The 247,015-nt window shown below is 45.6% G+C and overlaps 2 protein-coding genes across 18 annotated transcripts; one reads left to right on the top strand and one right to left on the bottom strand.

The window, feature by feature from the left end:
- The first annotated feature begins 5,381 nt into the window (after window positions 1-5,381).
- LOC310657741 (uncharacterized protein C4orf36 homolog) lies at window positions 5,382-10,212 on the top strand. Its single transcript, XM_083398861.1, has 4 exons — window positions 5,382-5,523; window positions 7,535-7,667; window positions 9,077-9,234; window positions 9,909-10,212. Exons 2-4 carry the CDS (start codon window positions 7,603-7,605, stop codon window positions 10,049-10,051), a joined length of 366 nt encoding a protein of 121 aa, XP_083254987.1. The 5' UTR covers window positions 5,382-5,523; window positions 7,535-7,602; the 3' UTR covers window positions 10,052-10,212.
- Window positions 10,213-13,467: 3,255 nt separating this feature from the next.
- Window positions 13,468-183,555, bottom strand: PTPN13 (protein tyrosine phosphatase non-receptor type 13). Of its 17 annotated transcripts, none has more exons than XM_083398108.1 (47): window positions 182,652-183,555; window positions 133,868-133,987; window positions 114,896-115,065; window positions 112,525-112,590; window positions 109,271-109,456; window positions 105,446-105,539; window positions 99,236-99,796; window positions 91,801-91,896; window positions 90,475-90,571; window positions 84,705-84,924; window positions 82,628-82,702; window positions 81,904-82,078; window positions 80,088-80,241; window positions 78,301-78,439; window positions 73,080-73,232; window positions 71,595-71,777; window positions 68,847-69,009; window positions 65,351-65,774; window positions 63,949-64,046; window positions 61,916-62,005; window positions 61,406-61,513; window positions 59,667-59,798; window positions 56,965-57,428; window positions 54,678-54,821; window positions 50,973-51,066; window positions 50,253-50,338; window positions 48,967-49,129; window positions 46,397-46,611; window positions 46,206-46,304; window positions 43,878-44,242; window positions 42,494-42,668; window positions 40,878-41,036; window positions 38,860-39,031; window positions 38,554-38,764; window positions 37,725-37,795; window positions 36,771-36,832; window positions 35,682-35,793; window positions 34,725-34,859; window positions 32,946-33,028; window positions 32,381-32,436; window positions 31,215-31,318; window positions 29,038-29,186; window positions 28,348-28,438; window positions 19,630-19,967; window positions 18,964-19,179; window positions 16,381-16,443; window positions 13,468-14,467 (listed from the first exon to the last, which is right to left on the bottom strand). In XM_083398108.1, exons 2-47 carry the CDS (start codon window positions 133,980-133,982, stop codon window positions 14,387-14,389), a joined length of 7,407 nt encoding a protein of 2,468 aa, XP_083254234.1. In that variant the 5' UTR covers window positions 133,983-133,987; window positions 182,652-183,555; the 3' UTR covers window positions 13,468-14,386. The 17 variants fall into 17 exon arrangements, with proteins under 17 accessions (XP_083254234.1, XP_083254246.1, XP_083254243.1 ...); XM_083398120.1 differs by having other exon boundaries at window positions 54,693-54,821; XM_083398117.1 differs by having other exon boundaries at window positions 32,946-33,025; window positions 182,652-183,554.
- Between the last annotated feature and the right edge of the window lie 63,460 nt (window positions 183,556-247,015).

The raw sequence follows: 247,015 nt of genomic DNA, 5'->3' as shown, positions 1-247,015 counted from the left end.
TGCAGGGCAGCAGACTGAAAAGCAAAATGACAAAGCTGGTTTTGTGGAGATCTCAATCATAGGTAAAGTGACCCCTGACCATTAGGTCCAGTCGTGGCCAACTCTGGGGTTGTGGCGCTCATCTCGCTTTATTGGCCAAGGGAGCCAGCGTACAGGTTCTGGGTCATGAGGTCAGCATGACTAAGCTGCTTCTGGCGAACCAGAGCAGCACACAGAAACGTTGTTTACCTTTCCGCCGGAGCGGTACCTATTTATCTACTTGCACTTTTTGGCTTGCTTTCGAACTGCTAGGTTGGCAGGAGCAGGGACACAGCAATGGGAGCTCACCCCGTTGCAGGGACTCAAACCGCTGACCTTCTGATCAGCAAGTCCTAGGCTCTGTGGTTTAACCCACAGCATCACCCACGTCCCAATCTCAATAATTTTTGTTGTTGAGTCATTTAGTCGTGTCTGACTCTTCGTGACCCCATGGACAGGCACTCCTGTCTTCCACTGCCTCCCGCAGTTTGGTCAAACTCATGCTGGTAGCTTTGAGAACACTGTCCAACCAACTCGTCCTCTGTCGTCCCCTTCTCCTTGTGCCCTCCATCTTTCCCAACATCAGGGTTTTTTCCAGGGAGTCTTCTCTTCTCATGAGGTGGCCAAAGTATTGGAGCCTCAGCTTCACAATCTCAATAATAGCAAGCAATAAATGGATCCACACTGCTGTGTTGTATGGGCACAACTGGCCACCCTGCTTGGCAACAGCTGGAGCTCAAACCTTTCTCAAAAGCATCAGTCCATCCAAGCACAAGGGAAGTATCAGCAAAGCTCAAGGAGAAATCCTGAGGTTTGCAGAACTATAGAAAATCCTTGCAGCGGGAACCTGCAGCCCACTCACAAATCCCTTCCTTTAAACCTCCCCCCTAAAAAAAATATCACTCCATAAACCCACCCATCCGATCCCTTGCCAAGAAAAACAGGGCATTTAGGGAAATAAATTTTACATTAGCATTGCAGTCCTAGAATTTGCACACCGACCCATGGTTACCGATCACGTGCAAAATAGACTTAGCCTGCCCAATGTAATTAAAAAGTCTGTATATTCCTTATCTTGTGTCTGTGGGGGGAAAATAACAAAAAAGCATCTTGCACTAGAGCAGGGGTCTGCAACCTTTAAGACAAAAAGAGCCACTTGGACCCGTTTCCGAAGAAAAAAAACCCCTGGGAGCCGCAAAACTATTGCGACATTTAAAGCATGCGTGCCGCTACCCTCCGATCTGACAGCAGGTGGGAAGGTGACGTCGGGACGGTGCGTGACTAACGCACGCACCACCCCCATGTGACGTCACAGCCAGTACAGCGCCCACCACAGTGGGGAGTGTCGGGGCGCACAATGCGCTTCCTCCCCTCGCTAGTATCCGCCCCGGAGCCACCGCAAAGGTGTAAAAGAGCCACATGTGGCTCCGGAGCCACGGGTTGCAGACCCCTGCACTAGAGGAACAAAAATATAAACTGATTCAGGTACTTTGCAATAATGGTTCCATATAGTTGCTTCCCAAATGACACAGATCTTTATTTGCTACATTTGTGCACCTCAAATGCTCTAAAATACAGGTGCATGCACACAACGCCCCCTGCAATAGATATTGCTTGTTTACCTGTAATTCTAAAACTGCTCTTGGGTCAAAAAGCCATGGTTTTTGGAGAGGTGTTGTTTACAACCGTGAGTTAGCAACAAGGGCACTATCACCCACCCGATTCCATGGGGGTCACATAGAGTAGGACACGACTAAACGACTAAACAACATTATTATTATTATTATTATTATTATTATTATTATTGTGGTACCTCGGGTTAAGAACTTAATTCATTCTGGAGATCCGTTCTTAACCTGAAACTGTTCTTAACCAGAGGTACCACTTTAGCTAATGGGGCCTCCCACCGCTGCCACGCAATTTCTGTTCTCATCCTGAAGCAAAGTTCTTAACCCGAGGTACTATTTCTGGGTTAGCGGGGTCTGTAACCTGAAGCACCTGTAACCTGAAGCACCTGTAACCTGAGGCACCACTTTATTATTATATAAAATGCAAGTAGCATAATGTGCTCCAGGACTAAGAAGTCATTCCCTCAGAGGGACTGAGGTGAATTTTGTGGGAGCGGATCTCCATCCATTTTTTCTTTCATGTATGTGTTATGTGCTGATGACGGTACGTGTTAGAAGTGTTGAAGGGAATAAAAAGGGTTTTTGATAGGGAGTGGAATAGTCTGCATGGCTAGAACATTTTATTTAATTGCCTTAAGATCTCCAGAAGAGGCTCTTTCCCATGTCCTGCTGCTGGGAGAAGTTCCCAATGGTGTGTGTTTGTGTATGTGTGTATGTGTATGTGTGAGGTGGGATACAGCCCTGTCACTTTGGATCACCTTTATTTCTATACTTTGAAGATTATTATTATTATTTAGAATTCAACATTAACAAAGAAAAAAACCCCACAGTAGTTGCTACCTCAGTTCTTTTACAATTAACCATTTTAACAATATATAAATTGTAAAAAAAATTTTTTTTTACATAACATCACTTTTAACTTACTGAGGTTTTCATATTACACTCTTATCTTTTTATCTCTTTCTTAACACATCAAAAAGAGAAAGACCAAGATGGGAAACACAAAGAAAGAAAAAAGAAGAGAAAGAAGAAGAAGGAGAAGGACGAGGAGGGAGTGAGGGGAAGGGAGAGAGGAAAAAAGAAAAGAAGAAAAAACACAAAACAAATCATTGTGTTATTATTTCTACAATTTTTTCACACACAGTTCCAAATTACTGTATTTCTTTCTTTCTTTTTGTCAGATATCAAAAAACATTAAGTTTGTTGTTTTACAGGGATCATTCTATTTCTGCCAGGAGATATTTGTTATTGTAATGCTTTTCCAAATACACTTTATAGATTTTCCATTCTTTCTGTACTTTCTGTTTTGGATACCCTCTAATTCTCCCTGAAGATTATCTTTCGAGGTTTACCTCTGCACAGGGCCGGCTTACCCATAGGCGCTAGGGGTGCAGGGCGCTCGAGCAACAGGCTCTCAGAAGCGCCAGGACAAGAGTCCGGGGTCGAGATTTGGAGTCCGGGGATTGAACAGCCAGGCCAGCCGATAGCCACTGCCGAGTAGAGCAGAGCTCGTCGGAGCGCCGCAGGCTTTTCTGCTGCGGGCGCTGGGGCAGCTGGCTGGCTTTGCCCTCCTGCGCACCTGGGAGTGGCAGGTCAACAAGAGGCCCGTCCAGCACACGCACACTGCTCACACGAGGCACACAGCTTCCTGCCCAAACCTCTGCGGGGATTGTTCCTCTCCTCCCTTCATCCGCAGTGGCATGGGAGAGAGTTGCGTGCCCCCCCAAAGCTCAACAACTCTGAGCTGCCCCCCCAAAAGACGCTCAACAACTTTGGCCTGCCCCCCCCCCAAATGGGGGCGCTGGGCAGTTTTTTTTGCACTCCAACGCCGCATATGCTAAAGACAGCTCTGCCTCTGCACTCCCACTATCGTTAAGGGAGTGGCAATGAGATACTGAGGCATCTGATCAAGGTCTGTATTTTAAAATGAGCTTAAAAATATATTTGCAAATGTTTGTATGTTTCATGCCAGGCAAAATCCAGCTGGCTAAGTACTCTTCCTGCTCTCCTGGACAAGGGCCCCCTTGATTTATAGCAGTAGCAGGAGACACGTTTCTCAAAGTTGTAAAAGGGAATTACAGGCTGGGAGCAATGGTTATACTGACCCTACATATTACAGAATACAATCAAGCTGCAAAAACACTAATTAAGAGTTGGTAAATAGTAAGATTTATTGTTTAACAGAAAATAATACCATGTGCCTCCCATCAGACTCTAGTCATATTTTCCTAAGGTTAAAGGGCAAAGAGCTAATGGGAAAAGCAGCTGGCTGGGAAAGGGGGGTGTATAATGAAGAGGTTTCTTTTTACTGAGTTTCTTTTAATTTCTCTATTGCTGCGTTGAATATTTCATTCCAGCTAAGCGTTAACCACAAGCAGGGTGCTACAATACAGGACCTTCTCAGTGGTGACATCAGGCCTGGCCCACCCATGAGGCAAGGTGTAGCAACTGCCTCAGGCGGAAGGATCTACAGGGGCAGACGGTCTGTCCTCCAAAGAATGTATCACCTGCTGCTGCTGTTGCCACTGTGGCAGCAATGGCTGCCACACACTCTTTGGAGTCCATATTTGCTGCCTCCTCAGCAGCCCTTCCCCAAATGGCGCCTTTAAAGCTAATTTGGAGGTGCTGATGGCCTCCTTTTATCCCTACGGGGGGAAATGGCAGAGGAACCCACCCTCTGTGATTCAGAACAGGCCCCCTTCTGCCCCGTGTACAGCCTTCCCACCTTAACTCTTGGGTAAGGTTGATTTTATTTCCCACCCACCTCTTATTCCCGGAGTATATCTTCACTCCCCACTTGTTCCCTGGTGTGGTAAAAGCCATTTTGTAGTTCACCTCAGGTGCCAAAATGTCTGGTGGGAAATCCAGACTATGGAATGCTCTCTCCAGGGAGATTGGCCCGGCGATTATTTTGTTATCTTTCTAGCACCAGGCAAAATCCTTTTTATTATCCTAAGACTTTTGTTAAATTCCTAATCCTTGACGTAATTAATTTCATGCTGCCTTTATCTGAAATATGTGCTGCATATATTTTTATCTATCTATAGTTCGTGTATCAATTGCATTTTGCTTTTATGTGTTTGTAAAGCCGCTTGGAGGGAAAACTTTTTTTCTTCAGAACAATCCTCAACAAACAAATAGACAAGCAATACTAACATCAGACAGAGGATCCGGGTGGCGCTGTGGGTTAAATCACAGAGCCTAGGATTTGCCGATCAGAAGGTTGGTGGTTCGAATCCCTGCAATGGGGTGAGCTCCCGTTGCTCGGTCCCTGCTCCTGCCAGCCTAGCAGTTTGAAAGCACAAAGTGCAAGTAGATAAATAGGTACCTCTCCGGCGGGAAGGTAAACGCCGTTTCCGTGTGCTGCTCTGGTTCGCCAGAAGCAGTTTAGTCCTGCTGGCCACATGACCCGGAAGCTGTATGCCGGCTCCCTCGGCCAATAAAGCGAGATGAGCGCCACAACCCCAGAGTCGGTCACGACTGGACCTAATGGTCAGGGGTCCCTTTACCTTATTAACATCAGAACACTATAAAACATTGGTCATTAAACATCAGTTGATTCCATTTATGTTGTTTGGCAAAGTGGAGTCTCAAATAAATCTTGCTAACCTCGCCCCAGTTTTCTAGGGAAATGTATGACAAAGTAATAAATACACCAATATCAGTTTGTAGTATCGCCTCAGTTTATTTTAGCATATTTGCCTCCAGCCATATGCCTTACAAATACAATACTCTTTATTACATCAGAAGCAAACCTGTGGGAAATGTCAGAGGCAACAGGACAGGCTGGAGGGCAAAAATTAAGGTCCTCATGAGAAATGGACCTGTGAGGGGGAAGAGAAAGTTACTAAGCTGGCCATCATTGATTATGAAAAAAGTGAGTAGCAAACACAACAGGGAACCATTATTGCCAACCCAGCAGGAAAATTAATTAAGCTATTTATAATACATGACAGACTTTTGTTGTTTGATACAGACCCCAAGTGCCTTTATAATTACAATCCTAAACACACTTTAGGGAGCAAGTTATATAGTGTTATAGGAAAAATGGGGTTTGGCTTTTGCTGCCCAGCTCTTCAAGGGACTGAGTCCCCTAAGTCAGACAAGAGCTTTTTAATAGTTGCCCAACCCCTTAGCCAAAGACCAGCCAAAGAGTCTTACACATGTCTCCTGTCTGCCAAGATAACTGACAATGTTTTACTGATTGCATTACCTGGCCACTTTTTGATATGGTAAATAAATACTTTAGTTCTAGAATCCACAAAATACGCTCTTAAGACAGAAGGGTTTGAAGGATTTGTAAGTGAAAAGAACTACTGGGAAAGGTTTTTCCAAGATATTTCCTTCACAGAGGAAATGTTTGGGGTCATTAAGAATCAAGATGGCTTCAGGATTGCTCTCCTGCACTATTTGAGACATGTGGTTTAGATACTTACGCATGTGTGTTTTACCTTGTGGACATTTATTCTATATTTGATACCTTAGAATTCTTATAACAATTGCACGATCTGCTTTTGAGTAAATATATTTAGGATTGCAGTGTAGGGCACCTACAAAGCTGTCTTACAACAGGAGCAGGAAACTGTTCTCAGTGTTAGAGCCACACTCCCTCATGCTGGGGTGGGAGAGGGGCAACAGTTGAGACACACCATTTCCCCCCAACTCATTTAATATCCCCAGCAAGACTGTGAGGCAGCTTTGGCCAAGAGGCAACAACTAGCCCAATGTCATTCAGTGAGATTCATGGCCAAGTGGGAATTTGAAGTGCCTGGCCTATATATTAACTTCCATTCTTTCTTGTACGTATTGTATAGCACAATGCTAGCTTCCCCACAACTTGCCTCTGAGAAAATTATAGTTCACCATGAGATGGACAGACCATGTAGGTCCTGCCATGTCCCAATACACAATTTGTTGAAAGCTTTTTCATTTGCAAGGAAGTTGGGTGACTCTGGCGAGTCATTAACGCTATAATCACCACATACTAAAGCTAGTAGCAGCGTCTTTCCTGCCCTTGCATGGATCATAGAATCATAGAGTTGGAAGAGACCACAAGGGCCATCGAGTCCAACCCCCTGCCAAGCAGGAAACACCATCAGAGCACTCCTGACATATGGTTGTCAAGCCTCTGCTTAAAGACCTCCAAAGAAGGAGACTCCACCAAACTCCTTGGCAGCAAATTCCACTGTCGAACAGCTCTTACTGTCAGGAAGTTCTTCCTAATGTTTAGGTGGAATCTTCTTTCTTGTAGTTTGGATCCATTGCTCCGTGTCCGCTTCTTTGGAGCAGCAGAAAACAACCTTTCTCCCTCCTCTATGTGACATCCTTTTATATATTTGAACATGGCTATCATATCACCCCTTAACCTCCTCTTCTCCAGGCTAAACATGCCCAGCTCCCTTAGCCGTTCCTCATAAGGCATCGTTTCCAGGCCTTTGACCATTTTGGTTGCCCTCCTCTGGACACGTTCCAGTTTGTCAGTGTCCTTCTTGAACTTTGGTGCCCAGAACTGGACACAGTACTCCAGGTGAGGTCTGACCAGAGCAGAATACAGTGGCACTATTACTTCCCTTGATCTAGATGCTATACTCCTTTTGATGCAGCCCAGAATTGCATTGGCTTTTTTAGCTGCCGCGTCACACTGTTGGCTCATGTCAAGTTTGTGGTCAACCAAGACTCCTAGATCCTTTTCACATGTACTGCTCTCAAGCCAGGTGTCACCCATCTTGTATTTGTGCCTCTCATTTTTTTTTGCCCAAGTGCAATACTTTACATTTCTCCCTGTTAAAATTCATCTTGTTTGTTTTGGCCCAGTTCTCTAATCTGTCAAGGTCGTTTTGAAGTGTGATCCTGTCCTCTGGGGTGTTCCACTTATTTTTCTATTACAGGTGAGCACAATAGGATATCCAGCTGTTTCTGAAGTGCAGGTGTAAACACACAGCACCATCCACCCATCATGGAATTTGATTTTCACAGGAAGAAGAAAAGAGAATCTGTCTTGAAAGACAGTGGTTATAAAGTGTATGTATTTTTCACTGCATTGTTCAAATAGAGTTCCTTCTATCTTAAAATCTTCAGAGACATGTACAGATTAGAAACACGATCACTGTCCTTTCCAGGGTGCTGGACGCATTTGGAATCTTGACAAATATTTGTGGGGACCAGTCACAAACTGGCTGCTGTGAGGATGTGACACAACCCAAAATGGGCGGCACACCTAAAAGAGCAGAAAAAGAGACAGGACCACAAAATGATGTGGGCAAACCCCTCCCCATTAGCACACACCTCCATCAATGGGAAAAAGACACCTAGGTCAGTCACTGTTGCACTCACACACAGATGTTACCGGAAAAATCCGAGGGCTCCCTTGGACAAAAAGTAAAGACACCAACCAGAGTAAATTGGAGCAAATCAGCAGCCTGTAGGCTTGGCCTTTATTGAACTGTTGCAACAGGGTGTTCCCCTCACTTGCAAGAGAGAGGAAAGACACAGAAAATGGTGTGCAAAACCTTATAAAAACTTTTGAAATTCCCCTCCTCTAGGTCAAGCCCACCCCCAGAAGCATCATGCATACATTACAGAAAGGAGGGGTTGAGGGAGGAGTTGTGGTGGTAACCTGAGTGTCCTGTCACCTGGCTGGTTCCCTTCTACCCCTCCCCATGAGTCATTTTCTGAAGACAAAAGGTAGTCGCAGTTTCCTGCCCCCTGAGGGAAGATCTGATCATTGTCCTTTGTTCCAGTCCGTGCTGAATCCACTCCTATATGCAAGTTCTTTGTGATCTTGATTGTCTTCTGTCTGGGATCATCAGGGTTGGCATAGCAACTGGGCAGGGCTCCTGTGGATGTGCTGGTATGGTGAAGGGATTATGGCGCCCTGTATCAAACCTTCCCCATTTTGTAGTCTTTCCTTCATGGAGTAAAATAAAAGTGGAACAGTGCAAATCCGATGTATGGTTGATTTTCTATGAATTTCTAACAGAAGTGTAGCGTATGTAGTGTGTGAGTGTGAGTGTGTGTGAAGTTTGTACAAACTGAATGATGGGGGGGGGGGTTCCTGCTACACAGAAAAGGTTTTTTTGCAACTCTGTTCTGCTTGGAACAGAAGGGAGAGTGGGTGTCCAATCTTGGCATTCAGTGAAATGTGCGTATGCTTTAAGGAGAGGTGTTCAGTGTGGACAAAGTCAAGCAAACAGGAATGGAACAGGGGGAGCAAACAGTCTTTCCGTCCTGTACATTATGGATTTTTGAGGAGATATCGAGTGAAGCCTTTTGCAGGTGCCATATTAGGTAACTGGCAGGGATTTCCCTCTGGTGGCGAAAGCAACAGAGGAAGAGGAGTGTTCTAAAACCAATTTAGGCACAATTTTATATGCACTTTTTGGAATTCCCTTGCCAAATGCATACCTCTAATTGTAATGCTGACATTTCAGGCACAACCGTTTTGAATTTGCTGAACTAACAAGGCGTTTGTTGCTAGCATCTGCAGAAAAGATCATTAACCCTCTCCATCATGACATCTGTTGGGGCTCTCCCTTCCACCTGAGGCCTGTGAAAACTATTTTGAAAGCGCCCATCCCTTCTGTACAAGGTACATACGTGGACTTTGTGGACTGGAGGGTGCTGGGGGGAATTTACTGCTAGGAGAGGGCCATTGGTTTAATTCCATAGTCAATGGAACTACCTTTAATCTAAACAAGCATTCAGTGACCTCTTCCTTAATTTTGTACCATATTCATTTGCAAAAGAACTTTAAATATTCAGTTACAGGCAGTGGTGAGAACCCAATGTTGTGTTTTTATCTTAGGGATAAGAATGTTTGCCAAACAAGAATGGACATTTTCTGTGATTCCCCTTTGTGGAATTCTGTCCCCAGGGAGACTCACCTGGCATCTTCATTACATATCTTTAGGTGCTAGGTAAAAATGTTTCTCTTCAATCAGGCGTTTGGCTGATTAACATCCTATGGCCTTTTAAATGTGTCTGAGGGAGGCTATGTGTTTAGTTTGGTTTGGTTTTTGTTATATTATGTATTTTTTTTTAAGTTGTGAATTGCCCTGTGATCTTTGGATGGAGGGCAGCATACACAATTTAATGATGATGATGATGATGATGATGATGGATTGTCATCAGCCCTGTGGCCAACATAGCCAATAGTGAAGAACAATTAGAATTGTAGTCCATTAACTCCTGGTCTACATGTCTAAAGAATTGTGTTTCTATGAGAATCTTGTTCCATTCTTCTCTTTTGTTTTCTAATCTTAGCAATAGAATTCAACCGGATTTTGCAACGCCAAAGACTTGAGAAGATTGAACTTCACTGCAAGTTAGCACAGCAAGTGGAGTCCGAACTGAAACGCAGGATCTATTTGGCAAGGAGACCACTGCCACCAAGTGGTCCCAACTAGGTTTGACTCGTGTTTATGGTGGTTATATCGACAGTAGAGAAGCTATTCACCACATCAGTGCACAAAGTGAGCAGGCTAACAAAGGGCTTTCCGCAGCCTTAATAAGATCATGTGTATCTAGTAACGTAATTCAAATTATTAAAAACCGAATTGGAAAACCAGTCCCGAATGCCTAATGGTGGTCAATGCAGGGAAGGCAGGACAAAGAACGATGCTATGGTCCTGGTCAGATGTAATGATAAATAATGGTTTATAAATGCATGCATGAGCTTTTGGCTCATTTGCTCCTTCTTCCGCTTCTCTTCCAGCTGCAAGGAAGAGATGGGAAGGCTTCACAGACAATTTCCCCTAACCACAGTTAGTGGAATGGGCTGCTTCATGCAATCTTCAACAGCAGGGATGGGCAGGGGCATTTTTGCATTCCAAGGGCCACATTCCCATCTGGGTGACCTTATGAGGGCCATACGCCTGTGGTGGGCGGGGCAGAGGGGAAAGTGGGCGGGGCAACAGGTGTGAATTTTACCTTTGGAGAATAGCCTAGTTTGTACAAACACTCATTTACCCCCTTCATCCAGACAGGCAAGAGGCGTTATCAGAGTTCATCCCAGCCAGACAAAAGTACTTGGGGTGCAAAATGGAGCCAGTGAGAGATATGTCCTAGGGAAAGTTCTGAGGGCCACATGAAGAGAAGTAGAGGGCCAGATTTGGCCCGAGGTCTGACACTCCTTACCCCTGTTGGAACAGCAAACTGCACACCATAAACTGATCCGGTCTGGTCAGAAGAATTGCGTAGGGTTGGGGGTGACCCAGAGATGCCATGAAAACATTACCCACTTGATCATTTAAGCTCCAGAATTTATCATCACCATATTGCCATAATTTTATTAGCTGGGTGTGCTGTGCCTTTGATTTAAACAATTTTTCTTATATCAATGACTTTAGATAGCAATACTATTAAAACAGGCTAATAATGATATTCAAAATATTAAAAGGGAGCGAGAACTTCAGTAAAACAGAGCCGTATTTTCCTCTATTCAACTTTCTAAGGGCCAAATGGGCAGGGCCTGGGACAAAGTGGGAGCAATATAAAAGTCTTACCTTTGATACAAATAAATGAGGCATTTGCTTTGTGTGGGCTCCACCTCCTCTTCCAGCCATCCCTGTCCTCCAGTCATGACCTTTTTCTAGTATGATATTTCCAGCCAAAACATCCATTTTTTGAAGCCCACCCCACAGATCCAGATCTTGCAATCATGATTAGGGCAAACAAGATGTGACATTTCCCCCATAGCTTTGCATTGCACAGCTGACTGACATTAAAATAATTTGCTGTCTTGAGGAGCCTAAGCCAGATAGGGGATAGGGGCTTAAAAATGGACCCCCTACAATAATGGAAACTAGGCAGCTGCTACTTGCAATGGGAATAAAGGTCTCATTGGTGCCAATGCAAGTTTTCTTCCCATTGTGTATAACAATTTGGGAGCCTCTCATTTTAATCAGGATCATGCCGGGAGTAAAGGATTAAAGTAACCTCCTGCTGGGCCACAATCCTGATAGACCAGGACATTCGCAGGGAAACCAAAATGCTTGTTTACAAAGCTATTGTACTACCAACCTTATGCATGACCACTTATAAACGCCATCTCCAACTCCTCAAAAGATTCCATCAAAGGTGTCGCCGAAAAATTTTACACATCACTTGGGAAGACAGGCAAACTAATATCAGTGTAATGGAAGAAGCAAAGATCACCAGTGTTGAAGTAATGATTCTTCAACTTCATTGGACTGGCCATGTTGTGCGGATGCCTGATGGTTGTTTTCCAAAGCAACTACTCTATTCCGAACTTAAAAGTGTAATGGAAAGTGTAATGCTAGTTGTCAACTGAAGAGGTTCAAACACTCTCTCAAGGCAAATCTAAAAAAAATGTAGTATAAACACTGACAACTGGGAGACACTGGCCTGCGAGCTCCAATGAGAGAACAGCCTTTACCAAAGGTGTCATGGGTTTTGAAGACACTCGATGCAAGGGAGAAACGTGCTAAGAGGAAGGCACGCTTGGCAAATCCATACAGTGATCAACTCCCACCCGGAAACCAATGTCTCCACTGTGGAAGGACATGTGGATCCAGAATTGGCCTCCACGGTCACTTACGGACTCATTGTTAAAACCGTGTTTATGGAAGACAATCTTACTCGGCTATGAGTGATCGCCAAAGAAGAAGAAAGAAGATAGCTCAGAATCCTCAGCACTGACCATTTCTCAAAAATCAGCTATGCAATGTTGTTATATGACAAATGTCAAATCTCGTTTGGCCCTAAGTTTATCTGATTAGTAAGGGCTTGCTGAGGTAGTCAATGGCAACAGGCATTCTCTGTGTGTGCTGTTGTTCCCTATTAACAATTCCCAGTAAAGGTAACCTGATGGGATGAACTTCAGTAATTCCTAGTACTCAACTGCAAAGGAGAAGACTGGGACTAACGTGGAAAGAGGATGGCAAACAACTCCGGTGGCATCCCGTATACTAACAACGGAACAAGCGGCAATACAGACGGGCAAGATTATGGAAGTACAATATATGATCTGGTTTTTTTCCATTGTGGTAGCAATTATCACGGGTTTTATTCTGTTCTCCATGGGTTGCGCTACAGATATGAAGAAGATGTGGGGCCACATCAAGAGGCCATCAGGCATCGCTGTGGGGATGATGTGCCAATTTGGGCTGATGCCTCTGACAGCCTATATTTTGGCTATCAACTTCCCTGCGAAGTCAATCGACACGCTTGCCACCTTTATCATTGGCTGTTCCCCTGGAGGTTCTCTCTGTATGTTTCTCCAAGTCTAGAGTCATAGAATCATAGAGTTGGAAGAGGCCACAAGGGCCATCGAGTCCAACCCCCTGCCAAGCAGGAAACACCATCAGAGCACTCCTGACATATGGTTGTCAAGCCTCTGCTTAAAGACCTCCAAAGTAGGAGACTCCACCACACTCCTTGGCAGCAAATTCCACTGTCGAACAGCTCTTACTCTCAGGAAGTTCTTCCTAATGTTTAGGTGGAATCTTCTTTCTTGTAGTTTGGATCCATTGCTCCATGTCCGCTTCTCTGGAGCAGCAGAAAACAACCTTTCTCCCTCTTCTATGTGACATCATGTCTTTCATGCTTGGTTTGCTTGTTCAGACATTTTGGCTTCAAATGCAGAAAAACTTGGGAAGGTTAACAGTCAGAGTTAGTTAGATTGCATATTTATCAGGTCAGCTTCTGTAGGGCAAAGCCATAAAAGGGAACAGAGTGTCATCTAGGCATGGGCGGCCTGTAAGGTCTGATGCCACCCCACCCAAAACTTGATCAAAGCAAGAAGGATCTGAGGCTGAAGAGAAAAACAGGTCAAATTGACAGAAGACGTATGAAAATGAACTCTCTTTTTAAAGTGTTTTATTTACACTGTGGAGACGTCCCAGCAGTTATAAGCTTAGACATCTGATAATTGAACTTTTTTTGTAAAAGTATATAAATATATACACAAGACTCTATATAAAGTAAACATTGTGTAATACAGTAAACGTTTGCTATTGTTCCTTATGCTAGTTAAGTTGTTCTGTAAAGCTTAAATACTGATTTCAAGTATTTTCTATAAAAAGCTCTACTGTATTAAAAATGCTGGGGGAAAAGACTGCTCTGCTATAAACAAAACGCTTAAAAACAGACTAATAAAAAATTACCAGTAAGAAAGACCACCAGGATAAAATACTGTTTTCATTTCCCAACCGCCCATCCCTTGCATCAGAAATATACTATAAAATAGTTGGGAGGGAGAGAAAACGTAATACTTCTTTAAAAATAGGAAGCAGGGTTTTTTTTTTTTTCCTTTTTAAAAAATGTGTCAATTGCTTACCATAGTTCGAAAAAGCTGCAAAAAAATTGCAGCGTTATTAAATATATATGGCGCACAAAGACCCCCAACCTGTTGAAAAAAGAGGGGGTTATAGTGGTACTCGATAGAGACTGGAACTGGAATCCTATTGGCAGAGCTCACCTAGGGCACAGCTACACTACATTCACGCACACGGACACGCACACACACACACACACACACACACACACGTACTGGTTTCACACCAATTTAACTGCCATGGCTTCCCCCCAAAGAATTATTGGGACTTGTAGTTTGATGAGGGCGCTGAGTATCCCAGTCTCAAGTCTGTCACCAAACTACTTTTCCCCTAGGGAGCCCTCACATAGACATTTAACTTGTTTTAACTCTGTAGTGTAGATATGCCCAAATTATTCAAGAACCTTATTTCCCCCCCTTAAATGCATCTTCGACTTGTAACAGCTTAGTTGCTTCTTGGCTTTTCTTCCGCTTGGAGCCGTTTTAGGACGTACAGGATAACTTGATAGCAGAAAACGTACTGGTCCTGCAAAAGGAGGAAACGGCGTGTAAACTCACGGGAACACCAGTTCTGAACTGCAAAAAAGCAGCTGCAGTAGAGTCCACTGCTGCATCCTAATCTTTCACCCCACAGATTACACTGGTGTAGAGCTTTGCTCTCTTTCTTCAATTGGGCCTTTAACTAGTGTGCCATCCATTCTCACAACCTTCAGGTGGTTCAGAAGGGGGCTGAAGTCACAAATCCAACCCCACCGTCTGCACCCCTTTCCTGTCGCCAACCATCCATGCTGCTCAAGGGGAACACTGCAAGACCAGCATTATTAATCTAGTGCACCCCCCCCCGAAAACCAAATAGGAACCTGCTTTGTTCAGTCAGTGCCCTGCTAATGGGCCCAAACCAAGAGAATAGGAACCGTGAAGGCCTTATGCCGTTTTGTATGGAAGCAATTTGGGGGGGAGGGACCTAGCTCAACTGTAGAACAAGTTCACCCCCTTGTGTCTTTAGGCAGGGCTAGTAAAGACCCGTTTGATACGCTGGAGAGCTGTTGCCCATCAGAGTAACCAATGCTCAGCTAGAAGTACCAATATTGTGACTCATTATAACACAGCTGACTCTGCTTCTAGGTTCCTCTGTCCATCTGGCCTAGTAACTGGGACCCTGAATGCCCACATTACCCACAGGTACCTGCAGGGGCCCGCTTCCAATATTTGGTCTTCTGGGTTTGCTGGTTGCGGGAATTTTCTTTTTGGGGTGGGGATACTGCCTGCTCTTTGTTTGCTTGTTTTTTGGGGACGTGCCCTTGTAGGTGCTTTGCTGATTTTTCTATGGGGGGGGAGGGCTTGTCCATCAACAGTCCCTTCCGCAACCCATGAAATGGATATACATATTTTTGTGGTGCCCACCCACAATATTTCCTTAGAACCCCCAAAAGGCTGGTGACTCCTGGTCTAAATGAATTAGCATTAGCTCTCCAAGGCTTCAGAAAGGTTGTTTTCACAGCCACCTGAAGTTATTTCCAGCCAATCTCTTTATGGTGTGTTCATTCTGATTTGTTTGCATGCCTGTTACTGAGCATCCATCTGGATTTGTCTGCATGAAGGCTATACAACTTCCTGTCAATTGATTGTCATAATAATAATAATAATAATAATAATAATAATAATAATAATAATATATTATTTATACCCCACCCATCTGGCTGAGTTTTCCCAGCCACTCTGGGTGGCTTCCAATCGAGTGTTAAAAACAACACAGCATTAAATATTAAAAACTTCCCTAAACAGGGCTGCCTTCAGATGTCTTTTAAAGATAAGATGGCTACTTATTTCCTTCGCATCTGGTGGGAGGGCGTTCCATAGGGCGGGCGCCACTACCGAGAAGGCCCTCTGCCTGGTTCCCTGTAACCTCACTTCATCTCACATCATGCATTTTTTGTCACTTTCCTTACCTGGTTGTTTTTTTAAAAAAGTGGGTTTGTTGCGCAAGAGTGCTTAGATTGCAAAAAAAAAAACCCACAATTGAATCCCACTTGCAAAACAGAGGCAGTCTGGAGACAGGCTGAGCCAGCCAGTCCAAGACTGTCTATTCTAACAAGCTCTCCAGTTACTCTGGTGGAAGCTGTTTCCAGAATCGCTACCCGAAATCCTTCAAGCAGCAATGCTAAGGACTAGAACTTGGGCCTTACGAATGCATCGTGATCCTTAATCCCCTCCACATTCTGGTCTCACGGATTAAATGGCTCAGATTACACACAGCACCTGCAAAAGTGCAAACGCACTCGTAGGTGCCAAACCTGCCTGCAGAGATATGCAGTGTATCCAAGTTCCTTGTTTTGAAATTTCCTCGCCTTCCTGCTCTCTGATCTGCCGTTCAGAGGGATACGCGGGAGAAAAGCTCCCGAAGAAACCGGAAGCGAAACTGAGTTAGGACACACGTACCTCCGTTTGCACCATGCCGTGCCTCTGCAAGCGCATTGTGCGTACCACGTCAGAGATGTCAAACTGACAAAGGAAAAAGAGGAGAAGCTGTTAGGCACCACTGGTCTGGAAAGGAACCTGATGAAGTGTTCTAGAAGAGTGCACCAGTGCAAGGGCTAAAACGAGGACTGCACACATGACATACAAATAAACCTCATTTACAGTACATGGCGTTCCCCAAAGGATCTTAGGAACGGGTGCTTATCCCTCACGAGTTACTGTTTCCGGTACCCTTAACAAACTGTCTCCAAGGCAGTCTGTACATGTTCAGCAGCAGTCTTGGCTCTGGGCCTTTGCAAAACACCTCTAGGGCGAGGAGGAGATTTCCAGCAGGGCAGTGGCAGGTGGATGCTTAACCTCCACAGAAACCCCTTCTTTGCCATGACCCCAGACTCTAAACAGTGACCAAGGCACTGAATCAATGGCTACAGGGACCCTAATGAGAAGTTCCATTAGGTTTCTGACTCTGAGGAAGTCAGTGGTGATCAAGGGCTGCTTGGATTGGCAGGAAGCTGCTGAGTTAGATCTCCAAATAATCAGTCTATAGAACCAGAGCCGTGACCCTCACCATCTCCTGAAGAACGAAGAGCCTCCCACAATGCCTTGCCAGCAGAGTGGTCCAAGGAATACACTAGGCAAGAGGGCTATGGAGCAAACAGGAAGTGTCTGCCTTCAAACCAAAAGGCTGGCTCTTTAAGAGTCTGAAGTTCTCCAACACAGGAGAGGTGGGCTGAACACAAAGGCCTCAGTCCTTTACAGAGCAAGCTGCTCACTTGGAACTCTCCGTGGTGCTGTGGCAACTGGCCTGCTTTTATGTGCCCCAATGTGCTGCTCCTTGGGCCCAGAATAAAAGGTGAAGGTACCCCTGCCCGTACGGGCCAGTCGTGTCCGACTCTAGGGTTGTGCGCTCATCTCACTTAAGAGGCTGGGGGCCAGCGCTGTCCGGAGACACTTCCGGGTCATGTGGCCAGCGTGACAAGCTGCATCTGGCGAGCCAGCGCAGCACACGGAAATGCTGTTTACCTTCCCGCTAGTAAGCGGTCCCTATTTATCTACTTGCACTTTGATGTGCTTTCAAACTGCTAGGTTGGCAGGCGCTGGGACCGAGCAAGGGGAGCGCACCCCGCCGCGGGGATTCGAACCGCCGACCTGACGATCGGCAAGTCCTAGGCGCTGAGGTTTTACCCACAGCGCCACCCGCGTTCCGGGCCCAGAATAGGGCACTCTAAATAGCCGCCTTCCAATGCAAGAATGCAGAAATGTGCCAGTAACCCTGGGGTGGGGCAGGTGATTGCAGGTGAACATCTGCAGGTGGGGGAATGATTAAGCATCCCTCTTCCCATTTGCTGCCTCTCCACTGTAAGCTGCCCCCTCGCCCTGCTGTTTGCAGATGTTTGGCAGAAGTCAGTAAAGGTAAAAGGGAAAGGCAAAGGACCCCTGGACAGTTAAGTCCGGTCAAAGGCGGACTATGGGGTTGTGGCGCTCATCTCACTTTCAGGCCAAGGGAACCGGCATTTGTCCGCAGATAGCATTCCGGGTCATGGGGCCAGCATGACTAAACCGCTTCTGGTGCAACGGAACACTGTGACAAAAACCAGAGCGCGCGGAAATGCTGTTTAGCTTCCTGCTGGAGCGGTACCTGTTTATCTACTTGCACTGGCGTGCTTTCGAACTGCTAGGTTGGCAGGAGCTGGGACACAGCAAAGGGAGCTCACCCTGTTGCAGGGATTTGAACTGCTGACCTTCTGCTCGGCAAACCCATGAGGCTCAGAGGTTTAGACCACGGTGCCACCCGCATCCCTGACAGATGCCAGTAGGCCTGGGTGCACTGATGAACATCTAATTCTGACCCCAGAGAATACTTGCTCAAGTCAGATACATATTCTGCTAAGGATATGCAGCTAGCCTTGTCCAGGGGTGTGAGGCACCATATGATACAAATGCACGTGGTTATTTTCCACACATTTCTAAAGTGCAGAGAGACCTGAACAGTAAGCTAAAGGTAAAGTGTAAAGGGACCCCTGACCATTAGGTCCAGTTGTGGCCGACTTTGGGGTTGCGGTGCTCATCTCGCTTTATTGGCCGAAGGAGCCGGTGTACGGCGTACAGCTTCCAGGTCATGTGGCCAGCATGAATAAGCTGCTTCTGGCGAACCAGAGCAGCGCAAGGAAACGCCGTTTACCTTCCCACCAGAGCGGTACCTATTTATCTACTTGCACTTTGATGTGCTTTTGAACTGCTAGTATGGCAGGAGCAGGGACTGAGCAACAGGAGTTCACCCTGTCGTGCCGCCAACCTTCTGATCGGCAAGTCCTAGGCTCTGTGGTTTAACCCACAGCAAATGTAAATGGAACATTAAAAGCTCAGAAGAAAATGGCACCTAGGGTAGTTAACCTGTGAATTCTCTGAGTATATATCGAAACTGAAACTCTACTTCCCATGGGGATGTTGTATCTTTCGTACCCATTGCATTAGAAGAACGGTGGATGCAAAATAAGCAAGCTAGCCAAATAACTGTAGGAAAGAGGATGGATAGTTACTCACCTCAAGATCCTGGCTGATCAGTCCCAACACCACGTCTATGCAAATAAGCGTCCCTGATCGTCCAATGCCTGCGCTGCAATGAGTGATGATCGGCCCTGATTTGTGGATGTGCCTCATGTAGGATATGAAGGTGAGCAAATCATCTGGCTGAGAAGGTGTGTCATGATCTGGCCAGGCAGTAAAGTTTAGGTGGAAAATACGCCGGAGTTCGCCAGTCTAGATTTTAAATTAAAACAAAACAAAAAAAAAAACCAGAAAGAGGAAGAATTGAGGCTTCTGTGAAGAGTAACAAGTCTCTGAGCAAATGCAAGAAGCTGCCACTTTTTGAAAACTCAACAGGCAGCTATCTCGTTTAGAGCGTTCTCCCTCCTCTATTTAGTATGGTTAACGTTGTTCACTGCTATTTATACAGCTGGGGTTTTTGTTTGTTTGTTTTTCCATGGATATTATGTTACATGAACATTAATGTATTATATTCCCTTTTCCTCGTGGTATTATGTAGTATATGTTTTCATGTCACCTTCGGGTGACACGCAACTAACATGTTCAATAAATAATACTAGGAAAAAACCGAAACAGCAAATCTGCACCTTGCACACCCCCCGACTTCTCAGCTCCCCTCTCCCACAAAGCCATTCTGCAAAGTGTGACACCCGGTTCCCTTACCTGAATATCCTCTAGCTCCATAACTCGAATGACAAAGCCTTTAAGCTGCTGGAGCCTCACCAGAGCGAGACGGAGCTTATCGCTGATCATCGTGGTTTTCCCGAGGACATCGGGCCAGTACCTTTGACATTTGACCTTTTCGCCTTCTACTTCCTGGGTCATCATGGCGACGAGAGTGCAGTTCTGCTCCCAAGCCATTTGCCAGAAGTCCGCCACTGTGGTGGGGAGGGGTCCTTGGCAAGCAATATAAACATATTCCTTACTCCCCACCAGCATGCGGATAAAACTGGCATTGATGTAGCCACCTTCGGCCCCCAGGGGTACCCTTGTGGTGTCGTCTGCAATTCCAAAAACAGAAGAACCAGGAATTTAAAAGGTGTTTTATCACCGCTGCTCTTATTGCTGCTGCTATGACATCTATTAGGGGACGCGGGTGGCGCTGGGGGTTAAACCACAGAACCTAGCACTTGCCGATCAGAAGGTCAGCGGTTCGAATCCCCGCGATGGGGTGAACTCCTGTTGCTCGGTCCCTGCTCCTGCCAACCTAGCAATTCGAAAGCATGAAGTGCAAGTAGATAAATAGGTACCGTTCTGGCGGGAAGGTAAACAGTGTTTCTGTGCGCTGCTCTGGTTCGCCAGAAGCGGCTTAGTCATGCTGGCCACATGACCCGGAAGCTGTACGCCGGCTCCCTCAGCCAATAAAGCGAGATGAGAGCCGCAACCCCAGAGTCGGTCACGACTGGGTCCCTTTACCTTTATGACATCTATTTGCATGAAGTTTTAGGAAGTTCAACAGAACAGGACTCTGTCCACAAGAGTCTACAATCTTTAATTTGACACAGTGGGGGGGGGGGGGACAACAGGGGAGGGAGGTGTAAACATGGGAAGAATACTTATTTCAGTTACATATACATAGGCTTAGTCACAGTACAGAGACTAGTGAGCTATGCCAAAGGCTCACAGCTGTGCTGGTCCCGGGGGTAAGGTACCTTGGGTGTAGCAGAGTCCACACGAAGAGGGGCAAGGTCCGAGGCAGAGTGCCGGGCGGTGAACAGGAACGCTGGAACAGGAGGCTGTGCAGGGAACAGGAACACCGGATGGTCGGGGACAGGAGGCCGAGCAGGGAACAGGAGTACCGGATAGTCAGGAACAGGAGGCCGAGCAGGAATCAGGAACGCAGGAAGGTCCGAAGCCAACAACGACGTTGCTCCCGCAACCTGGGGCCGGGCTGACTGGGCTTTTATCCTCTTCTAAGGCCAGGGGCGGTCCCGGCCCCCAGGAGCCCCGCCTCCTCTGGCCTTAAGGCGAGCACTCCTCCTGGGGGCAACCAGTTCCCTTCGCCTCTCTGCTCTAAACCTCTGCAGATCAGGAGAGGCCGAAGGGTTACTGGGCCCTGGAGGAGGCTCACCTGTGGCCACTGAGTCGTCAAGCCTCTCTGGGGCCAGAAGGGCTTCACCTGGGGCCAGCTCCTGATGCACTGCCACAGGTGCAGGCTCTTCAGCATCTAGGCCTTGCCCCAGTTCAGCCGGCCCTGGAGGCGGGGACTCCTGTGCAGGCCGGGATTCCTCTGTTTCATCCTCCGAATCGGAATCCCAGGCCATCACACCATCCCCCCTCCCAGGCCCCCCCCTCAACCGAGGGTCCGGACCCGGCTTGCCGGGGTACGTCGCATGGAACTCTCGGAGGCAGGCAGGTGCGTGGACGTTGGCCGCAGGTTCCCAGGAACGGTCCTCCGGTCCGTACCCCTTCCAGTCAATGAGATACTGCAGCTTTCCCCTGCGGTATCGGGAGTCCAGGATGCGTTCCACCTCGTACTCAGGCTCTCCCCGAACCAACACTGGCTGCGGTCGGGGACGGTTCGGGTGGAACTCGTCGGGTGGGGCCACCGGACTCAAAAGGGACCTGTGGAAGACCGGGTGAACCTTCAGGGTTGCGGGTAACCGGAGACGAAATGCCACAGGAGAGACTTGGTCTACGATAGGGAACGGGCCGGTGAAGCGGGCGTCCAACTTCCGCGAAGGTCGAGAGGGGTGGAGGTGGCGAGTGGAGAGCCAAACCAGGTCACCGACGCGAAGTTCCGGCCCCACCTGGCGGTGGCGGTCGGCCTGGGCCTTGTACGCTTCCTTGGCCTGGTGCAGTTGCTCCACCAAAAGCTGTTGCTGGGACTGGAGCTCTTGAAGCCACTCCGTCACCGCCGGGACTGCGGATGTCGGCAGCACCTCTGGAAACAGCCGTGGATGATAACCATAACTGGCCTGGAACGGGGTCTGCTGGGTGGACGCATTCACCGCGTTATTGTAGGCGAACTCCGCCAATGCCAGGTGGTCGACCCAGTCATCCTGCTGGTAGCTGCAGTAACACCGGAGGTACTGCTCCAGCACCGCGTTCGCCCGTTCCGTCTGGCCATCGGTCTGTGGGTGATAGGCTGACGAGAGGCAGACCTCCGTCCCGAGGGTCTGGTGTAGTGCTTGCCAGAACCGGGATGTGAACTGAACGCCCCGGTCGGACACCACGCGCTCAGGTAGGCCATGCAGGCGGAAGACATGCTGAAGGTACAGCTGAGCAGTTTCCTTGGCTGTGGGTACAGATGGACAGGGAGCGCAGTGCACCATCTTGGTGAAATGGTCGGAGAAAACCAGAAGGCAGGTACAGCCACGAGACGAGGGTAAGTCCACTACAAAGTCCAACGAAACCGTGTGCCAAGGGTGCGGTGGAACTGGCAATGGCTGAAGTAGGCCGGGGGGTCGCCCGGTAGGTCCCTTAGCGCGCCGGCAGACATCACAACCAGCAACGTAGCGAGCCACGTCAGCCTTCAGGCGGGGCCACCAAAACTCTCGACTGACCAGATGGGTGGTCCGATACCGTCCAAAGTGCCCCGCTGCTGGGGCATCATGGGCCATCCGGAGAACCTCCAGCCGTAGTGGCCCTGGCGGGATGTACAGACGACCGTGGTGCAGCAGAAGGCCCTGATGCAGGACCAGCCCCGGATACTGTGGGCTGGACCCTTCAGCCAGCTCCCGGAGTCGTTCCTGGGCCCAAGCGTCGACCCGCTGCTGTTCCCGCACCCGAACCTGCAGTGGCTGCGCCTCCTGGGTGGCCAGGAATGCAGCCGGAGGTAGGATCGTGGTGGGTTCTGCTTGCTGTACCGTGTCTGCGTTGTCTTCAGGTTTCCGGGACAGGGCATCCGCCTTCTGATTCTGAGAGCTAGGGATGTAGCGGATCCGGAACTGGAACCGGGAAAAGAACAACGCCCACCGGATCTGTCTTTGGTTCAGCTTGCGGGTGGTCTGGAGGTACTCCAGGTTCCGGTGGTCGGTTCTCACCTCCACCGGATGTCGTGCCCCCTCAAGATGGTGGCGCCAGACCTCAAAGGCTACCTTGATGGCCAGTAGTTCCCGCTCCCACACAGTATAGTTACGCTCCGCTGGTAGGAGCTGGCGGGAATAGAAGGCACAGGGTAAGAGTGGCGCTTCAGGACCAATCTGTTGAGACAAGACGGCACCGAGAGCCGTACTGGAAGCGTCGGTCTCCACCACAAAGGGTCGAGAGGGGTCAGGATGTTGTAAGATTGGTGCCCTCTGGAAACAGGCCTTCAACCCCTGAAACGCCTCCTCTGCCTCCTTGTCCCAGGAAAACGGCGTCTTTGGGCGCAGTAGCCGGGTCAACGGGGTGGTGCGATGAGCATAATCAGCGATGAAGGTCCGGTAGTAATTGGCGAACCCCAGGAAACGCTGTAGGTCCTTGCGGTTCCGGGGTGCCGCCCATTCTTGAACCGCTGTCACCTTCCCCGGGTCCATTTGCACCCCATCTGGAGAGAGCCGGTGACCAAGGAAGTCCACAGTCCGCTGATGGAACTCGCACTTGCTGAGCTTTGCGTACAAACGGTGCTCACGCAAGCGCTGCAGCACGGTCCGGACATGTCCCTCATGGCGGGCCGGGTCACGGGAGTAAATCAGTATGTCATCCAAATACACCACCACGTACTTGTCTAACAAGTCCTGAAACACGTGGTTGATGTAGCGTTGAAACACAGCAGGCGCGTTGCACAAACCGAAAGGCATAACCAAATATTCGAACTGCCCGTACCGGGTCCCAAACGCTGTCTTCCACTCATCCCCGGCTCGGATCCGAATCAAGTTGTAGGCCCCCCGGAGGTCCAGCTTGGTGAACACCTGTGCCCCTTGCACCCGCTCCAGCAGCTCCGAGATAAGGGGCAAGGGGTACCGGTCTGGGACGGTAATTTTGTTCAGGGCTCGGTAATCATGGCAAGGGCGGAGTTCCCCACATTTCTTCTTAACAAAAAGCACCGGTGCCGCGGTGGGCGAGGTGGAAGGCCTAATGAACCCACGCTCCAGGTTCTTGCGCAAGAAGTCCTGCAAAGCCTCGCGCTCTGGCTCTGTTAGGGAATATAAGCGACTCACTGGTAAAGGCGCTCCGGGTTGGAGGTCTATGCCGCAGTCAAAAGGCCGATGCGGCGGCAGCTGGTCTGCCCCCCGTTCCTCGAACACGTCCTGGTAGTCCTGGTACACGGCTGGGAGCGTGGGTGCTGCCTCCTCTGAGGGCGCGGACGCCAGCGTTCCGGATTGAGCATGGGAACATGGGACTGGGAAGTGCACGGTCCGTTTGACCCAGTCAATCTGAACGTTGTGGGCTTCCAGCCAGTCCATCCCGAGCACCAGGGGGAAGCGGGGCATAGAGGCAATGTCCAAAGTTCGCAACTCCCGGTGCTGCTGGAGACACAGGACCAGAGGCTGGGTCTCCTGAGTAACGGCACCTGACCGCAGAAGTCGTCCGTCAATCGCTTCCACCTGGACCGGTACTGGCTTGTTCCGAAGTGGCACCTGATGATGGGCGGCAAAAGCAGCGTCCATATAGGAGCGGGTTGCCCCTGAATCTACCAAAGCATGGGTGAGGATCCAGGGCCCACCTGGAGGGTATAAACGTACCGAAACCATAAGATGTTGCAAGTCCATTGGTGCGGGCCCATTCTGTACGGTTTGGGACCCCCGGTAGCTAGGGCCATCAGCTACTGGGGTTGGCGGTTTCCCTGCGGCTGGCGTTTCTCAGGGCAGGACCGAGCGAAGTGTCCACTTCCGCCACAGTAAAGACAGAGATTTCCATCCCGACGCCGCGCCTTCTCTGCGGGGGAAAGGCGTGGCCGCACTGCCCCGAGCTGCATAGGCTCCTCCGTTAAATCAGTTGTGACCGTGGGGCTGCCGGAAAAAGCTGGTGCCGTGAACTGGTAGTGTCGGCGACCCCGGGCCTGACGACGATCCTCCAACCGGTCGTCTATTTGTAGACTCCGTTGAATGAGAGTGTCCAGCGTGGTGGGGCGTTCCATTGTGGCCAACTGGTCCAGTACCTCGTCCGAAAGCCCTTCGAGATACTGGTCCCGCAGTGCCGAGTCATTCCAGGTCAAGTCCTGTGCCAACAGCTGAAACTCCGTGGTATATGTGGCCACCGTGGACTTGCCCTGTTTCAAATGCCGAATCGCCCGGTTGGCTTGACTCTCTTTCTGGGGGTTGCCGAACGCGGCCTCCAAACGATTGCAAAACCCCGTATAGTCTGCCAGCAAGGGGGAGTCTTGCCTGAGTAGCGGCAACGCCCACTTGGCCGCCTGGTCCTTTAACAAGCTAATCAAAAAGTGCACCTTGGTACGGTCGTCAGGAAAGTTCCGGGCTCGCCCCTGAATATACAGTTTGGCCTGGGCCAGGAACATGGGAAAGCTGGCCGGGGCACCATCAAATTTCTCAGGCAAAGCCACTGGGTACTTGCCCGGAGCCGGGGCGTCGGCCCCAGGAGCCGGTAGGGCTTCCAAGCGTTGCTGAAGTGCCTCAACCGCGTCACTGAGCTGCTGCACGGTGTGAGACAAGGCCTGGTTCTCCTGGGCCAAAGCCACCAGTGCAGCCGCCTGTTCAGCCATGGCCTCTGGCTCTTCCCGAACGCACCCCTACGAAGGGGGAGTGCGGGAGGTGGCGGGAGCAAACTGTGCTGGTCCCGGGGGTAAGGTACCTTGGGTGTAGCAGAGTCCACACGAAGAGGGGCAAGGTCCGAGGCAGAGTGCCGGGCGGTGAACAGGAACGCTGGAACAGGAGGCTGTGCAGGGAACAGGAACACCGGATGGTCGGGGACAGGAGGCCGAGCAGGGAACAGGAGTACCGGATAGTCAGGAACAGGAGGCCGAGCAGGAATCAGGAACGCAGGAAGGTCCGAAGCCAACAACGACGTTGCTCCCGCAACCTGGGGCCGGGCTGACTGGGCTTTTATCCTCTTCTAAGGCCAGGGGCGGTCCCGGCCCCCAGGAGCCCCGCCTCCTCTGGCCTTAAGGCGAGCACTCCTCCTGGGGGCAACCAGTTCCCTTCGCCTCTCTGCTCTAAACCTCTGCAGATCAGGAGAGGCCGAAGGGTTACTGGGCCCTGGAGGAGGCTCACCTGTGGCCACTGAGTCGTCAAGCCTCTCTGGGGCCAGAAGGGCTTCACCTGGGGCCAGCTCCTGATGCACTGCCACAGGTGCAGGCTCTTCAGCATCTAGGCCTTGCCCCAGTTCAGCCGGCCCTGGAGGCGGGGACTCCTGTGCAGGCCGGGATTCCTCTGTTTCATCCTCCGAATCGGAATCCCAGGCCATCACAACAGCATAACCTCAAACACAACATGAAGTCACATTATTTCAAAGCTTCTTCAAAATGCCTTGGCACAGCTGTGGAAGCAATGCTAAAAAAATGTGGGAAAGCAGGTGTGCAAGTTCCTTCCTAGTGTAGTCCAAAAGGCATGTGCGTCTTCTCAGCAGTGAGGGCTCGAACTCCAAATATGGAGATAGGTCACTTAATACCTCACTGTTGGGGGTGAGGGCAATGTTCTCCCCCCCTTGGGACATTTACATGCATGAAAACTGCACACTCAAGTCAGATTCACACACCTGCTTTCTCCTCTTCTCTGTCAGTTCTGAAGCTGCCTCTTAGATGCAAGTCAGAATAAAGTGCATTGGGGAAATGGGGAAGAACGATGTAAGAAATGGCTTGCCAGGTCAGCTCTACTGAATCCTGCACTCTTGTCTCCAACAAGATTCCACCTAAACATTAGGAAGAACTTCCTGACAGTAAGAGCTGTTCGACAGTGGAATTTGCTGCCAATGAGTGTGGTGGAGTCTCCTTCTTTGGAGGTCTTTAAGCAGAGGCTTGACAACCATATGTCAGGAGTGCTCTGATGGTGGTTCCTGCTTGGCAGGGGGTTGGACTCGATGGCCCTCGTGGTCTCTTCCAACTCTATGATTCTATGATTCTAATAGCTAACTGGACAGGGCTGGGAAGCTCTCAAGTGGGGCATGATAAGAGAGTACCAGCCCCTGTTGGCTTGGCCCCAGCCAAATACACCACATGCAGAAAAACCAACATTTTTCAATTTTTCAAGTACACCTCTGCAGTTCCTTATTAGTAACTTGAGGCTATAGTCCTTCTGGAAGTACCTTGAGAACCTTCCTAGGATCTTGGATCTCTTGAATCTGAAGCTCGTTATTTTGATGAGGATTTTCATACATTTCGTGCATAAGAGGGCAATGATCCTAACACCACTTCGTACAATTATCGGACAGCAAGCAGGAATCACATCCCAGAAAATAAACGTCTCAATATACTGCAATCTGTAACACCGTACTGTTTTCTATTGGGAAATTTGATGGAGCTGTGCATTTCTGGAACTTGCCTCTCCCACTAAGTATCTCTTGGGAAATGAACAGAGGGTGAGCAACAGAGCAGAGGGATAGTGTGTAAACTCTGCCCAAGCAGAACGGACACTGGGTAAAGGTTAGTGGATGCAGTGTGATAACCAGGACAGGATACTAAATTATTTGCTGTACTGCCCGTGCATGTGTCACAGTGACCTAACCTTATGTTTTCTTTGGGAGTCCTTTTCTTAAAGGGGGCATTGGCTCAAGCGAGATCTTTTAAATACATCTGAATATAGTGGCACATATTAACTGCTCTCAGGAAATAGGCTGCATGGGATTCAGTCTCAAGAGAGTTTACTCGGCACTTACGGTGTCAAACAGAACGCCGTTACCACCCAAACACCTAATACTAGGTACGTAGGGCTTGCACCCCAGGGGCAAGCTGGATATAATGAGGGCAGCAATATTTCTCATTCACGTAGCTGCCTTGGTACGTCCCACAGAATTGTTGTCTTGGTGCTTAAACGCAGCTTTCCAATTTGGCACTTCTCCAGCCCTAGAGAAGCTTTCTTAATTCAAAATATCCCCCCATCATCCTAGCTGATATCAAACCACGGCTCTTGAAAGTGACCAAGCAGATTTCGACCAACTAAGCCACCATCCTCTACGGTGAGAACAAGCGGGGGCAGAGAAAGGGTGCCAAACCCCAAGCAGGAAGTGAAACAAGATATTTATCAAGCTTCAAGTGGGCTACTACTTATGCAGGGCTGGTGTACCGTGTTTTAGCTGGTTGGGTAACCATTTTGGCATTCCTGCCACTGATCCAAGGCCCACATGCAGTAAAGGAGCCACCCTACTCACTCACTTTCCCTTTCATCCTCAGTTCACCAAATCCCACCTTGGGGAACATCCATCGCACCTCTACTGACACAATCAATACAGATTATCTCCTAGCACAGAGAATTTACGCGCAGTTACCAAGCTGAGGGAAACCCTTCAGGAAAGGATAAAGAGACAAATTAAACTACAAGTGGCCTTTTGGAAATCAGGACTTACAAGGCAGTATGTTCTTATATCTATTCTTCTTCCTGTTTTCCTTTGTTTGGCCCACCAAACACTGATCCAAGGGCTTTAGGTCTTGAAGATTCTGTAATGAGACGTGTAGTTGACTAACATCATTTAACAATACATGTACATGATTTTTTTTTAGAAAAACAACAACACCAGACTGAACCAGGCTTAAAGTATGTGTAAGCAGATTAGTTTTTATGGTGTGCGTGTAAGAAAACATGTAAGAATGTAGGGGAATAAAACAAAAACAAACGACCTGAGTTTTCGGAGGGGAAATGTCCACTGAGAATCAGAGGTGAGTGAAGCAGACCTGTTTGCATTCCCATGTTATCTCCTCTCATATTCCAAGAAGAGACATGACAGCCGTCCCTCAGGGCCTGTCACATGGAAGATGGAGAAAGCCGGAACCAATGGCTTCAAGTTACAAGGAAGGCGATTCCTCCTAAACCTCAGGAAGAAGTTTCTGACGCTAAGAGCTGTTTGACAGTGGGGTAGTCTCCCCAGGGAGGTTGTGGGTTCTCCTGAACAGGAGGTTTCCAAGCAGAGGTTGGGTAGCCATCTGTCATGGATGCTTTAGTTGAGATTCTTGCCTTGCAGGGGGTTGGACTTGAGAACCCTTTGGGTCCCTTCCAACTCTTAGGATTGTGTCCACAGCGCAAGAGAGTGTACACTCACCTCAATCTCTTTTGAAGGGACGCCTTGTTCCAATAGGCCTCGCAGCATCCGGATAGTTGACTTCAATTTGGACCCTGTATATTTGCCCGAAGGAAGGACTTGGACGATCGGAAGTGCGGCAAGCTCTTCGTCGGTGACTAAAGGGCAATCTGGCACGGGAAGGAGATGGGATTTATGAGCGCCTATAAAAATCCACCTAAATCCAGTCTTATTCTGCCACCCCATGAAATATAGCAGCAGTTGCCAGCCTGGCAGCACATGCCACTTTCAAGTTGTCAGCGGCTGATGAAAACATATCATGATTATTGCTTTTGTAAAGGCTCCCCGTAAATAACTTGGGTGGTAAATAACCCCCCGTTTCTCATTATCCCTCCATGCTTGGTGCTTCAAAGGTTGCTACCAACAGCACTTTTCTGAGATTTTTGTGAATGTCGGCTCAAATTTAACAGAAACTAATAAATAACCATCTGCATTGTTAACGTTTCTTGCACAATGAGTACAGTGCAAACCCTTTATGCCAGGCAAATTCGCTGCGTTTTGCAGACAAGGTAGATTGGTTTGTACGCCGTAGTCTTGCAGCTCAAACGTTGGTGCCGAGAGGTTGAGGGACAGTTCTTGTAGAGACAAGCACATTGTGTTTTAAAATCACATGTCTTACCCCAAAGGTTCCCAAGAACCGTGTTTGCGAAGGGTGCTGTGGGAGGTGAGCTCCAGTTCCCAGGATTCTTTTGGGGTAGTTATGTATTTTAAATGTGTTTATTATTATTATTATTTATTAAATTTCTATACTGCCCCCTCATCCGAAGGTCACAGCGCGGTTCGCAATATAAAAAAACACACAAAAATACATACCATAACAAGAAACAAAAACAATGACCCCTCCCAGTTTAAAAGGCTATAGATGGTTTAATTAGTCAAAGGCCTGGGAGATTACCGGTTAGGTTACTGCAACATATTATATGTGGGGCTGCCTTGAAAGACAGTTTTGAAACTTCAGCAGGTGCAGAGATTCAGCAGCCAGGGTGGCTCTCCGGAGAAAGATGTCTTGTGCATGTAACACAATCTGGGCCTACTGCACTGGCTGCCAATCAGTTTCTGGGCCCAATTCAAAGTGCTAGTTTTGACCTATAAAGCCTTAAACAGCTCAGGACCGCCTCTCCCCATATGAACCATCCCAGACCCTGTGGTCATCATGTGAGGCCTTTCTTTGTGTTCCTCCTCCACAAGAGGTCTGGAGGGTATCAACACGAGAACGGACCTTTTCTGTAAGGTAAAAGTAAAGGGACCCCTGACCGTTAGGTCCAGTCGCGGATGACGCTGGGGTTGCGGCGCTCATCTCGCTTTACTGGCTGAGGGAGCCGGCGTTCAGCTTCCGGGCCATGTGGCCAGCATGACTATGCTGCTTCTGGCGAACCAGAGCTGTGCACGGAAACGCCATTTATCTTCCCGCCGGAGCGGTACCTATTTATCTACTTGCACTGTGTGCTTTCGAACTGCTAGGTTGGCAGGAGCAAGGACCGAGCAATGGGAGCTCACCCCGTCGCAGGGATTCGAACCGCCGACCTTCTGATCGGCAAGTCCTAGGCTCTGTGGTTTAGACCACAGCACCACCCGCGTCCCCTGCCTTTTCTGTGGTGGCTCCCTATTTGTGGAATGCTCTCCCTAAGGAAGCCTGCCTGTTGCCAAGCGAAAATGTTTTTCTATAACTAGGCCTTCTGCTGATTGAACATTCCATGGCCTTTTAAATGTGTTTGTGGGAAGGGGGGCAGGTTATTGGTTTGTTGTTGTTTTATTATGTACTTTATGTTCTCATTTTGTATTTTTATGTTGCGAACCACCCTGTGATCTTCAGAGGAATTGTGGTATACAAATTTAATTAATCATCATAATAACAACCCACTTTTTAAAGAAAGCCAGGTCTTTGTGATTAGGGAAGTGGCAGGATTAAGTGTGGGGTGACTGAATGATTGACAGAAAGACTTGAGCATCCAGCAATGACATCATTGTTCTATAACCGCCCCGTATAAGAGTCAGAACAATTGTTTAATAAAGATGGGACAAAATCTAACCTCTGTATAAACTACTTGGAAGCAAATCAGAATGAATACTGAATAAACAGGTAATCTACAGAAGACCAAAAATATTGCGAATTGGCCCCTCTCTCTTTGATTGCTTACCTTTAACAGACTGCTGCTGGTTTATTGATTCAATCGGTAACTCGTCACTTCCCCAGGTAATCTCATCGTCGTCTCCCTGACCCGCCAGAGGCCGCTGGGGTAATCTTAAAAATACAAACATTTCCTTAAAAAGACCCAAAACTGTGTCCGCATTCCCCCACCACAAGGGACAAAAAATTATCTTGAGAAACAAAACGTTCCAAGCAATGGAAGTTCAAATGAAAGTTGGAATTACCAACTTAATTAGATTATATATGCCAAATCTTAGTATGATTCATGTGAGGGAGGTAGTTTCCATTTGCGTTTTTATGGCCATCTTATTCGACATTTTACAAGGTCACAGAAAACAAAGCATAATCTGCAGAAGGCAAAGGAAGCCTGACCTTAACGGCATGTGACATGAAATATGGAATGGAACATGGAAACATGTGCCCATTATATCCGGCCCCACCCGCCCTATACACTGGGTGGCTTCCCACAAAGAATTCTGGGAACTGCAGCTTGTTAAGGCTTCTTCTGAGAGTTGTTCGAAGACCTGTCTACCCCCACAGAGTGCTAAAATTTCCAGAGATTCCTGGGAGAGGAACTGATCATTAAACCACTCTGAGAACTGTAGCTCTGTGAGGGGAACAGGGTTCTCCGAACACCTTTCAGAAACCTTAACTAACTACAGTTCCCATGAGCCTTTGGGGGATGCCATGCCTGTTTATAAAGTGGTATGATGCTGCTTTAAATGCACAGTGCAGATGGAGCCCAAGCTGTTGGGCTCCATGCAACAGCAAAAAACACCGATTTCAAGTACAGTGGTACCTCGGGTTAATAACTTAATTCATTCTGGAGGTCTGTTCTTAACCTGAAACTGTTCTTAACCTGAGGTACCACTTTAGCTAATGGGGCCTCCCGCTGCTGCTGTGCCACCGCTGTGCGATTTCTGTTCTCATCTTGAAGCAAAGTTCTTAACCCGATGTACTATTTTTGGGTTAGCAAAGTCTGTAACCTGAAACGTCTGTAACCTGAGGTACCACTGTATATCGCTAAGTGTGACTAAGACTATATTATCACACAATATTTTTATTTCAATTTTTTGAGCTGTCAAAACCAGTAAATATGAGCCAAATTAAGGAGGACTGGCCTTGTGTATATCTCCATTAAAATAAAAACCTCACCTTTCAGAAATCCTTTTGTTATTACAATATTCTTCACAGCCATTTATTTGGGGTGGCTAAGGAGAAAAACAGAACAAGACCACTTGTAAAACGAATTATAATTACATAGCAGGGAACTAGCAAGGTAGAAAACTTTTATGCAAAAAAATCTGTGCCTTATTCTATTCAGTTCTTTTCTTTGGGAGAACACAGAATAGTGTCACCTCTTTCTTTTTGCTGCCTACAGCCACCATTTTGTGCTGACAACCACAACACCCACCAAAGACGCTGATAATACTATGCGAATTGCCAGACAGTCAATATTTTGGATGGCTTTCAATCACATATCAGCAGATTAGGTTGCACAATTTTAATCATTTATATTTTCTTTTTTAAGCTGCCCTTTACCGTAAAGTCCCGGGGGGAGGTAAAATATACAATTATGAAAACAAATAAAACAATTACAGACGAAGCAAAAATAAAAAAGTGAAAACTATTAAAAATAGCTGCATATATACAACAATTACACATATAAAACCAGTGCAATTTTTAAATAAAAAAAATCCTGCTACCATATTTATTTTACCTCTGGGAAATCGTCAGGCAACGATGACCCATCACAGTCTGTGTCTTCTGATTTCTCTTCTGCAAGTTTCCCATTTGCCTCTACTGTGAGAGAAACATGGCGTCAAAAAATAAGAAAAAAACACACACAAATGATCAGGACCGATAGGCTTTAATCACTCACTAAATGCAAGTGTGTGCCACTATTTAACAAGGTTAGGGCTGTGGGGGAGGGGAGAGGGCTGCTGGAGATTTCCCCCGGTTGAACATCTGCCTGCCACACAATTAATAAAAGACACAGGAGACCTGCCAGAAAAAAGAAGAATTCCTTACTACATCCATGGGGCTAACTTGGAAAAGGTCCAGCTGCTGCTCCTTAAATGCTTAGCTATCCGAATAGTATGGCCAAGCATAATAATTAAGGGTAGGAAACAACTAACAGCAGCTGAAACACAGACACTAAAGGAACCACTTATTTCTTCAGCAAATTGTTTGAAGGGAAATAAGCTACCAACTTTGGTGAAGGGATCTATTTCTGACTTTCCTATTTCTGAGCCTTTTATACTTTCATTATGCTTCGTTAGCTTTTCTGCTTGTTTGCTGTCACCAGATGTTGGCCTGAGTGTGTGCGCGCACACACACACACACACACATGAGCACTCTGATACCTATGTGACGTTAACATATGAGAGTGCTGGAGGTGAAATAGTTAAACAGGTTGTTACCCAATCAGAACCCAGGGGGGTGGAGTCAGAGGGACTATAAAACCAGCTCTGGGGTGTGTGTGTGTGTGTGTGTGTGTGTATGTATGTGTGTGAGTGAAGGGGAGTTCGTTGGGTGGTTGGTTGGAGTGGGAGTGAATTGGGATAGAGTCTGTGGGTAGGTTGAGTTAGGGTAGCGAAATAAGTTGAGTCAGGAACAGTTAGGAGCTAGGAAGACGAGTAAATATCTGAGAGGTGGTTTAGTGAGTGAGAGCAGGTAGTGGAAGTTATAGGTCTGGATAGGCACCCCATGACTGTAATTGACCGATACCATTTATGAAACCACACGCTTGTTAAACTGCAATAAATAAACAAAAGTTTATGTTCCAATTTAACCCTGACTGGACTCAATATTGTACCAGGTAGGACCTAGGTGGTGGCAGCGAGAAATAAAGTGGTGGCCCAGGGATCAATAGACGGTGAAACGTCCAGGGACCCTGTGTGATCACCACAACCTCTTCCTCCCAGCCTGCTCCCTCTTCTCACTCATCATCGTCCCACCACCAATCCCCTGGCTCCGAGCCTTCTTCCCCTGGGGGTTTCCTTGGGGGTTCCCCAGCTGGTGCCTCCCACCAGTCCTCTGCATCTGGCCAGTCCATGACTCATCATCACAACTGAGGCACCACCACCAAAAAGCCCCTTCTCTCAAGGAAAAAAAAATGTTGCGGTTTAGCAAGACTCACACAAACATTTCAAATACGCAACACACCGGTGTTTATTTTCCAAGATACCCTGAAATGGGAGCCTCCAGCTTTGAGCCTGAAACTACATCAGACAGAACTCTGCAACTGTTAAAGATCAACAATTTTGCCAACGGTTAAGCAATGCTTATCAGCAACTTCTGGCTGAGAAAGCTTCCCTGGAAGTTAATGAGCGTGCAGACCGAATTAGCACTAACAAGGCATTTGCATCACAGATAGCGACGACCTAATAAGAAATGAGTTGCAGGCCTAATAAAATTCAATCTTGTGAAGTACATCAACTCTGGAACGGTCTCTTGTTAGTGGGATTTTTTTCACCGATGTCTCACTTGGCTGTACCTGGCAGGTGGTTCCCAGATGTGGCGTTACTACGGTTTAGCAGGTTCTGGGCTTCTTCATCTACAACATCTAAAAGGTACTGAATGACTTCGTTGTGATCGTCCACATCGTAAGAATCATCGTCTTGCGCCTCTGCTTTAAATAAAACAATGTCACATAGCTGTTGCTGACAGGGAGAAGAAAAGGAGGAACATGTGGAGTTGCAAAGCCCCGCTCCCCTTGCTGAAAGGCAATACAATTTTCTGAAAATCTCTTCTTTGTTTCTCAGTGCTAGGTAATCCTTGAAAAAGAAGCAAGCAGATTTACTCTCCCCTCCCCTTCCTTGGAAAAGAAGGAAATCATTATAGGACTGTGCGATCTACGCAAGTTTACTCAGCTATCATTGCTTGCGTTCATCTAATTTCCCCTTGTCTCTGTTTCTCCATGTTTCCCACACCCTTCCTCTGGTGTTATCTGGAAATCTATATCGAAAGCTGCTTGAGGAAGAGACCTGTTCACAGCAAAACACCACAGCACTTTGGGTGGTAAACCCATTGAAAATCACGGACCTAACTTAGCCATACTGATTAAGTTCAATGGGTCAACGCTAAGTAAGACTTGGTTGAATACAGTGGCGTAGCGTGGGTTGTCAGCACCCGGGGCAAGGCAAGTAATTTGCGCCCCCTAATCCGTGGATTTGCGCCCCCTAACCCGTTTATTTGCACCCCCTAACCCCCAGATGTTGCGCCCGGTGCGGCCGGCCCCCCCTGCACCCCCCACGCTACGCCACTGGTTGAATAGCATCCAAATAAATATACAGTTCTAACAACATTATTGTTCAAGAACAGTACACTGAAGCCGGACAATACAACTTAGAATACTTAGGCACAGCACCCTCATTCATTTTACTGTTTCAGAGCACTCCTAAAAGCTTTTGTAAGAGAGAGATACAGAAATGTCCCACTTTGTCATCCTTACCTGAGTTGTTACTGTAGCTGGAAAAATCTGAGGCCTGACTACTAATGTCTTTAGATACGGTGACATTCCCTGGCCCTTTTGGATAGTGGCTGTTGTTCATTTCACCATTAACCTAACAAAACCAAGAATCATAAATCAGTTTTCTCTTTAAGCACTTGGGTTTAGGTGTTTTGGTGCCCCACAATTCAGGGAAGTATGCAGCTCACTGCTGGAGCACATGCGTAGCTCACAGAAGGCCCCAGATTCAATCCATCTCATCGTCTAACTAGGTAAGACATGGTTCAGACAGCGCCAAACCATGGTTTGGCATTACATGAAGGAACCTTTCTCCATTACCCACCCTGACTTGCTGACTGACCAATTGAAAATGGTTTGCTATTAACATCTGAACTAGGCAAACTGTGGTTTGTACAAACCATAGCCTATATCCACAAACCAGAATTGGGAACCATGGTTTGATAGTGGTTTCCAGTTCTGGTTTGCAGGCAAAACCTGCCTAGTTCAGGCCTAAGAGTCGACTATGGTTTCTCTCTGAATTCAAAAGAAGGGACGTACAAAGAAATAAGGGAAGCTGCACTTTTAGGTAGCGCTAAACAATTGATTGAATCGGCTTACAGAAAGTCAGAGGAAGGAGGCTAGTCTGATATTCTCAAATATGCAAATTTCAAATAAACTTTTCCAGGTACTTCAAAACCTGACTAACCTAATATTTTTAAAAAATCCAGTAAATGGCATTATCTGACTCATGTCTACTTCTGCTTAAATACTGGGTATTTAATATTTATTAATAACTGAACAGTCAAAAACGCTGGATGGGAAGGTTTTCTCCCATTGGCAGAAATAATCTCCTCTGTCAGAAACAGATTTCATCTGCCAGAAGGATACCCTTTCTTCAAAAGGAAGGAAATCTGCTGGATCCAGCTCCAGCTGTTGACAAGCTGAAGACCATGTGAAGAGCCTAGATCACCACTGATGTAAATTTTCCCTGCGCAAAGCTGTTCCCCTTTAAAACACTAACATTTCATTGTGCGGCACGATTCCTCCTCCTGCAGCAACAAGGGGAGAGAGTAACTGTTCTCAGTTACTTACTTTCGGTGCATATGCCTCAGGTCCTATTTCTGCTTTGCCATAGGGGTCTCCAAGTAAATGACCTACGAGAAGAGTGTAGAAATTGCATGATTTGTTATTTTCCAACAAACCGATATGTATCAAATTACAGTGGTGCCCCGCAAGACGAATGCCTCACAAGACGGAAAACCCGCTAGACGAAAGGGTTTTCCGTTTTGGAGGTGCTTCGCAGGACGAATTTGCTATGGGCTTGCTTCGCAAGACGAAAATGTCTTGCGATTCCTGGGGTTTTTTTTCGCTCCCCACCCCCTTTTTCTAAGGCACTAAGCTGCTAATAGCCTTTTAGCAGCTAATCCGCTAATCCCTTAAGCCTTTAATAGCCGCTAATAGCCGCTAAACCGCTAATAGCGCTAATCCGCTAATAGGGTTGCTTCGCAAGACGAAAAAACCGCTAGACTAAGAGACTCGCGGAACGGATTCTTTTCGTCTTGCGAGGCACCACTGTATAACTTCAAATTTAGCCAACTTGCAATTAAAAGTTATTTATTTTTCTTAAATATAATTTCGAGGATGTTGTTGTTGCAGCTAATAATAATAATATCAATTTAAATACCACCCTTTATCAGAAGATCCCAGTGGCCGGTGTACATCATTAAAAACGCATTACAGAGCACCAATGATAAAAACATAATAAAAATAGAAAGCAAATAGTCATCATAACAACACTCTTTCCCCCCCGCCTTTTCACAAGTCATAGACTATTTAATAGCCATAGGCTTGGGTAAAGAGGAATGTTTTTGCCTGGCGCCTAAAGACACGTAATGATGGCACCAGGTGAGCCTCTCTGAGGAGAGCATTCCACAATCAAGGGAGCCACCACAGATAAGGCCCAGTCTCTTGTTGCCACTTTTCAGAAACTGTACACAGCAAAATAGGAAATCAGCTTGTAAAACTTGAATACATTTATGCCCTTACCATTATGCTTTATTGACCTTGGAGTTGAATTATCGGGGCCTTTGGATCTTGGAAACACTGGATGGCCATCCCTGAGAAAATAAGAAACTCTTAAACACAGTTTGTACAAACAGTTCAAAATATATGTGATATCTGTCTGTAGTCAAGATGTGCAATTCTTCACCACCTTATTAACTGGGATCACATGTGATCTCTGTGCTGGATTGACCAAAACTTTCAATAAACATGCTTTAATTTGATTGTTCGCTTCTAGTTGCATCCTTGCCTATGTTCTGGTACATACGCAAATATGAAACTTGGTTATTCTTATTTTCGTTACCCTTTTCTCTTAGCACTACAAAAAAGAGGCATTGTGTTATGGGGCCTCTGAAACTTGACACAGAGTTTAAGGCCTCAGCATGTCTTAATCTGAGCCCAAAATATATGTACCGTAGATGACTTTTTAACCCTGGAAAATCCTCCAAAAAGTCGGGGGGTCATCTTATACGCCGGGTATGGGTTTGCTGGGCAGCGGGCTCCGGTCCGGTCCAGGAAGCTGCCCAGTGAAGCCGGCTTAGCATCGCTGGGCAGCTTCGCTGGGCATCTTCCTCCTGGCGCGGAGCCCGCCGCCCACTGCCGCATATAAGACCGCCAATTTGGGGGGTCGTCTTATACTCCCAGTTGCCTAATACGCCGGAATCTATGGTACATTACTGAAATTAAGCTGACTGGGCTCTTGTCAGGTGCCTGGAAGGAAGACTGCATGTAGGCCACTTTGAGCTGCATCATGGAAGGAAGGCAGAAACAAAGAAAATAAATAGTACAGCATTTAGCCATTCCTAGGAAGTACCTTGTTCCTTTCAACACCACTGTTGGAAGCGACATCTCCAGCGTCCTCTTTGCCTCTTTCAAAGTCATGCCCTGGGTGCTGATCCCATTAATGTAATGGATGACATCCAAAGCACGAAGAGTCCCCTCTACGGCTGCAGCAGATTTTGGAGCGATATCGCTAATGTATAACACTTGATAAAGGCTGTCGTGACCACCTGCAAGGGAGATGCCTGGAGGGGCAAAGGAGAAGAAATAGCACCATACATATTTTGCTTTTGTAAACGGAAGAGGACGGATGGGCAGAGGTCACGAAAGTTTGGATTACCCAGTTCTTCCTTATGGCATGTCAAGTGAATGTCAGGCAGTAGATGCGGCAGCACGGGAAACTTGGGCGACTCCAAAACACGCCCAAGCACCAGCCTGACTGTCTTTGGAGCAGCTCGGAGGAAACTGACAGCATCTGTGTGGCTCATGTTAGTGACATCTGTATCATTAACCTGTGAAGATGAATATCAAAGAGAGAGATCTGAGATGCGGCAATAATTTAAACAACCTAAGTAGCATTTCCAGACAGTGAAATGATTGTCTGACACTATTATTTGCTGGCAAAATGTATGAATGCCTGTCATGGTTGAAATATAAATATTTTTTTTAAAAAATGTCCAGTAGCACCTTAAGGTAAAGGTACCCCTACCCGTACGGGCCAGTCGTGTCCGACTCTAGGGTTGTGCGCTCATCTCACTTAAGAGGCTGGGAGCCAGCGCTGTCCGAAGACACTTCCGGGTCACGTGGTCAGCGTGACGAAGCTGCTCTGGCGAGCCAGCACCAGCGTAGCACACGGAAACGCCATTTACCTTCCTGCTATAAAGCGGTACCTATTTATCTACTTGCACTTAAGGGTGCTTTTGAACTGTTAGGTGGGCACCTTAGAGACCAACTAAATTTGTTCTTGGTATAAGCTTTCGTGTGCATGCACACTTCTTTAGATGCCTGTCATGGTGATTGGAGGGTGGGGGAGAGGGGGCAGACATTTTATTTATTTACTTATTTCACAAATTTTATATACCACTTGATTGTAGATTCAAAGCTGCTTACAAAAACACATGGGATTTGCACAAGGACCCCTTCACACACACACACACACACACACACACACAGCGCAAGATACAAACACTGAAGATTGGAATAGGGAACTACAAACAGTATGAATTAGGATACTAGCATCTTCTCGGTGAAAATCAGTTAATTTATATCCCATTTTTTCCTCATAAAACACATTCAAAGCAAAATTAGAGAAAAGGTGCACAGCACTAAATAGTATGTAACAGCACCAAATAATACATAATAAAAACCAACATCAAAGCAAGAACTCAGAAGGATAATATGAAAAATGCATAGAGGAAAATCACCTTGAGAAAGTCTAAATGCTTGTTGGAATAATACTTCCGAAAGGAACCAGCGATGTGCCCTTAGAAAGGACGTGTACAACCAATGTGGGTGTCACAAGCTATCGTTAAGTAAACTGTTCTTGCACTGACAGCCACTGTAGCTAAATATAAACTAACAAGGCTATCGTGGAAACTTTGAGGTTTGAGATGTCTCTCCAACAGACCAGGCTATACGCACGGCCACTGCAAATCCTTTAGCCCACTGCAAACATCTTTAGTCTAAGCAGCAACAGCCTCAGTGCTACTGTTTTGCCTTCCCCCCAAGTTTTATCTTTTAATTTTATTTATTTATTCAATTTATATACTGCCCTTCAAAGATAAAAGGTAAAGGGACCCCTGACCATTAGGTCCAGTTGTGACCAACTCTGGGGTTGCAGCGCTCATCTCACTTTACTGGCCAAGGGAGCCGGCATAGAGCTTCCAGGTCATGTGGCCAGCATGACTAAGCCGCTTCTGGCAAACCAGAGCAGTGCACGGAAACACCGTTTACCTTCCTGCCGGAGCGGTATCTATTTATCTACTTGCACTTTGACGTGCTTTCGAACTGCTAGGTTGGCAGGAGCTGGGACCGAACAATGGGAGCTCACCTTGTCGCGGGGATTCGAACCGCTGACCTTCTGATTGGCAAGTCCTAGGCTCTGTGGTTTAACCCACAGCGCCACCTGCATCCCATGCCCTTCAAAGACACAGAGCATAATAACAAGAGGAATGCTTTTGCCTGGCACCTAAAGATATGTAATGAAGGCGCCAGGTGAGTCTCCCTGGGGAGGGTATTCCACAAATGGGGAGCCACTGTTCTCGTGTTGCCACCCTCTGGACTCTTTGTGGATTTGTTTTTCAACATAGCAGGAAACAAACCAAGTGGCCCTTCTTCTTCTGCTTCATTCCAACTCACCTTGATCAGTCGATCTCCGGGTTGTAACCTCCCATCACTTTTGGCAGGGTCTTGAACGACGTCATGGATGTAACAGCCAACGTTATCATTGCCTTTGGTCACAGTGAAACCAAGGCTACCCTTCTCTGATTTAGTCAGGACAACACGGAGCTCCACCTCCTGGAAGGAAGCACATTTTCAGCACGTTTCAGACTGAGAACTAGCAACACAATACACATACACAGCTACATAGATCTGCATGTGTTATCTATCTATGTGGCGGTATTTGAGGAATGCAATTTCTGCGAACAAACCAATTTGCACCTCCTGGACTAACGTGCAGATCAGAACAGAACTCTCCCTTGGATTTTCCTCTGAATTTTGCAATGCAGTTGTTCTGCCATGTTTTAAAAACAGTATATTTTAAGAATAAAGCATGTTTAGAAATATGCCAATTGAGAAAAAATGGACGGTATTCAACTTTGTTTTAATCAGAGAATACCCACTGAAACGAATGGCTCTAACTTAGTCATGTTAATCAATGTGTACACCAACCAATATTTTTAAATATGGGTTTCTGTCTGGATTCTTTAAAAAATTGCAGATTAATGTGTGGAAACAGGATGGAGAAGATCTATGAATGAACATGTGCAAAACTGGCATGGGACAGAAATAGACTGATCCACTCATCCCCAATACACAAGGATAGTTCAAGACAGCATGACACAAAGGAGGAGATAATTGAGGTCATTTATGCATGTCACAAGGTGTCTTTTGGGCAGTTTCTAAGTGGATGCACTAAAAATAGCTTCCGCAGTTTAAACCTGGAGCCCATTTGAAATCTACTTGCAGGTATTTCTTTTTAAACTTGAAAATTAGAGCCAATAGGCAAGGAAACATCCCTGTTCGGATCACCCGGTGTTTTCACTTTTACCTAAAAGCATCTGCGATGGGGTAGGGGAGGTCCCAACTGACCAGAGCAGCAGCAGAGTATTTCAATAAAAATAAAACAACATGGTACAGTCCACACAGAATGAAGTAGGGTAGAGTTCTGATCTGCAAATTGGCACAGACGGAGCAAAAGTCCACTGGGCTGCAACCGGGTAAACTGCAGCGTTTTGCTGTGTGTAATGGTTCTAGAGGTTGCTCGTGCGTAAGTTGCCGTTACTCCTGGCTAGGTTGCCTGGTTGAACCCTTTCTGTCTGGACAGCCTCAAGTTCTGTGGCTGCCTTAGTCGCTGGCAGAATCCGTCAGTGGGCGTTTCTTAAACCTCTTCCAGAAATAAAAGCTGTTTGACACCCAGTCTCCTCCCCCTTTGCCTGCGCGGAAGTTTTCTGCGCAAAGTGGGTGTGGGCAGCGGAGTACTCGTGCCCTCTCCGCTGGTCTCCTGCGAAGAGTCCTGGAGCCACCTCTCCGATTGCCCCATCTGCCCCCCCTTCTCCGCTGGTGTTACGCTGATTTCCTTCCCCAGCGGATGGGCTACCTCTCCCCCTACTGGGACCCTCTCCACCATTGTCCTGGAGCCTCCTCTTCGCCTCCCGCTCCGATGGCAGTTCCCTGACACTGTGTTTGCACAAACCTAAAAAAACACGCAACCCCCTCCCCCAAACTACTGAGAAGGAAAAGTGGGACGTTACTGGTTCATATTCATCGGCGTGTTTTTCAAGCTGGCTCAAAAGCAACGCAAGGCCTCCTGGCGCTGCCACGAGCTCAGAGACGGAGCAGCTGTATTTCTCGTCCGCTGAACCAGATGTGAAGGTTCGACATCTTGATATTGGTGGCAAATCCATTGGGAGAAGAGACGGTGGGTTACTAAAGGAAAAGGAAAAGAAGACAAAGAAAGGAATCAAAATTTAGGTTGGCTCCAATGCCTCTGGAGGAGGGTTGAAATTGCAACGGCGGCAATTTATATTTTTAACCCATCTCTTGATTCTGAAATGGGATCCTCAGGGCAGTTCACTGGTTTAAAAGACCATCCACATGGCCAAAGCAGAGGAGATGGAGGTAGCCACATTGTAGCCATCTGTTTGCCCTGTTCACCCTACATGGGAATGTAGGAGTCAGACCATTATCCATTTAGCACAGTGCTGTCTGCATTGACTGGGCAGGGGTCTCTCCCAGCCATACCTAGAGATGCCAGGGATTGAACTCAGGACCCTCTGCATGGAAAGTCAGTGCTCTGAATGAAAAGCAGAACTGGGACATTATTTTTCAATCAAAAGTGGTGTGGGGGTGAAGGGAGCTGAACCCTCTAGGCTAGGGTTTAGTGAATATGTCAATTTTGGTTTCTCTCAGTTTCTAGCTTTTCCAGTCTTAAGTTCAGCTCTCCATACTTCCACTTCAGTTTGCAAATTTATTTTTTAACAGTCCTTGAGAAAATTCACCAGCGTTCTCCTGAAAATAACCCCCTAAATTACACACTTCTCTATATGTAATTTTACCAAATGTACACATTCTTGCAAACCAAATCCCCCTAATGCAATGCATTTGTGTATGTCATTTCCACAAATACACATGTTTTATATTTACCCTAGTATATGTACTTTTGGACACATTACCTGGCCGGAGACCTGCACTGCAAAATTCAGAGGTCCGAATTTTGAAAGGTGACTTTGTTTTGGTTCATGTGTTGCTTTGGAAAGCATGAATTAGTAAGCTTGCCTTCAGATGCAAATGGAGTCAAATTTCTCCTCCCTCCCTACCCTAGAGTTTACCTCTCTGCAGTCAATCGGCCCAGGCATTTTTCTCTTAAGTCAGTCCCTTTTCAGTTATCAGAACAGGGTTTGGAGGAAAGAAAGGAATTTGTTGCTCTCTTGCTGCAACTGCAATCCCACCCCCAACTGAAACGGATGCAAAAATTAGGATTCCACCTCAAACCCCATTTTAGACATGAATGGGGAATGTTAGATGCACAGCAAACATGGTTTCCCCCTTTGAGTCTAGCAGGACTCACAACTTATCATGTTAAAAACCAAACTATGTGACTAAATTAATTTAACGAAACGAGCCAACAGCACATGCCTGTTCTCAGTTTCTGGTTTCCCTAGGGTCTCATGAGGAGCACAATATATGGTGCGAATCGTTTCCTCTTGGCTGCAGGGCGTTTCATAAGGACTAGGTGCCTCAGCTGCTGATTTGTTGGGGTTTTGGTACAGGGTGGAGCTCCACTTTGTGCTCGCTATCTGGGCTGCATTCGCAGGAAGCTCCTCCCCGCCGCTCCCGCTGCTGTCGCTGTAGCTGTCCCTTCGAGAGGGGGACTTGATCCGCTTCCTGCCCTTGTCCGTGGCTTCGTTTTCGTCCGAGCTGTCGTCTTGCTCCCCGTTAGGTTGCTGAGGGTTGGCTTTGCTGACATCGGGGAAAATCTGCTGAGGGGAATGGATAGGAGTCTGGAGGAAAAAGGAGAAGAAAGTATGGCAGAAACAGGACCAAGCATGTTGGCTGTGGTTTCAGAGAGCCAGTGTCACTGTCAGTGGCGTAGCGTGGGTTGTCAGCACCCGGGGCAAGGCAAGTAATTTGCGCCCCCTAACCCGGGGCAAGGCAAGTAATTTGCGCCCCCCCCCCGCTGCACTGTCCCTCCCCCAGATAGTCCCTCGCTCTCTCTCCGCACCGCACGCCTGGCACCCTCCCCTCCACAGTGGGCGGCGACCCGGCGGCTCGGATCGGATTCGCACAGCCAGCACTGCAGTGCAGTGAGAGAGAGTGAGCCAGGTAGGGGCAGAGAGCTGCAAGTGCGAGCGCGCACCCCCCCAGATGTTGTGCCCGGTGCGCCCGGCCCCCCCTGCACCCCCCACGCTACGCCACTGGTCACTGTCATCCGTAATGCACATGTACGCCCCCACCGACCCACCCAGGTTTTCATTGTTTGTATAAAGTACTTTGGAGGCTATTAGACTCCTACACTAGATTAGTAAAAACACACATTTTGTTTGGGTGAAGCTTAAAAGGAATGCCTCTCCCCATATGAACCAACCCAGACTTTGCGATCATCATCCAAGGCCCTTCTTCTTGTGGCTCTTCCATGAGAGGTCTCATGGCAACACAAGAACAGGCCTTTTCTGCAGTGGCTCCCCGTTTGAGGAATGAAGAAGAAGAAGAGTTTGGATTTGATATCCCGCTTTATCACTGCCCGAAGGAGTCTCAAAGCGGCTAACTTTCTCCTTTCCCTTCCTCCCCCACAACAAACACTCTGTGAGGTGAGTGGGGCTGAGAGACTTCAGAGAAGTGTGACTGGCCCAAGGTCACCCAGCAGCTGCATGTGGAGGAGCGGAGACTCGAACCCGGTTCCCCAGATTACGAGACTACCGCTCTTAACCACTACACCACACTGGCTCTCCCCAGGGTGATTCGGCTGGTGCCTTCGTTATACATCTTTAGGCAAAAATGTTCCTCTTCAACCAGGCCTTGAGCTGATTATCACGCTATACCAGTGGTGTCCAAAATTTTTTCAAGGAGGGCCAGATTTGATGAAATGAAGGGCCGTGGGGGCTGACCAAAGTTGCTAACCATTTTTTAGGATTGAAGTCGCTGAGGTTTTTTTAGGATTGAAGTTGTTAAACTGCCACAGGAAGTAAACTGACTGACGGGCAGGATTGGGCCCCTAAAATGGACTTTGGACATGCCTGCCCTATACCCTTTTAAATGTGATTGCAGGAGGAGGGGATTATTGGTCTGTTATTACTTTTGTTTTTATTCTATATTTTGCATTTTTTATATTGTAATTTTATGTTGGAAACCACCCTGAGAGCTACGGATGAAGGACGGTATGCAAATAATAATAACAGTAACAACAACAACAATAATAATAATACAGTGGTACCTCTGGTTACATAATTTGTTTTGGAAGTCCGTTCTTAACCTGAAACTGTTCTTAACCTGAAGTACCACTTTAGCTAATGGGGCCTCCCGCTGCCGCCACGCCGCCGGAGCACGATTTCTGTTCTCATCCTGAAGCAAAGTTCTTAACCCGAGGTACTATTTCTGGGTTAGCGGAGTCTGTAACCTGAAGCGTCTGTAACCTGAGGTACCACTGTATGTCCATGAAGCTATGTTTTAAGTCTACTTCTGCAGTAAATAAATGCAAAATATAATATTGCCATTTCTTTCCATTGAATTCATACATTATATGAAGCTGTCACACTTGCCTTGTAAAGAAAACCTTTCGTTGTTACTCTGTCCAACCTTTCAAAAACCAATTAAAGCATCGTTGCTTGTTGAAAAGTGGGAAAAGTCTGTAACCTGAAGCGTATGTAACCTGAAGCGTATGTAACCCGAGGTACCACTGTAATGGAATCTTTGATGCACATTTTCATAAAAAGTCACTCATAACATCCAATGTGCTACCATTCTTACCAGCAGAGAAGGGTCAATTTCGGGCAGTATCCCAGGAAGTGGCCTGCAGAGGAGAAGGGTGACTTCGGGAGATGTTCCCCTAAGAGCTGAAATAACTTCCTAGATGTAGAAGAGATTAAAAAATCAGGCACAAACGCTGAAGAGGAAGGTGTGTCTACAACTGAAACAAGCGAACAGAAAGTGGTGCTGACCTGTTGGGACAGTCCTTTTAGAGACGCTCCGTTCACTTTCAGGATGACGTCCCCAACCTCGATCTGTCCGCTTTCTGCAGCCGGTTGCCCTGGGAAGAGCTTTTTCACCCTGACTATGCTGGAACCTGGCTGCTCTGGAGAAACGCTGTCCTCTCGACAGAAACTGAAGCCTAGGCCCGAGCTGTTCTTCACCAGCTTCACCTCAAACGTGTTGTCTGCAGAAAAGAAATGCGAATGTCATTGCGGCACGTGAAGACGCCTGATTTCACTCGCTGGTCATGCTTCAAACACTCTCCCTCAGGCACCAAGATGCATAAGTACACATCCACAACAAATGGAAAGCAGAAAAATGTGATACTCACGCAGCCTAAGATGCTCTGGTTGCTGCAGAAGTATGAGAACAGAACATTTTTATACCACTCGTTAGAAACTTGGGACAAGTTGTCCATCAAGCGAAAGCAGCCAGTACTCCAGAAATTAACTAGACAAGGCTACTTCCACATCATTCATTTAAGCCACTGTGATACCACTTTAACAACCATGGGTTCACCCAAAGAATCTTGGGAACTGAAGTTTATCAAGGATGCCGAGAGTTGTTAGACCATTATTACCTTCACAGAGCTGCAATTCCCAGAATTTTCTGGAAGGAGGGGTTGATTGCAAAACCGCTCTGGGAATTGTAGCTTCCCAAGATGCCCTGGGGGCAAGCTATGACTGTTGAAGTGGTACCATAGTGCTTTAAACATAGGTGTGGACGCAGTCCGAGCCATGTGGAGGAGGGCAGAATGGAGGGTGTCAAAGGTGAACAATAACTAAATCTGGGAGAAGGGGTACAAATACAAACCTTAATAATTTAATTCCATTGGAACATAGGGCAAGTGGTAAGGAAAAACCAAACCAAACAACCCAGGATATGAATAAATACACTAATATATAGGAATTCTTTTATTCACACAAGGAGCCTGGTTTACTTCCAATGGCAACAAAGTCTCAAGCAGGAAAACTGAAACGAACATCAGTAATGACAACTGGAAAGTCTGTAAAGGTTGATGAGAGTTGTTCAGAAGTCATCTATCTCCCCCACAGAGCTACAATGTGCTTTAACAATCAATCCTTCCCAGGGAACTCTTGAGAATTGTAGATCTGTGAGGGGAAGTGGGGCCTCCTAACAACTCTCAATAACAAACCCTTACTCCCATCGTTCTGCCTGGACACTGAGGTCCAGCTCCAAAGGCCTTCTGGCAGTTCCCTCACTGCGAGAAGTAAGGTTACAGGGAAGCAGGCAGAGGGCCTTCTCAGTAGTGGCACCCACCCTGTGGAATGCCCTTCCATCAGATGTCAAGGAAATAAACAACTATCTGACTTTTAGAAGACACCTGAAGGCAGCCCTGCTTAGGGAAGTTTTTAATGTTTGATGTTCTATCGTGTTTTTAATATTCTGTTGGGAGCCGCCCAGGGTGGCTGGGGAAACCCAGCCAGATGGGCGGAATATAAATAATAAATTATTGTTATTTATTATGGCGTTCCCAAGATTCTTTGGGGGAAGGCATACTGTTTAAAGTGGTGTCATAGTGCTTTAAATGTATAGTGCAAATGGGGCCATAAGAAGGGAAAAAAGGAGAACTGGAAGTGATGAAAACAGAGAACAGGTAGGTCAGGGAAGCAAGTAAGCGATGATTCTTGCTTGAAGGAGAAGCGGGCTAATAATAATTATGGTCATTACTGTTTCGTCCAAATGCTTTAATTGAGCTCATGGACCAGCCCTGTGGGGCTACTATTATTTTAATGAACTGAATAGAGTGAAAGATTATGAGTCATTGGAAGAAGGTGTGTGTGTGTGTGTGTGTGTGTGTGTGTGTGTGTGTGTGTGTAAACTTAATAGTGTTTAGTTCATTTTTAAAGTTATTTTGTTAATATTGATTCTAAATGTCATAGTGATTTGTTAATCATAAACAGTGGTACCTTGGCTGTCAAATGCAATTGGTTCCAGAAGACTGTTTGACTTCCGAAACGTTCGACAGCTGAGGCACAAAAGGTGGTCAGCAAAGTCAATGGAGAATTTTTTTAAAAAATGCAGAAGCTGTTTGACTTCCGAGGCGCGTTCGAAAATGGAAGCAATTACTTCCGGGTTTTGAATGTTCAGGTTCCAAAACATTCGGCTTCTGAGAAGCTCGAAAACCGAGGTACCACTGTACTATGACTCACACTGTAAGTGTCATATTAGCTTATTTATTTATCTATTGTTACTGATCTGTTAATAGTGTTTTATAAATGGCAATTGTTTTAATAATAATCTGTTAATTATATGATATGATTCACACTGTACTTGTGATATTCTATTCTATTATTGTTATTTATTTGTTGCTTGTAAGCCACTTTGGTATTCATTTGATTGGAAATGGAATAGAAATACAATCTATCTATCTATCTATCAGGCAATTCTACTCAAAGGGCCTGACACTGCAGTCGTTCTAATGTCATTTTATGTCTCGGTCCACTGGCCTGCCATTCTAGAGATAAAAATAACCCATTGAGGCTCAAGCCCACTTTGCATTCCGACAGAACCTCACCGTCAGTGACAAAGTTGTAGTCTCTGGCATGCGTCATTTTCTTCACAGGTCTTTCTGGGGCCCCACTGTGATTGGGCTGGTTTGGAGGTGTGCACTGTGGCGTAACTGGAGCATGGACTCTGGCGGCTGGAGGCTGGCCCTTTTCCAACACCAGGCGAACCTCCTGCAGGAACAAGCGTACAGACACTTAGCCATGGAAATTACAGAAAAGAGCAGCGCAGGATGAAGTATGCAGCACCAGGGCCTTTTTAGCGTTGGCTTCACACCTGTGGAATGCTCTCCCCACTACTGAGGTGCGTGTCGCCGTGCCATTGTTTCCTTTTAGGAAACAGGAAAAGACACAATTCTTCTGACTAGCTCCTGGATGAGGGTACCCGCAGCTGAAATGATTTATGAATAATTTTCTTGAATGGATAACCAATTCACGTCATGAATCTCCTAAGAAATGAATGCTTGCATTTGAGTCTTGCCTCTGCCAGTTGTTGTTGTTGTTGTGTAGTCATTTAGTCGTGTCCGACTCTTCGTGACCCCATGGACCAGAGCACGCCAGGCACTCCTGTCTTCCACTGCCTCGCCCAGTTTGGTCAAACTCATGCTGGTAGCTTCAAGAACACTATCCAACCATCTCGTCCTCTGTCGTCCCCTTTTCCTTGTGCCCTCAATCTTTCCCAACATCAGAGTCTTTTCCAGGGAGTCTTCTCTTCTCATGAGGTGGCCAAAGTATTGGAGCCTCAGCTTCACGATCTGTCCTTCCAGTCCACACTCAGGGCTGATTTCCTTCAGAATGGAGAGGTTTGATCTTCTTGCAGTCCATGGGACTCACAAGAGTCTCCTCCAGCACCAGAATTCAAAAGCATCAATTCTTCGGCGATCAGCCTTCTTTATGGTCCAGCTCTCACTTCCATACATCACTACTGGGTATGGAACATCAAATAAGGAAGTATCCCTGCATTGCAGCAGCAGCAGCCAGAATATGCGGACGGCGCCAGGATTAGCTTGACCTTTGCCACACAGGTCTGGAAGAGCCACCACATACTTGACCATATCTTTGAAGATAGCAGCGGCGCGGCTTAACGTTTCAAAAGCCATGGTTCCTGGGAATACTCTGGCAGTTGCTGCTTTTGCCACACGGGGGAGAGCAGCGGCTGCCAGAATAAGCAAGCCACTTCTGCTATGACTGAGAATGGCTTGGTGGATGGTGGCAGAAGCTTGCTGCAGAACCTCCTGCAACTTAGAAATGCAACATAGGAATTGGCCCCAGAGAAACAAGGCTGTAAACCTCCTACCTGGCCGGTATTCCTCAGGATTTCCACAGCTTGTTTATGGGTAGCTCCTTCCAAAGTAACCCCGTTGACAGAAAGCACACGGTCACCTAGGAACCAACAGCAAAGGGTTATAGGAATCCCATAAGCAGACCCACAACCCAATGAAATAAGTCTTCCTGACAGAAGAACTTCCTGACAGTAAGAGCTGTTTGACAGTGGAATTTGCTGCCAAGGAGTGTGGTGGAGTCTCCTTCTTTGGAGGTATTTAAGCAGAGGCTTGACAACCATATGTCAGGAGTGCTCTGATGGTGTTTCCTGCTTGGCAGGGGGTTGGACTCGATGGCCCTTGTGGTCTCTTCCAGCTCTATGATTCTAAGTCTCCTCTCTGAGCTCCAGTGAACAGCCATTCATTTGAGAAAGACTTGTTCAGGATAAAGCGCCAGTGGAATGAAAACATGAAAAGAACCTTCTCGGCCAGGTCAAGGGTCCGTCAAGACCAGCGCCCTGTTTCCAATAGTGGGCAGCCAGATGTCCCTGAATCTGACCAGCCATCCCCGGCCCCAGCATCTGATATCCAGAAATATGAGGCCTCTATACACTGAGGTCCTAAATAGCTACCGAGGCTGGTAGGGTTTTGATAGGCCCAGCTAAGTGCCCCCCTTTTCTCATATTCTCCAAGAACCCTGGCTATTCAGGAAGCTGCAAAACCCCAAGGTGAAAATAAAGGTTAATTATACTTGCCTTTTTGAATTCTACCATCAGCTTCAGCTGCTCCCTTAGGAATAACAGCTTTTACATACAGGCCTCCATGCCTCACGTTGGTGTTCACACCACCCTGCAGGTTAATAAATTGGACGAATGTTACGACCTTAATGTCAGATATCCGAAACCAAAGGCACCAACCCAATCCTTTAAAGGAATCCAGAACATACTCATGCAGGCTATCAGCAAGGACAAGCAGCAGCCGAAAATGAAACCCAGAAGGAATTATTATTTTTCTTTTCTTTTTTGAGCCCCATGCAAGTGAAGAGATGGTTCCCAAGGCTTGTTCTGGGTACAGAATTCTAGTTTAAAGTTCTGGTAACAGAACTATTGAGAATATTTGTGAAGGTTAACAAAGCATGAGTCTGAGGGGTATATCATGCATGTCCAGCCATTCAGATATAGACAGACACAGAGAGGGGGAAACTAAGGTGCGCTTCTTCCTCTTGAGTTATGGAAAGCTCAGTTGGGGGGGAGGAGGAAACTTCAGTAGGCTGGGTGGTGGGTTTCTTCTAATGTCTGAAAATGCAGTTTGGCCACCATTTCCTGCTAAGTTTACTGTGCCTTTAACTGCTGCACGACAGACAAGAATCCAACAGGTAAAGCTTTCCCCACTGCTGTACATTGGTGCCCCGCAAGACGAAATTAATTCATTCTGCGAGTTTTTTCATTCTACGAGTTTTTTCGTCTTGCGAAGCATCAATGTGTATTGACGGTTTCCCATAGGAATGCATTGGCGGTTTAAAAAAAACCGGCGCAAGACGTTTCATCTTGTGAAGCAAGCCCATAGGGAAATCCGTCTTGCGAAGCAACTCAGAAAACGGAAAACTCTTTCGTCTTGCGAGTTTTTCGTCTTCCGAGGCATTCGTCTTGCGGGGCACCACTGTATCTCCAAAAATGGAAAAGCTCAATTGTTGGATTTCTTCTTCTACAACATTTCAGAAAGCACAATTGGGGGAGGGGGGGAGCTGTCCACTTTAAGAAACGTGGTTCTTGAGCAAGAAGGGGTCAGTTTATGGATCCCTAAACTGGAGGGATCTGAGGCTCTTCAGAACTGTTGGCTTCCCACTCCCATTGACCCTGCCAGCACGGCCAATGACGATGGGAGGTGTAGCTCAGTAACAACCAGAGGGCTTCGGGTTCCCCATCTCTGCTTTCAGCAAAAGGCTACTCCTTCCTGAAGAGTGTCCACTTCCTATGCTTTTAAACTAGCAGGCTTATTTTACGTATACTTAGGTAAAGGTAAAGGGACCCCTGGCCATTAGGTCCAGTCGTGACCGACTCTGGGGTTGCGGTGCTCATCTCGCTTTATTGGACGAGGGAGCCAGCGTACAGCTTCCGGGTCATGTGGCCAGCATGACTAAGCCGCTTCTGGCGAACCAGAGCAGCGCATGAAAACGCCGTTTACCTTCCCGCCGGAGCGGTACCTATTTATCTACTTGCACTTTGACGTGCTTTCGAACTGCTAGGTTGGCAGGAGCAGGGACTGAGCAACGGGAGCTCACCCCGTCGCGGGGATTCGAACCGCTGACCTTCTGATCGGCAAGTCCTAGGCTCTGTGGTTTAACCCACAGCACCACCCGCGTCCCTTTTTTATGCTTGCTTTTTAATGTATGCTCAGTAGGTTCATTCCTATGTAGGTGTTAATAGTATTCCAAGCTGACAGTATTTAGTACAGGGCCAGTGAAACACATTTGCTTTCTGTTTCAGATTAGAAATTGCAACCAACGTGCTCACAATACTGTGCAAATGTGCTACAGGGAAGCAGGAAATGTGTTTTAATTTTTATGGCAAACTGATTTACTTTGGAAAGGATGAGAACTCTAGATAATTTGGACAAATGCCTTGGGGAATATGCCTGGGCTGATCTCCTTGGGTGAACCACAAATTCCTCTTCTAGCGATCTGCATTTACTCAACTCTCCTTGTCCAAACTGCTTTCCAAAATTCTGAGATGCAATCTGATCTTTGGAAAGTGAACCAAAGATTGCCATTAAAAAAGCACTTTCAGACACCCCCACAAAAAGCAATAAACACAAGGACACGGCATTGTATACCCGCTTTCGGAGTTTTATCTTTAAAGTGACATTGTCAAGTAGTTGCAGCCCATTAAGTACGAACGATCATGTACAGAACTCAGCTTACGTTCTTATAAAATTGAAAAGGCATGCCAAAAAGTGAGGTTACGGCTGCCAGCTTCTAACCCAGAAGTGGTCAATATGCTGAGCAGTCAAGAGTCAATGCAATTGCAGGTTCTTCTACCCTCCTGCCCCCTCCCCAAAGTTACTGGGGTGGGGTGCAACTAAAATTCTGCTTGATACAACAGGCAGAGTGGGGTGTTTGCGCGAATGAAGGGATGGAGGCAGAATAAGGTGAAAGTAGGCATAGCTGTGCCACCTCCCTCAGCACTTTAAAAGCACCTATGGGTTACAACTCAGAAATTGTGCATAAATATAAATATTTCGTAGTATTCTGCTTCGCAACCAGCAGAGGGAGCTCAGAGGATGTGTGACAAGGCTATATCGACTCCTCTGGCAATGCGGTCAGGTGTCAATAAGTGGCAACAGAACCACATACAAAGTCAAGAGTTAAGCTTAAGAGGGAATTCACTGATTTCAGCAGTCTTTCTGCAGGGAGAAGGAGAGTCACAACTGCAATTCTGCAGTGTTATAAATACAAGTAGGGAAAGTACGCATTTTTGTTGTTGTTGCTTCCATTCATGGTACGCATAGTAATACATTAGGAAACTCGATTCCGATCTCAGTTGTAGTTTATGCATGAATTAGGGCAGCTCTGCACATCACCAGTGCTGTGGGAAATACTGGAAATACACAGGAAAAACATAAAATGTGGATGCCCTACATGAACATGTGGCAATAATGCTGGGTGAGGAACTTGTGGTCCTCCAGATATTGTTGGACTGCAACTCCCATCATCCTAGAATCTGGCAATTTTGGTTTTTCTCAGTTTCTGGTTTTCCAATCCTAAATTCAGTTGTCCACAAAAATTCAATTTTTTTTTTTTTTTTTAAATCACGAACTTTCTCCACTATTTTGGTGAGAATTTATCCCAATATACATGTTGGAATATTTTTTTTGCTGAATGTACACACTTCAGAAAAGTGATTTCCTCTCAAATAATGCATGTTTAATGTTATTTCCCCTAATAAACACATTTTTATGTACACTTCACCCCAGTGTATGCGTTTTTGTACACATTACATGGCATTGCAAAAGTCGGGGAACTGCAAATTTCAAAGGATGGCTGTATTTTGGCTCCTGTATCATATTGGAAAGCGAAAACAGGGAGGTTTGCCTTTAACTGAGATCTCAATTGAATTGCTCCCCCAAACCTAGCTGGAGTCCAACAATATGTGATGCACAACATAGTTTGCTTTACTGCGATGTACGAATCAAGTCACTCTGTGTGTGCATTTATTTTTTCCCAAGGAACAAAACACAACACTTGGGTTTCTCTTGATGTGCAGAACTTGCCCTGAATCCATCCCCTTTGCATGTAATGTCATGCAGAACCTCAGCCTTGAGAGTTGTTGAGAGAAGTTAAATATTAGCAGCAGGTTTAACTACTTGACAGTGCCTCTTTAAGGTCCACTGCTACCCTGTAAACCATACATTTTTAACAGGTCGCTTGGAGTGGAGAAAAAAAGGAGAAAACAGGTAAAAACCTTGTCAAACAGTACCGTGACACTTATTCCCAAGCCGTTATCATTTTTGGCTAGTTCGACCTCAAAGATATCTCCAGGTTTAAGAGGCGGTGAAGAAAACTTTTTAGAATTCATTGAGTTGGCCAAATTCATGAAGTAAGGCTCCTTTACAAAAAACAGACAAAAAAACAGAGAGAGAGAGGAAAAGACAAAAAAAGAGAGAGAGTATACCCTGTTAGAGAGGTGATTTGTGATTAGGACTGTATTACATATTCAGCAGGGATAGCCAAAGGTTTGAAACGGGGGGGTAAAATGAGATTACACGTACATAAATATTTACACATGCACAAACACAACGCAGATAAAAACAGGGAGGCACTCTCGAAATCTAAGCAGATATATCCAAATGCAACTACAATTTGATGCAGTGTTTCAGGCGACATTCGTGATGTTATGGATCAAAGCGTCTGCAGCGACAGATCTCCCAGAACGAAGGAATCAATATGCCAATAATTGCTCGGGTCAGATACACTGCCAAAATTGCTCGGCGTGATGCAGCCATGTGTGGGCAGCTGGTCAATAAAAGCATTATGTCCCTGAGTAAGCGGTCAGCTGACCTACAGGACCCTCACGTGACCCTGTCACAGAAGGCTCCAGGTGGGCAGGTTTTGGCTAAGGAGCAGGAGACGTAGGATAAAGGACGTTAAAATGGGATTAAAGAAGTGTTTTGTGAAAACTGCCTTGGGCTGAGGGGGGCAGGATATTCCAGGGTCAGACTAAGAGGGAAATAGTAAAGGTAAAGGGCCCCGTGAACATTAGGTCCAGTCGTGGATGACTCTGGGGTTGCGGCGCTCACCTTGCTTTATTGGCCGAGGGAGCCAGTGTACAGCTTCCGGGTCATGTGGCCAGCATGACTAAGCCGCTTCTGGCGAACTAGAGCAGCACACAGAAACACCGTTTACTTTCCTGCCAGAGTGGTACCTACTTATCTACTTGCACTTTGACGTGCTTTCGAACTGCTAGGTTGGCAGGAGCAGGAACCGAGCGACGGGAGCTCACCCCATCATGGGGATTCAAACCGCCAACCTTCTGATCGGAAAGTCCTAGGCTCTGTGGTTTAACCCACAGCGCATGTAAATAAGCTCCTATTTCTACTGCCTAGGAAGGAGGCATAAAGCAAGGAGATCTCTGGGGTACACTATACACTGGGGATAAAGAAATTATCTATGTCGCCCAAAGAAAGACTTTGCCCAGGCCACACCTCCTCCACATGGACTTTCTTTCCACCCTTGGGTGTTCTTGTCTGAATGGAATATGGCTTCATCACGAAAAACGGTCCTTGCCTGTAAACAAATTTTGTGACTTATAGAGGCAACAAGAATTACCCTGATAGGACTGCAGAAGGCTAATAGTCAAAGTGGGTGGGGGAGAAGTAAAATGAGAGGAAATAAATGTTGCGTAAATGACTCATGTCTTGGCCTACTGAATTCGCCACGATTATCCCATAAGGCTGCCGTTGCCACCTGAAACAGCATCTAACTCTCTCTAAAGCGTTTAGCGTGCCCCTGTCCTGTTTACCAGCAACCCTCCTGTTAAAATGATTCATACCCACAACAGAAAGAGACCTCAATAAGCGGAGACATCTCACGTGTCCATTTCCCAGGCAGGTGGGGATTTGCCGGGGTGGGGAACCTCACTATAAATAGTGCAAGCATGCGGAAATGGGCTTTCCAGAGGGCTCTTTTGGAACCAAAACCAAGCTCTTGTCTTCCCTTTTGCCGATCACATAGGCTAATATACGCTTGCAAGGAAAATAAGCCCCCAAAGCATTAGTAAAAGGTGCCAGAGCGGTTAAGCAATGGAAGCGCCGGTGGCCGATCCCCACCCAGTCCATCTCACTCCCTTGTTTTAATTTCGAAACAAACCGGTAATTATAGTAAGACCTCATCCACACCATGAGTTTAAAGCACTCTTATACCGCTTTCACAACTGTGGCTTGCCCCAAGGAATCCTGGGAACTGTTAAGAGAGCTGCTAGTTCCTAGGAGACGCCATCTCTCCTCACAAAGCTACCATTTGAAGAGTTTGAGCAATTAATCCTCTTTCCCAAGGAACTCTGGGTACCGGCAGCTCCATGAGGGAACTAGGGGTCTCCTAGCAACTCTCAGCCCCTTAAGAAACCAGTTCCCAGAATTCTTTGGGTGGGGGAAAACCATGACTGTTTAAAGCATCATCATGGCGCTTTAAAGGTATGGTGTGGATGGTATGGAGGTAAAAAAAACACAAAGTGGTATAGAAATGGACTATGCCTTTTTGGCGGCCGCTGTTGCTGGTTCCTGGCTGCTGGAGTAAGTGGCTTCATCCATGTCAGAATCTCCTCGGTCAGAATACTCCACGGTCTCCGCCGTTCCAGCCTTTTTGGCTTTTGTTGTGTTTGCCTCCGAAGATGCTCCGCTTCTTTCGCTGAATTTGGAAAGGGCAAGCTGGGAATCGATGCAATTCTGGTATTCCGGCTGGGGCTTGTCACCGATATGGTTGCCGAAACCACCGTTTGTTTGGCTCTGGGACAGGCTGGCGCTTTCGGTCCTGGAGTCTTGGGAGCTGAGGCTTCCGTCCCGTTTACCCGAGCCAAGGCCAGATAAGCTCCCAGAGGTAGGCCTCTGTTGGCTCAGCGGCCGGTTGTGTTCCTCTGAAGACGACTCTGCTTCATGGTCTGGTGTCAGTGGCGGCCTTTTAAAATACCCCTTTGTGCCACTGAGGAGATTTGATGGTGCTAAGGAGAAAGGGAAATTCCCAACAGTAAGCATTATTTAAATAACCTAATATAGTCGTAAAGGTAAAGGGACCCCTGACCATTAGGTCCAGTCGTGACTGACTCTGGGGTTGCGGCGCTCATCTCGCTTTAATGGCCAAGGGGATTCGAACCGCCGACCTTCTGATCGGCAAGTCCTAGGCTCTGTGGTTTAACCCACAGCGCCACCCGCGTCCATAATATAGTTATACCTTGGGTTAAATATACTTCAGGTTGAGCGTTTTCAGGTTATGCTCCGCGGCGACCCAGAAGTAATGGAATGCGTTACTTCCGGGTTTTGCCGCTCGTGCATGCGCAGACGCTCAAAATGACGTCACGCGCATGCACAGAAGCGGCGAATTGCGGCCCGCGCATGCGCAGGTTGCGTTCTACTCAGGATGCGAACAGGGCTCTGGAATGGATCCCGTTCGCATTCAGAGGTACCACTGTACACTGGTCAGTTGAGACATACATATCTCAGCTTAAAAATCCAAAATATGCTCAGGTCTTGTGCCTGGGTGCTCCATCCTACAGCCAAACCCTTCCTTCTTTCTGTCTCAGCCCTACATGAGCCACAAGAAATCAGAAACGTGCCAGCCCTACTGAATTTCAGACCCAAGAACAAACGAAAGACAGAACTCCAACCAAACACGGCCGATGAGAGGATTTGGGGGACAGCATCAGCCCTGGGATGGATGAACATGTCAATTTCATTTTCTCTCAGTTCTTAATTTTCTCTTCAGTCTTAAGCTTTAATTCTCCACATTTCTGCTTCAGTTTGCGAAGTTATTTTTGAAGCGCCCTTGTGTGTGGATAGAGCACTTTGTGTGTGGATTTCTCCTGTATTTTTATAAACAATTTTGCCTAATACATGTGGTTTCTTCCAAAGCAATTTCCCCTAATATTTTTGTATGCTATTTTCACTAATATATGCATTTAGATGCACACTTTAGTATATGCATTTCTTTGTACAAATTACTTGGCTGGAGAAGTGCATTGCAAAATTCCAAGAAGTGCGAATTTTGAAGTACGGTCAAGTTTCAGTTTGTGCGTTGTTTTGAAAACTGCAAATCAGGTTAAGTTCACTTTTAAATGCAAGCTGAACTGAATTTCTCCTCCATCCCTAATTGGCACCCAGGTCAGGAAACTTTAGGCCAAACTGACCCTTTCCTTACTGGCTTTTAAAGCAGGTTATAAAAACATTTTTGCTTCAACAGGCCTTTAGTCTGGTTTCCCCTCATGCGAAGCCTTTTGGTGACTCCTAGCTCTCTGCTTTTACTACTTAAAAGTTGTTGGACTTTTGCTTTTGGAATTTTACTGTCTGCTTTTAACGACTGAAAGTGTCCTTGTGGGCCTATCTGGGCTGAAAGGCAGGGTACAAATATTTAGACAGACAAACAAACAACCAACCCTGATTTAATGAGCTATGTCAGCTTATCAATTCCATCCACCCCCAACGATCTGCAACTTTGCTCCAAAGCTGTCCCTTTCCTTCCACCCACAAGCTAATTTTATCGGATGATAAATTATGCTAGCTGGGTGTTAATTGGCAAGTTTTAGTGTTGCAGAACCCCTGGATATGTGGCTGAAGGTGTAGCCAATTCCTGCTAACAGTGCCTTAAGGGGAACATGGAAATTACTTTCTAATTGCAACAACAAGAACAACTGCAACTGGGCTGAGCTATTGTGTATAGATATATGAAGGGAGAAAAAACTTAAGAGAAATTTGCAGATTACACCAACTATTTATCTAAGACGGGGGGTGAGGAATTTCTGGCCAGTGGGTCAAATTTGGCCCAGCATGGCTGTCTTCCCTGAACCATGCCTACCTACCTCATATGTGATGTCAGGTGTGAGGCAGGTACAGAACTGGCTGGATCAATCACACAGCTGATCCCTGCAGAAAGTAGCCTTGCTAGAGCTCTGCTCTGTGCTTTGGCAAGAACAGGTATGGCAAGTCCCTTTGTGCTGTGGTTTCCAAGCACCCAACATCCAGCTGACTGTTAGGCACTTAGGAAGTGCTGCACAAGGGACTCTGACAGGTGGGCGGGATAATGCTGGATGATTGACAGGTCAGTTGTCCCAGCCATCTGTCAAAGTTGGTCCGCAGGGGGTGGAGGCAGAAAGCGATCCCGTCGGGTAAAGAAAGGTTCCTCACCACTGATGTAAGAGAAATAAATTTAAAACAAACAATAATGATAAAAACACTTAGCGAAATACCTTTTGTATGCCCCTCCTTAGGCTGCGAGATGACAAGGGTCACTTCTTCTGGAGCATGCTCAATAATTTCCAGCGCTGTGTGATGGCGGACCCCTTCCAAGCTCACACTGTTCACTGATATCAAGCGGTCCCCTATGGAGAGAGATTGATTCGGAGATCAAAACAATACATTTTCAAGCTTTTACAGAGGGGCCATGGAGCAATCCACTGACTGCTGCAGATGTTCAACATCCATTTAGTGCTTGGTGTATTGCAAAGGATGGACAAATCTGGCAATTTCAGTTTCTCATTTTTCCAATATTAAGTTTGGTTTGGCTCATTTCTGCATATGTTTGCGTGAAAATATGGTAAAAAGGTAAAGGACCCCTGGATGGTTAAGTCCAGTCAAAGGCGACTGTGGGGTGTGGCACTCATCTCACTTTCAGGCCAAGGGAGCTGATGTTTGTCCACAGACAGCTTTCCAGGTCATGTGGCCAGCATGATTAAACAGCTTCTGGTGCAACAGGACACTGTGACGAGTGCCAGAGTGCACAGAAACGCCGTTTACCTTCCCTCTACAGCGGTACCTATTTATCTACTTGCACTGGTGTGCTTTCGAACTGCTAGCTTGGCAGGAGCTGGGACAGAGCAATGGGAGCTCACCCCGTCATGGGAATTCGAACCAATGACCTTCCGATCGGCAAGCCCAAGAGGCTCAGTGGTTTAGACCACAGCGCCACCCGCGTATACACACACACACACACACACAGTCTGCATGAAAATTCATATGCATTTGCACCAATTGTATGCAGTTTCCCTTAGCAAATGCATTTTCCCAAGCAATGGCTCTCATGATGCCTTGAATGGGAAAGTCTTGTATCACATTGCCATAAGTTCTTCACAGGTTCTTTTGGACCCAGATTTAAATCATCTCCACACGGCCATAATGCTTGCTGTGTGACTATCTTGGGCTAGTAACTATCTCTCAGCCTAACCTACCTCACATAGTCGTCATTTGGCTAAAATGGGTGCAGGGAAAGGTGGGGTGAAACTATAATACGGATAAAACAAGTGTTATGGGTATTCAGGATCCCCCTTGTGGTTATGTTTTGGTTTTTGCTGGTTGTTGGCGTCTAAATAAAAAACTTCAAAGCAGCTGTGTGGGGCTGTTCATTTCACCAGAGAAGGGGTTATATTACCCCTGCTACTACCCCTGATCTACACAGCACCATTCTGAAGTTGCTATTATTAGCCCCATTGGTTCTGGGGAGGGAGGGAGGGAGAAGATAATGCCCACACCCTACAATGTTTCCCCAAGCAAATTAGACGCCACTCCGAGGGGTGTTTCAACAAAGGGAGAGAAAGAATAATGGATCTCTCTCACATCGCTGTCTAGTTTGGTCCTGATAAGAAGCACTGAAACTTTATTTTTCCAAGATGAGCTGTTAAGCTATAAACTAACAAACCAAACAACAGGCAGCCATCAATCGCAGACTGTTAGCAATATAGCTCGCCTACATAAAAAGTGTAATTGCCTGATAGGGCCATTCAATGCATTTCATTTTCCAAAATTAGCAGCAAGCGTGTTTTCCAATCACTTCTAATGTCATTGCCAATGGCAACATTCAGAACTTCAACATTAAATACGTATGCAGTACGTTTTGTCCATTATATATATATTTTTTAAGTCAGTGTTTTTAATGTTCGGACAGTACTTCTACTGCTTTCTTTCAGCGTACAGTAGCAAGCCTAAGATTTACCTGGTTTTAGCAATCCCTGCAAATCTGCTGGTCCTCCAGGAGTTATGGAGTGAATGAAAATCCCAAGGTCAAGCTTTCCAGTATTCTCCCCACCAGTGATCTGAAACCCTGTTTAAAGCAGTCATTTAGTAAAATTTAAAGTAAAGTTTAAAGCAGTTATTTGGTAAAATTCATGGCAATGTTCCATGAGATTTTCAGAGACCCATTGACCATGGTTTACTAAGAATTTCCCTGTGTAAAGGGATAAGGATAATTGTCAGTTTACCCCAATGGGGAATCTAGAGATAGAATTAGGTAGGACATAAGACCATACTGATGACTTTATATCAACATGTGTTAAGTCTGTTCCAGTATCTGATAGCTTTCTAAACCTGGGGACATTTCATTCAAAAACAAAGGCATCTTCCAGACTGAACTCCACCACAATCTGCTCCACCTAATCAAGCTGTATGCTCAATTTTTGTTCATTTCTGTCTTTACATATGGACTTTCAAAGTGACATCAACTCACCTAAGCCATACTTCTCATCTTTTTTCAGGTTTATCAAGCTGATCTCCCTTTCTGGCAACGACAGTGGATTTTGTTTTGTTTGTAGAACATCTGTAGGGAAAGGGAGGGGGGAAGTCACTGAGATACAGCAGGGTGTATTTATTTCTTGGAACATGACATAACACAAAGGACCTGAAACCTTTCAAGTCAAACTTCACTTGAATTTGCTGTGTAATTAAAAACAACTCTTCTTGCAACTCAAGAGGGGCATTAATGATAGGGCTTGACACTGCTTCAACGTTTTGGGGAAAGGAAGTTCTTCTCCTTCCTACATGAAACGCATCCTTTAGGACAGTGTTCCCCAACCTTGGGCCTCCAGCTGTTTTTGGACTACAACTCCCATCATCCCTCGCTAGCAAGACCAGTGGTCAAGGATGATGGGAATTGTAGTCCAAAAACAGCTGGAGGCCCAAGGTTGGGGAACACTGCTTTAGGATATGCAATCTGATGAACATTTAACAATATTATCTCCACAAAGCAATCAGGCCCCATTTTGAATATGTGTATATTAATACATGCAGATTCCATCTAACTCAGTGCCTTTGCAGGTTCTTCCAGAGTCAGATATTCCTCATGCAAGACAACGTATGGTTCTGGAAGTGACTACAGGGGCTACATGTAGTGGAAGAACTAGCCAGGCCCATGCAGGGGGAAGGCAGCTGGGTCCACTTGCCCTGGAGGGCTAAGCCAGCCAGCCCACCCCCGCTGCTAGACTTCCACTGTCATGCCAAGATTTTCTAACTTTATTCTAACAAGACTCCTGCCCCGGACCTCAGACCAGCTCTGCATGGGCCTGCTTCCATAATATTCCATAATATAGTGGAACTACCGTATTTCTCGCTCTATAGGACGCACCCGACCATAGGAAGCACCTTGTTTTAGAGGGGGAGAACAAGAAAAAAAATTATCCCCCTCTCTGCGCAGCGCCCCTTCAGCGAAGCGGCAGGAGAAATGGAGCCCCTTCCATTTCTCCTCCCGCTTAGCTGAAAGGGTGCTGTGCCTTAGCTGAAGGGGTGCGCACCGACCCCTCTCTCCAGGCTTCAGCGAAAGCAACGCGAAGCCTCTGGAGTGCAGAGGGAGCGCTCCCACTGTGCTTCGGAGGCTTCGCGTTGCTATCGCTGAAGCCAAGTAGCCTGCATTTGCTCCATAAGACGCACACACATTTTTGGAGGGGAAAAGGTGCGTCTTATAGAGCGAAAAATACGGTATATTAAACAGGGGCACAAGATGAGTGACTGGACCTGTGTGTTAAGTCCCCTGATCTCTCTCTCTCTCTTTTAAAGGACTCATATATCAGTGGGAGAGCCACATGCTCTGCATGCAAAAGGCTCCGGGTTCAATCCCCGACATCTCCAAGTAAGGCTGGAGATTTTGGAGAGCCACTGCCAGTCAGCGTTGGCAACACTGAGCTAGACAGTCCAGTTGTCCAATTGGTTATCAAGACAGCTTCTTACATTCCTAATCATTGCAGTGCAACTGTTCCTGTTACAATGTTTATCTAGGAACAAGCTATCTGCTTTTTATAAAGAGGAGCTGTGGTATTTAAGTGCTTCAGTTGGGGGGAGTGGGGAATCAGCATCACCAAAAGTGACAGTATAGAACCATAGAATTGAAGAGGTGGAAGGGACCACGAGGGTCACCTAGTGCAGTGTTTCCCAACCTTGGGCCTCCAGCTGTTTTCGAACTACAATTCCCATCATCCCTGACCACTGGTCTTGCTAGCTGAGGATTATGGGAGTTGTAGTCCAAAAACAGCTGGAGGCCCAAGGTTGGGAAATGCTGACCTAGTGCAATGCCCTGCAACACAGGAATCTTTCACCCAACGTGGGGCTCGAACCCACGACCCTGAGATTAAGAGTCTCATGCTCTATCGACTGAGCTATCCCAAGATTAAGTCTGCACATGGTTCAAGTTAATTACTAATGGACCTTTAAAAATCCAGTCACAAGGTCTAAAGTTCATCGTAAAAAAGTACTGAATCAAACAATGCTGACCTACAACATAGGCTTGGCCAGTGTCTTCAGTGGATGAAGAATCAGATTCATTTTTCCTTCTTTCTAGGCTGGAATTTAAACCTGCATGAGAGTGTGAACTAAAGGTTCCAAAGGGAAACGGCGAAAGAGAAGCAGTGAAAGGGGAGCGGAGAGGAAAACAAAACATAGAAGGGAACAAAGGAAAAAGTAAAAAAATAATAATGATATAAATATGACAAACTAAACACAAACTGGTGTAAAGGTAACACCACTTCTGGGCGTTAAGAATGCACCAGTGGAAATCAGTGAACATGGAGATGTTTATTCTGTGCGCGTAGAATCAGAGCTCCATGGGAATAGGTATGAAACAGCTGGTCACGAAGAGATTTTAGGATGATGAAATGAAAATGAATCCTGCAGTTTTGCAAAATTGCAGTACGTCCTAACAAACCGTGGCCCCTGACCTGACATAAACTGTAAAAAGCTTAGGAAAATACAGTGGTACCTTGTTTTGAGTCCTGGATGCTCGACGAAAAGGACGCTCAACAAAGCACCACTCTGAGCATGCACATGGAGCGGTCTGCGCTTCTGCGCATAGCGCCATTTAGCACTTCTGCACATGCGTGAGCGGCAAACCCAAAAGTGACCTGTTCCGGTACTTCTGGGTTTGCCACAGACGTCCATTGAAATGGACGCTGGATGGGGCAGACTTATTACGGAGGTACCACTGTATAACAAGGTGAAAGTGCTGCAAAAATGCTCAGGAATTCACTTTCGATCCAAAACAATTCTAAAAATGGATCTCTGCTTACTTTTGGCCTGAAGACACCAACTGTTTAATATAGCCCAAGGATCCTAGCTATTGACTACAGAGCATTAGGAAATGCTGTAAATACAAGAGAGGACTTGGAGAACTTCTGCGGCAATGGTAACTGCCCTCCCTAAAAACGGTGTACACACGTTAACCGGAGTTTGCCATGAGGACAGCAACAGAAAAAAAGACCACTTTAAATCCTGCAACCTCCATGCGAATGCCACTGAGAAATGCTTAACCTGTGGCAGTGTGGCAAGCGCGAAAATGAAAAGCCTCTTATCCCATGCTTTGTCCCAGATGCACACACTGATTTCACTCCGCACAGGTGGCACTGCCTGTGTTTCAGGCTATGCAAGAGAGACTTTAAACCAGGGATGGAGAACCTGTGGCTTTTCAGAGATTGATGGATCTCAACTTCCACCAACCCCTGACCAATAGGGCCAAGGTGGCAGAGGCTGATGGGAGCTGGAGTCCCACAGCATGTGGTGGGCCACATGACATCAATTTCTGCTTTAAACATTACACAGAGCATCTTCAAAAGGATGTACTTCTGAGTAGCTACCTACGGGAACGGCCATGTTAAAACCAGCCCGCAAAAGAGATCCTTACTTGTTGAGCTTTGCTCCTCCAGCCGCTGATTCGGCGTCAGATTTTGGCACCTGCTGGAAGATCTTCCCCATCATTTCCTCCATTCTCCGAGAAGAGGCGTCCACGGGGCTGATGACGTTTTTCCGAAGAGGGCTGACAGACACCTGGCTCTGGGTCAGGTCGTGAAAGGATTTGCTCATGATTCTGGGCCTTTCCTCCCAGGGCAGCTTCTCGTTTTTGTCCCTGGAACAGCTCTGGGCAGACTGGAAGAGGGAGAGTTCAGAGTAGGAGAGCTTCTTGAGGATATCCGCTTGCACCGACAAGGGCCGGACGGCAAGCCTGTTCAGTGTGCTGCTGGCCAGGCTGCCGGTGCTGATGGCACGGCCCATGTTGAACCCTTTGACAGAATCCGTGTGGAGGTTGAGGCTCCTAAACGACGCTCTCTCTGCAAGGAGATGGAAAACAAGTTTATGCACTTAAAAGTAACACACCTCAAAATGCCTTCTGTGTAGACTGGGAAATCTAGAAGAAATAAATATGACTCTTAAAGCTCTATGGGGCTCCAAACTTTACCAATTCAATACACTCAGTAGCCACAATCCAACAGTAACTCTAGATGGGTGATGATGTTTAGGGTGCAAACAGACCATACATTGAAAGAGTGTGACTTCCCCTAAATTAATCCTTGTAACTGCAGTCTGTTAATGGTGCTGGAAATTGTAGCTCTGTGAGGTGTAAGCTACAGTTTCCTGGGATTATGTGCACACACACACACACACTGAGTTGATGTTTTAAAAATAACACTTAGCAGTGGGCACTGTCTTTTTCTAGGACAAAAACCAGTCACTGGGCCCCACAATCCAGGGGGAGAGGTGCTGCCATCAAACCCCATCTGAAAATTGGATGCTTGATACAATAGCTCGGCTGCTCACCAGTACAAACAACAGTGATGCTAATAATTACATTGTCCGTACTTAAAAGACCTACACCGGCTGCTAATTTGTGTCTGGCACAATTCAGCTGAATCTTCAAAGCTCTAAGTGGTTTGGGACAAGGTATCTGAAAGCCCATCTACTCTCACATCAGCCTGTCTGACATTTAAGATGTTCTCCAGAGGACCAGCTCTGACTGGCTCTCTCTTTTGAGGTAGTAGTGGAAGAGACAAGGAACAGAGCATTTTGGGTTGTGGCACCTCACCTTTGGAACGCCCTCTCCATGTTTTTTCACCCCTGCCCTTTTAGGCTAGAGGCTGCCATTTTAGATTGCCCCAAATGCCTCACTCTCAAAGGTTTGTTTGTTTTTTAAAGAGGGAGGGTTAGCGATGGCTGCTACAAAAAAAAAAGGTGTTTCCATGCTTTTGTGGCTGCTACCATTCTCTGAATGGGGTACACTGGGAGATGTAAAATGGCATAGTTTCAAGAACTCCAGCAGATTCCAGAACACTGCCACACCTAAAGTTGCAAAGTCTCCCGAAATGCAAAGGCGGGTGTCAGGGAACTGCCATCGGAACAGGAGGAGGTGAGAGGGCTCCCGGATGATGGTGGAGAGGGTCCCAGTAGGAGGAGGGATAGCCCATACGCTGGGGAAGGAAATCAGCGCAACACCAGTGGAGAAGGGGAGGAGATAGAGGAAGCGGAGAGTTGGCTCCAGGACTCTTCGCAGGAGACAAGCGGAGAGGGGACAAGTGCTCCGTTGCCCGCGCCCACAGTGCGCAAAAAACTTTCGCGCAGGCAACGGGGGAGGAGACTGGGCGTCAAGCAGCTTTTATGTTGGAAGCGTTTTAAGAAACGCCCACTGACGGATTCTGCCAGCGACTGAGGCAGCCACGAGAGAGAGGCTGCTCTCTCAGAAAGGGTTCAACCATGCAAGATAGTCACAAGTAAAGGCAACTTACGCACAAGCAATCCCTAGAACCATTACAGCGGGGAAGCAGTTTTGCCTCCAAACCCGTCTCCCCAAATCTGAGCTGAGCTTTCAGCACCCGGTCCTAAAGTAACCAAACTTCACAATGCCATCCTGTTTTAGGACAGACAGGAGTTCTGGCTGAGACCAAAACTCCTGTTTCCTTGGGACTTCAGCCTCTGACTGAACATACAGAGGGATGTGTCGCGAGGCTCTTCAAATGCACACACCTTTCATTGCGTCGTCTCTCTCTTTTATCTAGCATGAAATGTCTTCAGCCCTTTGAAGCCTTTCGATGTAACACTTAATCTCCGTCTAATCTCTGCCAGTCCTCTTTTGCACTCTTTCAAGAATTTGAATCTCTTGTATTTAAAGCTCAGTGCCCAGCGCTGTACACAAGACTCGCCTTACAAAGGTTTTACATGAAAGAAACCATTATCTCTCCATTTGTAACTAATCCTCCTCCTCCTTAACCGTAAGACCTTGTTAGCTGGGTTTCTGGCAGACACCATGGGCTGAACAGTCTCCACCGAGCCATTGTCTCTTTGTCAGCTTCTCACAACAAATATGTACTATACACACAGGTGGCAAGAACTATTATATTAGCAGTCAACATTCATGTTAATTTTTTTTGCCCATATATGCTTTATTGCTCCCTACATTTTTTTTAAGCAATTAAATTTAACAGCTGTAGTTGATGGCAGTTGTATGCAAAGACCCCAAGTTTTTTTTTAAAAAAAATGTTTTAAAGATTTTCTTGTTTTACAGAAGTATGTGTAATGTCTCTCGTATTTTTCCCATGTAACATTTTAACAAATCTGTTTCATTTGTTGAGACATTAGGGGGAGGGGAAAAAAGGGGGGGGAAAGATGGGTGGGGGTGGGGTCGGGTGGCGATGTTTCTATTATGCTTAATGTATGTAGGGTTTGGTTTCAGCGTTGCTTGTGCAGGTTCTCTGCTGTTCACTTGTGTTCCTTTGGTGGTGAGAGAGGTTGGGGTTGGCCTAGGGTGTGGTTGTTTGTTTGTGATTGGCTGTGGTGATCTTTGTTTTTGTGTGTGAGTGGGGTGGGTGGAACACCCCAAGTTGTTAAGGGCCTTCTAAATTAATACAAGAACCTTGAACCTGGCCTGGAGACCAATTGGAAGCTTTTGAGAATCTGAGTTAAGTGATGTTGTTCTCAGAGTTATTCCCAATTGGAGTACAGTGGTACCTCGGGTTACAGACGCATCAGGTTACAGACACTTCAGGTTACAGACTCCACTAACCCAGAAATAGTACCTCGGGTTAAGAACTTTGCTTCAGGATGAGAACAGAAATAGTGTGGTGGCAGCACGGCAGACCCCATTAGCTAAAGTGGCACCTCAGGTTAGAATCATAGAATCATAGAGTTGGAAGAGACCACAAGGGCCATTGAGTCCAACCCCTGCCAAGCAGGAAACACCAGGTTAAGAACAGTTTCAGGTTAAGAATGGACCTCCAGAACAAATTAAGTTCTTATCCCGAGGTACCACTGTAGCTCTCTCTTCTGCAAGTTGAGGTCCAACACACAGATGGTATACAGATTACCAACAGCAACCGGAGGAGCAAGAGGACAGCACCAGCCATTGTGCTTACCTATTTCCTGAGCATCTTGGTTACTTTGCCTGGCTCTCATCTGGAGCTGAAATTTATGCTGCGAAGAGCAAAGCTGCAGCAAGTACTGGCAGGTCTTGCTGGTGTCAGTTTGGAAGGCATGTTTTATACCATCAGATGTGTTCTGCAGAGTTATCTTCCTCTTCTGTAGCAGGAAAAACAGGTAAAAGGCAGACACATATATATGATACTTTCCAGCTTTGGGGCGATGCAAATCATTATTCAAGAACAGAACTTGCAAGAAGCAAACAACTGACTGGACTGCTGTAGCGACACTGTATATTACTACAAAACCTGAGGTGCAGAAAATGCAATTATAGCTCCGCTAGATATTATGCAAGGGTTATACTGCATGTGAAAGTATTCAAAACGCAGGACAAGCAAGATCAAGATCATGGTGTGGAGGTTTAGTGCTCCTCCAGAGGTCCTTTTTATTGTGAATTCATGATGGTTTGTTCTCATGATTGTATCAGGGCAGTTACCGTATTTTTCGCTCTATAGGACGCACTTTTCCCCCTACAAAAATGAAGGGGAAATGTGTGTGCGTCCTATGGAGTGAATGCAGGCTCCTTGGCTTCAGTGATAGCAACGCGAAGCCTCCGAAGCGCAGAGGGAGAGCTCCCCTCGCACTCTGGAGGCTTCGTGTTGCTTTCGTTGAAGCCGCCTGAAGCCCCTGGAGCGCAGTGCGAACTCCCGCTGCGCTCCGGGGGCTTTGGGCAGCTATCCACAAGTTTTCTGAGCGCAGCAGGAGTTCCCGCTGCATTCCGAAGGCTTGCGGATAGCCGCCTGAAGCCTGGAGAGCAAGAGGGGTCAGTGTACACCAATCACTTTTGCTCTCCAGGCTTCGCTTCGCTGGAGAGGCGCTGCACAGTTTTCCCTCTCTACGCAGCACCCCTTCAGCGAAGCGGGAGGAGAAATGGGAGGGGCTCCGTTTCTCCTGCCGCTTCACTGAAGGGGTGCTGAGCAGAGAGGGGGAGAATCCCCCCCCGTTCTCCCCCTCCTATGGTCCGGTGCGTCCTATAGAGTGAAAAATATGGTATATGCAATTTCACTTTCAGTATCGTTTCTGCCTGGAAAAGTTTCAGTGTGGACACAGTGCTTTGTTTCCAGCTGGTGACTGCTGAATTCCTTTCCTATTTCATACAGCTAATCTTCTGGGTTTTGTTCCACTCTCGTTGTGCCACAGGGAATGTGGGCCCCACCAGATGGCAATAATGAGGCAACACTGGGGAAGTATCTCAGAACAACGAATAAAGCGGAATGGTGTGTGGACGGGCCCAGTATAAATCCACCATTTTTGTGTTGATGACACGTTGCAGAAAGTACCTGTTGCGCAAAACACCAGTTTGGAGGGATTCTTAGTCCTTTCCTCCAATCCTCTTTTTCCAAATCTGCTATTTGCTGCAGAAGTGAAGCTTATACTGATGCTAATAACAGGTCCCCGTCCCCCCCGGGGGACTGGAGTGTACAGGGAAAAGACTACTCTCCCCTTCGTGTGACACATTCCTGCTCCTACCCACCCATCTCTGAGGCTAATCTCCAAATGATTACACAAAGTTAACATCCCATGTAATTCGGCCCCACAGGTATTGTTTTTCAGTATTCACCATTTGGTGCTCGGAATGAGGAACGGAAGAACGAAAAGGTAACACTAAATTGAGCATCTTTTCAACTCCACGGCTTGAAATAAATGGGATTCGAAAGTGCTATAATATTAGTTGGATTCTGCTCTTTACACTAAAGAGTCAGAGTCAACCCACAGATTCAGGGCAAAAAGCACACACCATGTGACACAAGCCTCCCAAGACTCCGCCACCTCAGAATACAGAGGGGGGGGCCTGTATGTCTGAGAGCTCCTCCTGTTAAAAGAAAAAGGGAAAAGTTTCCCTGCATATAGAATGGTAGCTTAACGGGGAGAGAAAGGTCAGTCTAAATGCCTAACATGAAGAATTTGGGCAGTGGCGGAAAGGATGCAATTATGCATGCAACCCCCCCCCCCCCGCTTGCATTCTGAAGTGGTACAGTCTCAGAAGGACTGTACCGTAAGGTTTCTCCCACTCCATTATCGGTCTTCAGTGGATGAGATGCCTCCAACAGCACAGTGACAGATCGGCTAGCAAATACTCTCAACCTCTCTAGCATGATACGGCCTGGCTTGCTGCTCATCTAGCTTTTATTACTAAACTATTTGCCTCACACTATGGAGCACATGGTATCTTCCTCTTGTTCCCTTCTGGCATGCTGTCATGTGGACACTGTAGATACCGTATTGGCCTGAATGTAAGCCATACTTTTCCTCCAAATTCTGACAGCGGAAAGTTAAAAGTGCGTCTTATATTTGAGACCTTCCCTTCCGCCCCCAACAGCTCTGGGGAGGATTGGGAGCAGCGGGCGGGCTGCATGCCATTGCCCCACACTCCCGGGCTGTTCTCTTGGGGGGGCAAGCAAGGCCGCAGGAGCGCGGGGCAACAGTGCACAGCCCACTTGCCATTCCCAAGCCTCCCCAGAGCTGCCGGAAAGAGGGGGTAGGGAAGGAAGGAAGCAGCCTGGGTTTTGCCTTTTTTTCTTTCCCCTCCTTCAATGTTAAACGTGCAGCTTATTTGTGGGTGCGCCTTATATTCACGCCAATACGGTAACTGGAGTTTCGTGGGTGGGTGGGCAGGCATGGAGTTGTCCAGTCTGTGATTGTACTGGTGGCAGTGGTGGGAGGAGGAAATGTTACCAACGTACACTGAAGGATATTTTTTTTGTTTCTCTCCACGGGAAGCGGAGGACAGGTGTGCGGGCTCCATTGTGGACCTCAAAAATGAGAACTCCTTTGGGGCAAACTCCCAGCAAAATCCCGGTCTGAGATTTTTTCTCTGGCAACACACGGTGGAAATGAACGCCGTATTCTGTCAGCCTTTGGCAAATCTGCACAACGAGAAAGGAGGCACAGAAAGAGAGAAATGTTTGTGAGAAAAGTTAATTTGAGGACACTGACGAGTGTAAAAATGATATTATGCAGTTCAAAAGAAGAAAAATGTGGCCTTACGATGAGATTCACCCTCTGTTTTCATTACTTATTTCACATAAAAACAAAAGTGAACATACAACACTGTACATTAATTATGTTCAATAAAAAAACTGTATGTATGTGTGTGTGACTTTAGTTCCAGACCAATGAATGCATATTGAATCTGCAACAAATCACTTCAAACAAAAAAACAAAAAAACAAACAAACAAACAAATAAATATTTTAAACACATCTCATTTCTTGGCTGTTACTCTGAAAAGTAATTGCTATGGCTACCTCTGGCCAGCTGCAACCTACGTGTAAGACGCCACCAAAAATCAGAAAGGATTTTCCGAAATGTATGATGTGGCTTTCCTATACTTCAAAAGTGTTTAACCTTTTCCAGCCTGAGGGCCGCATTGCCTCATGGGCAATCTTCCAGGGGCCACATGCCAGTTGTGGGCAGGACCAGAGGCAAAAATGGGCGGAGCAACAGTTGTGACCCTTACCCTTGTACAGCAGGCTGCGTTTCTGCTAAACAAAAGCCAGAGGCTTACATGTGCACCTCTTTCCATCCAGGTGCAAAACGCGCTGGCACCACTCAGGGACACACGTTCCAGTCATTCAAAAGCAAATTGAGGAAGGCGGAGGGCAGGACCAGTATAGGGTGTGCTATGGCGAGCATTCAGCACGGGTGGCGCTGTGGGTTAAACCACAGAGCCTAGGACTTGCCGATCAGAAGGTCGGCGGTTTGAATCCCCGCGACGGGGGGAGCTCCCGTTGCTCGTTCCCTGCTCCTGCCAACCTAGCAGTTCAAAAGCGCGTCAAAGTGCAAGTAGATAAATAGGTACCACTCTGGCGGGAAGGTAAACGGCGTTTCCGTGCGCTTCTCTGGTTCGCCAGTAGCGGCTTAGTCATGCTGGCCACATGACCCGGAAGCTGTACACCGGCTCCCTCGGCCAATAAAGCGAGATGAGCACCGCAACCCCAGAGTCGGTCACGACTGGACCTAATGGTCAGGGGTCCCTTTACCTTTACCTACTATGGGGAGCATTCTAAGGGCCAGACAGAAAGAGTTGGGGGCCACACTGAGCTCTCAGAGCCTGAGGCTCCCGAACCTCGTTACATACTCTTCTTTTCACCATTTGGGTTTCATCTGCTTGGAAACCTCTAATGAAAACGCGTGTGGTGGGCTCCACGCTTGACTTCCTGTACTAACCTTCAGAAATTCAAGTTCTGCCTCTTTTTCAGAAGCACCTGCGTAGTTGCTATGCAGTTTTGGCAATTCTTCTTTCACATTAGACAGGTCCAGATTTTCCAGCACCCTAGCTGGTAAATAGTGTTCCGTTCTGAAATAGGAGAGGCCGTGCACCTACGGAAAAAGAGGGAAAGAAAAGAAAAAGCGTAAGGGCAAGGTACGGATCCACAGGCACGACCCAACCTGGCTGCAGGCTGGATGATGTGCTACCCTGGTAACGCCAGAAGAGAAGAGGTGTGGGTGATGAGGAACGCTGTGACACACCTCCCTAGTTGCTAGCAGCGATCCTATTCATAAAAACATTGACCAAAAAGCACAGAATCCAGCTGGGAAGAAAGTGGCAAATGTAACCCCCTTGACCCTCATGCATACCTTAGAATCATAGAAACATAGAGTTGGAAGAGACCACAAGGGCCATCGAGTCCAACCCCCTGCCAAGCAGGAAACACCATCAGAGCACTCCTGACATATGGTTGTCAAGCCTCTGCTTAAAGACCTCCAAAGAAGGAGACTCCACCACACTCCTTGGCAGCAAATTCCACTGTCGAACAGCTCTTACTGTCAGGAAGTTCTTCCTAATGTTTAGGTGGAATCTTCTTTCTTGTAGTTTGGATCCATTGCTCCGTGTCCGCTTCTCTGGAGCAGCAGAAAACAACCTTTCTCCCTCCTCTATGTGACATCCTTTTATATATTTGAACATGGCTATCATATCACCCCTTAACCTCCTCTTCTCCAGGCTAAACATGCCCAGCTCCCTTAGCCATTCCTCATAAGGCATCATTTCCAGGCCTTTGACCATTTTGGTTGCCCTTCTCTGGACACGTTCCAGTTTGTCAGTGTCCTTCTTGAACTGTGGTGCCCAGAACTGGACACAGTACTCCAGGTGAGGTCTGACCAGAGCCTTGACCCTCAGAAGACCCAAGACCAGGTGCAGGGAAACGTTGGCCTTCCAAAGGTTGCTGAACTACAACTCCCATCAGCCCCAGCAAGTGTGGGAGTTGTAGAGTTCGGCAACCCCTGGAGAGATAAGGGTTCCTCACCCTTGGCTCAAGACCTATGTGAGACGACATATTGCAGTTACCTTTAAACCAGGCTTCCTCAAACTCGGCCCTCCAGATGTTTTGAGACTACGTTTCCCATCATTCCTGACCACTGGTCCTGCTAGCTAGGGATCATGGGAGTTGTAGGCCAAAAACATCTGGAGGACCAAGTTTGAGGAAGCCTGGTTTAAACTGAAAGACAGGATATGCCACTGCAAAGTGAGAGAACTGCTACTGGGCCACAAGAAATAAGAATGCCAAATAACTGGATGCTCCCAAGAGCCCTAAATAGAAGAGATTGACCACTGTGCTTCCTCGAGCAGCAGAATCGTCCAACCCAGCTATGCCTGAGCATCAGAGGTGATGGACTTGTTCAATCTTGGTATGGAGATACAGCATGATTGCCCACCCTCAGATGGCATGTTGTGTTTCTGCTCGAACCCCTGCTCTGGGCTTGCCTCCCGACCATCCTATCAGCGACATCTGATTTGGGAAATGATAGTCCTAGTCGTCGGATCTGGCCTCAAGTTTGTCCTCCTGTGACATCAACAGGAAACCTTCCTCTGCCTTTAGCACTGAATTAAAGACCCAAAAAAGAATTGGATCACTTGGACTTAGAGGCCTTGAATGGAGAAGACACTGGCCCCGATTTGCACGCGAACCCTAAAGATCATTGCTTCCAAAGCAACAGGGATTTTATCTCCCGGTTGGTGGGTCGCTTTCACAGAATGGAAGATGGCACCAGGATCCCCAAGGATGCGATCTATGGGGAGCTGGCTTCAGGCACCAACTTTGCATCACAAGGATGTCTGTAAATGTGGCATGAACGTTGGCAACATCAAACCTGTGGGAGTCCCTTGCAGATGACCGCAGTGCCCGGAGACAGACAGTCATTAATAATAATCATAATTTATTATTTATGCCCCGCCCATCTGGCTGGGTTTCCCTAGCCACTCTGGGCAGCTTCCAACAGAATATTAAAATACAATAATCTATTAAACATTAAAAGCTTTCCTAAGCAGGGCTGACTTCAGATGTCTTCTAAAAGACTGGTAGGTGTTTTTCTCTTTGACATCTGGTGGGAGGGCGTTCCACAGGGCGGGCGCCACTACCGAGAAGGCCCTCTGCCTGGTTCCCTGTAGCTTTGCTTCTCGCAATGAGGGAACCGCCAGAAGGCCCTCGGCGCTGGACCTCAGTGTCTGGGCTGAATGATGGGGGTGGAGATGCTCCTTCAGGTATACTGGACCGAGGCCGTTTAGGGCTTTAAAGGTCAGCACCAACACTTTGAATTGTGCTCCGAAAGTCAGGTTGTGTATCCACAGCAGTGACCAGAGGAGGAATGACCTCTGGGAGGAGTGCGGAGAGAAAAAATGCCATGTCGAGCTTCCGAGTCGACGCGCTGGCTAATGGCGGATTTCCTCCGCTGCGGAGGAGACTGCTCCCTGAAAAGAAGGGTCTGACCGCCACGGCGAGGCGGAGACCCGCTAAAAACCACGGTCGGAGGAAGACCGTGGACTTGGGGTTCGGTAGGTGCCTTCAGTGCCCCCCCTACTCGCGGGGAGACCCCAGTTTCGGGGCTCCGGAGCGACGTGGGGTGAGTGGCACGGCACATCGGATCAATCGCTGTTTTCAGGGAGTGAAGCCGCACAGCTGTTGCCAGAAAGCGCCGACTTTTCCTGTGAACATTTGGACTTGAAAAGACCTCGTAAGTAACAGAATTGGACGATAAATTATTTGAATTTGGCATTTGAACGTGAAGGTATAAACAGGAAGCTCACCTTCCGTTCTGCATAAAGACTAAAGCAAAGACGCTAGAATCCGGAGCTTGGGAAAGGTGTCTTTTAAAGCGAGGAATTTTACCATCTAAGCTTGCCGACCCTCCCTCGGAAGCAGGGGAAGAGGGGGAGATCTTTATCTTTTGAGCCCTGCAGGACAGAAAACCTGACCTGGATTATTGCCGTCTCAGAACCTGGGACCGGGCTGTCAGCCTGTATAATTTAAAAACAACAATAATGGTGGAATGGACTATATCTTAATGAGAAAGAGGATCAGAGACATATACTTTTTGGCACCGACTCGCAGGTTTTGAAAGAAAAAAGGAGTGGAAAGGCAGATTTTTACAACTGAAGTGAATGGAAAATCACCAGAGTAAGTTGTTGCCAAAAGTTTCTAAATGTTGCCTGCTTGGATAAAGGGACTGTTACATAGTTACAGCAGATGGAAAATTTTGACCAGATGGTAGACAAGAAGTTCTGAAGTGACCTTGAGAGGCAGCAGACAATACTGGGAAAACAAGCTGGAAGATATGGCTCAGAGAATAACAGCTCTACTGAATGACATTTTAAATAAAGTGAATATCTTTGAACAGAGTGTTTCTGATCTGAGGAAGAATGTAATGACTTTGGTACAGAATGGGAACAAATTAATAACTGAGGCTCGAGAAAAGGAACCAAATTCACAAAGTCAAGCACTGGAAAAGACGAGGAAGCAATTAAAACCGGCCTTGATTTTGCAAGGGGAAGCCTCAGGAGCAGAGTCCCAAACTGATGGAGACAAATCTGACTTTGAGGATACTGAGGTTGAAAGACAGAGCAGTGTCCCTCATGGACTGAGTGACGCAAGATGGATGATAAACACGCTGGAGGGGGACACTGCGAGAAAGTCTGAAAGGATGGACGATTGTTACCCCAAAGAAACTGTGGAGCACGCCTTGGAATACTTACTGGTTTACGAACTGAATTATGAAGTTTGGGCGAGCGTGCTGAAGAAAATTAAAGAAGACGTTGAGAGAAAAGCTCTTTGGGACTTAACTTTAGGCCAGAGAAGAAACTTGCAGGCAGTACAGGGAGACGATTTGAGGGCCTCGGACATAAGGGAACCGGGTTAGGAAATTAATTTTGACTGATAAGATTGATAAAACTGGTAAAAAAGACTGGCAGTACCTGATACCAGGGAGATGAGACGGTGGGGAAAATTGGGAAAATAAAAAACAGTATTTAAATAATCTGGTATAATTAAGAACAAATGGGAGATGGTGGAATGATTTTATTCGGCTTTTGTGGAAACAACATAAGGAAATGAGGGAATAAGATTTAAAGGTATATGAGTTAAAAGTATAAGTTTTAAGGTTTTTATTGTGGTTGTTTTTTGTATCTTCTTTTTAACTAGGGAATTGGAGTTTAGTTAAATTTGTTTTTAGGCGCTTACTTGAACTGGGAAGATAATAAGATATAAATGGACTAAGTAAATAAGTGAGTAAGCAGTAAAAGACGGAAAGAATTTGCTGATCTGATTAATAACTGGAATGCAGAAGGGGAGAGGGGAGGAGGCCAAGGAAATAAGTTATTTGAAAATAGATGTGGAATGATGGAGATTTATTCTTTTTGTTGTTGTTGTTGTTGTTTTTTGTTTTTTGTTTTTTGATGTTCTTTTTGTATGTTTTGAAGGGAAGGGTGGAGGGAGGGTGTGGGATTCTTGTTTGGGTATATTTTGGCTTTGCTTTTTTCCCCCTGCTTTCTCTTCCCCTCCTTTTTTTTTTTATCTTATTGTATGTATCTCTTTTTTATTATTACTTCTAGCTTTTCTCTTTTTTGTACACTTGGAAAATTAATAAATATTATTATAAAAAAAAAAATTAAAAAATGCCATGTCGTCTCTGCATCAGCAAAACCGGATGCCTTCATCTGCCCCAGCTGCAACAAAACAGGTCTCTCCTTTATTGGTCTCTGTAACTCTCCAACAGTTTGACTTCATCCCTGGGTGCAGTCTTCCATTGTCTCCCTAGACAGACAGGATGCCAACCACAGCAGATCCCTTCCGCATGCTTCACAGGATGGATGCAGCCAGCAGGCTAGCCACCCTTGAAACCAAACCATGGTTCAGCACTAGGTGCTAATGCAGCCAGCTCTAGTTTCTAGCTGCTAATCCTTGATTCTATGGCTAACAGACGGTTCATTCCTGAAAGCTTGTTTGCGTTCTTTCCCCCTGCGCTTCAAAACAGCCGATCAACCGAACCAGTAAAAATCTGCATTTATATAGCCTTCTAGATTCTAAAACAACTGAGATGCATCGATCTACACAGCAGGCTCGAGAGCTGCAAAACAGAACCAGGAGGCTGCTCACAAATGAAATATTATCCTTACTTCAGCCTGGTAATCTCCATATTCTGCCTGGAGGGCCAACGAGGCCAGCAGCAAGGCTGTCTCCTCATCACAGTGCATCTTCTCCTCCAAGATATCTTTCCTTAACTGCAGGTAATACTGATGGCACGTCAAAGTATGCCTAGTGGAAGAAGAAAAAGGAGAAGGGGCACTTGAGCACAGTCCTTTCTCTAACCCACATTTTAGAGCGCAACCTAATGTTACCAGATTTTTTTCAACAAATCCAGGGACAGTTTTCAGCTTCCTACTAAATAGATGGATTTTGTCAGGGGACTGATTTGTAAATCCGAGGACTTGTCCCCGGGAAACGGGGATGTCTGGTAACTTTAGCGTAACCAAGTTCATAGAACACAGCCAGAGAGATGTGCATGGAAGATGGTTAAGAGATGGGAGTAGCTTCCACCAATATCACACACTGTTTAGAATTTATTTGCATATCCCCTTTCAGCCAAAAAAGGGGTCCCAAGATCGCCAAAAGGAAAAGTGTGGATGGAAGAAGAAGAGGAAGAAGAAGAATGGGGTGGGTTTTTTGGGGAAGACGTCTGTGCTTGAATTTGTTTTAGGTGTGGAGATCAGTGTATGCTGATCAACGCACAGTCTTCTCTGTAAGGCTCCATTCTGATGACATGAGCATTATTATTAATTGGGTTGCCACAGCCACTCAGGCTCCCAACAAAAAACAGTAAAAGCACAACACAATATCACACATTAAAAACTCCCCTGAACTGTACTTTCTAGGTAACCTTCTGGGGGCCGCTTGCCAGGGGCAGGCAGGGCCAGAAGCAAGAGTGTCTGGAACAACAGTGTTAATGTATGCACACAGGAAATTATGGCTGGTGCATGGAAGGCATAAGGAACCTCAGGCCTTGGGGGGTCAAGTGTGGCCCTCCAAGGCCTCACTATACGCCCCTCAAAGCTCTCCCCAGGCCACACCCCTAGCTTTGCATCCTGAGTATTTTTGCGCAGCTGAAATGTGCCCTAAGACTCTGACAACCTCTCTTGCCTGTTTTGATGGGAGGATAGAGAGGTGCGTGCAGAAACCAGCCTACTGTAGGAAATTTAAGATCTGAAAACATTCTCAACATTTAATCAATGTTATAATTATTATAATTTGTAGCCATTGTACATCAAACATTATTGTTTCTAAGGGAAAGGAACGAAATAGAAGTTGTTCTGCCCGTTTCTGCCTCTGGCCCTGCCCACCAATGGGAGGCTGAAAAGAGTTTCTCCAGCCTTCATGTTCGACCTCCAAACCAGAATGGCAAATCAAGATGAAATATACTCTGAGTCGAGAGTGGATTTCATGTTCTTTATTCAGCTCATAGTCGTGAGGAGGAATGGAAGTTCGTCCACAATATCTGCTTTATATACATTATTTAAACAATAGACTGCACATGATTGGCTAATTCCGGGATTCTCCTGTAGGCCAATCAGGTTGTGGATTCACTTCCACCTGGAGCTGGATTGGGTGGCTCCTGCGGACCAATCATACTGCTGCATTGTTCTAGGACCAATCAGACTGCTGTATTTTGGATCCTATTGTTCTAGGACCAATCAGACTGCTGCATTTTGGATCCTATTAAACTCAGTACATAACACAAGATCTGAAACCGATTTTCAATTCTTGATTTGGAGGGTGGTTTGGATGTAACAGGAAACCATGGTTTGCCTAGGCAAGGGGTGCAAGGTTTTCAGGGAGAGTAGATGCACTTAGAAGCACTTTGGATCCCTCAGGAGAATGCATGCATAGCAGTGTGGGTCATACTCACTGTATCAAGCTAATATCATCCACAAAGAACTTAATGCGGAAGAACAAAGTGAAGTTGATTGCGTTCTTGCTCTTTTTCTTTGGTTCTTCTTTCCAGCCTTCAGGAGCTATTTTAGTCAGTTTCAACTCGGGGTCAATGAAGAAAAACTCATTTTCTGTCATCAAAAAAGAGGGAGGAAACCCCAAAATAATTAATCAGGAATTATTTTCACTGGCAGTTGTTCCTTTTACAGAACTCGCGTTGGGTTTACTCAATTTCCGATTGGTCATTGAGTAAAATATATGAATGAAGCCTGCATCTTACAGGCTTTCTTTGGGCTGTGTTCGCCTGGAATAGGCACCCGCAGCCCATTCAGAATTGAACTCTGCCCTCCCGTCTATCAGCTATCATCACTATCAGCTGATTGACAGGTGGGCGTGGTATGGGGGAAAAGACTTCAAGAGGCTAAACTGGATCCTCTGGCAGGCCTAGACTGTCTTTTGGGGGTTGGAGGTTCTCCACTCTTGACCTAGATCATCTGGGAAAATTTTTACTTGTGGCATCACACCTTACAGAAATTGTCCCCCCTGAACCTGTTTGTCTTGGTAACATCAGCACATGGCTTGAGCTGTATCAGAAAAAATTGTGCAGGAGGAATTTAGTCTCTGCCTTTGCACGATGGTCTCAATTGAGATCAGCGGCTGTTACTGGAATCTTTTAGAGTAAAGGTTTTCAACCTTTTTGCGTCCATGGCTCCCTTAACCAATTACACTCTTTCTGAGGCACCTCTCTGGGGCTCAGGAGCCCAATTATGTCACCCCTTGCCTGAAGAGCTGGCAGCCTCTCACCTTTTCCCCAACACCCTCCCTTGTGGAGTGTTCCCCCAGCCTCCTCTCCCCTATCCTTGAGAGTCCTCTGGGCAGCAGCTGCTGCCGCCGTCCCTAATCTCTTGAGCTACATAGCCCCAAAAAGAGGTGCCGTTCACCTGGAGAGCTTGTAGCCAGGGCTGCTGCAATAAACAGCTGTGCAACCTTTGCGAGGCAGAGAAATGAGAGGGCATCAGAGGAGGGACGGAAAGGAAGAGGGACAGAGGCCAGTGTTGTCCACGGCACCCCTGACCATTATTCAAGGCACCCCAGGGTGCCACTGCACACTGGTTGAAAACCACTGTTTTAGGGGGGAACTAAGATGCGGCTTGAGAGGGACGCGGGTGGCACTGTGGGTTAAACAACAGAGACTAGGACTTGCTGATCAGAAGGTCGGCAGTTCGAATCCCCGCAACGGGGTGAGCTCCCGTTGCCCAGTTCCTGCTCCTGCCAACCTAGCAGTTCAAAAGCACATCAAAGTGTGAGTAGATAAATAGGTACCGCTCCGGAGGGAAGGTAAATGGCGTTTCCGTGTGCTGCTCTGGTTTGCCAGAAGCAGCTTCATCATGCTGGCCACATGACCTGGAAGCTGTACGCCGGCTCCCTCGGCCAATAAAGCGAGATGAGCGCCGCAACCCAGTGTCGTCTATGATTGGACCTAACGGTCAGGGGTCCCTTTACCTTTAAGATGCATAGCTGTCAACGTTTCCATTTTTTAAAGGGAAATTCCCTTATTCCGAATAGGATTCCTCGCAAGAAAAGGGAAAAGTTGACAGCTATGTTAAGATGCTCTTAGTCATGTACTATATAATGTGTAGTTTGGCTCTGAGATGATACGGAAATTCCATTTGTGATTATTGGTCTGTGGTTGCTCACTCGCACATGCAAGTCACCACATGCTGCTGCTGTCATCAAGTGATGAGTGCACACATGTGTTACATGCCCCCCCCTTAGTGAAATAATGCCCTTACCTTTTAAAGTGGCTAAGCCAAACAAATGATGCTCCACTAAGCCAATATGGGCCACTACCATATCAAACACGTCTTTGCATACTGTCTTCGTATCGCAAGTCAGCTCCAGCCTCTGCCCACTTAAAAGCATGACATTTACTTTCCGGCGGTTGTCTTCATTCTTCCCTTTCTTGTTCTGTGTTTCATGAAACAAATTGCAAAGGACTGTGTATTGTTGGGTGCCAAAACAGAAGAGGACATTTTATGGGAGAATAAGCAATTTAACGTGGGTGGACGTGGGTGGCACTGTGGGTTAAACCACAGAGCCTAGGACTTGCTGATCAGAAGGTCAGCGGTTCGAATCCCCGCAACAGGGTGAGCTCCGGTGGGAAGGTAAACGGCAGTTCGAAAGCACGTCAAAGTGCAAGTAGATAAATAGGTATTGCTTCGGCGGGAAGGTAAACGCCATTTCCGTGCGCTGCTCTGGTTCGCCAGAAGTGGCTTAGTCATGCTGGCCACATGACCCGGAAGCTGTACACCGGCTCCCTTGGCCAATAAAGCGAGATGAGCACCACAACTCCAGAGCCGGCCACGACTGGACCTAATGGTCAGGGGTCCCTTTACCTTTAAGCAATTTAACATGTTTTGGCAAACTGGCTTCTGGTTTAAAGGGTGTCTACACATTAGTTAAATAAATAAACAAATATGCCAATATAGTTAAGTGTTGTTTTTGTTTTTAACTTACCAAGATTGACTTTGGCAGGTCCAAGGAGGTGAATGGATCAACAGTAGTTTTCACAAACTCAGGACCAAAGAAATTCTACAAAACACAGAATTTATAATTAGTAAATTGTATTATTATTATTATTATTATTATTATTATTATTATTATTATTATTAAAAAGAGGCATTAACAAGGCAAAACTAAAGACTTGGTAGCAGAGATACCAGCAGCTATTGGGAAATATGTGGGGATTGCAAATTTAATAACAATAACAATAACAATAATAATAATAATAATAATAATTTATTATTTGTACCCCGCCCATCTGGCTGGGTTTCCCCAGCCACTCTGGGCGGCTTCCAACAAAGATGAAAAATACACTAAAATGTCACATATTAAAAACTTCCCTGAACATACACTTTATGTATCTGATAAAGCTTTCTGTTTGTCTCCAAGTTGCCACAAATGCTTATGTAGAGAACCGACAGCCTGGCTGAGCTACCTTAACATCCCAGTGGCGTTTCAAACCATCTACCTTCGAGGAAGCATTTTCACATTGCCCTGTCTGCCATGTAAAACCCAGGCAGAGGATTCCATTGGTTTGTCTGCCATGGAAAGCCTGGGCATTGCAGAGGACTCCAAGGCATGTTGTAAGGTATACAGCTTAGTTCACACACAGCACCGCCCAGACTTTTCGTGATCACCACCACTCTGTGCAAACATTGCAGTATATCCTTGGAACACACCCGATGCTCCCATTTATGGTGGAGTATCAGTAGTAAGTTGCTTTACATTGTTTTTAAAGTTGCGTTTTTATTGCTCTAACCCGCCCTGGGACCTCAGGGTAAAGGGCAGGCAATTAATAATTAAATAATAGGAGCAAGCAAGTTGTATTTCAGGTAAGCTTGTCTGTCATTACTGATCTCCTAATTGTGGAATTACTGGTAAGGTGTTTTTTTTTGGGGGGGGGGGGGGAATCGAGGCTTGAAAACCATATGCAGTCATGCATCTAATATACCAGGAAGTCATTTAGACTGTGCTCTCAGGATCCTTTGCATTGTCTCACGAGTTGCCTTGGAAGGCACTTGAATCAACAGCCGCAACAGGCAGTAGGCAGCCTGGAGACATTCTAGGAAAACACTGACTAAATGGCTCTCCCCATTTCTCAACATGCCGGTGTCAAAAAACCAGACACGGTAGTCCCAACCCATTTGCTTAATCACCTCCATTGCTGTTGGGACACGCAGGCCTCCCAGTAAGAATCTAAGGAATGCCTGTATGAATGAGATTTTTTTTACAGACAAACTTTAAGAGAACATAAGGTCACCAAGCACCAACACATTTTTTTAAAGAAGCGTATGTTCTCTTAAATGTGAAGCACTTATACAAACACATTTAATTCAAAGAATGGAGAGAGTATAAACATGAGCATTGGAGGCGTGATTACTGAAAACGGCCATTGAGCTGCTGTCCATGCAAACAAACAATCACTTTGTCGCTCAACCTGAAGTCAAAACAAGTGGTGAAATGGAAGTCTCTGTGGGTGCATTTTTAGTGACTTTGGACAAAGCAGGAGGAGAAATTCTGGTACTCTGTAGCCAGATATTTGCTATTACAGTGGTACCTCGCAAGACGAATGCCTCGCAAGACGAAAAACTCGCAAGACGAAAGAGTTTTTTGTTGTTTGAGTTGCTTCGCAAGACGAATTTCCCTATGGGCTTGCTTCGCAAGACGAAAACGTCTTGCGCCTTTTTCTTAAAACCGTCAATGCATTCCTATGGGAAATCGTCAATGCATTTCCTATGGGAAACCGTGCTTCGCAAGACGAAAAATTCACAAGACGAAAAAAACTCGCAGAACGAATTAATTTCGTCTTGCGAGGCACCACTGTATTATTATTATTAATTATGTTTATATACTGCCCTTTATCATAAGATCTCAGGGGACTGCACAGTATTAAATACAAGACAGAAACAAAATTAAAACAAAAATTAAAATTAATTAAAACAAAATCAAAATTTAAATCTAAATTAGTTAAAACAAAAATTAAAACAAAACAGTGACTTATGCGTCTGATGTTCAGATGCCTAGACATTACCCTTAGTTTCCTTTGGGTCATGGCTGTTTCCAACGCAATTTCTCTCAGGGGGTCCCTTGTCATGTCAAGCACCGGCGACCTCACCACTTCTCCAGGGTAGAGACTTAGTCGAGACTGACGGAGGGCCATTTTTGCCTGCAGCTGCATCATCTCCTCCTCTTGGCGCTTTAGCATTACTTCTTGGCTCACCAGGTTGCCTTCAAGTGGCGCTTCGTACTGTCTATTGATGAGGAAGAAGAAGTGGGGGAGGAACGTTGACTGGCCACGAAGAAACACACTCATCAGGCATGCTAGGAACATAAGACCAGCTTGATCAGGCCAAAGGCTCATTTGGCCCAGCATCCTGCTCTCCCAGTGGCCAACCAGAAGCCCATGGGAAGCCTGTACGTAGGACCTGAACGCAACACAGCACTCTCCCTACTTGTGATTCCTAACAACAGGCATTCAGAGGCATATCGGCTCCATTACTGGAGGCAGGACACAGCCATGAGGGCTGGTAGCCACTGATAAGTTTTATCCTCCATGAATTTGTCTAATGCTCTTTGAAAGCCATCCAAGTTGGTGGCCACCATGACTTTTTGCAGGAGCAAATCCCATAGTTTAATGATGCGCTGTTTGAAGAAATGCTTTACTTTGTTTGCCCTGAATCTTCTAAAATTCAGCACCAAAGATGCGTTTTTAAAAATGCACATTTTAGGATAAAATGTTTTGAAATGTGTACGTTTTTAAACACAGGGATAAAATGAATACAGTGGTAATAATAATAATAGTAATAATAGTAATAATAATAATAATAATAATAATAATAATAATAATAATTTATATCCCGCCCTCCCCAGCCGAAGCCGGGCTCAGGGCGGCTAACAACAATAAAACAGTACAAAAGTACAGCATAAACAACACTCTAAAATCATTCATTATAAAATTAATTAATTCAAGCCACTGGCAACCATTGGGCCAGAGCTCCACGAAGATTGCCGAGGGAGGGAGTCAGGCTGTGCCCTGGCCAAAGGCCTGGTGGAACAGCTCTGTCTTGCAGGCCCTGCGGAAAGATGTCAAGTCCCGCAGGGCCCTAGTCTCTTGTGACAGAGTGTTCCACCAGATCGGTACCTCTGGTTACGTACTTAATTTGTTCCGGAGGTCCGTTCTTGACCTGAAACTGTTCTTAACCTGAAGCACCACTTTAGCTAATGGGGCCTCCCGCTGCTGCTGTGCCGCCGCCACACGATTTCTGTTCTCATCCTGAAGCAAAGTTCTTAACCTGAAGCACTATTTCTGGGTTAGCGGAGTGTGTAACCTTAAGCGTATGTAACCCGAGGTACCACTGTACTTAATTGTGAATCCACAATAGGTATTTATCTTATGTACATATTTATCATAAATACATAGATAAGTACATATTTAAATATGAACTTTCGTATAGGTTTTCATACAGGAAAACACACACATGCATGCACAAACACAGAGAGATGAACTTGTAAAGAGGCGCATGCAAAATTCAAATGGACTAGAAACGGACTGATCCGTCCACCCTTAGTAACTGCGACACATGCGGCCAACTGTGGCTCCTGACACATTTGTCAATAACTTGTTTGTTTGCTCCAAGGTGGTGTACATAGTTCTTTTCCTCCCCATTTTATCCTCACAACAACCCTGTGAGGTAGGCTAGTCTGAGAGATGGTGGCTGGACCAAGGTCATCCATTGAGTTTCACGGCTGAGCAGGGATTAGAAACTTGGTCTCTCATAGGTCCTTGCCCAACATGCCAACCACTATGTCAGTGCATAAAATCATCACAGATGACTACACCCAGACGGCATATAAATTATTACACCAAGATACCTTCTGTGCAGGGATCTCATAACACATGAAGCAGTCTCTCAGCACAAAGAACAAAACACCCACTGCAAAGAAACCCCCACTTTCAACTTTCTTCCGTAACAATACCATCTATGGCCTCAAGGTCAGACCTAAATTTATAATGCTACCTCTGAACTTTTTGGCTTAGCTTCCGAAGTCAGACCATAGGAATTACTTATTAACTTAGCGCTGGCAGGATTACCAGTCAACTGGAAAATGGGATTGTGGTGAAGGTAAAAGCGGCAGCAACGCCTCGCCTGCTGAACTTGCAGAGGCACTGCTGCGCATTAGGATGAAGGGAGGGAAGCCAGGGTCAAGGAAGGAGTAAAGCAGAACATTCAACCTATGGTAATAAAACTGAAGTGACCATATCCCGCAAGGGGGCTGAGGAAGAATGCTTCTGCCCCTTTAGGAGCACTGAAGAAGACAGAAGTTTCACAGGTCCAGCCTCTCCCACCACAGCACTGTTATCATAGGGAACCACCAGAGCTGAAAACCGCCCTGCTGCTTGTGGAACAGGCATATTCTGAGCAGAAGCTCTTAAACCACACAGAGTTACTGTGTGCTGAATCCGTTATTTCTTTCCCTCACTGGTTGGCCCCATAACAGACCGACGCTAAGAAGAGAGACACAACCCAAAACATTTTTTTAGACTGACAGCAGTAAAAACACTGGCTTAAGTATCAAATGTTTCTGTTCATTTTCTCTGCCTTATAACTAGACTTCTTCCAGTTCGGAGAACTCCTTCAAAAATATACTAAGGTAAGGGGGTGCAGCTAATCCAGGCATAGTGATAATATCTTCAAAGGGTTGTAACTGGAAGGGGGGATCATTTCAGATGCTCAACGGCATTCAAAAAAGGCAGAACTGGCCATTGGTTGTAGTCATCCTGAACTTGAACGGCAAAGAAATGATTAAGAACTGGAGGAAAGGTTGCAGTCAATAGGACTTTTTCCTGTGGGTGGATAAAGAAGGGTGGGGCAGTTTTACAACAAAATAGGGTGCAGCAGTTTGGTTTAAAAAGAAAAAGTATTACAACTTCACTTAAAAGCTGTTTTTGTTGGTACTGAAATTTCAACAGGTAGATTAGTATAAATATGTTGGCAGGGGGTTGGACTCGATGGCCACTGTGGTCTCTTCCAACTCTATGATTCTATGATTCTATGTCAAAATGGTTTCTCCTCTGAAAAGTGATCACAATGCTGGAGGAATCAGAAAACATGTTTTGACAGACTCTCTATCATCCTTAAGGGAATGCCCATGTCAGTGCCCGCTGCACTGAAATTGACAACAATGCGGTCCTCCTTGCCCCCAACAATCATTTATGTCCCAGCTGCAATTCTTATAGTTTCACATAGCTTCATCAGCCACCACCTGCCTCTGTACCTCCTCCCAAATCAATTTATTGGAGGGACAGTAAACCACTGCACTCTTCAAAAGGATTCAATGCTGTGGTTCTTCTTGAGTACAGGCACTCAGCAGGGACAGAACAGAAGCTCACCTGTTGAATCCCAAGGAAACATGTTCCTTGGCATATTGGCCCAAGACAGTGCAAGGCGTGATGCTCAAAGCAAGCAACTCTTAAATGAGCACATTAATAAATTGAGCTCCAATAAGAGCTGCATGGATTGAACCAGCTATTTGTGAAATGTTCAGATTCGTAAAAAATTATACACACACACAAACACGAATCTGAACATTTCACAAATAGCTGGTTCAATCCATGCAGCTCTTTCTCTTATTGGAGCTCATATATATATATATATAGAGAGAGAGAGAGAGAGGCATGCACACATGCTAAGATTTTACTGCCACTAGAGTTTGGCTCCCTCCAGTTTCCAATTCAAGACTCAAGTACAAGACTGGTTCCTGACATCTACATGGATTGACATAGATTTCAAGTGAGACCAATTTCACTATGAAGCAGTGGAAAGGATCATTGCATGCAGAAGGCCCCAGCATCTCCAACCTGTCAAAACCCCAGCCTGTATTGCCAACTGAAAGCATTGCTCCTGCCAGTATTTAAAGGGCACCAGGTTGGATATTCCTGCGGTGAACAATACTAAGCTAGGTGGACCAATGGTCAGGCTTGGTATATGGCAGCCTTGTGTATTCAGGTGTTGACCTTCGGTCATTTGCTTTAGTGTCTCCAATCCTCTGACTTTTCTGGCAGGTGACCCAAGGCAACACCTACATGCTCACAAATTTCCAGACACATATTTCTTTCCTGTAAGTTTCTTAACCCCCCTTTTTTTATTTAAACAGTTGCAGAAAAGTTCATGTACGCCCACACGATTCTTGGAGAATTAGTCAGAAATAATTCTACCTCAAAATTTACCTCAAACAGATGAAACCCTGAACTGTTCCAAGTTTGGGCAAAGGTGGGATATCAGACTATAAATCATTGGGCAAAGGAAGAAATTCACTAATCTCAAATTCACAAAGACGAACTGGATGGTGCTCAACTAAATTTTACTCAGAGTAAACACGCCATAATTCATGGACCTAATGTTGCCGTGTTTATTAATTTGAATGGATCTATGCTGAATGAAACTTAGTTGACTGCGACCTATTAGTCCAGATATAATGAGGTCACTCAATAAACCATGGTTTGAGTTTGAAAGGCCGATGAGCTTCTGAACTCTACTCTTCAGCCACCTCCTCCTCACATGGTTGACTTTGGTAGAGACGCCATGATCTCTTAAATCACACTAACCCATGAGAAACGAAATAGAAAAGTGAGGTTCAAGGCCCTGTCATGAAGGATGGAAGAAAATTTAGTTTGGCCTGCACTTTTAAGTGAGCCAACCCTAATCTGCACCTCTTGGATTACTGCTTCGATTCCGCACTTCTCTGAATTTTGCAATAAGAGTTCTCACGTCAAAAAATGTACCGAAATGTATGTTTTAGAAAAACATACAGTGACAAAAAGTACCCCTTTTCATACCATTGTATTTCTATTTTATTTTTTAAATACCCCACGTATTAATGCAGAAATGGGATGGAAAAGACTGAAGCTATGTGAAATTTACCTGAATCGGAAATCTATCCATTCTCCCTACAAAACCAGAATGACAAACCAGGAGACTAAGAAACTAGGAATTTCCCTCTACAACCGGGTGCAAGAGAGGAGGGTGTGGGCAGGAAGGTGACTGCTTACTCATGGCCAAACTATCTGTGCTTACTTCTGAACTAGGCCTGGGGATTCTGTATGGTTTTTGTTGAAACTACGATTCCTCCATTCTTCTCACAGTGAAGTACTTCTTCAGACAACGCATATTTAAACGTTGGCATTCGCTCCCACATGATCCAGTGACATGTGGCTCGGATGGCTTCAAAAGATTAGGAAAATTCATGGAGAATAAGGCTACCGATGGCTACTAACCATGATGGCTATGTTCTACCTACACTAGTGAAGGAAGTAAGGTAAAGGTAAAGAGACCCCTGATCAATCGGTCCAGTTGTGGACAACTCTGGGGTTGCGGCGCTCATCTCGCTCTATAGGCAGACAGCTTCCAGGTCATGTGGCCAGCACGACTAAGCTGCTTCCGGTGAACCAGAGCAGCGAATGGAAACACCGTTTACCTCCCCCCCGGAGTGGTACCTATTTATCTACTTGCACTTTGACGTGCTTTCGAACTGCTAGGTTGGCAGGAGCAGGGACCGAGCAACTGGAGCTCACCCTGTCATGGGGATTCGAACCGCCAACCTTCTGATCGGCAACTGAAGGAAGTATATGCCTCTAAATGCCAGCTACTGAGAGTCAGCAGTAGGGAAGGTGATATTGTGCTTACCTCCTGCTCCTGGACTTACCACAAGCATCTGCTCGGCCACTGTGAAAACAAAATGGCTGACTACATGGGCCATTGCCTGATCCAGCAGACTCTTAAGACTCTCATGCTTTTTTTTACCTCAGCCTTTGTCCATGTATTCGACCTGATGAAGAAAGATCATCTGCTCCTGGGGAAGGGCCACTGGAGTCATCTCTCAATGCTTCAAACCTCCTCACTGGCACATGAAAAAGAAACAAGACCAAAAAAAAAAAAAAAAAGGTCTTACGCTTGTGCAGGAAATCTTACTGCAGCATAAAAAATTTCACTGGATGAAGGTGTCCAATTTTCAGGTACATCCATGTTACATCTACAGAGGCATGGTAACACTGGAAACTGGCATCAGTCGTATTTTTAAGAGATTGTCCATTACTCTGTGGTTACCATGTGGTTACCTTTGGAACTTTTGGGCTTTGGGAACCACAGGACCTTAGCAGGTAGTTCAATGCCATCAAGCTACAATTAACAGAAAAACCTTGACAGCTGAACTGGAATAAAGCCAGTTTGCATTGCAGATTAAAGCACTCTGTTGCAACAAATATCCCTCCATATTTTTTTTAGAAATTAAGAAAGTGATTCACTAAAAAGGGTTGCATGACGATCAACTGATGGGAAGATGTAAAACCTCTGCGCAAAAAAATCAAGAGGAAAGCACATTGCCATTTAACTTCTTCACATCAAATCAGAAATTCTCAACAAAGAGCAAACATTGTGAAACCTCAACTGTAGGCAAGCAAATCAGAACGAATGCTCAATAAGCAAGTTTTCTGAGGGAGGCCCTTCTCTTCTCTCTCTTTTTCTGCTGTTTATTTCCCTGTGCAGCCTACCTAGTACTTTCCATATAAACAATGATGTGGAAGGACCAGAGACAATGGTATTAAATCAATGGTTTGCAATGAGGTGGGAGGAGCTTCAACACTAAATATGATGTTGACACCTTTGGTGATAAAAGCAGTGATGCTTTTGCTCAAGTCACAGCCCATTAGTTGAAGACCTGTGGTGTAGAAAAAACACAACCACACGCCATTTTTTGGCATTCATATAGCTCTTAAGGTAAAGGGACCCCTCACCATAAGGTCCAGTCGTGGCCGACTCTGGGGTTGCGGCGCTCATCTCGCTTTACTGGCCGGGGTACAGCTTCCGGGTCATGTGGCCAGCATGACTAAGTCGCTTCTGGCGAACCAGAGCAGCGCATGGAAACGCCGTTTACCTTCCCGCCGGAGCGGTACCTATTTATCTACTTGCACTTTGATGTGCTTTCGAACTGCTAGATTGGCAGGAGCAGGGACCGAGCAACGGGAGCTCACCCCATTGTGGGTATTCGAACCGCCAACCTTCTGATCAGCAAGCCCTAGGCTCTGTGGTTTAACCCACAGCGCCACCTGCGTCCCTTCATATAGCTCTTACCTTGCCTGAAATCTGCCTCTGAAGAAATGAACGATGGGGTCTCACTTTCCGTGCTGTATATGTCACTGTGGTACGATTTGTATCTCTGCACATGCTCTGAAAGATTTTTTGAAGAAACACAGAAGGGTATGAACACCCATTATACATCATATGACCATTGCACATGCTTTATAAGATGTGGGGGGAAGTGCTGGCCATCGATGTGCTGTTCTGGAACTTGTCACCACAGAAAATTGTCGAGGCACAAATGGTTCTGCAAAACATTATCTTAATTCTGCAGTCCTCTCGGCCAACTTACCAGAACAGAGTAAACAGGATTGATTACTCTGTTCTGATTCTGATAGTCTGTCTCCACCACCACCACCTTCACTTTCTCAAAGGGCTAGTGCAGATCTAACTCAATGAAAAAGAAGAAGTCACTGGATGATGTTCAAATCTTCTGTTTAAATCTCCCCTGTTCAAGATATGGCATTTCTTCTGGCCATGGTTAAGGCTCCCCCAGTTTAAAAACACGGTATGTGTACTAGAATTTGGGAATTCCCTTTAAGGTAGTTAGCATCTGTGCAGACATGATGTAGAATAGGGGGCAGCAAGGTTTACCTCGCCTGGGCTGGTTCACTCCAACGATTTCCAGCATCTGTGCAGACATGATTTCTGGAATCTGAGCAGATGCAATTTTCGGCATCTGAGCATGCGCAGACGTGAATTCCAGCACCGCGGAAGCAGGTCCCTGAGCCGTGCTGCACCAGTTTAGCACAGCATGCAGGGATTCACCAAGCGGGCATCTCGTGGGCCGGTTAAATGGCCCCCATGGGCCGCTTGTGGCCCATGGGCGTTAGGGTGCCTACCCCTGTTGTAGAACCATAATGAAACTTGAGAGGGGTGGAGCCTGAGAAAGATGTTAATCTATTTTTGTATGCCACAACTGCGGCTCGTATTTTGTTAGCTAAAAAGTGGAAAACCCAAGAATTACCAACAGTAGAAGAATGGCAGATGAAGATGATGGATTTTTTGGAGCTAGCCGATCTAACCGGAAGAGTCCGCGACCAGAAGGAGGAGGAGGAACACCATGAAGAATGGAAGAAATTTAATGATTATTTAGCTAAATTTGTTAAGCTAAAATAACTGGAAATAGCCTCCAGATACTTAATGGGCTTAGGATTGTATTTATGTTAACTGATAAAATAATATGTTTAATACAAGAAGGAAAAGATTTAAAGATGTTAATGTTTAATTTAAAAGGGTATCAAAATTGGGATTTGGAAAACCGTTATAAGGATATGCAATGAAATTCAACTAAGGGGGAACGAGGAAGTCATTCTACAAAGTAAATAACTGTTATTTTCAATAAGGTTATGAATTATGTTTGTTATGTTTTGTTTGTCTTATGTTTTTGTTTGTCGTTGGTATTGTAAAAACTAATAAAATTTTTGCAAAAATAAATAAATGAGAGGGGTGGAGCCCGGGAGGGGCGAGGAAGCATGAACTCCTTTAACCTGCTCCCAAATTGCTCTGCTATGGTTAGCATTAGCGCAGGCCCCAAATGTCATCAATTATAATTGATGTATTGACTGAAGAAGATGAGACATGAACTCAGAGAAAACCATTTGCTATATCCATCAAGCAGTCAACGACAATTATTAACACAATACAGATAAGGTGTTGTTTCAGTAAATATTGAAAACTTACTCTCAGTGGCCTTCTGTAAAAAGGTCTAGTAAAACAAATCAAGTTAAGATAGGTCTATTTTTCTAATGGCCTTCTTGTGAGCACCTATCTGGTTGACCATTATAGGAAACAGCATGTGGACCTGATCCAGTGGGATTCTTTTATGATCAAGTAAATCTTGACAATGGCGTATAGGCTTACACTTTTTTTCTGTTGTAGAAATAAGCTTGTAGTATGGCAACAAAGAATGAACAACACCAATCATTATATCGAACACAACAGAGTGTACACTGATATCTTCCTTCTGTTGCTATGTTTATCCTTTATTATTGCATCTAGGGTGCAGCTTAGTAACATGTAGGACATCTCAACCTTTCCTCAGCTGGTATGGATCTACCTTGAATTAGAATTTCTTAGGATCAAGTTAAAACTAGCAAATGCTCACTGAATCTGTGAATTAAACCTACAGAGTGTTGTTAGCCAGCCAGGACTGACATAGACCAAGTAATGCGGCTGGAAAATCAATGTGTGTGCCAATCTATATTGAATTTGCGCTTGCTCTGCCTGGTTGTCATTATCAGGAAAGCACGCGCTCCCAGAAAGTAACAACCTCGGCTCAAAACTAACAGAACACATCACTTATTGAAGGCAATGGATGTAAGCTCCAAAGTCGTAATATGGACAAGAGCTCAGTGCCGCCAAACATCGAGAGCAAAAGGAGAAATAACAAGGCCTCCGTTTAACAAGGTTCAAATGATCAATGCAGAAGTTCTCAAAAACATGATGCAGTACAAATCACCAGCACTGCAAGTGTGTGTGTGTGTAAGGAAAGAAGATAATTAAAACAAGCAATACCAAAGGGGCGGGAGGGAATTGTTCTTTAAAAATGGGAATAACCCAAGCCTGTTAAATAACTAAAGCAGTCTGTGCCTCAGTTCTCTAAAACCTGTTTTTAGTTTTTGAGATGCCACAAGTTCTGCTTTGTTGCATTTATGCTGGTTTCCTCCACCCTCCCCCATGTTTTATGGTTTCGTGCTTTACTTTGGATTTTGTTTGCTTCTTTGCTTCTCTATTTTTAACTGCTAGAATAACTTTATGTTATGGGGTGGAATACAAACACCATAAATACATAAAAAACACAAGGTAAATGTTCTTTTGAAACAGTTGTTCATATCTGTATGTCTATTATTAATAATTTTGTTAATAAATTTTGGAGGTTTCCCACCCCACCCCACCTTTTTAAATAATCTGTGGCAGGCATTTTGGATCTAAATTAAGATTGGGAACAAGTAGATGACCGGGCCTGATGAGAAGTGGAGTCCAACAACATCTGGAGAGAGACATATTGGCTACCCTACTGTTCTAATATTTTTTTTTTTAAATGGAGATGATTAAAAAGATCAGTTACCTTCCCTCCTCACCCCACCCCCCAACTCAATGTTGGTCAAAATATACAATGAAATTAGCTAAAGCTTTTTTTAAGAAACCATAACATTGAAGTTCCTGGCCAGTATCATGTAGAAATCCTAATATTTGGAGCTAGGAGTGGCTTCTCCTGAAAGCCAATCCCCTCATGTTCTATCAAACCCATTCTGTCCCTGAAACAACAGTAGTTTGTGTCCACAACTTCCACAGTCAGCAAAATACGATTAACCCAGTTCAAAAGACCACACTAACCACAAAAAAATATGCTTGGACCACTGCTAGATTTATGACTGTATTTAAAGGACAGGGATTGTGTGTCTCTTAACCAGTAACCGTTGCATGCTGTGCCATACTTGCTCATGCATGAAAAACCCATGTTAAACTCAGGCATTCCACCTTCAAAATGAAACAGAACAGAAATTTATTGGGAGAAATGGTAGTCACTCTATTTTACGCAGGAAATAATACAGCTACAGCTCAAGCAGTAATAGTTGAAACATGTGTCCTGTTCTATAGATACCCTCACTGCAACACCGCAAGCTTAACCACATGTGCAACTTTTACTTGAGGAAAATGCAATTTTGGGTGGTGAGCAAGCATCACAAAGACTGAGAAGAAGAAAATATGTTAGAATGGCATCCGATTTCAAACATGCTATACTGACAAATTCCAGATGTTAAGAATCATTGGTCTACCCCATTCCCCAATTGGTGTTTTCTCGTGGGTGTATTCTGCAATGCGTTCTTGACACAGTAATAGTGCATTAATGGTGGACTTATTCTGATTATTAATTGTTCTGTGATGCTTCCCCAATGCTGGGGCTGTCTGGAAGGGCTATAGAGCATGGGTAGGCAAACTAAGGCCTGGGTGCCGGATCCGGCCCAAACGCCATCTAAATCCAGCCTGCGGATGATTCGGGAATCAGCATGTTTTTACATGAGTAGAATGTGTCCTTTTATTTAAAATGCATCTCTGGGTTATTTGCATGGCTGCCTGGTGTTTTTACATGAGTAGAATGTGTGCTTTTATCTAAAATGCATCTCAGGGTTATTTGTGGGGCATAGGAATTCGTTCATGTTTTTTTCCTTCAAAATATAGTCCAGCCCCCCACAAGGTCTGAGGGACAGTGGACCGGCCCACGGCTGAAAAAGTTTGCTGACCCTTGTAGAGCAACAAAAGTGGAACACACACACACACATATATAGGGCGGGACCATTTTAAAGGTAAAGGTACCCCTGCCTGTACGGGCCAGTCTTGACAGACTCTAGGGCTGTGCGCCCATCTCACTTAAGAGGCAGGGGGCCAGCGCTGTCCACAGACAATTCTGGGTCACGTGGCCAGCGTGACATCGCTGCTCTGGCGAGCCAGAGCCGCACACGGAAATGCCGTTTACCTTCCCGCTAGTAAGCGGCCCCTATTTATCTACTTGCACCTGGGAGTGCTTTCGAACTGCTAGGTTGGCAGGCGCTGGGACCAAACGACGGGAGCGCACCCCGCCGCGGGGATTCGAACCGCCGACCTTTCAATCGGCAAGCCCTAGGCGCTGAGGCTTTTACCCACAGCGCCACCCGCGGGACCATTTTAGGCACGTCCAATTGACGCATTATCACTGACATGCAGGTCCTTTTGGCCCCGGAAGAAGGCAGAACGAGGGAGGAAGGGGTGGGGTGGGGTGAGGTGGAATGGGGCACACACATACCCTCTTCACCCCCAAACAAAATGGCCGCCGCCTCTACACACATCTTAAACACGAGAAGTTATAGAATTTCAGCAGAAAGTTATGGGATATGAACTGATTGAAAATGAAGTAGCGTGACCACCCTAAAACTTTTGCAATGCAAACATGATGAAAGCAGAATCTCATTTGACTGCCCTGATAGCATCATGAGTACAATAAAAAGGACGTCTAGAAGGGCCGTTAGCTTGCCAAGAAGGCATAAACTGCTCTCGTGGCGCAGAGGAAGCAAGTAAGGCCTTCTCTTTTAATATAAAGCTCTTATTGGACAGACTATGGGAGAGAATGACCCTGAACAAGGACAATTGGCGCATGATGCTGAGCAACCATCACCAGGCTTCGAGAGAGTAGCAAAACAAATCTATTTACTTTGCAATAAGGCTGGTGAAATCCAGCCTATGGGGGGTGGGGTTGTTTATACATAACTGACGTTATCTGAATATCATATTGTCAGGCTTAGACAATATATTATAAACAGAAAGTGGCAGTGGTTGGGGCAGGAGGAGGGTGGGCACGGAGTAAATTTTGCCAGCGCTTTATTTTTCTGTGGAAAATTTTCCATTTTGTAAGTTCATTAGTAAAAATGAATGTGCGCCAGCCGCAAACAAATATTAAGCAGGGCTGGCAAGCTTCAAAGCTTTTAGCTTTGTTTACTAAACAAGAGTACAAGAAACATGCTCAAACAGATCGCTCTCTAGGAGATCAGGAAATTTTCTAATCAAAACCGAAAGTTTTGCAATATAAATTATCCTATGCAACTTCGCCCAGTTTCTATAGGCAAATTTTGCAATTCTTAATTTCCTGGAAAGGAAACAAGCTAAATTCGCACAAACTGTTGAGGGTGTTGATAAGAAGGAAGAAGCTTCTCAAATCGTAAGCTTGCCTCCATAGAATGTACTAAGATTCCAAAATTATCAGCTGCCTGTGTGTGTGACAGCTGATTGTTAATTTTAATATTTCAGAATGGAAGCAGTATCCTGTGGGGTAGTTATTATATGAACAATTGCCATCTTGGCTCCTCCCCTTCCAAAACATTCCTTAAAGAGGTCATTGTTATAAAACACCCCTTGTGTAACAGAATCAAAGTGTTGCACCTAAACATGTATACTCTTTCTTCCTTTTGTATCCTAAGTCTCTTAGATTATAAAATATTATTTTTTCTCAGGTGTGAGAAACCTCCAGTCCACAGGTTGAATTCAGCCTTCAGGTCTCCCTACCCTATCTGACCAGAAAGACTATCTCCAAGCCGCGCCCCACACCGGTTTTGCTTCAGGCTCCTCCTTGGCCATTTCTCCCTGACTGGAATGTGTCCAGGAACTGTGAAAATCCTTCTTGTTCGCTTGCCTTGAAGAAGGGTGGATAATTCTGCAGGATAATTCTGGGAGTGTTTTGGGGAAACAGATGTGACCATGTGCTTTCGGTATTACAAACACTCCAGTTAGTAGGAATGATAATACTCTTCCCCTCTTGATTTTCCCTTTGCAAGTATGGTACTACAGGCAACCTGCTTTTCATGCGACTGATGTGTGCACAATCGCACATGCGTGCAAGAAGCCGAACTGGAAGTGACCTGGAAACGTCATAAGAGACGTCACTCAAAGGGTAGGGTGGAACGGGGTATTCTGGCTGCGCGCAATGACACGGCTGTGCAAATCGGGAGTTGCCTGTGTGCACAACAATCACACATTTCATTGAAGCTGGAAGAGGTTGGATTTTTCACTCTACAAACAGTACGGGCACAAGAATAATAGGAGAGGGAAAAGTGGTGATATTGGACTGGCAGGAATAAGCCTAAGATGGACTCATACTTATGTGTTACCACACCACTTCTTTCAAACAACTGAACACAGATTATTTCAGAAACTCTTAAAACAACCAGTGGCCTATCTCCATAGTGCAGGTGGGAGATTGGTAACTGTGGCTCCCCTAAGGCCCCCTAAAGAGCTAAAGACTTGGTTGAGATTTGAATCAGGGACTTCCTAGCTTATGCCCTTATGGCATTTCCACACACAAAGTTTAAGCTGCCAAAATTGCCTCATAATGTGAAACCTAAAATGGCTAAGTGCAGCGTTCTTCAACCTTGGGTCCCCAGGGATTGTTGGATGACATCATTCCCAGCTGGCTTAGCCAATGGTTCCAGATGATTCGAGTTGTAGTCCAACATCATCTGGGGATAAAAGTTTGAAGAAGGCTGGGCTCGAAAATGTCTCTCTTCTTCTGGTCTGCACTAACAAGGAAGCAAATGTGAACACAAACTGCAGAGGGAAAGACTGCAGCGATTAAGGTCACAACTACGTCAAGACATTTTAAACACTCGTATACCAAATTTTAAGAGTTATAGCATCCCCCAAAGAATCCTAACAACCCTCAGAACCTTTAACAGACTACAGTTCCCAGGAACAGTTTATCAAATCAATCATTCTCCCCAAGGAACCTCTGAGAATTATAGCTCTGGGGTGGGAATAAGGACCTCCTAACACTTAGCACCCTCAACAAACCACAGTCCCAAAGGTTCTTTGGGGGAAGCCATGATTGCTTAAAGTGGTTTGAGACTGCTTCAAAAGTGCAGGTGGAGCTTCAAATGTGTATGGCACAAAATTCACTGACCTTCAACATTCATGGCTCCTCTCAGCAACTGCAACTTCTTCTGCCTCTCTTTGATCCTGTCAAAGGCACTTGATAAGGCTGCTGATGTCGACGTCTCTGGCACATAGCGCCCCTGATCTAGTTTTTGAGGGCCAAATATATCGAGGGCTATGCTCCCGTCAGAATATCTGCCCTCCTTGTTTCTCGTAGCTGCCGAAGTCCGTACTGGGATTGTCCCTGCATGATGATAGTGTTTGTGGGAATCCCCAGCATGGTCTTTCTGGGCCACTTTGTCAGCTGAGCAGAGCAGATCTGAGGAGGAAGCCCAGACTTTCCGCTTGGGGCCAGCATCCGCTTTCCTTTCCAAGTCACTAGCTCTACACCGGTAAGGGCAGCCGGCATCCATGTCATCTTCACGGCCAGAATTGTAATCGGAGGAAGCGCCCTGGCAAAAGTCTTCCTCGCCTTGAAGACCTCTGAGAGACAAGAACCCCATGGACTTACTAAGCCTTTTGCTAAGCATGGTCTGTTCAAAGAACGGAGCCGGGAGGACCTCTGGGCCATCAGCCACTAAGCTTCTTCCTGGAACAAGAAGAATCCATCTTGGATATGTACAGCTTTTCCCGCTTTTCAACAAACAACGATGTTTTAATTGGTTTTTGAAAGGTTGGACAGAGTAACAACGAAAGGTTTTCTTTACAAGGCAAGTGTGACAGCTTCATATAATGTATGAATTCAATGGAAAGAAATGGCAATATTATATTTTGCATTTATTTACTGCAGAAGTAGACTTAAAACATAGCTTCATGGACATACGGTGGTACCTCGGGTTACAGACGCTTCAGGTTACAGACTCCGCTAACCCAGAAATAGTACCTCGGGTTAAGAACTTTGCTTCAGGATGAGAACAGAAATCGTGCTCCGGCGGCGTGGCGGCAGCGGGAGGCCCCATTGGCTAAAGTGGTGCTTCAGGTTAAGAACAGTTTCAGGTTAAGAATGGACCTCCGGAACGAATTAAGTTCTTAACCCGAGGTACCACTGTATCTGCCATTTTTCTCAAGACGATGGAGCGGTAGTGAATAGGGAGCAAAAGTTAGCCTCTGCCTTGATAGTTACAGTTCTCTATAGGAGTGAATGGCAAAGACTTCCACTTAACGGCACTGTCAAGGGCTGCAATCCCAAGTCCATTTAAAGGTAAAGGTACCCCTGCCCGTACGGGCCAGTCTTGCCAGACTCTAGGGTTGTGCGCCCATCTCACTCAAGAGGCCGAGGGCCAGCGCTGTCCGGAGACACTTCCGGGTCACGTGGCCAGCGTGACAAAGCTGCATCTGGCGAGCCAGCGCAGCACATGGAAATGCCGTTTACCTTCCCGCCAGTAAGCGGTCCCTATTTATCTACTTGCACCCGAGGGTGCTTTCGAACTGCTAGGTTGGCAGGCGATGGGACCGAACAGCGGGAGCGCACCCCGCCGCGGGGATTCGAACCGCCGACCTTTCGATCGGCAAGCCCTAGGCACTGAGGCTTTTACCCACAGCGCCACCCGCTCCCATAAGTCCATTTACCTGGGAGTAAACTTTGCTGAATTCAATAGGACTTATACATCAGAGTAGACATGGTTAGAACTGCGCTGTAAACCTGTCCTCTGCCATTAAAAATGGGACTTAGCAACCCAGCTACCCACCTCCAGGAATCCTACAGATATTAGTATGAAATGTATGTCTGCTTTTTTAAAAAAAGCCAAACACAACTATGGCGCAATGTACCCCACAGGGGCTCATGCAGTATGATGGACACTTTGGTTGCATATATAAGGTAAGATTAGTTACCATATTCTGAATAGCAGAAACAGGTGTGTTCTCTCAGAAAGAACTAAATTGCCTCGAATATGCCACAACAAAAATTGTATTTTTATCTCTTATCCACCCCACCCCCCCAGATCCATATGCTTCTCCCATGAGAAATCCTAAGTTTCAGTTGCTTCTCAAAGGCACATATAGACATAATAAATTCCTGACGGCAATACAGGGAAACTTCGGTTGTTTCAACTTTAGCTCATTGTCTTTTCCTGTCATGAAATAAAAAAACGCAACTTCCCTATAAAATCCTGCCCATGTACCTCACAAAGTGACCACAGAGACCAGTCAGTGGTAGATTCAGTTTTTTAAAAAAATTCAGTTAAGCACTACCACAAACCACCAAACATTCTTGAACTTTATTCTGGGACAGCCTCCTGATTATTGCCAATGGCTCACGGAGATGGAAACTTCGATGGAAGTTTTGTGTTGTGAGCAGCAGGAAAATAAATCTTGTTTCCACATGGAAACAAAAAGAAAAAGGTCAAAGGGTGCATTAGAAGGACGGGACTAGATTCAGTCCAAGAGATAAATATAGCCTCTATCCCCAAACTGTCAAAGATAAAGTACATCAACAGCATACGCAGTTATATAATGCTCAATCAATTGTCATCGCTGATGCAATCGCACTGCCAGCAAGCCATGGCCTTAAACCTCAGACCAGTTTCAAAGTAGTCACACCGATGTTAATGGATTTACACTTGAGCAAGTCTAACCCCTCTCACTTCTGATGCTCTTGGGACTTTTTACTTCCTTGACATGAGATTGTTTTGTCTGCCAACTCCTGATTTCTTTTCAAAAGTGCTCTCATGATCCATCTTCTCTGCCATGCCTAACCATCACCATCCAATTTCCCTTAATTTATATTTTCTGCCAAATGTCTTTAACATTTACTCTCTCTTTTGTCCTGCTGAAAACCTTACTCCTCATTCACCATAGCTGCGGTTTTGAATCCAGCTTCCCTCATTATCTTGATGGCTCTCAACGATAAGCTGCTAACGATATTCTCTTAACAAAAAACATCAAGGCTCTGTGTCTGCAGTTTACAGCAGCTGCTTTTAATACTGGTTTTGGCTTCAGTTTCTGAAGTTCTCTTCTAGATCTAGTTGTCCATAGGTCTTTCCAGCTGCTCTCTTCAGAGCACCACTCCACTCGTACCAGCCACCTACTGCCCACGAGGAAGAGAGTGCTCTATGCTGAAACAGACAAGGTTTTCAGCTGCTGCCAAAAGGGCATCACTATAGTACCAGCCTTGTTTCACTTAGGTAGTCAGTTGATCATTCTAGGTTCCTTTCAAATAATAATAATAATAATAATAATAATAATAATAATAATAATAATTTATTATTTATTATTTATACCCCGCCCATCTGGCTGGGTTTCCCCAGCCACTCTGGGCGGCTTACAAAAAAATATTAAAATATTGTGATACATCAAACATTAAAAGCTTCCCTAAACAGGGCTGCCTTCAGATGTCTTCTAAAAGTCTGGTAGCTGTTGTTTTCTTTGACATCTGGTGGGAGGGCGTTCCATAGCAAGGGTGCCACTACCGAGAAGGCCCTTTGCCTGGTTCCCTGTAACTTGGCTTCTCGCAGTGAGGGAACCGCCAGAAGGCCCTCGGAGTTGGACCTCAGTGTCTGGGTAGAACGATGGGGGTGGAGACACTCCTTCATGTATACTGGACCGAGGCCATTTAGGGCTTTAAAGGTCAGCACCAACACTTTGAATTGTGCTCGGAAACGTACTGGGAGCCAATGTAGGTCTTCAAGACCGGTGTTATATGGTATCGGCAGCCGCTCCCAGTCACCAGTCTGGTTGCCGCGTAATATTCCATCCCTCTTTTGCTTCTCACCAGTTGCTTCCAAGAGAAAAGGAGGGGAGATGGTGAGAATGGAGGTGTGTTTTGGAGGGTAGAAGGCAGGGCTGTCAACAGGCTAAGCAGACACATAGTAAAGATACATGAGATGGAGGATTAAATGGGGTTGGTTGAATGTGGGGTGGAGGGTGGGAATAGGGACAAGCAGAAACAGTGGAAATTGGAATTGGAACATAACCTTTTCCCACTTTCATCCCTTTCTTTCCTTGTGGGTCCACACTCCCCCCCCCCCCCAATAAGATGCCAAGTTTTTGGGATTATACTCCGAAGGGGCTTATTTATGGAGTCCCGCATAAGATTTTCACTAAACAGCAGAGGAATTAAATTATTAAGTTCTGTGTACATTATTAAAAGTAATTGTAACTATTGCTCTACTTTAATAGTGACACCCTGATACAAATTCTGCTATTTAGACACATGGGTCCCATTGTTAAGGAATTCACCATAAAGAATTAGATAAATATTTTAGCATCGCTTCACTCTGGAAGAAAAGTGGGGGGCGGTGTATATATTTTCATATTGAGTATCAGTCTAAGAAATTTGCAGCTAGCATATAAACCACTCACTATTCATCTCACGGTTACAAGCATTACACCACCACAACAGCCAAATAGATCCTGCTTTTTATTGGATGCTTAATCTTCCCACGGGAGAAATGCCCTGAAATACTTGTTAAACACTGAAGATAGATGGCACATAAAGTAAGAGGAGGGAATTAACAATGTGGATTTAGTTCAGGGTGGAAGAAAAGGAAACACACAGGCACACCCCCCCAAATCGGGCCTATACAAGACCTAGCTTATGCTATGCCAGACTGGGCAAGGTGAGGATCAGATTCTGCCGTCTTAGGATACTGAATTATGAGTCTCACAAACTCGAAAGCCCAAATGTGGGTTGTGTTTACTCCTGACTAGCTTTGAGCTTTCAGGCCTTTCCAGGAGCTATTTGCTAGGGACAAGTCTCACAGAATCATAGAACTGTAGCCCAACTCACCTGCAATGCGGGAATTTTTTGCCCAATGTGGGACTCATGGCCCTGAGATTAAGAGTCTCATGACTCAGGTTAAAGTGTTGGGCGCCCACATGATTCTACATCTGCTCACCATCATGAGAAGAAGTGGGGGAGTCTATTCCAGGCTGCAGAATGGCAGGTGTATTAAGGAGGAGAGAAGTGTGTATTTATGGGAGATAACTGCATTCAGATTAATCTATTCTTTTATGTATAACATTTCTATGCCTTCCTCTTCCCAAAGAACTGTAGAGTGGCCTATGCAGTACAGACCCGGAGGTCTTATTTTTCCCCCATCTGAGGATATGGTATGGAGCAGGCATAGGCAAACTTCGGCCCTCCAGATGTTTTGGCCTACAACTCTCATGATCCCTAGCTAACAGGACCAGTGGTCAGGGATGATGGGAATTGTAGTCCACAACATCAATTTTGCCTATGCCTGGTATGGAGCATGTGAAGTACTAGGACTCTTATTGAACTGAGAATCAAACATGTGGCACATGTTTCTCTATTACAAATTAGCCACCACAAGTGTGTATGTGTGAGCCTGAGTCCACACATGTGCATGGGGGGAGATTCCCCCCCCTTTCCTCTCACAACACAATTCAGCCGAGCCCCCTCCCGCCCCACTCTGAGCTACTATTGAAAGGTAAAGGTACCCCTGCCCATACGGGCCAGTCTTGACAGACTCTAGGGTTGTGCGCCCATCTCACTAAATAGGCCGGGGGCCAGTGCTGTCCGGAGACACTTCCGGGTCACGTGGCCAGTGTGACATCGCTGCTCTGGCGAGCCAGAGCCGCACACGGAAACACTGTTTACCTTCCCGCTAGTAAGCGGTCCCTATTTATCTACTTGCACCCAGAAGTGCTTTCGAACTGCTAGGTTGGCAGGCGCTGGGACCGAACAACGGGAGCGCACCCCGCTGCGGGGATTCGAACCGCCGACCTTTCGATCGGCAAGCCCTAGGCGCTGAGGCTTTTACCCACAGCGCCACCCGCATCCCATGAGCTACTATTAGGGGAGTCTTAATTGGATTGCGGAGGGAGGGGGGAAAGCTACCTTCTCCGCTGAAGCTCCTATCCTGATTGGCTTTTTTACTCTTTAAAATCGAGACACGCTAGTTGCACTCATGACATTAGCACTGCATCTAGTTTGGCTTCAAGATGCTTCCCTGACCAAAAAAATGTGTGAACATGTCTTGTATTGAAGTACAATTTCTCCCTCCCCGCCCCCCTTGTACTTTGGATACACGTTCAGGTTTTCCCTCAAAGCTGCCACCATGCGCTCAGATTTTTGCCACATCACCAGTGTGCCACTTAAACTGTGGCATCTAGGTGTGAGGTGAGCAATCTGCTTTCAGGGGCAAAAACCTGTCAAGCTGGTCACAGCACCAGGAGCAGCTCTGCTTCCTTCGTTGTACTTGTCTGCAAGGCAGATTAAAAAGCACTCTGGATTTCCCCAACATTAACACTCCCTTCATTGCTAAACACTCACCTGTGGGAAGTCCTTTCCCTCTCAGCCTCTCCCGGATGGCCTGGCTCCTGTCAGTCTGCACCTTTCTGTCCCCAGTGCAGGGAAGTTGATCCACCTGTTTAGAAAAAAAAGAAGCAATCAAGCAGATCTGAAAAAATGCCGTACACATTATTTCAAACCATTTGCAGCATTTTATGCATTATATGCTTCCATGCTCCTTTCAGATCAGAACTCAACCAGCTGTTCTAGGATGGTTGAATATTGTGTTGTTGTTGTTTAGTCGTGTCCGACTCTTCGTGACCTCATAGACCAGAGCACGCCACACACTCCTGTCTTCCACTGCCTCCCGCAGTTTGGTCAGACTCATGTTTGTGGCTTCGAGAACACTGTCCAACCATCTCGTCCTCTGTCGCCCCCTTCTCCTTGTGCCCTCAGTCTTTCCCAACATCAGGGTCTTTTCCAGGGAGTCTTCTCTTCTCATGAGGTGGCCAAAGTATTGGAGCCTCAGCTTCAGGCTCTGTACTTCCAGTGAGCCCTCAGGGCTGATTTCCTTAATAATGGATACGTTTGATCTTCTTGCAGTCCATGGGACTCTCACGAGTCTCCTCCAGCACCATAATTCAAAAGCATCAATTCTTCGGCGATCAGCCTTCTTTATGGTCCAGCTCTCTATTGTGCTACATGCATGTAAAACTCGTCAAAGGCTCATTCTGCTTCTTATCCCTAGTGTTCTATAGCATGAGGCAGTCATTAGACATTTTATTGCTATGGTTCTCTGTTTTGGCATATATTTTACAAAGTTTCTTTCTGAGTACTGGTCATTGACCTTAATCTAAAGAGATTTCTTGGTTCTAGGTTCAATTCCTGGCATCTCCAGGCAGGGTTGGGAAAGGCCTCACCTGAAACCTGAGAAAGCCACTGCCAGTCCATGTTGACAGGTAAAGGGACCCCTGACCATTAGGTCCAGTCGTGGCAGACTCTGGGGCTGCGGCGCTCATCTCGCTTTATTGGCCGAGGGAGCTGGCGTACAGCTTCCGGGTCATGTGGCCAGCATGACTAAGCCGCTTCTGGCGAACCAGCACAGCGCACGGAAACGCCGTTTACCTTCCCGACAGAGCGGTACCTATTTATCTACTTGCACTTTTGACGTGCTTTCGAACTGCTAGGTTGGCAGAAGCAAGGACTGAGCAATGGGTGCTCACCCCGTCGCGGGGATTCAAACCGCCGACCTACTGAGCAGCAAGTCCTAGGCTCTGTGGTTTAACCCACAGCGCCACCCGCGTCCCGTTGACAACACTGAGCTAAATGGACCAATGGCTTGACTCAGTGTAAGTTGGCTTCCCGTGTTCTTAATATCACAGGCGAAATCACCAGATTGCAATTGACCTTGCAGGCCTGAGGCAGCTGAACAAGCAGGGAAAGCTGGTAATCAGGGCAAAACACACAGCCCTTTGCGCCTTGTAATTATTTGGTCAACAGAAATCGAGACGTGCTGGTCAGGAGCCAAGGAGAGGGCTAGCATTGCGGAAGCTGCATCTTGCGTTGACTCACAGCTTTTGTCAACATTCTGCATGACACACATCGCACATCCCTAAATGTCTCCTTGCTACATGGTTTGAGCCCTGACTGCACTTGCGAGTCTGTCACTCTCGCATTTAAACAAACAGAACAGTAAGCAGTGCAATTATTTGATCCTATCAGCAGCATGTCTCCAGCGTAATTTAAAAAGGCAAGATGCTGCAGGCCAAATTTTATCCTAGTTTATCTTTGGCGAGTTTTGCCAGCATAAATCTGAGGCATTGTTACACAGTAATAACAGGCCTATGAGATCTGATGAATGAATTGACTTACTGGACAGAATTTAGACATACAAAGGAGGATATAGGCTAATGTAGTTTGGCATCATTAATCTGTCAGGGATATCCATATCCTCAGCCTGCCAGGTTGTGCGTAGTCATGAGGTACTTTTCAGGGTCAACTCGACTTTCTTCAGGGCTGGAACTAAGCTGAGTAGGTGTGCAGAAAAAGTACTGTATTTTTCGCTCTATACGACGCACCCGACCATAGGACGCACCTTGTTTTAGAGGGGGAGAACAAGAAAAAAAATCTCCCCCTCTCTGCTCAGCGCCCCTTCAGCGAAGCGGAAGGAGAAACAAAGCCCCTTCCATTTCTCCTCCCGCTTGGCTGAGGGGGCGCTGCGCAGCTCTCCCTCTCTGCTGAAGCCAGGAGAGTCGGTGCACACCGACCCCTCTCTCTCTCCAGGCTTCAGCGAAAGCCTCCGGAGTGCGGAGGGAGCGCTCCCACTGCGCTTCGGAGGCTTTGCGTTGCTTCGCGTTGCTATCGCTGAAGCCAAGGAGCCTGCATTCGCTCCATAGGACGTACACACATTTCCCCTTAATTTTTGGAGGGGAAAAAGTGCGTCCTATAGAGCGAAAAATACGGTAACTTAAAGGCCATCTCAATTTAAGGCAAAAGATCTTCCTCCTTAGACACCATGTCACAGCTGTGACTTCAGCTGATTAAAATGAGCAGCTGAAAATTCGGAGCATGGTCATCTGAAGGCGAACCTGGGAAGTTCCAAGGAAAGCAAACATGGCCATTCTGGAGAAAGTCTAGAATATCTGTTGGCTCCCAGCCAGCTGAAAGGAAAAGTCTGAAGGAAGTACTTGAGGGGGAGTGAGAGGGGGCCCCATGTGTGTGAAGGTGGGGGGCTCCCACTTCAGAACTTCACCGTCAAACTCTTGGAGGATGCTAACCTATGCAGAGGTGACATGAAATGAGGAGAAATTTGATGCAGTTGGCATTTAAAGGCAAACCTATCTGATCAGCACTTCCTGAAATGATATGAGAACCAAAACAGAAATTCTCCAAACTTCCCAGCCAACTAATATGTACAAAAATGCATGTGCTGGGGTAGAGTGTGCATAACAATGCATATATTTGTGAAAATATCATTAAAAATTCTTTATATTAGGGGAAGTTGCTTTGAAAAAAATGTATATATTAGGAATACAAACATACGCATAGGGGGAGAATTTTGTACTTAAACTTTGATGAATTTTCATGTGGACTTTTTTTTAATAATGCAAACTGATGTGGAAATATGGAGAACTGAACATAAGACTGAAAAGAAAAGAAAAGAAGGGAAACCAAAGCTGACAGACTCACCAATCCCTAGATGTGAGGCAGGGGGCGCTTTGCACCCCCATCATTTCCCCCTCAAGTGAGGGCCTGAGAGCAGTGAAAACTGTCTCCTTCAAGTATGCCAAGGGGACAGAGAAGAAGGGTTATATTTCTGTGTCTTTGTAACAGGAGGATTTGCATGCTACATGGGGCACTGCAGATGGCACTGAAGCTTACAGTAACATGTTCCTCAGCAAGTAATGACGGCTGTGGAGCATGGGATCTATAGTCTTATGTCGTTAAACCAAGGAAGGAGGAAGAACTACAAATCCCATGATCCCATTCTAGACAATCCCAACCACATCTTAAAGGCAGGTCTTCAATACCTTTCCTGTGTCTAGCAAGTCTCCCCTACTTTGGGTTAGCTTCTCCCCCTTTGCAAAGATTTGGGGGGGGGGGTGATGAGCCGGGGGGGGGGGGGCTTTGAGCCTTTAGTAAGAACTCCCGGAAAAAGGGAATGGTTTTCAAAGCAAAGTGTGTGTGTGTGTGTGCTCTCTCCCATCACCAGCTCCCTTGCAAATCTCTCACGAGCCCTCTGAGATCCTGCTCTGAAATCTGTGTTGAAAACTCTGTTGGATGTTTCTTTAAGGGAGGCTGGGAAGGTGACTTCACAGTAGCTCTGCCAACTTTCAACGGTTGCTCAACATGCTCGTAAACACTTACCCCAGACAAACTCCCCAGAACCAGTTTCACCAACTGTTTCACATATGAGAAGGAAGGGGCACAGCTGCTGTTCCGGATGTGAGCACTGCAAGCGTCCAGAACTGTCCGCACAGACACACGGGCATAAACAAGGTCTTCGCACATGCTAAGCAGTATGCTGTTCAAGTGATCCCCAAGTTTAATGGGCTGGTGGTGAAAAGAAAAGAGCAGAAAAACCTGGTTAGCATCTGCCTCCTCCTCGTTTTCATTCTCTCTTAATAGATCATGCCAATATCGGCCTTAGAGTGACCCGACTCTCAGTCCACACTTGACTGGCAGTGGCTCTCCCAAGGATAAAAGCACAATATAAATGGTTAAAGCACAAACAAAACAACTGCAATCTTAAGCCCTGTAAGAATAATTGCAAAATAATATATGGAGGCAAGTCATGGAAATATGATGCAGATAAAATTGTTTATATTGCTAGGAAAACATTTGTTGTAAACCAGTAAAAAGCAGGAACTAGTAGTTCACACCTCTACGGTTTAAATAAGTCCACAACTGTATGGTTTAAATAAGATGGGGTGATTACTCTTGATAAGCTATAAAACATGAACTTCTAATTGTCCACATAGGCCGGTATTATCTGTGCTGTCTGACAACAGCTCTCCAAGGTCTCAGATGGAACCTAACAGACCAGATCCAGGCATTTTTGGAAGAAACTGATTTTCTGGATCCATTTCAATTGTGGTTTGGGCCCAGTATTGGAACAGAAACTGCTTTGGTCGCCCTGTATGACGATCTCTGTTGAGAGAGAGATAAGGGAAACATGTCCCTGTTAATTCTTCTCAACCTCTCAGTGGCTTTTGATACCATTGACCATGGGAACCTTCTGGAGCAACTGTCTGAACTAGGGGTGGGTGGCACCGCTTTGCGGTGGCTCCAGTCCTACTTGGGTGGTCGTTCCCAGAGGGTGTTGCTTGGGGAATGTTTTTCAGCCCCGTGGAACCTTCAATGTGGAGTTCCGCAGGGCTCAATCCTATCCCTACATGAAATCTCTAGTTGGCGTTATCTGGAGGTTTGGAGTACATTGTCAGCAGTATGCTGATGACATTCAGCTCTATTTCTCCTTTACATCTGCAGGTGAGGCAGTGGAAGTGCTGGTCTCGCCTCAGTAATGGACTGGATGAGAGCCAACAAACTGAAATTCAATCCTGATAAGACTGAGGCACTGTTAGTGGGTGGTTCCCTAGACCAGATGGGTGGGGGATTGCCTGCTCTTGATGGGGTTACACTTCCTCTGAAGGAACAGATTCGTAGCTTGGGGGTACTCCTGGATCCTTGCTGTCGCTTGAGGCTCAGGTGGCCTCAGTGGCCCAGAGTGCCTTCCATTAGCTTCGGCTGGTGGCCCAGCTAAACTCCTATCTGGACAGGGATAGCCTAACTACTGTTGTCTTTGCTCTGGTAACCTCAAGGTTAGATTACTGCAATGCGTTATACATAGGGCTGCCTCTGAAGACGGTTCGGAAACTTCAGCTAGTGCAGAATTCAGTGGCCAGGTTGCTCACCGGAGCAAGACGGTTTAAGCATATTACACCGATCCTAGTATGACTGCACTGGCTACCAATTAGTTTCCAGGCCCAATTTAAAGTTCTGGTTTTGACCTATAAAGCCTTAAACAGCTCAGGACTGCAATATCTCAAGGTTCTTTCCATATGAACCTACCCAGACCCTGAGGTCATCTTCTGAGACCCTTCTTCATCTGCCTTCTACTTGAGAGGTCCAGAGGGTGGCAACATGAGAATGGGCCTTCTCTGCAGTGGCTCCCCATCTGTGGAATGCTCTCCCCAGGAAAGTTTGCCTGGAACCTTCATTATACACCTTTAGGTGCCAGGTAAAAAAGTTCCTTTTTAACCAGACCTTTGTTTGATTTGATTGACATCCTATGCCCTTTTAAAATGTGGGGTGGGGTGGGATGGGAGGTGATTGGATTTTGTTTTTATTTTGATTATGTGTTTTGTGGTTTTATACTTTGATTTTATTCTGTGAACTGCCCTGAGACCTCCAGGTAAAGGGCGGTATATAAATTCAAAAAACAACAACTCCATCTAACAACTACAGTGGTACCTCGGGTTAAGTACTTAATTCGTTCTGGAGGTCTGTTCTTAACCTGAAACTGTTCTTAACCTGAAGCACCACTTTAGCTAATGGGGCCTCCTGCTGCCGCTGCGCTGCCAGAGCACGATTTCTGTTCTTATCCTGAAGCAAAGTTCTTATCCTGAAGCACTATTTCTGGGTTAGCGGAATGTGTAACCTGAAGCGTGTGTAACCTGAAGCATATGTAACCCGAGGTACCACTGTATTACTTGACCCCTTTAACTGGAGATTCTAGGGACTCCGCACAAAGCATGTGGTCTGCCACTGAGCTATGGCTCTTCCCTTGACCCAAACACTGTTGCTACATCTGTCCCGAAGAACAGCAATGGGCAGGTTCTCACAGACATGTTTTGCCACTGCCTGCCATTCAGCTGCAAGTCAATGGAACTGCCTCTGCAAAGTGCAGCATTCCAGCTGACTTCAGGTAATAGGAAGAGTTCCATTTGCAGTAACCGGTTCGTTTGCAGATGGAAGATACCACTTGGCACTACAGATAACCAGAAATGCGTGCAAATGTGTGAACCTGGACCTAAGTACGTCTGGATCTACTTGGCCGTAACACAGAAACATGATACGAAGAGAGTCAGAAGGAAGGAAGCAAACTGACTGGACAGCTGGAACCAGCCTAGTCTTGTAATTAGTGGACAACACCCAAACAGCTGGGAACTGCTTACATTTTTTCCTGTATTACTAGTTGATCATCTCGTATATTCTGTTGGAAACCCACACTCAAGGGTGTACACCCTCGGTTGATAGGATGACTTCCCAGCCACCAAGGGCTTTGAGTTTTGTATTTCACTTTCAAGCTTTCATAGTGGGTGGTTATCTTCTGATGACATGCCCTGTCTAGCACTGCACACTGACTATTATTTTACTCTGTTTGTTCATTGGCAGAAGCGTAAGTAAAAAAAGTAATACTCTTCCCATTTGGCACCAGTTCCTCCCATCTGTGGTCATGACATGCTGGGATGGAGGAAAGGTTAGGCATTCTACCTTCTGCTTCCTACTTCTCCCCAGCCGTTTGCCTCCTCCCAAAACCACTTTGCAGTGAGAAAAGCAAACAGAAGTTGCCTGGTAACATATTATTACGCCCCCAATAACATCTCTTCACTACTCACCTGGCTTTGCGGGACATCATAGTCAGCTCCCCAATAAAGTGTCATTCCGAGAGAATAGATGTGGATCTGCAACACAAGAGACATGTGTGGAATTAATGGGGTAGCAAAGGCATCTAATTGTGCTTGCAATGTGCAGGGAAAAAAGAGACAGGAGGGAGTTAATACAACATGGAATCTTGCAAGACACTTGAGAAAAACCCCAAGATGTCTTATAACCACATGAGATGCATTTTATGTGAAACAGCTGCTGCAGAAAGTGATTTCTTATGAGAATTGGCAGTAATATATAAAACTCTTCAGTCTGAGCACAGAGAACTAACAACTCATTTCTTAGAGATGTTTTTCCTAAAACATGTCTGGCTCTTTTTTTTTTTTTTACAAGGCAGGAGTGGATTTCAAAATCTGCACATCCCTCAAATCGGCTACAAAGCCGAGTATTCCTGGCAACAATAGAGTTAATGCAGTTGTGGGTTTGTTTGTTTTTTAGTTTGAATTTAGCAAGTGACCAACAAGGCATTCTTTTGTCTGTCCAGCAGCCTGCCAGAAATTTATCACCGAGTACATCATTTCTTTGGTTTAGGAATGAAGTCATAACCCAGAGGCTCATGCAACCCTGTCATTGTATTTCAGGAGGTCATCATAAATGGGAATTTGCTTTGGCTTGTAGCACTTTTTGTGGAACATGCTCAGATTTCAGGAACAGGAGCTGAAAATAAAAACAGATTCCCACTCAGAAGCTCTCTTGATGAACTATGGCCGAAACAAAGCAAAATATTGAAAGCCAGAAGTAATTAGAAGACACAGTGTGCTTAGCAGCACAGTATTATGAGATGGACTTGCTTTCTAATTAAAATAATAATATGTGCTTTAAAAGATTATTTTTTCATGCTCTGTTATTGACCTGAATATTTTTTTTACTCCCAACTGAGGAAAAAATTAAGAGGCAAATAAACTGAAGACACAAAACTGATTTGCTTAGTTACTTGTCCTCAGATAATGACTCTGTTAACATAAAATGAACAAATCATGGTTTGGTCATTATTAGCATGCCTCAGGCTTGCACACTCCCACCATCCTCACTCTTAGGTAAAGGGAAAGGACCCCTGACCATGAGGTCCAGTCGTGGACGACTCTGGGGTTGCGGCGCTCATCTCGCCTTACTGGCTGAGGGAGCTGACGTTTGTCTGCAGACAGTTTTTTCTAGGTCATGTGGCCAGCATGACTAAGCTGCTTCTGGCGAACCAGAGCAGCGCACAGAAACGCCGTTTACCTTCCCGCCGGAGTGGTACCTATTTATCTACTTGCACTCTGACATGCTTTCAAACTGCTAGGTTAGCAGGAGCTGGAACAGAACAACGGGAGCTCACCCCGTTGCGGGGATTCGAACTGCTGACCTTCAGATTGGCAAGCCCTTGGCTCTGTGGTTTAGACCACAGTGCCACCCGCACCCATCTTATACTGTACCTTCCTGGGTTGAGCAAACCCTAGTTTCTCAGTATGTCCGGTATAGTTCATGCAAACTATGGTTTGGCTTCAAAACAAGAAGCAGAAACCCAATTCAAGCCGCAGTTTCCAATTCTAATTTGATGGCAAAACTATGGCTCGCACACACCATAGTTTATAAATAATGACCAACTGTGGTTTGCTCAAAGCAGGAAGTGGGAAAGGGAAGGAAAGAACAGGGCATGCAAGCCTGAGGTACAGTTGTGATGTTCAAACCATGATTTGGCTACTATGCACCAGCTAAGTCAAAATCCTTTAAATCACTTGATTTTCTGGTCGTGGACTATATTTTGAAAAAACGAATGAACGGCGGTGGAGGAACGATGAGTGGCGCGCGAAAGGGCTCCGGAGAGGGGCTGCTTTAAATGGCGGCGCTCGAGGGGGGCACTCAGCCAACTGTGGCTCCTGTGTCTTGCGAGCGGCAGGGGCTGGCAGCGGCGGGACAATGAATGGCATGCGAAAAGGCTCTGGAGAGGGGCTGGTAGCAACAAAGCCCAGCCCCCTCCCTCCTCTAGGCAGGGCAGGGAGAAGCCAGGAGGAGGGAGGGAGGAGGCGCTGCTGCCACCCTGTGAGGGAGAGGGAAAGAACATGCGCCCTGGCAATCCACACAGCGAATCCTGGACCATCCGTGGGCCGGATTTAGAAGGCAATTGGGCCTGATCCGGCCCGCGGACCTTAGTTTGCTGACCCATGTTCTAATCTACCCACCATGCACCTGTTTAGTGTATACTTTCATATCCCATCCTTCCTCCAGTCTGGAGCAAAGGGTGGCTATCAGTGAATAAATAAAAGCAACACACCACCCATGAAACATCATTAAAACCACAGCTTAAGGAAACACTACAGAAGAGAGATCTGATCACAGTACCTTTTCGACATCAGAAAGAGACGACAGCGATTGATTCTGGAGGACTTCTGGCGCCGTGAATGCTCGCAGGTCTTGGCTGGAAACATTTTCATCTGTGAAGGATACACTGCCGGATGGAAGAAGCAGGAGAGACCATGGGGAAATGATGAATCCCAGAGCAGTGGGATCAGCTGTAGGTGGAAGGAGGGAACCAGCGTCAATTAAGATAGCAGACATGTATTAAAAAAGGACTTTTCATGCATGCATTTAATTACCCTTCTTGTCCCAAGGCACCTCTGGTGCACAGACCTAATTAGTGCCTCTAATTAGCCTCCTTATTTGGTTTGCAAGGTCGTTTTGGCTAAGCCACACCCATCAGCCCTGTCCCTGATGCTGGGGCAGGTAAGATGCAGCTGGGCTCAAAGGGGGTTTGCAGGCACTCAAATATCAGCTGCAAAGCCCCAGTGAACAACATTTTGAAAGCAACAATGACCAGCTGATTGCCAGGGCTTGCAAAGCACTGTGAAGTGGGCCTCAGTATGCACTGCCAATCAGCTGATCATTGGGGCGTGCAAAGTGCTGCTGTGCTCCACCTTGCTTGCAACTTCTTTTGGAAAACTTCCAGTGCTGTGAGCGCTCCCAGGTTTTGGTTGGCCACAAGCATCCACTTGACCACTGTGAGAAAAGGATGCTGGAGTAGACTGTCCTGATCTAACAGGACTCATCTTAAGTTATTAGGCTGAGCCTTTACCTGCATGGCAGGTAAATAGCACAGGCAAAAACAGGTCATAGAATCATAGAATCATAGAGTTGGAATAGACCACAAGGGCCATCAAGTCCAATCCCCTGCCAAGCAGGAAACACCATCAGAGCACTCCTGACATATGGTTGTCAAGCCTTTGCTTAAAGACCTCCAAAGAAGGAGACTCCACCACACTCCTTGGCAGCAAATTCCACTGTCGAACAGCTTTTACTGTCAGGAAGTTCTTCCTAATGTTTAGGTGGAATCTTCTTTCTTGTAGTTTGGATTCATTGCTCCGTGTCCGCTTCTCTGGAGCAGCAGAAAACAACCTTTCTCCCTCCTCTATGTGACATCCTTTTATATATTTGAACATGGCTATCATATCACCCCTTAACCTCCTCTTCTCCAGGCTAAACATGCCCAGCTCCCTTAGCCGTTCCTCATAAGGTATCGTTTCCAGGCCTTTGACCATTTTGGTTGCCCTCCTCTGGACACGTTCCAGTTTGTCAGTGTCCTTCTTGAACTGTGGTGCCCAGAACTGGACACAGTACTCCAGGTGAGGTCTGACCAGAGCAGAATACAGTGGCACTATTACTTCCCTTGATCTAGATGCTATACTCAGCTGATGTCACTGCGATGTCAGGTGACTGACAGCTGCACACCCTTGCACACTTATCAAATGGCTATGGTTCAGGCTCAACAGCTACTCATCCTTGTCTTACAGTTTTAACATCCTTCTGCTCCTGGTTTTTGCTGTTCTCCAGTTACACAAAGGAGTTTGCTACCTTATTCAGATTTGGCAGCCCCAAAACAGGATTTCTTTTTATTTGCATTATTTGAGTGATTTTGCTAGCAGTCCACACTTCTCCTTCCCCAACTCTATGAAGGCAGGAAATATTTTCATACGCTGTATTTTGTACAGTGGGACCCAACGCCACCTTGAATAGATGAACTAATGTTTCTTCCCCTGTCATTTTGTGTGCGCAATTACTCAGAAAACATCAAAGCCAGAGCAGAACGCTCCAAATTGGAATACCTTTCCTCCCTCAGGTTTCCTTTTTCGGCTTGAAAAACTAATCCATCAACTAAAAATTACTGCAACGGTGCCTGTCCGGACTAATTCTTAAAGGCAAAACTTAGAACCTAATTGGTGTGCTGGTGGGAATCTGTGTGGCGAAGGCAAAGGGCTGCACTCTTCACAAGAACTTCCATTCATGCTCCCTGAATAATGTTGCCATGAAGAAAAGCAAACTCTGAGATGATTCAGCCTACACTTGACCTTTTAAGAGAGGAAACCTTCTACCCCCAGAAATGGCAAGCCTTGTAACAATAAACCTCTCTGTAGAGAACTTGACCAAACTGTCAGCCACGCCAGTATGCGGTGTTTTTTAGTTATTGCGGAGGTTACTTCCTGTCTTAAAGGACCCAACACCTCTGGTGGGGGAAATCGTCCACTCTTGGGAGGGAGTGGGACATTTTTACACCATCTTCATCCACTTTTAGAAACTGTGAGTTAACGCTATTATATAAGATGACAGGAGAAGAGGACATGTATAAGGCCAAGTGGTAGATTGCACACAGAGTGGTCAATCGTAGCTCCCCAAAACTTGTAACTCGGAAGAGGATCATTGCATGCTGCAGAAAAAAAAAAATACATTTAGGAGTTTCATTCTTCCATCAGAAATAACCAATACTGAGAAGGGCTAAGCTCAGTGACAAGAACACATGAGCATATAACCGCCCCAGTAGCATCATCCAAATCACAACTTAAAATAAATGCATAATAAGAAAAGATGTCTAGAGGGGCCCCATTGTTGATCTGGAATAGGCAGGGCGGGCGGTTGTAGAGCAACGTGACAACTGGCTATAGAAGCTACAGGGACGGGGTTTCATATGCCATACTTGGTGCAGTGGGATCCAATATCACCTTTAACAGATGAACAAATGTTTTTTCCCCTGTACAGTCATACCTTGGAAGTCGAACGGAAGCTCCTGCAGCCAATCAAAAGCCGTGGAAGCCCCGTTAGACATTCGGGTTCCAAAAGAACAAACCAGAACAATCACTTCTGTCCTGAGTTCCAGAGAGTTCAGGATCTAAGGCACGGCTGTATTTTGAGTGTGCAATTTCCCAAAACATACTATAGGACTGCGATGATAGGGTGAAGGTCTTTACAACTAGGGTTTCAATGGAGATTTTTTTTTTTTTACTACAACTCCATGACCATTTGCAACACTGGCTGGGGCTGATGAGGGTTGCTGCCCAAAAACATTTGAAGGGCACGAGGTCACAGAAAACTGGCCCAGAAAAAAAGGTATACAAGGCCAATGCTTGCAAAGAAATATTTGAAGGCAACATCTTGAAGATCAAACTGGAGCTGCAGAATAGACTTTAATCTGAATCCAACCACGGCAAAAAGAAAATAAGAAGATGGGGTTTTCTTCTTCTTCTTTTGGGGTAGCCTGCTACATTTGCCAAACTGAAATCAGCCAAACACACAGACAAATGCAACCGCTTGCCAAATTTCTTGAGAAGCAAGCACAAAAGGAACATTACTGAGAAAATGTGAGGTAGAAAATCTAGTATGAAAACTAACTCCTTCTCCCTTGTTCACTCACAGACTCTAAGAGAGAATGCATGGATAGTCACAAAAGAGACAGTTCCAACATTCAGAAAACAGTAAGTGGTACAGGCCTCCCTGAAAGCAGAAAGTGAACTTAACCAAGGAGAAGACTAGGCTAGAACCATTAGACATAGCATCCTACTTTTTCACATTCAGGAAGATTTTGATGTGTGGCATCAATCAAATGTGTCATGTGCTCATCAACTTATGTAGACAGCTGCACCACATTCCGCTTCAGGTATGGGGGGATGCACTGAAACATGCAATTCTCTCCTTCTGGGAGATGATTTATAATGAACTGAAAAAAGTGTTTAAATACACATTCCGAAAGAACCCAGAAGCCTTTCTCCTGGCTATGGTCAACCAACAGGTTCAGGTGAAGGACAGGACATTTTTTATGTATGCCACAACAGCAGCAAGAATACTCATCGCACAGTACTGGAAGACGCAAGAATTACCCACGCTGGAAGAATGGCAGATGAAGATTATTGACTATATAGAATTAGCAGAAATGACTGGCAGAATCAGAGACCAGGGAGAAGAGACGGTGAAGGAAGATTGGAGGAAGTTTAAAGACTATCTACAGAAACATCACAAAATAAAGAATATTTGAGGACATCAGACTGAATTTAAAAGAAATATTAGCATAAATATTTAATGATTAAGAAAGACTAATGCTTTTAGACATATGGAAATGTAATTATGTTAAGATACCAAGATTAATTTGAACTAAAGATATGACAGAGGGGAAGAATTTACTGTCAGAATATAAGACCTATAATACAGAGTGGGAAGGACTGGGGAAGTCGCAGACCCAGGTTAATGTTAAATAATGCAGAGTCACAATGATTGTTTTTAACTTTTTCTTTTATTTTTTCTTGTATACTGTATTCTATATTGTCTGTAAGTGTTGTTTTTATTTTCTTTTTTGTATTTGTTTGTATTGTCTGTTTATTAATTGTTAAAATAAAAAATATCATTTAATAAAAAATAATAAAAAAAGAAACATGCAATTCTCAACCACTTTCTTGATAAATGCTAAGATTCCTGCTCTATGGAAACAGCCCCGTCTCTTTCTATGCAACCCTTCTTTGGCTTCTTGTCTCTCTCACGCCCCTTCTAGGCACACCTGACGATAATACTCCAGAACACATGGACCAAACTGCATTTCTCTCGCTGTGGTTCTAAATGTGCCCTGCTCTGACTGGGACCAGCCCTCCACCAGCCCCTGCAAAATGAATCAGGAAGTGGCTGTAGGTAAAATGATCAACAAACCTTTCTACTGACCTGGCTGGCTTTGTGCTAAGGATTTTACGAACACAGAAAGCCACTTTTTACAAACAATTAATTTAGTACCCCTGCTGTGGCAGCTACACATTCCACCTTTGCAGTCCATCTCTGCAGCCTAGGTATTGTTGTATGATTTCTCACTTCCTCAAGGAAAGGGATAAATTCCAGGGTCAGCAATCACAGAGGAAAAGTAAGTGTGAACAAGCCCTTAGATTTATTGCTTTATTTATTTGTGCATGGTGTTGTTCGGTTTTTTTAACCCATCCTGGGCCGTCAAAGAGAGGCTCTGAACCCTCAAGGGACCTTCAACTAACCCTCCGCTCTCCCTCTGCCTTTCTGCCTAATTTAAAAATGCAAAGTAATGTTTTCTTCGCCTGCTCCTTCGTAAGTGGTCCCATGTGCCATTTGTCACAGGGACGGACCTCTCTTTGAAAGGCTGTTCAGGCCTGAGGTAAAGGTAAAGGGATCCCTGACCATTAGGTCCAGTCGTGACCGACTCTGGGGTTGCGGCGCTCATCTCGCTTTATTGGCCGAGGGAGCTGGTGTACAGCTTCCGGGTCATGTGGCCAGCATGACCAAGCTGTTTCTGGCGAACCAGAGCAGCGCACGGAAACACTGTTCAGTCCTAGTCTAGTTTAAAGTCAAAGAACTGTAGGAGCAAGTGAGCAGGGCATTAGAGGTTACCCACCAGCAGTTATCACCCAAATAGCAGACCTGGTCACAGAGCTCCTGATTAAGGCAAGACGCGTTGTATATTCCTATTTAAATCACAGCAATTATTTCTAAATGTCCATCTCTATTCACAGAACTTCACGTATACAATGTTTAGGCAAATCTGTGCTCACTTTCCAGATGACACATTTCCTCTTTTCAGCGACCCGTTAAGTCACCATCCTATTCTTTTCCCTAGTTCATGGTGGGGGTGGCTCTCTTTTAAAGCCCTGAAGAGAGATCTCCGGATATCAGGAGACCATGTCCCAACAATCGGCTCCCATCAGCCAAGTAAGCATTCCTAACAAAGGAATAGCTGGCAGGCAGCCATGTCAATGGCCTATGCTCCTGGGTCCTCCTCTCGCACGCTTGCCTGGTCTTCTTTCGCCTCCTACACTGCCTGGCCTCTCGCCCTGGACTGAGTCTTGCCCCAGATCTCGTCTAGGCAAAACCACCCACTGCTCTGTCCCTTGTCGAGGCTGCGGACAGGGCTGTGCACTCTTTAACTCAGAAAATGTCAATTAAACAAAGGAAGTTGCATTATAATATGCCCCAAGAGCCTCCTGTTGTTCCCCTTCTAAATACCTCGTACCGTTGCATCCTCCGCAGCGACAAGGGAGGAAAACAAAGTGGTTTGCCATTTGGGTCCTCCCACTCAGAAGTCCTTTGATGCAGTGTGTCCATGTATAAAGTGATTTTTAAGTTGAGTTTTGCTTTTTTAAATACCACCCCCAAAAAGTCACTCCTGTTTCCGTCTCTGCACAGTTGCTCTCAAGTGACTCTCTTTTCCAAAGTCTTGTTGCTGCTAAATCTCCCTGCTCTCCCCACCCTCAAAATGCAGGAGTTCTTCCAGCGAAAGGGAATTTTAATCTTCTTTCCAGGACCACTGGAATTTTTGTTTTTTTGTTTTTGTATGGCCCTTGGTCAGTTGTGTGTTATTTTCAGCAATTAGCTACCAGATCGGTGAGCTAATTCTAGAGCTATGCAGCCTGTTCACAGAAGCCTTGTGAGTTTTAATAAGCACTGCCAGAAGACAACTAATTTTGTTTGTTTGGTTTTTTTAAAGCGTATATTTACGAAGGCAATGCAGCCTCATTATTCCGGCAAACAAGGCAATGGCACAAAACAAAAAAACAGATGGTTTCTTGCAATCTGTTTGCATGTGCCATGAAAAGGCAACCATTTCACAATTCAAGAAAAGCCAGAATTTTTTTGATCACGCTACTGGTGCAAAGCCATTCCCTTTGCCTCTCTCTGTGTCAACTCAATGACAGCATAGCAGTGAGACAGTGTGCTCTTGCTTAAGCTTCTCAGCCAGCCCCAACCCAAAGAAAAAGTGAACTGGGTGAATTAGCGTCAATCACTCTCAGCCTAACCTAACCTACCTCGCAGGTTTGTTGTGAGGGTGCTTTAAAATTTCTAGAAGAAGGGTGAGATGAAAACAAAATTAAACAGTAACTGAGCATACCTCAGTTACTAAAAAGCAGAGACATTACCTTGCCAACAAAGGTCCGTATAGTTAAAGCTATGATTTTCCCAGTAGTGATGTATGGAAGTGAGAGCTGGACCATAAGAAAGGCTGGTCGCCGAATTATTACTATTATCATTGCTTAAATTTGTATGCTGCTCTATACCCACAGGTCTCAAGGCGGTTACAACATAAAGTCACAATACAAAAACACATAATAGAAACAAAAACAAAAACAACTACGTACTCCAAAAGCACAACATAACGAAGATGCAATGAAAAATCACGCAGCATTTAGCACTGCGCATTGTAATTGCTACAAGAAGGAGAAAGGGAATTCTGCCAAGACCCTTCGCAATTTTCAACAGGTCTTTGGGGGTGGGGACGACAGTTGGGAACCACTGGTATAGTGGTCAGAAGGTCAGACAAGTCCTGGACAGACCCAGATCCAAATCCTGACTCAGTAATAATAATAATAATAATAATAATAATAATAATAATAAATTTTATTTATACCCCGCCCTCCCCAGCAAAAGCTGGGCTCAGGGCGGCTAACAACAATCAAAATAATCCAACATTCTAAAAACCTTTCATTATAAAAATTAATTAAAATCAAATTGATGGCAACCATTAAGCAAGATTCTGTGCAGATTGCCAGAGGAGGGGGTCAGGCTGCGCCCTGACCAAAGGCCTGGTGGAACAGCTCTGTCTTACAGGCCCTGCGGAAAGATGTCAGGTCCCGCAGGGCCCTAGTCTCTTGTGATAGAGCATTCCACCAGATTGGAGCTGCGGCCGAGAAGGCCCTGGCTCTAGTTGAGGCCAGCTAACCTACAATGAAACCTAACCTACCTCATAGGGTTGTTGTGAAAAACACAATGGAGGAGGGAGCAATTTTGCGTGCTTTCTGGTGCTCCTAAGAGGGAAAAGTAATAAATACAAAGGTGGTGCACTATCTCTCTAGGTCCTCCAATTCTTTAATTTTCAGGAGCCCTGCACTGTAACCTTCCACTTAAATATGGAAGCTCCCACCGCCATGCTATGATCGCTACAACTCATTTAGGTTTCTTATGCATACATATGCGCTCACTTACACAAGTTTGCAATTACTGGGTTACTGGTAGTGAGTACAAGAGGTCAACTGGAACATATTCAAAGGTTTTATGTTGCTAGGTAAGCCCAATAATTGTAAAGGATGGATTGAGTTGTCTTTATTATTCTTACGTTCCCTAACGAGGACTTGACAGTTTGTACAGAACCTCCCTGTTTCGCAATATAAGTCCTGGACAAGGCAAGAGCACTCCCTTTCCTTACAAGAGTTGGCACCTCCCATCCGCCGGTCACGGTGGCATGAATGTATAAGCGGCACCGTGAATATTTACTGATTCAGTGAATCTCCCGACACGTCAAGACTGACAAAATTTCGTCACAATTACCAGGTTCGCCATAGCTCAGGCAGACACACACCGTACTTTTCTGTCTATAAAACACCCCCATGTATAAGATGCCCCCATTTTGGGGCAGTGAAATTTAAGAAAATGGGGGGAGATGGCACAAAATTATTGAGCTTTTTTGTGGAGGATTGCATAGAGTTGTTCAGCTTTTTTAGGCGGGGGAATTATCGTGGTTGTTGAACTTTTTTAAGGGGAGGGGAGCCGAAAATTGCTCTCCCACACGCATCGCAAAATCTGCCTCCTGTCTGTCCCCTTGCTGGCAGAAGCTGCCAGGCGCCCGCCCAATTGATGCAACGCTGGCCAATCAACACCACCCCATTGACGCAGCAACCAATGACACGCACAATAGCAGCCGACAGCCAGAACAGCAACCAATCAAACGTCCATCCTATGTATAAGACGGCCCCATGTTTTTAGCTTGATTTCTAAGGGGGGAAAAACATAGTCTTATACACGGAAATGTACGGCAATTCCTCTTCAAATCTCCTATATGCCCACAAAATTAAAATTCTGGAATACTAGGCATTAAATCTTTTTTTTTTTTTTTTAAAGCCATGGAAGGAATATCCCTCATTCATAACTCCAGGCATTTCCTAGCTGGAGGAACAGGAGGGTACTTAAGGAACGTGACAGCCACAGAAATGTTCTCAAGTGAAGCACAACCTGCTATTAGCTTAGAAGGGAAAACCCCACACTCAACTCTCCCAACAACAGCACCATTTGACCAAAGGAGCAGACAAGGAGCTGCAAAATTGCTCTTAAAAACTTAAGATCAAACAGCAACAATGCCACTATAAACGGTAAAGGCAGAAAGGCTCCATTAAGAGTTGCCTTCTGCAGTTTTGGTAAGCTATCCTGTTTAAAGAGGCAACACCTAACTGACTTTTCAGAGGAACAAAATAAAGGAAAGACCTGCTTTTCTACATACACCGATGCCCACAACACATAAAAGAAACATCACTGGAAAGACCTGTTATTTCTGACCTCATGCAGTATAAGCGTACAAGATGCAGCATGCGTCTGCATGCAACAGAAGACTACAAGACACAGCACACACCCTCTGAATGACAAGTGCTAATGCAGGTAATTAAACAGGTGGAATAATAGGACTGGCCCGGGATAGGCATCTTTGTGCAGATTAGCCTGGCATATATTTTGATGTTGAAATGGAGGTTAAAAATTGCTGGCCTTTCCTTCCCTGCTCAGAGACTAATGCTATGAATTAGGGCATGGAAAACTGTGTTAAACGGCTTGCTTTGCAGCCCTGCCAAGGGGACCCCATGTGCCTCCTGCAGATGCGTCTTCTCAGAGTCCACATTTCTCATGTTGCGGTGGTCATCAGCGGCTGAGATAACTTTGGAGCTGACAAAGGACAAGGCCAATCAATGGCCTCGTAGCCTCTGCATTCAGAGTCAGCATCCTATTCAAGTAACTGTGAACTCTGAGTGAGACTCCTTATGCAGATGGAACGGTACCTTCCACGCGCAAATCCGAAGATTTCAGGGGAAGTGTGTGTCAAGGAGTTTAAAAACAGAATTCCGGGGGCGGAATGACATATCCGAAGAAGAGAGAAGGGGAGCACTCCATACTGCAACACTTCGCTGCAGGTCTCACTTGCATCTCCCGTTACCAAGTGCAAGAGACAAACCACAGGTCCGTAATGCTGACGAGCTTTTAGGCGCATTTGGCTGGCAACTGCTGGAGACAGCATTTTGAGCTTGATGAACCTCTGATCTTATTAAGCAAAGCAATTCTGGCGTTCTTATAAATGTTTCTTGAACATAAGAGGCTGCCTTGAATTGAGTCAGACCACTGGTTCACTGAGCTTAGTACTGTTTGCTCTTGACTGGCAGTGGTCTTATAACGTCTTTGGCAGGTATCCTTCCACCAGAGACCCTTTAGCTGACAACGCTGGAATCAAACCTTGAACTCTCTGCGCGCAATGTGGTTTAAACCTGAGCTGTCATCTAGTCCCCTCCATGTACAGTGGTACCTCTGGTTGCGAACAGGATCCATTCCAGAGGCCTGTTCGCAACCTGAAAAGAACACATCCCACGTCTGAGCATGCGCGGGTTGCGATTCGCTGCTTCTGTACATGCGCGTGACATCATTTTGCGCATTTGAGCATGCGCGAGTGGCGAAACCCGGAAGTAACCCTTTCTGGTACTTCCGGGTCGCTGCAGGACGCAACCTGAAAACGCGCAACCTGAAGCAAACGTAACATGAGGTATGACTGTACTGACATAAGCAAGGAGGCATGTTCCGTTGGCTCACCTTCAATTTCAAGTTTCGACGTCACCCCAAACGCTGTTGGGTTTTGCATCATGATAAGCACTAAACTAAACAACTATCCCATAAGTCAATGCATTAATTGTTCCCTTTCACAGATAACATCATGGAGGCCAGATTATCAAGACAACATAAGGAGTAGAATCATAGAGTTGGAAGGGACCCTGAGGATCGTCTACCCACTGCAATTCAGGGATATACAGCCGTCCCATATGGGATCGAACCTGCAACCTCATGCTCTTAACCAACTGAGCTGCCCAGGCTGAGCAACATCCAATGCCTGACCATAGGAGACCACAACTCCTAATCTACTTTTGTTGCTTATAAAAACCAATGGCTATTAATTTAGAAATGTTATTCTAACAGCAGGGAGGGGGTGGTGTTGAGGGTTGGATTACCTTAGTGGAAAGCACTCAGGGGCCACCTTCCAGCAGTGGCTGGGGCCTGACCCAAAGTGGCTGGGGCTACATAAACACCGAACACACAATTCACACACACACCTCTCTCTTCCATGCATTAGGACAGCCTTTTAAAGATTGCTTTCTAAGTCAGGAGTAACAAGTTCACAATATTCTGTTCCGCGGCTCAGGGGGGAAAAATGGAAAGATTACTACAACATGATGTACATCATCAATACTGGGCTAGAAGCCATGTTCTAATAGTTATACACCGAGTATCTGTGATGCCATTGTCTAGGAGTGTTGCCTGGGAATCCTAGCCAGAGCAAGAAATGACTTTGTTGTTATCGCTTCGATCTTAGAAGCTGGTATTAAGCAAGCGCTCTGCTAGCTCGAGGGCACTCTCACATAAACATCTGAGGAATCATCTCCATCCTCCTCCTCGTTATTATTAAATATAATAAATAATGATAGTATTCTAATGAAACCTGCTAGAAATCTTGGGAGCAAGGGGTCTCAGCCTAGGGTGGTGAGATGCTCTCTTGGGGCTTCTTCAGATACTAAGGTACCTACGGGACCACCTCTCCTGGTATGCCCCACAGAGGAACCTACGGTCTGCAAATAAAAACATCCTGAAGGTCCCAGGCCTCAGAGAGGTTAGGCTGGCCTCAACTAGAGCCAGGGCTTTCTCGGCTGTGGCTCCAATCTGGTGGAACGCTCTGTCACAAGAGACTAGGGCCCTGCGGGACCTGACATCTTTCCGCAGGGCCTGCAAGACAGAGTTGTTCCAACAGGCCTTTGGTCAGGGCCCAGCCTGACTCCCTCCTCCGGCAACCTGCACAGAATTTTGCTTAACGGTTGCCATTAATTTGATTTTAATTAATTTTTATAATAGAATGTTTTTAGAATGTTGGATTATTTGATTGTTTGATTATTTAATTGTTGTTAGTCGCCCTGAGCCCGGCTTCGGCTGGGGAGGGCGGGATATAAATAAAATTTATTATTATTATTATTATTGCACACAGAACAGTTCCTTATAGGAAAATGCTCATAAACAGCATGGAGGTAATGACAAATGGCCATGCATCTATTTCCCTCCATGTGAAGCACATGTGTTAATTGCAGCAGAACCTGGTGCGCAAGTGATGGTTCTAGGTAGCAATCTATTTTCCATGCAAGAGTTTTGTGATGTGTAAAGTGGCCCCAAGTCAAAATGGATTTCTGTGAGAATACACATCAGCATCAATGAAGGCATGACCTTGTATGTACGGAAGTTGGACACAATAACCGGTTAGAGCCAATAGTTGCATCTCAACCCTACCCCACTTATGGATCTATGTCTATTAAATCACCACAGGAAGCCAGCAGTTAATCGCACCAGGCAAGCTGGTGTTAACTCTTTATTGGCAAAACAGGATCTGCACAGGAGTGTCAGGCCCAGTGAGAACAGCAACTCAGGTCTGGCCCCCGTGAAGCACTTGCCAAGACTAAATGTCCCTGCCTCCACACAACCAGCTATGTCTTCTCCTCTCCAGGGTTTCCCCAAGCAATTGGAGACTGTGCCTACATGTCTGCCTTTGCTCTTCCCGCTTCATGCCTCTTCTGGTTCAGTGGAGGGGGTAGTTTTTTGCAGCAGGATGGGGAGATACCCATGCCTCTACACTAGCCTGACTCATCTCTGCCTCTTGGCCTCCCTTCTCTCGTGTTTCTGCTTCTGCCTCTGGACTTCTCTCTGCCACAGACTCTCCCAGCTCACTAAGCCCTGTTATCTGTTCAGTATATACCGTATTGGCCCGAATATAAGCCGCACCCAAATATAAGCCGCACCTTTAAAATTAAAAGGGGGAAAAGTCAATACCTGAATATAAGCTGCTCTCGTAAAATTCTGCAGGCACTCACACCCGTCCGTTTTACTGTATATCTGTTTCAGTAGCGATATCGTAAAAGCCTACTTTTGTAAGGTCGCGAATTTAAGCCGCACTTTGTAATATGGGAATACCTGGTTTTCAGGATTTGCACAGGCTGCCAACCTACTACTGGGCCAAGTTCAAGGTTTGTGGCACTAACTTATAAGGGACTCTACATCTCAAGAGGGAGGTTTCCTGAAAGATCACCCTTTTATACCCAGTAGGCCACTGTGCAGGAGAGGTGTGCTTTCAGTGTGGCTGCCTCTGTTCTGCAGAAAAAACATCCCCATTGAGAAATGAAAGGCACCCACTATCTGTACTTCCCGAGAACAGCTGAAGACATTTCTGTTTCAGCAAGATTTTCCAGCAGGATGAAAAGGTCTCTCTGCCTTTAGCTGTTCATTTTGTACCATTTCTAAAGCGTACTTTGCAACTGCTTTTAACAGTGTTTTTAGTTGTTCTTTTATGGAGTGTTTGTAAATCACCTTGAGAAAAATGCAAAATACCATTCATCAATTACTAAACAACAACATGCTAAGAAATGGCTGAAGGGATGACTGAAGGGGAGGGAAGTGGATGGGTTGTAACATTTCCTGATTTCACATTGTCAATAAGATATATGACCGCGGGCTGGCACTAGATGTGGTTAAAAAGTCTCCAGAATGACTAATCAATACCAAAAACATTGCACAAGACCTGCAATTCCTTCCCACTTTTCAAGAAAAGCATGTGCAATGAAAGGCACATTTGCACGGTGCTTTAACAGTCCCCATTTGGTTTGGTTTTATGACTTAATAATAAAACCCCTATTTATGGAAGATGAAAGGGCAGGGTACTCTTACTACATCATCTGTGCAGTTCCTTCAAAGTGGTCTGAAGACAATGCAGGGATACGAAAGTAAGCGTGCAATTCAGAAGTGTGCAAGCGAATCAATAAAAAGGCTTTATTTGTGTGTTTGTGAAGGTAGTATCAAGCTTGAGATCACCACAGAATTCAAGGACAGTAAATCTCATGAATCCCAGGCAATTCCTAGACTGCGCAAGGGGGCTTTCTGAAGAGGATTAGTCCTCGGAAGTTACTCGCATAGAAGAAAATGAGGGATCTTTTTGGGTGAAGGTGCACAGGGTTGGTTTACAATTCAGGCTTCCTTTATACAGTGGTACCTCAGGTTAAGAACTTACAGTGGTGCCTCGCAAGACGAAAAGAATCCATTCCGCGAGTCTCTTCGTCTTGCGGGTTTTTCGTCTTGCGAAGCAAGCCCATTAGCGGATTAGCGCTATTAGCAGTTTAAGGGCTATTAACGGCTATTAAAGGCTTAAGGGATTAGCGGATTAGCTGCTAAAAGGCTATTAGCAGCTTAGCGCTTTAGAAAAAGGGGTTGGGGAGCGAAAAACCCTCAAGAATCGCAAGACATTTTCGTCTTGCGAAGCAAGCCCATAGAGAAATTCGTCTTGCGAAGCACCTCTGAAAACGGAAAACCCTTTCGTCTTGCGGGTTTTCCGTCTTGCGAGGCATTCGTCTTGCGGGGCACCACTGTAATTCGTTCTGGAGGTCCGTTCTTAACCTGAAACTGTTCTTAACTGAGGTACCACTTTAGCTAATGGGGCATCCTGCTGCCGCCAAGCCGCCAGAGCACGATTTCTCTTCTCATCCTGCAGCAAAGTTCTTAATCCGAGGTACTATTTCTGGGTTAGCGGAGTCTGTAACCTGAAGCGCCTGTAACCTGAAGTGCCTGTAACCCGAGGTACCACTGCAGATTGTAAAAATAATAATAATACAGGAGCTCTCAGAGGGCACAGAACAGAACTGTTCATCACCATTCCCTCTAAAAGCGAATTTGAGGGTGGAGTGCCAATCAATCTGGAAGAAAACAGAGGTTCATGAAAAAGTCCTCATGAAAATATTTTTGTGTGGATTTCTCCTGATTTACTTATTTTTTGCCTAATATTTTTAATATGGCATTTCCGCAAATATATGCATTGTTAACCATGCTTTACCCCAGTATATGCAATTTTGTACACATTACTTGGCTGGACAACCGCACTGCAAAATCTGGAATATTTTGAAGGATGGCTGTGCTTCAGTTCTCATATTGTTCTGGAATGCGCAAATTAGGCAGGTTCGCCTTTAACGACAAACCAAGTCAAATTTCTCCCTTGTCCCTGTGGGTACGGTAGGATATCTCATAGAACAGCCTAGCCATTGCATTCTGCACTAGCTACAACCTTGAGCTCCCCCACCCCCGTTTTTTTAAAAAAAGGAAAACTGGGGTAGAAACCTTCCAATCAAACAAGAATGAGGGACTTCTTCCAAGCATCTAGGATCAGGGCTACACCTTCCATGAGACAAGGTGAAGCAACTGCCTCAGGTGGCAGGTTCCACAGGGGCTGCAACAGCTCTGGCATGCTCCTTGGAGGCCAATGTTGCCACCTCTACAGCGGCCTCTTGGCAAATACGTGGCCCTGCTGGGTCTCCTCTCAACCTTGTCCCCAGAGTAGATCTTTGTTCTCCATTTCTTCCCAATGTAGATCTTCGGCCATTCCCTCTTCCCTAGCAGGAGATGTCTTGGATAATCCCTGTCTTGGATTATCCTGAGATAATGCAAATGAAGTGGTCTGAAAGCATTCTAAAGCAGCCTTCACCAGCTTGGAGACTTCCAAGTGTTTCAGACCACAACTCCCATCAGGAGTTGTGGTCTGAAACACCTGGAAGACACCAGACTGGTAAGGGCTCTTCCCAAAGTTAGGGAAGACCCTAACTGTGCTGGGCCCAGGGGTAACCCGAGCAACGCGGTCCAGGTCTGGTCCCCAATCCAAGGGTTCCACGAGGAGTCAGTCCAACAGGGCCAAGGCAGGACATGAGGCAGGAAACCAGGGAAGATCAGGCACAGAATCACAGGTAGGTTCTGGCAAATAGCAATGTTGCTCCTGCAACCTGGGGTGGGGTCCAGCAGCCTTTTATCTCTGTCGGGGTAATGGCCGGTCCTGATCCCCCGGCGACTCCCCTCTCTGTCTCGCCCGAAGGCGAGCACTCCTCCTGTGAGTACTCAGGTCTCTCCTTCTCTCAGACCTTAGTCTCTACAGCTCATGAGATGTTGGTGGGTTACTAGACCCAGGGGCCGCCTCAGCCTCTCCTGACCCAACTGGTAGTGGAACAGCTGTAAGTGATGGCCCAGCTGGAGGCAACGAGGTAATCCCCACATCTGGAGCTGGTGTTTGTTGCAGGGGAACCTGGGCAGACTGGGGCTCTTCAGAATCAGGCCCCAGACTAGGTTCAGCTGCCATCTGAGGCAAAGGATCTGGTGTGGACTGAGACTCCTCTGGCTCCGAGTCTGAGTCCCAGGCCATCACACCAACCTTAACATCAAGATAATAACACTGACCTGCTTTGCTGAGCTGCCATAAGCAGAACTATAGAAAAATGTGTGGCTTTGAACATTCTTAAGTGCTATGGGAATACTAGGCACGGTTATTATTTCTATTACTGCAGTGATGATGGATGTATGAATTGCAGTCAGCTACAGATTATTATTATTATGCTACCTCCTCTCCCTACAGTTCTACTCTCTCTATATATAGATGTATATTCCTCCTAGGATAAATGCAGGACAAAGTACAATGGTCCCCTATCTCAACTGGTGCGAACCACCTTCAACAGTGAACTGGCCTGCAGTGAGAATGAAAGCATTTTAAACGAATGAAGAAAGAGCAAGCAAAGGCAGAAGAGAAAATGGGTTTTAATTCCCCACTTTTCAGAGAGAGAAAAGGACGACAGGATGTGCACAACTGGGTTTACTGAGATAAAGTTTTCCCCAAGTACCTTGGCTATGCACTCACAGAGAGCGTGGTGGGCTCTTGAGGGCAATGCTTTTTTGGAACGGCAATAAAACGTGACCTTTGAGACTCATTTTTTCGCATTAAGGAGTTTGGAGTAGGAGGAGAGACTGCCCCAGGCTTTTCTCCTTGACACGGCGCCAAATGTGTCATCACAGAGCTTCAAGTGCTTGGGATGGGAACTTACAGAACGACCATTTCTCCAACTCAACTTTTCATTAATGCTGATAAATCAAAAGCGGCTGACGCAACGGTCCACATTGCTGCAGCAGCATTCATGCTAGCACCATGCACTCTGACCCATAGCTTGTTGGTAGGCTATGGGAACATTCCCCCTGACCCATTTTCTAGACCCCCTTCCTAGAACGTTCATCTTTCATTAGAGCAAAAAGCAAGTCTCTAGAAGGGCTGGGCGATATCTGATTTTCAACATCAGGATATATAACCAGCTAAACATCACAATACATCATAATGTCTGATACAGTGGTACCCCGCAAGACGAATGCCTCGGAAGACGAAAAACCCACTAGACGAAAGGGTTTTTCGTTTTCGGAGGTGCTTCGCAAGACGGATTTTTCTAAGGGCTTGCTTCGCTAGATGAAACAGCCTGCCTCTCCTGTCATAGCGACGATCAGTGCACGCACGCACGCTCACTTCCCCGCTCCTCCGGCTCCCTCCCACCTTCCTGCTGACGGCTCCTCCGGCTCCCTCCCACCTTCCGGCCGACCTTCCGGCTGCCTCGTGCCGCTGCCCACCGCCCTCGCGCGCTCCTCTCAGGAGCCGTTGCCGCCAGCAGCCAGCGTTGCAGCCGGAGTCGCGCTCCTGAGCCCCGCCGCCCTCCAGCAGCCGCGTCGCGCAGTGTCCACAAGGCGCGGGTGAGTCCAAGGACCGGCTGCGGCAGCTGACCTGCTTCTCCCCACCCCTCCCTGCTGTGGTGCTTCGCAAGATGAAAAAACTCGCTCTACAAAAAAACTCACGGAACGAATTAATTTCGTCTTGCGAGGCACCACTGTATAAGGATGGAACTATGTAAAGGTATTGGCTGGCTTCATGGTTTTCCCCACATTGTGATTTTGTGTAACACACACACACACACACACACACACACCATGATTTGCTATCTATTGCCAGGTCAAACATTATGAAATCAACACCATGATATGGATTTCAAACCGGTTTTGGAAGATACAGTCATACCTTGGAAGCTGAACAGCTTAGTTACCGAATGTTTTGGCTCCTGAACATCACAAACCCGGAGGTGACTGTTCCGGTTTGGGAACTATTTTTGGAAGCCAAACTTCCAACAGGGCTTCCGCAGCTTCCAACGCAGCCAATCAGAAGCCACGCTTTCGGAAGTCGAATGGACTTCTGGAACGGATTCCGTTCGACTTCCAAGGTACGACTGTATATCAATCAAATCTGGTCTCTAGCCCTTTGGCTCATGAAGATAAGGAAAAAGAAATATGCAGGCAGTGCCATGCAAGTAGTGGGTGATGGGGATGACAGGACATAAAAGAGGTATTGGCACAACTCCTCCGCCTGCCTCCCCCCCAAAAAAAAACCCCAACAACACCATGTTAAGGACTGAGCACCCTTACTAGCTACAAAAAATCTGAGTACAGCTGGAAAAGAAAAATGGGAGTGGTGATGGAATGGAGTAGCGTCAAGAAGGACATGGCTGGCTAGCACCCAAAAGGGAAGCACCCTTCTTAGGACAATGCACTGCAGTGTTTTGTTGCAGGTCCCTATTATTCTATTCCATTCTCCAGCAAGAACATCCCACTGTTTTGCCAAAAAAAATAATAATACAGAGGCCCTGGGATCACTAATGTCTGACACTTATTTGTCATTTTACCAGAAATTTAATTTTGCAGATGTGATTTAATAAACCAAATATCTTCCAATGTACTGGGCTACATTTACAGTGGTACCTCGGGTAACATACGCTTCAGGTTACAGACTCCGCTAACCCAGAAATAGTACCTCGGGTTAAGAACTTTGCTTCAGGATAAGAACAGAAATCGTGCTCCGGCGGCGCGGCGGCAGCAGGAGGCCCCATTAGCTAAAGTGGTGCTTCAGGTTAAGAACAGTTGCAGGTTAAGAACGGACCTCCGGAACAAATTAAGTACTTAACTCGAGGTACCACTGTATTCCCATTTTTCCCTTATACAGGAATCCATGACAGTGTTCCCCAACACACACACACCAACCCCCAGTTATGCACAGGTCAACCACAAAATCCCCACTCCCTGCAAAGCTTCTGTTACAAGTCAAGACCTTACCTTTCCGGAACAACTCCTGAAGGCTTTCCGCGCTTTGATTCAATACAGCCCATATTTCTTCTTCATGCAGTGGTCCTCCCCGAACCTCCAGGGCTTCAGCTAGTGACACATGCATGTTATCTGAGGAATCAAGACAAGATGACACTTGTTCAAGAATGTGCCAGGACTCCATTCAGGTCTTTCTGATGCATACTATTTGCATAGAATTCAGGAGGGATTTTGCTCTGAAGGCAACAACAAGGGCAATTCAAACCTACCTCCAAAACACAATATTTAGATTCCTGAAAACATCTTGCATGCAAAGGGCATACGAAGAGGGGTTGCTTCTACTCAGAGTAGACGGTTTGGGACTCGATGGACCAAAGGTCTTATTGGGACTAAGGCAGTTCCATAGGTTCTATTCTCACATTAAATGCACTAAGCGGCATTTATTTACTTTTTTCCTTACAGAACTGCCCTGGCTAAGTTCTGCAACTGTAGGGTTAATTTTTGTCCTGGTATAAATCTTCCTCTCTCACACATCAGGGCTAGTAGCCCAGAGGCAGGCAGGGAAAAATAAGGAGATGTTTGGTACTGTCTTATGCTGACTGACTCTCCAGACAAGGGCCTTTCCCAGCTCTCCCTGGAGACACAGAGGATTGAACCTGTGACCTTCTGCATGCGAAGTATGTGGGGCTTTGCCACTGAGCTACAACTCCTCCCCTAATGCAGTCTGTCTGCAATTAAACCAACAGCAAGTTGCTTGGACTGAAGTGTCAGGACAAAATCCAGAGCTTCTGTAGGGCCAGTACACTCACCAGGGCAAGAGGGTTTGAACATATAACTGCACTGGCTGCCAATTTGTTTCCGGGCCTAATGTAAAGTACTGGTTTTGACCTATTAAGCCTCAGGACTGCAAGACCTCATGGACCTCCTCCTCCCATATGAACCAACCCAGACCCTGCGATCATCATCTGGTGCCCTTCTTAGTGTGCCTCATCTGTGAGAGGTCCAGAGGGAGGCAACACGAGAAGGGGCCTTTTCTGTGGTGGCTCCCCACTTCTGGGGTATGTTCCCCATGGAAGCCTGCCTGGTGCTTTCATTATTGTTTTCATATTGTAAACTACCCTGTGATCTCTGGATGAAGGGCAGTATAGAAATAATAATAATAATAATAATAATAATAATAATAATAATAATAATAATAATGATAACGATAATGATAATGTGACCCAACTGGCTATTAGTGTCACCTGATCTCTGCTGATTCAGAAGCTGCAGTAGCACCACTTAGCCACTTGTAATGATGGCGCTACAGTACAGCTGAAAATAGACCAGCAATTCCCTCTGGAGAAACCATCCCTAAACATAATCGGTGTCGCCTGTTTTATAAATCTTATTGCCCAAGACAGTGATTTACTAATGAGGTATTTTATGGGTAAGAACTTATTAAGTATCCAGCCAGCTGCTATCAAGAAAGCAACTTTCAAGTTTCAACAGCTCCTCCGCTATCAAGACCTGTGTATGCTGGGGAAAGAGGAATCACCTCAAAAACCAACCCCTGAACTTCTGCAACAAGAATTTAAAAACCTTCAGCCTGGATAAATTGTGCAAATACAACACATTTGAATGAGTTCTATCTTTCACACAATTCATTCTGCTTTTGAAAGTCGCAACGACAGACAAGGAAGCTATGCAGGATACTGAATCTCTGCTCCTTGGAAAAGTTACTCAGCACTTCATTTAGCACCAGGCACAGTAAACACCGTTTCAAGCATGTATTTTCAACTATAAGGAATAGCAACCTGCTTTTAAAAAAGAAAAGAAATGCTGATATTCTGCAGCAAATACTATACAGTGGAACCTCGGTTGTTGAACGCTTCAGAAGTTGAACATTTTGGCTTTCGAACGGTGACAACCCAGAAGTGAATGTTTCCATTTTCGAACAGGTCTCGGAAATCAAACAGCTTCCGAGGAGCTTTTCTCCATTTTTTCAATGGATTTTGTCGAGCGGCAATTGCACCCCGGTTGTTGAATGTTTCAGAAGTCAAATGGTCTTCCGGAACGGATTATTTTCGACAACCGAGGTTCCGCTGTATTCTGAAGCCAAACTTATATACTGAAAGCACACTCAGTTTTCCAAGTGTGGACCTTAAGTGGTCAAAACCGAACCATCCACACACAACAGGGAGGTATCAACACCAAAATTTCCAGAAGTACATAACACCTTTAGAGTAAAAGCTTAAGGGACAAACTGCAGAACTGCCTATTGAGGACTGAGCACTCATTCTTCTGAGAGTATCTGATGACTGCTGGGCCATGAATGCAATGAAATATACTGAAGAGGCTGTGGCTAACTGGAAGGAGCCCTGAGCAAGAAGCACTTGTGAGAGAGGCTCTAGAGTGCTTCAGGTGGCACATATTAAATCCGACTTGAGTCGTGGGTTTTGTCCTCCTGTGCTGGTATTTCCAGGTTGAAAGTCTGAACCTTTGTGACTAAACAGAAGTGAAAGCTCATGTTTTAATAGCTTGAGTTCACTTGTACGCCTAGAGCCATTTCATACTTGCTTGTAATCCCATCATCATGTACTGCCAAGAATTATATGCCACAGATGTATTACTGGAGAAAAGAATGGTGCACCAGTTTGACAACGATGCTGTTTCTTAAAAGCCCTTCATTTCTGCCATAAAACTACCCTGACAGTGTTTGCTTGATTTGATAATAGATATGAGAAAAGTGAACTCATACAACTTTTGATGCCCCGCATGGCAAATTTGGCTATAATATATCAGGGATGGGGGAAGAAAATTAAACAAGTTGCAGGTTTTTGGGTTTTTTTAATTGAACCAAAGAACCACAGAATTTAAGAGTTGAAAAGAAATCCCAAGCTTGATTTTGCAAAGTTTTTTTGCAGATAAAGTTGCTCATATTCGAAAAGAGGTAGACACCACCGTGGGAGCAGGGCTGGGGCGGGTGAGTGCAAGAGCCCTGTCTGGTCAAGTTGCATGGAATTAATTTCAATCCGTTACCTCCGAGGATGCGGACAGGCTGCTTGGACGCGTGAAACGAACCACATGTCTCCTTGATCCTTGCCCATCCTGGCTAATAAAAGCAAGCCGGGAAGGGCTGGGCGATGGCCTCTGCGGGGTGGTAAATGCTTCCCTCTGTGAGGGAGCATTCCCAGACCCGCTGAAAGAGGCGGCTATTATTATTATTATTATTATTATTATTATTATTATTATTATTTACTCCAACCCCTTGCAATGCAGCAAACACAGCTAAAGAACCCCAAACATCATCATCATCATCATCATCATATATTATTTCTACCCCACCCATCTGGCTGGGTTTCCCCAGCCACTCTGGGTGGCTTCCAACAAAAGATTAAAAATACATTAAAATATCAGTCATTAAAAACTTCCCCAAACAGGGCTGCCTTTAGATGTCTTCTAAAACAGATCTAGACAGATCACCACCCAGCCTCTGTCCATGATAAGAAAGCCATGATAAGAAGTTAATTGACATGATATAATGGTAAAAGAAATACCATGGAAAATAATGGATCATCATAAACCAACTAGTGTTGGAAGTATATACAGTGGTGCCTCGCAAGACGAAAAGAATCCGTTCCGTGAGTCTCTTCGTCTAGCGGTTTTTTCGTCTTGCGAAGCAAGCCCATTAGCGGATTAGCGCTATTAGCGGCTATTAAAGGCTTAAGGGATTAGCTGATTAGCTGCTAAAAAGCTATTAGCAGCTTAGTGCCTTAGAAAAAGGGGGTGGGGAGCGAAAAAAAAACCCTCAGGAATCGCAAGACATTTTCGTCTTGCGAAGCAAGCCCATAGAGAAATTCGTCCTGCGAAGCATCTCCAAAACGGAAAACCCTTTCGTCTAGCGGGTTTTCCATCTTGCGAGGCATTCGTCTTGCGGGGCACCACTGTATAGCACAACTGAAAGAAACAAAGGTTTTCAGTCATGTTGCCCATACAGGCTGTGGCCAATAATCTGAATAGGCAGCTTTCTATGTTTCCCATACTGGCAGCTCATTCAGCACAGTGTCACACACCTTTGAAAGAGCAGCCCCTTCAAGGGCCTTGCTTTGGCCTTCTGCCATACCTGCAGCATCCAAACCAACCTTGAAAGATGTTCCACATTCAGTGCATTGCCATAATCCAACCTGGAGGAGGTGACCAATGCCCGGACCAATGCCACAACTAAAGCATCCCAATCCAGGGACGGACACAACTGTTGGCACCAGTCAAAGATGGCAGAAGGCACTCCCAGACAATGAAACTACATTCAGTGTCAAACACATATCCAAGAGCACCTGCCAAGCTATGCACCTGTTCCTTCAGAGTCAACCCTCATCCAAAACAGGCAATTTCCCTGACTTGAAAACCACTCACCCACATAAACTCCATTGTACTAAGATTCAAAGCTCAGTTTAATTACCCTCATCCAACCCATACAGCTCCTGAGCAGCCACACCTGATTCGAATTTTATGGAGATGTAGAGTTACGTGTCCTTAGTGTGCTCATGACACCGTTCTTCAAACTCTGCTCCCAATGGCTTCATGCAGATGATAAACAGCAAGGGAGGGAGGGAAACTGTGCCCTGCAAACCCTATAGCGTAACTGACTAAGGGCTGAAGAGCATTCCCCAGATATCACACTCTGGAACCAACCCTGGAGATAGGAGTGGAGCCACTGCAAAATAGTACCCAGAATACCCATCCCACAAACCTGATCTGGGAGGATACCATGGTAGGTAAAGGTAAAGGTACCCCTGCCCGTACGGGCCAGTCGTGTCCGACTCTAGGGTTGTGCGCCCATCTCACTCTAGAGGCTGGGGGCCAGCGCTGTCCGGAGACACTTCCGGGTCACGTGGCCAGCGTGACGAAGCTGCTCCGGCGAGCCAGCACCAGCGCAGCACACGGAAACGCCGTTTACCTTCCTGCTATAAAGCGGTACCTATTTATCTACTTGCACTTAGGGGTGCTTTCGAACTGCTAGGTGGGCAGGAGCTGGGACCGAACGACGGGAGCTCACCCCACCACGGGGATTCGAACCGCCGACCTTCTGATCGGCAAGTCCTAGGCTCTGTGGTTTAACCCACAGCACCACCCGCGTCCCTATTCCACCCGCGTCCCTAATACCATAGTAGGTATTATCAAATCCAACAGTGAGATCTAGGAGAAGAAGCACAGACGTTCTCCCCTTGTCTTGTGCATTAACTAGCTTACCAAGTGTGTGTTATCCCCAGCACAGCCTCATTAACTGGTCATTGTAATTATTTTGCTTTTATGTTATTACATCACTGTCTGTTCTTTTTGCATTTCATTTTTCTCCCAATGTTCCCTCCCACACAAACTCTTAGCTATGTGTATATATTGTTGGGTTTTTTAAGTGTTTGATTGTAATTGGTTTAAAAGAATAAAAGAAGAATTCCCTGGATGCCTAGAACCAGGTTTGGGACAAACTCTCTCTTGGTGAGAGAGCCCCAGCAGAGCAAATCACAAAACATGCAAGAAAGTAAAGCCTGGAAATATAGGCTGATAGACCTTTAAGATATTCCCTTCTAAATTATTTCCAAAATTCACCTTACTTCCCTTTGCATAGAAAAATGGACAACATGCTTGGTCAGTTAAAAACGTTTACTTGCAAACTCTTCAAAGGTTAAATTTATGTGCTTTTCAATACAGCAGCAAGAAAAGACAGGCAGCAAAACAGTTTCAAAAAGGTAGGAGTTTCTTAATTATTTGTATAGGAACACAAATTATAGAAACACGGTCTAAGCTTGGAACAACTAACCCATACGTACTTTCTTATCAGAGTAACATGGTGGAAGAGAATGAACAAAGGCTTTGGTAACCCTTCCTCCCAAGGTGAGGGGCGTGACCTAGTTAAGTCTGGCAGAACTTACTCTATGGTCTTAACCCTTTCACGCATTAACTAGAGCTAAGCATGCTCGTTACATGAGACTGATATTTATCCCACATACTGTGTATGTCTGCCAATTCGGAATTACACTTCATGCGCTGGCAAAGTAGACTGCGGCCCACAAATGTTTATGCCATGGTGAATTTATTACTCTTAAAGCAGCCACAAGACACTTTGTTGTTTAAGCTTCAACAGGCTAACACAGCTACCCCTCTAGGGAAAAAGGCAGTTTTAGTTAGCCTTAACCACTAATGTTTATGCAAGGAACAATAGCTAAAGCAAATGAAGGTTGTTAATAGCAATGGCATTGTAGCAGATAGAAGGAAGGCACACACGACACATGCTAGATCTCCAAGCTATGCTTTGGAGTGTTGTGCCTGTACTGAACCTCTCGGAAGTAAATGCAGAAGTGGAGAAAGTCAGCCAAGGAAAGTCAGAATGCAAACAGATTAGCTAAAATGTACTTAACAGTACTAGATGGTTGTTGGAGATGCATGAAGGCCAAAGGTAACTTTTCGTGCAAATGGTGGGGTTGCTTAATAAAAGAATGTAGTTTTATTTCCAAGTAAATAAAATTATAACTGGTTGTCCTTTTACTCAGTTGACGCTGACAGAAAACCCCACATGTACACTATATAAAAGAATATACAGTGGTACCTCAGGTTAAGTACTTAATTCATTCTGGAGGTCTGTTCTTAACCTGAAACTGTTCTTAACCTGAAGCACCACTTTAGCTAATGGGCCTCCCGCTGCTGCCGCGCCACCGGAGCATGATTTCTGTTCTCATCCTGAAGCAAAGTTCTTAACCCGAGGTACTATTTCTGGGTTAGCAAAGTCGGTAACCTGAAGCGTATGTAACCTGAAGCATATGTAACCTGAGGTACCACTGTAAACCTCAAGACCCCACCCTTCTTCTCCCCTCTCCTCTTCCCCAACCTTGTACTGTAAAGGAAAAGGTAAAGGTACCCCTGACCATTAGGTCCAGTTGCAGACGACTCTGGGGTTGTGACGCTCATCTCGCTCTATAGGCTGAGGGAGTCGGCATTTGTCTGCAGACAGTTTTTCTGGGTCATGTGGCCAGCATGACTAAGCCGCTTCTGGCAAACCAGAGCAGTGCATGGAAATGCCGTTTACCTTCCCGCCGGAGTGGTACCTATTTATCTACTTGGATTTTGACGTGCTTTCGAACTGCTAGGTGAGCAGGAGCTCGGACTGAACAATGGGAGCTCACCCCAACGCAGGGATTAAAACTGCTGACCTTCTGATCGGCAAGCCCAAGAGGCTCAGTGGTTTAGATCACACCTTATACTGTACTCAACACTAACGTCTAACAACAAATGTAACTGATTTGTACGAAAGACCCCACAACCTGAAAAAAAGAGACGAGGCATGTACTTTTGTAAACCAAGAAATTCTTCAAAAATATTAATAATAAAATAAATGGCTGTCCTTGCAGTCAATCTGGTAATGATTTTGGAATAGGTAAAACTTCAGGTGCAGAGCAGTGCATGGGAAACCAATAGAATGCCCGCAACAGACCAAAGGCACAGAAAAATCTAGGGTTTAGCAGCACCGAATAAAATGATATAACCAATTACGGGATGGAAGAATCGACTAAAGAGAAATATTTAGAAAAACTGGCTTCCTTTTATCCTTCACTGGATGAGGCATCACACAAGAGGAGTCTGTGTTGCTGGATCTTCTAAACATGATGCAATATATTTACTGAATGCATTTTCGCTTATGAATGTGATTATGAAAATGTGAATTTTTTATTTTAATTTTTTTTTTAGAAAAAGGAAGTCAGAACGAATAGGCGTTTCTTGGGGAGTCGGCTGAATACAGTGATAAGAAGATTATGCTGGTGGGAAACCAAGTAGCAAATGACATTAAAATGTGCATAAGCGCTTTTCAAACTCTTTAAGCATTAGCTAGATGAGCAGGATCAGGACCATAGTGTGTGCGGGGGGAAGGGTAACCATCTCCATGAGTGCCAAAAATAGGAATGTTAAGGGGAACCCTGCTGAATAAGACCTAAGGCTCATCTAGCATATTGTTCTCAAAATGGCCAACCAGAGGCACCTGGGAACCAAGAACACGATGGCATTTGGTTTCCAGCACCTAGTATTCCATGTGTGTTGCCTTCTGACACTGCTAATGACACCCAGACATCATGACTAGTACCCACCGATAGCCTTCTCTTTCAGGAATTTGTCTAATCCCCCTTTAAAGGCATCCAGGTTGGTGAATATCAGGGGTCTCGGAAAATTCCGATGGAAACAGAAATGGGAGCAGAAATTGCCAACGTTTCCTTATTCATCCCATGTCCAGAACAGAATTCAGTCCAGCAAATACAGTGGTACCTCAGGTTACAAACACTTCGGGTATTATTATTTGTTTACAATCTGCAGTGGTACCTCGGGTTACAGACGCTTCAGGTTACAGACTCCGCTAACCCAGAAATAGTACCTCAGGTTAAGAACTTTACCTCAGGATGAAAACAGAAATCATGCACCGGTGGCAGCAGGAGGCCCCATTAGCTAAAGTGGTACCTCAGGTTAAGAACAGTTTTAGGTTAAGAGTGGACCTCCGGTACGAATTAAGTTCATAACCAGAGGTACCACTGTATAGTTTTCGCTGCTGCCATTGTTTTCAGTCCATGTGAGATGTAATTGGGTATGTTTTCCTTCCATTTGCATTGTGTGCGCTTTTGCGGGGTAGTGCGGCAGCAAAAGATGGCACCTTTCGCTGCCGCGGTGCCCAGCAGACCAGCAGCCTGCAGCCAGGCAGGTGGAGATGCTAGATGCCAAAAGTGGGTGCCCAGAACATCTCCATCCAGTCGCAAAAGGCCAACTGCCCGTTGTGAAATGCGACTGGCACCCAGCTAATTTCAAATGTTGCTTGGGACTACAACTCCAATCGTCCCTGACTGCTAGCTGGCTGGGGCTGATGGGAGTTGGGAGTCAAGCAGGGTCTAGAGAGCACCGCATTGGCTACTCCTGCTGCTCTAAGCCAATAGCTTTTGAAATATGAGGACCACATGCCTAGGGAATGCAGAGAATACACGACATCAATTCTTACAACACTTCTTCACGACACTCCAGTTAATCACTGCCAAGCAGAGTGCTGCATCACATTCCTCTCTTGCACGCTGATCACAGAACTAGAGCATTACCTTTTCTCAGAAGTGGATTCACTAATGCCAAAGCGATTTCACAATGGGCGAACGGCAAGCTTTCCCCCCATTAAACACACCTGCTTCTTTTTTTAATTATTATTTCCCAGATTCACCTGGGAACGAGACAAACTTGTTTCTGGACGTTTTGTGTGTAACCAAATGGCACGTTCTAATCCCAAACTCCTGTTGTTCTAATAACAGCCTTTAAAACAAAATAGTAGAAAGGGGTAGGGGGAAGGAGTATTTTGGAACACTCACTTTCAAGCACTGAACTTCCAACAATGCCACGTTTAGCCAACACAGCGCACCTTATCCTAAATTGCTATTCAACAAACTGTGTTCAATTTCAACTACAAAGGCAAGTTTGATTCTTGTAAAAGCGAATTGCCCTTGTAAGTAATCACAGGGTTCTTGAATCGCGTTCTTCAAATTAAGGGATGGATTCACCTCTGCAGGCCGTTCTTATACCACCTCGGCGTAGCGTGCTCCCAAACGGCACGTCTTTCTAGGTTTGTCTGCCCCCTCCTCACAACTTTCATTTTTAATTGGCATATGATCCAAGCAACAGCAACCAAGGCTAATCCAATAAACGAAAGTGACCAGCAGCATTTCAAAGAGTTCATTAGCGCTGGTAACCCTACTTAAATGGGCAGATGAGCTCATTAGATCCCAGGAGTGGTTGCTATCAAGATCAGAAGTGCTGTTTTTCTCATCCCAAATTGCGCAGGTGTCAATTATTGTTAATTTATGGAACGAAGAACATAAGCAGAGTCCTCGGAATAATGTGTTGTGGTGTGATGAAGGGCTAGGTGTGGCCATCGCCTATGCCTTCAATTTTGGGTATTCCGTTAAAGGAATCTGGCGGTCGTGTATTCTGTCCGATGCCTGCTTGGCGGGAGGCCATGGCACGACCCTCGGTGACATCAGGGGAGAGCCTTTCGTTGGATCAACAGGCTCCACCCCCTTGGTGAATCAACCCCTTTGTGTGAGCATCCAATGCCTAAGCCAATACCTTTTCACTGCTGTAATCAATAAAGTTGTGGCCTTTTCTTGCCCATAAACCTTATATCACGTCTCCTTGTGTGTTCCTTCCACATCGCGGGGGTCGGGTCCTCGAACCACAAGTGTCAATTATTGTTAATTTATGGAACGAAGAACATAAGCAGAGTCCTCCTGGATCAGGCCAAAGCCCATCAAGTCATAGAATAGAATATCATAGAATCATATAGTGGGAAGGGACTCCAAGGATCATTTAGTCCTACCGGCTGCAATGAAGGAATCTTTTGCCCAACCTATGACCCTGAACTTAAGAGTCTCACACTTTACCAACTGAGCAATACTCCAGTACACTGTTCTCACAGCAGCCAGCTAAGTGCCCATGGGAAGCCCACAAGCAGGACGTGACTGCAACAGTGCTCTCCCTACTTGCAATTCCCAAAAACTGGTGTTCACAGAGGCATACTTCCTCCAACAGCGAAGGCTGAGAATAGCTATTGCGGCTAGTAGCCACTGGTAGACTTATCCTCCTTGAAATTGTTTGCTCTGCTCTTGAAGCCATCTAAGTGTCAGGAGTTCAGCCTACACTCGAGTAGGTCTCTGTTAGAGACACATGCCCGACTGACATGTTCCCTCCCTCCTGGTTGACCATTCAGGAGCTTCATAAGCTTTCTCCAGCCCGAACATCACAGCGACCAAGGCCAACCGACACCGGCACACTTAGGGATTAGCAGAGTTTGAGCATCATGCGCGTGACAGACCGCAGCAACTCAGCATTTTGGCTAATCTACTTTATTTACATATAAACACACACGGAGCACTGCAATATGGCTTCCTCTCTCTCTCTCTAGCATCAGACAGCAAAAAGGAAAAAAACCCCAAAGGACAAGAGTCCCACTTCACGGAACAGAGTAACACAAACATCCTGTTTCCATCACTTCCCACTCTGTGGAGTCAAAACATATAGACAAAAATCCCATGACTGCAATCATAGATCAGGAATTCTAACACTAAGTTGGTGGCCACCACTACCCACTGCGGGATGCAACCTGGTCCATGTGACAACTGCTCTGTGAGGCAAGACGTTATGCCACACTCATAGTTTAGAGATGGAGGCAAATGAGCCACACAAAGCCTCAGGTCACAAGGGTGATTTAGAAAGCGTTGGCTTCCACTTTTGCTTCACCGCAGCTCACTGACCTAAGTAAACTATGGTTAACAAGCCAGTGTGGTGTAGTGGTTGAGAGCGGTAGTCTCGTAATCTGGTGAACCGGGTTCGCTTCCCCGCTCCTCCACATGCAGCTGCTGGGCCAGTCACACTTCCTTGAAGACTCTCAACCCCACTCACCTCACAGAGTGTTTGTTGTGGGGGAGGAAGGGAAAGGAAATGTTAGCCGCTTTGAGACTCCTGAAAGGGAGTGAAAGGCGGGATATCAAATCCAAACTCTTCTTCTCCTCTTCTTAACAAGCCAATCTGAAACCACTGTTTAACCATTAATCCAGGGATGGAGAACATGTTGCTGGATGCTTGCTCCCATCAACCCCAGCCCAAATGGCCCGTGGTGAGGGATTATGTAGCTCAACAATATCTGGAGGGTCACAGTTCCTCCACTCCTGCATAAACTATAGTTTGCTACAAAAACAATGAGATGTGATCAAGCAAAAAATGTAAGTGAAGGCTTCCTAACTCCCTTCCACAGGCATGCTGGACAAATAGGGGAATGTGCAAGCCTGAGGCTTTTTTTTTATTATTAAAGATTTTTTTGATTTACAGAAGTATGTGTAATGTCTCTCATATTTTTTCCATGTAACATTTTTACAAATCAGTTTCACTTGTTGAGACATTAGGAAGAAAAGGGGTTTTGGGGGGGGAGATGGGTGAGGGTGGGGTCGGGTGGCGGTGTTTCTATTTTGCTTAATGTATGTAGGGTTTGGTGTCAGTGTTACTCGTGCTGGTTCTCTGCTGTTCACTTGTGTTCCTTTGGTGGTGAGAGAGGTTGGGGTTGGCCTCGGGTGTGGCTGTTTGTTTGTGGTTGGCTGTGGTGATCTTTGTTTTCATGTGTGAGTGGGGTGGGTGGGTGTTTTGGATCAGGTTAGCCATGTTGATTTGTATGCTGTTGGTGGATTATTATCATTGTCTTGTTGGGCTGTGTGTGTGATTAAAGGGGAGCCATACCGGGGTGAAGGGGTCTTCTTATATTTGTCCCCGTGTCAGTTTCAGTTTATTGGTTAATTTTTCTAGTAGGGCTGTTTCCCATACTATTTGGTGCCATTGGTCCATGCTTACTCCTGACAGGTCTCTCCGGTGTCTGGTTATGGTGTTTCTGGCTGCTGAAATGCAACTCACTCACCTTATGCTAAACCATGGTTCAATGTGACGTCCAAACTGGGCTAACAACTGCCATGCTTCAAACTCTGGTTTTGAATTGCAGTAAAGCAGGAATTGCTGCTGGCTTAAATGTAAGCCTGGCAGGAAAAATGCTTAGTCCAGAAGGGATGGAGTGGCAGGAAGGCATACCTGAGCCTGCCGTCTGCTCCCAATTCCTTAAGGGTAGTCACGAAATCAGCAGCACCCTGCATGCCCTGAATCCAAGCCCAAGGCTGCCTTAGTTTGTACGCTTGCCCTTAGTTAACCACTAATCTCTGCCCCTGTGCACTACTAATGAAAGAAAGGGAGTGAGTCAGACTTCCTTGACCAAGCACACACACTCTCTAAATTTTATCCAAAAACATCCAAACATTGAGGGTTGAATGAGACCGGACAGACAGGAGGAGAGGCATCGTCAAATTTCCTGTGTTTGTGCCATTTCCCCAATCTAAGTTACTCCCCCCCATAGATGCTATTTGCCCTCTGGGATGAAGTATGCAAGCATCATCCAGGTGGCAAATCAACATGAGTTGTAAATCCTTTAATATCTGCAAATAAGCAATTAAATAAAATGTCATCTACTAGTCAAGGTGATTATTACACCTACTGTAGACAATATAGGTTAGCTTTCTATTCAGTCTTAACTTGATATTTGGAGATAGGAATACCAGTGCAGTTACAAATATTTCTAACTTCACTGATAACACAGAGGCTTGCAGAATCTTGTCTAAGTGTTATCATCTTCTGTTAGTTCAGCTGTGATCGCCTTTAATAGTTCTCTCTAGACATCCCAGTATTGCAATACATTTCTGGAAGCCAAGTAGGAAAAACAGAAAATAGAAGCTGCAGAAATAATTACTCAACTTCCCTTCTGACCTATGACATTTGTAATTCAAAGCCTTAATGGCTGCTTAACAAAAAACAAATTGTGTCTAAAATACTGAGTTCCATAGAACTTGAATAATACTTGACACTGAATGACTCAAATGCCGAGTTGCTCAATAGGTTCTAAGGTCTCACCCTGATAGTGCAATGCTGTGGCGTATTATGCAAGGCAAAGAATGGGCAGGATTGTGCTCCGAATGCAGCAGCTTTTGCGGCCCAGCTCCCAAGCCCCTCTGATCAAGGGACCACAGGTTTTGGACGGCACCAGTTAGTTAGCTGCTACTTGCAGTCTCCCCTCCTCCCGGGTCTTCTGCTGTATGCAGAGAATTCAGGAAAATGGACTACACTATCACTTTGTGCTAGGCAGATGGAGCAGCCTAATGGAATTACACCGGACCTGATAGCTGCATGGGCTGTCAGTGAATTAACGGGCCCAATTCAAAGTGTTAGAACTAGCATACAAAGCCCCAAATGGCTTGGGACTCCAACTACCTAAAAGAGCACCTTCCCCAATTTCAACCATCCTGGACCTTACGATCGGCAGGTGAGGCCTTGTAGGTACAGCTGCCACTGAGGGTGCCTGACCGGTGCTGACCGGTAACAGAGACTTTTCAGCAGCTGCTCCCCATTTGTGGAATGCCTTCCCTAGTGAGGAGCATCTATCTCCCTCTCACTGACTTTCATGAAGAACATACACACTCAAAAATAATTCAAGCTGGCAGACTCTGGTGTCGGTTGCAGCAAAAGCCTGTTCCCTGTTGAAATCCAAGTAGGTCTGATACACATTTTTCCAGAGCAACTTCCCCATACATAATGCAATTTTAATTTTCACAGATATATGCATTTTGATGCACACTTTACCACAATATATGCATTTTTGTACCTATTACTTAGCTTGAGAACAGCACTGCAAAATTTGGAGACGTGAGAATTTCAAAGGATGGCAGAGTTTTGGTTCGCATATTGTTCCATACAGTGTGAATGAGGTAGGATCGCCCTTAAAATATGAACTTCTCCCGATCCTTCACACAGGCATTTCACTTCCTGGAACTCTATTGATCCCCTGATATAACCCTGAAAACTACTACAGTGGTACCTCGGGTTACATATGCTTCAGGTTACAGACTCCGCTAACCCAGAAATAGTACCTCGGGTTAAGAACTTTGCTTCAGGATGAGAACAGAAATCACGCTCCGGTGGTGTGGCAGCAGCGGGAGGCCCATTAGCTAAAGTGGTGCTTCAGGTTAAGAACAGTTTCAGGTTAAGAACAGACCTCCGGAACGAATTAAGTACTTAACCCGAGGTACTACTGTAGTTGTTAGATGGAGTTCTTGTTTTTTGAATTTATATACCGCCCTATACCTGGAGTATAGTACCTCGGGTTAAGAACTTTGCTTCAGGATGAGAACTGAAATCGTGCAGCGGCGGCACAGTGGCAGCAGAAGGCCCCATTAGCTAAAGTGGTGCTTCAAGTTAAGAACAGTTTCAGGTTAAGAATGGACCTCCAGAACGAATTAAGTACTTAACCTGAGGTACCACTGTAAACCGGAAGCTGTACCATTGCCCAATAGTGGGTGGTGCAAAGAACAGCAGGAGACTTGAGTCTGGCTGTTGCAAATATGATCTGAGATCTTACACAAAGAAAAAGTTTGTATTCTTCAGTGGTCTGAGATTTCCCCACCGATGACCTGTGATGAGTCAACAGCACAGACAAAGGCACACATGCTTCCAGGGAAGATTAGGTGCATAGACTTGACTTGGTTTTACTTAATCGTGTGATAAATGGGAGCCACAGACCATTCATACAACGCTGATTCTTAGAAACAACCTAGCCCAGCAATCTCTCTACAAAACCTTGAGTTCACAGCTTGAGACCTCTTGCCCTACAAACTGTTTCTACCTTGTTAGAAAAGCTTTTCTCTCTGTGGTTGAACAAGAGCCGAGATTTCCTGAAGGACAGGTGGAATTTTAATCTCCCGGGATTGTGCATCTATTTTCGGGTCCTGCTAGGGAAGGGTTGCCACTGCCAATAGAGGGGATCCCTAGAAATCTGATTAAGGTTTTGGAACAAAGACAGCTTTGCAGCAGGAAACTGTGCATTTTAAAGTGACTTGGTCGCAGGCACCAGATGGGACACGGTTGTGGAATCAGCTTTCGCTTTATCCCAGGGAACCAAGTTTCCAACCACCGGCTCTGTTCCACATGCTCGTCTTTTACTGCTTGTCATTGCAAGTTGGAACTAGCTTAATAGCTTAATCATACAGGTATTTCTGTAATATTCATGAATGACTGCTTTCCTAAGAACATTCTAAAGAAATCTCAATAGCCGTAACCAGCCACAGGCAAGTCACCAAAAAAAGAGATGTCTCAAAGAGGAGTCTAATCATCCTCGATCCCTATCACACTGGCATCAGCTACAGCAAAATGAACACACACTGTTTTCGGAAAGCATTTGAAGAAAGAAAGAAAGAAAGAAAGAAAGAAAGAAAGAAAGAAAGAAAGAAAGAAAGAACTTGGGAGGTATAAAAATAGAAACAATAAAAGTTCAAAGATGGAACTGCTTTGAAGGATGAACTTCAGAAATAAAAGATAAAAATATAGAAAGTTGTCTTGTACCAAGCAGTGAAGAACTAACCTTGGCTACAGCTCATAGTTAGTGAGGAGAGAGCTGAACCACAAATCCTTGTTTGGACAACGCACCAAGCCAAGCTCAATATGGAGCAGGAGTACAGTGGTACCTCGGGTTACATACGCTTCAGGTTACATATGCTTCAGGTTACAGACTCCGCTAACCCAGAAATAGTGCTTCAGGTTAGGAACTTTGCTTCAGGATGAGAACAGAAATCGTGCTCCGGCGGCGCAGCAGCAGGAGGGCCCATTAGCTAAAGTGGTGCTTCAGGTTAAGAACAGTTTCAGGTTAAGAATGGACCTCCGGAACGAACTAAGTACTTAACCTGAGGTACCACTGTAAACACAGCTGGGGAGGAGCAAACTGGTTGCAAACTCACCTCTAGGAGCTCCCACACATTTGACCAGACCTGCTCAGCCAAAGACTGGGTTGACTGTGTCTTGTGAATCAGGAATTTAAGATGGGACCTTTGGCATGCAAACATCTGCTCTACAAATGAGCTGTGGATCCTGCAAAACATGAACCTTGTTCTCTCCAGGGATGGTCTGGCAAGTTTAACCATTACAGCGCCACACACCCACTGCTGTGAGAAAGGAACTGGCTGAAATCATGTAGACAAAGGCTGTGTACACACCATATATTTAAAGCACATGACCCCCAAAGAAAGCTGGGAACCGTGCTCTGTGATGGGTAAATCATAATTTCCAGTATTCTTTGGGGGCAAGCATGCGTTTTGAAAGTGTACTGCATATGCAGGCTAAATCCTTACATGCATATACTAAAAAAAAAAAGAGATATAAGAACTTTTCTTTTCCTTCCCTGCCTAGTCACCAAGACGCAGTTCTTTCTTTTCAAAGGCAACAAGGCTACAACCAATTTACAAGATGTTTTAGGTTTAAAAATACTCAACGTCGATTCTGAAGAGGCATATCACAAGGCTACGTTCCACTAATGTCCTGTGGACAAAAAATGTGTAGCAGTTCAAGTTTCAAGACAGTAAGCAATGCCCCTTGAGCTTCTTTAAACCTTTGACCTACCCTTCCTTCCTTTCACAATAATGAGAGCATAAGATGAGCTGGTATAGAGTTTCTCTCTCTAAATTTAAGTACTCTATATGACAATATAATCAGAATATAACGTGAGCAAAGCACGCTTTAGGTTAGATTTAAACAAACAAACCCAATACTTTTAAGGTAAATAATAACAGGCTTACAATAAACACTCCTATTATTTGATACCCAGCTTCTGATAAGCTGCTAAACAGAGCAACCTGGGACCTTCTGAATGCAAGGCATGTTCTCAACCCATTGAGCTACTGAGCCGCCACTGCTTAGGATTGCTATACAGTGGTGCCTCGCAAGACGAAATTAATTCGTTCCGCGAGTTTTTTCGTTATGCGAGTTTTTTCGTCTTGCGAAGCACCACTGCATTTAAACACTGACAACGGCGGGGAGGGGCGGGGAGAAGCAGGACAGCTGCCGCAGCCGGTACCTCAGACTCACCCGCGCACTGTGGCCACCGTGCGACGCGGCTGCTGGAGGGCAGCGGGGCTCAGGAGCGCGACTCCAGGGAGAGAGAGGCGCTGGCGGCAACGGCTCTCTGAGGGGAGCGCGCGAGGGGGTGGGCAGCGGCGCGAGGCACTAACCGTCAGCCGGAAGGTGGGAGGGAGCCGGAGGAGCGGGGAAGCGAGCGTGCGTGCGTGCAGTGACCATCGCCATGACACGAGAGGCAGGGCTGTTTCGTCTAGCGAAGCAAGCCCTTAGGAAAATACGTCTTGCGAAGCACCTCAGAAAACGAAAAACCCTTTTGTCTAGCGAGTTTTTCGTCTTCCGAGGCATTCGTCTTGCGGGGTACCATTGTACTATGTTTGTTATGGTTGCTGTAATATACTTCATAGGGCATCAAGTGGGCGCAGAAGGTAGAACGAGTAGACCATGGCAACACAAGCCAGAGGCAGGAGTAGGAAAAGTAAAGATATCCATTCCTTGCAACACAAAAGTCTGTCACACCTTGCCAATAAACGTTAAGGCAACCTGAGCACTAGAAATACGATTCAAGTCCCATTTAAAGGCATTTAGCGCAGACCTTCCAAAGCATTAGGTATTTTGTCTTTTCATACTGTAAAGTGCCCTGTGATCTTTGGATGACGGGAATAATAATAATAATAATAATAATAATAATAATAATAATTGAACTGAAACACAGAGATCCTTCAAAATCCACATGCCTCCAAATTCTGAAATGCAGTTCTCCAGCCAAGCAACCTGTACAAAAATGTATATGCATATATATATATATATGCATATACAAAAATGTATATGCATATATATATGCATATAAATTTGCTGCCAAGGAGTGTGGTGGAGTCTCCTTCTTTGGAGGTCTTTAAGCAGAGGCTTGACAACCATATGTCAGGAGTGCTCTGATGGTGTTTCCTGCTTGGCAGGGGGTTGGACTCGATGGCCCTTGTGGTCTCTATGATTCTATGATTCTATGTTTGGGTCTTAGCCTCCAGAGCAGGAGAAAACAAGCTTGCTGTCAGAGGAGGACAGGGTGCCTTTCCCCGCAGAAAGGAGAATTTCAGCAGAATTTCACTCCTGCACAACAAGCAGCGGCTACCCAAAATCCTTCTTCTAGGTGGCAACTAGCAGCAGCTAATGTGGTGTCCTTTAGAATTTGCTGAACTCCAACTACCATCAGCCACAGCTAGCATGGAGAATGGTCCAAGTGTCATGGGAGTTGGAGTCCATCCACGTTGGGCATCCCTGAATTAGACGGTAAAGGAGTCTTGTCCTCCTTTGAATCTGGTCACCTTAGAAGCTGCATTCCCCAACCTGGTGCCCTCCATACATTTTGGCCTACCTGGGACCAGGTTGGGGGAGGTTGCCCAAAAAGCAGGTAGGCACAAATGGCTCAAAGAACTGTGGGTTCCACGAGGTGGCTGAAAAACAGCTGAATGGGACCACCTATCGTTTGCTTTCCTACACACCTGTGAATCTGAGCACTTTGTCAATTTGTCACCTGGGTTGAAATCAATTCTCTGTCCACAGTGCTACTCTTGCCTCATTATAAACTTAGGGGTGTGATTTTCGTTTAGTATCAACAGCTTCAGATTTGCAAGAAAAATATATCTGTACAGAAGCACAAATGTGGCATAGACTGGAGGCAACAAATAACCTTCCTGCAACAGCAATTTATAATTTGCTGCACCAGACCATTAGTGCAGCTGCGATGCCTCAATCAATATCTCAAACTACCATCAGGAAACACACCTTCATGTTAACTTTAGACGGATATTACAACAGCACTGCAGACAGGTAGCCTCAAATGCTTGCAACACCATGTCAATGACAATCTAGTCCAGCACCACAAATATTTTCTATAGGCACTGTTCGCTTATGGAGAGTCAAACCCCTCCCCCCCTTTTTTTTGAGAGAGAGGCTTATGTTGTCTAGCATAAATCTTGCAATTAGAAGGGTTTAGCTCCAGATTAGCTGAGAAAGCTACTCGCACGACTATGGCAAGGAAGAAAGGGGTGTGTGTATGTTAGGAAGAAAGCTGGTGCACACAAGGGTATTTGCATTTTATACAATTGATATTTTTTAAAAAAGTGGATCCGATTTTAATAGAACAGATATTCTTTTTATCTTATTTGTGCTATCTCTTTAATAAAACCTTAATTTAAACTTTTAAAAAAATAAATAAATCAGATTTCGCTTTTTGAAGTTTCAGTTATATTGTGTCACTTTCAAAAAGCAATTGAAAGTGGCCTGGATTTTTAATACAAACATGCACGCAACCCTTCAAAACTAATTAATAACCTGAACAAATTAAAGCCTAATTTTCCTACGTTAAGAAAGGCACAAATATTGGTTTAAAATATCTGACATCTAAGTTCAAGTGCTATGAATCAGATATGATAGGTCTTGCGCTGCATTTCTCATTGTGGCCTAACAATGAATATTTCCAACTACAGTGGTACCTCGGGTTAAGAACTGAATTTGTTCTGGAGGTCTGTTCTTAACCTGAAACTGTTCTTAACCTGAGGTACCACTTTATCTAATGGGGCCTCCCACTGCCGCTGCGCGATTTCTCTTCTCATCCTGAAGCAAAGTTCTTAACCCAAGGTACTATTTCTGGGTCTGTAACCTGAAGCGTCTGTAACCTGAAGCATCTGTAACCTGAGGTACCACTGTATCCAGTTCCGCATGCCACACTTTAAGAAGGATGGAGACAAACTGGAACAGGTTCAAAGGAGGGCAACAAATATGATCACTGATATGGAAAACAGTTCTAAGAAAACTGGGTACGTTTAGCCTGGAAAAGAAGAGGGGCCATGATAGTATATAGAATTGAGATGGCTCAGATGGTAGACCATGATACTCTTCATCTTGGTCATGGGTTCGAGTTCCACGTTGGGGGTTGGACTAGATGACCCACCGGATCCCTTCCAACTCTACGAATCTATGATTCTGACTCTGAGAAAAGCGATGCTTCTTTTCCAACTGCTTGCATACACTCAGGATATTTTTATACTTCCAAAATCGTAGGATGCCCTTCAAACACTCTACGGCTGGCAAGAAAGAGCATGTATTGCCATAAAGTGAGGTGGGGGAAATAAGACCTCCTCTTATGACGGAAAGCCAAGTGTGCTACAGCCAGAAACCAGAGTTCATGGAACTTTCACAATGTGCAGACGATAAATCCTTTCATATTATTAGAATTACTGGACAAAGGGACGCATTATGCCCTCGGCTGCGCAGCAGGGACATAAAATAGCACAAACTCTTTTCTAAATGAACTTCCAAATCCAGGGTGGGGGGCAGGGAGGAACTAACAGATCATCTTCCTCCTTTAGAAGCTTCTCTGTCTGAGACTCCAACAGATGGGAAGGGACTGGTGGCAATGGCGGTCAAGGGCAGAAGAGCTTATGGCGAAGTTCCTAGCTTTTGTTTTATTCAGAGTACAGCAAAGAGAGTCTCAAAAGGAGTAGCAAAGGGGGAAATGTCTTAAAAAACCTCCAGAGTTATTAAGTATTTGAGTGCCAATGATACGGCAGCTTCTGCGCAGAAAACGCACTAGTGACTTCTTTGTAGTCTGGTGCAACTGATAATATATACAGAAGTCTAATTACAATCCAGTGCACGTTTACTTAAATGTAAATACCCCTATGTTTAATAAGGCCTACTCTGAGGTAACTGTGCACAGAATTACAGCCTAAAGAGCCCCCCCTTCATACACCCACTGAGAAAGAGGACCACCCCAAATGAAATATCCCAGAATCCTCTTCTTCGTTTTTCCACAATTCCTTGCAAGCCAAGACCCAACAGTTACATCCCTCCGTTACTTCTCATTTCTTGATCCCAAAAGTATGCGTACTATAATTTTATGCAAGGGCTATTTTTGCTTTTTCTTCAGTTGCAGCAAGAGATAAAACTCAGTGGTGTGGCCCAATAAACTGTGAAGGCCCGAGGCCCTTGCTTTTCCTCTTTCTCTTGGCACCTGCTGAGAACTCTCCCATTTGCTATGGGGCAGCCGGCCAGTCAAAACAAAGCATTGCTCTGATGTAGGTCAGCGAAAAAGGGGGTGCCAGAAAAGCTGATACAGTGTAAAAAGAACCCACATCACTTTAATACAACTTAAGTAAACAAAGCTGTGGCAGAGAGGGCAGCTTAAATCAAAGCAGGCCTCCTGCCCAGACATTGTGCGATGGTGCTAGTAGTGGTGATGAAGGGGAGGTTAATGTGAGTGTGTATGAAACAGCACATTAAAGTCAGCGTATTCAGTATTTTGATCAAATAAAACTAAATGTGAACATTTGCACCAAGTGCTTGTCAGCAGTCCTAGTGGCTTCACGCTTAGTGGTCGTTAAGAATCTGACTGGAAAATGAGAGTAGGTGACGCCCGCACTATGTATTTAATACACTTTCATAACACTTTGAGAGTCATGTAGAATCCCGGGAACCGTAGTTTAAGGGTGCTGGGAATTGCAGCTCTGTGGTGTCTGCATCCTTAACAAACTACAATTCCCAGGATTCTTTCAGGGAATGTGATAACTGTTACACTTGGTATAAAAACCACTTTCAATGGATGTGACCCTGGGTTTACTTTTTATTGAGCAGTCAGGGAAAATGCTGCATGCGTATTTTTCTTTACAGGCCACACATTAAAGCACCATGATGCCACTTTAAACAGTCATGGCTTTCCCCAAATAATTCTGGAAGCTGTAGTTTCTTATGGGTGCCGACAATTTTTTAGGAGGCCCCTATTCCCTCACAGAGCTACAGTTTCTAGAGTTCCCTGAGAACAGGTCTTGGCTATTAAACCACTCAGAAATGTTTTTCCCTGAGGGAAACAGGGCCTTCCTAACAACTCTTAGGACCATCAACAAACTACAGCTCCCAGAATGAGATTTGGTGCCAGGCAAATTTATTTTTTTCAGGCTCTTTAAGACCTACCAATAATCATGATGGCCCTGTACTACCTTCAGAGGAGGCAAACTTCAGAAAACCAGTTTCTGGGGAACAACAGCAGGTGAGGGCAAGTTGCATTGCCCTCATTTCCAGCTTGTAGCTGCCCAGAGGCTGGGTGAGATAGCTCTTCGGTCTGATCCTGAGGGGCTCTATTTATGTCAACCTTGTTCTCTCCCGCCCCACTTGGTTGGGTTCCTTATGGTTTTATGCTCCTCCTGTTGATTTTGCTCTTTTTTCGTATATTTATAACACATTTTATTGCATGTTAAAATTTTGTAAACCTCCCTGCAAATTTTACTGAAGGACAGGCTATAAATCTCTACGCTAAATAAATAAATTCTGGTTTGGAGGCAGACTGTGGTCTGTGCAAAGGATGGTTTGCTTGATTTGGATGTCACGGCATCCTGTAATTACCACAGGCCAGAATGTAGGACTCTAGGGAGCTGCCTTATATTAGACCGCAGATCTGTCTAGCTCTGTGCTGACTACAGCAAAGATTGCGAATCTGTGGCACTTCAGAAGTTGTTGGCCTACAACTCCCATCAGCCCACCTTGCCTGGCCAATGATCAGGGATGGTGGAAGTTGTAGTCCACTAAAATGCTCTCCCCAGGGAGGCTTGCCTGGGACCTTCATTACGTATCTTTAGGTGCCACGCGAAAACATTTCTCTATAATCAGGCCCTGGGCTGATTAACATTGTAAATGTGCTTGTGGGAGGGCGGGCTTATTGGCTTGTTTTTGTTTATTATGTATTTTGTGTTCTCGTTTTGTATTTTTATGTCGTGAACCTCTCTGTGATCTTCTGAAGAATGGCAGTATACAAAATGTAAAATAAATAAATAGTAATAAATAACAAACTTTGGAGAGGCACAAGGTCCCTATCCCTAGTCTGCACCCAGACCCAATCAGTGTAGAGTCAGCTGTTTACAGTCTCAGGTAGGAGACTCTTCCAACACTTCTTGAAGAGCCTGGGGACCTTCTGTAAACAATGCACTCTATCATCGAGCTATGGCCGTTCCAGTACACAAAAGAGAGAAGAAATTCAAGACGTCCAAAAAAAGTAACTGTGTCCAAACCATTCTGTGTGTACTGGACCAGCGACTCCGTATATAAAACCTAAAGAGTAATTTTTTTAAAAAAGAAGAAATGCTGGACAGTGTGGTGAAGCAGATGAACTATCCTTAAGTTGAGTACAGTATAGGAATACAGTCATACCTCAGGCTAAATATGCTTTGGGATGAATATTTTCGGGTTGCGCTCCGTGGCGACCAGGAAGTAATGGAGTGCGTTACTTCCGGGTTTCGCCGCTCGCGCATGCACAGACGCTCAAAATGATATCACGTGTATGCGTGGAAGCAGCGAATCGCAACCCACGCAGACGCGTGGACGCGGGTGCATTCGCTTCAGGATGCCAACGGGGCTCCGGAACGGATCCCGTTCGCATCCAGAGGTACCACTGTATCTTTCAGATGGGCATAGAGTTGTAATGCAATAACAACAACAACAAAAACAACAACAACATATGCACACCATTTCTTTCCCCAAAATAATCCTGTCTTTGTTAAGGGTGCTGGGAATTGTAGCTATAGAGGCAAGCTTCAGCTCCCAAGGTTATGGGGGGGGGGAGTAATATGCTTTTAAATGGTGTGGATGTGACCCACGTCTCAATATTCTCCTGCATGTTAAATCTGCACACCTAACAATAAGCAATTCTCCAAAAGAAATCTGAGATACTTTGCCTTTTCCCATTTTTGGCACTGAGCAGACCAGCCTTGGCATTGCTCCACCCTAAGTTATCCATCCATCAGACAACTCTTTTAACATTTTTGATTCCATCAGGTAAAATCTGACAGTTACAGAAGTCAAGCAGGAATGCAACAAGAGGAGTCAAAATTCGAAACTGATACCTTTGGCACAGACAACCCCTTCTAATACTTGACTCTCCTAACCTGGCTCTTCCCATTAATACCCTGCCCTGTGTTTAAACCTCCAGGCTGATTTGGCCGCGCAGGGCATGTGATAGACCAGCCACAAAGCAGCTCAATAAATGACAATGAGTCTCTGTAGTTGATGAAGTGAACTTTCGGCACCGCTCACCAGTAACTCTTTATAAGGAGATAATCTTTAAAATTCATTATTAAGGTCAATCAAAGGACTGCACACCATGGTGAACAGCACAGCACGCAGCTATCCAGAACATGGAGTTTTGGACGATTAAATTGTTTACGGCAACTCAAATTGCAGTGCAGCAAGACATTCAGTGCCCACGCAAGGGGTGAGGAAGGGATCGGTTTCCCCAGACTGCACTTTTAAGCCAGTCTCTGAACTCTTCTCGAGTTCTTCCGCAGACTTTTATGCGCCTTTCATTTCCAGGCGAATTTTTAATCAGATTATCCCAACAGGATCTCTGGTTAAAATAACAAAATTCCACATTGTTTGGGCATAAATTGGGCATAAATCAAGGTGACTGGGGAACATATTCTTCCATGCTGTATCAAATGCGGTACTCTCTCTCACGGACAACAACATGGAAGCCTACACCCTTTGTATATCAAGCTCTTTTTTGGAGGCACAAGAGGAGGAGGAAGTGTAGTCAAAGGGCACTGAAAAAGCATGCACTGTCCCCTCTGAGGCCAAACTACATGTGCCCTTAAATGCATAGGCTGGCTTCCAAGATCTGGCAGGGTTCTGGATCAGTGGTAGAGAATCTGCTTTGCACACAGGTGGTCCTAATTTCATTCCCCAGCATCTCCAAACAGAGCCGAAACAAAACCTAGTCTGAAGCCATGGAGAGTCCCTGCCAGGACTGTTGACAATATTCAGCTAGAAGGACCAATGGTCTATCTCAGTACCGTATAGGCAGCTTCCTATGGCACCAAGTGATGAGACCAATTTACACAAGAATGTATGGGAATATTGTACAGTGGTGCCTCGGGTTAAGTATTTAATTCGTTCTGGAGGTCCGTTCTACTGAAACTGTTCTTAACCTGAAGCACCACTTTAGCTAATGGCGCCTCCCGCTGCCGCCGGAGCACGATTTCTGTTCTCATCCTGAAGCAAAGTTCTTAACCTGAGGTACTATTTCTGGGTTAGAGGAGTCTGTAACCTGAAGCATATGTAACCTGAAGTGTATGTAACCCGAGGTACCACTGTATATTGCATTTTTGCTTCTTCTTTTTTGCATATTCTCGCTTTATATGTATCTTTGTTGTTGTTCTTTTTCTCCCTTTCACTTTTCCTTCTTTTTTCCCCTGTATCACTTTATATATTCTAACTGAAATTACCCTAATAAAACATAAATATTTTAAAAAGTAATGAGACATGGAGTGATATACAAGCATGCAGAAATGTACCTTCAAACTTGGAATTCCCTGTGTCCTTAACTAAAGGGCACTGTGGAACTGCTGGGATTGTTTTGTTTTTGTAGCCAATGAAAATCCTTTCAATGAAGGAACCAATGCATTTCTGCATACAGGGCCCTACACATGACAGAGCACTGTGTGTGAGCTGTGTTTATTCATATGTTTCTGTTTAGGGCCACCAACATACCTTTTGGGCAGGGCTCCTATGTCTTTAACAGCATCGTGAGAAGCAGAAAAAGAAGTTGGCACCCTTCTGCTATTTCTATAGTTCCACTGAAACGGGGCAGATTTATGGCCTCAATACATCGAAGGAATAGCCACAACAGGCTACAGCCACCAGGAATCTTAATACATGCCCACTTCCTCAAATTGTTTCAAATATCAATTAAACTAGTCTTAAATAAGGTGGTTCAGCGTAACCGTGGCAATGAATCAGGTTGACAACTTTCATTATTTTCCCCTTAACACTGCAGGCTTAAACAAACAATGAAAGCATAGAAAACGTTACAAATGTGCTATATTTCAAAAGCAAACCAGAGCACAGCTCCTGGCTTGTCAGGTTGTTATTTATTCAAGGTTCCACGTTAATTAGCCCCATTCGCCATCTGTATCAAGATGTTGACGATCACGGTTTGTTTATCATTTAATCTTTCTATGCATCAATTATTGCTGCTGTTGTTTAACTAAATACCATACTGTACTCCGTACTGGAGCAAGCCTCCCAGATTCATCCTTCTGGCTAAAGGGGGGTGGGGGTGGGGGAGAGTCCATAATTGCATTAAACCTTTGCTAGAGTATAGAATTAATGGTTGGGAACAGGTTCTACTGCAAAAACAAGGAGTTGCAAATTAGAGCATCTATAATCTTGGCGATAATGAGATAAGTCACGTTCTATTTGCTTAAAAGTAACAGCAGCCACCCATTGCAATGCTAGTATCCTTTTTTTCCCCTCAAGCAAAATTACAGTGGTACCTCGGGTTAAGAACTTAATTCGTTCCAGAGGTCCGTACTTAACCTGAAACTGTTCTTAACCTGAAGCACGACTTTAGCTAATGGGGCCTCCTGCTGCTGCTGCACCGCCGGAGCACGATTTCTGTTCTCATCCTGAAGCAAAGTTCTTAACCTGAAGCACTATTTCTGGGTTAGTGGAGTCTGTAACCTGAAGCGTATGTAACCTGAAGCATATGTAACCCGAGGTACCACTGTACAGAACTGGCAATGGACTTCACTCCTCCAGACTGCAGGTGGTGCATTCCAGTTTTAACGCTCCTCCATATAAAAACTCCCTGCAGTTAGGAAACTCACAGAGCAAAGATACGGGTCCTAGCCTAATTTTTTGGCCTGATGAGCTGGTTTACTGTTTTCAAGGGTGCGTATGAGCACCCAGCTGCAGACTGAAGTGGTACGGCCCATTCTGCAATCTCGTCCTGATGCAAGTCTAGACAGGCAATGAGTTCTTCAGCCCACCTCCTCAATGCAAACAGCAGCAGAGGATTTTCTTCTTCTTCTTCTTCTTCTTCTTCTTCTTCTTCTTCTTCTTCTTCTTCTTCTTCTCCTCCTCCTCCTCCTCCTCCTCCTCCTCCTCCGCTGCTCACTTTAGGACACATGCAAAGAGCTCTTTGTCCACAGCCCCATAAGCCGTTGTGGGAGAGAACTTCAGTATGGTTTGCATTTTGATGAGAAACTACCTAATTCGCAGTACTTGAACCAATACTGAAGGAAATTAAAACAACTACCCTTTGAAATTCACACGTCTCTGAATTTTGCAATGCAGCTCTCCAATGTGTACAAAAATCCATACGTAAGGGGAAAGAGTGCATAGAAATGCACAAATTAGTGAGAGTGACATGCAAAAAAATGCATTATATTGGGAGGGGGGCAAATGGTTATTAAAAAGTTTGGCTTGGTCAAAAGTGCAGGCAAAAATGTGTGTATTGCAAGAAACATAAAAACTAAAATAAAATATTGAGCAATAATTGCAAATTGCTGCAGAAACAAAAAGAACTGAATGTAAGATTGAAAAAAATGAGAAATTGAGAGAAACCAAAGTTGATAGATGTGTATGCCCCTAGCTTATGGCAGGCTATGGGGCAGAGGAGAAACAAACAATCATGCAGCAGTAAAACTGCTGGCACATTTGCAAAGCTAAATCTGGTTTCAAGCTGGATTGGGGAACACGTGATGAGATTCCTGCATTGCAGGGGGTTGGACTAGATGACCCTAGAGGTACCTTCCAACTCTACAATTCTATGATTCAAACTAAGGGATATAGAAGGACACTCTGCCAGAGCCTCTGTTGCTCAGAGGGAAACTGGCAGCAGAGAAAGTTGGCCTTGGGTCAGGCCTGGCATCTAGACATCATGACTGAAACTTGGAGAGGGGCTTGGCTCATAAGGGCTCTGGGAAGGGATTAAAAGAGCCCTTTAGCCTGGAACTGAGCAGAAATGGCATCACAAGCTGTGATGGTAGGAAATTTTGGAAGTGCGGGGGTTGGAATACTAAGTCCCCAAGTTCAGAAATCCTTTGTGAGCCAAGCTGAAACCAAGTTACAGCTTGACTCATAAGGCAGGAAAGGAATAAAAAAACAACACTGCCAATATCAAAATGCCTTATACAGTGGTACCTCAGGTTACAGACGCTTCAGGTTACATACGCTTCAGGTTACAGACTCCGCTAACTGAGAAAGTGTTTCAGCTTAAGAACTTTGCTTCAGGTTGAGAACAGAAATCATGCTCCGGCGACGCGGCAGCAGCAGGAGGCCCCATTAGCTAAAGTGGTGCTTCAGGTTAAGAACAGTTTCAGGTTAAGTACGGACCTCCGGAACGAATTAAGTACTTAACCTAAGGTACCACTGTACAAATCTATGGTGCAAACACGGTCTGTGTATAATTCTGGTCCCCGTCCCTCAAAAAGGATACAGTGGTACCTCAGGTTAAGAACTTAATTCATTCTGGAGGTCCGTTCTTAACCTGAAACTGTTCTTAACCTGAGGTACCACTTTAGCTAACGGGGCCTCCTGCTGCCACCACGCGATTTCTGTTCTCATCCTGAAGCAAAGTTCTTAACCCGAGGTACTATTTCTGGGTTAGCGGAGTCTGTAACGTGAAGCGTCTGTAACCCGAGGTACCACTGTATTGTGGAGCTGGAAATGGTTCAGAAAAGGGCGACTCATCAATCGGGTAGAGTCGCTCCCCTATGAGAAGTTATGACATTTGGGTATTTTTAATTTAGAATATGCAACTGGGAGTGTATGGGAGGGTGATAGAGGTGTATAAAATTATACATGCCTTTGTGGAAGTGGACTGGGAGAAAATAATCTCATAATAATCTATTTCCCAGATTCGCTTTAAAAACAACCATATAGCATCTGACTAGTAGTTTGGCCTAATTGCCAACAAAAGTGTGTGACAGTGATGGGGAACCTGTAAGGTCTTCAGATGTTGCTGGACTTCAACTCCCATCATCCCCAACCAGCATGGCCAATGGTGAGGGATGATGGGAGCTGAAGTCTAACAACATCTGGAGGACTACAGGTACTCTGCTCTTGAGATATATGCAATGTTGTTTGCGGATGCTAAAGTTTCCTGGTTAGCCTTTCCTGCTTAGCTACTGTAAAGCCTATTTACTGTGTCCAACCACAATTTAAGAAGGATGTTGACAAGCTGGAACGTGTGCAGAGGGGAATGAGCAGGCCTTATGAGGAATGGTTGAAGGAGCTGGGTATGTTTAGCCTGGAAAAAAGGAGACTGGGAGGAGATAGGATCTTCAAATATCTCAAGGGCTGTCACATGGAAGATGGAGCAAGCTTGTCTTCTCCTGCTCTGGAGGGTAGGACTCAAACCAATGGCTTCAAGTTACAGGAAAGGAGAAGAACTTTCTGACAGTAAGAGTTGTCTGACAGTGGAATGGTCTCCCTCAGGAGGTTGTGGACTCTCCTTCACTGGAAGTTTTAAAGCAGAGGTTGAATGGCCACCTGTCATGGATGCTTTAGCTGAGATTCCTGCATTGCAGGGGGTTGGAATAGATGACCCTTGGGTCCCTTCCAACTCTATAATTCTGTGATTCTGCTTTTCACAATTTGTTGTTGTTTAGTCGTTTAGTGGTGTCCGACTCTTCGTGACCCCATGGACCAGAGCACGCCAGGCACTCCTGTCTTCCAGTGCCTCTCGCAGTTTGGTCAAACTCATGCTGGTAGCTTCGAGAACACTGTCCAACCATCTCGTCCTCTGCCGTCCCCTTCTCCTTGGGCCATCAATCTTTCCCAACATCAGGATCTTTTCCAGAGAGTCTCATGAGGTGGCCAAAGTGCTTTTAACAATAGGTGCTCTTAATTTGTTACGCAAGTGTTAGCCATTTTACAAATGCACAAGCCGTTCTAGATTAAAGCAGCGTGCTCAGATCACACATCCATGATCTCTTCTCCACTGAGAGAGATGAGAGTTAGGTTTCAATACAAACCCCAGAACTTTGGTGCTAGATAAGATTGCATAAATGCACTTCATTGTTCTCTGCACCCAACCCACCCTTTTAACAGAGCTGGGAAAGAGACTTAACAAGGAGAGAAACAGCTGTGTATTCCATTTCCATTTTACAGCATATCATCAGTTCACCTGTAATTGTACACAGGCAGCCTAACCACCCAGGTTGCCTTTCGACACAGGACAGTTTTATACAAAATGCCAGACACGTTCAGACATGCTTTGATTTCTCTCATTCTTTCCCTTTCTCCAAGCAGCAGAAATGAACCATCTATACTGTGATTCAGTTTTCGATGACCACATCATTAGTGATTCAAGGCCAGGTTCAGGTTATTTCCTGAAACGCATTGTTCCGACTAAGAAGTCTTTCCTCGTCTCACCCAAAGCAACACATTTAGTCTTCACCCTTTGCCACTTTTCCTAATTGTTAAGAGCAAGTCGCACGGGGTTGCATCTTCATAAGTGACCACTCCCAATTTTCAAAGTTTGGTTTGGCCTTTTATCTGCATTGGCTCCCAGTACATTTCCGAGCACAATTCAAAGGGTTGGTGCTGACCTTTAAAGCCCTAAACGGCTTAGTCCTGTATACCTGAAGGAGCGTCTCCACCCCCATCGTTCTGCCCGGACACTGAGGTCCAGCACCGAGGGCCTTCTGGTGGTTCCCTCACTGCAAGACGTGAGGTTACAGAGAACCAGGCAGAGGGCCTTCTCGCTAGTGGCACCCGCCCTGTGGAACGCCCTCCCATCAGATGTCAAGGAAATAAGCAGCTATCTTATCTTTAAAATACATCTGAAGGCTGCTCTGTTTGGGGAAGTTTTTAATATTTAATGCTGTATTGTTTTTAACATTTGATTGGGAGCCGCCCAGAGTGGCTGGGGAAACTCAGCCAGATGGGCAGGGTACAAATAATAAATTATTATTATTATTATTATTATTATTATTATTATTATTATTATTATTATTATCTGATTGGACCTATTCAGGGACAACGTCATTCTGGGGTGGCGAACGAGATACAGTGGTACCTCGGTTTAAGTACTTAATTCGTTCTGGAGGTGTGTTCTTAACCCGAAGCTGTTCTTAACCTGAAGCACCACTTTAGATAATGGGGCCTCCCGCTGCCGCCGGAGCACGATTTCTGTTCTCATCCTGAAGCAAAGTTCTTAACCCGAGGTACTATTTCTGGGTTAGTGGAGTCTGTAACCTGAAGCATATGTAACCTGAAGCGTATGTAACCCAAGGTACCACTGTACTATGGAAATGGCAGCAAAGGCACCCAACAACTATGACAGATCACACAGAAAAGAAGCTGCTAGTCTGATCCCTACGGGGCTGATGTGCCTCTGCAGATGGCTAGAGGGTGGCACTACAGCTTCCGGCCCAACAAGAGTCATGTGACACAAAGAGCCAATAGGATCTCAACTTCCCATACAACGCTGCCAACTCTGGTCTCAGTCTGAGCTTCCTTGTCCATCTGCTTACCTGTTGGCCAACAGCTTCCAGACCCAGCGGCCATGATCAGTGAGGGAAACAGATGAGGAAGCACATAAACCCCTCCAACCCAGTTGCAATTTCCTTTCAAGGAAATATATGGCTGTCTCCTTTGAAGGAAGTTTTAAAGGCTTACCAGGTTTTCCTTGGCTCTTAAGGAAGGGCTCAGTGGTACAGCATCTGCTTAGCAGGAAGACGGCCCCAGGTTTAATCCCGGACACCTCCAGGTGTGGCTGAGAATGTCCCCTTGTCTGACATCCTGGAGAGCGACTGCCAGCCAATATAAACCAGGCATGGGGAACTCAATCCATAGCTGTCAACCGTCCCTTATTTCACGGGAAACTCCCTTATCCCAGCGCCATGTCCCACTGCTGTCCCTTATTGATGATGTCCTTTAAATTTCCCGGGTTTCATGCTCGCCCGGCTCGGGAGGGAAGCAGTGTCTCAGGGTCCTCCGCCGCGAGAGAGAGCGTGCGCTGGCGCTGTCGTCCTGGTGCGAGGAGTTCCATTGGCCCTTCCACACCCGAGAAAGGGGGGGAGGGAGAAAGACTCTCGCCCACGCCGCCCGTGAGCCCAGAGGCGGCAGCGGTGGTGACAGCTGAGGAGGCGGCCTGAGGGAGGAGGAAGAGGAGGGGATGGGGAGGGACTCAGAAGGGCTGCAGCGCCGCAACCGCCTCATGCCAGATTGACAGCATCTGTCAATCCTACCAATGTATGCAACTCTTCACAATAGCAAAATCCCTTATTTTGGCTGCTGATCCCTTGTTTTCGAGGCTGCTGGCCCCTTATTTTCAAATCTGTAAGTTGACAGCTATGACTCAATCTGGTCAGGCTAAGTCTGACAGCTAAGCAGAACCACCCACCTGTCAACCACCCGATGCCATGACTGGTGATTGTTGAAGCTTGAGAAGCCCCTTTCAAACCTCTACCATCTTGTGCCATGATTTGCTGGTTGGTGGTGCCAGCAAACCTGCTTTAAGCTTAGCCATCTTTTTACAGGGATATATTTACACCTGATAGCCTAATTGCTTGCAAACCAAATACGGAGGGCTGATGGGCTTAATTAGGTTCACAAAGTGAAGGTTTCCCATCCTTCGTGTGTGGACAATACCGAGCTAAATAGACCAACAATCTGGAAGCTTCCAGTGTTAACTGAAAAGTTTTATTGCACAGACTACTGCTGGGGTTTTTCATTGGGGTTTATTTACTTTTTATTGTATTACGTTTATTTAAACTAGTTGTTTTAGCATGATCTGAGCTGTATGCTTCTTTTTAATTAAACTGTGTATTTGTTATTAATATATGGTGCCTTGGAGAAAACTTGAAAGGCAGTTTAGAAATATCTGAATACAAAAAGCCCAATGTCTCTTTCCTACCTCACTCAGGTGACATAGTGATGTCTGATAGGCCACCAGCAGAAGGAACTAGCTGTTTAAGGGGACATACACAACTACTTTCTTCATCACTAGCACATGAGCACGAATCTCTGCCAATCTCACTTCTATGAACAAAATGCCCATATAAAACATCTTTGTCCAACTTCTCTCCACTACAAAGGAGGAAAGCACACTTCTGAGAAGTTCCAACTTCCTTTATCAGTTGGATGTGTTAATGATATGTGTGTGCTGTTTGTTAACTAACAATTAACTTAAGGAATGCCACTTCATTATTCCTGCTCTTTACTTACACTGCAGTAAAGAAGAACCAATTAGCCTATGTTGTGCCAGTTCTCCCACTACCATTATTACATGGTTCTATTTCCTTGATTCTCATCTGCTATTTTTATGAAATTACAGGTAAGGGTTTAGTAAGAGCTACTTTGACATATTCATTCAAAGCTGATTTGATGAAAGCACTGTATTCCCAGAGTTAAGACTCAAACATAGTTTCTCAAACTTATGTTTCCAGCTGTCTTTGGACTACCATTCCTGACCACTGGTCCTGCTAGCTAGGGATGATGGGAGTTGTAGTCCAAAAACAGCTAGAGGCCTGTCTGGGGAAACCCTGCTTTAGCCATCCAAGCCAGCAGCCACTGTTGAATATGAGCAAAGTGCTTTTTAATTAAGTACTAGTCACCACCATAAGGAGCTTTTGCCCCATATTATTATTCATTATTCTTATAACATTTATATCTCACCTTTCTTCCAAGGAGGGGGTCACCCTCTCTCTACTTTGTTCTCACAACAACCTGGTAAGGTAGGCTAGACTGAGAGATAGCAACTTCCCAAGCTCACACTAAGCTATTTTGGTTGTCAAAATGCAGGCTCGAGTATATTCCAGAATTCTGCAATTGTGGTACCAACTGCTGGGCTCAGAATTTCTGCATTCATTTTAATACGGCCAACACATTTTTTATCCTTAAGGCTGCAAATATAGCCTTGAAAATGAATGAGCACTACATACAGTGGTACCTCGGGTTAAGTACTTAATTCGTTCCAGAGGTCCGTTCTTAACCTGAAACGGTTCTTAACCTGAAGCACCACTTTAGCTAATGGGGCCTCCTGCTGCTGCCACGCTGCCGGAGCACGATTTCTGTTCTCATCCTGAAGCAAAGTTCTTAACCCAAGGTACTATTTCTGGGTTAGCGGAGTCTGTAACCTGAAGCGTATGTAACCTGAAGTGTATGTAACCCAAGGTACCACTGTACTTAGTTCAATAACCCAGGTGGATTGATTCAGTAATGTCTACACAGACTGGCAGCCGCTCTGCAGGATTTCAGATGAGTGACGAACAGTGTTAATGGAACATACTTTTAGAGGCAATAAATTTACAAAATGTTAATGGGTTTACATCCACACCCCTTCCTTCTCGAAAGGAGTACCAGAGGGCCATGACAGAAGTCTCTGCAGAAGAGTTTTGAGAATCCCTGTTCCTGATAATACGCTGTTCCAAGGAAGGAAAACCATCAAGCACATTGAAAAACATCAGAGTTGTTATGAGATCCTAAACGTATTGGGACCGATACATATAGACAATGTAGGTTCAGGTCAAGAACATGCATTTTCTGCCTCATTTTACACACACAAATACAATATGTCAGTAATTCCCAAGGACTCTGCACACATGAACTCACATAGAGAATAATTAACGCAGAGAAACACAAAAAGGGATATAAGATTAAACGTACTGTACAGACTTAAAACCACAGAAATCCAAGTACTACTTGCTTACGTATACCACTCAAAAGCACACAATTAGGATCCAAAACCTGATGCAAACTTTCTGAAACAGAGATGCTGTCACACTGTCTTTTACTACCTACAACGGATAAAGGACATAGGCCAACCCCCCAAAAGCCAGTTCTAACCATTCCTTAACGAGCTCTGAATATCCTTTCCTAATCAGGGGAAATATTAATTGCACGTTTTGGGGAACTATCAATCACACCCTTCTTTATTTGCAGACCAACATTAAGCCAGAGTTCCCCAGGTTGGATGTAACAGGGAACACTGGTTTAACACAAGCCAGGATCTTTGCACTGAAAGCAGCAGGCAATGGGGGAGAAGAGGAAGGGCAAGGGAGGAAAACTCTGCTTTGCTGCTCATTCCTGGCTTCATAAACCATGGTTTACAAAACCCGCAATTGGCCAAACTGGGTCAGTGGCTTATTTATGGCCACTTAGCAAGTACATCACTGGGATGGAATTTTGAATGAGGCCCACTCTTAGCTACTATATTCAGCGTTGACAGATTTAAACCTTACTGGATCTACTTTGGTTTGTTTAGGCTAGGAACCTGAGGCCTTACCATCTGAGGTTAAGTGCAAAGTAGTGGCTTTGACAGTGCAAAGTAGTGGTGACAGCAGTCACAAAATTAAAAGACGCCTGCTCCTTGAGAGAAAGGCGATGGCAAACCTAGACAGCATCTTAAAAAGCAGAGACATCACCTTACCAACAAAGGTCCGTATAGTTAAAGCCATGGTTTTCCCATGGAAGTGAGAGCTGGACCATAAAGAAGGCTGATCGCCGAAGAATTGATGCTTTTGAATTATGGTGCTGGAGGAGACTCTTGAGAGTCCCGTGGACTTTAAGAAGATCAAACCTATCCATTCTGAAGGAAATCAGCCCTGAGTGCTCACTGGAAGGACAGATCCTGAAGCTGAGGCTCCAATACTTTGGCCACCTCATGAGAAGAGAAGACTCACTGGAAAAGACCCTGATGTTGGGAAAGATGGTGGGCACAAGGAGAAGGGGACGACAGAGGACAAGATGGTTGGACAGTGTTCTTGAAGCTACGAACATGTGTTTGACCAAACTGTGGGAGGCAGTGGAACACAGGAGTGCCTGGCGTGCTCTGGTCCAGGGGGTTATGAACAGTTGGACGCAACTAAATGACTAAACAACAACAAGTGGCTTTGAGAGTCAGAGGCAATTACCTCTTGCACTCGAACCATATGAGTTACAGAACTACATTTCAGAACTCCTACAGATGACCTGCTTATAAGTGCTCCTCCCCATTTGTTTAAAAGCCTGGTCCTTTGCGGAAGTGGGTTTCTTGCACAAGGCTTCCCAATCAACTGTAATTGTACGGTGTGAATTTGCTGGTATGTGACTGAATCCCATCCAAAAACAGGGAAGTGTCAGGAAATGGCTGTAGTCACTACAGATCAGAAATTCTAACAGCCAAATTTTGTGAGGTGGAGGTGTTTGGGTTTTGCTGAGAAACACATGTAAATCTACAGTGGTACCTTGGGTAACATATGCTTCAGGTTACATACGCTTGAGGTTACAGACTCCACTAACCCAGAAATATTACCTCGGGTTAAGAACTTTGCTTCAGGATGAGAACAGAAATCGTGCAGCGGTGGCACAGCGGCAGCAGGAGGCCCCATTAGCTAAAGTGGTGCTTCAGGTTAAGAACAGTTTCAGGTTAAGAACTGACCTCCCAAACAAATGAAGTTCTTAACCCGAGGTACCACTGTACTGGTAACTCCCAATTTACCTTCTGCCCTATTCCCTGCACCACAAGAAACTACTCTCGTTGAAAAAACCCCATTTGATATTGAAGTACCTCCTAATTTCACAGTGACCTCTGGACAGCTGTAACCTTACACAGAGCTGCATGGAAGAGCAGCCCTCTTCAGGTGTTCAACCTAATCAAAGGTGAGGGCAAAAGCATGCAGGGTGCTTAATGGGGCGCATACCTGCCCCAGCCCCCCATTTCCCATGCATGGCCACTGCTGAACTGCCTGTTCAGCTGAATAGCTTATAAGGCCCTTCAGACACAAAGGTCAGAAGTGGAGGGAGCAAGGACAGCACATGGCGGCCCAGCATATGGCAAGGGCTATGCATGTCTTCCTTGGCAGGAGACTGGTCCAATAGGATGAATAGGGCACTGCCACAGCAACCTCAGTCTACCTTTAGCTAGCACACACCTGTCTGCCTTCTTACTTACAAGCAGCCCAGGGAAGTGGCCTTAGCTGTCCCCGTTCTCCTCCTTGGTCCCAGTTTTGCACTTGCAGAATTCAGCAGCAAGTAAGATTGGGGGGTAAGGGACGTGGGTGGCGCTGTGGGTAAAAGCCTCAGCACCTAGGGCTTGCCGAATGAAAGGTCGGCGGTTCGAATCCCCGCGGCGGGGTGCGCTCCCGTTGTTCGGTCCCAGCGCCTGCCAACCTAGCAGTTCGAAAGCACCCCCGGGTGCAAGTAGATAAATAGGGACCGCTTACTAGCGGGAAGGTAAATGACGTTTCCGTGTGCAGCTCTGGCTCGCCAGAGCAGCGATGTCATGCTGGCCACGTGACCCGGAAGTGTCTCCGGACAGCGCTGGGCCCCGGCCTCTTGAGTGAGATGGGTGCACAACCCTAGAGTCTGTCAAGACTGGCCTGTACGGGCAGGGGTACCTTTACCTTTTTTAAGATGGGGGGGGGGTGAATTAGTTGGCTCTGGGTCCATTTACTGTTGGTTTCCCTGCTTTTGATTGTACCAGCTCCAAATGGTACAAGCTACCACTGCCTCACTCCTTAATGGGTTCCCATGTCCAGGCTGGACACCTGAAGAGGGTTTACTGTCTTACAGAAATAGCTCGCCACAGGTCCCACAGCTCAGCACAGTCAACAAAATACAGTGGTACCTCGGGTTACATACACTTCAGGTTACATACGCTTCAGGTTACAGACTCCGCTAACCCAGAAATAGTACCTCGAGTTAAGAACTTTGCTTCAGGATGAGAACAGAAATCACGCAGCAGAGGCGCAGCAGCAGGAGGAGGCCCCATTAGCTAAAGTGGTGCTTCAGGTTAAGCACAGTTTCAGGTTAAGAACAGACCTCCAGAACGAATTCAGTTCTTAACCCAAGGTACCACTTTATGACTTGGCAGGTGGGCACTAGTTGAATTTCTCCACAAGGATAGGTTTATACAGTTTTGACACACAATCAGATCAGATTCATAATCACTTGTTCTCTTCTGAGGTATTCCAAGTGTTATATTTATTTATTAGAAGTATAACAAATTATTTTCCAAGTGTAAATGTGATCAGCAAGTGAGGGCAAAATTGTTATTTTGGAAAACTGTATATCAGAGTGGGGGACCTTTTATCAGTCTGAGGGCCCCATTCCCTTCTGGCAATCTTCTGAGATGGGGTGGAACCAGAGGGAGGGAAATGTGGGCAGAGCAATGAATATAAATTTCACTTTATGCACACCTCTCCTGGTCAAGTGAGAGGCATTAAGAGAGGTTAAGTGTTATGTACTGAGTTGAATAGGACCCAGAGTGCAGCAGTCTGATTGGTCCACAGGAGCCACCCAATCCCTGATTGGCCTATAGGAGAATCCCAGAATTAGCCAATCACATGGGGCCCATTGTGTAAATAATGTATATAAAGCAGACATTCTGGGGGAACTTCCATTCTTCCTCATTACTATGAGCTGAATAAAGAGAATGAAATGCACACTCGACTCAGAGTACCGTATTTTCCGCTCTATAAGACGCACCTTTTCCCTCCTAAAAAGTAAGGGAAAATGTGTGTGCATCTTATGGAGCGAATACAGGCTGCGCGGCTAAGCCAGAGCAGGGAAAGGGAGCGCTGCGCAGAGCTCCGTCTCGCTGTTCTAACTTCCGGCTTAGCTGCGCAAAGCCTCCGCAGGGCAGCGGGATGAAGGCACACAAAGCTATACCAGCTAGAGGGAGCGCTGCGCAACGCTCCCTCTAGCTATTCTGGCTTTTGGATAGCCCCCGTGAAGCCTCCGTAGGGCAGCGGGATGAAGGCTCCCAGCTGTCCTGTGGAGGCTTCGCACGGCTTTTGCGGGAAGTAGGGAGAAGGGACAGAGTGCGTGACTCTGTCCCTTCCCCCACCTCCCAGAAAAGCCCCCAAGAACCGTGCTCCCTTTAAAGAGCATGCGGTTCTTGCGGGAGATGGGGGAAGGCACAGAGGCAGCTTACCTGTGTGCAGCCTCTTCCGGGCAGGGTGAGCCTTCATCCTGCTGCCCGGGAGCGGTTTCAGCGGCTATCCCAGAAGCCAGAACAGCAAGAGGCTATCCCAGAAGCCAGATCCCTCTTGCTGTTCTGGCTTCTGGGATTCAGATCCCCCCCCCTTGTTTTCTCCCCCCCAAACTAGGTGCACCTTATCGTCTGGTGCGTCCTATAGAGCGAAAAATACGGGTATATTTCATTAAGGAAACCAGTCAAAAACATTTAAGGACGGTGCAAAGCCACACTGAGAGGGGTTGTGGCCTGGGGAGAGCCAGCTAGAGAAGCTTGTGGGGGCACATTTGGAACCCCCACCTGAGGCCTAAGGTTCCTCACCCCTGGTGTACATCACATACACCTGCATCAGGGTCGGGCCATGGGCCGTGGTCCAGAGTGCCAGGAGTCAGGAACTGGGAGCCAAGAGAGAAAGCGGGATATGAGGCCAACCAGGAGGTAAGGTCAGAGAATGAGCTGAGCTAAGAGTCAAGACCAAGAGGAAGACTCATGAACATTTAAGTTGTGTGCAGTCAGCTTTACATCATTGGCTAAAATTAAAATAAGGTGGAAGAAAGATGGCAGGCATCCAGAAAAGAGAACTTTGGCAATCCCACCCGCCATTGAACCTCATGCGTTTAGACTATATGCAATGTTGGCTTTAGGTGCAATCCCCGGAAATTTGCCCCCACGTAAATTGTGGGCTTACTGTATGCTAGCACTTCAGTGGACCTTGCTTTGCCAAGCAAGGTTCATCTAAAAAATTAAGTCCTTCCCCCCTCCCAATTCCTACCTGTGAAGAGCCAATGGCCGGGCCGGACAGGTGGAACTAGGTCAGATCAGGAGGAATTTCTCCCAGAGAAGCTACAGGTACAAAGTTCAACACGTGGGGAAGTGATGAGCAGTTCGTGACAAGATTGACACCTAACAAGAAGTCAAGATTGGCTGTGGCTCCATGTTATTCAGTGACACACCTGAATTTGCCACTATATAATGTGTAAAAAAATACTTTCAGAAGTCACCTTCCAGCAGGGAAACAAGTCATGTCAGTTTCGATTTATATTTCTCGCACAGAGCTGAGACCAAGAAACGCCTTGCTTCAACTTCTACCTCAAGGCTTTCTATCTTAAGGCAGATCTACCATATTTGTAAATAGCTAGAGACTCTACAATCTGATATGGAGAGAAATGCCTTGCAGAATAAAATTCACTCTGAATAAAGAAACACATTTCGCTTGCAAGAAATATCACTTGGGTTGCTCAATACCATACAAGAAACTGATAAGGCAGTTGCAAGGTTTCTTTTATCATTTCCCCACCTCAAATGAGGCACAACTGTTTGGGAACACACAATGGGAATTTAATAAACCGATTTTCATTAAAAATCAAAAGGGAGGGCCAGTTCCGGCATAACATTTGGTTCCATGGCACAAACAGGTGGAAAATGTTGCGCTTGAACTGGTCATCCCTAAGGACTGTTTCAGCATGCTCGTGTAAGGAGGAGCTGTCAAAAGCATTCCTGAAAAATCTAAATGGAAGGGGAGCTCCAATTAAACATTTTCTGTTTATGTCTCCATTCAGGACTTGCTTCAAAGCATCCCATGGAGCCAATATTATTTCGGAAGATGCCTGGAGTTAGGAAACTGCCACTTCCGCCTTTCATAGTTCTTGTTCCTTGTAATTATTATTTTTAATCAGGTTTCAAGTCCTCATGATAGTGAAGGTCACCTTCAAGCGTTAAGTAATGTCTAAAAAAAGTTTATATATAAAGGCTGAAGTGTTGATTAATAAGCATATTTGTGACCCTTTGTAGTCAGTTACTTCTGCCTCTACAAATCCTATACAGTGGTACCTTGGGTTAAATACTTAATTCGTTCCGAAGGTCCATACTTAACATGAAACTGTTCTTAACCTGAAGCACCACTTTAGCTAATGGGGCCTCCCGCTGCCGCCGGAGCACAATTTCTGTTCTCATCATGAAGCAAAGTTCTTAACCTGAAGCACTATTTCTGGGTTAGCAGAGTCTGTACAGTGGCACCTCGGGTTACATACGCTTCAGGTTACAGACTCCACTGACCCAGAAATAATACCTCGGGTTAAGAACTTTGCTTCAGGATGAGAACAGAAATTGTGCTCTGGCGGCGTGGCAGCAGCAGAAGGCCCCATTAGCTAAAGTAATGCTTCAGGTTAAGAACAGTTTCAGGTTAAGAACGGACCTCCGGAACGAATTAAGTACTTAACCCGAGGTACCACTGTGTTGTTGTTGTTTAGTCGTTCACTCGTGTCCGACTCTTCGTGACCCCATGGACCAGAGCACGCCAGGCACTTCTGTCTTCCACTGCCACCCACAGTTTGGTCAGGTTCATGCTTGTAGCTTCGAGAACACTGTCTAACCATCTCATCCTCTGTGGTCCCCTTCTCCTTGTGCCCTCCATCTTTCCCAACATCAGGGTCTTTTCCAGGGAGTCTTCTCTTCTCATGAGATGGCCAAAGTATTGGAGCCTCAGCTTCACGATCTGTCCTTCCAGTGAGCACTCAGGGCTGATTTCCTTAAGAATGGATGCGTTTGATCTTCTTGCAGTCCATGGGACTCTCAAGAGTCTCCTCCAGCACCATAATTCAAAAGCGTCAATTCTTCGGCGATCAGCCTTCTTTATGGTCCAGCTCTCACTTCCATACATCACTACTGGGAAAACCATAGCTTTTACTATACGGACCTTTGTTGGCAAGGTGATGTCTCTACTTTTTAAAATGCTGTCTAGGTTTGTCATTGCTTTCCTCCCAAGAAGCAGGCGTCTCTTAATTTCGTGGCTGCTGTCACCATCTGCAGTGATCATGGAGCCCAAGAAAGTAAAATCTCTTACCGCCTCCATTTCCTTCCCTTCTATTTGCCAGGAGGTGATGGGACCAGTGGCCATGATCTTCGTTTTTTTGATGTTGAGCTTCAGACCATATTTTGCGCTCTCCTCTTTCACCCTCAATAAAAGTTTTTTTAATTCCTCCTCACAGCATGTACAGGTACCACTGTACTTGCCAGTAAGTTCAGCTGAACTCAAGTGGGACTTATTTCAAAATAAACATGCATGGGGTCATAACTCCAACCTAGACTCCTCCATGGTTTCCTACTGGTAATGACTTCACCCATTATGAAAAAAAACCACACATCATGGTTACCACAGCTGTATCAGCACCTAATATGTCAAATTGAAAGGTCAGGCCCCGGTCCTCACCTCTAAATTACAGAAACATAGATTTGTAGAGCTGGAAGGGACCACAAGGGGCATCTAGTCCGACCCCCTACAACGCAGGATTCCTCCACCCAACCTGGGACTCAAACCCACAACCTTGAAGTTAAGAGTCTCATGCTCTACTAACTGACCTCAGGGCATGTGTTGGGAAACCTGGACTGCCCACATTTTTTTCCAGCGAATGTCTACTACAACTTTAGGGGAAAGTATCTTCCATTCATGCTTTTACTTGTTAACAGAAAGAAACCCTGATAAAACATGAGCAAAGAACACTAAACTAGTCTTAGGACGCCTTAAAGATCAACAGATTTACTGTAGCACAAGCTTTCATGAACACTTCATCACATTCAGAAGTCACTATCTTCATACGGCAAATATAAAAAATGGGCATATAGATGGGGAACGTAATATAAACAGGAGACAAAATGACCATGAAAGGCAATAGGTATGTATTCTGTGCCAATTCTATGCAAAGCTCAAAAGTAAACCAGATACACACAGCTTTATTAGCAGCAGATAACATAATCATCCTAGGTCTAACACCTGGAGTGAGAGGAAAAACACCATTGTCTCAATTCAGGCCTAAGCAAATAATATCAAGCTCCCTGATAAGTTCTCATTGACAATTTCATGGTGGAGCCTCCTTTTGAAGTTCCTTTGTTGAAGGATCCTGGGAAACGAAAATATTTTCCTATTGGTTTCTGAATGCTGCCAATTGCTGTGTTAGATCTGTGTCCATTTATTCCTTTGCACAGAGATTGATCTGTTTGCCCTCCATCGGTAGGACAGAAGGGCATTGCTGGCAGGTGATAGCACGCACCAGCCTGGATAGCTCAGTTGGTTAGAGCATGGTGCTAATAATGCCAAGGCTGCTAGTTCGATTCTTGTAGGGTTGGACTAGACGATCCTCAGGCTCCCTTCCAACACTATGATACTATTCTGGAAGACGAAAATGAACAGGTGAAGCAGCCCCTGACATGGCTGATGGTGTTGCAATAAGAAGATACAGGGACAAAGCTGACCACTGGGTTCGCTGCAGGGTCTGGTCCTGTGCTCATGTAGCCTGTTACTGCAAGCAGCTATTTTCAGCAGCTTAGGCAAACTCGGCCCTCCAGATGTTTTGAGACTACAATTCCCATCATCCCTGACCTGTTAGCTAGGGATGATGGGAGTTGTAGTCCCAAAACAGCTAGAGGGCCGAGTTTGCCTATCCCTGAGTTAAGGGGATATTTGTAAGATGGACTCTTAAGTCATGAAAGCTTATACCATAATAAACCGTTAGATACAAAACCATTCTGGAAACTGTTGCCATAAGGAAAGTTTCTCATCTGGGGCCATCACAGCACATCTTACAAAAAAAAACCCAAAAACCAGACCCCTCTTTTGGAGCCAAACTACATGTTACACTTCAGAAGAAGTCAAACCATTGGTCCATGTACAGATAGATAGCTGTGTTGGTATCTGAAGAAGTGTGCATGTACACGGAAGCTCATACCAATAGCAAACTTAGTTGGTCTCTAAGGTGCTACTGAAAGGAATTTTTAAATTTTGTTTTGACATTGGTCCACGTAGTTCAGTATCATCAACCCTGGTTGACAGCTGCTCTCCAGAGTTTCAGGCAAGAATCTCTCCTAGCCCTACCTGGAGATTGAACCTGAGGACCGTCTGCAGGTAAGGCAGATGTTCTGTCACTGAGCACCCCCAACCATGGGCACAGCCAGGATTTTTGTTAGCGGGGAGGAAGGACCTTTGTTGCGGGGGCAGAACTGTCATGATTGGTCAGTTAGTTAAGTATTTCTACTGTTTTACTTGATGTATGGGGGCGACTGCCCCTCCCTGCCTACGCTCATGTCCTTAACCACTTAATAAGCAGTATGCAACTGCAACTTGTGCTTTTTATTATATGTGCCAGGGGGTGGGGAGAGGAACACGAAGATATTATTATCCTGACCACAGTGCAGAAGGGTTTAATCCACTCTATCCTGAGACGCGGTGGAAATTCAGCCAATGGGAACTTTTTTCCTAAGCTGCAAAATGGAGCTGAACCCCCAGTTTCCATCCCACTTGCAGTTGGAAAGGGATGCAGTGCTGTGATCAAGATAACAACCCCCTGGCGCCTTTATTTACCGTATTTTTTGCCCTATAGGACACACTTTTTCCCCTCCAAAAATGAAGGGGAAATGTGTGTGCGTCCTATGAGGCGAATGCAGGCTTTCGCTGAAGCCTGGAGAGCGAGAGGGGTCGGTGCGCTCTGCAGGCTTCAGGAAGCTATCAGCAAGCCTTGGGATAGGCTTGCGGATAGTAGCCTGTTCTGGGTGCTGGGGTCGGGGGAAGCTCGGGCTTCCCCTGCCCCAGCCCCGCGCCTGGGGGGGGGGCATGATGGAATGATGGAAATGATGGAAACTGTAACCTATTTGATGGAAACTGGTACCTATTTATCTACTTGCACTTTGATGTGCTTTTGAACTGCTAGGTTGGCAGGAGCAGGGACAGATGGAATGATGGAAACTGTAACCTAGCAACATCTGGAGGACCACAGATTCCTTGTTCCCAAGGTAAAGATGGGCACTCTGCATTTCTCTAATAGCAGAAATTAGATGATTATTAACAGCCAAGTGTTGTGACTTATTTGCAATTGCCTAACCTATGTTTTCTCTATGGTAATGATTATGGATCAACATTCCACAGCATTTTGTTTCTCCTGCCCTCTTGTTTGATGTGCAAACTACTGGGTGAAAAAGAAAAACAACCACCACCTTGTCAACATGCAAGCAGTATATTTGTGGTTAAATGACAGCCGGTCTGGAGCAAGGTACGATCAAGAATGTGAAAGGAGCAAAGTGCTGTAAATAAGATATGTCCAAGAAAAGATGGTTGACCTGCACTTTCTAGGCACGAGTCTGAGGCGTTCTCCCCTAGCCTCGCTGCTTTCCCAAGTCAAGCACACACTTTAGCTTTCAATCAGAGCCAACATCAATCCATAGAAAACCCGAATTTTCTCTGATTGAGTGCTAAAGAATGCTCCCACAGCAGGACAATAAGAAGTGTGGCTAAGCACTTAGCATTCCTTGCCTGCTCATTTTTCCAGTTCAAACTGAGTGATCCTGAACCCTTTGGTTTCTGTTCTGTTGCGGCTGAAAACTCCGAATTGAATGGGAAGACAAATACAATCCCATTCCGCCATCAACATCACGTAAGTAAACAAAATGCTAGGATGAGGACAGAAATATTTATATTTCCAATGTTTGTGCTACTGGGCTGAAGGTACAGATGAGGCACATAAAGCAAAGTGAAATTGCACACTGTGGCGGCAAACGCATAGTTCCACATTTTCGGAGATAAGGGCCCCATCTGCACTAGACATTTAAAGCACTACCATACCACTTTAAATAGTCACGGCAAATAATTATGGGAACTGTGGTTTCTTAACAGTGCTGAGAGTTGTTAGGATTGAACCTGGGTCCCTCTCATGCAAAGCAGATACTCTGAACTATGGTCTCTTCCTGTCCCCAATTATGCCCAAGGGAAATTCAGGGATCTTTTGTAATGCCAATTTGAGTGGGTGGCACTTGCAGTGGGGAGGGGTGGCACTTGCAGGTGGAGAAGCCTTTGGGCTGAGTCCCCCTTATACCCAGATCCACTTAAAAATAAATAAATTAAACACTGGCCCCAAAGCAAAAGCATATATGGCCAAGAAGCCTCAGGATCCAAGGAGCTGGATGGAGAGAGGCTGCCATAAGCGACCTGGCCACATTTCACCAATGGTGCCCATATTCTATGCGTATTCTATGTGTAATTAAAAGTAGTGCATCTGGCAGATCCACACCATACATTCAAAGCACATGGCTTACCCCAGAGGTTGCTGGGAACTGTCGTTTGCTAAGGATGCTGGGAATTTTAAATTCAGAAGTTCCATAATTGATAAGATTTTGGCTTCATGCAGGGCACCATATTATGAAAGATTACCAAAGACCACCCCTGTTATAACTTTGAAGGGGGGAAACTAAGCTGCCAAGATTCTCTGAGGAAAGTGAGTGGGCTGTAAATGGATGGTGTGGATCTGACCCTTGCTGATCTGAAGCCTACCAGGAACAAAAAACAATACACCACATTTTCATGTCAATCAGTCCTGCGGGACTAAAAATACTGTAGTTACTTGGTTAAAAAAGGTAAAGGTACCCCTGCCCATACGGGCCAGTCTTGACAGACTCTAGAGTTGTGCGCCCATCTCACTCAAGAGGCCGGGGGCCAGCGCTGTCCGAAGACACTTCCGGGTCAAGTGGCCAGCGTGACATCGCTGCTCTGCCGAGCCAGAGCCACACACGGAAACGCCGTTTACCTTCCCGCTAGTAAGCGGTCCCTATTTATCTACTTGCATCCGAGAGTGCTTTCGAACTGCTAGGTTGGCAGGCGCTGGGACCAAACAACGGGAGCGCACCCCGCCGCGGGGATTCGAACCGCCGACCTTTCGATCGGCAAGCCCTAGACGCTGAGGCTTTTACCCACAGCGCCACCCGCGTCCCTGCTACTTGGTTAAGTATGCCCCAAATTTCTCCAGATGCAAACAGTCAAAACACCAGCAGAAAATCCTAGCCGCAGCCCACCCGCTTTCTCTCTTTCCAACAAACCCAGCCAAGCTGCAATCACAATCAATGCCATATCTCAAGAACAGGAGAAATACGGCCAATTCATGCCGCGAAGAAGATGCTTTAGATACACCAGTTGCCAACAGCCACCTGTGGCCCCACAGTTTTGGATGCCATGCATTTAGTTGGGGATCCACCCAACACACCAAACCGGTTGCGCCGTTTCAATTCCCAACCAAAATCAGACTGCTCCAGAGCAACTCCTGGCGGTTCTCTATGAAGTAAGTCCTGCTTTTGTTGTTTTTAAAACATGCAATTTAGGGAGAATGACACACTCTCCAATATGAGAGGAGAGATTACGCTGTGGTTTTGCGGAGGTGTTGATTACAGGTAGATAAATATCAAAAATGAAACCCGTATTATTTCTCAGCACTCCCCAGCAGATTTCTCCCCCGATTTCCGACTTTTCTCCCACAAATCTCCTCCTCCTCCTCTCTCCCAATCTCAGCTGAATGCCAACAGGATTATTACCCCAGAGTAAGAGTGTTGAAGGAGAGCAGGCCAAGGTCCTCAGAAGAAAACTTCACAGAAGTGACTGGGGATCATTCTCTCAGGGAAAAAATTGTATCAGGGCACTAGCATCTTAACTTTCCCAGCTCAAGTTTTATTCCAAATGTCTTCTCCATCTGCTAGTTTGTGAACCTCAAAATTTCTGCTCTGTGCTGAGGTTTTGGGACAGGAAATAGTGGGAAACTTTAACAACAGCAGCAAAACAGCTTGCATCAATATTCTCTTTCCTCCCTTGCATTCTTCTGATGAGACACAAATTTTCCACAATTATTTAAAAGGGAGAGAGACCGGCAGGCAAGCAGGCTTGCTGAGTGAAAAAAGACACAGACATACAGAGCAGGGAAAGAAAAATGTGCCCTAAGAAATTTATCCTTTCCCTTCCAGCCAATCCATCTGTACATCTCTCTCACACACACACTCACAAATGCTCATCCCAACCCCAAGCAAAGACATTTGTCTCCATCCTGACCTCCCCGTCCAATTATATATGTTCCACGTGGGGGGTGATCCATGTAGAAAACAGATTCTTTACGACTCCAAAACCACACCGCTTTGATGGCTTTTCCCTTTGGTGGTTTACAAACGTGGGAGAAGTTTGATCCTTCCAACACACACTTTCACTGCAGCTGAGGCCTCCACACCATCACAATTTCCCAGCGCCTCTTTTAAAAAGTACAGAAAGCAAACGACAAAAAAGGTCTGCTTTAGGAATTTCTTCCAGGGGTGGGGAAACCTTCGGCATGCTGGACGCTGCTGAACTCAAAGTGCCATCAACCCCCGGCCTGCGCGGCCAATAGTTAAGGCTGATGGGACTTGTAGTCCAATATCCGTGCCCCTGCTGCGCCCTATCATCCACAGCAACCCCGTAACGAGCCTTCCCTTCCCCCTCCTGCACACACCACGGGGAGGGGAGGTGGGGTCCGACGCACACCACCCTTCAGACTTTCACTTGCCCCCATCAGCACGCGAGCACGCAGCCCAACTCCGCATCATGGTCTCAGTAGTCCTTATCAGAGATACCCAAGCGCGCACACGAACTGAAGAGTCGGGAGTACTTGTGGGGAGGGGTATTTTGGAGCTGGGGACAGACCCACCCCGTATTACAGCGCTCTCGAAAGAGAATTGTTGGCTACGAAAGGGCAGGACGCCGCCGCCGCCGCCGCCGCCTCCCACCCGTCCAAGGCAACATACACCGACTTCACTTACCAGCCGCCTTGAGTTCAAAAACAACACCGCAACACCTCGATCCTGGAGCGCTGGGCACGGGATAGGGAGCCCTCTCTCCTCCCCGACGATGGCGCTAACTGGAACCTGCAAAGGAGCCCGGAGAGGGGGAGCCGATGGATCGGGGCTTCGGCGTCGGCAGCATCTCCTCCCGGGGTAGCTATTTTGACCGGCCCGAGCCCCCCATCTCTCTCCCCCCAACCCCCTTCCGGTTTGTTTGTTTGGCGAAAGAGGACGCAGCTCAGGGCGCAAAGTTTCCCTGCAAGTTAGCGGCGGTTTCCAGAGCCCGAGCGAGCGGGCAAGGAGGCAAGGCAAGGCGATGCAGGCTTGGGATCTTTCTTCGGCGCCTGCCTGCGCCCTCCTCCTCCTGCCTACACCAGCCGAAGCGGCTGCTCCCGGAGTGCGTGCGCGCTTGTTGTGTCGGTGTGCCTGCGCGCGCGTCCCTAACGCTGCCTCTCCAGGGCTGTAACCATTGTAGCCAGCCGCGAAGCAGCCTCCCCCGCGCGCCCGCCCGCCTCTCAGCCACTCACGCCCCTCGGGGAAGCTGCTGACACAAGCTCGATGGGATCCCGTCTCCCGCTCGCTCTCTCCCTCCTGTCCCGCCCCGTTCTGGGGCCCTGGCAGGTCTAGCCGCTCTCTGGTTACTAAGCCAACCTCCAGGCCTGCTTGCTGTTGTTGCTGCCGCTGCCGCCGCCGCCGCCGCCGCCAAGAGCAACGTGGTTTCTTCCTCTCCTTTAACTTTTTCAAAACGCTCCAGGAAAGCCGCCCATCTTTCCAAGATGATAAAGCTAGGTTTTTTTTAAATTTATTTTCCAATACTTCGCACTCGCTCCTGGACATTATTTTATCTTCCATTCTTTGCAATGGCTTGTGCACAAAATAAGATTTAACGTCGTTTAATATAATATCTAATATATTTAATATAATACGATACTTTTTCCTGTGCTTTGCATTGGCTCCTGCATATAATAATAATAAGTATAATACTTTCTTTTCTATTCTTTGCATTGGCTCCTAAATACAATAATTGTAATATGGGTTTTTGCCTCTGCTTTGTCTTGGCTCCTACTACTTTATTACCACTACTAATACTGTAAAAATATGCAGGAGCCAATGCAAAGAACAAAAAGGAATAACTTATTGTTCTTGTTGTTGTTTTTACTCGCTATTCTTCACATTGGCTCCTATATGTTATTTATTATTATTGCTAAATATTATTGTTAAAAATACAGTCCGAACCAAAGAACCTCTGGATATTGGCTAAGAAGCCTCACTGAATTCAGTGGGATTTACTTTGGCAATAACCTTGGTCCAGTATATCTGAAGGAGCGTCTCCACCTCGATCGTTCTGCCCAGACACTGAGGTCCAGCTCCGAGGGCTTTCTGGCGGTTCCCTCACTGCAAGAGGCCAAGTTACAGGGAACCAGGCAGAGGGCCTTCTCGGTAGTGGCGCCCTCCCTGTAGAACGCCCTCCCATCAGATGTCAAAGCGATAAACAACTACCTGACATTCAGGAGACATCTGAAGGCAGCCCTGTTCAGGGAAGTTTTTAATATGTGACATTTTAGTGTATTTTTCATCTTTGTTGGAAGCCGCCCAGAGTGGCTGGGGAAACCCAGCCAGATGGGCGGGGTACAAATAATAAATTATTATTATTATTATTATTATTATTATTATTATAGACCAGCGATGTGGAGCAGCGACTGCCCCTTTTTTCATAGCTGGGACTGATGCCATCCTCTGGTTGCCACTTGCGACCATTATTATTATTATTAATTACATTTCTACACCACCCTTCATCTGAGGATCACTGCGTGGTTTACAATATAAACCAAAGAAATAACTTTTTCTCAAAGAAACTCACCAAAGTAAACAGAACCAAAGGGAGGTTACACTTATCCTCTTCATTCCTTTAAGATGGCTTTGCCCCCATCACTTCCAGACTGTCCTCACTTTGCAGGTTTTTTAAAAGGAGAGAGCATCTGTTGCATACAAAGTTCCTCAGAGACAGTTTGGGAACCCCAGGTGTAGATTGTTGTGGGGAGGGGAATTATTACAAGATAAAGGTAAAGGGACCCCTTACCATTAGGTCCAGTCGTGGCCGACTCTGGGGTTGCGGCGCTCATCTCGCTTTATTGGCCGAGGGAGCCAGCGTACAGCTTCCGGGTCATGTGGCCAGCATGACTAAGCCGCTTCTGGCGAACCAGAGCAGCGCACGGAAACGCCGTTTACCTTCCCGCCAGAGCGGTAGCAATTTATCTACTTGTACTTTGACGTGCTTTCGAACTGCTAGGTTGGCAGGAGAAGGGACCGAGCAACGGGAGCTCACCTCGTCGCGGGGGTTCGAACCGCCGACCTTCTGATCGGAAAGCCCTAGGCTCTGTGGTTTATTTATTTATTTATTATAATTTTCCTTGGGTTCCTTCTATGGATCTCTAGAGTCCTGAGGATGCAGAACACCAAATATGAAGAGGCCTGGAAACAAAACACTTTCCTAGCCCAAAGGAGATTGAATATCAATATGAACCAAAACATGTAATCTTTTAAAAAAAGAGAATGTGGAATTATATGAAGGCCTCTTTCCACCAGGCCCACTGCTTGTAGAACGTTCTGCCACCTCTACCGTTATCTCCCCCCGCCCGCCCCCCGTTTCTTTCCCCTAAAAAAGAGTTTAAAATAACGTGTTAGAAACACCTAAAAACAATTACCCACCCTCAAACTAATCATTTCAAGGTTGCCAGAGGCAGAACTTTTCAACCATGCCTGGGTAAACATGAGAGTTTTTAACAGTGAGGGCCTAAACTGATGTTTTCCAGTGGCAATGAAGATAAACTTGGAAAGAGTGAACTCCTTGGATCAGAAAAACAATAGTGGGAATGACTGGAGCTCTTCCAAAGAACTTGTCTCCAAATTAAGATAACAAAGAGGCTACAAAGAGTCGTGTGGCTCCTTCGAGACTTAAGGAGACATTTTTTTTAAAAAAAAATAAGTTTCTATTGTTAAAATAGTTCATCATTAATACACATATACAAGCATACAAACATACATTTCATACAATCCTTAAAAGTGTTCAAACATACTTACATTCAATCCCACAAATAATTGCTTTCCATCACCATCCACCACCCCTCACCCCACCTTTGTGTTTGACTTCCAATCTACTCAATTACAATTTCTTTCCACTTCTATTACTTTCTTTCACACACCTTTAGCCTAATTTCATACTTCTTTTTCTATTACACATTGTTATCCATCTTATTTGATATTTCAGTATTTGAAACGGAACTTGTTTATTCTAATAGGAGTTCTGATTTTTCGATATGATTTTGCAAGTATCTTTTAAACACCTTCCAGTCCCTATCTATCTTTTCTTTTGAAATCCTTCCAATTTCTTCCATTGTTTTGGATATATTGTAATACTCCAATAATTTGGCAAGCCACTCTGTTTTTGTCGGTATTATACCACTTTTCCAGTTTTTCGCAATCAATAGTCTTGCTGCTACTATTGCGTATAAATATAAGGTCTTATCTTCTTCCTTTAGGCTTCCTGGTACTATTCCCAATAGAAAACCTTCTGGTGTTTTCCTAAATGAGTATCTAAACATTTTTTTTCATTTCATTATATATTATTTCCCAAAATTGTTTGATGTTTAAACAATTCCACCATATATGTATCATAGTACCTTTTCCCGTGTTGCATCGCCAGCAGACATCGCTACAATTTGATTCATTTTTGCTATTCTTTCAGGTGTTAAATACCATCTATGTTGCATTTTAAGGTAATTTTCTTTCAGTATATAACATAGTGAATTTCATATCTTCTTTCCACAATTTTTCCCATTGTTCAAACATAATATTTTCCCCAATATCTTGCGCCCATTTAATAATTGATGCTTTAACCAATTCATCCTGTTTTCCACTGTTTTTATTTCATTTTGTCCATCACCTTGAGATGCTTGTGCAATTCAAAAGTAATAAGAAATATATTTTTAAAATATCCTTATCTACTCAAAGAAGAACTCACGTGGTATCATTGCTTTTCTTTTCTTTTGTCGCACCTAATATAATTTTTGCCAAAGTGCTTTGCTTTGAATTGTTGTCAGTAATTCACAGTATGTTGTTTCTTTCAAATCAGGGGGATGTGCATGTAGGAGACTTGATGCAGCAAACATAATGCAGACTTTGTGTTTTTTGGGAGCGAAGCTGCAAGCAGGAGAGTGAGTAAACAATTACAAGCTTCAGTGCTCCAGCTTGGAAAGTTGCTGTGTTTACTTGCAAAACAGTCCCTATGGAAGACACACAGGCTTATAGCTTTCAGGAAACTTCCCTACCAGGCATTCTGAGGAAAAATGAACTGCCAGAGTCCTGTCACAGCAAAGTTTCTAAGCATTTGTCTCAATCCAGTGAAGATTATCTGTGGGCGAAAACCGGCCTTTATTGTTTTGGTCTTCATCTTCACCATACAGTGGTGCCCCGCAAGACGAATGCCTCGCAAGACGGAAAACCTGCAAGACGAAAGGGTTTTCCATCTGCAGAGGCGCTTCGCAGGACGAATTTCCCTATGGGCTTGCTTCGCAAGACGAAAAATGACGAAAAAAATTGAATTTTTTTTTTTTGCTCCAAAACCCCTTATTTTGAATCGCTAAGCTGCTAAAAGCATTTTAGCAGCAAAACCGCTAATCCCCCACCCCTTAAAAAGCCGTTTTTAGCCCTTAAATCGCCAATAGCACTAATAGGGCTACTCCGTCAATGGGCTTGCTTCGCAAGACGAAAAAACCGCAAGACGAAAAGACCCGTGGAACGGATTCTTTTCGTCTTGCGAGGCACCACTGTACATGGGCATGTTTAGCCTGGAGAAGAGGAGGTTAAGGGGTGATATGATAGCCATGTTCAAATATATAAAAGGATGTCACATAGAGGAGGGAGAAAGGTTGTTTTCTGCTGCTCCAGAGAAGCGGACACGGAGCAATGGATCCAAACTACAAGAAAGCAGATTCCACCTAAACATTAGGAAGAACTTCCTGACAGTAAGAGCTGTTCGACAGTGGAATTTGCTGCCAAGGAGTGTGGTGGAGTCTTCTTCTTTGGAGGTCTTTAAGCAGAGGCTTGACAACCATATGTCAGGAGTGCTCTGATGGTGTTTCCTGCTTGGCAGGGGGTTGGACTCAATGGCCCTTGTGGTCTCTTCCAACTCTATGATTCTATGATTTAAATCAGCATCATATCAGTTTCAACAGTTCAGAATGGGGGGAAGGATCATGAGCACTTCAGAATGTTTTGCTGCCCAGAACAAAGGGCAGTATGGTACACCTCCCCTCCCAGATTCACATACTGGTTTGGCAAAGCCTCTCCTCCTCCCAGAGGGGAGGGGTTGTGAGCGGGAGCAGCCTCCTGCGGGGGCAGAGAGTCGTATTCGGCTCCCTGCTCCTGATTGGTTCTGCTGCCGCGACCAAGCCTCCCAGCCGACCAATAGGGCTGGCTGGTGGGCAGGGCTAAATGCGTTTAAACAGCCGCGGCAGCCCTCTTCTCTCAGTCTGTTCCTGCTTTGACCTTGCCTTCAGGAAGAGCGTGGACTTGTTGTCGCACATTAAGGAGGACTTTGATGAACTGGCTGTATTATTCCCAGAAACCACTGTGTTTTGGTCCTCCCTTCTAAAAATAAGGGTGTGGCGTGGCAGTCATAGCCCTATAGCTATTGACAGATCCAGGAAACTTCTGAATCGTGTGGTGGCCCGCAAGCTGCTATATATGAATGGCCATGTGATTGCACACCCTGACAGCAATATGTTTTTGTTTCGTGACGATGGCGTCCATCTTTCTGATCAAGGAAATGATGTGTGGTTGGCAGACATCATCAGAAGAATTAGGAATTGGTTGCAGCTGTGAGGGTATTGGCTGCGAGCCTTTTGGCTCGGGTGGCGGTTAGGCATTGGAATGTGTCTGCTGTGTTGGAGGATTGGGTATGCGCCATCATCTACCCCTCCTCTTTTGGGTATTCCGTTAAAGGAATCTGGTGGTCGTGGATCCTGTCCGATGCCCTGCTAGTGGCTAGGGCCATGGCACGACCCCCGGTGACGTCATGGGGTTGCTTCCAGTTGTATTTGCATCAAGAAGCTCCTCTCATAGAATCATAGAGTTGGAAGAGACCACAAGGGCCATCGAGTCCAACCCCCTGCCAACCAGGAAACGCCATCAGAGCACTCCTGACATATGGTTGTCAAGCCTCTGCTTAAAGACCTCCAAAGAAGGAGACTCCACCACACTCCTTGGCAGCAAATTCCACTGTCAAACAGCTCTTACTGTCAGGAAGTTCTTCCTAATGTTTAGGTGGAATCTTCTTTCTTGTAGTTTGGATCCATTGCTCCGTGTCCGCTTCTCTGGAGCAGCAGAAAACAACCTTTCTCCCTCCTCTATATGACATCCTTTTATATATTTGAACATGGCTATCATATCACCCCTTAACCTCCTCTTCTCCAGGCTAAACATGCCCAGCTCCCTTAGCCGTTCCTCATAAGGCATCGTTTCCAGGCCTTTGACCATTTTGGTTGGTCAAAGGCCTGGAAATGATGCCTTATGAGGAACGGCTAAGGGAGCTGGGCATGTTTAGCCTGGAGAAGAGGAGGTTAAGGGGTGATATGATTGCTTGTTAACCCTGATATGACTCCTGGCTATGTGGAGTGGAGTCCTGTATTGCTGTTTCATCCAGTGCCTAAGCCAATACTACTCACATGCTGTAACCAATAAAAGTTGTGGCCTAATTTTGCCCATTAACCATTAATCTGTGTGTCTTATTATAATTCTATGCGGGTGGAGGGTCCTCGACTCACAATCAAATCTTACTTCACTGGCTCCTTCCACTGCCGCTGGGAGCAGGAGGCTAGATTAGGGTGCGCTGGGCAGCAAACACCTTCAAGACCTTGCTGGCATTCCCTGTTCCCCAGCATCTGCCGCCTGAGGCACCTGCCTTGCTTTGCCTAATGGTAGGACCTGCCCTGTTATACAGTTGTACCTCGTTTTGCGGCCGGGATCCGTTCCAGAGCCCGAAAAGGACGCAGGGCAAAGCGCCATGTCTGTGCACACGCGTGGAGCGGTTTGCGCTCTCCGCATGCGCGTGTGGCAAACCTGGAAGTAACCTGTTCCAGTACTTCCGGGATCGCTGCGGACGTTCGCCGGAATGGACGCTAGACAAGGCGGACGTTCGCGGAGGTATTACTGTATATGCAATGGTTTGGAGGCCTGTCAAGGTCACTGTTTTCCTGACGAACGGATGGCCCTTGTTAGAAGTATAGTTTGTGACCCATCACACATTGCTGCAGGGCTCTAATAAGAAGAACACAAGTTGCATGGCTTGCAATGAAATAGGGAAACGAACCATCATCGAACAGTGAAGTGACTCACGGCATAAGGGAGGTGGCGGAATTATGCGGCGAAAGGTATGGAAAGGAGGCAAAGGATTTCCCCAGCGGCTATTCAAAAATAAGAAGGCCAAGGCGACACAAAGCAGCTCTATATGCAATAGGGAAGAAGAGGCTCGCATGCCAACAATGCACCAATTGTGCCCAAGAGTCAAAGGGGTGTAGACAAATGCAAAAGGGTGATATTTGGAAAATACTGCTATGCCACTGCCCTAGAATCCCATCAGTGGGGAGCTGAAATCAGCACTTTGGAAAGGAGGTGGTGACTTGGGCTTCCCATCCCCCTAATTCAAACGTTTTCGTATTCAAAATAAGAATATTACACAGGTCTGTATTCTAGCCAGCAATTGAAGCATCTTCCACCAGTAGCAGAATCCAGGCTTCAAATTGGTCCCTAAACCTTAAGGGAATAAGCAAGATTTGGAAACCAGCATGCAATAGGGTATATTTCACGCTCGCCTTGAACGTCGCAAGTAAATTAACACTGCCGCTTCTCAGTCCATTGCCAGCAATTTGGCAGAGCAGCCCAAGTTCGCATCTGCCAGGTGTGATGCCACAGAAAAGTTGTTTTCATACAAATGAGGCAGAGGTGATTTCAGGCTTTCTGGTGAGTGTACATTCCAGTAGCTCTCTAACTGACTGGTGTGCCAGTATAATGCAGCAAGTTTGCAAACATGCGTTTAGAGAGTCACCGTTTATGGCATCAGCTTTAAGTGTATTCCTTAAAAATTACCGTACTTTTCCATGTATAACACGCCCCCATGTATAAGACGCCCACTTTTTGGGGGGACTAAGAATTAAGAAAATGGGGGAAGATTGCCCAGAGTTGTTGAGCTTTGTTAAGGGGGGGCTTGCTGAAAATCACTCACCCGCCTGGCCGACACTCACCCGCGTTGAAAAAGCCTCCTAATGTCTGTCCACCCGCCAACAGAAGCGGCTTATTGCCCTCCCAATTGCCAAACCAACACCCAATCAGTACCACCACTGGCCACAGACATCAATAACACGCTGCAGACCATCTCTGGCTCGTGGCATCAACCAATCCCACGTCACCCCTAGGCACTTGTATAAGACGACCCCCCCCCCCCCATTTTATACATAATTTTAAAGTAAAAAAAAAAACCCTAGTCTTAGACACGGAGAAGTATGGTAACTTGTGTGGTGCTACTCAGTTCTGGCTTAAATGGTGTTGCAACCTGATGTAATGCCATGATAGAGGAAGAGTAAGCCAGTTAGCCAAAGTGAGGTAACTGATGCAGGGTAGATAGCGGACAGTGGAAGCAGCCCCCTGACTATTCCTCGGAAGAACAGAGGTACCACCATTTCCTAGACTGCAGGGAAAGGATGCTGTTCTCCAAACTGGCCCTTCAATTAAGACTGCAATCCTATACACACCTGGGAGTAAGCCCAATTGAAATCAGCAGGGCTCCTACTTATCAGCGGAGTTCACTTCTTAGTATACATGCATAAAAAAGGCTGATCGCCAAAGAATTGATGCTTTTGAATTATGGTGCTTGAGGAGATTCTTGAGTCCCATAGAGTGCAAGAAGATCAGACCTATTCATTCTGAAGGAAATCAGCCCTGAGTGCTCTTTGGAAGGACAGATCGTGAAGCTGAGACTCCAATACTTTGGCCACCTCATGAGAAGAGAAGACACCCTGGAAAAGACCCTGATGCAAACCTAGACAGCATCTTAAAAAGCAGAGGCATCACCTTACCAACCAGTTAAAGCCATGGTTTTCCCAGTAGTGATGTATGGAAGTGAGAGCTGGACCATAAAGAAGGCTGATCGCCGGAGAATTGATACTTTTGAATTATGGTGCTGGAGGAGACTCTTGAGAGTCCCATGGACTTTTAGAAAATCAAACCTATCCATTCTGAGGGAAATCAGCCCTGAGTACTCACTAGAAGGACAGATCCTGAAGCTGAGACTCCAATACTTTGGCCACCTCATGAGAAGAGAAGACTCCCTGGAAGAGACCCTGATGTTGGGAAAGATGGAGGGCACAAGGAGAAGGGGACAACAGAGGACGAGATGGTTGGATAGTGTTCTCGAAGCTACCAGCATGAGTTTGACCAAGCTGCAGGAGGCAGTGGAAGACAGAAGTGCCTGGCATGCTCTGGTCCATGGGGTCACGAAGAGTCAGACACGACTAAACAACAACAAATACATGCATAGGATTGCCCTTTAAGTTAGTTTTCTGAAGCCTTTCTCCAAGTGAAGCGGATGGAGAGAGAACCTTCTCTGTGGTGGCATCCCAGCTTTGGAATTCCCTCCCCAGGCCAGGACGTTCACCTGGCACCTTCACAATTATAATTTAGATGTCAGGATAAATCACCTGTTTCCACACCTTTGGATCTCTCCAGGGAAATACGAATGTATGTATGTATTTTTTAATGAAAACTCTGGAGGCCCTTTTATTCCAGTCTGTACTTAGAATATGTGCTGTGCAAGTATGATTTTTAAATGCTGCTGGGTTTTAATTCAACTCTTAGGTTGTAACGCGGGTGGCGCTGTGGGTTAAACCACAGAGCCTAGGACTTGCCAATCAGAAGGTCAGCGGTTCGAATCCCCGCGACGGTGTGAGCTCCCGTTGCTCGGTCCCTGCTCCTGCCAACCTAGCAGTTTGAAAGCACGTCAAAGTGCAAGTAGATAAATAAGTACCGCTCTGGCGGGAAGGTAAACGGCGTTTCCGTGCGCTGCTCTGGTTCGCCAGAAGCGGCTTAGTCATGCTGGCCACATGACCTGGAAGCTGTACGCCGGCTCCCTCGGCCAATAAAGCGAGATGAGTGCCGCAACCCCAGAGTCAGCCACGACTGGACCTAATGGTCAGGGGTCCCTTTCCCTTTACCTACGTTGTAATCATTACATTTTTAGGTGCTTTAAAATGGTTTGCAAACTGCCTTGTGAGGGCAGTATGAAAGTCAGGTTAGAAATCTTTTACAGAGACACACACACAAATGGCTCTGCGGGATACATCAATCTTATTGTGTGCAGAATTGTATTTGTGTAGTATGGAAAGTTGAGAGAGGGTTGAAAAATGAGAGTGGGCCTTTTCGCTGCTGGCCCCCTGTTTGTGGAATGTTTTCCCTGGGGAGGGCACCATCTTTATTTTCAGCACCAGGCAAAATCTTTCCTTTTTACCTTTACCCTCCCCCCCCCCTTATTTTATGGCTTTCAAGTAGTCATGGCCTCTTTTAGTGGGGTAGGATCTGTAAGCAGCAACTTTTTTTTTTAACAGATCAATATTGCCATTCCTGCAGTTTGGGAGAAAAGGCCACCTGAAACAAATGTTTCATGCCAGGTTCTTCCTCAAGCCTCTGAGCCTCTGAAAGCAATGGAAACTGACTGACATAAGCAAGTTTATGGCTTGTACATATCTATGTAAATACGTTGGTTTGGTGTCAACATATTCACTTGGCAACAGAAGAAACGTGTTTGAGTCGATCTCGCTTCTACTTTTACAGGCCTCTGTTAAAAACGTTAGTACCTGAAACAGTGCGTTCTGGTCAATATATTCCCTTCCTCGTTCTTTTTCACCCTTCCCTGTTGTTCTTGATCAACCATGAAGGGGGATGTGGAAGGCTGGAATGTTGAAGGTGTAATTTTTTTTTAAAAAAATGCTCATCTTTACTTGTCTAATGTTGTAATTGCCTTCACAACCTTCTTATGCTCAGAAACTGGAGATGTTAAGAAGGGCAGCCTCTTAATTATAATTGACTTTTAATTAAGAGGCTAGGCTTGCAACTCTGCTTTCTGGGCCCTGGAAAGCTATGAAAGGCGTCAACGTAATCTTTCAGCCAAGTTTCAACACATGTAAGTGCTGCTAATTGCAAACTACATTTTTTACAGGAGGAGGGGGATTTTTTTTCCTTTAGCTTATTTGCGTTTTTATTCTTGGGAAATAATCTGATAGGTTGATATGGAGCGATTTATAGTTTCCAAGCTTTCATATTTCCATAGCATTAAACTCCTATCTTAAACTAATGGCAAACGTAGAATTCTTCAGTCACCAGAGGAAGCAATATAGACTCAACAACTTCCTTTCCAGCTGTTAAGTGAAGCATTGTCTCAGTGCCTTATCAGACGAAAAGGCGTGCGCGCACACACACACACAAATCCCTCCAAAGACAACGTAATGTCCATATTCCACAACTCTGAAAGTCTTTCTGGTTTAGCAGTAGATAATATTGTTCCCCCACAAAATGTGCCCAGACCTCTCCCATTATTTCAGCTCAGCAGTTTTCCCTTGGTGAACTGGTGCGTGCTGAAAGCTGTAATTTATCATACCACAACATTATTATTATTATTTTCCCTTTTTTGTATTTGACTTTTACTTGTGATATTTTAGGGCACTGTAAATCACTTATGGATTATCTTTGAAATATGGAGCTGTATGTACATTACCTAAACATAAACAAACAAGTAAAAAATAAAGAAACGATGAGTGGTTTTCCTCCTTGTAGCATCCTATCCCAGCACTATGATGGGGAAGAAAGCCATTCCAAACTCCTGTGTCTCTTCTTAACTTTGAAATGTACCTTCTGATGTGGTTTCATTTTTACAGAGGAAACAGGAAGGGACATTCCCCCCCCCCCCGGAAAAGGTTGGTGGGTCACTAAAAACAGCTTTGCAGGCCAGGTCTGGCTAATGGGCTGCCAGTTCGCCACCTTTTCTGTAAGCCATCTAGATTCTTTATGGAAGGGATAGGGAATCTGTGGCCCTCCAGATGTTGGGACTCCAACACCTGCCCCTGCCAGTGTAGCCAGTGGTGATGAGTAAGTTGCAGGGTAAGTGGCAATCTCACAATGTGAATGAGAAGTCAAGGAACAGATTTACCAGGGACACTTTGAAATTCCTGCATGAAGCAGGATCTAGATGGTCTACAAGGCCCTCTCCAACGATATGATCCCACTTTCACTGCCACTTTACGTGGTGAGAATACCAAAGCCTAGGCACGTGTCTCTACACCTTCCACAGGGAGTTGAATCATGCCTACTTCCTTTCTATTTTAATGAAGAAAGTGGTGGGAATAATGCTAATAAAGTAGCTTGTGCTACATTTCAGTCCATAAAAACGAGATTACCCATTTGAGAATTGTCAGCATGCAAATCATAATTTTAATGCAATGACTGGCTTCCTTTTTAAAAATAATTTACGTTAAAAAAAGAAAAAAATCAAATCATCATCATCCCACCCTCTGGTTTGTATTTGAGCACCCATAACAATTAATTGGTAGATAATTTAACAACTTGACCTAACTTTTGAGCTGTAGCCTTCACATTATGAGGCATAATCACCTTTTTTAAAAAGCTGAAATTTGTATCCAATGAACACGGGGCAGGGGGGAATCTTTTATAGTAGCAAAAACAACCATTTCCCATGGTTAGCTCTTCTATACAAAAGTAATTCTATTTGATTAGCAAAATAATCTCTGTACTCTTGGTTCTTGGGCTGTCTTCTGAGGAAATGAATAAGAACATTCCATTTTGCTCTAACAAACACATTACAGTTAGGAGCTTCCTGTAATCAGCATCGTAATTTGCCCAGAACTCAATAGGATATCATCTTATCACAGTCACTTGGCATTTCAAAAAATGCTCTTGCAGGGGTACCTGGACGCAGGGGAGAGGAAGGTCTGGAGGGCCGGTAGGAAAATGTGTGTGCGAATATTGGCCTGTGTACGTGCGGGAACATTAATATTTCTGAAGTACTGAATGTTGTTCTGGGAGGGTAATTGAGCCCTTTTACAAACTAGAGATTGTATACTGCACACCTTGCCCCTTCTCTGGAACAGGCCCTGCTGTGCTTGGAAGATCCTACAGCAAAGTAACTACTGGGGTTTTGTTCCCAAAAGAAAAAAGTACCGTATTTTTCGCTCTATAACACGCACCCGACCATAACACGCACGTAGTTTTTAGAGGAGGAAAATCCGTAGGCATGCCACCCGTAGGCATTCCCTCCATAACACGCACAGACATTTCCCCTTACTTCTTAGGAGGAAAAAAGTGAGTGTTATGGTGCAAAAAAAAATACGGTAATTTGCAAAAGCTGAAGGCAGAATGTTCTTTACCCTGCCCCAAGAGGTGAATTTCTGAAGATAATCCGTCTCTTGGTTTGAATTTTGACAAGTTTCACTTGGCTAGTTCTTTCCTTTTTTCTGTCAGTTGATTTCTTCTCATAGAAGAGATTAATGTTTTCGTTCTTGTGTGTTTTACCTGCGGTCACAGTGGCTGCACGCAGACATCACAATAGGCGATGCATTACTGCGATGACAAAAGGAGAGCCTCAGGCTCTCACACACTCCCTTTCCCTCCCCTCCAACACAACCGTGAGGAGATCACAAACTTCTGCTTCTGCTTTGGGCCTACCACAGTTTAGCATTATATCTGAACCCTAAAACTCTGGTTATGCTGAAGCAGGGTTTATTTGAAATATGACCCTCCTGCGCATTGCAGTCCTCTCCCTGCTGCACCTGTGTAAGTGCTATCGTGGACTGAGGGAAACACAACATCTCCCCTAATTGCTAAACTTTCCAGATTCTGCAACGCTGCAGAAATAACAGCACTAATTGATTCAGATTTGATTACAGGCTGCAATCCTACACATACACATACCTGAGAGTAAGACCTCTTGAACTCAATGAGGCTTACTGAGCAGACGTGCAGGACTGCGCCATTAATCATGTTTCATATATCTGTAAGCAGTTTTAGTTTTATTGTAGTTTATCTTTTGCTAGCAGTCTTGTACTCAGTGTTGCTTGGGGATTCTGAGAAACCCAGCAACTCAGTGCAGTTTTGAAAGGTTCAGTCCACCAACTTCATTCAAAATGTCACCCACCTGCTTCTTGATCTCAGGAACAACCGTGAAAAATCCAGATGTCCAGATGCACAGCTTTCCAAAACGTATAATGAATGTCATTTCCATTTATCTTCCTCTGCAGAAATGTTCAAGAGGGAATCTACAGGTCATTGCTTTGTTCCAAGAACTGGAGGAGCTTGCCCCATCCTTGTTTTGCTGTGGTTTCATAATAATCATTCCTAATTCTTTTTTCTTCGCAATTCTCTGTAGACGAGATCCACCCCACATGCATAAAACTTGGTACAGCCCCCACCCACTCAGTCTGCTTGTCTCATTTTTGCTTCCTTTTAACCCAGCAGGGACTTGCTTTCATCCGTTTTGGCCCACCACCACTTGGATTCTGCCCGCTCTGCCCCTCGCATAATTTTTAAAAACCTTAGTGTCTCAAGTTTTCTCTGGTGTGCATTTTCGCTTTTTTGTCAGTGTCAGCCGCTCCCACATTAGAGTGTGCAATGAAAAAACAGAGGCCTGACTGTGAAAGGGGGGGGGGGGAGAGTTTCTAGCAATGTGTGTTTTCTTACTGAAATTATTATTTATTTAATGGTGAAAACAGCAATGAAAGCTACGTGAGTGTGATTGATATGTTCATGCTGGGATTAACTAACTTGTAGCATAGAGCTATACATCAGGTTCAGGGATAGGCCTTCTAGATGAATGGGATTGTTAAGTTGTTGGTGAACATATCAGACGACACAGCGATTCTTCAAACAGCTCTTGTTTATTCACAGGCCCAGAACAGAACTGGACTGAAGGGTTCAGCCAACCTGCTTATGTAGAGCTCCACTACAAAGCAACAGTAACAACTTTCTGAAACTATCCAATCACTGAACGTCATTTTCAATTCCTTATTTGCATATGTGGACTTGAGTGAAAACTTTCTACAGTATACCCCTGCTGGCCCAGGGTGAGAACTTCAGTACATAATAGGGATAGGCCTTCCAACTCCCATCAGCCCCCGTCACCGTGGCAACTGGTCAGGGATGATGGGAGTTGGAGTCCAGCAACAGCTGAAGTGGCTAAAGGTCCCCCACCCTTGCAATACATATGTAAATACATATGAGATACAGTGAGCCCACAACATACACAAATTTGACTTGCACACATTCAGCGTTACGCACTTGGAAATTATTATTATGTACAGATTGGAAAGGGGGCGGACTTCAAGGAAAAAAAGACTTCGGCAATCTCACCCAATGTGGGCGTGTTCCCCTGGAAGGTAACCTGCACATAAATTATGGGCTTAGAATCATAGAATCACAGAGTTTTGGAAGGGACCCCAAGGATCATCTAGTCCAACCCCCTGCAACGAAAGGGCTGACTGTACCTAAGTATACACTACGTAAGTAGATTCCACTGTGATCACTACGACGTCCTCCTGGTTAAGTGTATACTGGAATGTAGCCCGATATTATACTGTAAACTATAATAAACAAGAGCTGAGGGGAAATTTCATTGCACTTTAAGGTAGGGCAGTCCCAGCTACACCTGCTAAGATTTCCTCTTCTGCACATCCATTAAAGGTGCATCATCCTTGCCGTCTTTTGCCTCTAGCAACCCTATCCTAAAGTAACCACAGTGCATTTGGAATAGCCGTGATAGGCCTCCTGTCATTTCAGTCCTCAGTAAAATAAAATAAAAAATTGCTGGTGCTCACCATGTAGTTGTTACAGTAAATGCCACACTTTAGGTAAAGGTAAAGGGACCCCTGACCATTAGGTCCAGTCGTGGCCGACTCTGTGGTTGCGGTGCTCATCTCGCTTTATTGGCCAAGGGAGCTGGCGTACAGCTTCCGGGTCATGTGGCCAGCATGACTAAGCCACTTTTGGCGAACCAGAGCAGCACACGGAAATGCCGTTTACCTTCCCGCCAGCACAGTACCTATTTATCTACTTGCACTTTGACGTGCTTTCGAACTGCTAGGTTGGCAGGAGCAGGGACTGAGCAACGGGAGCTCACCCCGTTGCGGGGATTCAAACTGCTGACCTTCTGATCGGCAAGTCCTAGGCTCTGTGGTTTCACCCACAGTGCCACCCGCGTCCCTGCTACACTTTAAACCAGTGCTTTTATTCTAGAAAAAAAGGCGATAGTATGGCATACCCTTGAGTACCCCCAGAAAAAAGCACTGAATATTTATTATTATTATAATTTATATACCGCCCTATACCCAGAGGTCTCGGGGCAGTTCACACAAAAGATCACAATGTATAAACTCAAAGTAAAAACAATAACCCAATTAACACCCCCACACCCCAATTGGACACAGTATTCCAGGTGTGGTCTGACCAAGGCAGAATAGAGTGGTGCTATTACTTCCCTTGATCTGGACACTATACTTCCATTGATACAGCCTAGAATAGCATTAGCTTTCTGTGCTGCTGCATCACACTGTTGACTCTTGTGTCTAGCCTCCACATTACTTTTGGACATTTTTGTAAAGCAGAGTTGGTCTGCCAACAGGCTTGGTGCTTGAAGCCACCTCCCTGTAGAGAACGTCCTTATGGATCCTGCCATCTTCCATTCCATGTACATGACCAAGCCAGTGTAGACGTCGCTGAGACAGAAGTGAGAACATGCTGGGAATGTGGACTTGGGAGAGCACACCTTTGTTTGAGACTCTGTCCTGCCATGAGATGCCGATAATCTTCTTGATGTAGTGTGTGTGGAAGGCATTGAAGCGACGCTCCTGATGAGTGTTATGTTGTCCATGACTCACTTCCATAAAGAAGTGCTCAGCACACAAGCCTGGTAGACCTTTGTCTTAGTACTGGGCCAGTAAATATACATACTATCTAGTGTTGCTGTTGGTATCCATTTGTTTTGAGAGACAATAGCATACACCACCAAGAGTGGAGTCAAACCACTGCTTAACAGCACCAAAGTAACTTCCTTGGGATGCAAGCCTGGGCAGTGTGTATGGAGGCCGTGGGCTGCCCAGAAAACAAGACCCCACTCTTGGCCTCGCTGATGTGGGTCCAAAGGAAAGCAGAGCAATACATTTGGTACCAGCTTGGCTACAGGAGTTGCCAGAAGGAGGCGAACAAGGCTCCATCCAACCATCTTAGGGTCGGGCCTACATCTTAAAATATAATAAATATTTTAACTTGACCCTTCTACTATTAGGTCTTAGAGGCTGAACACTGAAAATGACTATGATTCTCATCCATCTCGATGGCAGTGTTTTCTTCCTATGAATGTCGGCTGTGGTTTGGCACATATTTCAGCCCAAGTGGGCGAGCTATACATGAAGGCAAATCTGAAACTCCGGATGGTTTTGTTAATGCAATCTTGTCTGTGCTGCAAGGCCGAACTGCGTTCATTACACATGAGGGATTGTATTTGAATGCACATCTGTTCTGCTCTAAAAAATAAACAAAGGAAACCCTTTTCACCCTTGGCTCTTTTCCTTTAGATGTTAAACCAAAAAAGAATGAACAAAGTTGTACAGCTGAGAAATAAAACTGTGCACGTACTAAGTCTTTTGCATGCCCTTTCGGTGGTTTTAAGCCTTTCTGCCAGCAGACTGTGCCAGAAATATTGGTGATGGGTCCATAAACATCATAAATTTGCTCATGTGGTGACAGGATAAGGGGAAACTCTGGACTCAACATGCCTATATACCAGTTAGGCTAAGTGCCCCCAGCTCATTATGTTTATACGTAATTCCTTTCATAGCTGTTGCTTTTCTGAAGTCATAGGCCAGGGGTGAGGAACCTCAGGCATGGGATCCAAATGCAGCCATTCTGGCTTCTCTCTCAGACCCTCAGGACCCTCCTGAGGCCACATCTCCTCTTCCTACAACACATCCGTCACTGGGCTTTGCTTTCCTGCCCTGCCCAAGTTATTTGCCTGGCTGGAATATGTCACTGAATTCTAATAATGCCTCTTGCTTGCATGGCTGAAGAATGGAGAGCTCTCTCTCTCTGACTATAGCTGGTTTTTAAACAGGGAGTCAGGGTGCCAAATCCAGTATCCTAAACTCAGTCCTTTGCTTGCACACTGGCAATGCCCAATTCATGCCTGAGGTGCTTTGTGCCAATGTAATATCTGCGCAGATGCAACCTTTCACTGTCTTTCTCTAAATGAGGGAAGACAGGGCAGACCTATGCATGGAGGCTGGTAGTTGATGCTGTCACTGCTTTTGATCAAGAGTAACCCTTGTCCTGGGTTTCCTCTTTGCAATATCCACTCATGTTTTAACAGTACTGTAGTAGTACCCTTGTACTAAAGTGAGGTGGTATTGGGATCAGATGAAGGTGAAAGCCACTATCCCTCTAGGACACCTGTCCCTCTAGGACCCCCTCTTTGCCTCTCACAGTCATCTCAAGGTGACGTACAATAAAGGAGAAAAATAAATCATAGAATTGTAGAGTTGGAAGGGACCGACCCCTTCCCAAGTCTAACCCCCTCAACTAAAGTAGGGTTGCCATGTTTCCAAAAAAGGGGGGATTGTCCAAAGAATTTGTGAACTATTTTTAATGAAATTCACACTTCCGACATGGGCTGCCATACACCCAGGTTTCCCCGGACATTTTAGCGCTTGCCACCCAGACAATACGAGGGCTGAATACCAGACGTATGGCAACCCTAAACTAAAGCATCCAACCTCCACTTAAATACCTCCAAGGAAAGAGAGTCCACCACCTTCTGAGGGAGTCTGCTCCACTGTCAAACAGCTCTTGCTGTTTAGTAAAAAAACAATTAAGAACACACAAAACAACTGAAACATTTAAAGCAAACCTAAATGATATAAAATAAACATCCGTAGCAAAGGATTGTTTATCTGAAATGTCTCTTTCAAATGCTGCTGAGGTACAGCACCCAAAAGCTCCAGCCAACATGTCCAGTGGTCAGGGATGATGGGATTTCGGAGTCTAACCACACCTGGAGAGTGATGGTTTCTCCAGCCCTGCTTTCCAACTACTAATTAAGTAGGGGATGCCATAGCTATGACCTCTCCTGACCATACCTTCCTAATACTTTCACCATCTATCACCATACAGTGGTACCTCGAGTTAAGAACTTAATTCGTTCTGGAGGTCTGTTCTTAACCTGAAAGTGTTCTTAACCTGAAGCACCACTTTAGCTAATGGGGCCTCCTGCTGCCGCCGCACCGCTGCCACACGATTTCTGTTCTTATCCTGAAGCAAAGTTCTTAACCTGAAGCACTATTTCTGGGCTAGCGGAGTCTGTAACCTGAAGCGTATGTAACCGGAAGCGTCTGTAACCCAAGGTATTAGCTTTCTATTGCAGTGGGAGATGGGATGGACAAAAGGAAGTGGCAGATCACAGAAGCAACAGCAGTTCCATCTCCTGTTTAAGCCAGTACAAGGGTACCTCAGGTTAAGTACTTAATTTGTTCCAGAGGTCCGTACTTAACCTGAAACTGTTCTTAACCTGAAGCACCACTTTAGCTAATGGGGCCTTCTGCTGCTGCTGTGCTGCCGGAGCACGGTTTCTGTTCTCATCCAGAAGCAAAGTTCTTAACCCGAGGTACTATTTCTGGGTTAGCGAAGTCTGTAACCTGAAGCGTATGTAACCCGAGGTACCACTGTAGTTTTAAAGGGGCAGAGGGAATTTTACCTGACACCCTGTAGACAGACTACGTTTTAAGAAGTCGGCAAAGGTCAAATGTTTCATGACCATTTTCTTAAGAAAAAAGAGTTGCAAACCACCCCAAAATCACAACAGCTGTTTCAGCTCTGCACCACGTTATTAGTTTAAGTGTTGAAACAACATCTGGCATTTTTCTTGCATTTGTTGTGTACTGCATGATTTCTATTAAATTTTTTAACAGGGCATTTATCAGGGACAATTCTGACAACACATTTTTCCTAATGAAAACATCTACAACCATTGCTGCAAAACTCCACATTCCTAGCTGCCACCGGTACCTAAAAAAGATACCCGGAGAATCAATGAACCAGGTTTCTTTTGCTCCCATGTGTGGTACTTAACCAGTTTCCTCCTCCTTGGACAGAGCAGTGCAATACTCCCATTATGCTAGGACCAGAAATTCTCTTCTGCTTCTAGCTCACATGCCTCCAACACATGAGGAGCTTTCAGACTTTTGCTGTTTTGGGGTGAGATTCAAGCATATACCAGCACATTCAATTTGTGAAATTACAATTGATTGTGATAAGGAAAGTAACAGGGAAATGTGGTACTGGACAGTGTGGGATAACACTTGTGTTGATGCAACTTACTCTAAGCTCCCAATAAACAAATCGGAATGAGAGTTCATTATGTAGTCAGCATTGCCTAATCTCCCTGCAAACAAATAGGAGAATGGCTCATTAAAGAGGTCATCTGGAAACACTCGCATAAGAAAATGATGTGGGCACGCCCTCAGCACATGCTCCTGGAGCACCACACATGCACACACAAGGTGATGCCAAACTGCCTCCACTCCCCAATGGCACACCCAGCAATGGCCTCAGGTTTCCAGGTATCCCTGCAGGTTCATATCCCCTCACGTGCCTCACAAGGACTGTTTTATAAGGACAATGCATACAGGAAGGAGGAGTAAGAAGACACAGCACTCATCGAGAGTGCCTTGGGCAGGAGGCCTGCAAATAGCACACACAGTCCTTGCAGGGCAAAGTTTCAAGACTCATGCAGAGAAGGCAAAACTGCTTTGAGAAACGGCCAAGCGGTGGAGCCAGGACAGACAATGAAGGCAGCCACAGGCAGCAGCAGCAACCTCCAGGGCTTCACTCCACAAAGTTGGAAAAACAAAAGATGGGATTTTGAGCCCCATCAGGGAGAAAGAGGGAAATGGCCCATTCACCTTTTGCATGTGCAGTGTCAGGTACTGGTGCTGGTTGCTCGTGAGTAACCAGGCAGGATGCCGTCCTGTCTTTTACAGGCTTTATTGATGCAAACTATTTACAGTGCAGAACTACAAAGTTCATGTCCGTCTTAGTCACTTGCAGATTCCGGGAGTGGCCCCTTCCAGTTTCTCCCCCAGCATAAGAACTTAGACACCCCAAATCTGGGTGACCTTGGGCTAGTCACACTTCTCTGAAGTCTCTCAGCCCCACTCACCTCACAGAGTGTTTGTTGTGGGGGAGGAAGGGAAAGGAGAATGTTAGCCGCTTTGAGACTCCTGAAGGGGAGTGATAACGCGGGATATCAAATCCAAACTCCTTCTCTTCTTACAATGCCCAAGGGATACAAATTATTGCAGGGGAAATATTCGCTGAGGCAGAAAGTGTGACAGAAAGTGCAACCAATATTTCTCCACCAGGATTTTCAAATATACCTTTACTTCCCTCTAGTGGGCCCTATACAAATTACAGATATTTCTGACCACCCCCAACAAGACAATGGCCAAGTTCAGACATTCATCCTTGAATTTTCAGAAACCACCGTTTATGAAGCTGTGGACAAGCCTATGAATGCACGGACTTCCCTTTCCTCTTCCTTCAGGAGGAAGATTAAGCCAGAGTTTCCCAGTTTGGACCCAATGGGCAGGGATGAGGAACCTCCATTTTGTGGGCCCTTGGGATTCTCCCCAGGTAACAAACACCTGGCACAGGTTGCATCTTTTACTGACACAGCCTTGCGCCTACCTTGAGTGTTTTTGCTCAGCTGGAATGTGTCCTGGATCTCTGATCATCCTTCTTGTTTACCTGGATGGAACACAAGAGGGGTATGTGTTAATGAATGTGTAGAAACAAGCCTACATTACAAAGGTAGCATTCACATTTATCGCTCTGCCCACTGCTTCTGGATATGTCTGGGAAATTCCGGTCATATGTCAACCCTATTAAAGCAGGGTTAAGGAAACTTTTCATGCTGAGGGCCACTCTTCTTCTTAGGCTACCTTCTGAGGGCCACATATCCATGGCGCAGCAGGGACATATCCAGAATACTGCCATTGGAAGCATTGTTTGGGCAGAAATCGCTAAAAATGTCCGGGAGAATCTGGAAGGATGGCAACCCATGTCGTCAGTGCTGTTTTTTTTTTATTTTCTTTAAAAATAGCTCCAAAACTTGGAAGTCCCCCCACCCCAAAAAAATTGTCAGAAAAGCTCAACAACTTTGACCCAAAAAAGCTTTTCCGTCCGGAATTTTCACTGTTTGAAATATGGCAACCCTAGGTATGCATGGATAACATGCTTACCTATGGCTTCATAACTGTGGTTTACAGAACCATGGATGGAGGTCTGAATGCAACCACTGTACAGTAACAAGCAAACACATAAACAACTGAAGGGGGGGGGTCTGTCGCTTGATTGTGGTGGGTTTCTGGAAAGTGGCACCCTAATGACTTGGAGGGGAGTGGGAGTGGGTGCACATTGGATAGAGGCCCCATATAACCACTGACAAGGGGCCTAAAACTGGGAAGGCAGTCCAACTGAGTGTTGACAGAACGTGCTGACACATTTCATTTTGTTAAACTCTGCCAACGCGTAAACTGAAAACTGCTTACAAGAAAGGTGTTCAGAGCAGAAAGCTATTATTGTTTTGATACTGTAATGAGCCTGCCACAGCCAATGTAGGGGGGAGCGAGATGGAGAAGAGGCCTTATTATGCCAGTTAAGCAAGCAAAGAGGTGATTCCAGAAACCACCTGATGGAGTCTCCCTCTGTTGTTGGGTTTTTTTGTGGGGTTTTTTGTGTGTGTGTCCATTTTTCAGCTCGCCCTGCAGTGTTGCTTCAGTTTCTGGCAAGAATCCTGAAGGAGATGGCAATAAGAGCATCCATGCTCTGGAGGAGTGCTCTCAGCTTAGATGATGCCCTTGCTGTTGCCATGGCTACAGGGCTGCACTGGGTTTGTGGACCACGATGGGGCTGATGTGGGCCCAGGTTTTCCATGGTGGGAAGGGTGGGGATGAGGTAAACCAGGCTTCCTCAACCTCAGCCCTCTAGATGCTTTGAGACTACAATTCCCATCATCCTTGACCACTGGTCCTGCTAGCTAGGGATCATGGGAGCTGTAGGCCAAAAACATCTGGAGGACTGAGGAATCCTGAGGTAAAAGCCCATAGTGAACTCTTGCCTTACAGGCCTCCTAGGCCTTCAGTACCTGCACAAGGAGATAACTCGACATTTGAAACGTTTCCTGTCATTACAGCTTTACGGTTGGAGTCTCCCAGGCTGCTAAAATTAGTTTAACTCCTGTTGAAACTCTGTGTGTGTATGTTGTTGTTTTAATGCTGCTTTGATCTACCATTTTTATTTGTTTTTAGTATTTATTAGTGATCGTTCTTTGTTTTCATCTGCTGTGAAGCCGTCATCCTGGTTTTGTTTTTTGGGAAGGGTGGGATTTTTTTAAAAAACCTTCGACAAACAGAAAAACAAACCAGCCTGCTCTTGTTGGATTCTTATCTGCCTCAGAGCTATTAAATACATCTGAGAAACTTGCCAGCAATTAGTTGGCAAGCCTAAATTAACACTTTTTTTTCTCCGCCATTGGTTATTGCCATCCATTTTTGGCTAGAATTCACTTATTTTCTTTTTTAAAAAAAACACTGGGATGGTTGTATGCTTTGAAACTCCCCCCGCCCCTGCAAACAAGGTGATTTCACCCCTTCCCTCCAAAAACCCATAATTTCTGCTGTGCATTGCCACAGACTAGGTTTCTATCAAAGGAGCTGTTTATTCCACCCATTCACTTTCTTGCTGTCTGGTTAGATCTGAATAGGGCTGGGAGAGTTTTAGTTGGGTTCACCTCTATATGAAAACCTACCAATTTGCACTTTCCAAAGCAGTAAGCAAATCAAAATACCGCTATACTTCAAAATTCTTAAAATTTTGCAGTGCAGTTTTCTAAACAGTTTTATTCACAGAGATGTGTATATTGGGGGAAACTGTACATAAAAAATACAAATATTATTGATAGCAATGTACAAAATGCATTTGGCTAGGGGAACTTGCTTACAAAAACGGATATATTAGGCAAAATTTCACACAGAAGTGCATATAGTAGAAGAAATGCTGATGAGTTTTTGTGAGGCTCCGTTAAAAAACACACAACCAAAATACAAACTGATGCAGGAATGTGATGTAGCAAACATAAGCTTGCAAAAATTTAACTGAAATGAACGTTTTGTCTGGGGAACACTTGGCTCTGTGCACCATTGCCACATGGTAAGTCACCAGGAATAAAAAATTCAATTTGCCAAGGGTCATAAATGGGGAATAAACAATAGAGAAAAATGCAGGAACAAGAATAAAAGATTCTCTCCTTCTAGCCAGAACATGGGAAGTCCCATTTAAATTATTTAATTTGGAATGTATAAATGGTTTTTTAATTTGGAATGTATTATTATTTGTGTTATGATTTGGTATTTATTATTTGTGTTACGATTTGGTAAGATTTGATATGTTATTAATTGGAATGTTATTAATGGAAAGTTAATAAAAATTATTTAAAAAACCAAAAATTTGCCAAGGGTCCGATAATAAACCTCTTGCATTTGCTTCCTTCCCACAAAAAAGGGGATACGTGAAGTTCAAAGTGGTGCTTCAAAGATTGCACAAACTTTAACATAGCCATCTAATAAACACCTTTCTCCTTTCAGTAAGTTAACAAGGAACAAAAGTCTAGGGTGTATAAAAGCAATTGCATTATTTATTTTATTTTATATAAAATCTAAAATTTATGAATTCATCCATAGCCAAATATGCAGTGCTTTAAAAAGAAAAATCCTACTTCCATTATGTCAATTTTTTTTTTGAAAGAAAGCTTCTGCTCAAGAACCATGTGTTGATCAGAAATCTATTGCCATACACCTTCTGTTTAATATTCATACCCTTTATGAGCATATGCAACCCACCAGTAATTGAATTCAACTGCAGTCATTTGGAAAATGTGCTCACTTTCTCCTGTAGTTGCTGCACAGCAGTTGCTCCCCCTCCCCCCATTTTTGCCTTTAGTGAGAAAAGTAGGGAAACCATGGAAAAACAATTTTCTAGAAGGCAGGGTTGTGATCATGCAGACTCACAGAAACTGATCTCAAGTAAACTTGGTACGTTTCCAAGATCTCTCAATAGGCTCTTTACAGGCCTGAAAAGCTTCTCTAGTCTGCTCACCAAGACTATAGTGCTTATACCCTAATGTTTCCTCAGTGCTCCCATGAGTTTCAGTCCACCTGCTAACGGCCAGCAAATTATACTTGTATACCTAGTGTGCATGTAAAATCAGGATTTGATTGCAACTACCAAAAGACAAATCCAGTGCAAAGTGAGCCACATAGTATCTATGAAACACTACCAAAAGACTTGCTGTATACTGGGAGTTACAACCAGATGTCGAGGAGATAAAGAACTACGGTGGTACCTTGGTTCTCAAACTTAATCCATTCCGGAAGTCTGTTCCAAAACCAAAGCATTCCAAAACCAAGGCACGCTTTCCCATAGAAAGTAATGCAAAATGGATTAATCCGTTCCAGACTGTTAAAAACAACCCCTAAAACAGCAATTTAACATGAATTTTACTATCTAATGAGACCATAGATCCATAAAATGAAAGCAATAAACAGTGTACTGCAGTCACACAATCAATCAATCAATCAATCAATCAATCAGTAGCTGAACTGGGTTCCACACAGTCACAAAAACAAAACAAAAAGAGCCATAAAAACAAAAACACAAAATAAATAGCAAAAACAGATAGCATAACACTCAAAATGGAAGTGTGGCACTCAAATCAGAAGCATAACACCCAAAACGGAGCACGTTCGGCTTCCAAAAAAAGTTCGCACACTGGAGAACTTACTTCCGGGTTTGCAGTGTTTGGGTTCCAAGTTGTTTGAGTACCAAGGCATTGTTTGAGAACCAAGGTACCATTGTAGAAGACATCTAAAGGCAGCCCTGTATCAGGAAGCTTTTTAATACTTGATGTTTTATTATGTTTTTATATGTTTCGGAAACTGCGCAGACTGGGCGGGGTATTATTATTAATAATAATAATAATAATAATAATACCACCTTGGTGGTGCATGTATACAACCAGATGTGGGCCTGAAGTAGCTGGAAGTCAGCAGGAGAAATACAACTTCCTGCAGCAAATTGTCACATATTAACTGATCCTTAGAGAGGGTTTCTGGTTGCAGGGGCGCCGACTTGGACTCCAGGTTATGGGTGCCCAGCACGTGCGACATGACGTCATATGCCTCACGGCCTAAGAACCTGACTTCCAGTGCCATTGGAAGGTCTTGCAAGGCCCCAGACAGCATCTCTGAGGTCTTGCAAGGCCTCAAACATGACTTCCAGTGCTTCACAAGGCACCAGAAGTTGCAATTTTTGTGGGTGCTCTAGCCCCCAGAGCCCCCTATAGTTGGTGCCCCTGTCTGGTTGTGTCCCAGAATAGGAAAGGCTGCAACTTTACCCAGCACAACATGCTGACTCTGGTCACATCCCTACTATATATTTAAAGAACATGGCGTCCCCCATAGAATCCTGGGAACCAGTGTACTCTCTCAGAGCTACAACTACCAGCACCCTAAACAAACTACAGTTCTCAATATTTTTTTTGGGGGGGGGGGGCATGTGCTTCAAAGGTATGTATGGGACCTCTCTATGTGGTTCACAGCCTTTGCTTAAATGCACCTCTTGACTTGGTTTGCCATGTGCTGTGAAATACCTGCTTCCCTCCCCCATGTGCCTTAAAATTCATTTTTTCCCCTTAAAGGAAGCTGTATTGTGCAACCTGACAAATTAATTAGATGGCTGTCAAGATATGGTCCGTCTAGAATCTGGAGCACTTGCGCTGGAGATGCAGAGTTGTGGGATTTGGATGCAAATTTCTGGTGAACCAAAATGATCCACTCCAGCAGCGTCCAAGCCAGCACATAAATCCTAAATGTCAGTGCACCACAATCACACAGTTCCAGCTGTCTCCCATGAGTGGCCTTGACCTCCGTCCTTTTAAGAGGATAGCAATCTTCCTTTCCCCCCTGCAGCAGCCGCCACAACCCAAATGCGGTAATAATAAACAAAAACACTGAGAGACCCTGCCTCTGCCAGCATCCTTCGCACAGAAATGTGGCAGGATACTATTTTGCATTTGTTGTTACAGGGCCCAGATCTTGCTATGATGGCTCTGCCATCAATTAGTATTTTCAGTGTTTCCAAAGCAGCCTGCCATTCTATCCCCATGAATATGGATAACTCCAAGGCTGCTGGTTTCCACCAAGCAGTATTCAGCTCATCATCCATGTGTGGTGCCTCTGTAGGGAATTGCGATTCTCTGGTTTTTCTGCTTGCTTAGGACTTCAAACACTGGAGGGTTGTCAAACACCTGGCATGGCTGGTGGAAGGCTACACATAGCTAGTTGGGCGCAGTGCATGCCAGCAAACAGGCTCAATTTAGTTCATGTTGTCTCTTCCCTTCCTACAGCATAATAGTTCTACTAAAATTGGTAGTTTCTATGCAAACAGATTTCTGATACAGGCAAGATTTTTTTACCTTCTGTAAAGGGTGACATCCAATGATGTCTGCCAATGCAAAGGGACTTCTGGTTTCTCCTCTTCTTCCTCCCCCCCAGCCCCCCACGTCCTCAAAAGCTTCTCAAGAGGGACGTCCAGCCCTCTAGAGTGAATTCTGAGGGCACATGTGGGTCTGCAGTGGGGAGGAGATGAAGTTTAGGCCCTGTTATGTGAGCAATCACCTGTTCTGTCTCATTCACTTCCTTGATTAAGTTAAAGCACATACGCATTGCATGATATGGAACAGGGCATTGGCATTGGCTATCCCTCCCAGTTTGGTGTCATCTGCAAAGTTGATGAGAACCCCCTCAATACCTTCATCTGAGTCATTTATAAATGTAAGTTTGCATTTCTTAGTGCAGAAAGTTTTGATCTGACGCATAAGAGATCTTTCCTATTCTACTTAATTCTGGAAGCTTCTGGAAGCTTCTCTATGTGAGAGAAACAAGCAGAAGGTTCATGATATTTGGGTTATTCCTTCAGAGAAGCTGAATACAGCTGGTTTGAACTGGTTCTCTTATCTCTTCTGTCAAGGTCATGCTGACTCTAAAAGTAGGGCCAGAAGGAGCCTGGGTTTCACTTTCTCTTTCTATCTCACTTTCTTCTGGTGTGATGTTCTCTATATAGTCTTATTATAAGTTCTTGTTAAGTCTGCTGCAACTGGATTTCTTATGGACAGTGCCAATCCTGAATGTATTGGATTTGTGACCATTATGCTCATTTGCCTTTAGTAGCAGTAAAGCTCTGCTGGATGAAAGACAATGGCCTCTGGTCTATTTTTTGGGAATCCTGCAACATGTTTAAGTTGTTACTCTGGTAACTATACATTGGAATCTACTCTGGATCAATATTGAATTCCATGACAATAAGGACGCTGAACAACAGTGAACCGGCTTGAGTTCCTCAGAGGAAAAGGTGGTGGAATATAAATGCAAAGACCCATCTTCTCCATCTTTCTCCTCTCTTGTTATTCAGTCTTCTGTATTGCTGTGACCCTGCTTAGATGTCAACAGACACCCAGGCCGTGGTTCATCAACATGGGAAGTTGAGCAGACACAGCACCTCAGCTATGCTTCCCTTAAATCTTGATTGCATCATCTGGGCTTGATCAGGCATGTGACCGTCACCTGTCCTGAGTCTAATCCACCTGAGGAATCGCACACCTCCTCCCAGAGCTAACAAGCCCCATCTTGCTAGCTAGTGTCATGGTCCAGTTCACGGGCGATCGAAGTCCTGTCTGGGGACATCAGAACCGGGGGCAAGATGGTGGGGTGGGAGCAGGAACAGGGGTCCAGAAGCCAGGATTCAGGAAGCCAAGAGTCTGAGGGTCAGAGAGCCGGGAGTCCAGAAGCCAAGGGTCCGAGAGCCAGGAAGCAAGGAGTCACGAAGTCAAGGGTCCGAGGATCAAGAAGCAAGGAGTCACGAAGCCAAACGCAGCAGGGAAGGGAACGTGTTGCTGTGGCAAAGAGCCGAAGGGAAATGCTGAACTTATATCCCTTCCTGGCTCTTCCCACCAGGTGCTGTGAGTTACCAATTGGCCTCACCTGTGAGGCTGCGCCTTGCCTCTTCAGAACAAACCTAGGAAGGCTCCAGTCCTGCAGAGTCTATTGGTCACAGGGCCTGGCTCCTGCACACACACCTGACAGCTAGTGAGCTGAGCTGTGGGCCCTTGGCTGTCTCAGCCTCCTAGGGCGTACCTCCCACTGCTCCCTATGCCCCAGGGCCTGTCGTGTTCATGGAGACGGGGTCCCCTGCTCCTCTGGTTCCTATGCACTGAAACCTCCCCATCCCCACGCCCTGTGAGTACTTTCTCTGCCCCCAACCTATCCTTCTCCATCTCCAGCCAGCCCCATTGAGTACCAGTCAGGGATAAATGCAAGCTGAAGCATTGACTCAACAATCTACCCTCCCTCCCTCTTCCTGCTAAACGATAGGTGCCTCTGACTTAGACAAGGAAACGGGCACTTATAATGATTAGGTGGGGCCTGTAAGGTTTGTTTGCGCCCCTGCCAGCACCTCCACGTCAATGGTGCTGGGGTCGCCAGCTCAGCACCCAACTTGCTCTCAGTCATGTCCTCTGGAGGAGGCTCCCTGCTGACAGGAGTGACAAGCAGGGTCTTGGCAGTGGTGGCCCTTCAAGTCGCATGAGTCAAAAGCCACATAAATGACACAATGGCACTCGAATGGCAGTGTCTTTCAGCACCAGATCGCAGGAATCAGTTTGAAAAACAACAAACAAACCTTTTTTGGGGGGTGGGGGACAGAGTGAAGATGGTTGCAAATGGTAATGCAATATTGGGTGCAATGGTGGAGCAGCCCTGTCACAGCCTATATATGGCCCTATATATCATAGAATCGTAGAATTGTAGAGCTGGAAGGGACCCCAAAGGGTCATCTAGTCCAGCCCTCTGCAATGCAAGAATGTTTTTATTTAGTTTTACGAAAGTAGGTGTAGAAATTATGCCAATCTGCAATTTATCCTTAAAAAAAAGTCTACATATCCTTAGTTATTTAATTATTATTGCACTGCCACTTTCCTATCAAACGTCTATTGCAAGAGGCCCTGAAAGAAATGGACCAGGGACAAAGGAACAGAGACTGAAACAGGAAACCCCCCCCGCCACCCCCCCATTTCGGTGCTTTGATAGCCCAGTCAAAATGGAGAATTGCCTCAGGCTACTGTCCCCTTTAACCCCAACTGACTGGCTCTCTGAAACATAGATGGCTCACAAAAATACCTACAAAAATCTCATAGCTACAAAGAAAGAAAAAAGAATCTACAGCAAACGGAAGGAACAGATATGAAAGTACAAGTGCCTATTTGGTGTAATTGCAGACAATGAAAGTTCGTAATAGGTTTCGTTTCATACCAAGCACACAATTAATTTCCTGCCTTATCTTTTTGGTGTGCGTGCCCCTTAGTTATACGCCTGGGAGGGGAAATGCGGAGAGTTCTTTAGATGATGTTGAGGAGAGAAGGCTCCGAGCAGAGCTGGAACATTCAGCCTTGGCAAAACCCACACCAGTCAAACCACTTACGAACCAAAGTGTACTTACTTGAAGTGATTCCCATGGCAGATAGGTACCAACCAACTCCTCATCTCACCTTCTGCTGGAGGGCCAACCCAGATGGGACAAGAAATGCATGTGAGGCAATTTTTTTTAAAAAATGCAAATATCATCAACTCTTGTGAGTGAGATAACGAGCAGCCGGGAGGAGAAATTTAACCCCTTCCTCACCTGCTAGGGAACTGATAAAAAAACAAATCCCTCATCTGAAGTTGGTATTTACTTTGGAGGCGGGTGGGAATCCCCTGTGGGTGCCAATGAGGATTTCATCCCCATGCAAATAGTGCCTTCGGAGACTGTAGTAGGGAAGAGAAGGTTTGAATCTCCTCCCATGCCTGCTGCAATCTCAGTGGTTATCAGCCCTCCCATTGATGGCATTTGCATTTGAAACCAGAAAACAGAAAGCCCTGCACTTTAAATGGTAACACACATTTAATGTCGCAGCTAGTTTTAGAAACTTCACCTTTTATCCATAGATCTCAGTGCAGTTCGCAGAATAAAATGCAAGATTAAAAACACAAAATGCATGATAAAAATACAAGAAAGCAAACCAATAACCCCACCCGCGCCCACCCAAATAAGGTTGCAAATCAGGTACAAATAATAATAAGAACAGTTTGGATTTGATATCCCGCTTTATCACAACCCTAAGGAGTCTCAAAGCAGCTAACATTCTCCTTTCCCTTCCTCCCTCACAACAAACACTCTGTGAGGTGAGTGAGGCTGAGAGACTTCAAAGAAGTGTGACTGGCCCAAGGTCACCCAGCAGCTGCATGTGGAGGAGCGGAGACCCGAACCCAGTTCACCAGATTGCAAGTCCATTGCTCCTAACCACTACACCACACTGGCTTTGCATTTATTTGTATCCTATTTGGGCCTCCTGTGATAGGAATTTTATGGTATTAGATATATGGTAATGTTCATAACTGCACATACATAGATCAACACAGGAAGACCAACCTGGAACCATTTTGATTCCTAAACTGACCAACTGACCAAATCCTTTCTCTGCAAGGTTAAACTGGAAAAGCCTCCCCATTGTCTTTTTCCTCACAAGATATGTCTGTTTGAATAAGGTGTGAGCCTGTGACCTGGCCCAGGAAATAAGTATTTTACCACTACAAAAGAATGGCCAGGCTCCCCAGGAAATCCAATCAAGTAACTTGCCAGACAGGAGATAAACTGTGACAGGAGAAAAACAACATTTAAATTTCTGTGATGTAAGTGGGATGTATCTGAGGGGTGGTCTTAGGTTACACCCCTTCTGTGATGTATGCATAATGTTTCTGGGGGTGGTCTTGATCTACAGGATGGGAATTTCAAAGTCTTTATAAGCCCTTGCACAGCAATTTTGGGGGTCCTCTTCCTCTCCTGCGTGTGAGGGGAGCACCCTGTTGCAACAGATCAATAAAGATCAAGCTTACTAGCTGCTTTGCTTCTCAATATTCTCTGGTTGGCCTCTGTTATTTTCTCCTACCAATAGGGAACCTATGTAAGGACTCTATATGGGCTCTTGGATACCCCATAAGGGAAAAGGGCATATTTTTATTTACAACACTCCCAAAGACATCTGGTTGGCCATTCTGTGAGAAAAGGGATGTTGAACTGGATGAGCCTTGGCCTGGTCCAACAGGACTCCTCTAATCTCCTTACTACCATCCCAACATCACTTGTGACCATCTTGGCTGGGGATGATTTATCTTCTATGCAAGCATTGATGCAAGTTGTCACTTTGCAAATACTAGAGCTCTACAAGACTGGGCTGCTACTAGTCCCCATGGTCTTAGTAACCCGGCAGCCTAATTTTAAGATTACTCCCATTAAAAAGAAACAGGCCTGGCATGTATCCACCCTACCTCTGCAGGCATAGCCTTTTGCTTTGGGGAGCTGGCGGAAGCCATTGCAGAGTGAGAGTCGTAAGTCTGTTTGCTATCACAAAAACAATGTCTGCTGAAAGTTGTAAAACAAATTAGCTTCTCCATTGTTAGGATAAGAAGCTAATTTAAAATCCAGACACTCTCTGAACTGTGTGTGAAGATGAGAGGGAAGAGAAGAGGATTAACCTTATGTAAATTCATCCCTCAAGAGTTCAGAACTGCCGAATTTTGTACTCAGCAGCATTCTGGTTTGGAGCCCTTTGGAAAAGCTTCTCCCTGTCTTGGCTGTCTCCGGATTAAACTGGTTCACTCACAACCACGCACAGAGAAAAATCAGAGGCTATCTTCAAGTGAGGTCGAAGCAAGGTTGTTGAAGCCCGTTCCAAAATGCTATACTTATGTACATGGCTAAATTCAGACGTAAGAGTTTTATCAGCATGTAATTATAATATTCATGTGGGAAGCTCATTGAACCAGAGATCTGCTCCCCCACCCCACCTTAAAATGTAATAACACCAGAAGAGCCTGCTGGATAAGGCCAATGACCCATCTAGGCTGGATCTAGACACATCAAAGAAGCGTTTCTCTTAAACGCGTTGCAAACTTTGTATGAAAAATCGGGTTAGCAAAAACAGAACTCCATAGTGCCATCTGGTGTCACAGTGTTAGAATGCATAAACAACACATACTGTATTTTTCACTCTATAGGACACACTTTTTCCTCTCTAAAAATTAAGGGGAAATGTGTGTGCGTCCTATGGAGCGAATGCAGGCTCCTTGGCTTCAGCGATAGCAACACAAAGCCTCCGAAGCACAGAGGGAGCGCTCCCTCCGCACTCCTTGGCTTCACATTGCTTTTGCTGAAGCCTGGAGAGCTGAAGCCCTCTTGCTCTCCAGGCTTCAGGGATAGCCACCTGAAGCCTCTGGAGAGCAGCGGAAGGTCTTGCTGCACTCTGGAGGCTTCGGGTTCCTTTTGCTGAAGGCAGGAGACCAAGACTCTCCTGGCTTCAGCAGAGAGGGAGACCTGCACAGAGCCCCTTCAGCAAAGTGGGAGGAGAAATGGAAGGGGCTCCGTTTCTCCTGCCGCTTCGCTGAAGGGGTGCTGAGCAGAGAGGGGGAGAATTTTTTTTCTTGTTCTCCCCCTCTGAAACAAGGTGCGTTCTATGGTTGGGTGCGTCCTATAGAGCGAAAAATACGGTATATAAAGTGGTGGTTTTTTGCCAATGTAGTCCCTAGTCCAGCATCCTGTTCCCAATGTGGCCAACCAGATGCCACTGGGAAGCCAGCAAGCGGGACACGACCACAACCACACTCTCCTCTCCTGAGGTTTCCAGCAACTGGCATTCAGAAGCCCTACTGCCTATGACTATGAGAGCATAGCCACCTATCCTCTCCATCCATGGTCATAGTCTTGTTTTTGAGGGCTCCTCCCCCAATTTTTTTGCTTACAAGTATGGATATAAGGGGACGCGGGTAGCGCTGTGGGTTAATCCAGAGAGCCTAGGACTTGCCGATCAGAAGGTCGGTGGTTCAAATCCCCGAGACGGGGTGAGCTCCCCTTGCTCGGTCCCTGCTCCTGCCAACCTAGCAGTTTGAAAGCACGTCAAAGTGCAAGTAGATAAATAGGTACCGCTCCAGCGGGAAGGTAAACGGCGTTTCCATGCGCTGCTCTGGTTCGCCAGAAGTGGCTTAGTCATGCTGGCCACATGACCTGGAAGCTGTATGCCGGCTCAGTCAATAAAGCGAGATGAGCGCCGCAACTCCAGAGTCGGCCACGACTGGACCTAATGGTCAGGGGTCCCTTTACCTTTATGGATATAAGAAGACTTCTTTTTCTGTTCTGTCCTGCATTTGTTGCACGCAGCACCGTTTCCATTTCGCTGCAGGTTGTCTTCTGCCAAGGTCCACATTATTAGTCTCGCTATCAGCTTAATTACGTAGGTTGCATTGTCATTTCATTATCCCACCCCATTCATTTCAGTGCAAAGCACATGCTATACAAATTGGGGTGGGTGGAAGTCGTAATAATTTATTTATCATTTGCAGACTGAAAGGAAAGACAACAGCAGGCATAGGCAAACTCGGCCCTCCAGATGTCTTGGGACTACAACTCCCATCTTCCCTAGCTAACAGGACCAGTGGTCAGGGATGATGGGAATTGTAGTCACAAAACATCTGGAGGGCCAAGTTTGCCTATGCCTGACCAACAGTGAATACCCACTGATATTCCAGTTACAGACATGGAACAAATAAGCGGACTTCCAGCAATTTATGCTTCCATTTTCATCAGAATTCTCTGGCATCTGTACCTACTGAGAAGGATTAAAAACAAACAAGCCACGGGGAAGCATTCGCAAATGACACCCCCACCCGCAGCCTGAAGTGGTACAGTCCTTTCTACACTGTTGCATGTGTAGACTAACCCCTAATTTCTTTATGGTTCTGCACTACCCTAAGGGAGCGAGTGCCATGGAAAGGAGCAGGCGACACCCATGTCTCTGTCCCGTCACTTGATGCCTATCTCATAACGTTGGAAGGATAATGGGAATGTAAACAAATACTTCACCTTGTCATAAATCGGCTCTAATTACAGCGCCATCACATTATATGTGCGGTGGAGATCTAAGAGCAATGATTATGTTGGATCTGACATTGGAAATTCTGGTCGTTGTGCTTTATACTGTTCCAAGGGGAGGGCTGAAAAAGAAAGGCCATTATTATGAGGATATGCACATCAGCCTGTCAGCTGGCAAAACGGGCAGCACAACAATTTAATGACCCTCCTCCATATAAAGGTATAACTCCTTATAAATCTTGCTTAGGGATACCATTTTAATGAGGTCAATAAATCTGAGCTGTGCCATCCAGCATGCAAAGCGCCAAGCTAGGAGAAAGGGATAAATTCAGCCGCACTGCCAGCATTAGCCTTTTCGAGTTCCATGGCCAATGTCCAACAACTGCTTGGCCAGATGGTAATCATTGCTAGAGCAGGAAACAGGTTTTTGGTTTTGCATATTCCACGTCGCTCTTAAAAGTTTGCCCTAGGACTAAGAATTATGGCATCTGAGAAGTGCAATGGCTGCACCTGCCAATAGAACATGGACATATGGGGCACTTCTGTTAAAGGCCAGAAAGTTTCTAAGTTCCCTTTTAACTAAGCGCTGCTGGCAGCCAGCTCCATAACTCTGTGCTGACCTGCTCTGTTGCATGCAGAAGGCATTGTGATAGTGGAGATGTGTGCCTATATTGTATGAGCATCTCCACCACAGTGGTTTCTCAGTTGCAAATGGACTTGAAATTTTAGCTCTGTCATGAATCTAATTTATGACATTATCAGGATTACATAATAATTGTTGTTGTTGTTGTTGTTTAGTCGTGTCCGACTCTTCGTGACCCCATGGACCAGAGCACCCCAGGCACTCCTCTCTTCCACTGCCTCCCGCAGTTTGGTCAAACTCATGCTGGTAGCTTCGAGAACACTATCCAACCATCTCGTCCTCTGTCATCCCCTTCTCCTTGTGCCCTCCATCTTTCCCAACATCAGGGTCTTTTCCAGGGAGTCTTCTCTTCTCAGGAGGTGGCCAAAGTATTGGAGCCTCAGCTTCACGATCTGTCCTTCCAGTGAGCACTCAGGGCTGATTTCCTTCAGAATGGATAGGTTTGATCTTCTTGCAGTCCATGGGACTCTCAAGAGTCTCCTCCAGCATCATAATTCAAAAGCATCAATTCTTTGGCGATCAGCCTTCTTTATGGTCCAGCTCTCACTTCCATACATCACTACTGGGAAAACCGTAGCTTTAACTATACGGACCTTTGTCAGCCAGCTGATATCTCTGCTTTTTAACATGCTGTCTAGGTTTGTCATTGCTTTCCTCCCAAGAAGCAGGCGTTACATAATAATAATAATAATAATAATAATAATAATAATAATAATAATAATAATTTATTACTTATACACTACCCATCCGACTGGGCCCAAGAAACACTGAGTCCAGGTCTAATCTCAACCTTGACACCTCTCCATTTGCACATTCTCCATTAAGTTGAAACCCTTTCATGCTCTAAGTCAGGGTTTCCCAAACTTGGTTTGCCTTACTGTTTTTGGACTACAATCCCCATCATTCCTTACCGCTAGTCCTGCTAGCTAGGGATGATGGGAGCTGTAGTCCAAAGCAGACACCCATGTTTCACTAGGTGAAAACATTTCTCTTTAACCAGGCCTTTGTCTGATTAACATCCAATGTCTTTTTCAAGGTGTTTCTGGGAGGCGTGTTATTGGTTTTGGTCCTTGTTCTTGTTTTCATTGTGTATTTTGTGTTCTCATTTTGCCTTTTTATGTTGTGAACCGCCCTGCGATCTTAGGATGATGGGTGGTTAATAATAATAATAATAATAATAATAATAATAATAATAGCCATCCTGAATTATGTATCTCCCTGAATCTCCTGTGGGTGGATTCTACTACCATTACTGCCTGGTCCATTTAGTGGTTTGATGGTGTCACATTAAATGGATTAGAAATCAAATGTGATTAGGTTTAGTGCTAAATGCAAAGCGGAAGCAAACACAGCCTTGTTGCAGAAGGGAAGGTCTAAAAGTGGGTCAGGGCACGTTGCCCATACCTTTCACCCCTGGGTTGCAGGTATGCAAACAGTAGGAGCCAGAGCCAATGGCAGACAGAGCCAACTAATTCTGCTTCTTCTGCCTGTGGAGTTCTACAAGGGCAAATAATCAGGGAAGCATTGCTGCGCAGATCTCTGCATGTTGCCTTTCACCTAGATCTACACTTTTTTGTGTGTGTACATACAGGTGCAAATTTATTCATTTCTTAGTTATTTCCTTAAAATTTTACATCGCTGGGTTGTAAACACACGCACCTCAAAGTGCTTTACAAATGATAAAAATAGCAAAATGAAGATGAAACAGCAAAATCAAGAAAAAAAAACTACAACCCTACTTTTAAACATACAAAAGTTAAAATACCAAAACAGATGGAAATTAACTCAACTTTCTAAGCCTCTAGGTAGACCTGTCTAAACAGGAATGTTTTTAGCAGGCACTGAAAAGATTACAGTGAAGGCGCCTACTTGATCTCAATAGGCAGGGAATTCCAAAGGGACTGCCACACTAAACGACTGAGTTCTTACAGACACAAAAAGGGTGTCATGTGGCACCTGTGTCATGTGACAATTCCGCCAAATGAAGTGGTTGAATGGGTGCATGTAGCATAAGGTCATTTAGGCTGGATCTACACTGACCTGTTTAACGTTATTAGAACGTTATTACATATATCATTTTAAATTTGTCAGAGGGCATACTTGTAAATTAAAGCGTTTCTTACCATTGTTTTCCCCCTGTCAAAATGCTGTCTCCCTATTGCTGGTTGGTGGCTGCTCTGCAGCGGCCTCTGGTGTCACATTTTAATAACACATTATGAACGTTAAAAGTAGGCAATGTGTGTCCATTTGTGTTAAAACTATGAGTGCAAATCCACTCCTAGAGGGCTCTAATACAGTCAAACCTCAAATGACTCCGTTTTCAAACGTTTCAGCTCCTGAACGCTGAAAACCCGGAAGTAAATGCTCTGACTTTCGAACTTTTTTGGAACCCAAACGTCCGACGCAGCTTCTGCTTGAGTGCAAGAAGCTCTTGCAACCAAACAAAAGCCATGCCTCGGTTGCCAAATGTTTCGGAAGTTGAACAGTCTTCCGGAACAGATCACATTTGACAACCGCGGTTTGACTGTATCTTCTTTCAAAGGGGTTGTGTTTTCTGCGAAGTTCACTTGTGCATTACAGAACTTGCACCCCGTTGTCCTGAACCTGAAGCGCCTTGTGTTTTCGGTGTCCCTGAATGCTAAGAAGCTCCCCTTCTGTGTTGGTTATAGGACACTGGAGACCCTGTTGCAGAAATAGTAAGAGGTATCGATACATCATCCAGGGCCGGTTTGAGGGCCAGATTGTGATGGTGTGTTGACCTGGTGGCATATCATTGGTGGGCCTTGCCTTCCTTCTCCAGCCGAGCAGTTGGTCTGTCTCCTTCCTCCCTGGGAGTGGCTGGGGTGGGGGCAGCTTCACCCCACTGCCTTGTGGGGCCAGTGCTCCTTCCTCTTCAACATTGTGATGTATCACCATATCGTGATGTTCAGCTGGTGCTACATTGCAATGTTGAAGACCTCATATCGCCCAGCCATGTCTCTGACTCCCTGTGACCCTGGACCACCACACGACAGGGCCTGAGGTTCACCAACCCAACGCTAGACAGCAACCTCATGTCCCTTCTTTTGAACCAGGCCCCATGCTTGGCAGCATGATAGAGCGCAGCAAGGATAATTAAGCAGCCATTGAAAAAGCACTGTTTGTTTGCAGCACAAAGTGGTGCATAATTACTTAAGCACCGTGGAGTTGTCTGCAGTCTGCATCTTATATCGAATGTCTGAGGACACGCCTACGCCTCTCGCTTGAGCTTAGTAAACATGCAATGATGTGAAAAGAAGTCAGATGGGGTAGGTGAGTCATTAGCATGCGTGGTTCTGGTAAAACACCTTTCAGCAAAAAATCAGGTTCATTTCTCCCATAGCAAATTTCACCACAAATACTTCTCTTTTTCCTGTCCAATGTTTGCCTTGAGTGCCCTCAAACAGGTACCTTCAACCTTTCACCCAAACATACATCCGGGAACCCATTTTGTAACTCTTTGTCATATATTTGTCAAAGGCCTGGAAACGATGCCTTATGAGGAACGGCTAAGGGAGCTGGGCATGTTTAGTCTGGAGAAGAGGAGGTTAAGGGGTGATATGATAGCCATGTTCAAATATATAAAAGGATGTCCCATAGAGGAGGGAGAAAGGTTGTTTTCTGCTGCTCCAGAGAAGCGGACACGGAGCAATGGATCCAAACTACAAGAAAGAAGATTCCACCTAAACATTAGGAAGAACTTCCTGACAGAAAGAGCTGTTCGACAGTGGAATTTGCTGCCAAGGAGTGTGGTGGAGTCTCCTTCTTTGGAGGTCTTTAAGCAGAAGCTTGACAACCTATGTCAGGAGTGCTCTGATGGTGTTTCCTGCTTGGCAGGGGGTTGGACTCGATGGCCCTTGTGGTCTCTTCCAACTCTAGGATTCTATGATTCTATATTTGCTTGGTGGTTGAGCTCCTGTTACGATCCACTTTGGATCAGGTCAAAACACACTGGCAGGTCCCGGTCCACCAGATGAAGACCAGTACCCTAGAGAGATGGCTGTATCTGAAGTTCAACAGTTCACGAGAGTATTTCACTTATTATTATTATTTTTTAAAATACCATACTCCTATAGAATTTACTTCCATTTCTTGAATATGCGTAGAAGATAGAACTTCTAAAAAATCAATGTTATTAAAGGATTTCAACATATGATGCAATAAAAATCAAACAAAGCTAATATCTACAGAGAACAAAATAATAAAAAGGAAAACAGAGTAAAAAGAAAAAGAAAAAAGCAACACAACCACACAACCAAAAATTTTATATGCTATCTTTATCTTCAATTCACAAACAGAGATCCATACAGTATCTTCTCAGCTCCCATCTGGGCCAGCTCCCATCTTTCTTAGCTTCACACCCTGAGAAAAATCACTCTATTCTGTCTCTCACACAGATTTATTCTATCAATCTTCTCTCTGCATGTATACTTATAAGCAATAGTGCCCCTGCCCACCACGGGAGTTGTGCCATTGTGGTGGTCTATTCTGGCGGGATCTCACAAGATCTCCCGGGAAGCTGCCACCACCGCCATGTGACCTCGGTAAATGAGGCTTTGGAGGGGGTGGCACCTTCCCATTTTGCCTCGGGCGGCAAGGTGGGGTGGGCTACCCCTAAATGATGCCTGCTTTATTTATTCTTATCCTGTGAATCACAGCTAATATATATATCCTTCAGATTGTTTGTAAACCATCCCAGGAATATAATTGTAATGAAAAACTACTTACAAGGCTAAGGATCAAACCTAATAATAATAATAATAATAATAATAATAATAATAAAATTATACCCCGCCCATCTGGCTGGGCTTCCCCAGCCACTCTGGGTGGCTTCCAACAAAATATTAAAATACAGTAATGCATCAAACATTAAAAGCTTCCCTAAACAGGGCTGCCTTCAGATGTCTTCTAAAAGTCTGGTAGTTGTTGTTCTCTTTGACATCTGGTGGGACGGCGTTCCACAAGGAGGGCGCCACTACCGAGAAGGCCCTCTGCCTGGTTCCTTGTAACTTGGCTTCTCGCAGTGAGGGAACCGCCAGAAGGCCCTTGGCGCTGGACCTCAGTGTCCGGGCAGAACGATGGGGGTGGAGATGTTCCTTCAGATAAACTGAACCGAGGCCGTTTAGGGCTTTAAAGGTCAGCACCCTACACAAAGCCGTCCCTAAGACGGCTGGATGGCGTTTTGTACATCTCCTTCAGGCAACTCCTGCAGCCAAGCTTTTTCCGTACCTATTGTTCTGCTGTCCTTGGGCCACATCAGTAAGGCCTAAAGGTGGTCTTGTAATGTGGGGAGCCCAGGACTTCCATACATACTGCCCAAGCTTGTTCATTGCTTTGGTGGTTTGACTTCACCCCTGGAGGTGCACTCCATTGTCGCTTGAGACAACCAGAGACTGAGTCTTCAAATAACTAGGCGGTGGCATCCCCTCCCCCCACTTTGGCTTCACCATGTCATCTATTTGTGGAAAGAGAAAAAGAGAGAGACGGGAACATTTATTTGTCCCACTACATCAGAAGTTATTTGGATTCTCTCCCCTGCCCTCCCAGGAGCTCTCTAGGAAACAGTGTGGGAAGATTTATCTTCTGAAAACGAGCTGTCGTGCCTTAGTGCACAAACCTTATCACAGATCTAATGGCAGAATAAAACTATTGGGAATGCTGTTGTTTTTCCAAGGCTGCTGAAGAGAAAATTAGCAGGTAAAGGTGCTGTGATTATTTGCCACTCCAGTTCGATTATTTGGAGCATTCGAAAACCTATCTTTTAATTAAGGATTTACTTATTCCTGAACACACTAAGAATAACTAGCCGGTGACAAAAGAGAGAAATTTCTTCACGCCCTGAATCATTCATGCTCCTCTGGAATTCTTCTGGCCAAAATTTACTTCCTCCACAAACCCTTACAAAAAGGAATCACAAATCCAGTGCATCTTACATTAGCACCTCCATAAAACTGATTGAGATGTCAGAATTATTTACTGGGAAAAAGTGAGGCAAGTATTAAAAAGAGCTTTAACTACTAGGTCAAACCCAACATCTTTGATTTAATGCTGAAGGGGACACCTCTATTTTCATAGGGTAAGTATTGGAGGGTATGAACTATACCTTTAAAGCACATTTCAAGCACGTTCCAACCCTCAAAAGCATTCTGCACACTGTAGTTGCAATTCGCACAGGAGTTGCAATATGCAACAACCCTTAACGTGCCACAGGGCCCAAAAAACTCTGAGGGAGAAAATGTTTTTCAAATGTGCTGTAAAGGTATAGCTGTTTGCCGTGCAGCCTTAACACAGCTGTTAGTCTGGAAGTTCACGCTCTGTGGGGGATTCATATTATTAGTTAGAGTTAAACACGACCTTGAGCTTTTCTCTCCATCGTTCCTTTCAATATTTGCACATCTAAAACAGCATATTAATTACTGTGTAGAATACAAACAGGATTAGGATGCCCCTCCCCCCTCAATAAACTTCAACAGGTCTTAAGAAGCTTCGCAGTAAATGCTACGCTTTGTACATTTCTAGGCTTTTAGTATATTCTTGCGCGATATTTGCGGAAGGAAATGGCATTACTCTCTTTTCACATACAGTGGTACCTCGGGTTAAGAACTTAATTCGTTCTGGAGGTCTGTTCTTAACGTGAAACTGTTCTTAACCTGAGGTACCACTTTAGCTAATGGGGCCTCCCGCTGCCGCTACACCACCAGAGCACGATTTCTGTTCTCATCCTGAAGCAAAGTTCTTGACCCGAGGTACTATTTCTGGGTTAGCGGAGTCTGTAACCTGAAGCGTCTGTAACCTGAAGCATCTGTAACCCGAGGTACCACTGTATATCTAATTGCCCATTTCCCCTCACCCTGGGAAGAAGAAGAAGTGTACAGTGGTACCTCAGGTTACATACGTTTCAGGTTACATACGCTTCAGGTTACAGACTCTGCTAACCCAGAAATAGTGCTTCAGGTTAAGAACTTTGCTTCTTAGAACAGAAATCGTGCTCTGGCGGCGCGGTGGCAGCAGGAGGCCCCATTAGCTAAAGTGGTGCTTCAGGTTAAGAACAGTTTCAGGTTAAGTACGGCCCTCCGGAACGAATTAAGTACTTAACCTGAGGTACCACTGTATTAGCACATGCATGGCATCCCAAAAGGCGGGCAGCCTCCAAGCGGTACTGTGAAAGAAATTTGGAAAACCGCTGCCACTTCAGCGTAGGCAATTTTATTTATTTATTACATTGATATCCCACCTTCCTCCAAGAATGTGGCTCTGCCCCTCTCCACATTATCCTTACAACAACTCTGTGAGGTAGGCCAAGGGACAGTAGCTGGGCCCAAGGAAAGCCAGTGAGCTTCATAACTGCATTGGGACTAGAACTGGCATTCCACGTCTTAGTCTGGCGTGCTAACCACTATGCCATACTGTCTAGTGGGACTGAAAGTCGTGCTCTGTGCTAAGCAGCTTCCTATGTTCTGAAATACATTGTTTTCATTAACAACAACAACAACAACATTTTTATTATTGATATGCTGCCCATCTGACTAGGTTGCCCCAGCCACTCTGGATGGCTTCCAGCAAAATATATAAAAAAGCAACCTCTCTCTACAGCCAGATGATGGCAGCATTTTGGAGTAGTACTGCAACAAGCTTACCGTAATTCTGTGCAGCTAAGCCTTTGATATTCCCGGCTAATTCTTTCTTGCCAAGGTTGAAAATTCTCCACAGGTATTGGAATAGTTAGGAAAACCACAGCTGCTTCCTGTCCACTTCCTGTCGGTAAAATATTCTCAAGATCTCTCATTGCAATTGTAATATAATGGGGATTCTTAAGCTATCTATGTGGCCCCCTTCTCCTGCCACACACAGAAAGAGAGAGATTTTAAAGTCATGACATTAAATCTTGTTGAAAATGAATAAAAATAAAGATTTATGTCATGACTTTCTTTCCACAGGGTAATCCGAAGTGGCTAAGAGCGTATCGCCATTCCTTCTATTTCCAATGTTCTGCTTCTGAGTGATGTTGCTGCTGCAGTCAAAATGGCATCACCCACATTTTAATCTCTCAGGAAAGCAGGCAGCAGAGGGTGGTTATAATAATAATAATAATAATATTAATAATAATAATAATAATAATAATAATAATTTATTAGGGCAAATGGGGCACTCTCCCCCCACCTGCCTGCCTTCTTACTTATAACAGGGGTGGACTTTGGTCTTTCAAATTTTGGCAGCGCCCTATGCGAGGACAAAATTCAGCAGCCACCTGCCTCTTTCCCCCCATTCTGCTCAATCCACTATGTCATAGTTGCAGCGCCCGTAGTTGTAGCGCAGTTCCCAGTGTGGTGGAGCCAGTCACGCTACCCTAAATCCACCCCAGTCCTTTGGGGTTTCCACTGGCTGTCACCTTCTTCCTCCTTAGTCTCAGTCTTCCACTTGTAGAACCCAGCCGGGAAGAAGATGAGTACAGTGGTACCTCAGGTTACATATGCTTCAGGTTACAGACTCCGCTAACCCAGCAATATTACATCGGGTTAAGAACTTAGCTTCAGGATAAGAACAGAAATTGTGCTCCGGCGGTGCGGTGGCAGCAGGAGGCCCCATTAGCTAAAGTGGTGCTTCAGGTTAAGAACAGTTTCAGGTTAAGAATGGACCTCCGGAACAAATTAAGTACTTAACCCGAGGTACCACTGTATAGTTATTTTGGAGAGGACATTTCCTCGATCGTTCTTGGAGAAAGGGCATCTTTTTCCAGATTTAATTCACCATCACCTATCCTGAAAATCAAATATCATAATGGTTGCTTTTGAGTTGAATCTGTTGTGTTTGTGTAACCTGCTTTGTCTTGCCTCCCCTAAAGTGGTGCTTCGGGTTAAGAACAGTTTCAGGTTAAGAACAGACCTCCGGAACAAATTAAATTCTTACCCCAAGGTACCACTGTACTGTACATAGTTAAAACATGGAGCCCTTAGCTCTGGCTCGACCTAATGTTGGCCCCTCTGTTTTCTGCCCTGCCTGCTTTTCTCTTGGGCAGATTTTCTGCTTTCCGTTCTTATCGTCCCTTATCCCTAAACTGGACTTCGAATGGGCAGCCTTTTACATATAGAGGGCTACCCTCTGGCATCACTTCAAACAGAGGACTGCATACCGTCCAACAATTTCAAGCCCCAAACCACATTTTCCAGAACATGCTCCCGCAATCCACACCTTGCTCTCACCTCCCAAAAGGGCTCCTTTTTTGGATGGGAATGCTGCCTGAGAGTGCAGCGTTGAGATTGCGGCACCCAAAATGGCTGCCGTCGTGTCATGTGAAAATACGTGATGTCCCACTTTTTTCCTGGGCACCTGGCAGGTATGGGACTATTCTCTGTAAAGGGGGACACATGGCCACCCTACAGTTGTTCACAATAAGGTCAGTAACTTGACACTCACCTGGGGCTACTAAAATAGAAGGCTGTCCGTTTAAGCTTTCTGCCCTGTCCAGTAAGCTAAGCTGTGCGCCTCACAGGAGATTAAAGAGAGTTCTCCAATTTCCCCCCACCATGTTCCAGACATGAAACTGAGGCAGCAAGCTCACCTAGTGCTGAGGATTTTGAGCTAGACAGTGGTGTTTCCTGGTTCTTGACAATGCCAAACCCAATGAGACGAAGTCAACTTGTAAAGGGGAAGCTCTGGAGTGTGGAGAACATATTTCAGTCTTGAGTGGTGGGCTCTGAAAATACATCCAGGCCATTGTTGGCTTTATAAAAAGACCACTGTTGACTCAGCACAGTTAGGTACATCTGTGGAGGAAATGAATTCTCCGGCAGTGGATTCCATATGAATAAAAGGGCTTAATATTCTCAATTCCTCTAAAAGGTAGTAATCTCTGCCATACAAGTAAACATCCATTCTGCTTACTACTAACTTATAAGGTTTGCTGATGCCCTTTTTTACTCTGTGAACTGCCCTGAGATCTTGTGATGAAGGGTGGTATATGTTGAATAGTGGGTAGACATGGCAGACGACATAGCAATTTCTCCAAAGCAGCTCTTTATTTTGTAAGCTGGAACAGAACTGAACAGCAAACAGCTCAGCCGGCCTGCTTTTATAGGAGCCGGCTGTCAACATTGTAGCAACAAGAACCCAGGGTTTCCCGCCTAAAATAACTGACATGGACCTGAGTGAAAACTATCTACAGTATCCCCCTGCTGGCCCAGGGTGAGAACTTCAGTACATAACAGTATATAAATAAAATAAGTAAACCAATTGTGTGTGTGTGCGCGCACACACACACAGAAATATTATTATTATTATTATTATTATTATTTTCAACCAGAAAGATTTCGTAGCTCAAACTATGTGGAAAAATAAGATGTGTCTGAGGGTTGACCAAAAAAACTACAAAAAACCAACACCACTTCCAATTGTCAGGTGTGCGTGCAGGAGCCAGATCCTGTGACCAACAGGACTTTGCAGGACTGGGGCCTTCCTAAGTTTGTTCTGAAGAGGCAAGGCGCAGTCTCACAGGTGAGGCTGATTGGTAACTCGCAGCACCTGGTGGCAAGAGCTGGGAAGGGTTATAAGGTTAGCATTTCCCTTCAGCTCTTTGCCACAGCAACACACTTCCTGTGTTTGGTTTCTTGCTTCCTGATCCTTGAACCTTGGCTTCTTGACTCCCTGCTTCTTGATCATTGGACTCTTGGCTTCCTGGCTCCTGGCTTCTGGACCCCTGTTCCTGCTTCCACCCCGCCATCTTGCCCCAGCTCCTGATGTCCCCTGCCAGGACTTTTGATTGCTTGTGAACTGGACCATGACACCAAGAAGTCTAAAAATGGATCATGACTTTATTAGAAATAAACGCAGGTGGTGCTGTGGTCTAAATGAGGCTCTTGGGCTTGCAGATCATAAGGTCAGTGGTTTGAATCAGTGTGATGGAGTGAGCTCCTGTTGCTCTGTCCCAGCTTTTGCCAACCTAGCAGTTCGAAAGCATACCGGCACGAGTAGATAAATAGGGAAGGCAAACAGTGTTTCTGTGCGCTCTGGCTTCCTCACAGTGTCTTGTTGTGCCAGAAGCGGTTCAGTCATGCTGGCCACATGATATGGAAAGCTGTCTGTGGACAAATGCTGGCTCCCTCGGCCTGAGAGAGGAGATGGGCACCGCACCCCATAGTCAAATTCGACTAGACTTAGCTGTCCAGGGGTCCTTTACCCTTACTTTGAACATTTCTGAGAGTCTATGCAGCAGGACCAAACCAGAGCAGAAATTAATTCGCTCCCCCTTAACGGGAAAAAAAAACTTCCTTAAAAGTTTCTTAAAAGTAAGGAGTCATTACTGTGGTCAAGGTTTATAGACTTAACAACATGCTCTAGATTTGGTTCTTAGAAATGTAAACCCCTGACAAGTCAGGCTATTTCCTCACAACATTTATTTTACTGCTCTCTGAGTTGAAAGTGCTACTTCAGCTGAAGCTGATTTTCTGCTGTTCTCTTTTTGAAAAGGACAGTTTCATTCGCCCGGATAGTTTCAAAAAACAAGCAACTTAGAATCATAGAGTTGGAAGAGACCACAAGGGTCATCGAGTCCAACCCCCTGCCAAGCAGGAAACACCATCAGAGCACTCCTGACATATGGTTGTCAAGCCTCTGCTTAAAGACCTCCAAAGAAGGAGACTCCACCACACTCCTTGGCAGCAAATTCCACTCTCGAACAGCTCTTACTGTCAGGAAGTTCTTCCTAATGTTTAGGTGGAATCCTCTTTCTTGTAGTTTGTATCCATTGCTCCGTGTCCGCTTCTCTGGAGCAGCAGAAAACAACCTTTCTCCCTCCTCTAGGTGACATCCTTTTATATATTTGAACATGGCTATCATATCACCCCTTAACCTCCTCTTCTCCAGGCTAAACATGCCCAGCTCCCTTAGCCGATCCTCATAAGGCATTGTTTCCAGGCCTTTGACCATTTTGGTTGCCCTCCTCTGTACACGTTCTAGTTTGTCAGTGTCCTTCTTGAACTGTGGTGCCCAGAACTGGACACAGTACTCCAGGTGAGGTCTGACCAGAGCAGAATACAGTGGCACTATAACTTCCCTTGATCTAGATGCTATACTCCTATTGATGCAGCCCAGAATTGCATTGGCTTTTTTAGCTGCCGCATCACACTGTTGGCTCATGTTAAGTTTGTGGTCAACCAAGACTCCTAGATCCTTTTCACATGTACTGCTCTCAAGCCAGGTGTCACCCATCTTGTATTTGTGCCTCTCATTTTTTTTGCCCAAGTGCAATACTTTACATTTCTGCCTGTTAAAATTCATCTTGTTTGTTTTGGCCCAGTTCTCTAATCTGTCAAGGTCGTTTTGAAGTGTGATCCTGTCTTCTGGGGTGTTAGCCACCCCTCCCAGTTTGGTGTCATCTGCAAATTTGATCAGGATGCCCTTGAGTCCATCATCCAAGTCGTTGATAAAGATGTTGAATAAGACCGGGCCCAAGACAGAACCCTGTGGCACCCCACTAGTCACTCTTCTCCAGGATGAAGAGGAACCATTGATGAGCACCCTTTGGGTCCGGTCAGTCAGCCAGTTACAAATCCACTGAGTGGTAGCATAGTCAAGACCGCATTTTACCAGCTTCTTTACAAGAATATCATGGGACACCTTGTCAAATGCCTTGCTGAAATCAAGGTAGACTACATCCACTGCGTTCCCTTCATCTACCAGGCTTGTAATTCTGTCAAAAAATGAGATCAGGTTAGTCTGACATGACTTATTTTTCAGAAATCCATGCTGACTATTGGTGATCACAGCATTCCTTTCTAGGTGCTCACAGATTGTTTGCTTGATGATCTGCTCCAGAATCTTCCCTGGTATTGATGTTAGACTGACTGGGCGGTAATTATTTGGGTCCTCTCTTTTCCCCTTTTTGAAAATAGGGACAACATTTGCCCTCCTCCAGTCTGCCGGGACTTCGCCTGTTCTCCAGGAATTCTCAAAGATGACTGCCAGTGGTTCTGAGATCACATCTGCCAGTTCTTTTAATACTCTTGGATGCAGTTCATCTGGCCCTGGAGACTTGAATACATCTAAACTAGCCAAGTATTCTTGTACTATCTCCTTAGTTATTCTGGGCTGTGTTTCCTCTGCTGAATCATTTCCTCCAAATTCTTCAGGTCGGGCATTGTTTTCTTTATCGGAGAAGACTGAGGCAAAGAAGGCATTGAGGAGTTCAGCCCTTTCTGTGTCCCCTGTTTGCATTTCACCATCTTCTCCTCTGAGTGACCCCACTGTTTCTTTGTTCTTCCTTTTGCTACGAACATACCCATAGAAGCCTTTTTTGTTGCTTTTAACCTCTCTAGCAAGCCTGAGTTCATTCTGTGCTTTAGCTTTTCTGACTTTGTGTCTACACGTGCTGGCTATTTGTTTGAATTCCTCTTTGGTGGTTTCCCCCCTTTTCCATTTTTTGTACACATCCTTTTTTAATCTTAACTCAGTTAAAAGTTCTTTAGATAGCCACCCTGGCTTCTTTAGGCACCTTCCATGTTTCCGTCTCATTGGTATTGCCTGAAGTTGTGCTTTTACTATCTCCCTCTTAACAAACTCCCAGCCATCATGAACTCCCATTCCTTTAAGTATTACTGTCCATGGGATCTCACCCAGCACTTCCCTAAGTTTTATGAAGTCGGCTTTCTTAAAGTCAAGAAATTGAGTCCTAGTATGCTTGGCTGCTCCTTTCCGTTGTATAGTAAACTTCAGAAGAGCATGATCACTTGCGCCTAATGATCCTTCCACTTCTACCCCATTAACCAGGTCATCGACATTGGTTAGGACCAGATCTAAAATGGCTGTTCCTCTTGTTGCTTCTCCCACTTTCTGGACAATGAAGTTGTCTGCAAGGCCAGTGAGGAATCTGTTTGACCTTATGCTCTTGGCTGAGTTTGACATCCAACAAATATCTGGGTAATTGAAGTCCCCCATTACTACTATCTCCCTTCCTTTTGCATGCTTGGCCATCTGTTCCAGGAAGGCATCATCTATGTCCTCCGTTTGGCTTGGGGATCTATAGTAAACTCCCACAATGAGGTCACTATTATTCTTCTCTCCCTTAATTTTGACCCAAATGCTCTCACTTTGGCTTTGAGGTTCTAAATCTTGGATCTCTTCACAGGTATACACATCCCTGACATATAACGCCACTCCTCCTCCTTTCTTGTCTGGTCTGTTTCTCTGAAATAGATTGTATCCCTCCATTTTTACATTCCAACTTCTGTTCTCTCGCCTCCCATCTTAACTACTGACGCTTTGCCCATAATAATGCATGCTTTCCTGAGGAACAGTCTGCTGTCAGTGCTGTTTAGCGCTAGCCTGAGGACTGGAGAACGCTTCTGGTACCACAAAGGCATCTCTCCACTGACCAACCTCTCTGCCCCAGAGACTCGGGGGAACCGAGGCTGGCAAATTGGAATGACACGAGTGAAGCGTGAGGTATTGACAGCCTGACAGCTCATTTCTCTCATCCTGCCAAAGCTCCTCATTCCCAGCTTAAAGAGGGGGCCCTGAAACCATTAACCAACTGCTCTTCCTTTCAGCCCTAGTGATTCCAGAGCTGTACATCCTTTCTAATTGGTGGATGCGAAGGCTTCACTGAAATCTAAGCCCAAGGAAGGAAATAAAAAGGAATTGCTATTCAGGAACAGCATTTCCTTTTTCTGACTCCCCCCTCCCCACAAAGTTGAATTCCTTGTGGATGTTTTTATCTTTCCAGAAGTGTGTGGGGGAGGGGTCAATATTGTCTCCCTACCTCTTCCTTCAAGAAGCTCAGGGTCCCTGTAATATTGACCCTCTAAATGGTTTCCTTTGCAGGATGCAGAGAAGTGAGCGGAAAATAGTAACTTTGTAAATCAGACTTGTTGAAACAAAAACTTATCGATGGTTCTGGGTATACTACAATACTATATAATTGGTTCTGTTTTGTCATTTCTATAGTCTCTACACCTAATTTGTTCTTTGCGTATTAAAAACCCCCTGAAAAGGGAAAACAGTCCAGGGTGGCTCTCTTTTGATTCTCACAACATTTGATTCTCACAACAACCCTGTGAGGTAGGTTAGGTTAAGAGAGAAGAAAAGTTCACATGACACCCCCCCCCCAATGCATTGAAAGCTCACACTAGCTTGCCTCACCCTCTTTCTTTGTCAGTAAACCACCAACAACCTTTTGGTAGCGTTGTGAGGCAGCTCTATGTATGGTTCTGTCAGAGGTGTAGTCATCTGGGGTCTGGGGTGTCTTGGACCTGTTGCACTTTTGGGAGCAGTGTTCTATGTCAGTGTCTGATGAACCCAGCACCCCAAAAGTGACGATTTGCATTGACTTATGTTCTGCCATTGCAATGTTCTGGTGTTTTGCAATTTTGGGCTACCTGAAGACTTTCTTCTTCCCTTCCCTTTCTGTTCTCTGGATAAGTGCCAGAAACAGGCATTGTTTGAAGGCAAGTTGCTGTGGCTGTGGAAAGCATGGTGGAATCAATGCTACCAATTATAGTATTTCTACTCTCAGTAGCCAGTGAGAGGTTTGTATAAAGGGCCAGGGGGTTCGACATGAATCCACCACATTCTAGCTTGTCCGTTCTTCTCAGTAGCACAGCAAAGAAAGAACAAGAAAACCACCAGCACCTTCTGCCTTGAACGGTGCAATTTCCGTGTGCGATTCAATCACACACTGGCAATTTCACATTGCAAAATGACAATTGGTTGGTGCTCTTGATCAACAAGCCTGCTTCTCCCCCAAGCAGGTCATTCCTGCAGTGAGGAAGATGGTTGCAAAATGTGCTGGAATGTGTAGGATAACAACAGTGTGGCACAATGTTGTACAACCTCCTCGAAAACAAATGGTAATTGATGCTAAATAAATAGATGTCACCTAAACTCCCTTCAGATTTTGGGCAAACAAAACAGGACGGATGCTCAGTAAATGGGGCATCTGGAAGCAACTTTAATCTGATACTCTTTAGTGGTCCAGATTGATGGATTTGCTGTTTTTAATTGTTGAAAATGCAAGCTAGAATCTTGTATGCAAAAAGGAATCAGAAAAAGATGCTATTTGCCAGAGTCCGGTGGCATCTGCAGCAGTGGAATTGGCCACCCCCTATATTAAAAAAGCAGTTCTATTATAAATGCTAACTAAAAACAGAATACTTTGCTCCGATTTCACTTATCATTCATTGCCAGCTGGCTTGGTGTAATCGACAGGTGAGGTTTCATAAATTATCCATTCCGCACTGTTTTTAAATTGACATGTCTGCTAATATGCTGTATTGAAGGAGTCAGCAAATAATGCTAGCTAGAATAATCATATTCAAGCCATTTTTCTCCCCAAGCAAACCAGTCTCTTTAAATTGTTTTGTTTCGGGTGTGTAGGACAGGAAGTCGTAGCAAATGACAGAAATTTGGACGTTCTCCCAGGGAGACCTTGTTGGTAGAATTTAGATGTGAGGTGAAAATGTTTTCATTTGCACAGGCATTTTAAAATTGACCTGCTGGGACAAACTGCCATTTTGCCATTTGCTTGTTCCAATGCTTAATTGCAGTATTTTTCAAATGGTTTGGAGAGGGCCACACCTGTAAATTGACTCCATCTTTCGGATTCCGTTTTCCCTCTTTGCAACGGGGCCCACAAGTGCATTCCATCAGCACTCAACACTGAAAGACTTTACTTTTCATTTGGCATATATAGGGCTATATCCAACATTAGCCGTACTCCGAGTGTTGTTGTTGTTGTTTAGTCGTTCAGTCGTGTCCGACTCTTCGTGACCCCATGGACCAGAGCACGCCAGGCACTCCTGTCTTCCACTGCCACCCGCAGTTTGGTCAGATTCATGTTTGTAGCTTCGAGAACACTGTCCAACCATCTCGTCCTCTGTCGTCCCCTTCTCCTTGTGCCCTCCATCTTTCCCAACATCAGGGTCTTTTCCAGGGAGTCTTCTCTTCTCATGAGGTGGCCAAAGTATTGGAGCCTCAACTTCACGATCTGTCCTTCCAGTGAGCACCCAGGACTGATTTCCTTAAGAATGGATGCGTTTGATCTTCTTGCAGTCCATGGGACTCTCAAGAGTCTCCTCCAGCACCATAATTCAAAAGCGTCAATTCTTCGGCGATCAGCCTTCTTGATGGTCCAGCTCTCACTTCCATACATCACTACTGGGAAAACCATAGCTTTTACTATACGGACCTTTGTTGGCAAGGTGATGTCTCTACTTTTTAAAATGCTGCCTAGGTTTGTCATTGCTTTCCTCCCAAGAAGCAGGCGTCTCTTAATTTCGTGGCTGCTGTCACCATCTGCAGTGATCATGGAGCCCAAGAAAGTAAAATCTCTCACTGCCTCCATTTCTTCCCCTTCTATTTGCCAGGAGGTGATGAGACCAGTGGCCATGATCTTCGTTTTTTTGATGTTGAGCTTCAGACCATATTTTGCGCTCTCCTCTTTCACCCTCAATAAAAGGTTTTTAAATTCCTCCTCACTTTCTGCCATCAAGGTTGTGTCATCTGCATATCTGAGGTTGTTGATATTTCTTCCAGCAATCTTAATTCCGGCTAGGGATTCATCCAGCCCAGCCTTTCGCATGATGAATTCTGCATATAAATTAAATAAGCAGGGAGACAAAATACAGCCTTGTCGTACTCCTTTCCCAATTTTGAACCAATCAGTTGTTCCATATCCAGTTCTAACTGTAGCTTCTTGTCCCACATAGAGATTTCTCAGGAGACAGATGAGGTGATCAGGCACTCCCATTTCTTTAAGAACTTGCCATAGTTTGCTGTGGTCGACACAGTCAAAGGCTTTTGCATAGTCAATGAAGCAGAAGTAGATGTCTTTCTGGAACTCTCTAGCTTTCTCCATAATCCAGCGCATGTTTGCAATTTGGTCTCTGGTTCCCCTGCCTCTTCTAAATCCAGCTTGCACTTCTGGGAGTTCTCGGTCCACATAACCTTGCTAGCGTGTGAAATGAGTGCAATTGTGCGGTAGTTGGAGCATTCTTTAGCACTGCCCTTCTTTGGGATTGGGATGTAGACTGACCTTCTCCAATCTTCTGGCCACTGCTGAGTTTTCCAAACTTGCTGGCATATTGAGTGTAGCACCTTAACAGCATCATCTTTTACTCCGAGTAGACCCTTTGAAATCAACAGACTTAAGTAACAAGGGCATTGATTTTCTACCTGAAAAGAGGCTTTTTGTGGAGTTCCTAGCAAAAGCAAACAAGCACCTACAATTTTTGATATTTTTATCGCCCGCTGATAAAACATGGTGGATTCTCCTTCTTTTGAGGTTTTTAAGCAGAGGTTGGATGGCCATCTGTCATGGATACTTTAGTTGAGATTCCCTCAGGGTCCCTTCCAACACTACAATTGTATGATTCTATACTCACCCTCCAGTAGTGATGTATGGAAGGAAGTGAGAGCTGGACCATCAAGAAGGCTGATTGCTGAAGAATTGATGCATTTGAGTTATGGTGCTGGAGGAGACTCTTGAGAGTCCCATGGACTGCAAGAAGATCAAACCTCTCCATTTTTCAGTGTAATGGTTCTAGGGGTTGCTCGTGCGTAAGTTGCCTTTACTCCTGGCTAGGTTGCATGGTTGAACCCTTTCTGTCAGGACAGCCTCAAGATCCGTGGCTGCCTCAGTCGCTGGCAGAATCCGTCAGTAGGCGTTTCTTAAACCGCTTCCAACATAGAAGCTGTTTGACGCCCAGTCTCCTCCCCCGTTGCCTGTGCGAAAGTTTCCTGCGCAAGGTGGGTGTGGGCAACGGAGCGCTCGTACCCTCTCCGCTGGTCTCCTGCGAAGAGTCCTGGAGCCACCTCTCCGATTCCTCTATCTCCTCCCCTTTCCCACTGGTGTTACGCTGATTACCTTCCCCAGCGGATGGGCTATCCCTCCTTCTACTAGGACCCTCTCCACCATCGTCCGGGAGCCTCCTCTCTGCCTCCTGCTCCGATATCAGTTCCCTGACATCCAGGAAATCTGCCCCGAGTGCTCACTGGAAGGACAGATCCTGAAGCTGAGGCTCCAATACTTGGGCCACCCCATGAGAAGAGAAGACTCCCTGGAAAAGACCCTGATGTTGGGAAAGATGGAGGGCACAAGGAGAAGGGGACAACAGAGGACGAGATGGTTGGACAGTGTTCTCGAAGCTACAAACATGAGTCTGACCAAACTGCTGGAAGCAGTGGAGGACAGGAGTGCCTGGCGTGCTCTGCTCCATGGGGTCACGAAGAGTTGGACACCACTAAACGACTAAACAACAACAACAACATACTCACCCTGCTTCAGGAGCCCTTTTCCAGCATGATTTTATGTATCTCAAAAGAAGGCTTTCCTACTTCTTCCTCATCTTTGTACCTCTATCTCCATCCCTATCCCTGAGCTTCTTAAAAACCCACCCACCTCCATTCAAGGGGTTTTTCAGGAGGCTCAGGGAGCTGCAGGGGCGAGAAAATCATTGCAAAGCTCCTTTTAAGATACATATCACCATGCTGGAAAATCAGCACTTTTCTAATCTTGGAAACAGATGCCTGAACCATTTTTATCGATGGTAATTGAGGGAGGGGGAAGAGAGAGGCAAATTGTATCCCTTATGTCATTATGCAAATATTAAAGAAAGAGGTGCTAAATTTACGATCAAATAAAACTGGGATTTTATTGCATGCTTTTCCAGTTCATTACCTTTGGTTATGCAGAATTACATCTATGTTCTGTAATAAGATGGGAATTCCAAAATAAATGATTGTCCAACATACATGTATTATAGGCCCAGGAAGCAGAGAGAGGAAGGGTGCAGTTGTTATGGAGTAATATCAAGGGAGGAGTGTTTGCAGCTACCTCCTCCTTCCGCCTTTGGAATGCTTATAACAAGCTGCTGCCTGAATGGTGATGCAGTACGACAGACTAAATTCAAGCCACACAAAAGCCTCTGGTTCGTGAACTTACACCTCTCCATCCAGGTAAGCACTGCCACAGTTAAGCACTCAAGAACGGGGTTGAACAAGGCTGGTGTGGGGTTTGGCCAGAGAGGAGGTTGTGGCCTAGGGAGAGGACTAAGGAGGCCCAGATGGGCACATTCATCCCCAGGTGGTCCTTACCCCTGATGTAGGTGGTCCTTTTAAGCAACTCTCATACCCCATTTTCCAGGGACAGTCCCAGAATTATGAAAGGCACCCTGGCTTCTTTTTTGATCCTGGAATGTCCCTCTTTACCCCATCAGTGCCACAGCTGCCAAGCTCAGGGAGAGGGATGAGCTGGTGCTTGTGCCAAGTGACAACAATGGCGGCGGAGGAAGCTGTGAAGAACCATCTTCTCTTGGACAGCTGATTGTCAGGTGTCCGTGCAGGAGCAAGGCCCTGTGACCAGTAGGACTTTGCAGGACTTGGGCCTTCCTAAGTTTGTTCTGGAGAGGCAAGGCGCGGCCGCACAGGTGAGGCTGATTGGTAACTCACAGCACCTGGTGGCAAGAGCCGGGAAGGGTTATAAGGTTAGCAGTTCCCTTCAGCTCTTTGCCACAGCAAAACGCTTCCTGCCTTGCTGAGTTTGGCTTCTTGCTTCCTGATCCTTGAACCTCTGCTTCTTGACTCCTTCCTTCATGACCCTCGGACTCTTGGCTTCTTGAATCCTGGCTTCTGGACCCCTGTTCCTGCTCCCACCCTACCATCTTGCCTCCAGTCCTGACGTCCCCTGCTGGGACTTTGATTGCTCATGAACCAGACCATGACAGCTCATAGCAGCTGCTGGATAGCAGAAGAGGAGGAAGAGAGGCTGCCCATTGCCAAGGCCCAGCCCCACAGGACGCTCCAGCTCTGAGGGGCAGGCAGAAGGCAGGACCGCCCTGGGCGGGAAGAAACTGGGAGCGGAGGGCAAGGAGTCTTGATTATTATTATTTTAATTAAAAATGTTGTGAGCATCCACGTCTAATCTAGCCCCTTTCTAAAATTTATTTTTTAATTTTTGTATCTACCAAGGAATGAAATAAAACAGAAGAGGAATCAATGGGTTTTCTCAAGACGGTGGAGGGCTTGTGTTGGTGCTGACCTTTGAAGCCCTAAATTGCCTCAGCCCAGTATACCTGAAGGAGCGTCTCCACCCCAATAATTCAACCCGCACACTGAGGTCCAGCTCACAGGGCCTTCTGGCTGTTCCCTCACTGCGAGAAGCAAAGTTACAGGGAACCAGGCAAAGGGCCTTCTTGGTAGTGGCGCCTGCCATGTGGAACGCCCTCCCATCAGATGTCAAGGAAATAAACAACTATCTGATGTTTAGAAGACACCTGAAGGCAGCCCTGTTTAGGGAAGTTTTTAATGGTGATGTTGTAATGTATTTTTAATCTTTTGTTGGAAGCCGCCCAGAGTTGTTGTTATTAGCTGTTTCCCATTGTTATGGTGGTGGCGGCAGTTGCCCTTCTCCTGATAGAAAATGCTCTACAGGGTGGGGGGGAATCAGAAAAATGAGTGGTCAAGGAGTGTCCATTGTGGGGGGGGGGGAATGTTGGAGGGCATGAAATGGGTTCTCCCTTTCAGGGCTCTTGAAGGTCAAATCCAGCCCTTTGAACCAGGCCTAGACCCAAATGGGCAGCTGATGTAGAATGGGTGTAATGCAGTCTGAATGCTGCCTACATCGAGGCAGCTGCAGTCTGCATTTAGCCCGGGCTTCTGAACCATGCTGCTATGTTCCACACCACATTCAAACTATGAATGGGAATTTTAACTGGAGAGCAATCACATGACGTAAGCATCATGCCCTGGGAATATGTGCTACTCCTCGCAACTGAAGTGCTGCCTTGAGCAAATTCGCTGAGGGATCCTGTGCAACAAATGCATGGCAGTTGCACAATGATTGTATTATAACTTAATTGCCTGGGAAGCCTCACATTCAAGGTTCTTGTCACCTCTGAATAATATGCCTTGCTACGTAACCACGAAGCCGGAAAAAGCTGCTTGGAGCCGGCAGCAATTTTTGTGCACGGCTGATGGCGGGAGTTGTGGCAAATCCCTTTCGGGTTTGCTTTCATTTCACAGGCTTTGCCACTGCAACCCCCCTGAGCTTTGCATCTCATTTCCCAGACTCCCCCTTGAGTGGGCTGTGTGTTAACGAGGAAAGGTCCATGGAAGACAATGGAACGGTGAGGATTAAGGGATCATCGCGAAGGTCTTCTCACATAAATAATAAAAAAAGCAAACAAAATTTGCTGGTATACAGTTGCAAATGATTTCAGGCACTGCAGAACCATGGCTAAAATTAAAACCGTTAGAATTTCTAGGAGTAGTAGGGTTCCATCTAATAACAAAATGTGCTCTTGGCCCGATTGCTGGCCGGTGCTGTAGTAAAGTGGGTGCCTTGGAACAGTGCTCGTTAAGTTGTGGGTGAACATATCAGATAGCACAGTGATTCTTCAAACAGCTCTTGTTTATTCACAGGCCCAGAACAGAACTGAACTGAAGGGTTCAGCCAACCTGCTTATGGAGAGCTCCACTACAAAGCAACAGTAACAACTTTCTGTAACTATCCAATCACTGAACGTCACTTTCAAATCCATATTTGCATATGTGGACCTGAGTGAAAACTATCTACAGTATCCCCCATGCTGGCCCAGGGTGAGAACTTCAGTACATAACAGTGCTGATTTAGCTGGACCTTTTCTTCTATAACATCACCTACCACTTTCCCCACACCCTGGCCTTGGGCGCCATTTTAGTGCTGGATAGACAGCAGTGCTGCTTTTGAACAAGAGCTAATCTTGCCTCCCATCCACAATGGCCAGTCTCCATTTTAATTTACCCAGAATGCAATGCCCTGGCCTATAACTGTGAGATATTCTACAGATCAATGGAATCCATCCATTTCACTGTTCCATTACCATCCTTGGCCAGCAGAGGGGGAACTCATCGCATGCGCATGATGTCACATGTGATGTCATGAGTGTCGGGAGGAAGCTTGCAAGGTCTTACTGGCCTGCTGCCATCATGGGGAGGCATGATAAGGCCTGTCACCACCATGGGGAGGCCTGGTGAGGCCCAGTCTCTCAAGATTGGAGGGGCTGAGCCCCATCCTCACATACTAAGGGGGCCAGCTATCTGCCTCTGGGATGCTCCTAAGCAGGGTTGGAAGTCCACAGCCCAAGTCTTGAGATCTGGATACCTTTATCGGGGGAGAGCAGACTTTGGGCTTGTTGGCCTGTTTAATCACCAGAAACCGATGAGCGACCAACCACACCCAGCAGCAAAATACATATCATTAGAATTAAAGAGTGGGGTGTCTTTAAGCTTAACAGAACCATTAATGCGCCCTTAGTCCTTTGCCACAAAAAATCCACTCCTGGTTAGCTTTGTTCATTTCAGCACCCTAATTTAGGTGGAAGAAGTTGTTTTGTTGTTGGTACTGATGCTAAACCCTGAGGAGCCAGAAACGCTTGCTGATCTTGTACAAATCACCTACATATCTACCAGCAGACTCATATCTAACCTTTTGCTCACTTCTTGCTAGAGAAACCACATGTACTACTATGGAGGGGACTGTGGAGGGGACTACTATGGAGGGGTCTTCGCTTTGAAGCTGTCCTCTTCTTTGAAGGGCTATCTGGCCCAAGTTCAGTTTAAAGATAAAGAAGGGAGAGCAGACTGAGAAGGCACGCAGGTCTCCTGGTCACAGTGTTCGGGAAAGATGTATGTCTATTTAAACAGTAGCAATTATTTCTAAATTTGCATCCATCCATATGCATGAGCATATGCACATTTCATGCAAATCGTCATCTGCATTTATTCTCTTTTTGGTAAGTGGCCACTTTGCTTCCTGACCCAAAGGACATAGACTGCTCATACAGATTTTTCCATGCAGTATGATCTACTGGAAAGCTCCTAGTCTATTTGCTTGTTCCAAATGCATAAACACACCTTTCCCCCCTTGCAGAAAGAACTTAACACAGCTTGCAGTAAGGAAACGTCGTACCACATTATACAAACAACCACCAATCATATAAAAAAATCAGCAGCCAGGGCCAGAACAGAAGGGACATTAAAGAGTCAAGAACTCAACTCGTAAGAACCACAGTGATGAAAACATCCTATGTGATGTGCAGTGGTGGCTGGTGACTAGAATAGATGCTTGTCTGCTTGCTGAAATGTTCTTAAGTAAGGGGGATGCCCTCAAATGTTTCTTGCACACGACAAATCATGGTAGCACTGAAGGCCTGCAAAACTCCAGGCAATGATCTCCCCCGTTGTCTTCCTGTGTGTTGGTTGAGCTTCAACTATAATTTAAGAGGAGAGCTAAAACCACACTCCAGTTGTAGGGAGTGTGAATCATTGGGGCACTGGTGTGACCGAGACATAATTTTCTGCTTTGGACAACTCGCCTTATTCAAGCCTTAATGCTGTGCCGATGTGGGAATTTATGCTTCTTTTGAGTTCAGGTGAATTTTGCATAGAGACATCACCAGAGCATTGGTTCATGCCAGAATCAATATAAACATATGGTTCTGTGCTAATCTGACATGGGAAAGAAAATATGCCACTGTTTTTTTCCAAAGTGCCCATCATTCCTGCTGACACAAGTAAACAGGTGTGATGCAGAACTAATAAGTTTGAGAGATTCTTTTCCGTACATCTGCTCGGAGAGCAACTGTCGTCTGTTGTAAGGGGTTCAGTTCCAGGCAGGATGCTACAATAACAATGCGATTAAAATATTTATCTCTTCTGGCACACACGAAATTCACAAGAAGGAAAAGTTGGGGAGAAAGTCAAAAGATAGTACTGGCTGTGAGCCAGCCAGGCGCTGGATCAAAAATTAATTTCCTTTTACATCACCCGAATGACCCGGGTCCCAGGTGGTGATATTTCTGTCCGCTTTCTAGCTGCAGGCAGATTCTCCATGGCATGTATTGCAGGACTAGGTTTGGAGAGACTGAAGTTCAAATCACTACTCAACTATGAACCTTTCCCCACCTGGCCTGGGAGGGCGGGGCCCTGAATGACTCCAGCTACAAAAGCTGAGGCTGCTGAATAGACGCTTGGAATATATTTTTTTGTGGGGAGGGGGGTTGTTGGGAGGTGAGATTCTTGCTATTATTGATACTAATTTTTTGTATACAGTGGTACCCCGCAAGATGAATGCCTCGGAAGACGAAAAACTCGCCAGACGAAAGGGTTTTTCGTTTTCTGAGGTGCTTCGCAAGACGGATTTTCCTAAGGGCTTGCTTCGCTAGATGAAACAGCCCTGCCTCTCCTGTCATGGCGACGGTCACTGCACGCACGCACGCTCGCTTCCCCGCTCCTCCGGCTCCCTCCCACCTTCCGGCTGCCGACTCCTCCGGCTTCCTCCGACCTTCCGGCTGACGGCCGACCTTCCGGCTGCCTCGCACCGCTGCCCACCGCCCTTGCGCGCTCCTCTCAGAGAGCCATTGCTGCCAGCAGCCAGCGTTGCAGCCAGAGTCGCGCTCCTGAGCCCCGCCGCCCTCCAGCAGCCGTGTCGCGTGGTGGCCACAAGGCACGGGTAAGTCCGAGGCACCGGCTGCAGCAGCTGCCCTGCTTCTCCCCGCCCCTCCCCGCCATTGTCAGTGTTTAAATGCAGTGGTGCTTCGCAAGAAGAAAAACTCGCTCAACGAAAAAACTCGCGGAACGAATTAATTTCGTCTTGCGAGGCACCACTGTATTTATTTTAGATCATATTACAATTTATGTGGAAATTGTTTCAAGTTATGTACTTTTTGATGTTTTATTTGTTGTTTAAAACTACTTTTTAATGGAAATATGTATTTTTTATGATGTAATCTGTCTTGAGCATGGTTTTAACAATAGAAAGGCAGGACACAAATATGATGTATGTATGAACCCCTGAGGGTGACCTTGGGTTAATATCTCTCAACCTAACCTACCTTACGGACGCGGGTGGTGCTGTAGTCTGTAGCCTTGGGCTTGCCAATCTGAAGGTCAGAGGTTTGAATCCCCAGAACAGGGTGAGCTCCCATTGCTCAGTCCCAGCTCCTGCCAACTTAGCAGTTCGAAAGCACGTCAAAGTGCAAGTAGATAAGCATGTACCGCTCCGGTGGGAAAGCAAACGGCATTTCTGTGCACTGTTCTGGTTTTGCAAGAAGCGGCTTAGTCATGCTGGCCACATGACTTGGAAAAACTGTCTGTGGACAAACGTCGGCTCCCTCAGCCAGTAAAGCGAGATGAGCACTGCAACCCCCGAGTCGTTTGCGACTGGACTTAACTGTTAGGGGTCATTTACCTTTACCTTTTTAACCTACCTTACAGGGTTGTTGATTGGATAAAATGTCAGTAAGCACACTGTTCAAAGCTGGAGTTAACTCTTTATTAGCAAAAACATTATCTCCACAGACTTGATTGTCAGGCCTAATGAGCAGAGCAGCTCATTCCCGATGGTCTTGCCCCATGAAAATCAGTTGCTGAGACTAATTGTCTCCAACTCTTCATAGCCATCTAAGTCCCCTCCCCTCCAGGGCTTTTCCCAAGCAATCAGAGACTGCCTCTACATGCAGCCAACCACTCCTCTGCCCTTTTCATGCCTCTTCTGGTTCTGGGAGACGAACAGTGGTTTGGTGGTTCCCTGGCTGGTTCCTCCCACCATTCCTCTCTGTGTCCAACTAGTCCATGACAGTCAGCCACAATAGCTCAAACAATTATTTTGAATCTTAATCCCAAGTGAGGAAATTCTGCTCTCAGTAAGATATGGTCCTGCTCTTAATAATAATAATAATTTATTATTTGTACCCCGACCATCTGGCTGGGTTTCCCCAGCCACTCTGAGCAGCTTCCATAGAAACAAAAAATACATTAAAATCACACATTAAAAACTTCCCTGAACAGGGCTGCCTTAAGATGTCTTCTGAATGTCAGGTAATTGTTGATCGCTTTGACATCTGAAGGGAGGGCATTCCACAGGCCGGGCGCCACAACCGAGAAGGCCCTCTGCCTGGTTCCCTGTAGCTTTGCTTGTCGCAATGAGGGAACCGCCAGAAGGCCCTTGGCGCTGGACCTCAGTGTACGGGCAGAACGATGGGGGCGGAGACGCTCTTATTCCCAAAGATTTGCAGAACAACTCAAATAAGATGATGTGATCGATATTCATTCAAAAATTTGCTTGATGCTGCTTGCTTAGGATTGTATCCTGTTAGTGGATTATATGGGGGGGGGGTGTAGGCTTCGTTTCTGACTTTTTATTTCATGTGGTTATCTGACTAGATAAATTTCCTGTCTACTCCATTACCCTTTAATTACATGTATGAACAAACTCTGAACTGAAAATGGAAATGAATGAGTACTTCAGCACCAGACGTCCCAGCCTTCCATCTACTATCCATATTTCCATTTCTTTATTTCTTTAGTTTGCACGGTATGCCTCAGATTAGTTCCTCCGCTTCTGTTAATATGTTTGGAAAAGCTATGGGCTCTGGCCACCAATGCCTTCGAATAAAAATAAAAAGGTATGGCTTATAATTTCTGATTTATTAGCCATCTTGTAAATCTTAAGGCATGTAGTTTATGAGCTTATAAAGAAAATGCGATGCTGTCATACAACCCTCTGTATGATGAGGTTTTGCCTTTTGTTTAATGGTCAGGCTAGACGCGATGGGGCAGCCATGTTTATTTATTCACACAATAAATAAGTCAGCCTTTCAAGGCATCTTTCTGCCGGCTGGTTCATCTCAGTATGACACTGCAAGGAGCAAAGTGTAACCAACTGTTAGATATGCATGTATTGCAGAGTTGATAAGGCTGAGCTGGTCTGTGGGAAGCACAATTCCTTTATCACAAAAGGCAGCTAGCAGGACGATGCAATTTTCTGTTAGCTCAGTTGTTTGGAAGACAAATACTGTAATTACTTTTGGGACCCTTTGCTACCTCCGAAAGAACTTAGGTTCCGTTGTCTCCCAGCTATTTTTGTGGGCTAGCAAATACAGTGGTACCTCGGGTTACAGACGCTTCAGGTTACAGACGCTTCAGGTTACAGACTCTGCTAACCCAGAAATAGTACCTCGGGCTAAGAACTTTGCTTCAGGATGAGAACAGAAATCACGTGGTGGCGGCGTGGCGGCAGAGGGAGGCCCCATTAGCTAAAGTGGTACCTCAGGTTAAGAGCAGTTTCAGGTTAAGAACGGACCTCCAGAACAAATTAAGTTCTTAACCCGAGGTACCACTGTACAATCCATTCTGCTGGATAACTGCGCTGGCAGTTAACCCCACTGGCAAATGGTAGGGCAACTAGGGTAACTACCGTACTTCCCTCTGTTCATGAGTGTTCAAAATAAGAATCTTGGGGCAATCAAAACAACTAGAGAATCTTCAGCAAGATGCTTATTTTGCAGATAGAACCTTTTGTTTCCAATGATGGCCACCAACTAAAACAGGATTAGGCAAATTCTGAAAGGATAAGTCTATCGTATGTCACTTTCAGTATTACAGCTGGTACTATTTATAATACATTCCTGCAAATAACTTCAAA

This window comes from Podarcis tiliguerta (assembly GCF_965153285.1).
Source record: "Podarcis tiliguerta genome assembly, chromosome: 9".
In the NCBI taxonomy this organism is placed as follows: Eukaryota; Metazoa; Chordata; class Lepidosauria; order Squamata; family Lacertidae; genus Podarcis; species Podarcis tiliguerta.
Note: the sequence above shows the minus strand (reverse complement) of the source record. Positions and strands in the feature narration are given on the sequence as shown.

Bases quoted from the DNA above. Each gene is read 5' to 3' on its own strand.
- LOC310657741 (XM_083398861.1), top strand. From the start codon at position 7,603: ATGGAATTTGATTTTCACAGGAAGAAGAAAAGAGAATCTGTCTTGAAA. The intron at 7,668-9,076 runs GTATGTATTTTT...CTGACATTTCAG, and splicing joins AAAGACAGTGGTTATAAAGT to GCACAACCGTTTTGAATTTG. The intron at 9,235-9,908 runs GTACATACGTGG...TTCTAATCTTAG, and splicing joins GCCCATCCCTTCTGTACAAG to CAATAGAATTCAACCGGATT.
- PTPN13 (XM_083398108.1), bottom strand. From the start codon at position 133,982: ATGCATGTGTCACTAGCTGAAGCCCTGGAGGTTCGGGGAGGACCACTG. The intron at 82,079-82,627 runs GTAAGTTAAAAA...CATGAAACACAG, and splicing joins ACCTGCCAAAGTCAATCTTG to AACAAGAAAGGGAAGAATGA. The intron at 16,444-18,963 runs GTGAGTAACTAT...TTCCTTTGTCAG, and splicing joins TGATCAGCCAGGATCTTGAG to TTTGACATCTCTGACGTGGT.